Source organism: Myxocyprinus asiaticus, chromosome 11 (assembly GCF_019703515.2).
Source record: "Myxocyprinus asiaticus isolate MX2 ecotype Aquarium Trade chromosome 11, UBuf_Myxa_2, whole genome shotgun sequence".
Classification (NCBI taxonomy): domain Eukaryota; kingdom Metazoa; phylum Chordata; class Actinopteri; order Cypriniformes; family Catostomidae; genus Myxocyprinus; species Myxocyprinus asiaticus.
Genome location: NC_059354.1, coordinates 11,567,038 through 11,787,500, shown reverse-complemented (window position 1 = coordinate 11,787,500; position 220,463 = coordinate 11,567,038). Strand labels below are relative to the sequence as shown.

At 38.1% G+C, this 220,463-nt stretch overlaps 3 protein-coding genes across 4 annotated transcripts in view; 1 reads left to right on the top strand and 2 right to left on the bottom strand.

Moving 5' to 3' along the window:
- The window catches only part of LOC127448559 (purine nucleoside phosphorylase LACC1-like), a 6,855-nt gene extending 1,509 nt beyond the window's left edge, over positions 1 to 5,346 (bottom strand). Inside the window, exons 1-3 of one of the 2 annotated variants that reach the window (XM_051711197.1) lie at positions 4,639 to 5,346; positions 2,983 to 3,161; positions 2,650 to 2,815 (exon numbers count right to left, since the gene is read on the bottom strand). In XM_051711197.1, the coding sequence (XP_051567157.1) occupies positions 2,650 to 2,815; positions 2,983 to 3,161; positions 4,639 to 5,170 (877 nt within the window). In that variant the 5' untranslated portion in view covers positions 5,171 to 5,346. Of the gene's footprint in view, positions 1 to 2,649; positions 2,816 to 2,968; positions 3,162 to 4,638 lie in introns of those variants that run through there. The other variant, XM_051711198.1, reaches the window with a different exon arrangement.
- Positions 5,347 to 7,772: 2,426 nt separating this feature from the next.
- LOC127448557 (ecto-NOX disulfide-thiol exchanger 1-like) lies at positions 7,773 to 166,817 on the top strand. The gene is made up of 15 exons (XM_051711193.1): positions 7,773 to 7,909; positions 96,866 to 96,996; positions 98,601 to 98,738; positions 123,538 to 123,705; positions 125,784 to 125,990; positions 126,402 to 126,635; positions 134,967 to 135,179; positions 140,457 to 140,563; positions 147,309 to 147,426; positions 152,142 to 152,326; positions 155,534 to 155,641; positions 159,192 to 159,251; positions 161,202 to 161,301; positions 164,358 to 164,443; positions 166,091 to 166,817. Exons 2-15 carry the CDS (start codon positions 96,987 to 96,989, stop codon positions 166,220 to 166,222), a joined length of 1,866 nt encoding a protein of 621 aa, XP_051567153.1. The 5' UTR covers positions 7,773 to 7,909; positions 96,866 to 96,986; the 3' UTR covers positions 166,223 to 166,817.
- A 21,316-nt stretch (positions 166,818 to 188,133) lies between these two features.
- Positions 188,134 to 219,552, bottom strand: LOC127448570 (dnaJ homolog subfamily C member 15-like). The gene is made up of 6 exons (XM_051711208.1): positions 219,431 to 219,552; positions 218,408 to 218,459; positions 212,709 to 212,782; positions 210,055 to 210,131; positions 204,924 to 204,994; positions 188,134 to 188,880 (listed from the first exon to the last, which is right to left on the bottom strand). Exons 1-6 carry the CDS (start codon positions 219,479 to 219,481, stop codon positions 188,810 to 188,812), a joined length of 396 nt encoding a protein of 131 aa, XP_051567168.1. The 5' UTR covers positions 219,482 to 219,552; the 3' UTR covers positions 188,134 to 188,809.
- Positions 219,553 to 220,463: the final 911 nt, after the last annotated feature.

Sequence of the window (220,463 nt, the reverse complement as noted above, 5' to 3'; positions counted from 1 at the left end):
ATAAATATTGGGGGGGTTGTACTTGCTTGTTTTTATTATTGGGGTGGGGGATGTTTCTGACCAATCCTGTCTTAGCAACAGTTGCCCCACCACCATTTCTCTGACAAGTGTTTGCCTTTTTACAATGAGAGCCTACAGGAGTAATGTGTGTTTGAATCGTTTTAAGTGGGATTTTATCAAAATGATCCAAAAATGTTTTTAAACATTGTTGCTGGGTCACTTGTAACAGTGACACGAGGTACTCAGAGAGGATACATGCAGTGCTTTTTCTTTCTTTTAAAAAAAAATTCTTTAAATAATTACCGAGAAGAGCATGCTATGGATTAAATTCCTCATCACCAAATGAGCAGGTATAACATCAGCGAGGACACCTACTTTTCCTCAAAGGTAAATTCAAGCTAACAACCTAACATTAATTCATTTACATATTCTTTATTCGGATCCCCATTAACTTCCAGAAGTGGTTGCTAGTCTTCCTGGGGTCCACACAAAAATTACATAGTAAAAATATCATACATCCAATGCAAAACATAAAAATAAATCTCTGTAGTCAAATCACCACATTACGGTCATATGGTAAACATTATATTAGGCAGCACATGAAATATGGAACAGAATTATAGAAATCACCAAACATAATAACAACAATAATAAACTGAAAAATATAAGAAATCTGAATAGCACTTAAATGACCCTATGCAGCTTTAAGCATATCTTAACAAATATGTACCTTTACTTTGTCTTATATTGCTATGAAGTGTATTCCATCAGCTGAACCTTGATACAAAACGGTTCTCTTCATCAAGTTTGTTTGTGGACATGGTAAAAGAAGTTGAATCCTGCTCACTTGACGAGTCTTATATTTGTAACCACAACGTTCTATCCAGGCAAGGGATAAAGGTGAGAAATTATAATATTTAAGCTTAGCAACAAGAATACAATGGTCGATGGCATCAAAAGCTGCAGTGAAATCTAAAAGAACAGCTCCAACTAATTTCCGGCCATCCATACTTGTTAACCACTCATCGGTCATATGTATCAGAGCAGTGTCCTGGCCTATAGGCATGTTGTACATTAGTAAGTAGCTCATTTACACAAAAAAATATAATGTAAAATTTGATTAAAAATAATCTTCTTCAGAATCTTACTCAAAATAGGAAGAATACTAATTGGCCTGCAGCTTTCCCCCCTTTGAGTAAAGGTATAATTTTAGACTCTTTCCAAAGCATTGGACAAGTCCCACTAAGTGAGCATCTATTAAAAATATGGCATATTGGTTGAGAAGGTTGCCTAGCTACAATAGTAATTAATTTTCCATCCAAATTATCTACTCCACAAGGTTTGTCATCTTGTAAGGAAAGTAACATCATCTTAACTGTGTCTGGGTCAACCTGATTAAGCATAAAGCAACAATTTTTGTCTTTCATCATATTTACAATAGGATTACAAGCTAATTGTACATCACTGCAGTGCATACTAGATCTTAAATTATCCACTTTATTGATAATTGTTAAAATATTTAGCTATATCCAAATGTTTAGTAATAAACTGTCCATCCCTTTCCACATACTTTTGAACATTGCTTGACTTTCTACACATGATTTCATTCAAAGTTTCCCATAATTTTCTGTTATTACTAGCTGTGCAGCATATTTTTGGCTTAAAATATTCCCTCTTTTTAACATAGTTTAATTTTGTAACCTTATTCCTTAACTTACACTAGAACTGTTTATCCAGATAACTGCCTGATTTTTGTGCATCTTCCTTTGCATTGTCTATGTGAAGCATTAATAATCTCAGCTCAGCATCGAGCGTTATTACATTTCACTGACCTTTTTCTAAGTGGGGCATGTTTATTCACTATCTTGAGTAATATGTCCATAAAAGATTTCAGGGCAATGTCTGCATCATTTTCCTGACATACTCCTGACCACTACACACTCTGCTCTTCATTGACAAATAAGTCTTCATTAAACCTTTTGTATGATCTCCTTAAAATAATGTTTGTTTCTTGACTTTGGCATTTCTGACTTTTTAGTGAAAGCAAACAAATTATGGTCAATGCAAACCACTGCAACTGATACTGCAATAGAGCACAGCTCATGGATATAAGATCACTACAAGTGGAAGTATTAACACCATTGACCATCATTGAAATTCTTGTTGGTTGGGTAACCACTTGAGTAAGGTTACAAGCATCAGACATAGATTTTACTTCTTCATTAATGAGCAGTATTTAGTAGACCAATCAATATTAAAATCACCAAGTAAAAATATATCCTTATTTTCCTCTGTAACTTTATCCATAATTTCACATATACTACCCAAATATTGCACATTAGAACTGTGAGGCCTATAACAACAACCAACCAAAATAGGTTTGCAATGTGGACATTTTTTTTTTTAACCATATAGCTTCAATGTTATTCTTTATAAGATCTTTCCATAAAAGCACCCCAAAATGTTACTGAATATAAATGCAACTCCACCATTTTATTCATTCATGAAAAGAGAATCTTCATTTTTGGGTGAACTATCCCTTTAATTCTCCTAAAACTAGGCTTCAGTTTTCTTTATACAAAATATAATTTCTTATGCTTTGTTTTGTGACTTGGACATGTTTTCATGTCTGATAAAAGGGTCACTCACCTGCATGTGCTACTCCAATGACCTTTGCCACAGGGTCAGTGAAGAGCAGCGGCATGCAGTCGGCCCCTGGTGCTGCTATGACAACACCTACTTGATTAGTCACCAATCCATCATAACTGTCGGGTGCAGGTTTGCCCATCACCCACACATCACTGGCATGATTACACTGGAGTAAATGACAAAGATAGCTGCAATCAATGAAAACTACTTGTGTAGAAAATGTTTAATGAAATGAAACATCAATGAATGAATTTCCGTTTTAAGTGCCATTAGCACCGATGGCAGAAGAATCAACTAGCAGATTTAGTAGGTCGGTTACCTGTGCTAAAATACCTTTATGAGGTTGAACTGATGAGGTCTAAATCCAGCCTGCAGGCCGAGGCGCCGGAGGTTCTCGGCCACCGCAGCACGTGAATCTTTGCGTCGAGGGTTGCAAAAGAGGTTGAGGGAGCTCAGAGTACTGATGTAAGATATACCTCCGGTACGAGTGGTGAAGCCATGAGCAAAACAGTCTTTAAATGGGAAGGAAATATAGAACCACAGATTGTCAGGAGGGAAAATAAACTTGAGTAAATTTAAAGTGAGCTGAATCTATCATCCTGACATCAGTTAAAGTAAACTACCAGTCAAACATTTGGACGCACCTACGCATTCTGTATATTTAATATTGTATGTAAAACAAGTAACACAAAAATGTTAAACAAATCGAAACTGTCTCTTAGTTTAGCTTCTTTAAAGAGCAACCCTTAGACCACTTTACAGCTCTGAGTCATTTTTGACCCAAACAGAAAAGTTGTTAAGTTAAAGGTGCATTCAGTAATGTTTTGCTTATTAAAAAAGTTTAAACGTAAAAAAATGAATTGTAATATTGAACATGAGATGAAGATGTCAGTCATATCAGTAACCTTATAAAAGCTGTTTTATTCTACATGGGGAGGGTCCCCTCACAGGGGCAGCCATGTTAGGATCACATGACCAGCTGAATACTACTGGCTTATGCTGCATTCCATTCAACTTGGAGAGGTGGATTTTCCTACTACGACAATGCAATGGAATGCCACTTGAAGTCGGAATTCCAACTTGGAACCTCGTGTGGAAAGTTTAAAGTCATTTCACTGAGATGCAGGTGTGTGACGGAGATATACAAAGTAAGTGATAAACATGAACTTTTCTTAAATAATATCGATAAATGAGTCAACGTTCCTACTTTACATGATATTAAAGTATGTTTAACAAATTCTTGCAGAGACAGGTGTACAAAACATGGTATATTATACTCTCTTTTGATATTCGTACACCTGTAGCACAAATGTTAGCGTTGCAGCATTGTTTATCAGTTGTTGTTAGGAGACTTCTCTGACTACAGTCAAACATCTGCTAAGCTAATGGGTGCGTTGCAGTTTTGTTTCCTTACACATCACCTTCCAAGCATCTGCCAATGAAATGCCTTCATGGTCCGAGATCGGAGATGTCAAGTAGGAAAATCCCACATCTCACTTGAATGGATCGCAGCATTAATCTCAGCAACCGCCCTGATACTGGACACTTTTCGTCATGGATTAATCACGGCTGACAATGATTTGTACATTTCAACAATGGCATCGGTAACTGAAAACTATTGATTTTGCTGCATCCACACCGCTAGGTGTCAGTGTATGTCCCAAACAACACATAAAAATGACAGAGTTCAAATTGTTTTGTAAACAAATACATATGAATGCACAATATATACCCGCATACAGAACCACTTTCAACCATTTAAGCATAAACCTTTAGATGAAAACGTTTTCAAGATCATGACAAACATGAATTCAGTCAAGTGTGTCCAAACATTTTGCTGGTGAGGAATGGAAACTATACAGCCCCATTTCTTCATACGATTCCTGTTTTGCAGGCAATTAGCATACCTTTCTCACGGAAGCTAGCTTAAAAAACATATATATATATATTAATACTTTTTTTAAATGTTATTACAGGAAAACAACCCACCTGAAATTATAGAGGACCTAAGAATTGTAATATCTCCTTTGACCGCTGGCAGGTGCTGTAAAAACGTGGTAACCTCATGTTGAACGTCAGTGCTGCTGACAGTGAGGTCATCCAGCGGACAGGACAGATCGTCAAACATTATAATGTACTCAAAATTAAACGCCGAAGTAAAGAGGAGCTCCTGGTAAAGCCGAAACAGATCTCTTCCGTGGCTCGAAGTAAAGATCTTTATATCACTGATGTCCTCTTTGTCTATAGCCTGTTTGAATGAGTACAACGAGGCTGAAAGTGAGCTTTTGCACAGAACCTGTGGGGAATTGCCGCTTAAACCGACAAACATCTCCAGAATAGCGGTTCTGGGAAAGCAGTCCGTCCCAACGGCTTTCTCTGCATGTTGGTCTATTATGATGAAGACACGTTCCTGTGACCCATTGCTAGTCCTTGCACAAAACGTGCTGATGCGCTTTTCCAAACAAAAGTCGTATTCCGGACAGCTGAGATGTGTGAGATCCACCAGTGTAACTGTGGCCATCTCTGATAGTTACGTAATCTTGTGCCGAGCGTAGCACGTTTAGGTCGCTTTGCCTGGGATAGAGGATCTGTAAGGGCTGTCACACCACACCTGAATATAAGGTTAAAAAACGAGGAACTTTTGTTTTATTTACAAAGCAAAAGAACATTTCCTTTCTAGCAGTACTTCCTGAAAAGAGTGTCGGACCGCCCACTGTGGAAACTCCTGACCAGACAAGTTGCGCCTTGCGTGCACTATTCCTGCCAGGTGTTGCAGACGCAGATTGATTTATTTTGCAACCTATATCATGTGACATTAAGGTTCCTTTGCCACAGAATTTCCAGTCGGTCGTTACAGTGATTTGTTGCCATTTCATTTTTCATTTTATTATCAGATAAATAACAGACACATTTCCTCATGAAATTCCCCATAGGAAAGTCGTGCAGTGGGATTGTTCTAAAGTCACAATGAACCTCATAAACACATGCATTGATGTTATTAGTATTTAAGTATGTTATGATGAATTATTATGGTAATGAGTTTTTATGTAGAGTACTGTAGTACAGTACTGATGCCAAACAAACAGGAAATCAGAAGTGTTCTTATTTTTTCCAATACGGTACCATTTGAATTGAATGTCACTTAGTGGAGTTGTCACACAAGGAAGTTGTCACAAGGGCTGTATCTAAAGTTTTGAGTTGTGCAACTGCATAAATACTTGTTTCATCTTTCAGTGTTTAATTATGTTTGTTTGAAACACCTAGTTAAAAAATGTCTTAAATGAGGATAATCTTTGTGCATTATATCCTTTACAAAAATCAAATTTCCAAATCATATTTTTGGAATGGCTGTTGGGTAAATAAGTGAACACTGGCATACATTAAGGCCAGGTTAAACTATACACCGATCAGCCACAACATTAAAACCACCTGTCTAATATTGTGTAGATCCCCTTCATGCCGCCAAAACAGTGCTAACCTGCATCTCAGAACAGCATTCTGAGATTATGTTCTTCTCACCACAATTGTACAGAGCAGTTATCTGAGTTACTGTAGACTTTGTCAGTTTGAATCAGTCTGGCCATTCTCTGTTGAACTCTCTCATCAACAAGGCGTTTCTGTCCACAGAACTGCCGCTCACTGGATGTTTTATGTTTTTGGCACCATTCTGAATAAATTCTAGAGACTGTTGTGTGTGCAAATCCCAGGAGATCAGCAGTTACAGAAATGCTCGAACCAGCCCGTCTGGCACCAACAATCATCCATGCGATTATCTAATCAGCCAATCATGTTGCAGCAGTGCAGTGCATAAAATCATTCAGATATGGGTCAGGAGCTTCAGTTAATGTTCACACCAACCATCAGAATGGGGAAAAAATGTGATCTCTGTGATTTCGACTGTGGCATGACTGTTGGTGCCAAACGGGCTGGTTTGTGTATTTCTGTAACTGCTGATCTACTGGGATTTTCACACACAGCAGTCTCTAGAATTTACTCAGAATGGTGCCAGAAACAAACTGTATACCTTGAGAGATGACATTATTATTACTTTAGATAGCATTTCATATTTCAGGAAAAGGTCAATAAAAAACAGGTTACCATTGCAAGAACGTACCCCATAATGTGACAACATGCCCCACTACAGTTAAATTAACTATACGTTTTTCTCTAGGCAATGTTCAATAATGTTCATCAATTATTCAATGATCTTCATAAATGACCCCACCCAGAGAAATATTCACTAAAGAGTGTGATAAAATGTTTAGCCAATAATGGATGGGGGATGCCAGCTCTGTAACTGCACTACAAAATAACATCCTTGAATACACCTTATTACATATATAATAGTAATGATAATGTCAGTCTTAGTCAGACCAGTTATGTTCTTCTTTACACCCTTCCAAATTGACGCATCATAGTGATGAGTGTATCCTTTGATGACAACTTACATTTTGCACATAGCCTGCAGCTTATGTGTGCTCAGTGGCCAACAGAGGGAGTACAATTACCAGATAATTTTACTTTTACTCTGCTCAGCTATTATAGTGCACTTACTCTGCTCTGAAATATGCACAGTAACCACATTTCATATGATCTAATCTGATTTATGCCTATTTGTCTGGCATTATTGTGCTCTGTGCATCTCGCTGAATATGCTTAGACAAGATCAAAAACGGTATTAAAACATTGCTTAACTAAATCCGAAGCAGATACTCGTTTCTAAATGTATTTGACCACAATTAGATAATTTAGACCTTTAAAAGCCATCCTTAAAAAAAAAAAAAAATCAGGTTAGACCTACTCTTGAATGAATTGGATTATGTAGACACTTCTGTGTTTTAATGTTACTTTTTGTCATTTTGTATATAATTAGATTTTTATGCCATTTTCACACTCAAGAATAAATCTTGTCATGCTGTGCATATTTGTTAATGCAATATCCTGTCCCATAACACATGTCGTAGCCTATATACAACTTAATCATAATTTAAGATTCTTTGCCAGTCTCAAATGTGTTTGCACATTGGTTTTATTAGAATGCACAGAAGTGCGTTTTGCACCTCATTTGTAGACTCGTGCACGCAGATCCGTGTCGCGCGCGCCTGAGTCTCTCCTACTAAGCGCGTGGAAACAGCAGCTGTGCAGTCAGATGCACCAGCACTGACGTGCAGCGTTTCGCCATTCAGCTCCATTCACGCTTATTGTGCAAGATTACAGCGCCGTTTCACATCGAGGATAGGAATAGGCTTGAATCAAAACGGTAAGAGCCTTTCATCCATTCTTCAGTGTTGCTGTTGTGTGTATTCGCTCCTTTTGTACGTCCCGGCTCTTACAGCGTCTGCTAGTTCCCATTCTTCATCATTTCATCAGACTGAACTCCATCAGAATGTTTCCCCATATAGAAGCATCAATAACATCTGTGAGCGCTGTAACACATTTTATTTAGGCTATTTTTATTAGCATTTTCCAAACAGAAACAGCCAGCATTAATATTGTACTTGTTGAAATACTTGTTGAGTATGATAGAATATTATAGCCTGCATGTTGAAAGTCAGATCAGTTTTTGAAAGTTCAATGCTAAACTGTTGTTGTAGATTCAGAGTATATGAAGGAGCTTGTTTCGCGTGTTTAACGTGATGAAAACTGGTTCAAAAGCGATAGACGTTCAAAAACAGCTAGTTTCTCAGCTGGACGATGTTTTGAAACAGGCTGAAGACAAGAGACGAAAGCTATGCCATTATTTCAAATTCTCCTTTGAGAACGTGAGTGTTGAACGTCGTTTCATTTCAATGTTACCCGCAGTTTTATGTATCATTGGGAATTCACGAGCGTCATATGGTTCAGTTGCTCTTTCTAAACAGCTTCTTGGCTGATGCCCTTGATAACATGTCACCTGGACAACCGCTTCAGCACCATGGAGAGAGTTCTGCTTGCTGGAGAATGCTACAAGGTCCTCATTCTGAGGAAACAAAAGATGAAAAAATGACTCACTGACATCTGTTTGATTTCTCAGGTTGTTAAGTATCATTTTAGTTCTTTAATTAAAAAAATAATAATAATAATTGTGACACTAAGTTTATCAAAAAACAACTGAAGTCATTAATAGTTTGAACTGTGGCAAATGTTTTCTTGTAGCCTACTCATTAGAATCATTTGGCCTATCCAACGTCTACGTGACAAACCTTTCAGTGGCTTCTAAAATGCAATTAGCTTAAAAGGCATTTTTTCCCTCTAAACAATCAACACAACTCATGCATCTGTAGTAAAACAGCATGCACATAACAGATTACAATGTAGTTCAGCCTTTTGTCAACTGACTAAATAGTAGGTCTCAGTGTAGAATTAGATTTCATTCATATTAAAATAACTACTAGTTAGTTTGTAACTAAGTCAGTCCATTAAAATACGATACGTAATAAAACAAGATTTAATTAATGGTATGTTTAGCCTATGTAAATAACAATATTTAATAACTATCTAAAATGAAAAAGGATGCAATAAATAAATACTAATTCAACAGGCTGGAAAAATAGACATTTATTAATTTTAATATCTTATATATTTTGTATATGTTGAAACCTGACACCGGGCGGTGTAGCCTACACAGGAAAGTGCACCATTAGATTGGTTTCATGCTGAAGAAGTACGTTTTTTACATAAGGTTTTCTCCCGTAAATTTAAACGCGTGTTATGCAACATCATCATATATGTCGAAAGGACTGAAGCCTGTCAACCATGAGCTCACTGATGTCAGTAAATGAGTCTGCTTTTTTATTCCATCCGTTACTCCTGGTTGGAGGCTTCTGTTAATATTTAGTTTATATGCAGGGTTACGTCCTGCCTAAATTTAATGATGCAATGCTAAAATATTTAGTAGTGCATAAATTGTACTTAGTGCCCATTTACGCCACAATTAGGCTAAGTTGTAACGTACGTATAGCTGGTGCAACCGGCCCCTGATCTCCTGGGATTTTCACGCACAACAGTCTCTAGATAGTTTACTCAGAATTGTGCCAAAAATGGGGGGCCTGGGTAGCTCAGCGAGTGTTGATGCTGACTACTACCCCTGGAGTCACAAGTTTGAATCCAGGGTGTGCTGAGTGACTCCAGCCAGGTCTCCTAAGCAAACAAATTGGCCCAGTTGCTAGGGAGGGTAGAGTCACATGGGGTAACCTCCTTGTGGTCGCGATTAGTGGCTCTCGCTCTCAATGGGGCGCGTGGTAAGTTGTGCGTGGATCGCGGAGAGTAGCATGAGCCTCCACATGCTGTCAGTCTCCGGGGTGTCATGCACAATGAGCCACGTGATAAAATGCGTGGATTGGCGGTCTCAGAAGTGGAGGCAACTGAGACTTGTCCTCCGCCACCCGGATTGAGGTGAGTAACAGTGCCACCACGAGGACCTACTAAGTAGTGGGAATTGGGCATTCCAAATTGGGAGAAAAGGGGATAAAAAAAGAATTGTTCCAAAAAAAAATAAAATAAAAACACACAAAAAAACATCCAGTGACAGTTCTGCGGATGGAAACGCCATGTTGATGCGAAAATTCAATGGAGAATGGCCAGACTGGTTCGAACTGACAGAAAGGTTGAGAATTTGGCACCAGCAGCATGAATCCATGGACCAACCTGCCCTATGTCAACATATCTTATGTCAACATATCCTCTAATGGTTACTTCCAGCATGATAATGCACCATGTCACAAAGCAAAAATCATCTCAAACTGGTTTCATGAACATGACAATGAGTTCACTGTTCATCAGTGGCCTTCCTTTTCACCAGATCTGAATCCAATAGAACACCATTGGGATGTGGTAGAACAGGAGACTCGAAGCATGAATGTGCAGCTGACAAATCTACAGAAATTGCATGACACAATCATGGCAACATGGACCAGAACCTCAAAGGAATGTTTCCAACATCTTATGGAATCCATGCCATGAAGAATTGAGGTTGTTTTGAGAGTAAAGTGAGACCCTAACCAGTAGCAGTATAGTGTTCTTAATAAAGTGCTCATTGAGTGTATATTGAGACATGAGTAAATTTTTAATCAACAACCATTTATTTACGTTTCATCTGCAGTTCATCCAGTAAATGTGACAAAAATGTGCTTCCTTTACTGTGAGATTAATACTAGGGTGTCATGCAGGACTGACTAAAACTGTGTGCAATGCAGTGCCCGCAATCCATACATTTGTATGCACTTTTTTACTCTCATCTTACTTATTTTAATAATTTTATTCATTTATTTACCTAAATCAAACTCTCAAGGAGCCCCTATTGGTTGTGGGCTCATATGCACAGCATATTCTCTATACCACAGATTTGTACCCCCTCATTGTTCACATGGCTAAAAAAGATTGCATCTGTTTTCTGCATTGCATTGTTTAATTCACGGTAATCAGAAAAAATCATTACCATCTGTTTTGACTTCATGGCAGATTTATGAAAGCAACAAAACAAAGAATTACTTTGTGATTACTTAATAGCATTATGCCAGTATTACAGTTTTGATTTGAAAGCCATTACAGAGCTTTTGAGAGTCCTAGAAATGCACTCACTCATACTGTTTAAAATTCAGTCATACTATAAAAGAATGCCTTACTAAACTCTTCCCTTTCAAATTAAATTAGCCTCAATAATCAAAATGGCATTTTCCATGAGTTCTGTTTTTTAAATAGTTGAATCATCTGCAAGAATGAAATGTCTCACTGATGGCCAGCATTTTTGCAAAAACCAGTCTTGCTTTCCATCAATTTAAAGAATATCCAATTACTCACTTGGTGCTTTGCAGATATATGGCACAGTTTCTTTTACAGCTTGTTTTCTCATTAACTGTTACTGGTAACTCTGCACGGACCGGCAAATAGATAATAAACTGTAAAGCTCAACTGCAGAAAATTACAGTTACTAGCTCACTCTGCTGCATGCTGATCTATTCTTAATAGGCTGAGGATGCAAAGACAATCTGGATATAGGCATGCCATCTCTTTGTATGTATGTGCTGAAACAAACTGCTAAATCTTTCCACCACTCATATTTTATGTCATACTTTCACTTACAGATATAGGACACTTTGACAATAATGGCACACTTTTCCTCGGCTGGCCCCCATACCCACTGTCTACTCCGTTTAGAGATGCTAGCCATTATTAGAATGATCGCATTGTAATTCCTCTGTATGATAACACATGATCATGACTGCTGTGGATGAAGCACAGTTTTGATGTCTGAAGCCACTGAATCTCACTGCATCTCAAAGCAGCAAATACAAAAGCTTGCTTTGATGTTGGGATATTTTTTTTTTTTCTGGGATGTATTTTTCTGCCACAATAAGCTGCATTATCCTATGGAGGAGGGGTGTGGGAGCCCTGCAGTAAAGCTTGGCTTCAAATCAAGTTATAATTTAATTTATATGGAGATCCTTTGAAGAAAAGTGAGCAGGAAATGCAATTTACTGCCTTTCAGATGTCTGAATAAACATGGTTGGGTTAGTAGAAGGCATAAGGGGGCCCTTCAGTGAGGGTTATAGACGAATACACAAATTAAACTGTTGTCTCTCAAACGCTCATGCACTCTAGGACGCATCATAATGCTTATGGTGTGTAGTTTTCTCTTTTCTGTGTTGATGTATTTCCTGTTGAAACAGGAAGTTTGGGTAGGACATATTGAAGTACTCATACAGTGTACATATTAGTAGATCCCTTTTTTAAATTAGCCAATAGGCTTTTCTTTAGGCTACATTCTCATTCTAGTGAGCATTTGACCTGTCATCAATATTCGTCAATATTTTTGGTCCATTTTTCCTGAAGAGACTGTAAAGTTTGTATGCATATATCTGCTAAAGGTTGATTTTTTCAACTTTTAGGAGTACACCAGCATATAGATGACTTCAAAGCTAATAGATGGACTAAAAGCCACAAAACCCCAATTTTCATTTCATGGGGTCTTTAATGCTATGTGGTGGGAATTGTTTTTCTTTTTTAAAGAGACTTATTTACAATAATTAACTGTATTTACCATCTATTCAACTAGCTTTTGTGGTAATTACACTTTGTAAGTGCTAAACTTAATTGTCCATGGGTTTAATTCCTGCCATTTCCCTGTAAACAGACGGAAAGGGTCTGGTTGTTAAAATAGATGATTCTTTCCACCTTCTCCCTTGGGTTTTCATGTCAGTTAGAAAGTCAAGGTTTTGGCAACTGCAGTGGAATAATTTTTTTTTGTCAGAGTGCTGCTTGACATCACTTATGTCACTTTGCCTTGAGAGGTATATTTACTTGTCTCTCACTGACAGGGGTGCTAGATATAAGGAACAGACCCTCTGTCTTCTCGTTACCAGCCTGGGGCCAGGGAAAGAGAGAGAGAGATTATCATTCACAAACAAATCTTTGCCTACAAACACACCTGTCACAGTCTGTCTCCCTCATGTTCTTCAAGGACTCTTATTTTGAAGTTTTCCCCTGGACTACATGTCCCAGTTTGTTCCACTCCAGCGTTTATAATTAAAAGATTGAAAGAATCTACTCCTGCGTCTCTTCCTCTCCACGTACCCAACGTTACAACACCAGCAGAAATGGGGGTTAACTGTCAATGCTGGGTATGTCAATCTTATTTGGTTGTTTCACATATTAGTGCTGTCAGTCAATTAAAATATTTAATCGTGATCAGTCGCATAATATTTCATTGTTAATCACAGATTTTGAAAGTGCTTAAATTTGACTCTATATACAGTATATGGAACTTATTTTCCTGTCAAAATGCAACAATATATAACAATGTTTTATTAACATTCATTTTCCAAACAAAGTATTCCACAGTATAAAGATGCTATGAAAGCACTAAAATAGCACCAATTAAAGTTGCAGTATATTAAACACCTCCCAAAGTCTTAGTGGGAGTTTGACAAAATGAAAGAACTAGTACCCATAGGTTGAGTATTCAATGCAATGGGTATAAATCTCAAACTCTCATTCCCCAAAATATGAATCATGGCCATCCTCTTTGCTACAGCAATGGTGAAGTCGAATTTTATGATTCATGCCACATGAAAAGCGCAGCAGAGAACGTCTTGTTTTGCTCCGAGAGCTGGCACTGCGCACGTAAATAATACTTTATCAGAATTGTCCGCTAAGACTAAAGCATAGAAAATATTTTAGCACATTGCAGACTGCTACAGAAAATATACTCAGTGTGAATCTGTGCTGAGATGAGAACTTTTTTTTTTTTTTTTAATATCATTATTCAGTTGTTACATTTCTCTAGCTTCATTTGCAATACAAAGTCCTCCTCGCTTTTATAGCAGCTAGTGTCCTGACCTTGCACTGCATCATTGGACATGCATAGATTGAATAAGATAGTATCTCTCTCAAACAGAGAGTATCATAGTGTGCTATTGCCTTGTTTTACATTAGGTCTTGGGTTTACTCCAGACTTTGGAGCTCACAACACAATTGAAATAACCTGTTAAGAGCTGATCTGGAAGATACAAAGCAAAGTGAAATAGCATCTTGTCTTCATAAATGGAGTCAGAGAAGCATAGACAGTTTATGGAGGAGATGGTTTGCTCATAGAAAAATAAATGAGACATTGCAACACTCATTATGCAGGCTGTATAAATGGAATCCTTACTTTCAGTTAAAAGAGAGAAACACCTTTTTGTTTTCTTTTATTTGAGAATGTGCATGCGTATTAGCTGGAACTAGCCTGATAAATAGTATTTAGCATTATTTCAGCTAAAAAAGCTACATTTATGATACTATTGTTGTCAGATTTTATTGCTGATTTTTGAATGTTACTGAATCTTTTATTTTGAACTTTTTGTTCTTTTTGTTCATTTCTTCATTACTGCTCATCATATGTGAGATTACTATACAGTATCTTGGCTCTGAAAGCCGATACAGTATCAGGATACACACTGACTTGTCTCAGCTGTGAAAGACTCTCTCAAATGTGACATGGGGTCTCAGTCCAACACACCTGGACCAAGTGTTTTCAAAACCAAGTGTCTGATTGATCTGTAGATGAATAAGTGTTTTTCTGTCCCTTAAGTGAACTAAGAGAAGAACAGGTGTGATTCAGATGTACCATCCCCCTCCTGTATGTTCAACAATGAATTAATTCACATGGTGGATCAGTGGACAGTCATGGGATGATTGCACTGACATCCTGAGATACTGAACATCCCTTCAAAGATGACTTTCATTTCCTCTGTCCTGTTCAATGATAAAGGCTTGTGAAGGCGGGGGAGGGGAGACAATGGAGATATAGGAAGCACTAGACCACCACAGTCATGTGCCCACCAAAGACTTGAAACTTGCTCATGCATGAATGCAAATGCTTATATTTTGGTAAGCTTGATTTCAATTGTTGCATTCCGAAATGTTTCAGATCGCAATTCATAAAGCAACACGTGTGTGTGTGTGTGTGTGTGTGTGTGTCTGTGTGTGTCTGTGTGTGTGTGTGTGTGTGTGTGTGTGTGTTCTCAGCGTCGCTGTAAAGTGTGCTCTAGTGGGAATTAGCATAAACCTAACCCTAACCCTAATGCTAATTTAAATAATAAAATAACCACATAGTTGTGGATAGTTACACCCTGTGTATATACCGGACACGACAGACGTTATGCCACTTTACGCTGTAATGACTTAAAGGGATGGTTCCCCCAAAAATGAAAACTTCCATCGTTTACTCACCCTCACGCCATCCCAGATGTGTATGACTTTCTTTTTCAGCAAAACACAAATTAAGATTTCTAGAAGAATTTCTCTGCTCTTTTGGTCCATACAATGCATGTGAATGGGTGTTGTCAAACTTTTGAAGCTCCAAAAATCTTATAAATCATTATAAAAGTAATCCATAAAATTCATGTCTTCAGAAGCGATATGAGAGGTGTGGGTGAGAAACAGATCAATTTGTATTTCTTTTTAAATTTAGTTTTTACTATAAATTCTCCTCCCTGCTCAGTCAGTCTGCACTTTAATTTTCACATTCTTCTTCTTGCATTTTTGGTGATTCACATTCTTCATGCATATTGTCCCCTACTGGGCAGAGAGAAGATTTTCTTTTTGGAGCGTCAACATTTTGGCACCCATTCACTTGCATTGGATGGACCTACAGAGCTGAAATATTCTTCTAAAAATCATAATTTGTGTTGATGGCATGAGGGTGAGTAAATGAGAGAATTTTCATTTTTGGGTGAACTATCACTTTAAGGCTGTGTATACTGGACACTTAATAGTAAAGGTTCTAAAAAGATGCCGTGCATGGCGTCACACCGCTTGCGTCCTGTGTAGACAGATTACTAGGATATCAAAATAAATATGCAATTATTATTAAAGAAATCTTTTGATGTAAAAAGCTGTATGTCTAATCAAACAGAATTTCTGCATATTTAAATGTATTTGTCACTTGGTTGAAACTAGCCTAATTGGGCAGATACCGACAGGTTGCATGACAAGCCCTCATCTTCAAAAACCAAGAACAAAACTATGCAATAGAAAATATGATCAAGACTACATTCCATGCTTTGTGCTGACTACATTGCATTATGTGACATTTAAGACATTTAAAAAACTAAATTGTTGATCTTGCTAGTCAGCCTTAGTCATGTTAATAATTTTGCATTACAGTATGTAGGACCTAAGCAGTTCATGGTGATATTAATAAAAGATAAATTATTTTAAAGACATTGTTTACATTTGTATGACAAACAATTTTCTTATGATGTTTTATTGTAAAATTTGGATCCTGAAGCAAAACCAGTTGAGAACCATGTTTCTGATCTACCGCCCCACACCATCCTCCACACAGCTGCTGCAGGTGGTGGGGAGATGATGAAGACAGGACTGTGAATAGCCCACAGCTCCAAACCACAGAGCTCCATGTTGGATGATAGGATTTCTCTAGACATTAATGGCCAGTAAGCAGAAAGAATGTACTGGCCTGCCTTTCTCTTCCAGCTGAATGATCAGAAGTGAATCTCTGGCTATGTCTTCAGTAAACAGAGACAGCCTTTTGCATTGAACTCTCTAATAAAACAGACAGAGATAGCACTGATTTATTTGAGCAAGCGGCACCTCATGGTCAAAATCTCATCTCTGTGCCATTTCTCTTACCTAGATTGCTTCAGGAATAGATGTAACCTGAAGGGGCCAGAAGAATAACTAAAAGAGAACAAAATGAGTCATCTGTAGATTGAAGCTCTAGCGTTGCTTTCGCCATTACTGAGAGGGAAAATTGCTCAGGCCTGAAGGCTGGCACTGGGGTTTGGCACACACAAAGCTTTACACAACTCTTCATCACTTCAGTCAGCCCATACAAAAGTTCTTTCAGAAATGGCCCCATTTTTTTTATTTTTTTATGACATTCGTTAACGATAGTGATTCTTGAATGTCAGCATTCTTTTGCTGATGTGGATGAAACATTGTTCTAAAATGTTCCAATGTCTAAAATAATACAGCAAACATTTTTTTTTAGTTGAGTTGTGAGCGCACAGTCTGAACTGAATATATGAGAGAGAAAGACATCATTTCATTGTCCTTGCTGGTTGTACAGCAATAAACAGCAGATATTGTTTTTAAATTAATTGGTCAGAAAGGATCAGTCTTGAGCTTGAATCAGCCAGAGTAGATCTTGACTTACTAAATGAACATCAAGTAATTTCTTTGGCTCATGAGACTTAACCTCGTGCGACCCTGCATCCTTCTGCATGGACTTAAACCTGTAAAATCTCAGTTCAGGACACTCTGGGCTGTCATTAAAGGGTTAAACTGTTGACACAGAGTCATATTACAAAACAGCATGGCGCCGATCTCAGTGAAGTTTGTCTTTGGGAAAAACGGCAACAAAATTACTTCTGGTAAGAAACTTAAATATTTACATTGAAACCTGTTTGAGTCAAAAGATTAGAGTGTCTAGTTTCATCCGATATGCCATTTTAAACATTTGAGTGATTTATTGCAAAATGGCATGCTGTTAAACACAAAGACCATGGACGTGGACTATAGGGCTATTTTTCCATTATAAATCCTATATTCACTGTGCATTATAAAAGAGAATCAATGGGTTCATCCAAAAGCTTAAAAATGTTGCTTTCAGAGGCTTTTATGGAGTCGTAATGAAAATAAGGTGCATTTCGAACTGTTCTGAGACCAGTACAGACATACAGCACACTGGAAATTAAGTCAGTCACTAAATAGGGAGCAAGGGAGCATCCTCTAGCTTTCCTATGCAGCCAAGTGCATTCACTCCTAACGTCCGACCAAAAGTTCAGTTTCAGGTAGCAGATGATGTTTGCACCTCTCATGGTTGGCAGACATGGGACAATGGTAATCAGTCACTTGTTTGCTTTGTCAGTACAAAGAGAAAATATTGAGATTTTGTTGCCAGAGTAGAAAAAAACATTGTAAGATAAATGTCAAATCAAGTCAAATAATTTTTTATTTGTATAGTTTTTTATTTGTGCTTTTCCAATACACATTGTTCCAAAGCAGCTTTACAGAAAATCAGCTGTAATGTTTTTAACATCTGACTTTCTATAGCTTGGTATTATTTAAAATTTCACAACTAAGTCCCACTGTACACATATGAGGACAACAAGTTTTTAGGACGACTATTTGCTCTTCAAAAAAATAAAATAAAATAAAATTTCGAGAATTTCATAGCATTATAAGATTACAGTCGTAATATTTTAAGAATAAAGCCAAAATGACCAGAAACAGTGCGTCATAGTCACAACGACAAAATGCCGAACCAGCAGCTTCATTAATGCAAGAAATGGATGTAGATGATTTTGTTAAATCATACTTTAGGATTTAGCAACAAAGAAATCCTTTGTCATCTTTTGGCACATCAGCACGAAGTTATTATTGGGATTCGGACACTGCAGTGGTTATGAATTTAATTTATTCTGGAGACAGAACCAGAGAGACGTTCGCGCAGTCCCGCTACACATTTCAGCACTTCACATTTAGGATAGCGTTTCTCTTAAATAGCACTTAAAGCGCATCCTCGCACGTTCATTTTAAGTGCAGTTTTGGGAAACGCACAAGAAATGTTCGTAAAATCACTCGTAGAAAGCGTTCTTAACCGCTAAGGTCAATCGTTATTGGAAAAGGAGGCCTAGGACTATTTGAATCATCCATTGGAGGGAGGAAGAAGAAGAGAGAGAATGAATCACTCATTGCACACTCTCACCCTAATCTCCTTTGTTAACCATATTTTAATTATTTATTTTGGCCTATTTAAATTTTAAACTGCAGGGTCACATTACTCACATGTGTCTTCTAAGCAAATCTGTTCAATAAGAAAATTTCTTTCTGTTGCCATTACAATTATGCTTATCAAAGAAGGCCAATAAAACGTTATACTGTACTATGTGTCATGTAAATTTAGATCTATCTTTAGACCTAATTTACACGTACCACGTGGCATGCACAGACTTTGTATGATTAAGCACTTTTTTTGTCCTCTGAAACCATGTACAATGGATTTCCAATTATCAAAATATACGAATATAATTTATTAAATGTCCCTTTGTATCTGATAAACTGTGAAAGATGTGAGAACAACATGTGTAGTAATTTATGGACTTAAAAGCAGATCATAGCTCTAGTTAATTACAAGCATTTTTACGTGCTACTTAGATAACGATGCTTTTGTGAAACGTGCTGTAGTAAGTACAACTTACTTCTACTAACATTCAACTTAGAGCTTCGGGAAACCCAGCCCAATCACCCATGCCCAGCGGGACTGCGCGAACATCTCTCTGGTTCTTTCTCCAGAATAAATTAAATTCATAATCACTGCAGTGTCCGAATCCCAATAATAACTTCGTACTGATGTGCCAAAAGATGAAAAAGGATTTCTTTGTTGCTAAATCCTAAATTAAAGTATGATTTAACTAAATCATCTACATCCATTTCTTGCATTGATGAAGCTGCTGGTTCAGCATTTTGTCATTGTGATTATGACGCACTGTTTCTGGTCATTTTGGCTTTATTCTTAAAATATTACGACTTGAATCTTATAATGCAATGACTTTATTCTTGTAATTTTATTTTCTTCTTAAAATATTTCGACTTTTAATATCATAATGATACGATTTTATTCTCGTAATTTTGACTTTATTCTTAAAATATTACCACTTTAATCTTGTAGTGATATGACTTTATTCTCATAATTTTGTCATCGTAATATATATATATATATATATATATATATATATATATATATATATATATATATATATATATAGGCTAAATACAGTTGTGCTCAAAAATTGTGAAATTTTGGCATTGATTTTGAAAATATGACAGATCATGCAAAAAAAACTGTCTTTCATTTAAGGATAGTGATCATATGAAGCCATTTATTATCACATAGTTGTTTGGCTCCTTTTTAAATCATAATGATAACAGAAATCACCCAAATGGCCCTGATCAAAAGTTTACATACCATTGAATGTTTGGCCTTGTTACAGACATACAAGGTGACACACACAGGTTTAAATGGCAATTAAAGTTTAATTTCCCACACCTGTGGCTTTTTAAATTGCAGTTAGTGTCTGTGTATAAATAGTCAATGAGTTTGTTAGCTCTCACGTGGATGCACTGAGCAGGCTAGATACTGAGCCATCGGGAGCAGAAAAGAACTGACAAAAGACCTGCATAACAAGGTAATGGAACTTTATAAAGATGGAAAAGGATATAAAAAGATATCCAAAGCCTTGAAAATGCCAGCCAGTACAGTTCAATCACTTATTAAGAAGTGGAAAATTCGGGGATCTCTTGATACCAAGCCAAGTTCAGGTAAACCAAGAAAGATTTCAGCCAAAACTGCCAGAAGAATTGTCTGGGATACAAAGAAAAACCCACAGGTAACCCCAGGAGAAATACAGGCTGCTCTGGAAAAAGACGGTGTGGTTGTTTCAAGGAGCACAATACGATGATACTTGAACAAAAATGAGCTGCATGGTCGAGTTGCCAAAAAGAAGCCTTTACTGCGCTAATGCCACAAAAAAGCCCGGTTACAATATGCCCGACAACACCTTGACACGCCTCACAGCTTCTGGCACACTGTAATTTGGAGTGACGAGACCAAAATAGAGCTTTATGGTCACAACCATAAGCACTATGTTTGGAGAGGGGTCAACAAGGCCTATAGTGAAAAGTATACCATCCCCACTGTGAAGCATGGTGGTGGCTCACTGATGTTTTGGGGGTGTGTGAACTCTAAAGGCACGTGGGAATCTTGTGAAAATTGATGGCGAGATGAATGCAGCATGTTATCAGAAAATACTGGCAGACAATTTGCATTCTTCTGCACAAAAGCTGCGCATGGGACGCTCTTGGACTTTCCAGCACAACAATGACCCTAAGCACAAGGCCAAGTTGACCCTCCAGTGGTTACAGTAGAAAAAGGTGAAGGTTCTGGAGTGGCCATCATAGTCTCCTGACCTTAATATCATCGAGCCACTCTGGGGAGATCTCAAACGTGCGGTTCATGCAAGATGACCAAAGACTTTGCATGACCTGGAGGCATTTTGCCAAGACGAATGGGGAGCTATACCACCTGCAAGAATCTGGGGCCTCATAGACAACTATTACAAATGACTGCACGCTGTCATTGATGCTAAAGGGGGCAATACACAGTATTAAGAACTAAGGGTATGCAGACTTTTGAACAGGGGTCATTTCATTTTTGTCTTTGTTGCCATGTTTTGTTTTATGATTGTGTAATTCTGTTATAACCTACAGCTGAATATGAATCCCATAAGAAATAAAAGAAATGTGTTTTGCCTGCTCACTCATGTTTTCTTTAAAAATGGTACATATATTACCAATTCTCCAAGGGTATGCAAACTTTTGAGCATAACTGTATATATATTTTTAATGTTTATTAGGTGCTACTAGTTACAAATCAAAAAGGGAAATGAAAAATGCACACAGCAGTCAGGCTCAGGTCTCAGGAGGGTAAATCAGTGTAATTATCGACCTGGGCCTTGTTCGATCTTATCGGTTAAGAGAGTTTTCTATGAGCGATTTTACAAAAATACAAATTATTTTTAATTTTTTTTAACATGCGTTTCCCAAAACTGCACTTAACATGAACGCGTGAGGACACGCATTAAGTGCTAATTAAGAGAAACGCTGTCTGTGTGACAGTGCTGAAATGTGACTGTAAAGTGCTGCTCGTCATTTCAACTTCATTATATTTGTGTGCAGGGTTGGGGAGTAACGAAATACATGTAATGGGATTAGGTATTTAAAATACAAAATATAAGTAACTGTATTCCACTACAGTTACAATTTAAATCATTGGTAATTAGAATACAGTTACATTCAAAAAGTATTTTGATTACTGAAGAGATTACTTTGCATTTTATTGTCATTTGTTTCATTTAATATTTAATACTTTCAGATGGAAAACATTTATACATATAAATGATATGATCCAAAGTGCATTTGAACAGCGGTGAAACACTTTCTTATGATGTGTTACATTCATATGAGCAGACAGAGAAGTTTGAAGTAAGTTTGGAGCAGAAGAAACAGAAATGAACCTTGTGTAAATTGTCAGCTTTACGCTAAGCTAAAATGTTATTTCTAGCCATTTTACATGCACATTACCAGGCATGATCAAATTTTTTTCTCAAGAAAATTCACTTCATTTTCTAGTAAGACCTTTGATATTAGAGCAAAACATTTTTCTTGATAATAATTTTTGTATTGTATTCCTGTAAAAATATTGAAAATCCTTAAAACAAGATCAGTTTGATTTATCTTGTTTTAGAAACAACACTGCATAAGATATTTTGTTTTTTCAGAGAATGTATTTTTAACATGTGTATCTACCAGTGCTGAAGAAGTAATCCAAAGTATTTAGAATATGTTACTGACCTTGAGTAATCAATCGGAATACGTTACAAATTACATTTTACAGCATGTATTCTGTAATCTGTAGTGGAATACATTTCAAAAGTAACCCTCCCAACCCTGTTTGTGTGCAACTTTACAATCATTTGTAATTTACCTCCTTAATATTTGTTTAAAAATATTTTCTTAAATATTTGACCTAATTTTGTGCAGAACAATCTATTTCTTTTACACAGTCTGTTTCCATAATCAGGCATGCATGTGTAATATTTTGTTTTCACACATTTCTCTCATTATGAATCCTTCCAGGATTAGTGAAGACAGCCGAGGCTCTGTGTATGATCCTGCTAATTACAAGCATTCATTGAATATTACAAGGTTCACCGTTTTATCACACAGCACAAACTAAGGAGACGTTTAGACACCAATAAAGTGGAGGTCTCTTTTACTCCCAAAATTGATAACGGTGACAGCAATACTGCATGTGCGGTACTACACAACTTGTAGTGCTGGCAAGACAGTCTTTGGGTGATAGGATAGGAAGAGGAGACAAGGATGATGAGACAGTATATACTGATGATTTTCATGCAGTTATTGACTTCTCTCTCTGATTTTAATTTATACAGTTGTCTGCATCAATCATGCCACCTCTTTGCTGTTACCAACTAGTCCAACTAGTCCACACAAATAACTTTATTTGTTTACTAATTAATGTATTCATCCATTTATATAGAATAGATATAGATCTATTTTATGCATTTCGTTATTATTATTATTATTATTATTAGTATTATAAGACTTGTCTGTTAAAATAAAAATAAATAAAACATAGGTATTCTGATATTAATGTTTTAGCATAAAGTGTAGCTAGGTATTTCAACTGTATCAGGTGTAATTGTGCATTTGTGTCTGCAGGTGTCTGCAAAGTCTATGTGCTTACAATGCTCTTAGCGCTGTACGATTACTCCAGAGCACTCGTTAATCTACGAGCATTTTCAAGTACTACTTAAGTTACGATGCTTTTGGGAAACGAGGCCCAGATGTTCATATGGCAAATTCGGAACACATATGGAACCGAGTTTTGTTATAATAAAAAGTAGGCCTACTTTAAATAAATAAATAAATAAATAGTCTATGTTGATTTATGGTGATTTATGTTTTTATGTAATAACTCGCCATGTTAATTAAGCTTATGTTGATGTTTGGTTGTGAGTCCGAATGAGTTAATTATTTAAAGTACCAAAAGAATAGTTAATGGAATGGTTAAGGAACCAAAATAGTTAAATGGAATCAGAATTGTTAAATTCCTCACGATTTCCATTCCTACACACACGTTATGGATGGGCATCAAATCATGAATGAAAAGAATGAAACTGATGACAAGCAAGTTTAAGTTTCTCTACAGTAAATACTCTTGAAATAATTCCTTATGAATCAGTTCTCCCTGTTATCACAAATAATAAATAAAACACAAACTTTTGCATCCTAAAACCCCTTTGTATGATTCATTAGTTGTAGTTGTGTGGTATTTTGATGACGGCTGGATTAAATACATTTTGATTTTGGCAGATCAGTGTGATGTGAGCTCAGTCAGAGAACATCAGTGAAAGAAATGGATCAGCATGCACAGGCTGATGTACACATGTACCTGTCACAAATCTGACACTTTTTCAAACTGGGGATTAATAGGTTGCTTAGCAACAAGCACAAGCTCCTTAGAATGCCTGAATCATAATTGGCCTGATTGGTCAGCCTTTTACATATTTTTTTTTATTTTGGATCATAAGGTCACAGGTAGGAACACCAGCAGAGGGAAAAATGTTGGAGCTTCATAAATGAAGCATGAGAAAAGCTCCCTCCCTGTGCAAACTACCTCGAACAATTTACGTGGAAGACTCACTCAGTTTTCCCTCAAGTGTGAAAGAGCAGCACCCCCTGAGGAAGGCAAAGTGTGTTTTCCAATGCAATGAAGTCCTCAGGCTTTCAGAGGGTTTAGGCTGAGCTCTCATGAAGCTTGATGTGCAGACCTCACTGCCAATGTAATTTCAATGACACTTCACCTGTCTGTCCTATGCAGAATATAAGCTCATAGTCGACGTACCACTCAATTTTTACAATGGATTTCCACATTATGATCATATAATTTATGAAAATGTCCTCTGGCAGTGTTGAGTTTGGGAACCAAGATAAAAATACAGGATCTGAATGACTAATAAATACTAAATAAATTATTATTTATTAGTTTTTTTATATAGCTTGAGCTTGTTGAATTGAGGGCTTCAAGTTTAATTCAACACAATGAGAAAAAAAGACTAGGTGCCTTGACAATAAATAGAAAACACATCTTCCTATTGCGATGCCCTCTCTGGTTGCACGCAACAACAATGAGCTGAATATTATAAGCCAGTCCTTTTTAATGAATAAATATGCTCACAAATCATTCTTAAAATCATTTATTGATTTTATCATTCCACCGACTCACTTATACATGGCATACTCATTAACACATGTCTAACCAAGAACTCTTACTGTGTTAGATTACCCCCAGTATTTAAAAAAAAATCATTTCTAAATAAACGTTTTTCAGTTCCCAATCCTACTGTTGACACAATATGTGATTTTCAAATAAACATCTTAACAAAAAAGTAAACTTATTTTATTCCAGTGATAACAATTCTTCTTTGAAACATGATTGGCATCAGACCCAAATGGCTTCGCCACAGATTTTCTCTCACTGGCCCACAAAAATATATGTAACATTATCCTACACCCTCTCACAGCAGCTTGGAGTCAACGTGTGAAATGTGTACCCAGAAATGCACTCTCTCTCTCCCTGACAAACACACTTTCACACACTCACTACACTGACCCAGCACACACAGTCCCCTATGGTCAGGCACACCTTTCAGTCTAGTGTTAGCATACTACACAGTGTCAAGGCACCGATTGTTTTCACTCATTCTGAGGGCAATGCGTGCTGTATGATGATGTCCCTAAGAAAGGATGGTTTAAAATTTTATGTCTTTTACAGGAGTTGGTTATTTCATTGGTAACACTTGGGTGAACAGTAGGGTTGGGAATCGTAAGGAATTTACGATTCCGATTCCAATTCGTCTTAATGTTTCCGGTTCCAGTAACGATTCCAGTAATTCTTTTAGTACTTTTTTTTTAAAGAATTATTAAGAAATGAGAAATGCAATTCTTATTGCATTTACTAGTCTCTGCTGTCTGTTACCAAATAATGGTACAGAGCAGATATAACAAATCAGAAATAAATTTAATCCAGTTCTTGCAGAAGGTGTGTGTAACAGTATAAGGACGAGCAAGGTGGAGGCGGGAACTGGCTGAACAGTCAACATAAAATTTAATGGTATGAATGAACTTAAAACAACATAGAACATAAAACATACACACATGCAACTCGGCCACATGTGTGTCTCTCTCTCTCGAACTGGCGCCTCCGGCTCCCCTTTATCTCGCTCTCCCACCGATCAGCTGATTCAGCACCGTCTGTGCATCATCAACGCGGCCACATGTGTCTCTCTCTCTCTCTTGAACTGGCGCCTCCGGCTCCCCTTTATCTCGCTTTCCCACCGATCAGCTGATTCAGCACCGGCCGTGCATCATCACGGCCCGGCCATGCCCTCTTCCTCGTCATAATCCTCCCCAGCCCAATTCAGGCCGCCATCTGTCTGACCAACTCCCCCCTCATCTCTGGAGGGGATACGCTGCCCTTCTGGCCGTTCTGTCAGCCGGTGGTCCACCCTGCCTCCTGTGAACCTGGAGGAGAGACAAGGGGAGACACGGGGAGAGGGAAAGGGCTAGCGGAGACACACAGAAAGAGCGAGAGAGGAGAGAGAGAGAAGAACTTGCTCGCCGGCTCCCGGACGGACCGTCGCCCGTTCCTCAACCGCCCCTCCGCCGAGCTGGCGGACGGCAGCGGTTCCTCTGGCTCTCGGCGGCCGGCAGTGACCCCTCCATCCCCAGGCCGACGCTGCAGCTGCTCCTCTGGCGGATGGCAGTGGCGAGAACTCCACGACAGCGCATCCCTCCTCCCTCCTGGGTTTCAGCACCACTGTAATGGTATAAGGACGGGCAAGGAGGAGGCGGGAACCGTCTGAACAGTCAACTTAAAATGTTATGGTATAAATGAACTAAAAACAACACAGAACATAAAACAAACACACATGCAACGTGGCCGTGTGCGTCTCTCTCTCTCTCGAGCTGGCGCCTCCGGCTCCCCTTTATCTCGCTCTCCCGCTGATCAGCTGATTCAGCGCCAGCCATGCCTCATCACGGCCCGGCCATGCCCTCTTCCTCTTCACAGTGTGTTTGCAGACTTTTTAGAGACATAAATATAATCCAATTATAAATCCTTACTCTATTTTAAATGAAATCTAAACCAACACGAAATGTGATGGCATATTTAATTAATTAATTTATTATTTTATAAAATTCCACTTATTACAACAAAACATGTGTATCTTTATTATTCATTGTCAGTATCTGCGCTGCTTGATTTAACAGAGACACAGGTCATCATTAAATAAACAGTAACAGTTCCAGAGCCAGTTTAGACTGTGTTTTGTAGCCTATTGTTGTACTTTGGGCTTGTGAGACTTCAACAGTTCTTATTTTATTTCGAGTTGGACATTCATAACTTGCACATCAGTATAAGATTACTTGTATACTGGAAGCGCTGTATGTTTCGCGCTGTTTATTCAAAAGAACCGGCTGTTTTGAATAATTATTTCAGGAATTGAACTGTACTGGATGCGCATATGTTTCACGCTGTAAAAAGAGCCTGCTCGAGACTCGTTCGATTGGGAATTAAATACACTGGTAGATCTGTGTGTTTTACACTGTTGAGTCAGTAGAGGGAAGCGCTGCTGCAGAGATGCGCTGCTGAAAACACTGTCAGTATTTGATGACTGTGTTCCAGCCACATCAGTGGAAAATTGCACGCTGGAGAACCGATAACGGAACCAAAAGTCACAAAGATTATACGATTCCGGTATTTTTTAAAGAATGGAACCGGTTCTGAACAAGAACCGGTTCTCGGTTCCCAACCCTAGTGAACAGGGTAGAATCTATAATCCTCTTTATTGGATAGATTCTCTATATTCCCACGGGGTGTCCACCTCCATAATGTTGCTCCGTGCTTGGGATTGTGATGGGGGTTGTCTAAGGAATTTCTATGTTGGATATATTCATACAGTTGTTATTCTTAAATAGATGCATTACAATATATTGTAATATTGTATTTTATATTGTTTTGTATTGTATATTGTTATTCTGAAGAATGCTATGGCAATTATTCACATAATATCAATAACTTACTCGTGTTTAAAGACCCCATGAAATTGCTTGACGAATGCAGTTTTTCTTTTTGGTGTTAGCTTATTTCCTATTGAAACAGGAGGTCTGGGTGGGGCTCGTCCCTTTAAAAAAAAAATTCAAATAGGGTTGATTTGCTACTTGCTTGTCGGTTGCATTGGTGTTAGGGGGAGGGACATTCTTATTCTAGAGAGGATTTGATTAGACAAAAATGTTGTGCAAGGTGAGTCATCGATATTTTAGTCCATTTTCCCAGAAGACAAAGACTGTACATTTTAAATGCATATATCAGGGTTCGTACGGTCATGGAAATCCTGGAAAAGTCATGGAATTTATAAACTGTGTTTTCCTGGCCTGGAAATATCATGGAAAAACAAGTGAACACTGAATGTTTTGGAAAAGTAATGGAATTTTCTAACAAAATATTTACAGCAATACAAGTGTGCGAAGAATTCTTCAAGTTTGGCACGATCGCGGAGCAACGTGAATAAGTGCTACTCCGACTGAGCCCACGCGGAACAGCAGAATGCAAAATACTGCTAAACTGAGTAGTTTGTGAATAGATGTAGCCATTCGGTGGTGCATTTTGCACTTCATTAACGTAAGTGAAGTTCGCTTACGATTGCTCAAATTCATATGGATATTTTTTTTATGTGTAAGTAAATACATTTGTAAAATATACGTATATTTACAATATTGTATGACTATATTAAGACTTTGAATGTTTGTATGTAATAAGTTGCCATGTTAATTGAGCTTATGGTGATGTTTGCTTGTGAGTCTGATTGAGTTAATTGTCCACTTCTTGGTGAGCAATCATTAAAAGTCTCAGTATCACCTATATTCTCCTGTTTTTAATAGAAAACATGAGCGAAGATGTGTGCTGCTGATTGTCATTGTTATCCCTCGATCCTTTTCCCGATCGCTTCTGTTAAGTGTCGCGTCCGTCTACCGGAGCAACAGCCGATTGCTCAGTAGGGCTCTCCCGCGAAAGGTAAATTTTTCAGGTCTGTTTCCATCAATTTGTTTTCCATTCTAATCTGTAATTATTTACATTGATAACTGTATGTGAAACTGATGCAAATGGAAATATATCCACCTTATTGTGCAACACGGAAGTAAGCAGCGGCTGCATTTCTGGCGAATGTGTTCCAAGTTCCACTGGCACTGACCGCAGTGTAAATAACTAGAAGGTTACAGGGCCGGGGTGGCTAATTGGGAAGATCGGGAGAATTCCCGCTGGGTCGGTCAAAAATTGGGCCGGTTAGTCCGCATGTTGATTGACATACTTTACTCATGTGTAGCTTAACAGTTGCCCACAGTTCATAACATCTGGTATATAAAGGATCAGAATTGCGTTCCGTATTATAGCGGATGCAGTCTATATTTTATCATCTCACACCCAAACAAATGAGAGAGTAGCCTGTGTGAGACGTAACTGATGTTGCTGATGTTGCGCCGCTTCTCTGGACAGTGTGCAGATCACGGAAGATCCATAGAGAACAGATACTAATAGCTGAATGGATGAACGTGCTTCAAGTACAAGATATTCACAAGTTTAATACTGACTGTAGTCTCACAATCTCAGTCAGTTAATCTCTTAAATCGTCTTCCCTAGCTGTGCAGAATGATAATAACAAAATTATTTTTTGTAACTAAATAACAGAATACATAAAGTAAATGAATACAGATGCAACAGCACAACATGGTATGAAAATAATGGGACTTTACAGCTCTCAAAAGATTAAACTCAATGAAACAAACTGTACAGAGTGCCTTAAATATTGTATCATGCGATAAAACCCACTTAAAGAGACAGTAACCATTTTGCCTTGGTCCTGAACATTTGCATTCCAAAAGAAAAGTACAAATGTGTTATTTTTAGTCTTTTATTTCACTTGTATCGTTGTAAAATGGCACATTTTTGAATGGCATGTAAAAATGTAAAAACAATCACTGGATCTGTTGCTATTTTAATTATCTAGAATTCAAAGCACTGACAATTTAAAGTGTGAGCCTGTACATCTTGAAACATGTATAAACATTTACAGTTCTACGGTGTTATTACGTGCCTAGATAGTCTTTAAAATAAACGTAGTTCACCCAAAATGAAATCTCTCTCATTATTTGTTCACCCTCATGCCATCCCAGATGTGTATGACTTTCTTTCTTCTGCTGAACACAAATTAAGCTTTTTATAAGAATTTCTCAGTTCTGTTGGTCCTTTCAATGCAAGTGAATGGTGATCAGAACTCAGAAGGTCAAAAAATCACAAAGCAGCATAAAAGTAATCCATACAACTCCAGTGGTTTAATCTATGTTTTCAGAAGCAATATGATAGGTGTGGGTGAGAAGCAGATCAATATTTAAGTCCTTTTTTACTATAAATTCTTCTCCCTGCCCAGTAGGGGGCGATATGCATGAAATATGGAAATCAGTAAAAACAGAAGAACTTTTAAGAGAGAAGAGCACTAATGAAAGTGAAAGTGGAGATTTATAGTAAAAATGACTTGATTATTGATCTGTTTCTCACCGCTTCTCATTTACTTGCACTGAATGGACCAACAGAGCTGAGACATTCTTCTAAAAATCTTCCTTCATGTTCTGCAGAAGAAACTCATACACATATGGGATGGCATGAGTGTGAAGAAATGATGGGTCAACTATCCCTTTGACATTCACCTATTTTTACAACACACAATGAAGTCTTATGTCATAAAGTACAAATTTTAGTGAATGCTATATGTGGTATAATGACATGGAGAGCTTAAATAATTTTCAAGTAATTGCATATATTGCATATTTTTGCTGTGATCTTGCTTTATTGTTATCATCTTCACTGCCAAACCCCCTTTTGGGTATGGGCTGACTTGGACATGACATTCCGGGCTGAATATGAATCCCACTCTGGTCCTGGAAGGTTATAATACCAGAGTTAGTGATCTGGGCTTATAAACTATCACACAACCACAGGATGTACAGCAGAATTATGTGCCAATGTCAGATAATTTTCTAACATCAGCATTTATAGTAAGAGTAAGTGAATCATTCACTTGTTGCTGTGTGTTGTTGTATTGAAGAGACGGTAATAAAATCTGCTTCTTACTTTACCGAGATCGTGACGATGCAGTTGTCTCCATGTAAACCTTTGTTTATATGTGCCTGCATAACCTCGATGATGCCTTTATTTATTTCCAAAGGCGATGTTTCATAAGCCACGCTGAATGCAAGATCTGCGTGTTTACTATACACCACTAAGAAAGAGAGAATGCTCTCTGACAAGAACAGGGAATAAACTGCGTTTATTATTTTGCCATGATGAAACAAGATGCAGTTTTGGTGCAAAGAAAGTTGAAACAGCATTTTCCCGGCATCTTTCTTCTCTCTGCTGGTTGTGTAACGTTTTTGGAGGTGTGTCAAGATGGCGCCCAGGACTGTCCGTGTCAGAACCTGATTTCATTCATTCTGCCTGTGCAACAGTGTGTGATTAAACGATGGCAAAATGCGATAAACGGTAAAACTCTATGCGCTCAAAACCAATGAGTTTATGAAAATTGTAATTAATGATAATAAAATGTTGACATTTATTGCCAGCCTGTAATATAAAGCAGCATAATGTAGTATTTTTGTATAGCTAAAATAGCTGGAAGTGGCTTATACGGGAAGTGGCCCACACTCAATGTTGCTAATGGTGGTGCCCTAGTTTTGCTGAAAAATAAGGTGGATAGAGATCGTATCCACTGTACTGTATTTCGAAACGTTCTTAGCTGTTTGGATGTGAGGCTTAAATACAGGACACACTGCATTTATGGTTTATTTATGATTTATGGTTTATATTTATATTATATTTATATAAAAGAAAATCTGTTGATGTGCATGTCTGATTCGCAGTTTACACAGAATGCACATTTGAAGAGTTTCTCTCTCTCTGTCCGAAAACAGTTTGTAAGAAATATGTCTTTTGTGAGTGCTGCAAATAATCTCAGACCATCTCCACAGGTGCTTGGAGTTTAATTAACGTTAAAAATGGCTTGTAAAAAATCAAAGTGGACATTAAAAAGTGGAGTTTCGCTTACTGCCCCCTGATGAAAACTTAAAGATCGAATTGCTCCAATGGTAGAAATATTCCTTTTTACAGTCCAGGGACATGATTAATTGCTGTAATTTGTTTAGTGCGTTTTTTTATATATATAATATATATATAATCAATCGCACCTAATTAACACATTAAATCAACAGCCCTTGTAAAAACATTTGAAAATGCTGCAAAATAGTTTTGGAAATTCGTGAAAAAGTCATGGAAATTTACTAGTCAAAATGTGTACGAGCCCTGATATATGTGCTTGAGGTTAATATTGTCAACTTTAATGGGGTGCATTAGCATAAAGATGGTGTCAAAGCTATCAGACATGGACTAAAAGCCACAAAGCTACTGTTTCAATGGAGTCTTCAATTTCAAACCAGCATAATGTGTTTCTAATATAAATAATATAAATATGTAATGCACATGGGTCAGAAACTTCTCTGATATCTTTATGGAGTGGCATGCATTGGAGGCAGTTCAAAAAGAAACTTTCTTAAAAAAAAGAAGCAGCCGAGCGCATCTTCAAGGCTGCCTTTGTGCCATAAGATGTAAATGCTCTCTGAAAGCTCTTTGAGGTATTCGGCTTTATTTATACTGGGTTCATGACTCTGGAGACATGAAAATCAATAGCACCTCCTGAGCAAGTGAGAGAAATTGGGGGTAGTTTCACATATGCTTTTCAGGGCACATTTCCCAGATTGATTTCCTGGATTGGAGACATTACATACATAGAAGAGGCTCATGCAGTTGCATTAACGTTAGGACCTAGCCAGTGTTTTCAGTAAACGATGCATATTTTGTTGATTCTCTCTGCAGTTACACTACATGGACTTTGACAGGCACAAAAAACTACTCCATCTTTTCTTTGTTTTGAAGTTAATGGATGGAAACTTTGGAATGCTATAATGCAGTCAATTTCTCTGTGCTTACCTTACTTTTGGATGTTTATACACTTCTGGAAATGGTAACAAATACCCCTGTACTTAGCAGGTATCCAGCTCTCCAGCTCTCCGAGCTTACTCAAGTAATGACTGGTGAAAGTCACCACCTCAAAACATATTATGACATAGTAAAAGAGGGTTTCAAGTTCCATCCCTGCAGAAAAGACCAGCTTAGACCTCTTGAATTTCCATGCTGGTTCAAGCTGGTTTTGCTGGTGGACCAGCAAGGCCATGTTGTTCACAGGCAGAAAATGCTGGTCAACAAGCATGGTCTTTTTGAGGAAGTTGGTTCAAAGAAGGCTTGCTGGTTAAGCTAGTGGAGAAGCCTAGTAGGGAAACAGCATCCAAACCAAAAAATATGCTGTTAAACAGGGACTTGTAACATTGACCAGATCTTTAGCAATTTTAATTTGACTGTAAATGTCTTTTGATCAGAAAACATTGCGATTGAAGATTCTCAGAGCTTTGAACATGGTTTCTTTTCAAGCTGTGTGTTGTTGTTTGACTGAGATGTATGTCTTGATCTGGGTAACTTCCCATACTAAGGAAACTCTCACAGCTAAACTCACAGAACTCTTGGAGACTTGAGAGGAATCCAAGTATGATATCGTTACCTGAAAATGATTACAGCACTGCGTTTCCATAAAAATAATTAGGAAATGTACTGTATATGCTGTACATCTTTGCATAGTGAGGTTACCTGTGATTGTTAAAGCCAAGAAGATAGGGTTCCTGTAACTTAACTCGTAAAGCGTGGTACTGGTAATGTAAATTCACAGGTATCACATATACTGATAAAAATTTACAGATTGTATGCACTGTAATTCACTTTGGATAAAAGCATCTGTCAAGTGTATAAATGTAATGTAAAGAAGGTAAACCGGAGAAAAAACTAGAGCTAGGGGGTGGTTGGGGTATTTCTGCTTGGAGTAGATCAAATAAAGATTGGAACCAGCTAATTTCAATTCTAAATATGTATTGCAATCAGCCAATGTTGCTTTCATTTGGACTATATGATACTAATTTGAGCCAACATTTTGCTGTATGCTTGAAATGAAAACATGCCCATCTGGCATATAATCATATTTTTTATGATTTTTTCATACCTATATAAATGTACTATCTCAGGATATCTATTGCTTTGTTCATTACAAGACAAATGAGTACTATATTCAGGCAAATGACTACTATATCACACTGATTTTCTGTGCAACAATGGTAAATTATCAGCATCCCAAATGCATGTACACATATACATGCTATTTCTTTCTCATGGTGGTGCTGATGTTTCAGTGATTGACGTGATTAACATTTTGACACTGCTACAGTATTTGATGAACAAGCAACAAGGAAGTAAACTATTGCAATTACAACACATGAACAGTATGATATGACTATTGTCATTTGAGTGTACTACTGAAATTATGTAAGTTGTGCGTCTACAGTATTTTGATTAAAAAAGTGCCTGAGAAAATACATATGTGTAGCTTACAGTTGAAGTCAAAAGTTTACATACACCTTAGCCAAATACATTTAAACTCAGTTTTTCACTATTCCTGACATTTAATCGTAGAAAACATGACCTGTCTTAGGTCAGTTAGGATCACTATTTTAAGAATGTGAAATGTCAGAATTATAATAGAGAGAATTATTTATTTCAGCTTTTATTTCTTTCATCACATTCCCAGTAGGTCACAAGTTTACATGCACTTTATTAGTATTTGGTATCATTGCCTTTAAATTGTTTAACTTGGGTCAAACTTTTTGGGTAGCCTTCCACAAGCTTCTCACAATATGTTGCTGGAATTCTGGCCCATTCCTCCAGACAAAACTGGTGTATCTAAGTCAGGTTTGTAGGTCTCCTTGCTCTCACACGTTTTTTCAGTTCTGCCCACAAATTTTCTATCGGATTGAGGTCAGGGCTTTGTGATGGCCACTCCAATACCTTGACTTTATTGTCCTTAAGCTATTTTGCCACAACTGTGGATGAATGCTTGGAGTCATTATCCATTTGGAAGAACCATTTGCGAACGAGCTTTAAATTCCTGGCTGATGTCTTGAGATGTTGCTTCAATATATAAACATAGTTTTCCTTCCTCATGATGCCATCTATTTTGTGAAGTGCACCAGTCCCTCCTGCAGCAAAGCACCACCACAACATGATGCTGCCACCCCCATGCTTCACAGTTGGGATGGTGTTCTTTGGCTTGCAAACCTCACCTTTTTTCCTCTAAACATAATGATGGTCATTATGGCCAAACAGTTAATATTTTGTTTCATCAGACCAGAGAACATTTCTCCAGAAAGTAAGATCTTTGTCCCCATGTGCACTTGCAAACTGTAGTCTGGCTTTTTATGGCAGTTTTGGAGCAGTGGCTTCTTCCTTGCTGAGCAGCTTTTGAGGTTATGTCGATATAGGACTCGTATTACTGTGGATATAGATACTTGTCTACCTGTTTCCTCCAGCATCTTCACAAGGTCCTTTGCTGTTGTTCTGGGATTGATTTGCACTTTTCGCACCAACTACATTCATCTCCAGGAGACCGAATGTGTCTTCTTCCTGAGCAGTATGATGGCTATGTGGTCCCATGGTGTTTATACTTGTGTACTATTGTTTGTACAAATGAAAGTGGTACTTTCAGGCATTTGGAAATTGCTCCCAAGGATGAACCAGACTTGTGGAGGTCTTTGCTGATTTCTTTTGATTTTCCCATGATGTCAAGCAAAGAGGCACTGAGTTTGAAAGTAGGCCATAAAATACATCCACAGGTACACCTCCAATTGACTCCAATTAGCCAATTAGCCTATCAGAAGCTAATTGCCTAAAGGTTTGACATCATTTTCTGGAATTTTCCAAGCTACTTAAAGGCACAATTAACTTAGTGAATGTAAACTTCTGACCCACCGGAATTGTGATGTAATCAATTAAAAGTGAAACAATCTGTCTGTAAACAATTTTTGGAAAAATTACTCATGTCATGCACAAAGTAGATGTCCTAAACAACTTGCCAAACCTATACTTTGCTAATATGAATTCTGTGGAGTGGTTAAAAATGAGGTTTAATGACTTCAACTTAAGTGTATGTAAACTTCTGACTTCAACAGTACATGTTATGTGTACAGTATGTAACCGGTCCTGCTCTACCTGCGGGTCAGCCGGCATCAGACGGCATGGGATGCGGGCATGCTAACGAGGAGGCTAAAGGCTATAACATCTAGTGTTGGTCACTAATGTGCCCCTTGAGGCCAAGGAGTGAGGTTTACTCATACCGCACAGCTACCACGTACCAGCTGGCACCCGTGACATGTAGCTCAATATGTTTTTGGCAGCCTGTTTCATTTCTCAAAATTTCAGTGGATGAAAGTAATGAATCCTGTTCTAGATTTGTCCTGATTTGTCGCATAATCTCTTTGATAAAGATTATGAAAAATAAAATGTCAAAATACATCAGAATATATTCTTTTCTATTATTTTTTAATTGTCTTGAAAATGCTTTAAAATGTTTTACACTATCTGGGCATTTTGTAGATCCATTTGTGATATTGTAAATATACATGCCGGGTCTTTAAAGACTTAAGTATGTAATAATTTTTGGTGAAATACTCATGCATTTATGGGTTAAAGCAGCTCAAAGTGTAAACAGTTTTGTCTTATACCATCTTTTATTTCTTAAGTTGGATTGGATAGTAAAAAATCAACCTGACCCCACTTAGTTGAAGCTGCTTACAGAAAATTAGCCATATCTATTATCTTCAGAGGATGTTGATTGGTCTCAAGTTTGCTTAATTTAAGTAATTTCTGCAACAGTACCATCACCAAACAGAATTTGTAAAAGTCACTGTTTTTTAACAGGTTTCCCAAACACTCCCCAGTCTTTAGTTGATCAGACAAATATACATACTGTTGTCATAGCCAAACTTAATTGGTTGAGTCAATGTTGCTGTGTCAGGCTGGTTGGGATGCTTAAACAATCACAGCAATGATAGAGCAACAGAGCCACAATGTTACATTATTTGGGGAAATCAACTTGGGGATGGTTTACTTACAATTGTCTCTGCATATTGGGATATGAGAATGTATTTTAACATCAAAATATCACAAACCTCACCTTTAAGAATGACTGATCTCTGCGTTTGGTAAAAAAACTGGCGGATCCGATGGGGGCTTGTTTCCATTTACCAGAATTAGATTAAGTGTGAGCTGTGGATTCCTGCTGACTGAAGGTGATTGATCACAACAAAAGCTTCATCCCTGCATCACATATCAGAGAGACACTCCATCCACAGCCTGCATGAGGAAGTCAACCCTGCCACAAGAGGTGCTCATTAGAGGAGGTGTCTCTGTTCATGGACATCATGATGAATGGAGGACACAGTACCTCAGGCTGATGGCTGTTTATCTGTGAACATTTCCTCTGCCCTGAGCCTGCCATCACAAGGCTTTTCTGCAATTTCACAAGTCTATTCACTTGATACTGAGCTCAGCAAATAAACCAGTCAGGCCTGCCATTTAAAAAATGCCCAGGTTTGCACTATCCTCCATCAACTTGCAGTGGCCCCAAAAGTATTTGTACACAATGTTTGAATGCCATTGCATTAGATACAAAATATACCACTGTATATTTTATAGTAGCTAGCTAAACCTTTTTTTAAGAGATAATTTTAATGATTTTTCACTATTTAGAAGACTTTATTTGTATGACATCCCTCTCGCATTAATTAGTATTTAAGAATTTCATTGCCCATGAATGCAGTCTTGAGCCACATCTAAAGAATGCACATCTCACCCAAAAAGTCCTCTAGCTAATGAGCTATTCCCTCTCAGAGTAAGAGTAACTGTAACTGTTCTCCACCCTATGTACAGCCATGCTACGCAGTTTTCACTCATCTAGCTGTGGGTTATTTGACCACGACCACTCTCCCCCATATGTGCATTTTTGGCAACCATATCCCACACTCAGTCAATACTTGTTTCTGCTTTACAGCAGTGTTTTCTGATATTCTTTCAGTGATGTTCAGTGCTTTTCTGTCCTACATTCTGCAACTCGTTACATTCGTTTCATGCTGCTGTTGCGAACTCAGCCAAGATGCACTAGTTTCTACACCTATGCCATCCTTACTGCTGTTTTCATGTACTTGATTACTGACTGCTACGTCCAGCAGGTCTTCTTTTAGATTTGTTTGGTACAGGCTTGTTACTGTCTCAAATAGTAGTCTGATTTATAATGTGCAAAACTACATATTTTTATCCAGTAATTGACTAGTTGATGGGTCATCTGAATGATTAGTCGTCTAGTCTGCATTAAGGAAGCCTTATGTAAGATGCGTTTTTTAAGGATGCTGTCACCTGAAGTCGGACAGTGATTGTCTTGAAATTTATTGTTCAAGGTGCTAAATTTGTCCCAAAGGCTCTGCTTTGATCAATGTAGCAGCAGTGCTTTAAAAGAAAGTTAATTAAAAGACTGACTGTTAGTATGTTATCAGCAAGCAAAAATGCTCTCACAGAAGTTGCGCCTCTCATTTATTTGAGAATTTTGACTTCCTTCAAGACCACCACTGCTAGAAACAATAACTCACTAGTTGATCTCACTAGTTGGACTAATTGTCCATCCTATCCCATCACTAGATCTGACAAGCTTTGCTCTATGCAAGTCATGATTTTTTTCTGGTCTGCTGATGTACTGTATGTACATCTGATGCCATGCGATGATGAATCATAACAAGCCTGGATCCCACACTGCTGTGATGGATTACTTGACTGCACCCATAACCTTCTACGTAGTTTGCAGGCCTGGAGTATACAGTTGTGCTCAAAAGTTTGCATACCCTGCCAGAAATTGTGAAACTTTGGCATTGATTTTGAAAATATGACTGATCATGCAAAAAAACTGTCTTTAATTTAAGGATAGTGATAATATGAAGCCATTTATTATCACATAGTTGTTTGGCTCCTTTTTAAATCATAATGATAACAGAAATCACCCAAATGGCCCCGATCAAAAGGTTACATACCCTTGAATGTTTGGCCTTGTTACAGACACACAAGTTGATACACACAGGTTTAAATGGCAATTAAAGGTTAATTTCCAACACCTGTGGCTTTTTAAATTGCAATTAGTGTCTGTGTATAAATAGTGAATGAGTTTGTTAGCTCTCACGTGGATGCACTGAGCAGGCTAGATACTGAGCCATGGGGAGCAGAAAAGAACTGTCAAAAGACTGCGTAACAAGGTAATGGAACTTTATAAAGATGGAAAAGGATATAAAAAGATATCCAAATCCTTTAAAATGCCAGTCAGTACTGTTCAATCACTTATTAATAAGTAGAAAATTCGGGGATCTCTTGATACCAAGCCAAGTTCAGGTAGACTAAGAAAGATTTCAGCTACAACTGCCAGAAGAATTGTTCGGGATACAAAGAAAAACCCTCAGGCAACCTCAGGAGAAATACAGGCTGCTCTGGAAAAAGACGGTGTGGTTGTTTCAAGGAGCACAATATGATGATACTTGAACAAAAATGAGCTGCATGGTCGAGTTGCCAGAAAGAAGTCTTTACTGCGCCAATGCCACAAAAAAGCCCGGTTACAATATGCCCGACAACACCTTGACACGCCTCACAGCTTCTGGCACACTTTAATTTGGAGTGATGAGACTAAAATAGAGCTTTATGGTCACAACCATGTTGGACCTCATGTATTCAGATATATGACAAAGGCAGGCCTAACACAGTCGTAAAACCTAACTCAGGCCCACATACCAAGTCAGAAATTTTACTGATAAAAATCGTGCCAAAATCAAACAAAGGGAGTCCAAAACAGACTACAAATCCCATGAAGCCTTGCTCACTAAAGGATCGAACTCTCAACTCCTATTGGATGAGGCACACAACAGAATGCACCTCAACCATGACATCAGGAGTAGAAATACCTCTGAAATGCTTCCGGGATTTGCTTCCAGCAACTTTGCTCGCCGTGCGTAGATGCAGCTTATCGCTGCTCTCAGGTGTAGCCTCGTGGCACAAGGAAGTAATGTACGACTTGAAATTGTGGCCATACAATCTCCATCTCGCTGGACGAGTTGAGACTACTCTGTGTTCCACCGAACACTCTAACGGATCCGAAGGAGACCGCCGATCATTCCACATCTTCATCCGTTTGCCTGCAGAAGTGAAGAGAAAAGATTTCTCTTCCCTCTTCAATCAAGTCAACATTGCTGATTTCTCCGCCAGCCTGCCGAGAATCAGCAGCCGTACCGCCCACAGACAGAGCGAGGAAACAGCCTCCCGTCATCACCCAAGCCTCGAGGAACCGAGTCGGAGTTAAAGGACGGATGAACACACATTCTACGTCCTCATACGATTCAAGTAAGAGGTTTATGTCTGGGCAGAGGTAGAATATTATAGTGTGTTATTCTTGTGTGTCAAGGTTATTGCTTGTACAGTTTACAGACCGCCGTGTCCGCTCATTATTAATACTCAGGGTATTAATTATCACGAATGAGGTTTGCTGTATTGTAGTCTGTACTGTTGTGCATTTCCGCTATCGCGGGTGAGACCGGCAAACTGAGTTTATCCATGAAAGAATCAAAGACCGCGGGATGGTTTACGAGCCGTCCACCGCGTCTCTGAGTGATAAACTAACAGCTGCTTTCTCTCCCATGATCGCGAAACCGGCTTTGGGGCAGTCACTTAATTCTCTCTCTCTCGTACTAACCACACACACACACACACACACACACACACGACCCCTCACAAACATTCTCACACACATTTTTGGCTAGTAGATTAGCTACGTGATAAAGCTCAGCTTTGTCCCTAAGCTATCGTACAAGCGAATACACGCGGTAACTGGTAGACGCCATTGACTGGTTTCTCTCCGCCCACATTCGTGGCCATATTCTCTGGCCAGAAGTCTCGCGTGACAAACTGTCCACGAGAGTCACGTCCGCCATTTTGTGCGCGTCCCTCCTTACACACACACACACACTCGCTCTCACACACACACACACCCTCATGTGTTATAGGATTATTTTGATTTCCATATCTAATCATATCACTGTTTAGTTTGTAGTTGTAAGTCGGAAGTTTATTGACTGCATTGTAGTAATTATTAATTGATATTACTGCATAAATAAACTTTGTGATATTTCAAAGTGAAGTGTTTTGGTTTGTTTTGCATACACCTGTGTCACATGCTGACAGGATGTCAGTGCTCGGATTCAATCCTTCATTCATTGTTTTTTTCCTGAAAATCGATATTCTTCGGATGTCGATTTTCCTAAGAAAACAATCTAATATTGAGACTGTTATACTATCTGGTTAATATTCCCTGATTTCAGGGTGGTGCCCCGTCAATATTAATCCTTATTAATATTCTATTGATTTTTGATAATTGATAATTATCTTTGATGATTGTTGAAATTGAATGATCAATAAGCTAGTGTTAATTTTAATTAATGTTTCATCGATGTTAACAATTAATGAATACCTTTAATAATTGTTGATTTAAAGGATTAGAAAAAGCTAACACTGATTCTCATCAATGTTCTATTGATTTTAATAATTAATAATTATCTTTGATAATTATTAATTATTGCTAATAACCAAACCCGCTCCTAAACGTAGCGCACTACATTTACTGGAGCCCCATATGAGGTTTTAATGAGTTAGATTCAATTAATTAATTTAAATATTAATTAATAACTAAAGAAATAATTACCAATTATTTCTGATAGTAACACTGATCTAAACAACCAGTAAAGCCCTACAACCATTAGTGCTATGTTTGGAGAGGGCTCAACAAGGCCTATAGTGAAAAGAATACCATCCCCACTGTGAAGCATGGTGTGTGGCTCACTGATGATTTGGGGGTGTGTGAGCTCTAAAGGCATGAGGAGTCTTGTGAAACTTGATGGCAAGATGAACGCAGCTGGTTATCAGAAAATACTGGCGAACAATTTGCATTATTTTGCACAAAAGCTGTGCATGGGACGCTCTTGGACTTTCCAGCATGACAATGACCCTAAGCACAAGGCCAAGTTGACCCTCCAGTGGTAACAGCAGAAAAAGGTGAAGGTTCTGGAGTGGTCATCACAGTCTCCTGACCTTAATATCATCGAGCCACTCTGGGGAGATCTCAAACATACGGTTCATGCAAGACGACCAAAGACTTTGCATGACCTGGAGGCATTTTGCCAAGACGAATGGGCAGCTATACCACATAGTACAAAAGCACTATGTGCTTTTTGAAGACAGCTTAAAGCCAGCTAAGATGCTGAAGACATCTGAACCACTTTTCTTAATAAAGTTCAAAGTGGAGGTATTAGTCCGTCTAGTCTCATGTAGCCAGACCTTTGTCTAACAGCATAAAGTCTGGTTGACATTGCAGTTTATTCTGGCCAAGAACCACCCACTTAGACAGGAAAGGTCTGCCTAATGGATATGTAAAGCAACCATCCACAGTTCATTTTGTTTTTGTCTGTTTGATTTAGACCACCGTAAAAACCACAGTCAAATAATTGCAAAACAGTGTTGTTCCATGATCGGTTGTGTAGAAACAAAGAAGAAATGACTGGTAATCTGTGTAGTCTTTGTGATAATACTTTATGTCTGTCTAAAAGTAATAAGTACAGACATAACTCAGAAGCAAAGTGAAAATATACAGTTATGCTCGTGGTAGAGGTTTGCATTACCGGATCTGATGTCGACATCTATTTTTATATTATTGACTTATGAATGCAAAAAAAAAAAAAAAAAAACTAAATAATTATTATTTTATTTTACAATTAATTTAATTTAATAACAAAAAACAGAAAGTCCAAAGCAAAAATGTGCACACAACACGTGCTTCAAATTATCCAATATTTAGAGCAGGCTATAGTCAACGGTGCTTTACAAGAATAGCAGAGCAAAGCGTGGAGACACTGTGTCATCAAAGGATGTGAAACTGGGACTGGAAAATGGTCAATTTAAGTGTTAAGAAACAAACCACCGGCAAGTCAGATGGGCAATGCGGGGTTGCGGGAACGGGAGCGGTTGGGAAAAAATCACTTGAACATGGAGTGAACATGGAGTAAAATTCAACAGGAGCGGGTGGGTGCAGGACAGAAACTTGCGGGATAGAAACTTGTGGGAGCGGGATGGAAAAAAAAACAGTCCTGTGCAGACCTCTAGCTCGTGGGTCTCTAGATTATATGCCACTGAGCACCTTAAACAAATATCTGCACATCAAAGATTTGATGCAAATACCCTGACAAACTTTGGTGTTTCACAAAACTTCTCACTCTATCAACCCTTGTAAATATTACTTTTCCAGGGAGACAGCTGCTCCACAACTACCAAATATTGTGTAGAAGCCAGCCAATCAGATTGGAACTGCTTATTTTCATATAGTGCTTCCAGTTTTCTGTGCAATATGCAGTAGATGGTCAGTGAATGGACTGTAGGTGTGCCATCTTAGGCTGAGATTAATGTCCAGCTGAGGCAGCCGATCATGGTGATATTGATGAAAACACGTGAGAGCGAAAGGGTGCATCAGGTGTGTGACACCCCCAACTGCTGTTGGCCACCGGAGAGCGGAAGCAATAAAAGTGGATTAGCGCTGGATTAGCTTCACTATCCGTTTTCAACCAGTACACACACTTAAATACATTCCTGCAGGGAAAACACACACAAATATGTTTGTTTACTATCATGGTGGAGACCTTGATTGAAGTCTGTTGTTTTATACTGAGCTAATGACGCTTTCGATCCCCTTCATGCTAAAAAGACCAGCAGTTGGTCAATAGTATGTTGTTTTTTGTATGCCAGTCCCCAACATGGGATGTTGGTCTGCTGGTGTTCCTAGAGGGCTTCCTAACTAGGTTATGGCAACTAGGCAAGACTCCCTTGGTCAACTAGCATCAGGAATATGACCATGCTGGTCCACCAGTTTGACAAGCACCTGACCAGCAATAGATCAGCATAATCCAGGCTGGGCCTGAGTGGAAATTCATGTTGGCCTTTCCAGCAGGGCTATGCCTGCCCTACACTAAACTAAACCCTGTCAGAGACCTTTTTTGCATGTTTACATTTTCCTTAGGACATTATTGAGTATGTTCATTAAGCTGTTTTCTTGGGGACCGGCTTTCAGGTTTTATATCCTTGTGGGTACATTTGGTTCCCACAATGTAGGCAAAACCTGACCCATAAACACACATATTCACTCATGCAAACAAGAAGAGAAAGCTGCAATAGTATTAGTGTAAGAATTAACATCTTGATATGTCAGAGGGCTCTTGTAGTGTGGGGGTGATGAATGGGTCACCGCTGCTATTGTGCTGTGCTAAACTGCAGTGATTTACGAAGGCTATTAAAGGCTGAGATGGTCACTATAAGGCCTCTTCGTCTTGTTGATGTATAGGAGGAGAGAGAGAGATAGGGATACCAAAAGTAGAAAAACAGAGAGGTGTGAATGCATGTGGCGGCAGACACTTGGGAAGGACTGTGTACAGAGGGTTAAGGTTGCTCCATGCCCAAGCTAAGGGCTGATGACTTTCCTGCTGCTGTCAAGAACCACTTTGTTCAGATTTTTATCCCCCAGGAGATTAGGGCTTGCAATGGCTACTCATTTTTACTTGTCAACTAGTCGCACAGAAAAGTAGGCAACTAGTCAGCAGGTCAACATTTACATTTTATTAATGAATCATAGTGCAGCATTCTGCATCAGCAGTCTTTGTTGTTTGTTGCTTTAAAGGAATATTTCACCAAAAAAGAAAATACTGTTATTATTTACTCACCCCATATGACTTTCTTTTTTATGTGGAACTCAAACAGTGAATTTAAATATATATATATATATATATATATATATATATATATATATATATATATATATATATATATATATTCCATACTGTGACTAGTGAATAGTGACTGGTCATTCAAGCTCGAAAAAAAAGAAGACAAAAATACACCAGTAAAAGTAATCAATACGCTATATAATTTTCTAACGTTATGTGATAAAACCGCACAAATGCTAAGCCTTTAGGATGTGCAAAACATGAAAATCGTACTTTTTTATATGTTTGATACATGTTTAAATAATGCTATGGCTAGTGGCAGCAACAATCGACTAATCAACTAGTCAGTGCAACCTCTACAGGAGATGGTGAAGGTCTGGAGTGAAACAGTGAGGTGGAGGGGCCGAATGACGCCAGAGGCTCATGCCACACTTTGCCAGGCTGCTGTATCTAATTCAGATGGCACAAAAGATAATTCAACTGTCCCGACAAGGACCCCAGAGTGCCAAAAAGCCCTATAAGACCTCACACCACGTTGACCACTTCCAAAACAGTATAAGAAAATAGGATAGAGAGAGAAATGGGGGGAAACAGAAAGAGAGAGATGTTTTGAGAGGATTTCATTGAACAACACAATGCCCAAGGCTGATCTATGAGTCTGTGTGAGTAAGATAGGATGTTTGGATGCATGCTGTGTTCCTTGTCTTGCTGTGTTTGTGTAAATGTGTGTGTGTGTGTGTGCATGACAGAGTTTTTGTTGTGGCTTGCAGTTTGTCACGTAAGCTCAAGAAGTTGCAGTCTCTCCTAGATGGTAAAAAAAACTGGAATTGTTCCTCTTTCTTAAAGCTGCAGTGTCCAATTTCTACACCACTACCAGGGATATAATATTATGTTTTGGATGCTGTTGTGCTGGTGTCCCTGTCAGACTTCTAACTAGCAAGAATTTCTTGGTCAACCAGCTTCACTAGAAAGACCTTGCTTTTTGACCAGTATTTTGTTTTACAGCTTGGATATACTGGTCTACCAACATAAACCTGCCTGAACCAGCACTAAAATTCATGCTGGTTTAAGCTAGTCTTTTCAACAGGATAGCATTACCAAACTGAATTGCAAAAATGTGACTGTTTTCAATCAGGTTTCCTAAATACTCCCCCTCTTCTCTACTATTGTTCAGACAAACAGAAAGCTCTACCCCAAGCACATGCCATTGTTTGAGCCAATGTTGTGTCGGGCGGGTTGGGATGCTCAAACATTCAGAGCAATGTTTTGATAGTGCCATAGAGTCACACTTTTTGGTGAATGTAATGTCTGAAAGCAATTTAGCATTGAAAAAAATAAACATAATTTTCAAACAAACGCACACAATTCCATTTCAGTTCTTTAATCATTATGTTATGTAAGTAGGAGTAGTTTAAAGTGTTCATTGTCAATCAGCCCCAGAGAATAGCAAACTCTCAGCCCTCAGAGATCCATGCTGTTGAGAACTGAAGTGTCCATGATCTCACATCCAGACCAGCTCTCAGCTGCCAGCACTTTTACATCAAATCCCTTCAGTGCCATCAAACTCAGCTCTGAGTCCAGGGAAAATCTGACACTCATGTCTTTATTTAAAAGGTGTTCATTTTTAAGGAGTTTACCAGATGGCCACCTTTACAGATGTGTTGACAATATTCCTGTGAAACATTTTCTTCATTAATTTCTTTTATAACCAATCACATGACAGAAATTCATGCTAATGAACACTGGGGTAATTCACTAAGAACAAATTGTTTATTTGCATGCGCTGACTGCATAGTTTAACATTAGTAGTGTAATAGTGCAATGTAAATTGTGCTGATTTGTGAAGAAAGCACAGTCTATAACAAGCTTAATTTACATTTCATGAGTTCACATGTTCATGTAATCTTTGAAATGGTGAGAAGGAAAACATAGGTGGCTCGCTGTCCATAATGGAAGACTCGTTCTTATGTAACTGTGGAAAGCGTCTGAAAACCAACGGCCGAGAGACTGAATTTGCTGCTTGAGTACACCTTTGTGCAGAGGTGGTAGCTGCTCTGTTGCAGAATGAATGACTGGAATAACAGGTTGGTTGGGATGCCGAATGGAGAACTAGGGGATAGCAATTGGAGATAGTAGAGAACAAAATGTAAGCATTGTAAAAGCAGTGCCCGAAAGCACAGGTTCATCACCCGGACGTTTATTTGATGTGTGTTTATAAATTTTTTTTAAAATACGTATTTCAATAAGTATGTCTCGGAAGTCAATAAGACATTCAGCAGATGTCCCTGAGATGTTTGTGATTTAAAAAGTTTACAACTCTGATCTTTAATTCGCTTAGCAGATGCCAATTAGTCTGATGCTTCCAGATGAAAATAATATAATTATATGATTTAAATAACTGAAATCTCAGAGATGCACGCCATCTTGGGTGGTGGTTACCGGCGCGCGGAAATGAGCTGTTGCAGGAGTTGCATGGAGGAATCTGCATAGCCCGGGCAGGGAGGTCACCCCCCCATCCCCCCTACCGCAAGGAGGGGTGAGGACCCAGTAATGCCCATGCCTGTCCGGCCCAGGCAAAAATGCACCCGCTCTGCTCTTGCACCTCCAGGTGCAAGTCATTCGAATGGGAGGGTTCACTCTACAAAACGAATGGGCTGAATCCTAAAGCAAGGTGCAGCACAGCATTCGACGGGATAACCTATGCTTTCGGCATGAAAATAATTGATTCTGGATTTCGAACAAGAGCTCTCTTAGTGCTGCGAATGGGCTGGATCCTCTAACACAGGACCGCACAGTGTTCGACAGAAGAGCTCCTGTTTCACATAAAAATGTGTAATGCTGTATATTAAAGAAGCGTGCTTTTGAGATATAAACGGGCTGAATCCTCAAGCATGGGACCACATGGTGTATGACGGGAAGGGCCCATGTTTTCATGTAAAGTTATTTACACTGCATTTAAATGAGAGCTCACTCTGCGATACGCACTGGCTAAATCGTCAAGCACAGCGTTTGACAGGAGAGCGTATACTATATTTGGGTGAAAATGATTGATGCTGAGAAGACAACTTATGGTGAACTGGTTAGAGGTGACCTGAAACAGCTCGATTGTCAATCACTAAAGTAGTGATTAATTTGGCATAAATGGAATAATCTGAGACGGTTAATCAGAAAAGAACATCACAGTTACGGTGCTTAGTCGCACGACCCGAAAGACATGTCACGTTGCAGCACCTGCACAGCAGTGGCAGGAGCACCATGGTTGCTGTGTCGCCAGGCTTTCACGCACTGCCTGAGGAGATAATTTTTGCAGTGAGGTACCGGGGTAGTACGTATGCATTGGAGGAGAAGGGGACTAGTACTTGCAAAGCTGGGGCTCATTACGGCTGCGGTGAAGCGTAGATGAAAGCGCTATCATGAAAGAATGTTAAAATACTGCGACTGCAAAGGATTCGAATTTGAACCATTAATGAATGAGGCCAAAGAAACCCGAAGTGTTGTCAAACATACAGTATCTCACATCAGACTGCAGCTGATATTATAAGGGGCCCAAGGTTGGGCATGCATCTGCGTTCTGCTGAGATCACAGCCAGCCCAGCAATCTGATAGCAGGTGTCTCCATTATCAGAGACATTGGCACGAGGGCTACCACAACTCACTGCTTCCAAGAGCAACAGTGTTTGCATATAATATGACATTTATAGATAAAATGTGCATTTGCAGAAACTCCTAGCATTAAGAGTCACTGGTGATTAGGGTATTTTAAAAATAGTTGAGTCAGAATAGTAAAAAAATGGGCTCCTGCAGGAGCAGAGTTTAAAGCACTGCTGTAGTGGTTGAGCATTTGAACTTGAATGGTAAATGAGAGCATGGTAAAAGGACCTCTGCTGCAGTGGAACCACTGCTGTGTTTTTGCTGCTGTGGAATCCCCTGTAGGTGCACTTCTATAGAGATGTGTCAAAAGCACTGAAAGTGTGGAGGCCCTATTGTTCTTCTAAGGATTATTATTAGGGCCCAAGCACTGAAAGTGCGGAGGGGGGGCTCTGTAGTGCCATCTAGAAGATGGGCATGTTCAAGGGGCTCTGTAGCACATCCCTTTTGAGCTACCATCACCAATCTTTGTACACTTATAGATCTCATCAAGCCGGACAACTTTCGCTCTGACAGTCATAAGCTCTGCTCAACAGGAAGTTGAAAGTTCAAATTTTGTTAGAATAATGTCAAGACAGATTTAAAATTCTGAAGGGATTCTTGATATTTTAAAAACTGTTGCCATAGCAACACATTAAATGTCATTATTAATTTTTATGTATATTCTCATGTTTTTGAGGTACTTGGCATGCTTGAATTTTGCACACACCTCAGAGTTGTCGGCCATTAGGCCTGGGAAAAAGTTAACACATGGGCGTGGCTGGGGAGCTCTGTAGCGCCACCTTTTGACTAAAGTGGTGGGTTCAGTTTCTTCTACGGTCACCAAACTTGCAACATATATTGCTCTCTTCAAGCCGGACAACTTTCAAAATTACAGTCATTAGCTCCACCCAACAGGAAGTCAGCTATTTAGCATTGAATGTGAATTTTTTGAAAATTGCAGGCCCTGAAAATTGTAATACTCCTCCTACGGGATTCATGTGACTGGCACCAAATTTAGACAATATTATGCTAAGATATTAAAGATGGTACATTGCAAATTGATTTTTGATATATTGAATTGTGTTGCCATGACAACACAATAAATTAAGGGCACAAATGTCAACAGGAAATTACTTATATCTTCTGGGTGCATTGTATGATTTTGATGAAAATTCAGCTTTATGTTTGGTAGTGGGGGCTGATCACATTTATACAGCTATTATGGGTCACGGTCATAGCGCCACCAACTGGCACCAGGAAGAAAGGCAATTTTATCAGACTTTGAAATAACCCTCTTGTGTTTACATGAATTGCTTCAAAATTCTTTAGAAAAATATCACGACACTGCTGATGTAAAACTGTAAAGGGATATTTGATATCTTAAATACTGTTGCCATTGCAATTTATTGTGCAAGTGAAAGCAGTTTTTAAAGTGAAATAAAAAAGCTATAGAAGTCTAAGTTTATTGTAATGAAAATATACTGCACAAACTTTTTATTTTGTATATAAATAAAATATAATAAAAATATCAACTGAAATGTAAAAATATTAGAAAATCAAAGCCAGTTCTGTTTCAAATTTTAGGTGGAGTGCCAAAAAGCTCAGACACAGTACCAGAAGTGTCCAACAGAGCACAGCCAAGCTCCATTGGTGAATGATTCCCAAAAGTTCACATCTGCACAATTATCTGAGTGAATTAGGCAGGAATTGGCATAAAAACACAATACAAACTTGAGAACAATAATACAAAAAGATATATGAAAGCTTTTTCTAAGGACGTGACAAGTATTTTGTTTTTCATAAATGCCATAAAGTTGGGACAGTAGATATAAAGTTTGGGATCTAAACAAAACTAATAAAAACATTTTAGAAGATAATGAAACATCATGGTTGTTTAAGCCAATGAGTATTAAGCTGTGTCTTCAGCAAGTCATTTCCTATCGTGCTTGCAGTTCGTACAGCTTGGAAAAAGCAACTGCGCCGCCTCACTTTTGCAGGAGTATTTTTGACACCGTCGTCATGACATCACTTCAAGTTGGACAGATTTCTAAATGGCATGCACCTGTTGGTGATCACCAGTGATTGATTCTGCACATAACTTGCTCATCGCAAATGAGCCTATTGCCACAGTGCGTCTGATCTGTGTTGAATGAGAGCTCTGGCTGTGAATCACAGATCAAGGTGTGGGTGGGCTCAAAATACACAGAAGAGTCCACAGAATAGGGAAGGCATACATTTTGATAGCATAAAATTAGTATCACTATTTTATTGAAATTAGACATTTTTGATTACATTATAACATAAAAATAGAGGATCAGTTGGGATTTTTTCCACATTTTACCCCCTATTTTCGATGTTTTTGATAAAATGGATGAGTCCATTTTCATCAGTGGACCCTCACAATGAAATGCATGCTGTTTTTTCTTCGATCATTGGATCGGATCATAAGCAGAGAACATGAAACATAAGTACTGTCACTCACATGTCGTATGTTTTAAAAATGCACTCTTTTAACATTTTAAAATATGATTTTCACTGTAATATTCTAATTGCAAAACAGACTGCAGAAAATTAAAGTTGAGTTTTTAAGCTTTAATTTGATACCAAGTTTGTAAACATTGATGAAGATTTTGATATAAAATAAAGAATTTGTTTTATAGCCACACTCAAACGACCCACCTGTTGGCCAGTGACAGTTAACAGGTTTAAAATGGGCATGTAAGACGGCCTCTGTAACACCTCCATTTTCACCTACAGTCATCAAAATTGGTACATATATAGTTCTCATCAAGCCAGACAACTTTCATAATTATAGTTATTAGCTCCACCCAACAGGAAGTTGGCCATTTTGGATTTTTTTGAATATTGCAGTCTCTGAACTTTTAAATACTCCTTCTAGGGGATTCATGTCACCACATTATGCCAAGACATTGAAGATGCAAAATTTTGAACAGATTTTTGATATATCGAACGGAGTTGCCATGGCGAAGCATTAAATTAATGGTGAAAAATGGGAAACAGGAAGTGTGTCATATCTTCTGTGTGCAATGTGTGATTTAGATCATGGTGCTTGGGTCCGTCATCGCTGCTTGAAGCTATATTTACAGCTTATTATTGGTAGAGAAGCTGCGCTAAATTCAATGGCCTGCAAGCCTTCAAGGGTGAAGAAAGTCTAACAAGTAGTTCAATGACACCATACTGATTTGCGTATCACAGCAAACTGAGAGATGGGAGTTTAGATTACACTGACAGGGAGATTAACTTGGTCAGTTTTTCTTTTTTAGGCTTAAATGAGAGATCAGAGGCCTGCGGGCCATAGAGGGAATAACATTTAAACAGTTGAATAATGGAAGTGCATGAGCAGCCATAATGGTGATCGGTGATTCTTACTGTAATGGAAAGATAGTGTTCTCATTTCCTTATAACTGTAAGCAGGGGCAGAGGATGCAGAGAAAAACTTAACGTATTTGCTGGATTAAATTTTGGGATAATATGTGAAGCGATCAAGATACATATTTACATATGCGCACAAATGCGATGCCATTTAAAGTGATGATTTGTAATTGCATTAAAGAGACACTTGAAACTAAAGTACTTGGATGAATGTCCATGGTCTGATATTATTTAGCTTATACGTATGGTTTGGGAGTTTGGTAGATTATTCTCTGAACTTAATGTGAGTAATTCAATTAATTCTGTATTATATTAGGAGGAGATGACTCATCTCGTTATGATGGGGACGTAGTTTGTGTTTGCGCCTGAGAATTGGATTTAAAAATATATGGACACCACTTGCAGTAGTGTTGAATAAATATGGCTTCTTTATATTATAGCCTGTAATAAATTCTACACAATAATTGAAATATTCTGAGGATAAAAGCCAAATTCGAGGCCGAATCATTCGGAGTTGATTTTAACACGTTACTTTAAGATTGTGTGGAGCGCTGAATTATGACAGATTTGAGTCACTTTAAAAGGTAGACATAGGTATAAAAAGTTAGGTTCTAAGGTAAAGTTTAAGAGTCTATGATCTAGTGTTGGGTTCGAGTCCACCTTAGTCGAGTCTGAGTCAAGTCCGAATCTTTAAACAATTGAGTCCGAGTCAAGTCCAAAAGGGACAGAGTCGGATTCAAGACTGAGTCCATTACAGGCTGAATCCGAGTCGAGTCCGAATGAATCTGTTCATGAATCTGAATTAAAATTGTAACCGTAAACTCAACATCAATATTTTAAGCTTATTTTAACCTTATTTTAACCTTCATAACTAAGAAAAACAATTTGTCAATATATTTGTCATATTCACATTTTATGATTAGTATCCTGCTGAACAAACTTCAAATTGGTTTCAGAATGAAAGCATATGCTTTAGGTGTATGAAGACAAAACTGTCCTTCAACACACTTCTTATTGTGTTCTGTTGACTTTTTCAATTATTTATCCCCTCCACTCAAATGTAGACTAAAGAAAGTGAAAGCTGCATTAGTCATTACAACTAGAGTTATTATTATTTTGAATTTAATTTAGCCCAATGACGTGGAACTCTGGCTTGGCGTCCACCTCCCCCACAGTGAACGATGAACCACATATCAGTAGGGCAAGGTCGATAAATTGAGTCAGGCTGTAGGTACTCTTGCCGCCTGGCATCAAGGAGGAGATTGGCTCATTCAGCCCAAAGCGAAAACAGTCCTTGAGGGCAATCTCATTAAAATCAACCCTGCTGGCCAGAGCACAAATGTCCTCTACATATTCCTCCAGGGGATGATTCCCCTGATGTAAATGAAGAAGCTGAACTTCTGGGTTCATTCTGTAATGAATGCTGGCAATGACAGGCAGACGAAGACGATGGTGATATGAAGAACCCAAATGCAGTTTATTCATAAACGTGAAATCCAAAAACCATGAACATAAACATGGACTTGACTTGACTTGACTTCCAAACAACGTTACATAAACAATACCTGACAAGAGACAATAGCAAACATGAGGGCTTAAATACACAGACATGGGTAACAAGCAAACAAGACAACCAATCACAAGACTGAACTAATAAACAAGATAAGACAATGACCATGAACAAATGACATAACAGAACTAATAACAAGACTATAACCAATGGGAACAGGACACATGGACATGAGGGAAACAGGATAATCACATGACTTGACATGGAAACGGGGAATCACATGACATGGCAAGGAAACAGGAAATAACATGACATGGAAACACTTTTCAAAATAGAAGACATTAACACAAAACATGAACAAAAACACATCTAGACATGACATCCCTCAGTTGTGTTCTTCATTGTATTTTCTGACTTTTTTTGCCATTGAAACGCAAATGCCAGCTTTACAGTTAACACACAGAGGTTGCACTACAGATATGTAATGGACTGAGTTGCACAATTTCCATGGTCTATTTCATCTGGCATATTAGTTTAAATGTTCCTAATACGTAGCTGTGGCATGGGGGGGCGTGGTCATGTGTTGGTCTGCAGGAGAGGGAGAGCGGTAAGGCTCGTCACCTGGCTCATAATTATCTCTAACACCTGTCTCTCATTATAGTGATGGCGGAGGGAGACTTAAAAGGCCCGCCATTCGTGTCGTTCTGTCGCGTGTGTGTGTGTAAAGCAATACTGCAAATTAAAGAACTGACCTTGAACCTGCTTCGTTGTCTCCTGTCTCCTCCATTGCCCCGAACAAAGAGCTTTTCTACAGTAGCATATTTGATTTTGTCTCGATATAGTCAATATTTGTAGATAGAAATGGCTTGCGTAGTAACGTGAGTCTGTTAAACATTTGTTCTGTTTAATAATTTGCAGAGTTGGGGAATGTACTTTTAAAAATGTACTTACATTATTGATGTTTCTGGATGAGACTGACAGAGCACGTGTGGCAATCTCTTTCATGCACACACATACAGAACGAGCACGGGCAAGAGAGAGAGAAAGTACTTTGAAAGAGTGCGCACTGCCGCTCTCAGCCAGAATAATCACACGTAAGGACATAAACACGTTAAAACGTCTTGGTTACCCTCCGTTAGGGAACAGAGGTTACACCAGTAACCGAGACATTCTCTGTCTGTCACTCACTCGACATTGTGTCGATGTACTGACACTAGGGGTTCCTATACGAAACGCTGCAGGTGCTGAACTGTGTCACTAGGTACAGAGTAGCGGACACGGGCAGGCTGCTGCGTGCCTCGCAGTGAGCGCTTGACCATGTTGTGACCTTCCAGCGAGTTAGGTAAGGCGTCTCCCGGGTCCCAATGAAGGTGTGGAGGAAGCACTTACCCGAGGAAGCTACAGGCGGTGGCCTTTCCTGATTTTTGTATTAAGTAATTTCCAGCCGAGCACCTGCTAGAATAACGCTGGGGAAGTGCTCTTCCCTCTCCTGGAGGCAGAGCACTATGGAGACCACATCCTGCCGGAGGGAGGTTAACATGTGGAGAATACCTCACATGGACTTATCAATGGGGAAGTTCACATATGGAATGATGCCACTGGGGAGGACCCTATCTACGGAGAGTTTACACAAAACATTGGCCGAGGCAGAGCAGAGCTCTGACGAAGGGAAACACAGGGTTCACCTGAGGGGAAACCGAACAGTGGAAACGCATCATACGGGATTACTGAGGGGGGAATCACCACATATGGAGCACTGAGCCCAAGTACACGGGCTCACCTGAAAAGGGACATACCACGAGTATTGGGCCTGGCGGTGTCACTCCTCCACCGAGTTTACCACCGAATAGTGCTTAAGGAATTAAAGAGGCGTCCAGTGTTCACCAGTTACGGGGAACTGTTGTGGACAAGATAGCGCACATTATCACCTCAAAAGGGGAAAAGCGCAATGCAAGCGATACACCCAACCGGCCGCCGGCCAACCTGTTGTTACCCTGTAACACTTGGGTCAAAACCGGTTCTATGTGCAGGTTGTAGAACCTTGCAAAGGTATTGGTTGTTGCCCAACCTGCTGCTCTGCATATGTCTGCTAGAGAGGCGCCCCTCGCCAGTGCCCTGGAGGATGCAACACTTCTGGTGGAGTGCGCCCGGACTCCCAAAGGGCATGGCAGATCTTGTGATTGGTAAGCCAGAGAAATGGCATCCACAATCCAATGGGACAACCTCTGTTTGGAGACAGCTTTCCCCTTCTGCTGCCCTCCAAAAAGACAAAGAGCTGCTCCGAGTGTCTAAAGCTCTGTGTGCGGTCCAGATAGATGCACAGGGCGCGAACTGGACACAGCAACAAGGCCAGGGCAGCCTCTGCGACTTTGGTAAAGACGCGAGGAGACAGGGACAGACCAAAAGGGAGGACCTTGTACTGGTATGCTCGTCCCTCGAAGGCAAACCGAAAAAAGGGTCTGTGTCGAGGAAGGACCGATACGTGAAAGTACGTGTTCTTCAGTTCGATGGCTGCGAACAAATCCTGATGCGCAGGATGCGCTTCTGTGTCAACATCTTGAATGGAAGCCTGTGTAAGGCTCTGTTCAAGGCACGCAGATCCAGAATTGGGCGCAACCCCCCACTCTCTTGGGCATGATTTTTTGTTAAGACCTCCATATAAAGGAGTCACATTTGCAGGAAAAAATGACAATAACGAAATTCCGCATGCAAAAGTGGTGCAACTGTTTAGTGTACTTACTGTACCTCTATATATTTACTTCATTTTGCAATGGTGATATACTTTTTTTATTCACAGACTGATTCTGATCTCAAGGCAGTCAGGCCTACTTTTTTTAGTCCTGATTATTAAATACAGTAATAGCTTGTAGGTCTGTCCTGTCAAATTAGACAGGAATGGTCCAAAATGAATGCTTCAATGTGAGTGGCATGATCTATGAAGTCAGAGGTCGCTTAGAAGTGAAATTCTGATTAGTTTAGCATGTGGGTAAAATTCCAGACTCCAACTAAATTGGTGTATATTTGTACTCTGTAGAGACCGCCATGAAGTCATCAGCCTGTGAGTCTGTTTAGTGTCAAAGTCCTCTTCCTTTTTCAGTGATGTCGACTGTAAATTCATCACCCATGGCAAGAACAAATTAACAATGCACCACTAGCGTCAGTAAACGGAATTGCAAAAATAATGATAAAACAAATTTACAAAACTCTCTCCCCATTTGCCATTGGTCAGATGGCAGATAGTCGCGCAAGTTCAGACCAATGTTTGACCCAGTGTTGCTATGTCAGGCTGCTTGAGATGCTCAAACAAACAGAGCAATGTTTTGATATCTCCACAGAGACAAAGTGTTCATAATTTTTACTAATAGTTATCTCTGCACAATAAGTCAGAAAAGGAGAAAGATTTTTTACATTATTTTTGTATTTATTTTTTATTATCACACACTTCAGCTTTAAAGCTTTACTCCAGTGGATTCTGTCATAATTATACATGTGGCAGGCTTCATGAGATGGATGTTGTGTCATTTGTGTGCAGAGAGTTTTAATTATAAGGGAAAGATGATTCATTGCCACCACAACTCATAGCTGGAGTTTGATTTAAGAGCTGAACAAAATAAATGAAAGGTTTTCAACAACCTCATAGAATCATGTTACTATACCTACATATTTGCTTAATGATTCTTACATGGCTCGCTGTCCACATTACAGCAGTTTCCTGCTGAAATGAACACTAGAGGTGCTACTACAACAAGGACATTTATTCCTTCTCACACAAATCAGAAGTAAAAGGGTAGATTATCGGTTCATAAACACTTACTTTTCGGCCTTTTCCACAATGCTATATATTAGTGTTGGGTTCGAGTCCACCTTAGTCGAGTCCGAGTCAAGTCCGAGTCTTTAAACAATCGAGTCCGAGTGAAAAGGGGCCGAGTCGGACTCAAGACCGAGTCCATTACAGGCTGAGTCCGAGTCGAGTCGAGTCCGAGTCAATCTGTTCATGAATCTAAATTCAAATTGTAACCGTAAACTCAACATCAATATTTTAAGCTTATTTTAACTTTCACAACTAAGAAAAAACAATTGTCAATATAAGTGTAACAAAAACACCTCTATATTTTATAATTAGTTTCTTGCTTGACAAACTTCAAAGTGGTTTCAAAATGAAAGCATATGCTTTAGGTGTATGAAGACAAAACTGTCCTTCAACACAATTCTTATTGCGTTCTGTTAACTTTTCAGTTATTTGTTGCTTTTTCCCTTCCACTCAAACATAGACTAAAGAAAGTGAAAGCTACATTAGTCATTAAAACCAGAGTTATTATTATTTAGAATTTTTATTTAGTTTTTTAGTTCTACTTCATTTTCAATTTGTCCTCTCAAATTAGTTTAGTTTTATCTAAAATGATCCCAATCTAAAGAAATAATATATACTGAGATTTTTTTTTTGTCTCTATCTGCCAACTGGTTTGGGAAAATAATGAGTCAACACAGTAGTAATTAGCACTCGCTGAGAAGTTACATCTCACGACTTGACTGCAAATGCTACATCTGAAAACACTGGTAAAGCCCAGTGATAATATTAGGGCCATTTAACATGGACATGATTGTTAATTTGTGGAAAACGTGGGGCAGTTCTACGCACTGCTTGTGCACCTAAAACCCTGATGCCTCCGTGTGTTATCGTAAAAAAAAAAAAAAAAAAAAAGAGCTAGCTCAGCGAGTATTGACTCTGAATACCACCCCTGGAGTCATGAGTTCAAATCCAGGGCGTGCTGAGTGACTCCAGTCAGGTCTCCTAAGCAACCAAATTGGCCTGGTTGCTAGGGAGGGTAGAGTCACATGGGGTAACCTCCTCATGGTCGCTATAATGTGTGGTCCTCGCTCTCGGTGGGGCGCATGGTGAGTTGTGCATGGATGCTGCGGAGAATAGCGTGGGCCTCCACACGCGCTACGTCTCCGCGGTAAAGCGCTGAACAAGCCACATGATAAGATGCGTGGATTGACGGTTTCAGACGTGGAGGCAACTGAGATTTGTCCTCTGCCACCCGGATTGAGACGAGTCACTACGCCATCACGAGGACTTAGAGGGCATTGGGAATTGGGCATTCCAAATTGGGGAGAAAAGGGGAGAAAAAAGAGCTATCATAAAAATGTATTTAGTACTACCTTGAAGAAGCTATTTGACAACAGATCCTCACATACTGTATATTCCACAAGACAAAATGGTGACTGAATTTAAACAAATGATCCGGTTCAAAAGTTTACTTTCCCTTGGTTCTAAAAGGATTAGTTCACCCAATAATGAAAAATCAGTCATTGTTTACTCACCCCTGTGCTGTTATATCTCCATATGATTTTCTTTTCTTAACACAAAGGGAGACATTTTGAAAAAATAAAAAAATAAAAATAATAATAATAATAATAATAATAATTGTGCTCAGTGATGTCACACAATGGCAGTTTATGGTGACCACTTCTTCAAGCTTCAAAAGAACATAAAAGTATAATTCAGAAGTCTAATAAATTATTGTACGCGACACATGTCTTGTTCTGAAGGAATACGTTAAGGTTTGGTGAGAAACAAACCGAAATCTAATGTATTATTAAGTGAAACTCTTCACCGACCATTGCTCTCCTGTGCGCGTTCATGAGACAGACTGCACACAAGCTTTAGAGCTACTGGCAAGAGAGCAAACCCTTTAATATGGTATGTTGCTCTCTCTATGATTAATGACTGTTTGTATAATAATTGTTCATGGGTCCCTGCTTTGTCCTGAGCTGTGAAGCTGCCCACTTTTCTTAAGAAAAATATTGTACATTCTTTGGTTTCCCAGCATCTTCTGCACATTTCAGTTCTTCCCAACAGCGGCTAAATGATATAGACATCCAGCTTTTGAGACTTAGGACAATTGATGGACACAAAAAGGTGCAAACATTCATTGATGCTCAAGAAGGCAACACAAGAACCAAGAACCAAGAAAATGCAAACTTTTGAACAAGATGATTTGTGTAAATTACAGTACATTTTGTGTAATGTAGATTTTGAAGGGCAGTACTACATAAAATATATAATCTTTTATCTCTTATATTTGCATACATTCTGAAAGGGGTGTGAAAACTTATAGGCCTAAAACAAAAGGGGTATGCAAACTTCTGCAACATATAGTTAGTGAAAATGTATATTTTATTTTATATTTATATTATATTTATGTTTTTCACTATTTAACCACGTTTTAGCTTTTTTTATTTTATTTCCAAATTCATCGTAGCCTATTCTATACATATAATTTCATATTGCATGTGTAATTATGAGTAGACTTGTCATGTCAGGTACATATTTTAACACAAAATTCACAACATTGGAACCTAAAATTCAAAATACAGTCTCCACGGCACGAGCGCACATCGCCAAGACAATGAGGCAATATACGCCTATGCCAACCGACAAACAAGATGAGAGAATGCGTAGCATGGCAAACAAAGTGATCAGAATCAGAATCAGAATCAGAATGAGCTTTATTGCCAAGTATGCTTACACATACAAGGAATATGTCTTGGTGACAGGAGCAACCAGTACAAAACAATACAAAACAGATATTGAGCCATGGGGAGCAGAAAAGAACTTTCAAAAGACCTGTGAAACAAGGTAATGGAACTTTATAAAGATGGAAAAGGATATAAAAAGATATCCAAAGCCTTGAAAATGCCAGTCAGTACTGTTCAATCACTTATTAAGAAGTGGAAAATTCGGGGATCTCTTGATACCAAGCCAAGGTCAGGTAGACCAAGAAAGATTTCAGCCACAACTGCCAGAAGAATTGTTCAGGATACAAAGAAAAACCCACAGGTAACCTCAGGAGAAATACAGGCTGCTCTGGAAAAAGACGGTGTGGTTGTTTCAAGGAGCACAATATGACGATACTTGAACTAAAATGAGCTACATGGTCGAGTTGCCAAAAAGAAGCCTTTACTGCGCCAATGCCACAAAAAAGCCCGGTTACAATATGCCCGACAACACCTTGACACACCTTACAGCTTCTGGCACACTGTAATTTGGAGTGACAAGACCAAAATAGAGCTTTATGGTCACAACCATAAGTGCTATGTTTGGAGAAGGGTCAACAAGTATTGTGCTCCTTGAAACAACCACACGGTCTTTTTCCAATATTTTCAAAATCAATGCCAAAATTTCACAATTTCTGCCAGGGTATGCAAACTTTTGAGCACAACTAAATATATATACACTACCGGTCAAAAGTTTTGAAACATTACTCATTCTTTATTATATATATATATATATTTTTTTTCACATTTTAGAAAAAGTAAAGTCATCAAAACTATGGAATAACATAAATGGAACTATGGGAATTATGTTGTGACTAAACAAAATCCAAAATAAATCAAAACTGTGTTATATTTTAGCATCTTCAAAGTACTCACCCTTTGTCTAGAATGTACTCTTGACATTTTCTCAACCAACTTCTTGAGGTATCACCCTGGGATGCTTTTTAAACAGTATTGAAGGAGTTCCCATCTATGTTGGGCACTTATTGGCTGCTTTTCTTTATTATTTGGTCCAAGTCATCAATTTCAAAAACGTTTTTTTTAAATAAAATTTTAGATTGATAATGAAATTAATATGGTGGCACAATTATATTTTTGTCTACAAAACTAATTTCAAACATTTAAGCATATGCCTTCAGATAAAAAGATTTTTAAGATCATGAGAAACATTTCAATCAAGTGTTTCAAATCTTTTGACCGGTAGTGTGTGTGTGTATATATATGTACATATATACACACATACATATACACACAAACACACACACACACATATATATATATATATATATATATATATATATATACACATACATACATACACACATACACATACGTATTGCAAATCTAAATACAAATCGGTTATATAATGCAAGGGAATGTAATGGCAGAAGAGGTTGGATGTGTTGGATAAATATAAAAAGACTAAACTGTGTATTGCACATTCATTATTGCTCAATGGGGCAGTTTTAACTGTTCATGAGATGGATAGCCTGAAGGAAAAAACTGTTCCTGTGCCTGACAGTTCTGGTGCTCAGAGCTCTGAAGCGTCAGCCAGAAGGCAACAGTTCAAAAATGTAGTGTGCCACGCATTCTCACACTAAACGAAACCTGAGAGTACATCATGAGGAAAATGCCACGCGATGCACGCAACAGGCAACAAAAACAAGACAGGACACCTGTGCAAGTGTTCGGCCACATACACACCCGACACCTTAGACCGAAGTGACCGAACCTCAGCACAACATGAAGACAGCTCGCGACCCGGGCGTGCAACACAACATGAGCACGACACGAGGTGCACCCGTGTTCGTGAGAGACAGACAAACTATTGAGTGCATGCTGCCAAGATGACATAAGCGCGATGCACCCATGTCAATAACAGACAGACATGGAGCATGAATGTCTATATCCTGACACAGACCGAAACCGAACCAGACAGGAAGTCAGGATCCAGACACGTGCTCCCGACATGAAACACAAGACAGACCGAAGAGCGCACAGAAGGGAATACAACTGAAACTGTGCGCTCACACAAAGACAGACAATGAAACACAAGACAGACATGGGACGATAATGCCACAGTCCTGTCAGACAAAAACCCAGACTGACAGAGTGACAGGACCATGACAGTAATTATTAAAAAAGTTGATTAAAAGATCTGATGGAATATCTTGTGATAATATATGCAATATGAGAAATTTATAAACAGTCTTATTGGGTCGTTCATTTTGACCCATGAGCATAAGAAATGGTAGCCAATGAAGAACACAGCAAAAGGGTTTAGCATAAATCTAACAAAATGTTGTTAGGTTTATGCTTAAATCAACAAGAAGAAAAAAATGGTAGAATATAAACAATTTCAAGCTATATTTTCTGACAACAAATGTTATTATCGCCTACAATTTAAAATTTTTTTTTTTTAAGGTAATATAGATATTTTTACTCAAAAATAAATGAAAAAATACTGGTAAAGAAATGTTTTTCCAGTGTTGGTTGAATCAATGTTGTTATGTCCAACCAAGTCAAGTCACTCAAACACAGAATCCCATTCTGTTCAGTGCTGCAGGAGGTGCAGAAATTAAACACTTCATTATCATTTATTTTGTTCAACTATTTAATCGAAATCTAGTTGAGACTAGAGTTGCAGTGGCAATCATCTGAATGAATCATCTTTCCCTTTTAATTAAAACTCTCTGCACACAAATGATACAACATCCATCTCATGAAGCTTGTCACAAGTATAATTATGACAGACTTTACTGGAGTGCAGCATGCCCTTCCCTCTCTTCTTCATGAGGATAGAAAAATCCACCCTCAGTCTTCTTCTATACTTGACTGATAAAAAAAAAAGAAATGAGACAGATGATAACACACTAATGTGAAACTAGTATCATAAAGGCTCCTTTGGGAACTCACACAACCTCCTGCTGATGTGGATATATAGACCATTATGGTTTGGCTGTGTTTCATGAAGAAAACCTCATGCTGCACACCCAGGCCACTGTGACAAATATGTTTGTTGTCCTAGATATGTTCAATCCACTGTAATTTCTTTGCTGAAAGGATTATTTATTATTGTTTGCTCTCAAGCTTAAATGATTCACACTTAATACAATGAAGACAATGTTTTTGATGTCTACTTAAAGTGAGTTTGCAGAGTTGCAGTGCCAATATACTGTATATATATGCACTCCATTTGATGTACACTATTGATAGATAGGACAGAAAAATCACAAACAAGATATTTTAAAACCTCAAATGTTTCTCCGAGAGTAAATGGAGAGTAAATGAGACATTCACTTAAGTCTCAGATTTTTCTCCTTAGAAAAAGACTGCATAACCTCATGTGAGTTTGATGGCTAACCCTGAGGTACTCTAAAAGAAACACAAGGACAAGTACCATGAGAAACATCACTGTGTATATCACAGGTGGATTATGGAGATACTCAAAGCTTGCCCTTCACCACTCGGTGTGGTATTACACACTAAATTGACTGTGATTTAGGCATAATTAATCTCTATTCCTGTGCCATGCATTTTAGACCGCTGTCAGTTCCTGTGGCAAGGGCAACGCTAATACTGCTTAAAGGCAGAATAGCAATAGACCTTATTCACAGCAGCGGCAACTTTGATTTTTGAAAGGAATGAGGACGAGGCTGTGAGGGATAGATGTACAGTCTCTTCAATTGGCTGTACTGCAATTTAAAGCAGACAGAACACTGAAAAAAATACATATTTTATTAGAAAAAAATAAAATAAAAAATAACTCCAGACAACATGAGTTGTGGAAAATCAGACCTGACCTAGGCAGTACCACTGCTCCCTATACACATATTACACAGTCTGCGTAGGACACCAACTCCCTAGGTGGTCACCATCTTACACTAGGGGGGCACCAGAAACTCCACCGGCTGCACGTTATACGTTATTCAAGGACCCGATAGCAGTCGTGGAACACAGATGATCGCCTTGCACCTTACAAACCCCCTACCCCCCATCCCATCCGACGATCGCGGAACCTCATTGTAGGGCATTAATTTGGCTAGTGACGGCCCTGGATCTAGGAGCTTTATACAGCTTTTTACCGTGCGTGCCATTGAAGAGATGGTATATCTATCCCTCACAGCTTTGTTTTTAAAGATGGTGCTACTGTTAATAAGGTCTATGGGCCTGTATTCACATGTTTTTTTGTTTTTTTGTTTTTTTCAACTGTGTTAAATGTGCTGGACTGCTACCTACATATAATATAAAGGGATAGTTTATCCAAAAAAAATTATAATTCCGACATCATTTATTCATACATTTTTATTTAAAGGAGATGTTAGGCAGAATTGAATGGACAAAAATAAAAAAATAAAAAAATAAAAAAAAATAAATAGTGACTAAGGTTAACATTTTGCTTACCATCTCCTTTTGTGTTCCACGGAATAAAGAAAGTCAAAAGAGTTTGGAACAACATGAGGTTCAGTAAATGATGAAAGAATTTAGTTTTATTTTGGGGTAAACTATTCCTTTAAGCAATATTTTTCTTCATTACAGGCTTCTAAAATGCAGCACATTATTCTGTACCCTTCAGCAATGTTTTTGTTTCTTTTATCTTTTCCTTCTCTCATCAGCCATCTCTGGAGCTTGAATAGATTAAAAGATTTCTACATTCAAAATTCAGAATTTCAATAGCATATTTTTATCTTCACAGTTGCAGCTGCAGTTGAAGGACGAGCATAACTCAGTACTTTCCTCAAGGCTCAAAATCACATTATGAGGCTGAAATATCTACGGCTGAAAGCTTATGTTGCTATTTTGATCCTGTTCGTTAACAGCTCTAAGGATCCAGTGCACTTCATGCGAGAGCACAATAGCAAATTCATGAATTCTTTGTCTCAGACTATAATTGGCATGTCTTTAGGTTGTAATTTGCTTATTTGTTTCATCCAGGCACCCATAACAACATGTTGTCAGGGGTTAGTCTGGTTAAATGGAGGCAAACAAAGAAAGAGATCAATAAATGTGGATCCATCTCCAGCCTTGTAGCATGTTACTGATTATGTTGTGAAATCAGTGTGTTGATCATATGTGTTGAAGCAATTATCACTTATGTAATAGAACACATTTTTTCAAGATTCAGTGGTGGATTATTGGTGAATCGTGTCAAGTATACAGCTCTGGAAAAAAGAGACCACTGCAAAATTGTCAGTTTCTCTGGATTTACTATTTATAAGTATGTGTTTGAGTAAAATGAACATTTTTGTTTTATTCTATAAAGTACTGACAACATTTCTCCCAAATTCCAAATAAAAAATTGTCATTTAGAGCATTTATTTGCAGAAAATGACAATTGGCCAAAATAACAAAAATTATGCAGTGTTTTCAGACCTCGAATAATGCAAAGAAAACAAGTTCATATTCATTTTTAAACAACACAATACTAATGTTTTAACCCTGATTTTCACATAACCTTGTATGTGGCTTGATTCATGCTTCCTTCACAAAGATGAATCTGCCCAAATCTAGCCTTACTGAAGCACCCCCAGATCTTCACCGATCCTCCACCAAATTTCACAGTGTGTGCGAGACACTGTGGCTTGTAGACCTCTCCAGGTCTCTGTCTAATCATTAGACGACCAGGTGGAGGATCGGTGATTATCTAGAGGTGCTTCAGCAAGGCTGGAATCGGGCAGTTTCGTCTTTATGAAGGATGCATGAATCAAGCCACGTACAAGGTTATCCTGGAAAAAAACTTGCTTCCTTCTGCTCTGACAATGTTCCCCAACTCTGAGGATTGTTTTTTCCAGCAGGACAATGCTTCACGCCACACAGCCGGGTCAATCAAGGTGTGGATGGAGGACCATCGGATCAAGACCCTGTCATGGCCAGCCCAATCTCCAGACCTGAACCCTATTGAAAACCTCTGGAATGTGATCAAGAGGAAGATGGATGGCCATAAGCCATCAAACAAGGCCGAGCTGCTTTAATTTTTGCACCAGGAGTGGCATAAAATCACCCAACAGCAATGTGAAAGACTGGTAGAGAGCATGCCATGATGCATGAAAGCTGTGATTGAAAATCAGGGTTATTTCACCAAATATTGATTTCTGAACTCTTCCTAAGTTAAAATATTAGTAGTAGTATTGTGTTGTTTAAAAATGAATATTAACTTTTCTTTGCATTATTCGAGGTCTGAAAACACTGCATCTTTTTTGTTATTTTGATCAGTTGTCATTTACTGCAAATAAATGCTCTAAATGACAATATTTTTACTTGGAATTTGGGAAAAATGTTGTCAGCACTTTATAGAATAAAACAAATATGTTAATTTTACTATGAACACGTACACATTCCTATAAATAGTAAATCCAGAGAAACTAATAATTTTTAAGTGGTCTCTTATTTTTTTTCCAGAGCTGTTTACTTGATAAGAAAAATACATTATTATGTAATCAGTTTCATTTCTTATATGTTAGTCATGACTTAAGTGACCTGTCCTCTCATTGATATTCTCAATACCTGAGAGTTGTTTGGACGATCTAGCATGTAATTTTTTTTTTTTTTTTTTTTTAACAGTGGGGTGAGCAAGAATTTGTCTGAAACTGACTTCTCTAATAAATAATGAAAAGAAGAAAAAAAAAATCTCCTCTCTCTGGGTTTTTCTATTTTAATTGCCTGCATATCAGATGTTTTTTTGTTTTTTTCTCTGATTCTTTGCATAATCTCTATGCAACAGCAGTTCTATTAAACCTAGCACATAGCGGTTCTCTCTAAATGGTGCTGCTGTATTTTAGATGTTGAGAAGTATGTTTTCTTGTTGGTCTATCAAGCATTTATACATTGGAACTGAATAAACAGCATTGTGAATGCCTCATAACATATTTATTATTTATTTAATCTGCTCAGCTTTTATGAAGAATCCTTACTTTCTGTAAGATGGAGCCACAGTGTGACTGTGAGCTGATTTATTTGATGGTATTCATTAGATGCAGAAGAACACATGAACCTGAGTCACTGGAGACTTTCTTCATGCTGTATAAAAGTTCACATCATCATTGAGAAAGCTGGATATACAGTATGCTTATTCAGGAACAAGGTATATTCAGCTCCTGAGTATACTATTTCAAACTTGTTTATGTAGACTGGGAGTACTTGTGGGCATGGCTAAAATTGTGACTGTTTAAAGGTGAAGTGTGTAATGTTTTTCCAAAGCTAAAATACTTACTCCTATCTCAGCTTAATGTGGATAGACAGCTACAAGTAAGCCATTTGTACACTCTGTGGTGCTATCAGAATATTGCTCGGTTTGTTTGTGCATCCCGATCAGAGATAGCAGCATTGGCTTCACCAATGGCATGGGACTGTCTGTTTGTCTAATGCTTACAATAAGAACAGGAATGTGTAGTAAATTGGGTAAATTTTGTTTTCATGTTGACTTAACCTCGTTAGACCCAGCGTCTACATGCATGGACATTACTTTTTGGCTTTGCTATTGGCTATTCTTAATCTATTTTTTTTTTTTTTTTTAATACAACTGATCTCAGTTCAGGAGACTCTAGGCTGTCATTAAAGGGTTAAACTTTCAGCGCACCAAGTCATGTGACAAAACAACATGGTTCCAATCTCAGCCAAGTATTTTGGAGAAACAGCAATAAAACTGCATCTGGTAAGAAACCAGCTTAAGTTTTCACATTAAAACCTGTTTTAGTCAAAAGTTAAGAGTCTCATCTGATATTCCATTTTTAAAAAATGCATTGATTTATCGCGAAACGGCACGCTGTTAAACACATAGGACTAACTTTCCATAAAAATCTTATTTTCACTGTGCATTATCACATTGAGAATCAATGGATGTATCTGAAAGCTGGAAATGTTTCTTTCAGAGACTGTATATGGAGTTAGGATGGAAATAAGGTGCATTTAAAACTGTTTTGACACCAGTGAAGACAGACAGCACACTGGAGGTTAGGTCATTCACTAATTAGGGAGTAAGGGAACATCCTACAGCTTTCCTATGCAGCCTAGTGCATTCACTTCTAACATCTGGCCAAAAGTTCAGTTTCATGCTGCAGATGATGTTTGGACAACTCAGCATTTTTGGCAGACATGAGACAATGATAATCAGTACATAGATTCAGAATTTTATATAATTGGCAGTGATTTGATGATGCTAGCCATTACTTTTAATCAGAATTATTTATTCAGCTTTAAAGAAAATCAGCTGTAATATCTGTAACTTCTCAAAAACATCAATGACCAACACTCCTGGACACATAATAAACTATTTGACTTTCTATAGCTTGAAATGACTTAAAATTTCACAACTTATGTGGATTTGTTTTTTTATTTTCTTTGCTTGTTTTTTTAGGTGCTACTAGTTACAAATCAAAAAGGGAAATGAAAAATTCACACAGCAGTCACGCAGGGGTCTCGGGAGGTTAAAGCTTGAGACAATATGGACGTTTGGAATATTATTGAACCAGCTTTGTTTGACATTGTGATTAACTGAACAATGCAAAGTGGAAAGATTTTAACCAGATAAGTTTACCAAGAAGGAAAATGGCTAATTGCATTGATGGTCAATTGTAATAAGTCTTGGTCCAGAAACAGAATGCCATCTGTTTGGAAAGATAATCACAATTCCAAAACAACAATTTCAATAATATTATTTTACAGAGTGTTTTCAATCAAGTACCCTTAACTAAACTTAATTCAAGTGTCTTCTCACAAGAAACTATGTAAAGTCTTTGATTGTGTCCTTTTTTAACGGCTGGGTAAGCACACTGGATTGTGGTAGTTAGACTGTGGAAAATCTCGAGTGCTTTTGCCCACACCATATGCCAAGGTCTCTTAAGTTTCTTGGAAAATAATAATGGATAACCTGCTTTTAATTTGGTGCTTTCAGTCTTCTGACTTGTTGGGGAAATTGGACCTGTAGCTCAGCCTGGGATGTGCTGAGCCAAAACATCTGCGTCTCTCATCAACCCACTGAAATGGAAACCTATAGCAGACTCTCCCGAATACAAGGAAAATGAGAGAGGGAGACATGCCTGGATTGCATCAGGTCCGTACTGCTTCTAAACCAGGTCCGCCTTGGAGTTCAGCTCGCCTGGCTGTCATTAGCCAAGGGCAGGCCCGTATCTGGATATTATTCCTAGATTTGATAGTAAACATGTGTTTACTCTAATGTGCACACCACTGAGGCTCACCAATTAATTGGAAGGGAAGGGAACATATGGTGTTGCTATAGCTCAGTGACCCTGTCAATCATGCTGCTTAGTGCAGACATGCGTCCCTCTAACATACGTAGCTCCAAAACAAACATGAATGTGTAGAACAGGTTTACTTTCCTAAAAATCTTAGCTTAGAGATACAGGCTGCATTCAAATTCCCATAGTTTTAAAGTATGTATTAAATTTAATAAAGAAATTACATCTCAACTATTGATGAACAAATTTGGTTACTCCATTAAATCCAGTAAAGAAAAATCTTAATGTTTCTTTATGTAATGGCTTGGGCTTTGTGTGCTTCCAAATTTGTGGCAACAGTTTGAGGATAGCCCTTTTTTGTTCCAGCATGACAATGCCCCTGTGAACAAAGTGAGGTCCATAAAGAAATGGTTTACTGTGTCTGGCGTGGAAGAAATTGACTGTCCTGCACAAAGCCCAGACCTGAACCCCACTGATCACTTTTGGGGTGAACTGGAACAGCAACTGTAAGTCAGCCCCATCGACCAACATCAGTTCCTGACCTCACTGATAGCCTTGTGTCTGAATGAGAGCAAATCCCTGCAGCCATGTTACTACATACAGTATTGTGGAAAGCCTTCCCAAAAGAGTGGAAGCTGTCATTACAGCAAAGGGGGAAATTGATGCCTAAGGTTTTGAAATCAAATGTTCATCAAGCACATATGGTGTCCACAAACTTTTGGCCATATAGTGTATGTTCTGTAGGTATGCCGTGTGTGGTATAAATGCATTCCCAGACATACTACTGTCATGTCTAGAAGGTATTCCTTGATCTGCGAAAATCTCACAAGAGTTGCTTTTGCTGCGACTAAGGTTAGAGTTGGGTTTAAGGGTCAGGGTTAGGGGTAGGTGTAAGATTTTCTGTGGGACCCCACAAACACAATAAACACAGCGTATGAATGCTGCATGCAACTTTTGCAAGACTTTTTTCAGATTTCCTTGAGGGATAGCAAAGTGTCCGCTGGTCGCACACTTCAGAATCTCAGCAGATGCAGTATGTTGTCCTAGTATTTTTCGCCTACTGTATTATAAAAACTGAGTTTCGGACATCCTGTTTATATGACGAACTGCTTTTTGCATATTGTGTAGCACGGAAGTATGCATAATCGGACACTGGGACTTTCAATTTTCATTTGTCTGCAGGGCAGCCACTGCTATGGCTTCTAGTGATGGTGCAAAAAGACAGATTAAGTCAAAGTTAAAACCGATATGGTATATTACACCTTGGATACTGTCCGCCGTGGTGGTGGCCATCATTTTTTCTTGATGTTTGTCAGCTAATGTATCTTTTTTATGGCCTTGGGTGTAATGTCCTTGCAGAGGACTAGATGTACAGCAACAAATGCTTCAGTAGTATTTCAATGCATGTGGTGACACTAGGCATGAGCATTTTCCATCAGAGGGTAAGTCCGTGGGACATTGCTATATGCAAATGGCGAATATTTGTGCCACAGATGGCCTCCTCGGTGTGGAGCTCTCCAATTCTTTTGTTGTTTTTGTTTGATTGTCCTGTGTTTAGTCATTTTTTCCAAGCAGCTGTGTTGTTTAAGCGCACTATGAGATGCAGACGAGGGAAGCGAGCCAGTGCGCTGGTCAAGCTCCATCAGCGCGGCTTTCGAACAGCGCTGCCGAGCATTCATTTAGCAAATCTCCACACTTACCCTAACAAAACGGGTGAACTACATCTCCTCACCTGAACAAACAAGGACTTTTCAAACTCTGCTGCCTTGTGCTTCACAGAAACCTGGCTGAGCGAAGCCAATCCGGACAGCGCGTTACATCTGCCAGGCTTTCAGTTGTTCAGAGCGGATCGCATTGCAGAGCTAACGGGGAATATGAGAGACGGTGGAACGTGTTTTTACATCAATGAAAGTTGGTGTACAGATGTAACAACGTTAAAGAGGATGTGCTGTCCTCATTTGGAAGTGCTCTTTATCAACTGTAAGCCTTTCTACTCACCACAGGAGTTTTCCTTGTTTATTCTGGTGAGTGTTTATATTCCTCCACACGCATGCGTGAACACAGCACTGCAACAACTGGCTGATCAGATCACAGACACGGAGCAACAACACCCGGACTCACTAATTATTCTCGGCAATTTCAACAAAACCAACCTCAGCCGTGAACTGCCAAAATAAAGACAGCACATTACATGCCCCACCAGGGACAGAAATATACTGGACCACTGCTACACAACAATAAAGGATTCATATCGCTCTGTCCGTAGAGCAGCTTTGGGACTCTGATCACTGTCTGGTTCATCTTCTTCTGACTTACAGGCAGAAACTTAAATCAGCTAAAGCTGTAGTAAAGACTGTAAATAGATGGACAAATGAAGCAGAGCTGGTACTACAAGCCTGCTTTGACTGCACTGATTGGAGTGTTTTTGAAGCTGCAGTCACCAATCAGGACGAGCTCACAGATACTGTTATATCATATATTCATTTCTGTGAGTATATGTGCATTCCTACTAGGATTTATTTAACGTTCAACAATGACAAACCATTGTTTACAGGAAAACTCAGACAGCTTCGTCATGGCAAAGAGGATTCTTACAGAAGTGGGGATAAAATCTTGTATAATCAGGTCAAAAACACACTGACTAAGGAAATTAAATTGGCTAAAAGAAGCTACTCTGAGAAGCTGAAAAACAAGTTTTCAGCTAATGAACCTGCATCAGTGTGGAGAGGCCTGAAAGACAGATGGTGTTTCACCCATTTGTCTAAAATCCTGTGCTGACCAGCTGGCCCCCATCTTCACTCAGATCTTCAACAGATCACTGGAGCAGTGTGAAGTTCCCTGTTGCTTCAAATGCTCCACTGTCATCCCTGTCCCAAAGAAACCTAAGATCAAAGGACTTAATGACTACAGACCTGTTGCTCTGATGTCTGTGGTCATGAAATCATTTGAGATACTGTGTTGGCCCACCTGAAGGACATCACTGGACCATTTCTAGATCCCCTTCAATTTGCTTATAGAGCAAACAGGTCTGTGGATGATGCAGTCAACATTGTAGCAGCATCATATCCTGCAACATCTGGACAGACCTGGGACATATGCAAGGATCCTATTAGTGGACTTCAGTTCGGCTTTCAACACCATCATCCCAGCTCTCCTTTGGAAGCTATGGATAAATCGCGATGTTCGCGCGGCATTTGATGCGTGGACCTCCGCTTTTAATTCCGGGAATGCGGAGGAGCATAAACAAGCCAGTTATGCACTCCGCAAAACTATCAGAGCAGCCAAACGCCAGTACAGGGACAACATTGAAGGACAGTTTAACACCACCAACTCTAGAAGCATGTGGCAGGGAATTATCATTACTGACATTAAAGAGAATAAAAAATCTGCCGTGAACATCGCTGCCTCTCTCCTGGATGAGCTTAACAATTTTTATGCCGTTTCGAGGGAAATAACACCGCCTTCGCGGAGAGCGCTTTCACGGCTGAAGCTACAGAGGTAGTTCACTCTCCGTCTCTGTAGTGGATGTGACCTGATCCTTCTGACGGGTGAATATCTGTAAAGCCACGGGTCCAGACGGCATTCCAGGCCACGTCATCAGAGTGTGCGTGAACCAACTGGCTGGTGTTTTTACGGACATTTTCAACCTTTCCCTCTCCTTGTCTGTAGTCCCCACATGCCTGTACCAAAGCAATCGAAAATCACTTGCTTAAATGACTGGCATCCTGTTGCTCTGACCCCATCATCAGCAAATGCTTTGAGAGACTAATCAGAGATTACATCTGCTCTGTGCTGCCTCACTCACTGGATCCAGTGCAGTTTGTTTACCGCAACAATCGCTCCACTGATGATGCCATTGCATCTACACTATACACTGCTGTCTCCCACCTGGAAAAAAGGAACACTTATGTGAGAATGCTGTTTGTAGACTACAGCTCAGCATTCAACACCATAGTGTCCTCAAAGCTTGATGTGAAACTCCAGGCTCTGGGCTTAAACAGCTCGCTCTGCAGCTGGATCCTGGACTTCCTGTCAAGCAGATGCCAGGTGGTTAGAATGGGCAGCAACATCTCCTCATCACTGACCCTTAACACTGGAGCCCCACAGGGCTGTGTTCTCAGCTCACTCCTGTATTCCCTGTACACACATGACTGTGTGGCAACACATAGCTCCAGCACCATCATTAAGTTTGCTGATGATACGACGATGGTAGGTCTGATCACTGACAATGACGAAACAGCCTACAGAGAGGAGGTGCACACTCTGACATGCTGGTGTCAGGAGCACAACCTCTCCCTCAACGTCAGCAAGATAAAGGAGCTTGTGGTGGACTTCAGGAGAAAAGACAGAGAATACAGACCCATCACCATCAATGGAGCACTGGTGGAGAGAGTCAGCAGCTGTTCCTGGGTGTCCACATCACTGAGGAACTCACATGGTCCGTCCACACTGAGGCCGTTGTGAAGAAGGCTCATCAGCGCCTCTTCTTCCTGAGATGAATGAGGACGTTTGGAATGAACCGCCACATCCTCACATGGTTTTACACCAGCACTGTAGAGAGCATCCTGACTGGCTGCATCACTGCCTGGTAAGGCAATAACACCGCCCACAACAGCAAAGCCCTGCAAAGGGTGGTGCGAACTGCCAGACACATCATTGGAGGTGAGCTTCCCTCCCTCCAGGACATATATACCAGGCGGTGTGTGAAAAAAGCTCAGAGGATCATCAGAGACTCCAGCAACCCGAGCCATGGGCTGCTCTCACTGCTACCATAAGGTAGCCAGTATCACAGCATCAGGACCAGCACCATTTGACTCCATGACAGCTTCTTCCCCCAAGCAATCAGACTTCTGAACTCTTGATCTCTCATGATCAATATACATCAGCACTGCACTTTATTAATCTTATTATCTCACACTGGACTGTCATAAATTATATTCTCTCTTAACAACACACTGGCAACTGACTATCAACCGACAGCATGAATGTCAATACAGTACAATACAACCTACAACCTACTGTATATTTTATATATACTATTATATACTATTTTTATTGTATAATGTGTATTCTATATTGTGTGTATGTGTATTCTATATTGTGGGTATTGTATACTGTACATTGTATATTATTATTTGTATATTGTGTTGTGTGTAATTATGTGTATATTACATATGTAAATTGTGTTGTGCAAATCTGATGTTGATTGTAAATTGGTATGTCTCATCACTGTCATGACTGCTATGTTGCTCGGAAATGCACCCAAGACTTTCACCCACTATTGCGCTTGTGTATATGGTTGTGTGACAATAAAAGTGATTTGATTTGATTTGAATAAATTAACCCAGCTCTCTGTTCCCACATCTATCTGTCAGTGGATAACCAGCTTTCTGATGGACAGGCAGCAGTGAGTGAGACTGGGGAAATTCACTTCCAGCACATGTACGATCAGCACTGGTGCTCCCCAAGGATGTGTGCTCTCCCCACTACGACTGCACCGCCAAGGACCCCTCTGTCAAGCTCCTGAAGTTTGCAGAAGAAACTACTGTCATCGGTTTCATCCAACATGACAATGAGTCTGCATACAGAAGGGAGGTTGAACGGCTGGCTCATTGGTGCAGTCATAACAACCTGGAGCTCAACACGCTCAAAACAGTGGAGATGATTGTGGACTTTAGGAGGAACACCACAACATTGACCCCACTCACCATTCTAAACAGCACTGTGGCAGCAGTGGAGTCATTCAGGTTCCTGGGCACTACCATCTCACAGGACCTGAAGTGGGAAACCCACACTGAGTTCAACCTGCCACAGGCGGTTGGAGTCGATTCGACAGGCACAGGTGCACCTGTTCGCCTCCCAAGAATCCTCCCCACTGCCCGCTCTGGTACGCCCTGACCGAGGCCTTCCTCGGCATAGACGCGCTGGCACACCATTGGTCCCCTGGCATTCGCAAATATGCGTTTTCCCCCAGTGAGCCTGCTTGCACAGACCCTGTGCAAGGTCAGGGAGGACGATGAGAAGGTCGTCCTGGTAAGCACCCTACTGGCCCGCCCAGATGTGGTACTCAGACCTCACGCCCTTCGCGGCAGCTCCCCCTGGGCAAATTCCCCTGAGGAAGGACCTTCTTTCTCAGGGAAGGGGCACCATCCGGCACCTGCGCCCAGACCTCTGGAATCTCCATGTCTGGCCCCTGGATGGGACGCGGAAGACCTAAGCTGTCTCCCACCTGCGATGGTAGACACGTTCACTCAGGCTAGGGCTCCCTCTACGAGGCGCCTGTATGCCTTTAAGTGGCGTCTGTTCGCTAAGTGGTGTTCTTCCCATCGGGAAGACCCACAGAGATACGCAGTCAGATCAGTGCTTTCCTTCCTGCAAGAGAGGTTGGAAGGGAGGCTGTCCCCTTCCACCTTGAAGGTGTACGTTGCTGCCCTAGCAGCACACCATGACGCAGTCGACGGTAAGTCCTTAGGGAAGCATGATCTGATCATCAGGTTCCTAAGAGGTGCCAGGAGGCTGAATCCCTCCAGGCTGCGCCTCGTTCCCTCATCAGATCTCTGTAGTTTTTCAGGGTCTACAGAGAGCCCCCTTTGAGCTTTGCAGTCAGCCGAGCTTAAGGCATTCTCCTTGAATACTGCCCTCCTGACTGCGCTCACTTCCATCAAGAGGGTAGGTGACCTGCAAGCGTTCTCTGTCAGCGAAACGTGCCTGGAGTTCGGTCCGGGCTATTCTCACGTGATCCTGAGACCCCAACCGGGCTATGTGCCCAAGGTTCCCCCCACTCCTTTTAGGAACCAAGTGTTGAACCTGCAAGCGCTGCACAAGGAGGAGGCAGACCCAGCCCTGTCGTTGCTGTGTCCGGTGCGCGCTTTACGCATCTATTTGGATCGCACGCAGAACTTTAGAGTCTCTGAGCAGCTCTTTGTCTGCTTTGGTGCACAGCAGAAAGGAAGCGCTGTCTCCAAGCAGAGGATCGCCCACTGGCTCACTGACGCCATAACTATGGCACATCTCACCCAAAACATGCCGCCCCCGGTAGGGCTACGAGCCCATTCTACCCGTGGTGTAGCGGCTTCTTGGGCCCTGGCCAGAGGTGCCTCTCTAACAGACATTTGCAGAGCAGTGGGCTGGGCAACAAACAACACCTTTGCAAGGTTCTACAACCTCCGGGTGGAACCAGTTTCGTCCCAGGTAGTGGCATGCAACATAAGCGGATAAGCCCGTGATAGCCAGCTGGGTGTATCGCTTGCACATAGCGCCTTCCTCCTCCTTTTGAGCTGAAGACGTGCGCTGTTAATTCCCAGTAGTGTTCACAAAAGTTGTTCCCTGGTTGACTTCCTCCGAGCCCTGTGGCAGTCGAGTTTTCGGAGAGACTCGCTGCCGGCCCAGTACACGCGCTAACTAAGAGCCCGGTTCTGGGGTAGGTGCTCCGCATGTGGCGGTTCCCTGTAAGGCTAACCCCATGCGATCTATATCTTCCGCTAATTCATTTCCCTGCTGGCAAACTGCGTCTTCCTTGGGCAGAGCCCCTCTGCCCCAGTCTCCATGTTGTAGTTACTCCTCCCCCATTGGGCAGGATCTACCTTGAAGGCTCTCCACATGGTTGGAAAGACCATGTGATGTATTCTTCCACTTAAATATTCCCCCCTCTCTTGGGGCGAGGTGTGGTCTCCGCGGTGTCCTCCCCTTGGGAGGGACACCCCCCGACTAGACCTGGCGGCCCAGTCGGATAATCCCCCTTCTTTTTTAGGGAGTGGAAAAAGAGAAGGGGAAAGAGGCCACGACTGGGTTAAGCCTGTCTCTATCTCTGGGTAGTCGACTTGTCCCCAAAAAGGGCCGTTCGACACTCATAACTGTGTTGGGGGAGGTTACGTGTCGACCTGGTGTGCTGGCTATGAGGCTCACAGCAAGTCTGTCCACCACACACCGCCAGTTCACGTAACACAGTTCAGCCTTGTGGCGTTTTGTATAGGGACCCCTAGTGTCACTACATCGACACCAACGTCGGGTGAGTGACAGATAGGGAACGTCATGGTTACTGGTGTAACCTCCGTTCCCTGTTGGAGGGAACAAGACATTGGTCCCTCCTGCCACAACGCTGAACTACCCGCTGAAATGGCCGGACCTTATATCGGCTCCTCAGCGTAAAACCTGAATGAGTGGTTGCATACCAGCAACTTTTATACCCGTATGTTCGGGGGAGTGGCATGCAAATACCACTCACCAATTTTCATTGGCCTTTTATCAAAGACCAGAGGTGTCTCGGGCTCCCAAGAGTGACCCCTAGTGTCACTACATCGACACCAACGTCTCGTTCTCTCCATCAGGGAACGGAGGTTACACCAGTAACCATGATGTTTTTTTCCCTCAGGCTATCCATCTAATGAACAGTTAAAACTATACTCTAATCAGAGTTGGGGAGTAACGGAATACATGTAATGGGATTATGTATTTAAACTACAAAATATAAGTAACTGTAAATAATTGATAATTAGAATACAGTTACATTCATAAAGTATTTTGATTACTGAAGAGAATACTTTGCATTTTATTGTCATTTGGTTCATTTAATTTTTAGTACTTTCAGATGGAAAACATTTATACATATAAATGATGCGATCCAAAGTGCTTTTGAACAGCGGTGAAACACTTTCTTATGATGTGTTACATTCATACGAGCAGATAGAGAAGTAAGTTTGAAGTAAGTTTGGAGCAGAAGAAATAGAAATAAACCTTGTGTAAATTGTCAGCTTTACGCTAAGCTAAAATGCTATTTCTAGCCATTTTACATGCACGTTACCAGGCACAATCATATTTTTTTATCAGGAAATTTCATGTTAGATCATAATTTCTTTTTTCTCGTAAGATCTTTGATATTAGGGCAAACATTTTATTCTTGATAATAATTTTTGTATTGTTTTCCTGTAAAAATATTTAAAAATCTTAAAACAAGATCAATTTGATTGATCTTGTTTTAGAAACAACACTGCATAAGATATTTAGGTTTTTAAGAGAATGTATTTTAACATGTATTTTGTCTTATTGCACTGGCAGAGTTTTTATAGTCAAAACAAGTGAAAAAATCTACCAGTGCTGAAGAAGTATATAAAAGTATTTAGAATAAGTTACTGACCTTGAGTAATCTAACGGAATATGTTACAAATTACATTTTACAGCATGTATTCTGTTATCTGTAGTGGAATACATTTCAAAAGTAACCCTCCCAACCCTGACTATAATTACATGCAATAGACAGCCTAGCCAATTATATTATTAAACATATCCTACCTCTTCTGCATTACATTCCCTTGCACTGTACAGTTTTAACAGATATGTATTTGTACATACTATATGTATATTTTTCTCTCATTGTGTATATCTATATATACTTATATTTCTATTCGCTCTTTATTTTTATTCTATTTTTTATTTTATTTTTCTTCACTATCTCTGTCTTGAATTGTTTGTGCACTGGAAACTTCTGTCACCAAGAAAAATTCCTTGTATGTGGAAGCATACTTGGCAATAAAGCACATTCTGATTCTGAAATGACAGAGAGAAGTCTTGAGCAGGTCTGACACGTATCCTGCTGTAGAAGCCATTCTGGAAAGCAATAGTATTCGCTTTTGTTAGTTAATTAAGACAACAGGGAAGATTTATTTTGAGATGGAAACAGGCCTTTATTGGATTCCTCCCCCTTTCTGTTTCGTTGGGCTTCAGTGGCGTCTATCCACAGGGTGTGTAGCCACTGGCTTTGGTCCAGGAACTGCAGTGTTCCTTAAGGTTTGTGAGCTTCATACTCCATCAGCAATAAACAGCTGTATAGATGGAGGGACATGGCTACAGAACCCTTCCTCCAGTACAGAGGGGTTTCTGCAGTAGGTTTTGAACTTAAGTGAGATAAAAGCTTGTTCTCTCTCTGTTCTACTGCCTTACAGAGGCGATCCTTCATCATCCATTTGTAACGTTTCAGGGGCAGACTTACTGACAGGAGTGGGAATAAGTTGCAGTCAGGCTTGACTTTCCCCACATCCTAGCATAATGGCCTGTAATAAAGCTCTGATGGCAGAGTGGATATAAAAGAGATGAGTGTGGATGGAGAAGCCTGGAGCATGGAGAGCAATTGTAGTCTTAGGCCAGAAACATACTCTATGCAAGAACGTGAACAGGTGCTTCTAGCTATGCAAATCTTGCTGAAATGTAATCTTTTAAACATATTTATAAGCTAGCTACCAAAATATAACTTCATTGACTTTAATGGCACAGTCATTTGAAGATAACTTTATCGCCCCCTTGTGTCTTAATCTGGTATGATGTAGTAAATTTCAATTGACAAGCAATTTGTGTCTCCTGGGTAAAAGTAAAAATGCTTTTCAATGTGACACAATCACAGCCAATAAAAAAACATGTTTGATGTTTAATATTCAGTTATGGGAAGCAAAATTTTAGACCAGTGGTGGGCAGGGTTGCCTGGCACAACACCAAGCGTTCTTTTGCTTGTTGTGGTCATGACCTTTTGTTATGACAAAAACACAGATTTACATGTAGAGACAGCTTTTATTGCTTCACATCTATTTAGGACACATGCAAGAATCCACTTTGTTTAAGTACAATGCTACCACGCACTTGCAATGCATTTGTCATGCATTCTTATTTGCATATTTGTGTACTTGTCTCTGGCCTTAAGGAAACGCCTAACTGTGAAACATCTGTGCGTGGGACAGAGGGGTCACTGCAGTACCTTGGCACCTTAGGGAATTGGGTTTGGCTCTTTATAACACAGTCTGGCAGGCACTGGGTAGTCTGGATCTTAGCCAGTGTGTGGTTTGTGTTGCGGCTGACGTGTGCATATGTTCTCTAACTGCAATGTGAGGAGAGACATACTTTATCATCACAATGGCTTCTCTGAGTGTTAAGTCAGCACAGCTGTGAGATTCATTAGAAGGTCTGGAGAAGATTCCACTCAAACATGATATGCATCCAAATCTCCATTACTCCTCTTTATGGGGATTATATCATGGTCATTTGCGAGTCTTTGACCTCCCTTGTGTATATTACGGGATACGATTGCGATCATGGGATTTTTTTCCATTGTTTCACCACACTGATGACATTAAATCCATATTAACAAAGTGCAAAAAGAAAGCCATAAAAGTTTATATAATGCATCATAGCAAACTGTGCTTTGAATAAAGGTGAAGTCAAAGTCCCAGCCAACAGAGGAGATTGACCAGACTGGGAGACAAGCTAAGACCAGCAAACAAGCTTAGGCTGGTTTAAGATGCGTGTTTCAGTGGGGTTGTCAGACAAAAAGAGCCCAAACTCACGGCATTGGTTGAGCCAATGTTGCAACTTGCTGTGTTGGGCTGGTAAGGATGCTCAAACAAGCAGACAAATGTTTTGATAGCACCAAAGTTACAGTGTTTACACTTCAGTTGACTATTTAGTTGACTGCACATTAAAAAGGGTTTGGAGAATTTATTAAAATTGAAAAAATAATTACACATTTAGCAATATTTCTGAGCCCTTCCACATATTTATTGCAGGTGGTTAGATACACAATGGCTTTTTCACCTTGTCTCTGTGGACCACTGTGTCTTAATATGCATGGCTCAGGTTTACAGGCAATGTGTGAAATGCTGCACGATGCTAATTGGCTCTGCCTGCCTGCGTGTTTGTGTGTGTATGATGTGGGAACGTGGTGAGGCAGGCTGTTTAAAATGCAGAGCAGTTATGGCTGGAGGAATGCTCCAGTTCGTTCTCGCCATCTGGTCACTTTCACTGTGACTCAGAACTATCACCCCTACCACACGCTGCTAACCTCCACGCACACGCACGCACGCACGCACGCACACACTGTGTTGCAAAACCTAGTGCCTTGTTTCTACTGCCTGCTTAGGCAACTTCCTCCTAAGGCATTCTTACCCAAACTGAACTTCACTAGTAACCGATATGGAACACTCTACATAGTTATACAAATAGCACTCATCACATGAAGCCCACAAGAGACAATTGATTACAATAATGTTTGGCATTAGCATGTTGCTATGCTAATGATGTGATACAAGCATAAAAATAAAATACATAATAAGCATGAAAATACATTGCACACAAAAATATTGGATGAAATAAGACCATTTTAATTAAATTTGACTACTTTATACTGTTCAGTATTGAATGGATTACAAGTTTATTTATAACAAACATTCCTCTTACTTTGTCCAACATAATCGTTGTTGTTGCTCATTTTAGCTTGTTGCAATGCATTTTGAGATTGCCTTCTCTGCGAAGCATACATGCGATGCTGCTAGAATTTGACCAATATGTATCTAATAATAATTATGCTGCCTACCTTTGGGAACAGCATTTGTGATGGGAGCAAGCCTATGGTTCCTTAAAATGCAGCCTATGTAGGTTTTAGGCAGGATTGGGAAGCAACGTAATACATGTAACGGGATTACGTATTTAAAATATAAAATATAAGTAACTGTATTCCACTACAGTTACAGTTTAAATCATTGGTAATTAGAATACAGTTACATTCAAAAAGTATTTTGATTACTGAAGAGATTACTTTGTATTTTATTGTCATTTGTTTCATTTAATATTTAGTTCTTTCAGATGGAAAACATTTATACACATAAATGATGCAATCCAAAGTGCATTTGAACAGCGGTGAAACACTTTCTTCTGATGTGTTACATTCATACGAGCAGACAGAGAAGTAAGTTTGGAGCAGAAGAAATAGAAATAAACCTTGTGTAAATTGTCAGCTTTATGCTAAGTTAAAATGCTATTTCTAGCCATTTTACATGCACATGTTACCAGGCATGATCATATTTTTTATCAAGAATTTATCAAGAAAATTCACGTTGGATCATAATTTATTTTTTCTAGTAAGACCTTTGATATTAGGGCAAAAATCATATTCTTAATAATAATTTTTGTATTGTTTTCCTGTAAAAATATCTAAAAATCCTTAAAACAAGATCAGTTTGATTTATCTTGTTTTAGAAACAACACTGCATAATATATTTAGGTTTTTCAGAGAATGTATTTTAACATGTGTATTTTGTCTTACTGTACTGGCAGAGTATTTAATAGTCAAAACAAGTGAAAAAATCTACCAGTGCTGAAGAAGTAATCCAAAGTATTTAGAATACGTTACTGACCTTGAGTAATCTAACGAAATACATTACAAATTACATTTTGCAGCATGTATTCTGTAATCTGTAGTGGAATACATTTCAAAAGTAACCCTCACAACCCTAGTTTTGGAACAGAGCTGTACACACCCTAAAAGTTCAGACACTGTGTCTATGTATACAGACTTCCATGTCCTCTCTGCACTTTATATAGTGTTAATACACTCACTCTGCTTATCACAAATGAGTTGTGTGGCCAGCGATGGATATAATTGACTGGTGCTCAGACTGCTGTGAGGAAAGAATACACAGGGTGAGAGGAGGTGATTAGTTTGTCTGGAGATCAGTTAGATTTAGATGTCAGAGACTTCATCCTTCTGGCTTATTCCAAAAATAAATAAAATGAGAGAACAGAGAAACCGACGTGAATAATTGAGAAGAGGGAGGTGCAGAAAGAGAATTTTTAAGGCATCAATCCTTATTTACCCCCAGATCCTTTAAAATACGCTTAGACTCAATATAATGAAGAGTCACCGATGTGTTCTCTGTTGTAGTCTAGTGGTTAGCACACATACTCTAACAAAGAGGTACTTAACTTGCATCTGAATATAGGGGAACATTTGTGATTGAAAATGAACCTGATTGTGAAATGACTAAAGGTAATGTTTTTATTTTTTTTATTTAATGTTTTGGCCAGGATTATATGCTTGCTGTTCGGGAAATGTGTTTGAAAATATTTTTTTTCCCAATACCATTTGATAACACTAGTGCAAGTTATAGTTTAAGATGAAGTGAATTCTATAGATGTATCACATCACTCAGAAAAGCTGAGTTGGGCATAAATGTGTCATCTATTAAAGGTGCCAATAAAGTATTTAATAAAATATGCCATCAATCTTTATTTAAGATTTAAAATATTATGCCAGTTTGACTACTGAGCTCTGGAGATGAATTGTTAACTTTCACACTGTCAGTTTATATGATATTGCACCAGACACTAAATTAAAAGCACACTTTTCATGTGAACTTTACTCTTATATTGCACTTTTCTGACACTACACTCAAAGTACATTACATAGTATTGGGGGAATCTCCTCCACCACCACCACCAGTGTGTAGTATCCACCTGGATGATGCGACAGCAGCCATTGTAAGCCAGAACGCCCGCCATATACCAGCTATTGGTGGAGAGGAGAGAGTAGAGAGATACAGCCAATTCAGGAATGGGGATGATTAGGAGGCCATGATTGATGAAGGACCAATGGGGGGGATTTTGCCAGGACAACAGGGTTACACCCCTACTCTTTACGAGAAGTGTCCTGGGATTTTTAATGACCACAGAGAGTCAGGACATTGGTTTAATGTCTCCTTTGAAAGACGAAGACAAAGATGTGACTTTGGGGGCCATTTGTAATAAGTATACATTAATGAATGTAGCCACTATCTCTGTTAATAAAAAGGGATAAAATTTCACGTACATGTCTGCAATGTACATGAAAGAAACAACTATATTTATTTTCTTAGCAAATGGTTTCTCACCAAAAACGAGATGTTGTGTTGTGGCACCTTGAAGTAGTAAAATGAAAACATAATACAAAAAGGAAAAAATGAGTGCCGATAATCTTTTTTAAAGAAGACAACATCTAATCTGCAAGTGTGTTAATGCATGCTGTGAGTCTGTTGACCCATAAATATGGATTCATCATGCATTAAATTTATGTGCACATACTGTAGTTTAACATGCTTTCAGACTTGGAGCATTAAAGCTTGTGTATGCAGGGCCAAATCCCATGGGTCGCCTGGAGATCTGCATATGTGCATGAAAGTGCAGGTGCTGGGCTTGGGAAGATTTGACGTGATAGTTTACTATACTTTCGGCCAAGGCCCACTCTGCAATGAGTGTCAACGTACAGGGGCAACAGATGGAGCGAATGGACAGATGAGAGGAGAGAAAGAGGAAGGGGGATGGGAAAGGAGAGAGTGTGTCGTAATTCTGCAGTGGAACAGAGCATAAAGTTGGTGACATGCAAGGCAATGTGCCCTGAATCTGGAAGGATTATTATATTGTCACAACAGACTACACAGACACAAGATCTAGATCTAACATGTTTAGTATTGAGAGATTAATGAATTTAGCTTAGAGCAGGCATCCCCCACTTGCTGACTTGACACAAGTCGATTTGGATAGGGGATGTCACAACAACCCACTGTTTTTGCTGAAATCTCGCCCTTTTCTGTCAGAGGTCTGTCACACTCTCTGATTAAGTATGGAAGAAGGGTGACAAACTAAACAACTGTCTCTGACAGTTCTCTCTCACTCCCTGTCATGGACTGCAATGCCGCATTTTGCAGGCAAATCAGTTTGAGTAACTTTACCCTGAGAATGGGTGTAATTGTGTATTTGTCCTTTTGGGGTGTTTACCATTAAAAGTATATGTTAATGTGCAGCTTCAGTGAGAAAATGTAAATTAGAAAAGGTCAAATTGATCCATCCGCTTTTACATTTTTATAATTTTTACATTTAAGTGTAGGAGAACTCCAGAAAAATACTTTGCAAATGTGGCTTTAGGTTTGTCGCGAAAACATTTTGTAGTGGATCTGAGCAGAACAATCCCAGATAGCAAACAAGCATTCAAACAATGTTTAGTTGATGTTGATGGATCAACGTTTATGTCATTGAATCTACGTTCCAATCTGATGTTGTTTCTACATCACTTTCATTGAATCAACATCAAATTTTCAACCAAAAAATCAATGTTGATCCAACATACTTTTAACATAGAAATTTCGATCTCAACCAAAATGATGATTTTGATGAAAAATCAACATTGTGTTGATGTCACCTTGCCATCTGGGATGCCTTGTCAGTTGTGCTGTGTAAAAAAAGAAGCTCATTGGTCACTGTTAAGACCATGAGAGTCCGCCCCACAGACTGCCACCGATAATATGAAACAAGTTGAGAATGAAGTTAATATTAATGATGCTAATTACTGGAAATCAGCAGAAAAATCAGAGTAAAAAGAAAGACAAAAGGGCAGATTCACTAAACAGTTATTTTAGCACAAAAACCTGCATCATAAGGCACTTCCAGATTAAATGTGAACAAAAAAAGTGACAAATTGCCAACAAATGGCCTTTTTAAGCCAAAACCGACTCGTATACTTGTCATTAAGTTTGTACTGGTACAATAGGTGGCACAACGCAAAAGGCAAACATCTGCAAGTTCAAGATTCTCTGTCTAATATCAGCATTAAAAATAACAACCTGTTATGAGATTCATGATTAAAAATTGTTCTATTAAAGCAAAGTTACAGCAATAAATGCGAAGAAACCTGTGAGAACAATGAGAACCATTTGAATGTTTATCGTGCAAATCAGAATCAATACTCAACAGAAAGGTCTTCTGTATCTTCCATGGCGTAGCACTTAGAACCAATCTGCAAGATGTGAATTTTCAGCATGCAAACTAAGATCAGCACTGATTTTGCAGACGTGTTTGTGCCTTTACCAAATTTGCATAATTCCTTTAGTGAATTATTTGCTAAAACAAGAGACACCATGTGCACATAAACAACAGGTGGGCACAATTCATTGTTAGTGAATCCACCCCCCCCCCCACACACACACAATGTTGAGTGGGTTCAGAGAAATAAAAAGAGTATTCAGGTTGACTGCTGGAAATGGAAAAAGAGGGAAGAAGAGAGGGATCATCACTGAAAGGGTGGAGGAGGGGTGCAAGAAGACATGAGGAGTTGACTTCCGTTGCATGCTTCTTTGTGTCAGGTGTCTGCAAACACAATTGCTCACATGTGTCTTCATTACTAGTTGAGAAGGTTCTGTTCTGACAGTAGCAGGCCGGCTGTCCACAGGCTTTCCGATTCCTCCAGAACACTTCCGCTGGCTGCTACAGACACGCTAATTAGTTTTGCATTCTTTAATGGCTAAACTGATGACTCTGTCCCCATGCTGGGGGCTTACGACATAAACATACAGGCCTGCTTTCCTGTCATATAATATTGCTGATGCTCGGAAATAACACATTACCATACAACTTATTATCGTAGAATAATGCTTTTACTGTTTAACTTACTATTTTTCAAAAATAGAATGCACTACTAGGTATTCAGTAGTGATAGACCAATATATCAGCCAGGCTGATTAATCGGCCCATATTTTGCAGTTTCAAAATTTTCAGCAGCCAATAACTGTACCCGCTTGGATAAATATTAAATATTGTATAAATATTGTATTGTATAAAATAAGTGTTAAAATTGAGCAGTTCTACCTTATTTGCAATCATTCAATTGTATTGAATATTTTGGCATAGCCCACTGTGCTCTATAGATTTAGAATCTATATATGCCTCTAAAAAAAACATACTGGTTGACCACTAGTATTCGGCAGGTAGTAACATAGTATTCAATTCCAAACATAGCACTGGCCAGAGACAGAACAAAGAGAAATGAGCCAGAAATTAATCTCTGTTCTGCTTTGACATATAGATACAGATCTTGCCTTGGTGCGAAAGAGTGGATAGAGGGCAGCTGAAAGACATGGCGATGCTTCATAGCGAATGCCAGTTACGTGGAAGTTGTAGGGCAGTGAAATGAAATGGCCAGTCAGAGAGGATCAGGCATGGCTCTTGGCTTCTGCTCTGCCAGTGGCACAGCATCGACTGCCAGTCACAGCATGCTTTTTCATTTTTACATACATGAAAATAATAGAGGAGATGTCTCTACAGCAATTTCAGCACTGCCCCATTTGTCCTCACTGTCGATGACTGCTCGTTTTTCTTGCCTGCTTAGCTACAAATGTGCTGTACAAAGTGAGAGAAATATTTTGCAATATATATATATATTTGTATTTAGTGTCTGAGCTTTTGTATTCCTTTATATTTTTGTTGTATTCATCCTATATATTTTGTCCTTTGTGGCAAAATAATTTATTAATTTATTATTAAAGAGGTGTGAATTTTCACAACCTAATGTGTTGTTGTGCCTCCATATTTAGGGCTCTATATTAAGAGCGCTAGCGGTAAGCGCAGCGCAATGCTTTAAGTCATAAGCGCAAAGTCAGTGGGCATGGCCATGAAGTTTTGGTTTTTTTGTGTAATCATGCTCTAAGTCTAGGCGTAAGTGGGTTTGGCACAAATGGGCTGAATTAAGTGCAATTTAATTCTGAGGTTCAATGAATTAGAAGAACAGAAAATAACGTTCTATTGTGCATTAACTGCATCCTTGATGAATCTCAGGCATATTTCTATGACAGTGACACACTCCTTTTATATGCACCGAAAATGTGGTTCTCATCAGAATTTGAAAGTACACTTTGTTAAATTGAAGAGAATGTAAATCATCTACTGACACACAAATCATGGCTAGTATTAACAGTGACTGAATCGGAACACACTTCTACTGGTCAATTTTGATTTTGAAACATTAAATAAATGTATTGAAATACCAAAAAATTTAATCAAAAATATTTTTAATTCAAATTACACTTCAAACAAAACAAAAATATAATGAAAATAACGAAGTGGTAAAAATATCACATCAAATCCAAACATTTTAGTCTCTCCATCTTCCACCAGCCCATTTTGCAGTGATTTAAAAATCAGTCTCAACAACAGGTGGAAAATTACTAGTAGACTACAAATTAAATCATGAATACAATTGTAAATTTAGTGACCTCTAGAAAGTTTAATTGAATTAAAAATGTTTTTGAAAATTGCGATTAGAATTAGCACTCTCACAAAAATTTGATAAGATGTTGCGCACAGTCATAGCACGTAGCACTGCGCTTTGTGCCCTCACGAAAATAGAGTCCTTAGACTTAAATATATTGTGCTCACAAGTTTAATTAAAGCAGCATGATCAAGTCCACAGGTTGCTATCGAATGTTCCAGTTATTGACCCCATTCTGCTTTTACTGACATGTACCATTTCCCATCAGACATCTTTGCATCAATTCAAATGTGTTTTTCTATCAATGATCAGTGCCTTTCAGAGGTTGTATATTCGCTCTGAGATTATGAGACATTTAAGTTTAGGGATGTGATTTGGCCTCAGTTGTATGGTTAATAAAATATGCATTCCAGTTGGCCTTATTAGATCATTTACAACTAAAAACAACTCGCCTTTGGTGCCACTCAATGGAAATCTTACCTGGGAACTTGAGCTCACATGTGCCCTCATACAAAAACACTTCCAGCTTTGGCCACTGGGGGCAGTAGTTTGAGTTTAAGTAAACAAACTAGCTGTGCCCGAAATGGCTCACTTGTTCACTCATTCACTATTTTCTAAATAGTGGATGCCTGTGAGTGGCCTGTATCAGGCAAGGAGTGAATAGAATGAGTGAGTGAATTCGGATAATAACGTGTACACGGAGCATCGGAGAGAGCGCTGGAGATGATGCAGAATCAAATTTGACACATTTGTAGATGTAGGATAATAACAATTATAATGACCACAATAATAATACTTGTTATTCTTATAAAATAGTTTATACAATAAATCTTCATTCTATTTGTCATGTTTAACCCGTTAATATATATTTTCATAATGATTAAAATATTAATACTGCTGAAAACTGCTAACAAGAATAAAAACATGTGTACAAGCGTACATTATTGTATTTATTTTTATTATATTTTTTCAATCTTGACACTCTCCCATCCAAACTCGGCAGCATTTCTGAGCACCGAGAAGAGATGAACATGTGTGCATAGTGCCCTCATGCAACTGTAATACAGTACTAAAGTTACTAATAACATCCACTGATTATTAGACGAATACCTACAGTACATGTGATAACCGAATATCTGAATAATTTCCACTGTGCACATTCTTAACAATAATATCTCCTCTTTGAATTAGTGAAGCAAGAAATCACTTAGCAATTTTATGGCAAAATAAAAAATAACCATATTAAATATTACATCTTTATAAATAAATAATAAATTGTTTAATTTGTCTGAATGATTTTAGATCCCTATATTTTATCATGATATTTTTAATCAAGTTTTGATATGTCATGTAAAACACTACAGCCAGCGTGAAATAAAACATTGCATGAATGAAATGAAGCTGTAAACTGGCATCTCTCGCGCTCCCTCTCTCTCTATCGCTCACTCACTCACACTCTCTCTCCCTGCACGTCAGTCCACCCCACGTTGGATTATGGGCAAGACAGCATCGGCGAGTATACATGGACTGTACACTTGAAATCAGAATGCATTGTGAGAAAGAATGAGTGAACAAATGTAGGGAACGAGATGTAGGGAACGAATTCGGACACTACAAAATGGCTGACACCCAAAATAGTGCACTATATTGTGGATTGGGGGCAATTTCGGACACAGCTCTGGATTTCAGCTGAAGAACTTTCAGCACACTGCCATCAAATTCACAGTGAGATCAGTCTGATTAACGGTGCTGCAAGGGATTTTTTCCTAATCATTTAGAATTTTTTTTGTAATACTATAGTAATGTGATTACATGAGACCAGGTTGAAATTGCAGCAGTGCATTATGCATCATTCACTCAGATTGCTGACAATTTCAGTTTTCCATGCATTCATTTTCATTATATTCCTGCATGTGGGCTGAGACAAATTTGAGTGAAATCGCTCCCAGTAACATGAACTTCTCCATCTTGAACACATAACTTGACTACAATCTAATAGGAGATGGATCACCTATTAGGAAATGGGCAAACCTCTGTCAATGTGAACGTCCTTAAAAGTGACAGAAACATAAACAAAAAATTACTAAGTGCACCTTTCATGGTGAATGTATTGGTCAGCACCAATAAGGATCTCATAGGTGCAAAAAATTTAATATGGAATTGTATCCCACTGGCCCTCATATTAATGACCGTTCATCCCCAACAGCACTAAAAAGATTAGAAAGAAGTGCTGTGCTTCACTGGATCTTAACCAATGCACCAGCTACTCCTGAAGGAATTACATTTCTATAAAACATACCCAGGGATTCTCCAGCTTTTTCATCTCACTAATGGGATTAGGATAATGCAAAGGTATGCATGCTTCCGAGGAACAGTGTGGGAGAAAAAGAGGCTTTAGAAATCACAATCAAGAGCACTGCTTGTTTGTCTGCCCAGTTCTCCTGCATAAACATCTGTGTCTTTTCTCAAACACTACTGTTGTTGCTTAGTTTAAGTACATATGCTTCCTCTTGGATGTGGCAGCAGTGTTTTTGATTCGTGTGTTGTCAGCGTGCTTAAGCGTGCAAGCACTGCGTGTTCTCCTTTGTCAGTCGGCTGAGTGAGGTCTAGTCATATGCTGAGTGTTCTTTTGTGCTTCTCTGCCTCTGTTTAGAACGAGCAGATTGAGAATTCCTTCAGGATGCAGACAATGCTTTGTTTGGCATTTCATTCAAATTAAGTAGCTGTATTCACCACAAGCTACAGATATGAGAGCCGATTCTAGACTATGTGTGCTAGGCTCGAGGCCAACATTTTTTTTTTTTTTTTTTTTTTTTGCTTTCTGGATGTTAATTCTTGGTAGTAAAATTGTGGTAAAAGCTTGAGCACAGTTGCCTTAGTTTTTAAAGCATCTTCTGGCTAAGTACTGTTAAGAAAGCTACTTTTAAAGGAATAATTCACAAAAGAAATTTTTTTTAAATAATTTTCATATTTCCTCACCCTTATGTTGTTCCAAACCCATTCTTTCTTCTGCGGAATATGAAAAGGAGATGCTTTAATGAAAATCCCCCTCCATCTTGCCAATACAATGCAGTGGATAGTGCCTCACTTTAATGCTCATAAAAGTGCTGAAATGTATCATAAAAGTAATCCATGCAACTCATATTCCTGATCACTCTGTCGGGGGTTTATTTTTGCGATAACAATTGGCTGTCTATACATTATGCAGCTTATTACATGGCTACTATCCAAATGAATAAATGAATGGACAAAGTATTGATTTGCATTGAAATTATGTATTCATGTAAAAAGAAAGAAATCGCTGAACAGCTGAAAGCCACCTCCGGTTTGTGTCAGAGTTCTGTTGTTTTTTATTTTGTGAAAATGACTGTCTGACTCCTCATTAGCCAGCTTATTACAAGACTACTTGCCAAATAAATAAATGCATGGACATGAAACATTGATTTGCATTGAAATTATGTCATTATGTGAGAAGAAATAAATTGCTGAACAGCTGAAATCCATCTATGGTTTGCGTCAAAGTTCTGTTGGTGTTTACAGTATTTTGGAATTAATGAATGTCTGACTGCTCATTATGCATCTTACATTCATTTTGAACATGTAAGACAGAATACTACTTTGTGAATCCCTCCATTGAGGCTGATGCCTGAAGTCAGGCTGCAAGTGTCATTTAGCATGCACATTAGACTCTGCCATTAATCTTATGTTGTATGCAGGCTGCAGGTTGAGCATACTATTTGTTTGCCCCAAAACATTACATACATCAAGGATAGGTTACTATGGATTATTGATGTAGTCGTGATGTTTCATTAAGGACTGCATAGGTGAGAATATTTGCTTACGTACAACATGCTGTGCAGAGCATAAAATTCATTTGTTCTTTCCACGAGAGGCATTTGAGTATGCGTATAACGCCTCAGATGAATAAATAGATAAACTTAATTCTGGATAGCTGAAATCAGTAACACTTTACATTAAGGTTCCATTTGTTAGCATTAGTTAACTGCATTAGTTAACATGAACTAACAATGAACAGTACTTTTACAGCACTTATTACTCTTAGATAATGTTAATTTTAACATATACTAATACATTTTTAAAATAAAAAATGTGTTAACATTAGTTAATGCACTAGGAACTAACATCAACTAACAGTGTATAATGTACAATATTCTTCAAAGATTCTCCTTTTGTGTTCCAAGAGCAAAATAATAGCATATAGGTTTGGAACAGCATGAGGGTGAGTAAAACATTACTTTAAGTAATTTTTCAGTGATTTTTCCTTATAGATGGCTAAATTAAATTTGTGCACTATGACCACTGAGTGTTGTCCTCTTTGCTCACCAAAAAAAAAAAAAAAAAAAAAAAACAAGAACAAAAACATCATTATTTAAGTTCCAAACCAAGTATCTCCAGTTAATCAACCTTTTCATAACACTGGGTTCTCTGAAAAAAGACGACAGCTATTTTGACCTTTGAGTGGTATGTCCTGGAATTGAAAGTTAGCTTATAAAACCAATTCATATGAAATAGTTAAAAAAAATTTTTTAAATTTCATCTCTTGTCATCAACTTCCTGAGGAGCATTTGGGAATGATCAAGCCACTTGCACATGCATACAGTATTTAAAGCTTTTTTTTATGTTAAATTACTTTCTCCTATCCCAGCTTAATATGCAGACACAGCTGTTAGTAAGCCATTTGGTTATTTTCCTGAAAATAAATAAATAAATAAGCACTCTGTTTTTTTTTTTGTTTTTTTTTTTTAATAGCAACGATTTACCAAACAATGTATATCAACCAATGGTGTAAGTTTAGGGCAGTGCTATTTGTTTAATTCCGTTTGGGGACATTAGTGATGCAGATATTACACACTTCAGTTTTAAGATCCTTTTACTTTCTTCTTGTCACATTTACCTAATGATTGACTCCAAATTTAATGTGGTTTTGGAGTAGAATGCCATTAGGGAGCGATATGCATGAAGGATGTGTATCACCGAAGTCTAAAATTTAAATCAAGTGTCCTGTACTTGCGCAATGCACATAATTGATTTCAATATATTTTTTATGGATGTTGTGTCTCTTTCTCATTTGTGAGTCACTTTTGATAAAATGTCTGCTAAACGACTAAATGTAAGTGTCTCTTAAAAAATGGTTACTGTCTCTTTAAGAATAGCACATCTCCTCACATTGAACACATGGTAGTTCTGTGCAGTTTTGGAGAGCTGAAGATACAATGGCATGACGTAATACTATCAAGTAGGATATTGTTTTGTTTTGTGACAAAGAAGATATTAAAGATATTTCTTATCATAGACCTAGGCTACACATTGTCCTGGATTTCACTCAGTAGTACCATTTATTGGGACTGCCAAATGTAATAGGATTATTTTATTAAACAATTCTGTAAAATGTTTTTAAGCATAGTTAATGCATTTAGCCTACTTTTATTTGACATTAAAACTGTTTTCCTGTTGTGATATCAAAAACTTGAATTATACTTTTGCTTCTTTTCTTAAGAGGCGATGGAATAACATTACATTATGAAAGGAAATAAAAGCTACGAAGCACATTTCTGCAAATTAAAAAATTGAGAGGCCTATTAATTTAGTTGACTCCAAAATATGATTATGATTAAGAACCTGCCGAAATATGGCATTGTATCTTATGGTTATTAAAAACTTTCAGTGATCTGTTTTTAGGTAGATAGTTGCATGTAAACAAGATATCCTTACGTTTGACAAATTAATTACAGTATGATGCACACAGATGTTATACACACCCCAAAACGGGGTTTAGTCAGAATAAGAAGATGAAATATGAAGAATTAGTTTACTGCATTACCGTTTATGTCTAGCTGGCAGGGCAGAAAAGGGATTTTTGAGAGTACTGGTCTGTTCATTTATAGTGCTTGTCATAATTTTGTGCGGTATTTGTTGTTTAATTTGAAATGCTCCCTCACCTGACTTTTATCAAGCCCGCTTCAGTGGTCGCGTTCACATATAGTGCACGTTCAAGCCATATTTCATTTTGGATGACTGTACGCACTGTTCCGCGAGTCCGCCTATGTACCTCCCATTTTTTGACACTGCTTCCCACTCCGTTTTAAACCAACTAGGTCCTGTCTGGGCGGTATTGAATGCCCACCTCCGACTTTGGAGCTGGCCAATCATAGTGAAGATTTTGGGGTGGCACCTGGGATGGCTAATGGAGCGAACTTTCAGACATTACTTATTTAAAGGTCATTGAAGTACGCATATACATTAAAAAAAAAATTCAATCACTTATACTCTCTACTTTTCAAATAAGCTATATTTTTTGTAATGCAAAAATAGAACAAAAGATTTTAAAACAAAAAGATTAATTAAAAACTAAGAGCTACATCTCTCTCTCTCTCTCTCTCTCTCTCTCTCTCTCTCTCTCTCTCTATACACACTACCGGTCAAAAGTTTTGAAACACTTACTCATTCTTTATTATAATTATTTTTTTTTTTCACATTTTAGAATAATAGTAAAGTCATCAAAACTATGGAATAACATAAATGGAACTATGGGAATTATGTTGTGACTAAATAAATCCAAAATAAATCAAAACTGTGTTATATTTTAGCATCTTCAAAGTAGTCACTCTTTGTCTAGAATTTGCAGACATGAACTCTTGACATTTTCTCAACCAACTTCTTGAGGTATCACCCTGGGATGCTTTTTAAACAGTATTGAAGGAGTTCCCATCTATGTTGGGCACTTATTGGCTGCTTTTCTTTATTTGGTCCAAGTCATCCATTTCAAAAACTTGTTTTTTTTAAATGAAATTTTAGTTTTATAATGAAATAAATTAATATGGTGGCACAATTATATTTTTGTCTGCAAAACTAATTTCAAACAAAAAGTCTAACGTATTTGCTTGATTCTGAATTCAATTTGACATTATTTGCAACACTATTTGCATTAACATTTAATAAAGAATTTCCTTTTTTATTAAAACCATTTACTTAATGTATGGATCAATTTGTCAATTGAGAACATCCCCAAATGTCCCCAAAGGGAGGTTTTGTCAGCTTTAGCTCACTTTTGGTGACAATTTTGACACACAGTAATCTTTTCCTGTTCCTCATTTCTCTCTCTTTCTCTCTCTCTCTCTCTCTCTATCTCTCTCTCTCTCTCTCTCTCTCTCTCTCTCTCTCTCTCTGTCACACACACATACACACACACAAACACTGGACATCTTATGGGTCACAGGATGATGTGTCAGTTTGACAGAAGACTGATAGCTCAGCTGTAAGTCGTTTAAAGCACATGCACTGACAGAATGTCTCAAAGTGGCTTTAAGGATCTGCATGTCCTAGAAGGCTTTTCATGCATCTGATAAAACTACTGGACCCTTTATGACAGTAAGAGCTCACACATTACCAACCGATAATGAGAGATTGTGTGATATTTCTCCTCTAGCGATTATAATTACTATTTAAAATCTAGATCTATTTGAAGAGTAATTTGTAGCTGTGCATTTGGCTGGACCGTTGGGAACAGATCTGCCTTAGCTGCATTATATAGTCCTGATAAATGTAAGGCCGTGGTGTGAGTGTTTCAGTGGATTTAGTGTGTTTTAGAACTAAATTTACCATACACTATCAACAAGCAAATATTATTTTTTATAGTATGTGTATATTAATATACTATTTATTAAAACCAAGTCACATCAAAGTCTTTCAAGTTAATGTGTTTTAGCATTTCTTTAACCCTCAAATGCATGGGTCCAGATGTCTCTGGTCTTCAGCAACCCGGCACTTATATCACAAATAGATCTACAAAATACCCATATAGTGTCAAATTTGAAAGAAAATTAGAAAATAACAGAATATTATTTATTCTGATTTTAATTTTATTTTCAAAGAGATCATGCAACAGATATAGACCAGGATTCATTACTTCCACACTGCAACACATATTCAGCTACACATAGTACAGAAGCTACACATATGTATTTTCCCAGGCATTTTTTGAGTATAAATAGATGCACAACTTACATAATTTCAGTAGTACACTCAAATGACAATAGATATCATACTGTTCATGTGTTACACTTGCTATAGTTTACTTCCATGTTGTTTCAAATGTAAATCAACTGAATCAACTGAAACATCAGCACCACCTTGAGTAAGAAATAGCATGTAAAAAAGTGTGTACGCTTATGGGATACTGATAATTCACCACTGTCACACAGAAAATCAACATGATATAGTAGTAATTTATCTGAATATAGTACTAATTTATCTTGTAGTATACAAAGAAATATTCATTAAACTTTTATAGATATGAAATAATCACAAAAATATGATTTATGGAAGAAAAACGATATTACACATCTCAGGTCTTTAAAGACCCTATACACTTTTGGATATCAAGCAGTTATAATATATATATATATATATATATATATATATATTATGCAATTTTGTAATTTTTTTTTTTTTTTTTTTTTTTTTAACACTATTTAGAAGAGACATTTTGAGGTATACTAAAAAGTTGTTGGCATAACACCAAAAAAATAGGTGAGGTACAGGTGGTGGAATGAGGTTCTGGCTCAGTAAAGACCCGATGTATGCATTTAAGGGTTAAAAACATATTTTGTGTATCTTTATTGTGTTATTACTGTTTTTTTGGCTATTGTTATAAATGTTGTCCTGCAAAAGCAATGCAATAACTATACATTTTGTCAAACTTGAGTATGACCGAAATCGAGTCTTTTCGACAATGATATGTCCTGTGAAAGAAGTATTTGGCTCAACTATGCTCAGATCCAGACAAAACAGAGTGAGCCAATTTTATAATCCACATTTTACTTTACATTCAAAAAACTTTAAAGCTATTTTTCTCAGTTCCAGTGTTGGTGCGTAGTTACTGTGTTTTAGTTTGTTGGGCAGAATAGTCACTTTCTTTTCAGACCATTTTCTTTTAATACATGTTTTTTGTACTGGCGATTATTTTTCTCATTCAAATGTCCCCCTTGCCTCTTTGGAGAAGTGGTCCTGCAGTGTTTAAATATTCTCTCTCAGCACTCATATGTTTGTGTCATTTTTGTGCTGCAGGTTTTGCTGAATGCTGTGATGAGCTCCTGAGTGCCGCATTCTCCTCGGCCAGCTGTCTTGGAAGAGTGAGGACTCTGTTGACAGCAGTGGCACCCAGACAAACAAACACAGACGACCGGCCATGGCTAGTGGTAACTAACCTGCTCTAATTATGACCAATACACACTCTGTTTAGCAGACCAGTCACACCATGCATGCTGGCTCTGTTTCAAAACCTGTTTGAAACTGTTAATACAAAAGATATGTAACCACGTAAGTCACGTGACTTATTTACCTGTCTTCTTGTCCCCGTTCTAACACACACAAATGTCACAATTAAGGAACAATGAATGATAGCACGAAAATATGATAGCACGAGTGACTAAATGTGGGAACAACAGGACAGTACACTGGTACACAGCTAGAGTTACAGTTTTGACAAGAGCAGATATCTAACAATGGTGTGATACAAAGCATAGTAAACAACAGACTGTCAACATTGATTTGTGGATGGGTTTTTAAACAGGCGGAGTGATAGTGGATTGGCAGAGGTAGGTGATCTGCAATGATCGGTAATCATGAGTGATGCTTCGATGATCCAATGGTGAGTGTCTGTGAGCATGATAGGAGGAGACGGGGAGAGAGAGAGAGAGAAAGAGAGAGAGAGCACAACACAACATCAAATGAAAACACAGACACATATACGAGACGTAACACAAACTTTCCACATATTATCGTTAGCCCTAGTTCTTCTGGTGTTTGGGACTACTACTATCTACGTTGAATCTATTAGTTGTCCTTTTTGCTTAATTGTGACTGTTTCTAATCATCCATCAGGGTAGAAACCATATTCAATTTTAAGCAAATGGAAATAAGGCTGTGAGGGATAGACGTATTCTGTTTAATGGGTTGTACAGCCGACAAAACATTCAAGTGGATAATAAACCTAGAAAAAACAAAAAAAACAAAAAAAAAAAACAACAACAACCATATAACCCGTTGAAACTATGGAACCCAAAAAGACTGCATGTCTCTCTCTCACAGCCTTGTGTTCATTCTGACTAAGCTCCATAGGCGTCATTGGCTAGGTTTCCATCCACATAGATTTATGTAAATTCTGCAATATCGCACATAACATACTGGATGGAAATACCAAGATCTAAAAAAAATCTCCAAAATGTGCATAAAAAACTTACAATATACACTCACTTAAGATAATATTTATTTTATTACATTTAATAAATTGTATAGAATGAGCCACAGTGGCTTCAACTTCCATTTTCATTTCTATTTTTCATTTCTTTCCACAGAAGTGACGATTTTTTTCTCTTAAACACATGATATGGAAACGCTGCTACATTCACAAATTGATTTTGCAATATTCTGACTTTTTGGATAAATTAAATATGTACAGTAACTTGGATGGAAACGTAACTATTGACATGTAAATGTGGGTGGTCATGTGTTGATGCATTTATCTCTGTGACGTCAGATAGTTGCAGAAGTTCAGAACAACTAATTTTTGCAGCTCAGGTTTTATAAATTCTCTTTTTTGACTTGGGAGAATTTTTTTTTAGTTCTTCAAGTTACAGTATTTTCATTTTCATAATACATCAATCTCTTTTATCTCAAAAGATCTAGAAAATCTTATTGCTTATGATGTAACCCCTTTCAATGTTGTCTTTACTATTGACAGAGACACTAGTAATTTTGCATGAGGGTTTGAAGGAGTGTGTTCTTTGTGTTTTCTCTGCAGCAGCAGATGGTATTGGCAGTTTGGGAACCGAACAGAGCCACATCAATGTGCCGGTAGCCGATCCCGGCGCCTGGGCCACGGCCATGAACAACCTGGGCATTGTGCCGATGAGCCTAACCGGGCAGCAGCTGGTATCAGGTAAAGCCCTGCGCACTCCCTTCAGTTTACTAATACTGCTGTTCCACCCACAGCTCTCTGTGCTCTTCCTTTTACAGCTGGGGCAATATAAAGCAAATATTAAACCGGTGTTCCTATATTCCCCCTCTGGCAAGCTGCACAGGCTCCAGCCACCCAAGCCAAATGTGTGACCATTAGAAGCAATACTACACATTGGATTTTACATTAAAACACAGCCCAATTATTTGAGCTTTATTCTTCTGCTGAGATATTGGATTGTTGTGGGTCTGAAAAGCTCAAGCCCTGGAGTGATGGTGGCACACACACTGCTCTTTTACCAGAAGCCCTGAGAGCACTCTGTCTTAATCCTTACAGCTGACTGAAACTCAGTAGTAAGGTTTGTCCGAGAGCTGTAACACTCTCTTCTGACTGACCACTGATCATCCTCAGACAGCCAGTAGTCTGTAGTCAGTCAATACAACAGGCCTGATGATTTTTCAAATACCAGCCTTTAATGAGTTGTGTCAAAAAAAAAAATAAATAAAAAATAAAAAAAAACAAACGCAGAGAAGTCACTGGTCAGCAGATTACACCAAAATTAGGGATTGATTTGTATGGCCCGGATCCAAACAAAAGAAACAAAACAAAACAAACCAACAGAACAACAGATTTAGAAGAAAATTCTCAATTTTGTTTTCCTAAAAATAGTAACAAAAAATGCATTTGTACTCAGAGGCTACAACTATTCTGGAAAAAATAGCATCCTTTTTAAAAGACACACAAAATAAATCTCCCTTTTTTTTCTCTCTCACAAACACTTAATGCCCTTTTATAACATAGGCTTCTCCCTTCAAATTCAGATAACCCATTGAAAAGAGCAGTATAGTCAGAAACAACCAATAAGAGAGGGTTAAGGCCCCTTCACACCAAGAATGGATATTTTAACAATAACTATAACCATAAAGTTTTAAAAATCGTTCTAACTCTAAAAGAATAGCAGAGTCCACACCACAACTATAACGATAACATCACTGAGGAACAATATTATTGGGATGACTTTCAGAGCGATTTTCTTTCAGCTGATGAACGATAAAAACATTGACAACCAATCAAAATCCATCCAACTTTAAAGAACTCGAGCCACAACATGCACTCATCATAACATTCAATATAACGCACTCCAGCACTGGAACGCCACTTATTATAACATACGCAAACGAAATGGAAACTCCAGCTCAAGAACCGGCAATGTTTCTTTTGCATTCTTCTTCAGTATTAACGGAGATAAGATAATGAAAAGCTAATGCAAGTTGGTACCAAAAATTACCTCAGGTATCCAGCGCTAATGTCACTGAACAACATGAATGTAGATAATGCAATTCATCTACATTCATTTACTTGACTGTGAACATAACTGCAGCATGCGCATTGAATAAGTAGAACGTTGGTGTGGACGCTAATGTAGTTATCATTCCAGTTATCATTATCATTCTTGGTGTGAACGGGACTTTATGCAGGTAACACAGGTTCTATGAATAAGGTCAAACAGTATGGGTCAGCCTCACTGAGGTTAAGCTGTCAGGAGATGTATAGCAAATTAATCATGCCCCTGCATGCAATTAACCTCTACAAATACAGGTGCAAGCCGGCCGGCACTTTCTCTTTCCCTAAGTGACAACACTATGTGGCATGGTGACCTTATTCATAGAACCTGGGTTACCTGTGTAACCCTCCATTATATTTCACCTCGGTCAACACGCCACAGTATGACCTCACCAGAAAAGTGACCAGATCTGGCATCCATGGTTAAAAGGGCCAGTCTGGTGCAACCAACAGAAAACTTGCTTGCAAAATCCTGACTTTGGCCTGGACCACTGGTAGAAGTGGGAAAGGAGGAATAACTTGAAGCCATCATTCGCCAAAGCGTCCACCCCAAGGTTCCTCTGGGCCCCACCACTGAATACCACAGGGGACAATGTGTGGTTTCCTGTGAGGCAAAAAGCTCCACCTGGGCTTCCCCGAAGCGAGCCCAGTTGGCCTGAACAATGCCTAGGTGAAGCCACTATTCCCTTGGCCTGGGACCTCAGTGACACCCCCCGAGCATGTGGCCATAGGAGACTCTCAAGCCTTTCTGTGTAAAGTTGGTGAGCGCACCCCACCTTGGTGATTGATATGAGACCACCATGGTACTGTCTGAATATATAATCACTTGTTTCTCCCTAAACTGTGGAAGGAAACCTCCAGGAGGTTTATGTGTGCTTTCACCCAAGAGGCTTCCCACTTACCTCGTACTCAGGATTGTGAGGGTTACTTTTGAAATGTATTCCACTACAGATAACAGAATACATGCTGTAAAATTTAATTTGTAACATATTCCGTTAGATTACTCAAGGTCAGTAATGTATTCTAAATACTTTGAATTACTTCTTCAGCACTGGTAGATTTTTTTCACTTGTTTTGACTATAAAAACTCTGCCAGTACAGTAAGACAAAATACACATGTTAAAAATACATTCTTTGAAAAAACGAAATATCTTATGCTGTGTTGTTTATAAAACAAGATAAATCAAACTGATCTCGTTTTAAGGATTTTTAGATCTTTTTACAGGAAAACAATACAAAAATTATTATCAAGAATACGATTTTTGCCTTACTAGAAAAAAAGAAATTATGAGTCAACATGAATTTTCTTAAAAAAAATATGATCATGCCTGGTAACATGTGCATGTAAAATGGCTAGAAATAGCATTTTAGCTTAGCATAAAGCTGACAATTTACACAAGGTTTATTTCTATTTCTTTTGCTCCAAACTTACTTCAGACTTACTTCTCTGTCTGCTCGTATGAATGTAACACATCATAAGAAAGTGATCTCTTCAGTAATCAAAATACTTTTTGAATGTAACTATTCTAATTACCAATTATTTAAATTGTAACTGTAGTGGAATACAGTTACTTATATTTTGTATTTTAAAGATGTAATCCCATTACATGTATTCCATTACTCCCCAACCCTGCTCGTACTGGATTGCCTTGCCAGACAGCTCCCCATCCCATCATTGAGGCATCCATTTCTATGGTTACCCTTGATCACACTGGGCCCAGCGTGATCCCCTCCTTCAGACCTGGATTCGAGAGCCACCACTGTACCATTGGGAGACAATCCAGGTCCCGCAGAACCAGCCGCTGGCCATCCTTTTATGGATCTCATTTAAAATCAAGCCGAGATAGGTCACCACCATGGTGGGAGTGAGACAACTCTTCTCCCTGTTCAGTGTCAGCCCCAGTTTCTGTAGGTGAGCCAACATGACCATTTTGTTGCTCCTGGCCTGCTTTTCTGTGGGGGAACAAATTAACCAATCATTGAGGTAATTGGCTATATGAATACCCTGGTGACAAATTGGAATGAGTGCTGCATCTATGTACTTTGTGAAAGTGCATGGAGCTAGAGACAGACCAAAACGGAGCACCTTGTACTCATATGCTTGCCTTGAAAATAAAAGCAGAGGTACTTCCTGTGACTCTTGTGGATTGGGATGTGGAAGTAAGCATTGCGGAGATCCACTGTAGTGAGACAGTCCTTATAAAGGTGATGATTTTTTTTATTTTTTTTTTTTTTGGAAAGCATACAATAAGGCAGTCGCTTTAGATGATGATTGAACCTCTTGAGATTTAGAATGGAGCGAAGATCCCCATACTTCTTTGGAATTAGGAAATAGGTGGAATAAAACTCTGTCAACTCTAAGAGTAGGAGAGTTACTGCTCCCTTTCCTAAAAGCACTGAGACTTTTGCTGTAGGAGACTGGAATTATATCTCATTTCTTGGGACAATAGGAGCAATTCCTTGAAAACGGGGTGGCTTGGTTCTGAATTGGAGCCTGTATCCAATCTCCAGGGTGCTGAGCACCCACAGACACTTGGTACACTGCCGCCAATGAAGAAGGTGATGAGTGAAGTGTGAGGCCGGAGGCTGACAACCGTCAGCGATGGTTCCTGCCTTCTAAAATTCATGTGTTGGGTGGATCTGCCTGCCATCTCCTACGAAAGGAATGCTGGCCCCCATGACTTGAGCCCATTAATGAGCCATGGGCAATGGTCCTACACAGCCCTGGGTGGGACTGACCTGACGACCTTCGGCCCGTGGACAGCTGGCACCTGACCTGCAGAGCTATTTATCTCCCTTGTCCTGTGTGACTGCTCCAGGGCTGCTTCCGATGATGGCCCAAAAAACTCACTCGGAACCACTGGAGCCGCAAGGACTGCTATGCAGTCTTGGTCTGTTGAATTGGATTGGGATAGCCATACCTATGTGCCTGAACCATACAGGTCATGGACTGCCCCAGAGCCTGGGCATGTCTACTACCCGAAGAGACACCAGGATCTCTTCACTGGAAACAGTGGAGGACAAATCCTGCAGCAAACCCTTTAGATACACTAGCAGGAGCGAGTTGGTGCATGTAAGCCTTGTTGACAAAGCAGAGGCATGATAAGCTTTCCATAGCTGATTGTCAACTGCTCTGCAGTGTCTGTTTGGATGTGTAGCATCCTGACCAGCCCTGGCTATTGCCCCTGCCAGCATAGCAAATGTGGGCCCTACCTGGGGAGCCGTAGGCTTTAGCCCCAGCCAAGTTGCCTAGCTGTGTCCTGGGGATGGTGCTTGAGCTAGGGGCCTTCCAAGAGGACTGTAACTCTGACATAAAATCTGTAAGTACAGGTAGCCCCTCCGCTCTGTGGCATTGAGGGCCCCTGTCGAGCACAGAGGTTACCGGTGTTACAGCTTGGGGAGGCAGCTGTGCATGCTCTGCTGCTCTAGCAATCACAGCTTTGTCTGAAGTATCCAGTGGAATAGGATCAGATGCCTGAGAGGCGCTGTCACCCAGCTCTGAATCCGAGAGATCCTCTGGGTCTGACTGAAGAGGGTCCTCTTCACTTCCTAATATTCCAGAGGCTGCCATTGTCAGCTCATCTGGGTGGCGGTATGGATGTTTCGCTGCAGGCTCTCCGGAGACTGGGAGTCCTTTAGGCCAATGCTGCACCTGCAGAAGACCATGCAAGGTCTCTTGCATTTCTTGCATCTGCCTATGGAGGTGCTCCATATCCCCCCCTGTGTGCTTTCACCTGTTATCCTGATTTTGTGGCTCCTGTTCTGGCTGTTGCACTGCTTGTGCAACAGAGGAACCTCAGAGGAAAAGCTTTCCAGGTAGCTTTCGCCCTCTCGGACAAAGAGGCTCCTTTGGTTGTTTATTTATTTATACCTTCCTTCAATAAATAAATATTACTATTCACGATAGTGTACAATAGCCATATCAAAATGATTATATATGCTAAAACAATGTGCATGTGGAAATATAATTACTTAACCAAACATATAGTATACAGTATATACTTTATATAATTAACATATACTGTATACATATCCAGCTCAGAAAAGCAACAAGCCTATAGTGAGACAACTGCTAAATTAAATAATGTTGGTTGAATACTCACTTGCAAACTGCAATGCAAATTCAAACAGCCGACGCGGTACCATTCACCCTCGCGGGCGTAGACGCTCCATTCAGCATATGAAGAATGAATGAACTTTCACACGCACAAGGGTTCTCTTCACTTCCAATTTCGCTCTTTTTTCACTCCTATAGTTTCTTTCACTGGATATGTTTTAATCCCCAATAACAACGATTTGCAGTTCCAAACAGCTTGTCCTTCAAGAGGCAAAAAAAAAAAAAAAAAAAAAATTGCCAGCCGACTTGCACTTGTATTTGTAGAGGTTGATTGCATGCAGGGGCGTGATTAATTTGCTATACGTCTCCTGACAGCTTAACCTCAGTGAGGTTTTCACACATTTCACGATAAAAAGATATTCAACAAGAAAATATATATATATATATATAGGGTGGGCTTAATTTTAGCCATCAAATTATTTAAACTGTGAAAAGTGGGCACAACATACCTAAGCGGTTGGAGGGGAGTGATTTAAAAATAAGAGATATTTGTGATGACAGAAGAAAAGAAAATCATTTCAGAGGTGGAGAAAGTCATTATATTTTGATTGAAGATTACAAAGACTTTTTAAAATATTTTTTTATAGTGTGCACTTATGAATCATATACAGTAAGACCAGAATGTGTATTAAGTAATGCATTGACTTGAAGTTGTATGCACTGTATGGGAGTATAATTAAAGAAAGACTAATGTTGCAATGGAATATGCACTTTTCGTTGGACTTAATGCATTGTAAGTATTTGTTATAAATAAAAAAATCTGTAAATTAATGAGACATGGCTGTGTTGTGTAGTCTACTGAAAGTTTAAGAGATATGTTAGAGCAGGGGTCAGTAACCTATGGCAGGCGTGCCAGCATTGGCACGCGCAGGGGTAATCACTGGCACGCCAGCAACAGTGAGAGAGGAGTAGATTATTTTTTTAATATCAATTCACACCTGCATTCCAATCTATATCTTGATGTAATCCTTCCTCATGATCACGCAGCATGTTTTCATGAGCTGAATGGGAGACTAAACAAAAAGTTCAAATGTGATGAGTCTGCAGTATACCCAACAGACTCATGCAGCGCTTGCAAGCCATTCGCGCATCACGAGCCAGAAGCACTTCACTTCCAGTTAATCGCGAGAGTAAAAGTGCCCGCTGTACTTTGGTCAGACTGCGCGGATAACATCCTACAATCTGTGTTTCATTTGTTTCTTTTTGCTATCAGAACAACACGTGATGTAATAAGGAAAAGACAAATATTAATCCTTGACATTTCCAACCCATCATACAGGTACATCCTCCTTAAACTATGGTCACACTCAGAATTACATTACACGATAAAAGAGAAAACATAAACCCACATCGTGGGGTTAAAATATCTATTCAAAATATAAATTAAACCTGGAAATAACATTTTAGGATTTTGCAGGTGCGAAGGGTTAAACAGTTGATCGGCTTGTGGTGTGCAAATGGCTTGCACGCACAGCGTGAGTCTCATCACAGTTTAATAGTGTTTAGTCTCCCATTCAGCTGATGAAAACATGTGCGTGATCATGAGGAAGGATTACATCAAGATGTAGATTGGAATGCTGGTGCGAAAAACATCATATAAATAAAATAGCCTGCCCCTCTCTCGCTGTTGCTTGCGTGCTAGTGATTACATGATTACAATGACATAATATAAGACATATATCATGATCAGTAATCAAATAAGAAAAAAATGTGTGACATTAACTGTGTTAACTCATTTTGTACAAAAGGACAGGTTTTCTTTCATTAAAGAACTTTCAAAAGATTTGATTTTTGGGCTTTGTGAAATTCACATGCAGGATTGTGATTATATCATAATCATTGGGTTTTGCACAAATTTTCACTTAAACTGTTATGCTGATAATATCATTTGAAATGAAAAATAAACGATTAAATTAGAAAAATGCAAAATAGAAGCATTTTCACAAGTTGGGGTGGGGGTGTTGGCACAGCCATTGACCAGGAAAATAAAAAAATGGCACTCCATGTCAAAAAGGTTGCCGACCCCTGTGTTAAAGGATGTTTTCTATGTGACAAGTATTTACAAGTATTTATGTGCCGGCTATTGTCTCTTATAATCATATATGTTTATATTTTCTTCTTAACAAGCTGTGGACACAGTGAGTGGATTGCTTGACAACTTTCTACATAAAACTGCCAATTCACCTTTCATGCTTGCTGGCACTTATATCAGTTTTCCAGACAAAATAAAGTTTCTCCTTGGTTTAAAACCCATTATATTTATTATCACACCAGAGAAGCCATGGATTGAGGCAAATTAGTCTCAGATTAAAATGCATGAGCCAGTATTTCAGATCATGATTATTTATGAGAAGTTAGGATGGCACAAGTCATTTGAATTGCATATGGGATTTTTATTTATTTATTTATTTATTTATTGTTATTGGGTGATTTCAGAAATCTTCTATGAATGAATATTAAAGCTATTATCCTGAGCTTCTTGCGTAAAGCCTCTGGTAATATGCCACAGCTGAAAGAGACACTACCCACAATTCACATGAGGATTTGTAAGCCTTTTTCATTTGGTATCCTCTTTCTTTCTGTGTCTCTTTCACACACACATGTAGAACATGTATGCTTTCAGCTATATGCCTCCAGATCATGTATTGTATTTGATTCTTTCTCACGGAAAATGTTTTGTCAGGAAAAAATGTTTTGTAACAAATAAAATACCCAATTTTATTCATCAAAAAAATATTAAATTGACCAAATCAACCTGAATACATTAGGTTACATCGATGAAATGATTGATCAGGTACACTGTAAAAAAGTTTTTTGTCAGCCTAAAATTGTGGCTTCCTATGGTAACATCTAAATGATTTTAACTGGTTTCATACAAGTCAAAAATATTATTTAACATCACTGAATCAACCTGAATACATTAGGTTACACCAAAAAAATATTTTAAATATTAAGTAAAGTAGAAATGTAACAATTACGGGTTACCACTTTTTACAGTGTATGCTCTGGATACCTCAAAGATGGTTTTGTCATACTCGTTCAAAATATCTGACTCCAGTAGGATTATGATATTGGAGGAAAAAACAAACAAAACAACAAAACAATGCTAGCTTCAAAGGAATGTTTGGAAAAGATTTGTCTTGTTTATGTTGAATATGACAGATTATGCTGAAATATCCAGAGAGGTTTTGTTTTAATTCCTCTTAGCATGTTTCCAGGCACACTTCAAAATCACACATATTGCTTGGGACACACAGCATCTTTTTTCCCCATAACGGCTCATAAATTTGTTGCTCACAAAGCAGATGCCCACTTGCACAGTTTTTCCTCGCAGGCAGATTAATTCTCAATATTTCAGCACATTTTTTATTTATTATAAATGTTTATTTATAATAAACCAGCTCATTGAAAGACACACTTTGTGCATCTTTTTTAAAGACAACAATTATCCTGCTGGATGTGTGAGGCACAACAGTAAATACGACTCTAAATATAGATGAATTTCCTGCAGTTACGAGTTGCTTTTGTTAGAGCTCCATTGTGAGAGTTTTAAACTGAGCATGCTGGGAGATTTGGGTTCAGAATTGTTGTAAGCCCTGAATGTATGAAAGCACAGATTTACACAGGATTCATCATCGCTGCTTTGAGTAGTTTAAAAAAGAAGAAAGACCGAAAGAATAAAAACTACATCAGGCTCTACTAGAAACAGTTGAGTGCATTCAAGATTACTTATTTAACCACTGCTCCATTTTTACAAAGAAGCATCTTCTGAGTATTGTTTATGGAGGCAACAGATGTGAATACAGCTGACAAGAGCAAAGCTTAACCCTGTTAAAATATTACCGAACAGATATTCTACCTGTTTTAACTTCGGCATTTATTTTAAAGCTAACTTGTTATTTATAGTTTGGCTATTAAAGCAATAAATAGATATCGACCAATATTGTTTTTTACAACAGATTTTTTTTAAATGAACTGAAAAACTGATGTAAAAACTTCATTTTTTGTGTAATTACAACCGATTTGGAGAACTGATTTTTAATTGTTGTTTTATGTCTGTTTTCTGACCAAATCATAACTAAATAATCACATAATAAACAATAAAAACATAGTATACATTGTGGATATACTGTAATATATAAATAAGCAACTTTTCTTGTGAAATAATTGTTTCTAGATGAACACAACCATTTCACGGAGTGGTGGTGGTGTAGTGGGCTAAAGCACATAATTGGTAAGCAGAAGGTTGACGGTTTGATCCCCACAGCCACCACCATTGTGTCCTTGAGCCAGGCATTTAACTCCAGGTTGCTCCAGGGGGATTGTCCCTGTAATAAGTACACTGCAAGTTGCTTTGGATAAAAGCATCTGCCAAATGTATAAATGTAAAACACACAGTGGTGTAATGGCATTGAGTACAGTTCCCTATCTGTCACTCACTTGACATTGTGTCGATGTAGTGACACTAGGGGTCACTCTTGGGAGCCCGAGACACCTCTGGTCTTTGATAAAAGGCCAATGAAAATTGGCAAGTGGTATTTGCATGCCATTCCCCCGGAGCTGGTATGCAACCACTCATTCAGATTTCCTCTTCAGAGCCAAACGGTCATGGTCACTGAGCTGAATTCCCATGACTGTTCATTCACCTCTGCTGGATCTGATGGCGCATTTCAGTGGCTTCTCCCGCCTCTGCACTGGTACACTGCAGAGAATGTCCCTGGGTGCTTCGGCAGAAATTAAAGAGTATATTTCTCTAAAAGAGTATATCTCTCTAAAAGAGCGGCACACAGGGAATGTCTTTTTAAAGACGCGTCTTTTTAAAGTTGACTTTACAATTGTGTGTTATTTCTTGTTGCGCTCATTATCTCTCGCCTTCTGATGGTCACGATCACTGTCTTTCATGTCTGGGCACTACTCACGTGGAGACAGTGTTCGTGGATGGTCATGTACTCATTGCGAGGACATGTCCATGGCAACGATGCGGTCGTGGCTCGCCTTTGTAAGAAAGCAATCCACCCCAGAGGCTCCCCACCTCGGTCCTTTTACCCACGGGTATAAGGCCAGCGCAGTTAGCACTGGGGGCGATTTGGGACCCCAATGGGACCGCCTCTGCCGGGTATCCCCCCGTGGACCTCCTATTCCCCAGCATGCTCATCTGCCCCGATCGGGCTTCCAGATGAATCCGCCGGCTCGTCTCACGGTGAGTTCGACCTCTTATTCGGAGCCCGCGAAAGTGATGAGCTCTCGAGCGCAGCATCGGAGAGCGGGCTCATCCAGTCGGACACGGAATCCTCAGCTGGGCTCCTCCCTTCGGGGATGATTGCCCAGTCACAGGCTGACACGGAGATGACGACATGCTTTCCCGGGCAGCCGTGAGCGTCGGCTAGAGTGGAACCCTCCGCTCTTCCCTGAACCCTCGCGGCTTGATGATTGGTTTCTGGGCTCGCGGTGCAGTTCCTTTCTTCCTGGAAGTGCATGAAGAGCTGACAAGGTTGTGGGAGGCATTTTTTTACTGCCTGGTCCCGATCTTTTCAGCTTCCCCACCCTCACTACCCTTGATGGTGGGGCGGCCAAGGGATATTCGGCAATCTCCCGGTGGATAAAGGCGCTCGCGGTGCACCTATGCCCGCAGAGCGCCGCCACCTGGCGCGGGTGCCCAAAGCCCCCATACAAGGCCTGTAGGTTTACGTTGTCTCTGACGGCCAAGGCCTACGGTGCCGCTGGACAAGCCACCTCCGCCCTGCATGCCATGGCTCTCCTGCAAGTCCGCCAAGGCACTAAAGGAACTGCACGAGGGTAGTTCCGCCCCGGGATTGATGCAGGAGCTGCACTCGTCAACCGACCTCATTCTCTGAGCGATGGAGGTCACGGCACGGTCTCTCGGGTGGACGATGTCCACATTAGTGGTCCAGGAGCGCCACCTTTGGCTCAACCTGGTCGAGATGGGTGAGGCAGACAGGACACGATTCCTTGCTGCCCCCATCTCCCAGACTGGCCTATTCGGCGACACCGTCAAGGACTTTGCCCAGCAGTTCTCAATGGTGGAACAGTAGACGGAGGCTATCCGGCATATCCTGCCCCGGCGCGGCTCAAGATCCCGCACCCCATCTGCTCGTCGCCAAGGGCGTCCCCCAGCAGTTCTCAATGGTGGAACAGTAGACGGAGGCTATCCGGCATATCCTGCCCCGGCGCGGCTCAAGATCCCGCACCCCATCTGCTCGTCGCCAAGGGCGTCCCCCTGCGGTGACTGCACCAGTTCTGCCACAGCCCGCCCCTTCGGCCCGGCCCTGGCATGGAGCCCACCGCAGGAAGCAGACGCCACCCGTCTCGCGGCCGCCCAGAACCCGTGAAAGGCTTCAAAGCGCCCTTGAGACGGGCAACCCAGGGACGACAAATCCCGCTGCTCTGGAGCTGGTAAGCAGACCTCTCCATCTTTTTGTTACCTTTGCATTTAATTGCGTTGCATGCCCAAGTGGCTGCAGTACTCAAGAGTTCAGCAAGGCTAACCCCATGCGATATATATCTTCTCTAGTTCGAATCCCTGTTGGCAAACTGTGTCTTCCTTGGGCAGAGCCCCTCTGCCCCAGTCTCCATGTTTGTAGTAACTCCTCCCCCGTTGGGTAGGATCTACCTTGAAGACTCTCCACATGGTTGGAAAGACCATGTGACGTATATTTCCACTTAAATATCCCCTCCTCTCTTTGGGCGAGGTGTGGTCTCCACGGTGTCTTCCCCTTGGGAGGGACACCCCCCGACTAGACCTGGCGGCCCAGTTGGATAATCCCCCTTCTTTTTTAGGGAGTGGAAAAAAGAAGGGGAAAAGAGGCCACGACTGGGTTAGCCTGTCTCTATCTTTTGGGTAGTCAACTTGTGCCCAAAGGGCCTTTCGACACCCATAACTATGTTGGGGGAGGTTACGTGTCAACCTGGTGTGCTGGCTATGAGGCACACAGTAGTCTGCCCACCACACACCGCCAGTTCACGTAACACAGTTCAGCCAATTGTGGCGTTTCTTATAGGGACCCCTAGTGTCACTACACACAACGTCGAGTGAGTGACAGATAGGGAACGTCATGGTTACTTGTGTAACCTCCGTTCCCTGATGGAGGGAACGAGACGTTGTGTCCCTCCTGCCACAACGCTGAACTACCCGCTGAAATGGCCGGACCTTATATCGGCTCTTCAGCATAAAACCTGAATGAGTGGTTGCATACCAGCTCCTTTTATACCTGTATGTCCGGGGCAGTGGCATGCAAATACCTCTCACCAATTTTCATTGGCCTTTTATCAAAGACCAGAGGTGTCTCAGGCTCCCAAGAGTGACCCCTAGTGTCACTACATCGACACAACATCTCATTCCCTCCATCAGGAAATGGAGGTTACACAAGTAACCATGACGTTTTTTAGAGACACATCAAATGGTGTCATTTATCCGTAGACCTGATATTAAAGAACCGCTAACTGATTAAGTAGTTAGGTATGAGTATTGTTTAAAAAAATGCTCAAACTGACTGTTTGTCTCAAACAATAGCCCCCTTAACTATGGCAAAATAAAATTACTGTAATGTATGGCCATAATGTATGTGGATATATGCATTTTTAAAACAGTGGAAATAGCAATATGATATAAAAGAAAACACCAAAAGACATTTTTTTTAATAAAAAGTTGCATGTATTAGTATTAATCGTAGAAATAAGCAATTCTTTCACCAAGTTAATTTCCTTAACTGAGTTAAGTTTGCTAACATAGCAACTAAATTCATTTAAATGGATTGTTCATTCACAGATATGTGATTATCAGCATTTTTAACTGCTTCAAATGTGCCTCATCCAGTTAGAATAAATTTTGTTGTCATTTCTTGTTGTCTTTTATTTTTCATTTTTTATAATTTCAATATCAAAACAACCAGGGTTGGTAGGGTTACTTTTGAAATGTATTCCACTACAGATAACAGAATACATGCTGTAAAATGTAATTTGTAACGTATTCCGTTCGATTACTCAAGGTCAGTAACATATTCTAAATACCTTGGATTACTTCTTCAGCACTGGTAGATTTTTTTTCTCTTGTTTTGACTATTAAATACTCTGCCAGTACAGTAAGACAAAATACATATGTTAAAATACATTCTCTGAAAAACCTAAATATCTTATGCAGTGTTGTTTCTAAAACAAGATAAATCAAACTGATCTTGTTTTAAGGATTTTTAGATATTTTTACAGGAAAACAATAAAAAAAATATTATCAAGAATATGATTTATTATCCTAATATCAAAGGTCTTACTAGAAAAAAAGAAATTATGATCCAACATGAATTTTCTTGATAAAAAAATATGATCATGCCTGTTAACATGTGCATGTAAAATGACTAGAAATAGCATTTTAGCTTATCGTAAAGCTGATAATTTACACAAGGTTTATTTCTATTTCTTCTGCTCCAAACTTACTTCAAACTTACTTCTCTGTCTACTCGTATGAATGTAACACATCATAAGAAAGTGTTTCACCGCTGTTCAAACGCACTTTGGATCGCATAATTTATATGTATAAATGTTTTCCATCTGAAAGTATTAAATATTAAATGAAACAAATGACAATAAAATGCAAAGTAATCTCTTCAGTAATCAAAATACTTTTTGAATGTAACTGTATTCTAATTACCAATGATTTAAATTGTAATTGTAGTGGAATACAGTTACTTATATTTTATATTTTAAATACGTAATCCCATTACATGTATTTCGTTACTCCCCAACCCTGAAAACAAATGTAGTTACATATGTAAACATGAAAAGCTGAATCACTTTCAACAGAACCTGAGCAGAGACATTTAAATGTACGTCTGTTGTGTGATTAAGGGCTATGCTGGTGTCTGACTTATACACTGTCATGTTGGCTATGCTGAATAATTATTCATCACATGTTAGCTGTGGTGAGCAATGACTGGAAACCTTTCAAGCCCTAAAAAAAACAAGACTGTAAAAAAACAAGCGAGACAAATTTCCTTACGGAGTATATATTGGCTATGCAGGCCCTTGAGATAGAGGGGTTGGCACTTTGAATTTTGGCAATGGTGTTTTTAATGAGCTCTGATTAATGGCGTCTCACCTCTGCAATGATGAGCAGCTGTGTCCTATAGGAACTAAGTGTTTTGGAAGCTTCAGGCTTCATGGTGAATCCTGTTTTATGGGAAAAAGATAATAATGAAAAAAACAAAAAACTCAAACAGGCCTCTCGAAAAGAAGTGATAGCTGTGAGCCAGAGGATTCTGTCCTTAAATCATTCTGACTGAAGAAAAACAACATTAAGAAGCGATAAATGTGAATGCACTTGTTTACATTGTTTACCTGTTTACATTTTGATGAGTTTTGCATGGAACTCCTGTAGCTCACATTTTGCAGCCGCAGAGATTTATTGGTCGTAATTTTAATTTTCCTGTTCCCCAGCAAGGATTTTCAAGATCATCTTCCTGTTAAACCATTTCATGTGTTCGGTTTATTGTTCTCCTTCGCATTGTGCCACTGCAGGACAGAGTAAGGAGGATTTTTCTCTGATTAAGGTTAAAATATTAGCACCCACAGCTGTAATCTGCCAGAGCTCATATCAAACAAGGAAAGCAGGCAGGGATGTGCAGCATTCAGAATTGAATTTAGAATGGTGTTTAGATTCCAATAAAAGAGAATATTGTAGAATTGTAATTCAAATTTGTATTTAAGGAAGAAGATTTGAAATGGAATGAAATAAAAAATAAAAATAAAAACAACTTCTGTATGTGTAGTTAAATATAAATTACTAATAAAAATGTTCAGTATGTACTACTAATAAACATGTTACATACATACAATATATGGGTTATTTCTTGAAATAAATAAAAAAATCTAGATATAGATAATGAATGTTTGAAATGCCTGCTCAAGAAATTTGTGTATATACAGGTGCATCTCAATAAATTAGAATGTCGTGGAAAAGTTCATTTATTTCAGTAATTCAACTCAAATTGTGAAACTCATGTATTAAATAAATTCAATGCACACAGACTGAAGTAGTTTAAGTCTTTGGTTCTTTTAATTGTGATGATTTTGGCTCACATTTAACAAAAACCCACCAATTCACTATCTCAAAAAATTAGAATACATCATAAGACCAATAAAAAAAAAACATTTTTAGTGAATTGTTAGCCTTCTGGAAAGTATGTTCATTTACTGTATATGTACTCAATACTTGGTAGGGGCTCCTTTTGCTTTAATTACTGCCTCAATTCGGCGTGGCATGGAGGTGATCAGTTTGTGGCACTGCTGAGGTGGTATGGAAGCCCAGGTTTCTTTGACAGTGGCCTTCAGCTCATCTGCATTTTTTGGTCTCTTGTTTCTCATTTTCCTCTTGACAATACCCCATAGATTCTCTATGGGGTTCAGGTCTGGTGAGTTTGCTGGCCAGTCAAGCACACCAACACCATGGTCATTTAACCAACTTTTGGTGCTTTTGGCAGTGTGGGCAGGTGCCAAATCCTGCTGGAAAATGAAATCAGCATCTTTAAAAAGCTGGTCAGCAGAAGGAAGCATGAAGTGCTCCAAAATTTCTTGGTAAACGGGTGCAGTGACTTTGGTTTTCAAAAAACACAATGGACCAACACCAGCAGATGATATTACACACCAAATCATAACAGACTGTGGAGACTTAACACTGGACTTCAAGCAACTTGGGCTATGAGCTTCTCCACCCTTCCTCCAGACTCTAGGACCTTGGTTTCTAAATGAAATACAAAACTTGCTCTCATCTGAAAAGAGGACTTTGGAACACTGGGCAACAGTCCAGTTCTTCTTCTCCTTAGCCCAGGTAAGACGCCTCTGACGTTGTCTGTGGTTCAGGAGTGGCTTAACAAGAGGAATACGACAACTGTAGCCAAATTCCTTGACACGTCTGTGTGTGGTGGCTCTTGATGCCTTGACCCCAGCCTCAGTCCATTCCTTGTGAAGTTCACCCTAATTCTTGAATCGATTTTGCTTGACAATCCTCATAAGGCTGCGGTTCTCTCGGTTGGATGTGCATCTTTTTCTTCCACACTTTTTCCTTCCACTCAACTTTCTGTTAACATGCTTGGATACAGCACTCTGTGAACAGCCAGCTTCTTTGGCAATGAATGTTTGTGGCTTACCCTCCTTGTGAAGGGTGTCAATGATTGTCTTCTGGACAACTATCAGATCAGCAGTCTTCCCCATGATTGTGTAGCCTAGTGAACCAAACTGTGAGACCATTTTGAAGGCTCAGGAAACCTTTGCAGGTGTTTTGAGTTGATTAGCTGATTGGCATGTCACCATATTCTAATTTTTTGAGATAGTGAATTGGTGGGTTTTTGTTTAATGTAAGCCAAAATCATCACAATTAAAATAACCAAAGACTTAAACTACTTCAGTCTGTGTGCATTGAATTTATTTAATACACGAGTTTCACAGTTTGAGTTGAATTACTGAAATAAATGAACTTTTCCACGACATTCTAATTTATTGAGATGCACCTGTATATATATATATATAATTTAAATATATATATTATTATATTTAATAAATTAACTTTATGTACCATGGTGGAAAAAGATATAATTTCTGAGAATGCTCTAATTTACCCCAGAGTCTTCAAAAAGGATCCAAACAACATTTAACGCAAAACAGATTTGCAAGATTGAAACTTCAAATAGAACACCTCAAAAGGTAGGATGAAATAAAGTAGTCAATTCAATTCAAAATCCAACTCATGTGTTTAATCTCCTGAGACCAGAGTGTGACTGCTGTGTGCATTTTACATTTCCCTTTTTGATTTGTAACTAGTAGCACCTAATAAAATTACAAAAAAAAAAAAAAAATTCCTAAAATTGTATGTCCTCATATGGGGACAACGGGACTAAGTTGTGACATTTTAAATAATACCAAGCTATCAGATTTATTTCTTTATTTATTTTTTATCAAATTGTTAATTATTTTTCCAGAAGTGTTGGTTATTCATGTTTTTGAGATGTTAAAGACATTACGAGTTATGTTTACTGAAGGCCAGAGGTAGGCAACTAGAGTGGCAATATAAAAAGTTTGGACTAACAGTTCATAGGCATATGTTTGTTCAGCACCAAACTGATTATCACAACTCTCTCAATGCTGCACGTAAAGATTACTACTCTAAAATCATTAGTGATGGGGCAGATAATCCAAATGTATTATTTAAGATAGTTAATAGACTACTTAAACCAGCCAATATTCCTACTTGTTGACCAGTATAATATGTTTCTCAATTATTTCATTGGTAAGATTGAGAATATAAACAACTCAATAGCTTCTGTCCCTCTGTCTGAGTCGCCTCAGATTCTACCAACAAATCCTTTGATTCATGCTTTTTCGAGTTTTGCAATGGTCGATATTGATTTCACTGTCAGAACCATTATGTCCATGAACTCAACTAACTGTATTCTTGATCCCCTTCCATCATCTGTTCTCAAGGGCTGTCTTCTATCTATTAGTCCTCATATCACCTCAATTGTGAACTCCTCATTAAATTCTGGATCGGTTCCCCCAACACTCAAAATAGCAGCAATCACACCAGTCCCAAAAAAGCCTGGATGTGATGCCTCTGATTTGTCAAATTATAGGCCCATATCCAATCTCCCTTTTTTGGCAAAGGTTCTGGAGCATGCTGTTGCAGCACAATTACATACTCACTTATCTGGAAATCATTTATTTGAACAATTTCAATCAGGTTTTAGAACTGGGCATAGCACTGAGACAGCATTGGTGAGGGTCATGAATGACCTCCTTATTGCAGCTGACACAGGTGCATGCAGTATTTTGGTCTTGTTAGACCTCAGTGCTGCATATGACACTATATCGCACACCATCTTACTGGACAGGCTGCACAGCTGGCTTGGTCTCTCTGGGACAGTGCTGGACTGGTTCAGATCTTATCTTACAGATCGCTCTCAGTTTGTCATCTTGGGTAATAATAAGTCTGAGACTATATCAGTGCATCAGGGTGTTCCACAGGGGTCAGTGTTGGGCCCCACTCTATTCAGCATTTATATGCTTACCCTCGGGCAGATTATTGGGAAGTATGGCCTTGGTTTTCACTGCTATGCTGATGATACACAAATCTACATCAGCACTGGCCCTGATATTAACTGCACTTTAACTGTGCTGACGGAGTTTCTGCATGAAATTAGTACCTGGATGCAGCATAATTTTCTAAAGCTGAACTCTTCCAAAACTGAGTTCATGCTCATTGGTACACTGGCTGCTACACGTGAAGTTGACCTAAATCTTAAATTGATGGTTGACAACAGCCTTGTTCTTCCCTCCTCTCAAGTGCGGAACCTGGGTGTCATCTTTGATGCTCAGTTGACATTTGATGCACACATTAAAAATATATCCAAAACAGCCTTTTACCACCTTAGAAATATTGCCCGACTTAGGCCCTTCCTCTCTCTGGCTGATGCAGAAAGGCTTATCCATGCCTTTATCACCTCTAGACTGGATTACTGCAATGCCCTCTTTTCTGGCCTACCAGCAAAAACCTTAAATAGGCTTCAGTATATTCAGAATATACTGTATATTCTGCTGCTCGTGTTCTTACACACACCTCACCATGTCTACACATTACCCCTGTGCTCTTGCAGTTGCGCTGGCTTACCATCCATGCTCATACTGATTTTAAAACTCTCATTTAAACATATAAAGCAGTTCATGGTATTGCACCAGAGTATCTTTGCAGTCTTGTTGCGCCCTACACTCCCTCCCGTTCTCTTCGTTCTGCCAATTCATTTGCACTTCAGCAGCCCTCCTGCAAACTTAAATCTATGGGGGAAAGAGCTTTCTCTTTTAGAGGCCCTAAGCTATGGAATGCTCTTCCTTTTACTATTAGAAACACCCCAACCTTGGATTGTTTTAAGAAGTTACTTAAGACTCATTTATTTAAGGTAGTCTTTTAATAATTATTAATGTTAATTTTATGTGTGGTTGCTGCTGTATGTTAGTAATTTTGTGTTTAGTCTTAAATTAGTTGGTATGTGTTTATTCAATCTTGTAGCGCATTGAGTGTAAGAAAAGTGCATTATAAATAAAAGGTATTATTATTATTATTATTATTATTATTATTATTATTACAGCTGATTAAAAAGAAAAGCACAAATAAAATAATGTACAAATAAAAAATTATTTGACTTGATTTGACTTTTATGATACAATATCTTTTTCTACTTTGGCAACAAAATCTCAATATTTTCTCTTTGCACTGTCAAAGCAAACAAATGATGAAGCATTTTACTAATCAGTAATTAGCATAATTAATTCTAAAATGTATTAGAAATGACAGACATGCTTTCCCGGGCAGCCACGGGTGTCGGGTTAGAGTGGAACCCACCGCTCTCCCCTGAACCCTCGCAGCTTGATGATTGGTTTCTGGGCTCGCGGCGCCACTCAAAGCAGCCGCACCCCGCTCCAGTGCCATTCTTCCTGGAAGTGCATGACGAAGTCGTGGGAGGCACCTTTCACTGCCCAGCCCCGACTCCACAGTTTCCCCGCTCTCATTACCCTTGATGGCGGGGCGGCCAAGGGCTATACAGCAATTCCCCTGGTGGATAAGGTGCTCGCGGTGCACCTATGCCCGCAGAGTGCCGCCACCTGGCGTGGACGCCCTAAACTCCCGTCCAAGCCCTGTAGGCTCACGTCGTCCCTGATGGCTAAAGCCTACAGTGCTGCTGGACAAGCCGCCTCTGCCCTGCATGCCATGGCTCTCCCACAGGTCCACCAAGCCAAGGCACTGAAAGAACTGCACGAGGGTAGTTCCACCCCAGATTTGATGCAGGAACTGCGCTCGGCGACCGACCTCGCCCTCTGGGCGACAAAGGTCACGGTGCGGTCTCTCGGGAGGACGATGGCCACACTAGTGGTCCACAAGCGCCACCTTTGGCTCAACCTGGTCAAGATGGGCGAGGCCGACAAGACACGGTTCCTTGATGCCCCCATTTCCCAGGCGGGCCTACTGGGTGACACCGTCGAGGACTTTGCCCAGAAGTTCTCGACATGGCTCAAGATCCCGCACCCCATCTGCTCGTCGCCAAGGGCATCCCCCTGCGGTGACTGCACCGGATCCTCCGCAACCCGCCCCTTCGGCCCGGCCCCGGCGTGGAGCCCACCGCAGGAAGCCGACGCCACCCGTCTCACAGCCGGCTATGAAGAACCCATCCCGGGCAACCTCAACACTACAGCAGATGCACTGTCATGGCAGGTTTCCCTCAGGGGAGAGTGGAGACTCCACCCTCAGGTGGTCCAGCTGATTTGGAGTCGATTCGGATGGGCACAGGTGGACCTGTTCACCTCCCAAGAATCCTCCCACTGCCTGCTCTGGTACGCCCTCACCGAGGCTCCCCTCGGCATAGACGTGCTGGCACACAGCTGGCCCCCTGGCCTACGCAAATATACATTTCCCCCAGTGAGCCTGCTTGCACAGACCCTGTGCAAGGTCAGGGAGGATGAGGAGAAGGTCGTCCTGGTAGCACCCTACTGGCCCACCCAGACATGGTTCTCGGACCTCACGCTCCTCACGACAGCTCCCCCCTGGCGAATTCCCCTGAGGAAGGACCTTATTTCTCAGGGATGGGGCACCCTCTGGCACCCATGCCCAGACCTCTGGAATCTCCATGTCTGGTCCCTGGATGGAACGCGGAAGACCTAAGCGGTTTGCTATTCGCTAAGTGGTGTTCTTCCCGACGCAAATACACCCAAAGATGCGCAGTCGGATCAGTGCTTTCCTTCCTGCAGGAGAGGTTGGAAGGGAGGCTGTCCCCTTCCACCTTGAAGGTGTACGTTGCCGCCATAGCAGCACACCACGATGCAGTCGACGGTAAGTCCTTAGGGAAGCATGACCTGATCATCAGGATCCTAAGAGGTGCCAGGAGGCTGAACCCCTCCAGACCACGCCTCGTTCCCTCATGGGATCTCTCCGTAGTTCTTCAGGGTCTACAGAGAGCCCCCTTTGAGCCTTTGCAGTCAGCAGAGCTTAAGGCACTCTCCTTGAAGACTGCCCTCCTGACTGCGCTCACTTCCATCAAGAGGGTAGGTGACCTGCAAGCGTTCTCTGTCAGCAAAATGTGCTTGGAGTTCGGTCCGGGTTACTCTCACGTGATCCTGAGAGCCCGACCGGGCTATGTGCCCAAGGTTCCCACCACCCCTTTTAGGGACCAGGTGGTGAACCTGCAAGCGCTGCCCCAGGAGGAGGCAGACCCAGCCCTGTCGTCGCTGTGTCCGGGTGCGCGCTTTACGCATCTATTTGGATCGCACGCAGAGCTTTAGAATCTCTGAGCAGCTCTTTGTCTGCTTTGGTGAACAGCGGAAAGGAAGCGCTGTCTCCAAGAAGAGGATCGCCCACTGGCTCATTGACTCCAAAACTATGGCATATCTTGCCCAGAACATGCCACCCCTGGGAGGGCTATGAGCCCATTCTACCAGAGGTGTAGCGGCTTCCTGGGCCCTGGCCAGAGGTGCCTCTCTAACAGACATTTGCAGAGCAGCGGGCTGGGCAACACCCAACACCTTTGTAAGGTTCTACAACCTCCGGGTGGAACCGGTTTCGTCCCAGGTAGTGGCATGCAACACAAGCGGATAAGCCCGGGATAGCCGGCCGGGTGTATCGCTTGCACATAGCGCCTTCCACCTCCCTTGGAGCTGAAGATGTGCACCATTAATTCCCAGTAGTGTTCACAAACTTTGTTCCCTGGTTGACTTCCTCCGAGCCCTGAGACAGTCGTTTTCGGAGAGACTCGCTGCTGGCCCAGTACACGCGCTAACTAAGAGCACTGTTCTGGGGTAGGTGCTCCGCATGTGGCGGTTCCCTGTAAGGCTAACCCCATGCAATATATATCTTCCGCTAGTTCGTTTCCCTGCTGGCAAACTGCGTCTTCCTTGGGCAGAACCCCTCTGCCCCAGTCTCCATGTTTGTAGTAACTCCTCCCCCATTGGGCAGGATCTACCTTGAAGGCTCTCCACATGTTTGGAAAGACCATGTGACGTATTCTTCCATTTAAATATCCCCCCCTCTCTTTGGGCGAGGTGTGGTCTCTGCGGTGTCTTCCCCTTGGGAGGGACACCCCCTGACTAGATCTGGCGGCCCAGTCGGTTAATCCCCTTCTTTTTTAGGGAGTGGAAAAAGAGAAGGGGAAAAGAGGCCACGACTGGGTTAAGCCTGTCTCTGTCATTGGGTAGTCGACTTGTCCCCAAAAAGGGCCGTTCGACACTCATAACTATGTTGGGGGAGGTTACGAGTCGACCTGGTGTGCTGGCTATGAGGCACACAGTAGTCTGCCCACCACACACCAGTTCACGTAACACAGTTCAGCCAGTTGTGGCATTTCGTATAGGGACCCCTAGTGTCACTACATCGACACAACGTCGAGTGAGTGACAGATAGGGAACGTCATGGTTACTTGTGTAACCTCCGTTCCCTGATGGAGGGAACGAGACGTTGTGTCCCTCCTGCCACAACGCTGAACTACCCGCTGAAATGGCCGGACCTTATATCGGCTCCTCAGCATAAAACCTGAATGAGTGGTTGCATACCAGCTCCTTTTATACCCGTATGTCTGGGGGAGTGGCATGCAAATACCACTCGCCAATTTTCATTGGCCTTTTATCAAAGACCAGAGGTGTCTCGGGCTCCCAAGAGTGACCCCTAGTGTCACTACATCGACACAAAGTCTCATTCCCTCCATCAGGGAATGGAGGTTACACAAGTAACCATGACGTTATGTACTTTGGGTAGTTTTTTGTTATATCTGATGTAGTTAAGTTAATGTTTATTGCATTATTTAAATTTCACGTGTTACCCTGATGGTGTTTAGTGTTTGTGTGAGTGACACTGAGCACTGTCTCTACATGTTTATTGGTCATTGCTCCTGGAAGGGCCTCTATTGATGAACTTCATGTCATCATGTGCCCTTCTGTAATTACTACAGTGATTAACAATACATTATAAAGTGAAAAGCAGATTTTTATAGCTTCAGAAGTTTAATATATCAAGTTGATCATTTAATAATATAAACAACGATAATGCACTGTAAAATATACAGCAAGAACAACAGTTGTTAACTGTAAAATGTACAGGTTGGTCTGTAAATTTGTTAAAATGTTTACTGTATTTTTTACATAATTATTCTGGCAACCACAGCTGACAGTTTTTTTTTTGTAAAAACAGATTTATTTATTTTTTACAGTGTAGGATAGCAAAATAAATAGACTTATCAGTTTTTTAAAGGAAAATACTTCCCATATCTTTTGTTTTTGATGTCAAAGTGAGTAGGTCTAGTCAAATTCTGCTGTATTTTGGTTAAAATTCATCCTTCACTTCATAGAAGCAGGGCCGTAGTAAGGAATTCTGGGCCCCCTGACTGTATATTGCTCTGGGCCCCTTACCTATTCAAACAATACAGTTTTGAATTTGTTGTGGGGCCCCCTGGACCTTTGGGCCCCTAGAATCGTTATCACCTTTCACCCCACTAGCTACGGCCCTGCATAGAAGCACACCAAATTAGGCAGAAACCAACATGGAAAAGTTGCATGACATGCCCTTTTTTGCCATACTTGAACACCATGAACTAAACTATACAAGGTTAAAGAAAATACAACCCAGACAACATTAAATACGGGTTCACTTGCTGCAAGGATAAACATGGTGTGTGCTGACCACATTTTTTTGTACTGTGTATTATTGGCTACCGAGAGCATGAAACCATAGAAATGTAAGTGACATTTTGAAACCAAAGTTGCCAATTTTCCAATTCAGGCTATGTTGTCTTAGTAATTTTGCATATTTTTTTGCATGTGCAGTTCATGGTGATAAAAATGTTAATGTTTGATTTTAAGCAAATGTTTTGCTTGCATTTGTACAATAAACAATGTTGGTATTGTGTTGGGTCGCCAGTGTAAAATCTGGGCTCTGAAGTAAAACCAGTTGTAAACCACAGTTGTACAGCCTTTCCCTATTGGTTTACGGTGCACAAAGGTTTCCTTTAGATAAATCCAATGCATTCCAAACGCAGATTCTTTATGGCTTAGTATGATGGAAGCTCAGTGATTAAGAAACTAATCTTAAATGGATTTTCTTGGTTTTGTCATCTGTGGTGTTTGAGTTTAGTGCTGGCCTGGTTTCTTCCCCCCATCTCTGTAAAGTCTCTTACCAGATTGGCTGCCTTATTTATTTGGATTCTTTGTGGTTCTGCTCGAATGGTTCAAGTCCAAATCCAATGGCTGCATTCATATTCTTCCACTCTCTTCATGTTCCCCCTCCAGACTCCATCTGTATACAAGGATTTGACCCCAACCTAGGGATCATCACCCCAATCAACCCCATGATGGCCGGGATCAGTCTGTTACCTCCTCATCCTGTGGCAGCAGAGCTTCCTGTTATTAAAGAAATCATCCACTGCAAGAGCTGCACATTGTTTCCACAGAATCCCAGTAAGAGCCACAGCATTTTTATATTACCCTACCGAAGCAAAATTATTAGACGTTTTACCATAACTGCAGGCACACAGATGAGCATAGTCTACCCTCATTTACTTCTTGTGATGTAATAGTAAATATATACAATCTGTGCCATTTTGAATGACCTGCAGTTGTGTGAGGTTTTTGGGGTAATTTGTTCCACTTCAAGACCTGTAACTTTATGCCAAATGCTTTACGTTTATAGAGAACGCAGGTACCACATGGCAGCATTTATTAAATCCTCTAATGTGGAAAATGAGAGAGAGATGAAATGTTAAATGAGTAGAGTTTGTTTTTTAAAATATCTTAAAGGTGCTGTAAGCGATTTTAGTGTTCTGAAGCTTTCACATGACTGAGCCATTGAATTTGCCATGCCCCCTCATTCCAAACCCCGCCCTCCAAAGATAATTTTGAGACCAAAACCGAGCAAAAGAGCAGCATTGTTTGTTCCTGTGGCTGTCAATTTCAACAGTGGCACAATAGCGGCCTCAACGGACAAACATTTTGAATCATAGCCTCAATTATCCGCTTCAAATACAACACCATGAGAACTAGAACATTTTTGTTTGCTGTTTACAAAGTCTACTGCTGTAACAGAAACCAGTGAGATATCTCAGGACACTTATTTCATTAATATCTTTAAGAGAGTTGGAATATTTTTTGCATACTTTTCCATGAAAAAAATAGATTACAGCACCTTTAAAGGTGCTATATGTAATCATAAATCATAAAATGACCATAATATGTCATTAAAGAATTAGGAAACATGCTAAGTTGAAATACGGGCTTCTCCGATAACAATGCTTCAGCCAGTATATTCTACTTTGAAGTTTCCATTCCGGGTCGAAATGTTTGTTTATGTTTTGGCCTGTGTGATCCCGCCCACTGCCCACTCACCAATAGTATTTAGACACCGCCAGGTTGCCAGATTTGAACAAGTTTGCAGGCAAACAACAATGCGCGCTGCAGCCATGGAAGCCAGCAAACTAACTGGATCAAAGATAACTGATTCCACCTGACCTAAAAAGCCTCGCCATCCATCTTAAAACCACCATGACCAGAGGCGTAGTAAATAGGATAAATACTGGAGATACCTTTGGAAGATGGAGACAGCTTAAAGCTCAGAAATCCTTTAAAACGAATGCTGAGTTAGCTAATTTGTGTGTCAACATTCTGGCAACCCGCATGAGCTTCGAGTCTGTGGCGGGGCATACAATGCTCCAATATTTTGAATTTGGGCTGCAGTACCCATTTTAAACGCTTGTTGTCAATCTTACATATAGCACCTTTAAATATAAATGAACCCTAGCTAACTATAGAATGCACATGTGGGTTTTTATTAGATGCAAATTCTTTATTTTACTTGTTTTGTCAATGGAAATAAATTGGTTGCATTGTTGAGGTATCATTTATTTCACAACATGAATTTAAACACATTTAATTCAAAGTAGTATTGAACAATAGCGTGACAAACAATAGGGTGACAACAAACCCTGTTATACAATAGAATCTCAGTGTCTAGTTGTTATACAGTAGATGTTTTATCTCAATTACCTCCCCCACACAAACACACATAGACATTTAGATTGCTGGAATTTAATGTTTCTCACTAATTTCTCATTAATAAACTGGTAATACTATGACTTCATTTTAGCAAATAGCTATACTCAATGACAATTTACTCTTTACAGTGCTTTCTAAATGTAAATCTGGATATGGACATTGTATTTAATATAGCAAATATGTAATTGCATGATAAAAATAAAATAAATGAATAGAAATTACAGTGAAAAAAAGACATTGCCAATATAATACCAGTTTGATTCCATTGAATTCCAACATGAAACTAGGCATATAAACAGCTTTCATTATATAATATAGCAAACTAAATGTGAAAATAGTTCATATTATTAAAGACACTTTAATTGAGAAATTATCAGAATATCAAATGAAAAGATCATTTTATATAAAAAAATCTTTGGCAAAATATAGAGTTCTAGGACAATGTCTGAGTGCAATAAGAGGTCTGAGACTCTTTGTGAATCTTGCAGATCTTCCTCCACCCTCGACCAGAGAGAGGCCGCCAGGCTGCAAGACTGTGTTTGTTGGTGGGCTTCCAGAGAATGCAACTGAGGAGATCATAAGAGAAGTGTTTGACCAGTGTGGAGAGATTGTGGCCATACGCAAGAGCAAGAAAAACTTCTGCCATATTCGCTTCAGTGAGGAGTTCATGGTGGACAAGGCCCTCTACCTCTCTGGTGTGCCTTTGTTTTCGCATTTATATATAAAAAATTACTTGTATTAAGGGCATAAAATTAACTTTTTGGATGACCGGCCGCTTTGGCTTGTGTTTTTCCAAAGTCATTAGCCCCACATCTTTTTCACTAGCCAAGTGATCCCTCGCCCAAAAAAATCCCTTTTCCATGAGAGTGAAGTCTGACAATCAATGTCATATGATTTTTTAGCTTAAAAAAAGCATATCATAGCAGTAGCAGGAATGTCTCTAGAAACTTTAGGAATATATCAGTATAATCAAACCCTGTTTTGCATTCATTATATTTGTTCCCATGAATTGACTTTGTCTCAGTTTACTGGTATTTGGTATCTTTGTGGAAATGTAAGCTGCCTGTGTGATATTTCTGTTTGGTGAATGATGTTTGTTGTTCTAGGCTATCGGATGCGCATTGGCTCTAGCACAGATAAAAAGGATTCAGGCCGCATACATGTGGATTTTGCCCAGGCAAGAGATGACTTGTATGAGTGGGAGTGCAAACAAAGATTACTTGCACGCGAGGAGCGGCACCGACAGAAAGTCCATGAGGAGCACTTCAGACCTCTTTCACCTCCTCCCATAATGCACTTCTCAGAGCACGAGGCGGCTCTTTTGGCTGAGAAATTGAAAGGTAAGGTTTTCCCCCAGACTGTGGTGCCATGATCTCATCTCTCCTTTAAAGCACAGATTTGTCATCATTAATGTAGTGCTGAGACACATTTGGGTTTGCTGGAAGAGCTTCATATGCAGAGCTTTTATGCCTGTAATAAAGGCAGACTGGGGTAAGATGACCCACACAGCCAGACCTGCTTTTCTTCAGACATTCTGCAGCTGTTCTGATGATGTGACAGACATAAATGAATGGCTGCATAGTTTGAGTCTCAGCACCAGCTGCTGTTTATTCTGTGGGACTGGTGTGCTTATATGATCAGCTCGTTCCATTCATCAGCTTCAATGAGGCCAAAGATTACCAATAAATCGAACACTCAGACCAGGCTTCTGGAAAGCCAAAAGGTTTTCAAGGTTGACTAAATAGTTTTCATTTGCTGTTAGAGTGCTTAAATGGGCTTTTTTTTTTTTTCTATTCTAAAAATGGAACATTTTCCAAGAGGAAACACTTATTGCTCAGTGGTGGCTCTTTCATAGTACAGAAGACTCAATGCAATTTTCATCTGTGTTTTATTTAAAGGAGATTTTTTTTTTTGTTGATGTTTTGATTTTTTCTCATATCGCAGTTTAATGTGTGGAAGACAACTATAAATGACCCACTGGTAGGTTGATTTCCTCAAAAAGTGTAACACGAACTGTGTCTTGAAAAAAAAATTAATACAGTATTAGCAATATCTCATTTGTGATTTTTCTTTCCTGTGGATTTGAATGGACACAAGAGGCCTGTTGTATTAGAAAAGATATTCATGGGTTGGCTCTAAATATTCTGCTAATCTTCAACATTTTACCAGACAGACAGGAATAATTAGATGCGAGGTTTAAACAATTTTCAGCGTAACCATCTGGCCAGGTTTGAATGCTCTTGACCTCCTGAGACCTGAGCGTGACTCATGTGTGCATTTTTACTTTCCCCCTTTTGAGCAAATATTTTTACTAAAAATTGTTGTCCTCATATGTGGACTGCCAGACTAAGTTGTAAAATTTTAAATTTTATAGGAAGGCTATTTTGTTTTTCATCGAATTGTTTATTATGTTTCCAGGAGTGTTGGTTATTCATGTTTTTGAGATGTTACAGATATTACAGCTGATTTTCTGTAAAGCTGCCTGGAACAATGTGTGCAAAACTATACAAATAAAAATGATTTGACTTTTATTTTACAATGTTTTTTTCTACTTTGGAAACAAAATCTCAATGTTCTCTCTTTGCACAGTCAAACAAACAAGTGCCAGTGCTGAAGCATTTTACCAATCAGAAATTAGCATAATTAATTCTGATATAAAGAAATGGCTAGCATCATCCAATCACTGCCAACCATGTTAAAATAAAATTATAAATGATAAACTCTGAATCTAAGTATTGATTATCATTGTCCCATGTCTGCCAACCATGTTGAGTGGTGCAAACATCATCTGCAGCCTGAAACTGAACTTTTGACCGGAAGTTTGGAGTGAATGCACTTGGCTGCATAGGAAAGCTATAGGATGCTCCCTTTCCCCATTTAGTGAATGATTTAACCTCCAGTGTGCTGTATGTCTGCACTGGTTTCAGAGCAGTTTGATAGGCACCTTATTTTCATCCTAACTCCATATAAAGCCTCTGAAAGCAAAAATTTTCAGCTTTTGAATGCATCCATTGATTCTCAGAGTGAATACATGAATTCTAAGGCAAAATAGCCCTATAGTCCATGTCTGTGGTCTTTGTATTTAACAGCATGCCATTTCGCATTACATCACTCAAATTTTCAAAACTGCATATCAGATGTAACTAGAGACTTTCATCTTTTGACTCAAACATGTTTCAGTGTAAAAACTTAATGAAGTTTCTTAGCAGATGTACTTTTTTGTGTGTTTCTCCCAAAGACAAACTCCACTAAGATCGACGGCATGTTGTTTTGTCAAATGACTCGATGCGTCAAAAGTTTAACCTTTACTGACAGCCCAGAGTGTCCTGAACTGAGATCAGTTGGTTTTAAAAGAAATTAAATTAAGCATAGTGTATAGCGAAGACAAAGCACAATGTACAAAAATGAGGATGCGGGTTCGCACATGGTTAAAGTTTTCAATATACAGTAAATCATAATTTTCAAGGTACCATATACAGTACTGTTTTTTTCCCATCACGGTGTTACATGAATCCAACACACCATTTGACATACACACATATTGGCATCGTCAAATTTCACGTTTTATTCTTAAAGTCGTTTCCTGGCTGCCAGCTGCTGTTTTGCCATGCTTTGATTACAACTAGTGTCTCCAGGAAGGTAGTGCCAGTTGGGTAATGTTGGCTGTGGTTGTTTCCATGCCTCTTGTCTCTCTCTGGAGAGACTGCATTCATTTAGATGATGGGGACTTGACTGCAGCCTCCAAGCTCATCAGCAATCACAGCACACTGTCAAGCACTTCCCATTCTCCATGCGTTGTATCTCAAGCTCTGTACACTCTCACATTCATTTAGCCCAAAGTGCATCAGAAAAATCATCTCTGATGGGTCTCAGTATTCCAATGTCTGGCAAAGATCTGCTTATGCTTGACATCCAGTTGCCTCTTTAATGAAACCATTGTTTAAACTCCAGTTTGTGGTCAAGGCGTTGCTGGTTAATGTGGGCTTCTGAGCCCCTGCTGGTAGATACTGTAACTACACCATTCTGAAGGCACAATGGAAATCCATGTTGCCACAGAATGTTCCAGTACTTTGACATCGATCCCTTTCTACTGAGTTACTGACAAGCGCCATCTCCCATCAGATATTTTTGCATGAATTCTGATGTATTCTCCTTCCCCTATGACGCTATTAATGGCACATTGCACCAGCAACCTCAGACACGAATTCTGGTCCCATAGAAATCAGGAAGTATTCGTGTTCACATAAACAATAATGAGCGTTATTCAGAGTTTGTGTTTTTGCTTTAAAATGTATTTTTTACTCCATTGACGGTTAGGTTTGAGTTAAGGTGTATGGTTAATAAAATATGCATTTCTGTTCACTGTATTACATCATGTACAACTGGAAATACAACTCGCTTTTGGTGTAGACAGGATGTAAGAGTGGAGATGGAGGTAGTCACATAAGCCTACACCTTTCTACAAGAGTCAGCAGTAAATGTGAAATACCTTGTATGGTGTAAATACACCATTTCCCTCATCTGGCATTTCTTCAAATCTTTTTTAAAATATATACTCTTAATTCTCCCCTCTCAAAATACTTTGGGCAGCTTTCTGTTTCTGCTGCATTTAGAAACACTTTAATAGTGTTCAAACATTTAAACTGCCTCTGGTTAATGCTTTATGGCAAGCAATTGCTCATTGACCCATTATACATTCATTGAAAAATGTATATAACCACTGTTTAAAGCAAAGCTAATATCCTTACCCTAATTAATGCTGACTAAATTCACAGTAACGCAGAGGCGTATGTAGTGTCCAAGTTAAAGGGAGGTCAGATGAGGGAATGCTGGGAATATTGAGGGAGACTTTGGAGATTTCAAATTAGCATTTCTTGTGGAGGTTCTCTCATTAGAGGTGAGATTGGTAGTGCAGGCTCATTTGACTGTGAAAATTATTTTTATTCTTGTCAGATGGCATTTTTGCCTGAGGGCCAGGAGAATTCAATTTCCCTTAATTAGCTGGGAAGTTTGAGTGCCACCCTAATAACATACCTGCTCTTCATGTCAGACGCCTAGAGTCCCCTGGGTCTCTTGCCAATCGGAGATGGCAATAATATTTATTTAATTGAAAAAGGAATTTAGTTCAAATGAACTGAGTTTAGCACAAATTTAAGGGTCTGGAGTGGATGTTTAGTATAAATGATCAACGTTATCTCATTTAAATTCAAAGGATTTAATACATTATGTGTGGTTCTGGTATACATACATTTTTGTATGTTTGGATAGATACTGAAAATACGTTTACATATTTACAATTTTAGAGATGTACAAATCTTTACGCAGCCTCTTTTAGAGTTAATAGGATATTGATTTCACAAAATTCATGGTTGATTTTATTGTATTTGCAATTAATTTGATTTAATATGTGAAACACCATCACATTTATTTAACACAGTTAATGCATTTACCAAATTTGACATTCTGTTCTGGTTTCATTCTATTCTGTGTGATTTCTAAAAACAGGTCTAGACCAGGCGATCTGTAAATCAGTGGTGTTTCACTTACATTTCATTCTTGTTCAGCTTTAATAGTAATTACATTCAGACAAATAAATGAATTTACTTTTATTTTTCCCATTTGGATTTCATTTCTAAACAAATTTGCTATTAACAAGGTGTTTCTCGAAGTGTCTCCTTATTTACTGCTAAATGAGAGTCCTGAGGTTGAGCATTGTAACAAATCACAGCCATGTCCATTGCATGATTTTTGTGTATCTTTTTTTTTAGAAATAGTTTTGTTTTCATGCTGCGAGCCAGTGTGAATTTGACCTTATATGCATTATAGCAATCCATTAATTTATGAACACAGTTCTCAGCATTTTTTAATTTTCATTTAATTTTTATTTTTATTTTTATTTATTTTTTATGTATAGCCTACATAAAGAATATGGCATACACATGCCCCACACAAAATAAGCATTTTAATTTAAAATTTATTAATCTAAATTATTAGTAATAACAATAACAATAGAAATAATTGACAAATACCACATTTGTCGTAATCATACAACCCTACATGTACACGAAACGTACCTAAGAATACGACTGAATCACACTGAATTGATACATCTGTTGTGATGTCATTATTCTCACTGGTTTGAAATGCGTTTTATTTCTCTGGTGAGATGAAGAAACAACAGTCTGGTGAAAAGTGCACTGGTTGGCACAGATGCAGGGAATGATGTTGTCACTCTGTACAGGATCTCATTAAGGCAAGTATCAAAATTACTGCCAGCCCTACAGCACTGACTTTGTGGCAAAATTCAATTATTCCTCAATTTCAGTAATGTATTTCACACAGTTCCACAGGGAGCAGATTATTGAAGCCTGGGAGAGGCCACACTGAACGCCTCATGTCTCAGCCACTCAGCCTGGAATTACACTTCATGTTTAGACAGGAAAAATGCAGGGTTAGTTACTGATTCACAAGCCGTGACTGAACACTCTGATGAGATGATATTCTTGTCCAATAGAAAAAGACAATGCAGGGAAAGAGACTTTTTTGGACTTAAAATTAGGTACTATGTAAAGTCAGAGCCATGGCTTTGCAGTTAGTGTGATTGCTTTAAGGGAATGGTTCACCTAAAAAAGAAAATTCTGGCATAATTTACTCACCCTCATATTGTTTCAAATCCATATGAATTTCTATTTTATGTGTCTTTTCAATACAATATGCAAGAACTTGTTGTATGACCACACATACCACTGCGAACAAGCTTCTCTCATAGCACTTATGAATGCAGACGGATATCAATATTTTTTATTGAAAAATTACTTATATTTCAGGTTGTTTTTACCTATCATATGGCTTCAGAAGATTTTAAATATGATGCACAAGTTACATCAACTGCATTCATGTTACTTTTATTAATTTTTAAGATAAAAAATACTGCCATTGTATTGAAAAGACAGCCCGGAATGTGCATTACAAATATTCCTTTTGTTTTCCGCTTTAGAAAGAAAGTCATACATGTTAGGAATGACACGAGGGTGAGTAAATTATAACATCATTTTCATTTTTGGGTGAACCATTCCTTCAACATATGGACCAACTTGTGTCATTTCCAAATTCCAAATTCCCATTACTTCTACTCTCTATACCTTTCCTATCGAAAATATTGCAAAAAGGCCATAACAAAATGTTTTTTAATAATTCATTTACAGTAATAGCCTTTTTTAGTTATTAAATATATTTTTTCGAGCTAAACAAAAAAAAATAGCTCTTAAAATTATACTTAATAACTAGAAAAGGGTGGTTTGTCAAGACAAACTTTAAATGTTGGCTTGAATAAGCCTTGCATGAAAGTTAGAATGAACCTTTAAGTCTAAAGGTTATAAGCCTTGAGTAGATGTAAAACTTGCGCCGTTTAAAAAGAGATTTAAAGTTTAAAGGTTATACGACTTTGGCAAACTTTGGCTGCTTGGATAGAGATTTTGAGGTGTGAAGGGTATGTAGGCCTTATGTTATTGCAAATCTTATTTATGCTGCTTTATAGACCATTTCAAGGACTATTCATCAGTTTAAGGAAGTGACATCTTTGTCCCTTGAACATTCCCAGCTAGTTGTCAAACTCATTCAAAGCAACAGCGGGAGGCAATTCATTTATAGTGACTTCAACACAATTAACGTAACTAACATTAAAACGATTGTCAAAAAATGTCATTATTAAAATGTGGACCATGTTGTTCGGTGGATGCTCCCTGAATGCCGGAAACGAAATTGTTTAGATCTCCGAAAAAGCAACCACAAATGGACGCATGAACCGCACCAATGCAAGTCATTTACATTTACTCATTTAACAGACACTTTTATCCAAAACGACTTAAAAATGAGGAACATAACAAGCAATTTGTCACACAAAAGTCAACAATGTCTGCAGTAATGAACTGCTAAGTTCTCAGAGTAGCTAAAGTAGTATAAAAGCTAGCGCAGAAGAAAGAGACAAGAAAAGTATTTTTATAATTCAAAAAATAAATCCTTACCTTGTCTGCAGTTCACGCAGACAGCTGCATTGAACGGCTTGATTGATTACAAAAGAAGCAATCCAATATTCCCAATCTCTCCGCTGAGGAAATAATTGTGAGCATATTAACTACAATACAATTTCATTGCCTCTCTCGCGTTGACGCTCAGTATCAACAACACATCTGGATAAGTTACTTCTGAGTTTTTCTTCTTTGTTAACTCCTAGCCTTATTTACAGGATCTGGTAACGATACCGGAAATGCTTCAGGGTCAGTAGTGTGCTAATTGTTATTGTTTACATCCTTGAAATGGTCTATATTGCATGCTGGCATATGTCATCATATTATTATAATTCATTACAATTATCAGAAACACATGGGTTCGGAGTGCATATACTGTAGTTTTACCGTTTACTGTGCTTTGTGGTCATGAACAGTTTAATCACACACCGGTGCCATTGGAACTGTGAATGAATGAGAAGCATTGCACTGAAACTGACAGTCCTCAACCCCATCTGTGGCAGACATCAGTATATGTCATGGCATACACAACACTTACACATACAGAAATACACAACCAGAGAGCATCTGGAAAAAAGACAAGCAGCCTGACTAACTTTTATTGCTTCAACTTTAATTGCAGCAAAATGGCATCTTGTTTCACCTTGGGAAAAATAATAAATGCATTATTCTCTCCTTTCTTGTCAGAGAGAAGGGTTTTTTGTTTTTGTTTTTTGGCAAGCATAGTCCATAGACATGTTGATCTCACATTCAGCATGACTTCTGAAACAGTGACTTCAGAAATAAATAAATAAAGGCATCATCTGAGTTTTCGCAGATAAATATGAATAGAGGTTTAAATGGAGACACTAAAATACTGCATTGGCATGCTCTTCTTTATTTTTAAAGTAAGAAGCAGGTTTTAGGATCATCTCTTTTAACATTATAGAGCCTTGCAAGTTTCTGCACATACAAAACAGGGCAAATAGGCAAGGCAAGTTTATTTATATAGCACATTTCAATCACATTGACAATTCAAAGTGATTTACATATAAATGATAAAGAAAATACATTAAATTAAAACCAATTAAGAATAAGAAATGAGAATACAAAGTAATAAAATGAATTTAAAAAATAAGTAAAAAATTATTAAAATGAATAAAAAAAGAAAAAGAACACAGAAATAAAATGATGCAGTGCAATCAGTAAGTGCAGCACAGTGCTCAGTCCGTAAATGCACAGCTAAACAGATGTGTTTTCAAATAGTGAATGATCTAATTACTTTACTATAAATGCAGTTAATAGAAAATCATCCTATGTTTAGATTTATATTAAAATGTTATTCTGCAGTACATCCTGTGGTTGTGTGGCAGATTATGATCCAAAATTTGCATAATTCTACTTCTAGTTGTTTACTTTGCGGCTAATGACAGAAGAACTCACTGTTTGTACAATGGCTTGCTTACTTCTGCATTGCAAAATTATGTGGATACTCTGATTTTTTTTTAAGTCAAACCAACAAGCATAGCAGATTAGTTTTGTTGTTCAGTCCCATTCACCCTATTCACAGCATGCACTGGGCATGAATATTATAGGGGGGAGATCAAATTTACTGCCAGCCCTATTATTTTCTGGAATGACAGTTTTCATCATCCATTCTTGCAGATGACAACAAGTTCAATGAAGCAACAGCAGCGCTCTTCACATGGATAGACAGGGGTGAGGTGAACCGCCGCACGGCCAATCACTTCTACTCAATGATCCAGTCAGCCAACAGCCACGTGCGACGCCTCATGAACGAGAAAGCCCAGCACGAGGAAGAGATGGAGCTGGCCAAAGAACACTTTAAGAACTCTCTGCTCGCCATCCTCACACAATGTAAGATTCATCTAGTGTTGTCATGACAACGGCACATCCTTGGTAAAGAGCAAGATGATATAGCCATCCTTAAGTGGGCTCAGTCTCTGATCTGATTGTTGGACTGTTCGTGCACATCTTGATATGACTGTACTGCCAATACGATTGATTTGTATGTGCATAAGTGGCAATTGTTACGCTACACTTCCCCCAAAATAACTGGACAACACTTGCTCTTTTCCAAAATCTAGTGAGCTGCCATTTTAGGGCATCAAAGGCACACTTTAGACACAAAAGCTTTTCCAAAAGGTAATTATGTTAAAAGATAATTATGATGCCTTCTAAGGCACCTTCCTTTGGCTGAATTCTAAAGCAGCATTTTGTGTATCCTTCACTGAAACATTGCACTGAGTGAAAAAAATGTATGTATGTATGACGATACAGAGTTGCTGCATATGCAGAATGTTCCAAATCAGGCGCTTATCAGGTTCCATGTCAGATTGCTAGACAGCAATGCAGCTCACTAGGTTTTGAAACAAGAGCTACTGTGCTTCCTTTACATGTATGGTTTACAAACTCTGCATTTGTCCTCTATTAATGAATATCAAATGCAGAAATCATTAAAACTATATAAAAATGCACACTAAGAAATACAATGTATGCTTGAACAGCATTCAGACCTAGCTGCCTAAGTCAATGTGACTGTAGTCATAGCCCATAAAAGGGCACTAGGTAAGTACAGTCTCTGACCATAGAGCAGATGTGGAGGAGTTCAACTTAACATAAAGGTAGGCCAACATCAGATTCCCTCATGTTTTTGCTGCCAGGACAGGCGAGAAGACGATATTCCACAAGAGTGCCAGAAATGCTATTTGCTTGGATGAATATGTGTGTTGGAGAAGGTGAAATGATTTGTAATTGTCAACTTTATGTAAAACAAAGAAAAGAATAATTAATGATTGCTTCCATCAGCATATATGTGCATAAAATACTGTGAGATATTTATATATTTAGAGTTATGCTAGTTGTACTGTATTAAAAAAAGATGTAGTATGATTATTTACTAAACAACAGACATCTTTGGTCAAATTAATAACTAACAGGCAACAGTTTACAAATGGTCAAAGTTGTCTCTCTCAATAAATGTTATATCTACAATTAGTGCTGGGTGATATAGTTATATATAAAAAAATATACACTACTGGTCAAAAGTTTTGAAACACTATACATTATAATTTCTTTTATTTTTTTTATTTTTTTTTTTCACATTTTAGAATAATAGTAAAGTCATCAAAACTATGGAATAACATAAATGGAACTATGGGAATTATGTTGTGACTAAATAAATCCAAAATAAATCAAAACTGTGTTATATTTTAGCATCTTCAGAGTAGTCACCCTTTGTCTAGAATTTTCAGACATGTACTCTTGACATTTTCTCAACCAACTTCTTGAGGTATCACCCTGGGATGCTTTTTAAACAGTATTGAAGGAGTTCCCATCTATGTTGGGCACTTATTGGCTGCTTTTCTTTATTTGGTCCAAGTCATCCATTTCAAAAACTTGTTTTTTTTAAATGAAATTTTAGTTTTATAATGAAATAAATTAATATGGTGGCACAATTATATTTTTGTCTACAAAAATAATTTCAAACATTTAAGCATACGCCTTCAGATCAAAAGAATTTTAAGATCATGTGAAACATTTCGGTCAAGTGTTTCAAAACTTTTGACCGGTAGTGTGTATCTCTTTTTTTCAGCTTTGTGAACACACACACACAAACACACACACGCATATATATATATATATATATATATATATTGTATAACCTTTTTTCCTCAAAACATTGGGATCAGATTGACTGATGAATTTCTAGAGAAAGTTGTTTCTTTTTTGCCATTTTTGACCTAATATTGACCGTAAGACATGCCAGTCTATTGCATACTGTGGCAACTCAAAAACAAGCACAAAGACAATGTTAAGCTTCATTTAACGAACCAAATAGCTTTCAGCTGTGTTTGATATAATGGCAAGTGATTTTCTAGTACCAAATTAGCAATTTAGCTGATTACTCAAGGATAAGGTGTTGTTGTGATGGCTGCTGGAAATGGGGCCTGTCTAGATTTGATCAAAAATGACTTTTTTCAAAAAGTGATGGTGCTGTTTTTTACATCAGTAATGTCCTGACTATACTTTGTGATCAGTTGAATGCCACTTTGGTGAATTAAAGTACCAATTTCCTTCTGAAACAGCAAAATCTGTACATTATTCCAAACTTTTGGCCACCACTATATATAAAAAATGTGAGAAACTGAGTGAATGAGAAATTGATACACTTAAATGGTCAGTTTTGAACTGTATAACAAAAATAACTTTTTGCTTCTGAAGTTTAAATCAGAGACACATCTCTAAATCTCTATCTCAACGCTCTCATATTTGCAATTCACAAAATTAGTCTAATGACTTGCTCTTTAGGAAACTTTTTAGGCCAAATAAAAAGTCTATTAAAATAGTTTGGTAACACTTTATTTCAGGGAACAGAAATTAGACAGTAATCAATGACTAATAATTGGACTTGTAAGGGACTAGTTACGGACTTGTTTGGAATTATAAGGTATTTATTAGGCCTTTGTTCATTGATTTCTTGCCCTTGCCTAATTTTTAATCTTTACATTTGCTTTTTCCTAACAATTAACTTATTAGGTTAAAAAAAAAAAAGAAAAAAAAAAAAAAGATACCAATAGCTAGTAACACGCAAAATACATCCTTTATAGGTTCTCATTACACTATGTGAATGTGCAATTTCTAAGTATAAAATAAATATAGAAGGCAGATTCTTTTGATGCTTAGTGTAAATAAAGTCGCTTTGGATAAAAGCTTCTGCCAAATTAGTAAATGTAAATAGCAACAAAAAGCAACCTCTTTGCAGTGTTAGATGTAATTTTCTCCCCTAATTTAATACTACCATACAGTATAGGGGCATCACTGAAGCATGTTTATTGTGTTTATTTAGAGTCCCACAGACAACCTACACCTACCCTTACCCCTAAACCTAACCCTAACCTTCCCTGCTTTGTTGAAATACTATATGCATTCTACATTTATTTCATACTTATAAGCCGCATATTCACCTACAGTGAATTCAGAAATTATTCAGACCCCTTCATTTTTTCACATTTTGTTATGTTGCAGCCTTATGCTAAAATGCTTTAAATATTTATTTTTTTCACATCAATCTACACTCCATACCCCATAATGACAAAGCAAAAAACTGATTTTTGATAACTTTGAAAATGTATTAAAAAGAAATAACTGAAATATCACACTGACATAGGTATTCAGACCCTTAACTCAGTACTTAGTTTAAGCACCTTTGGGAGCAATTTAAGCCTCAAGTCTTATTGGGTATGATGCGACAAGCTTTGCACACCTGAATTTGGGGATTTTATGCCATTCTTCTCTGCAGATCCTCTCAAGCTCTGTCAGGTTGGATGGGGACTGTCAGTGGACAGCCATTTTCAAGTCTGTCCAGAGACGTTCGATTGGGTTCAAGTCTGGGCTCTAGCTGGTCCACTCAAGGACATTCACAGAGTTGTCCCTAAGCCACTCTTACGTTGTCTTGGCTGTGTGCTTAGGGTCTTTGTCTTGTTGGAAGGTGAATCTTCGGCCCAGTCTGAGGTCCTGAGCACTCAGGACCAGGTTTTCATTAATGATATCTCTGTATTTTGTTGCGTTCAGCTATTCTTCAACCCTGACCAGTCCCCAAGTCCCTGCCGCTGAAAAACACCCCCACAGCATGATGCTACCACCACCATGTTTGACCGTTGGGATCTTATTGCGCAGGTTATGAGTGGTGCCTGGTTTCCTCCAGAAATGACGCTTGGAATTGAGGCCAAACAGTTCAGTCTAAGTTAATCAGACCAGTGAATCTTGTTTCTCACAGTCTAAGAGTCCTTCAGGTTTTTTGAAAATTCCAAGTTAGCCTTCATGTGTCTCAGCCATAAAGCTGAGATCAGTGGGGTGTTGCAGTGATGGTTGTCCTTCTGCATGTTTCTCCCATCTCCACACATGATCTATGGACCTCAACAAAAGTGACCATTAGGTTCTTGGTCACCTCTCTTTCCAAGGCCCTTCTACCCCAGTTGCTCAGTTTGGCTGGACGGCCAGCTCTAGGAAGAGTCCTGGTTGTTCCAAAGGTCTTCCATTGAAGAATTTTGGAGGCCACGGCGCTCTTGGGAACCTTAAATACAGCCTAATTTTCTTTTTGTAGACTTCCCCAGATCTGTGCCTCAACACAGTCCTGTCTCTGAGCTCTGCAGGCAGTTCCTTTGACCTAATGGCTTGGTTTTTGCTCTGATATGCATTTTCAGCTGTGATACCTTATATAGACAGGTGTGTGCCTTTCCAAATCATGTCCAATCAATTGAATATGCCATAGGTGGACTCCAATCAAAGTGTAGAAACATCAAAGATGATCCAGAGAAATGGGATGCATCTGAGCTAAATTTCAAGTGTCAAAACAAAAGGGTCTGAATACTTATGTCAATGTAATATTTCAGTTTTTTTCTTTTTAATACATTTGCAAAGTTATCAAAACATCTGGTTTTTGCTTTGTCATTATGGGGTTTGAAGTGTAGATTGATCTGAAAAAAAAATAAAATAATTATAGCATTTTAGCATAGAGCTGCAACATAACAAAATGTGAAAAAATTAAGGGGTCTGAATACTTTCTGAATGCACTCTAGGATGTATTTTGCATAATAATAGCTATTGATATGTTCTGATTTTAGCTAAGAAATTCATTGTTATGACAAAAACACATATAAATGGGCTATAAAGCAATAATTAAAAATCAGCCAATAAAGGCTTAATAAATACTTTATAATGCCAAACAAGTCCATAACTAGTCATTTACAAGTGTAATTATTCATCATTAATTACTGTCTAATTTCTGATTCCTTCAAGATCATTGTGAATAAATATCACCCAGCACTACTTACAGTCTAATGCAAAAATAAAAATGCAAACTCATACATTTTGAGCTAAATCCACAATAAATGTTTGAAATCAAATGCTCTGTTTGTTAGTCATTATAAAGTAAATCCATAACTGTAGACTGTTGCCTTCCACAGCCATAAGGAATTGCATGAGCAGCTAATAAGATGTAAGTACACCAGACACTATCAGGAGTCTCTTAGTGAAGTGTTGCAAGGTTCCTGATGTGTCTGACTCTAGCTGGCACAGATGCAGAGCTCTACATAAATGGCTTGTCTTGTCTGACTTCCTTACCCACCAAAGTTGAGCAGATTACGGCTGTGTTCACCGCTGCCACCAGGCAAAAGGCATGGGACCATTTCTCAAAAGCTCAACGCAAGAACATAGACATTTGGCGAAAGCAGTGCGAGGTTGGTATTTTTCCTCCCCTCTTGTCATGCTGACTCTACATCAGGAGTCTCAAACTATGAGCCCAAGGGCTAAATTGAGCGCACAAGATTCATACTGCCCTCAAATGTTAAATCTGGCCCGCTAATCAATTTTGACTTTCTGCATTTTGATTTGGCCTTTATGTTATACCTTATGTAATGTTCTTTAAGGGTTGCTTAACAGTAACCTAATATATACAGTGACCCCAAATATTATTTTGACAATTTTGGACACTTAAGTCATCCTTAAAAATGTCTGAATGTCATCACATTAGATGCAAAAACAACACTGAAACTGAGAAAAATGGCTTCAAAATTAATTGGTTTTAGTGTGAATTTTGTTGGAACTGTACATTTCACACTCTGTTTTTTCCATTTGAGCATAAATGAGTCAAACCTGTCTGTCACAGGACAGATCACAGTTTTAGAAACCTGATTTCGGTCATAATCTATTTTGGACTGCATTCTGCCTTTGCCTGTCAGTGTATTTCTTCAAATATATGCCATTTGTTTGTCATTTTCATGCAAAAACATTTATACATTTTAACAGTAGCTTAAGTGTCAAAATACTTTTTGAGACCACAATATAAAAATACACATGTACTGTATGTAAAACACAAAGGTAAATGCGCAGTTATGACCTAGGTGACAACATCAAACAAACTTGCTACTTGCATCCATCTAAAATGTTTGGTTACACGTGCGCTAGTTGTACCCTTATGGTATTTCTGCGCTAATTACTCTATAGTTAAAATTCATGGTTGTAAAAACAGTTCTGTTTTGTTGTAACTGTTTACCACCTAGCTAGTGGCCCCAAGGTAATATAAGTTTGAGACCCCTGCTCTACATGGTACACTGACATGGCAGCTGTTTACATGGTAGTGTATATTGTGACTTTTCATTGTGAAGAGTTGTGGGCCCTCACAAACCAAACATCCCTAATTCCTAGCCTGTGCTCTTTCATGCAGAGCTCTCCTTGAAACTGCCCCCTAGAAAGAGCCTCTGTTGCTGCCATGGCAACCGATGCTGGCAGGATTATAGCAATGCTCATCAGTGATTAGCCTGAATTAATTGTTAATAACTCATCCAATTTGAATTAGGTCTCTGTGAGGAAGGAAAAAGGAGGTGGATGTTAACTTAATAACATGCCCGTACAAATATAGCCATAAAAAATTCCAGAATTCTCTGGAATGCACAGTATTGCATTTCCATATTTATATATGCCCCACATCACCAGTGTGCAAAAGTAATGTTAGTGTAAACAGAATTCTCAGTGAACTTTGCAATATAGAAATCTCAAACTGGTGATAGAATGCAGCTGCAATCTTTCCTGCAGCCATCGTACTTTCTCCACGACTCTTCAGTATAACGTGAGCAATGATGTGAGGACCAAACTTAAAGGAATAGTCCACCCAAAAGTAAAAATCCTGTCATCTTTTATCCCCCTTGTGTCATTTAAAACTTGTATGACTTTTTTATAATTTGGACCCAGTCACCTTTCTCTTTCATAATATAGAAAAGAGCTTTAGAAATTCACTGTTTGTGAAAACAATGTGGAGTTAAAAAGTACATGAGGGAGAGTAAATTACAGCATTTTAATTTTTAGGTGATCTATTCATTTAACCCCAGAAATACAGTGACTATATTGATTCATTTCTGTAAGTCAAGTCTATGAAAGGATTCCATTTCAGTTCACAGACGCCAAGAGGTAAGGCATCACTGCTGTGGAGGAGCAGTGAAAAGCTGCTGGGATGCCACCCCTGTGAAGAGTGTTTTAGTGAATAAAAGCTCCTAAAAAAAAAGTAAAAAAATAAAATAAAAATAACGTGATTATAGATTTAAATAGATGTGTTTTACTATGTTTTTATCCATAATCAAACCCTTACAAAAAATCTAGAGTTCTTGCAAATGATCAGTGATAATCAGTGGTGAATTTGCAACAAGTTTGTGGCAAATTTACCATGAACTTTTGATTTTTGTACAGGGTTCACATGGACCTGGAAAAATTTGTAAAAGTTAAAATTGTGAATTCCAGGCATGGAAAATTAATTGAAATTACTATTGTTAAAGTTTACATGTGTATATATATATATATATATATATATATATATATATATATATATATATATATATATATATATATATATACTGTTTATACAGCTCTGAAAAAAATTAAGAGACCACTGCAAAATTGTCAGTTTCTCTGGATTTACTATTTATAGGTATGTGTTTGAGTAAAATGAACATTTTTGTTTTATTCTATAAAGTACTGACAACATTTCTCCCAAATTCCAAATAAAAATATTATAATTTAGAGCATTTATTTGCAGAAAATGACAACTGATCAAAAAAAAAAAAAGAAAAAAAAAGAGAAATATATATATAGTATATTTAGACCTCGAATAATGCAAAGAAAACAAGTTCATATTCATTTTTAAACAACACAATACTAATGTTTTAACTTAGGAAGAGTTCAGAAATCAGTATTTGGTGGAATAACCCTGACTTTCAATCACAGCTTTCATGCATCTATGGCATGCTCTCTACCAGTCGTTCACATTGCTATTGAGTGATTTTATGCCACTGCTGGCACTAAAATTCAAGCAGCTCGGCTTTGTTTGATGGCTTGTGGCCATCCATCTTCCTCTCACATTCCAGAGGTTTTCAATGGAGTTCAGGTCTGGAGATTGGGCTGGTCATGACAGGGTCTTGATCCGATGGTCCTCCATCCACACCTTGATTGACCCGGCTGTGTGGCATGGAGCATTGTCCTGCTGGAAAAACAATCCTCAGAGTTGGGGAACATTGTCAGAGCAGAAGGAAGCAATTTTTCTTCCAGGATAACCTTGTACATGGCTTGATACATGTGTCCTTCACAAAGACAAATCGGCCCGATTCCAGCCTTGCTGAAGCACCCCCAGTTCATCACCAATTCGTCTTTGTGAAGGACGCATGAATCAAGCCACGTACAAGGTTATCCTGGAAGAAAACTTGCTTCCTTCTGCTCTGAAATCTTTCCCCAACTCTGAGGATTGGTTTTTCCAGCAGGACAATGGCAGGACATTTGTTTTTTTAATTTTACTCAAACACATACCTATAAATAGTAAATCCAGAGAAACTGATCATTTTTCCAGAGCTGTATATTTAGATATACAGTATACTGTACATGATATTTGAATTTTAGTTTGAAAAATATAATTCACAAAGAAATTATTTTAATTTGAGAGGGTTATATGTAAAAACCACATATAAAATCGCTGCTAGAAAAAACACATTTTAATTGGACTTTAGAACCTTATAGTTACTGAAAAATGTCATGACAGCTTCCCCATCTGACAACTAGCCCCAGTCTCCCCTATTTTATTGGCTATAAAGTGTACTTTGTTGTATCACAAAGGACTGGAAATGGAGATTCATTGATTAAAACGTGTGGGGACCCAGTGAATATAATAATGTCATATGAATTGTAAAAATTAGAAAAAATATGATCAATCAGAAACAATCCAGAACACAATTTGTATTTCACTGATACTAGAGCTTTCAAGAAAAAGATAAAAGATTAGTCAACAAAGTGCTAGAACAAAATGTGTTCTCTCACAGATATAGTAAAATTCAAAGTGTTCCCGTTCTCTTGACTGTGGCATTGCTAGGCACACTTACACTACCGGTCAAAATTTTGAAACACTTGACCGAAATGTTTCTCATGATCTTAAAAATCTTTTGATCTGAAGGCGTATGCTTAAATGTTTGAAATTAGTTTTGCAGACAAAAATATAATTGTGCCACCATATTAATTTATTTCATTATAAAACTAAACTTTAATTTAAAAAAAATAACTTTTTGAAATGGATGACTTGGACTAAATAATAAAGAAAAGCAGCCAATAAGTGCCCAACATAGATGGGAACTCCTTCAGTACTGTTTAAAAAGCATCCCAGGGTGATACCTCAAGAAGTTGGTTGAGAAAATGTCAAGAGTACATGTCTGCAAATTCTAGACAAAGAGTGACTACTCTGAAGATGCTAAAATATAACACAGTTTTGATTTATTTTGGATTTATTTAGTCACAACATAATTCCCATAGTTCCATTTATGTTATTCCATAGTTTTGATGACTTTACTATTATTCTAAAATGTGAAAAAAATTATAATAAAGAATGAGTACGTGTTTCAAAACTTTTGACCGGTTGTGTATACAGGTGCATCTCAATAAATTAGAATGTCGTGGAAAAGTTCATTTATTTCAGTAATTCAACTCAAATTGTGAAACTCGTGTATTAAATAAATTCAATGCACACAGACTGAAGTAGTTTAAGTCTTTGGTTCTTTTAATTGTGATGATTTTGGCTCACATTTAACAAAAACCCACCAATTCACTACCTCAAAAAATTAGAATACATCATAAGACCAATAAAAAAAACATTTTTAGTGAATTGTTGGCCTTCTGGAAAGTATGTTCATTTACTGTATATGTACTCAATACTTGGTAGGGGCTCCTTTTGCTTTAATTACTGCCTCAATTCGGCGTGGCATGGAGGTGATCAGTTTGTGGCACTGCTGAGGTGGTATGGAAGCCCAGGTTTCTTTGACAGTGGACTTCAGCTCATCTGCATTTTTTGGTCTCTTGTTTCTCATTTTCCTCTTGACAATACCCCATAGATTCTCTATGGGGTTCAGGTCTGGTGAGTTTGCTGGCCAGTCAAGCACACCAACACCATGGTCATTTAACCAACTTTTGGTGCTTTTGGCAGTGTGGGCAGGTGCCAAATCCTGCTGGAAAATGAAATCAGCATCTTTAAAAAGCTGGTCAGCAGAAGGAAGCATGAAGTGCTCCAAAATTTCTTGGTAAACGGGTGCAGTGACTTTGGTTTTCAAAAAACACAATGGACCTACACCAGCAGATGACATTGCACCCCAAATCATCACAGACTGTGGAAACTTAACACTGGACTTCAAGCAACTTGGGCTATGAGCTTCTCCACCCTTCCTCCAGACTCTAGGACCTTGGTTTCCAAATGAAATACAAAACTTGCTCTCATCTGAAAAGAGGACTTTGGACCACTGGGCAACAGTCCAGTTCTTCTTCTCCTTAGCCCAGGTAAGACGCCTCTGATGTTGTCTGTGGTTCAGGAGTGGCTTAACAAGAAGAATACGACAACTGTAGCCAAATTCCTTGACATGTCTGTGTGTGGTGGCTCTTGATGCCTTGACCCCAGCCTCAGTCCATTCCTTGTGAAGTTCACCCAAATTCTTGAATCAATTTTGCTTGACAATCCTCATAAGGCTGCGGTTCTCTCGGTTGGTTGTGCATCTTTTTCTTCCACACTTTTTCCTTCCACTCAACTTTCTGTTAACATGCTTGGATACAGCACTCTGTGAACAGCCAGCTTCTTTGGCAATGAATGTTTGTGGCTTACCCTCCTTGTGAAGGGTGTCAATGATTGTCTTCTGGACAACTGTCAGAACAGCAGTCTTCCCCATGATTGTGTAGCCTAGTGAACTAAACTGAGAGACCATTTTGAAGGCTCAGGAAACCTTTGCAGGTGTTTTGAGTTGATTAGCTGATTGGCATGTCACCATATTCTAATTTTTTGAGATAGTGAATTGGTGGGTTTTTGTTAAATGTGAGCTAAAATCATCACAATTAAAAGAACCAAAGACTTAAACTACTTCAGTCTGTGTGCAATGAATTTATTTAATACACGAGTTTCACAATTTGAGTTGAATTACTGAAATAAATGAACTTTTCCACGACATTCTAATTTATTGAGATGCACCTGTAGAGTCAGATATGCAAGATTTGACAGTGGTGGTGTTAAATGTCCTTAGTGCTGATCCCTATAATGGCTATCAGGGGATCAGTGGGCTTGGCAGTTTGTGTAATGTGATTTTATGGTTCTTTTTCAGAGCTAGACAAATGAACTTTCACTACTGCACAGCACTGAGAGAGCAGAGCCTTAGTTTTCCCTGGGGGTTGTGTTTTTAAGTTTAAGAATCAATCACCAGGCTCTGTGCCTGCCAAATCACTGCCTGATACATTTCCATGTTAGATTTTAGAAGATAATAAATGTAGAACCTTAGAAAAGCATTCAGTATACTGAATGCATGAATTATGTATTCTACTGCCGTATTACATATGCTACAGGGCCAAAAGTATGTGGACAAATAATTTTTGTAGATCGGGTTGTACCTTTGTTGTTTCAGCATGACAATACCACTGTACACAAAGCGAGGTCCTGTCTGGTGTGGAAGAACTCGAACTGCCTGCACAAAGCCCACATCTGAACTCCACTGAATTTACCTTTGGGATAGATTGAAACATCGACTGTGAGCCAGACCCTGTTGCACAAGTTCCTGACCTCACTGATGCTCTTGTGTCTGAATGGGAGCAAATCCCCACAGCCATGTTCCAACATATATTGGAAAGCCTTCCCAGAAGAGTGGAAGCTCCTTATTAATTCCCAATTAAATGTTCAGCATACATATATGGGTTTGGTGTCTACACACTTTTGGCCATGTAGCATGTTTGAATTTATGACATGGTACAGTATGTGTGATTGTTATGTGTTACTGCCACATGTATACAACAAATAGAGCTATAAAGTTATGTCCTTGAGGAAATGTTAAAATGCAAAATGTAATGTTTAACCATTCAAGGTCTTGGACAGAGGCCATTAATGTGATTTGTGTGTGTTTTGTGTTTAATGTGTGTATTTTTCTCCATTAGGAATTGAGAAATGCTCACAGTGAAGAGATCATGGGAATACGAAGAGAAGAGGAGATGGAGATGTCGGATGAAGATTTGGAGGAAAACCCCTGCAAGAAGATCCGAATGGATGACTCGGGTAGGTTTGTGCTGTGCTCAGCCCATAATTATAAATTTTTTTTAGCAGGCTAATAGTACTTACCATTTAATATTTATGCTTTTGGTAGATGCTTTTTTCTAAAGCAACAAATATTACATTTAAGGTATATATTTGTCAGTCAATGTGCATTCGATTCATGGGAATCGAACCCATGATCCTGGTGTTTCTTGAACCATGCTCTAGCAGTTTGAGCCACAGAGACAACTAGAAAAGAAAACTTGGTCAAAACTTTGAAAGTTGGCTTGACAATGCCTTGCCTGAAAGTTTAGAATAATTTAAAGATTATAGAGGCCTTGTGTAGTTTGAAAACAGTTATGTCTTACTACATGACTACTAAAGTGTTATGAGTGGTTGCTGTTCTAAATGATTGCTAGGGCACTGCTAAGTGGTTGCTAAGGTGTTCCAGGTGGTTGATAAGCCTTTGCTAAGGTATTCCGAGTGACTGCCAGGCAGTTGCTAGGGTGTTGGTAAGTGCTTGCTAAGGTGTTCTGAGTAGTTGCTAGGCTGTTCCTAGGTAGTTGATAGTTGGACAGACAGGTCTAGCTTGAAAAAAAATGTCTGAAAAACATTTTCAGTGGAAGTTTGTTTTTTGGGGATCTATGTGGACTGTCGTCTTCAAAGTCTCTTGGAGGAATTCAAATCTTTGGCATTAGCTTAAGAATAAAAAAACAAAAAAAAACCCTAACCCTATTATGTACAACAACAGTCTTTGGCTTTGTCAAGCCAACATAATAAATCGTTTTACAAACTATTAGTATACTGGCTTGGTCAAGCCAACATAATTTTTCCTTTATTTAATGAAATATACATTTGGTTTAATGTCAAACACAATCACTTGCTATTCTAATCAAATCAGCGCCACCATTACAACATCTTGTATTTATTTCCATATTCTGTTAGGTTTACTGCAAACTAAGTGATCGCATCCTTCATATAACCTTGAGTAAAACATTTGTGCTGAGATATCAACATGAATGATTATACTCTCCTTCCTGTGTGTATCCCACAGCAAATATGATTATGAATGATATTGCTTCAGCAGAGAACAGTGGAAAAAAGTGTCAGGGGAGTCTAAGCTCAGTGATATTTCATGACCTGTCACAGCACTCTAGCTCTGGCTCAATAAAACCAGTATTTTGGATGTCAGGAAGGAATATCTAACAGTTGAGATTCTCTGTTGACACAGCAGAGACTCGGGACAGTGACCAAGTTGTTCAGCAAAACTCACGATCAGTTTCAGCTCTCAGTGCAAACACTTACTTATTGTAAAGCCTGCTAGGATGTCTGCCACATATATGCTGATTCAACCAGGTGGCCTGTTTTTAAAATTTGTCTTATACACCGCATGTTAAAATAAGGAAAATGTCATGTATTGCATGAACTAAGGAGAAAAAGATCATTAAGGACCACTTAAGGTGGTCAAGCTGGTCAACCGGTTTAAGCTATGTTTGGGAACATGGTTAACTCAACCTGGTCTCATAAAATCACGTTACTATACCTACATTTCTGCAAAGTGATTTTTCTGCATGGCTTTCTGTATGCATTGTGGCAGTTTCCTGGTGAAATGAACACTAGAGGTGCTAAAACAATGATTTTATTCCCTTTCACCTAACTCTAACCTATCTCTAAACTAACCCTAACCCTTTGAAAGATTCACTGAGATACAGATACCCATAGTTTACTACACAAAAACAGTCAGCATCCAAAACACACATAAAGGGTTAATAAAATCTCAAATTATCCGGTTTCATAGAATTTGTTATACAGAAACACATTTTTACGGAGGCAGTTACTATTTTGTTTAAGGCACTAAGACCATGGGGTTACTCAAGATTTCTCAGATCCATTAAATCCAGAACAATACCAGAAATCCATGACGGTTCTCCCCGAGTGATGTCCAGATCCCAGAGTGTCATCCCATTAGTGACCACCTGTTCTGAAGGGAGTGAGAGGACACATTTTAAAATTAAAGAATATTTCCAGAAGATACAGCAGACTTACCCCCCTTTACAGCTACTCCAGATTATGTCAGCATACAGGAAAAATAAGTTTAAGACTTATTGTTCTGCTCTAAATTGTTCCAAATTTGCCAATGATTAACAAATTTGCTCTCTTTAAACAGTTAGGGTTTTTAATATCCGATGGGGAAGAAATCTTGATCCCACGTCGCTGTACACATAATGTGGTGTATAAATGTGTACATATTGTAAGAAATATTGGCGATATATATATATTTTTTAAAAGACTAAAACAACATCTATATAATATTTCTAAAGGTCAGACTAATATGATTTTGGTTTCCCATTATAGGGAAGTGGGAGTAGAAAATTAATTTCAGGGTTAGAAGCAAATTTACAATGGACTGTTTCAAAGGAAGAGAATGTCAGAGTGAGAAAAGAGAACCAAGAGCAGAGGAACAGTTCAAAGGATTTAACAATAAATACTCACTTCAACTGTGCTGGCGAAGAATGAGGATCCCGGCACCAGCTGCAGGAAGAAGTTTGTGGATGCGTGCGTGCCTTGGCCACGCAATGGGAAAATCCGTGAATGGTGTGTTCGTAGGCAAGTGCGTGCGTTGTGCGTTGCCTGCGAGACATGAGGGAGAGAAAATAACAAAACACACAGAGCAAACCGACAAACTCACCGGAGCCGTGACAGAGAATGGAAAGGAATTGGATTTACAAATTAAAAACTCTCAATCCGAAGGGTTTCAATGAAAAGAATTAAAGGTTATTTTAAAGGTTGGAATTGGCTATCTGTGACAATAGGCTTTTGATTTCTTGTCCTAAACCAATGGATTTTCAATAAAAGGTTTTCATGGAAGCATTTATGTATGTATTTATTTATTTACTTATATATTTATATAATTGATTCATGCTCCTTTATGAATTATGATATGGGGACCAAAATGAAATAAAGGTTTTATTATTTGTATCATTGTTTATGGTAATTTAATCCTAATAAGGGTAACGTACTGATTAAGATTTGCTTGAGGTTTGTCTACAAAATGATTTTTTTTCTTGTGAATAAAATCACTTTTTCACCAACTATGTGTGGTCTTCTGTGTGGAGAGAAGCAGGTTGGAACCTCAGGTTGGAGTTTTAAGCACTTTTTTATATGGGCACTTGATACTGGCACTTTATACAACATTAGGCACTTAAAACTCATTATGTATTTCAAACTTCAAAATGTAAGTCTGATTTTAACCTCAAAATGAACTTATGATTTAAATAGAGTATATATTTACTCGGACCTACAGTATACTCCCATTTAGACTGACTATTGAATCTTATTTAGTCCTCATTCTAATTTCATTTTTTTATCTAAATTTAAATGGATTTCCATTTGGATGCACTAGTTCCTAAAGGGATTAGTCCTTATTCCAAGTTCAACTCTGACCTTAAATTTAAACCTATTTCAAATCATAAATTTTGAATCGAAATTGAAGATTAACCCTAATTCCAAATCCAAACCTAACCCTAATTGTAACTCATAAGACATAACTTTAACCCTAATTGGGAGGTCCATATTTGTTGGGTGTAGTGTGTTGGAGAACCTCTGGCCCAGGCTATACCATCAGTGGTGAAGGGTTACATACCGAAGGACCACCTAGGTCGTTACGTGAGGTGGACAGGCTGACCGGGGATGTAGGCTTTAAATGGCCTACATTCTCCACCTAACAAAATTTTGCAACATGAACATCTTGAAGATCCAGGTGGGACAATGACTAGAAAAGCCTTCTATGGTGTGGGTGACCAGGGTTCAAACTAGGTAAAATGGGTTTAAGAAATGTCATCTATGTTTTTTTTAATAGAGACTCTTCCTTTTTAAATAATTTTTCATTATTAAAACATTTGAATATAAAAAATATTTTTTAATAAGAAAGTCAAATACAAGGTAAAAGGTCCAAATTTATGAGTATATTGGAACCTTATCATGCTGCCTGTGCAAATGAAAAGATTTTAATCTATTAATATAAATATTCATATGCCTTCACCTAACCTAACCCTAATGACAGATTAACAAGCTCTGTTCCTCAACAATGCTATTTTATGACATCAAAACACTTTTACTATAGCACATTACTTTTAAGACAATACATTTTCACATTTGCATTACATAACCAACTACATTTACAAGCTTATTTAAATGTGATCAAGTTGTGCAGTGGCTGATAGAGTGTTGCGCTTCATGGAGAGCACGCGAGTTTACATGTGAGTCGAAAGTGTCGTTGAAGCACCACAAGATAACATAGTAGCTTTAGTATTGTGTTTTTCATTTCACATTTGCTTTTTATGACACTATTGGTTATGTTAGGAGACAGTTGAACTTGATTTTATGGCCACACAGTGGCCATTTCACCTTGGAATTGCAGAGAGCTGGTCTACTAGTTCTAAGCTGAAAGACCAAGATGGTCTACCAGGTCAACTATGGCCCCTTCAGCAGTATTCCAGCTGATCAACCAGCTTCAGACAGCAAGAAGCCATGTAAAACCATCTATTATGCTGGAATTTATTAAACTGAATTTGAACTAAAACCTTTTGAACCCACTCACATGCAGATCATACTGTACTTGCAAATGGTTACATAGAAAACCCATATTTGTTTTAACGAGAATACTACAGTGAAAGACTGAAAAAGATACATTCTTCCAAACTAATTTCCTGCCTCTGTTTCTCCCTGTCTGAGAGCAGTGCTGTCTGCTCAATCTTGTGCTCTGCGGGAAGAAAATGACAGTCTGCGCTGGCAGCTGGACACCTATAGGAACGAGGTGGAGCTGCTGAAGAAGGAGCAGGGCAAGACCTACCGCACAGAGGAGGACCACACCCAAGAACAACAGTTGCATTTCTTACAGCAGACCATGCAAAACATGCAGCAGGTAATAAACACGGAAGTAGAGCTTTGCTGCTCTAGCCAAATGACTAGGGCCCTTTCCTAAATGCTGCCCTCAGCCTTTGGTGCAGCCCTTAAATCTGCATAGACTATCAGATAGAAGTCTGGGGTTGTAAAAAAGTCTGTAACGGCTTAGCATCATAGCAGCCGTAAAGCTTCTAAATCAATTAAATGACATATGGGGCATCCTACAATCTCATGGGCACAGGAAGGGCCACGAGTCCACATCAAGTGTGTCTTTTGGTTTAGCTGGTTGGCATGGTCCAGTTATAAACTACACGAGTTTGTAGGCAAAACACATCTTTCTCCATTGTCTGCAATACAAAAGTAGCCAAGTATTCAAAAAAATTATTTATTTAGCAAGGAACCTATAAAACACAAATATTTCATTATATGCTAAAAAAAAAAAAAAAAAAAAAAAAAAACTTGAGTGCCATTTTGATTTGCAACTAGTAGCCCCAAATAAACATGCAAAAAAAAAAAAAAAATAGAACAAATAGTTTTCCTAATAATGGATTTATGGATTTTCTGTAAAGCTGCTTTGGAACAATGTGTATTGGAAAAAGCAAAAAAACAAAAACAAAAAAAAAAAAACTATACAAATAAAAATTATTTGACTTGATTTGACTTTTGTGTTAGTGGTTTTTTCCACTTTGGCAACAAAATCTCAATGTTTTCAAGGCAGTGCTGAAGCATCAGAAATTAGAGTAAATAATTATGATTCACTGTATTGGCCAGCATCATCCAATCACTGCCAACCATATTAAAATAAAATTTAGCATAATCAATTTTGAATCTAAGTATTGATTATCATTGTCCCATGTCTGCCAAACATGTTGAGTGGTGCAAACATCATCTGCAGCCTGAAACTGAACTTTTGGTCAGATGAATGCACTTGACTGCAAAGGAAAGCTATAGGATGCTCCCCAGCTCCTTTGTTCCCTATTTAATGAATGACTTAACCTCCAGTGTGCTGTCTGTCTGCACTGGTCTCAGAACCGTTCTAAATGCACCTTATTTTCATCCTGACTCCACATAAAGCCTCTGAAAACAAAAATTTTCAGCTTTTGGATGAACCCATTGATTCTCAATGTGAAAATGCATGGTAAATATAGGATTTCTAAGGGAAAAAAAGACCTATAGTCCTCGAAAGTAGTCAGTGTGTTTAACAGTGTGCCGTTTCGCAATAAATCGCTCACATTTTCAAAATGGCATATCGGATGAAACAAGATACTCTAAAATTTTGACTCAAACAGGTTTCAGTGTAAAAACTTAATGAGGTTTCTTACCAGATGTAGTTATGTTGGCATTTGTCCCAAAGACAAATTCACTGTGATCGGCGCCATATTGTTTTGTCACATGACTCAGTGCATCAAAAGTTTAACCCTTTACTGACAGTCCAGAGTGTCCTGAACTGAGATCAGTAAGTTTAAATGAAATTAAATTATGCATAGCGTATAGCGAAGACAAAATACAATGTCATATATATATATACCTTTATTTTTCCAGGCTTATTCTATTGAAATTAAAACCTCTTTCTGGAGTGATTTTCTCTTTTGAACGAATTTAAAAGACTCGAGTCACAAGTTAATGACATACAAAGAAACATTATCTGGAGTTAATTTACTCCACTAAAGATCAACCTAGCTAAATGTGACATTTATTGTAATAATATGTTTTTGTGTTGTTTGATATAACTTTAATCTATAGAAGTTGCCAAATTATTGATTTTCTATAATAAACCATTATATATATATATATATATATATATATATATATATATATATATATATATATATATAATTGTTAATAAATGGAAAAAAAATAGATTATTGGAATGGTTCTTTAAACAAATTCAGTTATTTTTTTTATAAAGTTAAAAGTGTGTTTATTATATAAAATGACAATGTTCTGAATGAATATTAGCTGGTTTTCTTGAATGATGTAAACACAGTAAAAAAACAACAAAATAAAAAATAAAAAACACTATCTATGCTAAAGAGTGAAATACATTTAAATCTGTACATCTAATAGTGTCAATGTGGGCTGAGCCCCCCCTAAGATTGAAATCCTAGAATCACCCCTGGCGCCAACAACAGACGTGCATCTGAGAAGTCTTAGCGCAATTACCTATTTCTCACGAAAATAGCAAATTGTGTTTTGTACCACTTCATTAACATACAATACACGTACAGTTTGTGTGCATACACCCACAGATAGCGCAAACGCTCCCACCTGCAACCACTTGCAAATTGCACTTAGAATTAGTGCTCACACAAAAATTTAATAAGACATAGCACACAGTTGTTGCTCGTAGCGCTGCGCCTGGCATGGTCACAAAAATAGAGCCCAGTGTCTTAAATAGCATCTTGAATCACACACATTCAAACAAACATGATAGATCAGTTCTGCGTAAGTGTTCAGTATGCTCACACGTCAGCACTCCATCTGCAGTGTGAACACACACACATACACCTACAATAATTAGCTGTCATATCAGCTTAAATGATGATTGGATTTGTCAGTGTTCTTCTTGACGCATACTTTAATGGTGCAGCACTGTAATAGTAGAGGCACTGGTCTCTCTCTCTCTCTGTGTATCTCTCTCATTCTCATTTTACGTTGTGCAGTCGTGCAGGCTTGTACATACAGGATCAATACTGATGTAAGAAATGTGTGTCCTTTTTGTGGAAAGAGAAATATGACAAATGAAAATGGTTCGAGAACCTTTTCAAGACACTAACTTTAAGTGTTAGTTTGTCTTGGAGAATGCAAATTTAAGAAAAATGGCAGGATAGATTAGGTGCTTTATAAGCTTCTTAGCATCTGCATCCCATTTTACTTACACATTACCATATACTGTATTTCTGAGTGAAACAGGACTTTGAAGCAGACAAAATGTAGGTTAGGAATTGATTTTAAATCCATCCAACCTCAAAGGATATAAAAAGTAGAAGTTGATTCCTCATGATGAGACCCATTAGCTAATAAACAGACATGCAATGACTGATTTAAGTCAAACCCTCTCGTTCTTATCCTCTGCCTGTTTTTTATTTTTCACAAAGTGGTCTTGTATGCTGTTCAATAATGTTTATGTGGTGTTTGTCTATGGGGGTGGCACACAGCTCCACACACAGCTCACTGTTGAAGCCATCTGTTTTGTGTTTGCTCAAGATGCTGTTTGTCTCCACAGCAACTGCTTCGGCTGCAGGAGGAGCTGAAGGGGAAAGAGCTGGAACTGGAGCAGGCCAGAGATGAGCAGCGCTTCCTGGAGGGAGAGGTCCTCAGCCTCAAGGAAAAGGTTACACGGATTTCTTGGCAATATTGCTGAATAATGTGAATATTCATATGCAAAATAGTGATATTTGAGTGTATACACAGTGATGGTGGGGAAGCTAATTTGAAACTGTGGCTTGTCAAGCTACAAGTTATTCATTATTTACAGTAGTTAAACTAGAGTCAAGCTACCCTTTCAAAAGCAGTTACAGTAGCTACACTACTGTTAGCTAGCTGTTAACTACTGTATATTGAAGATATGTTTTGGGGAGGGGCATCAATTTATTTGTAACTATCAGATGGTATAATGTAATGCAATCAGAGCAGTACTTATATTCAATAATTCATATAATAAATATTTTTCTACAATAAAAAATATTGAATCTAGGTTTTTACTAAACTGGGCATTTTATTATTTATTTAATACAAAAATGATTGTGTTTTATAATATTCAAAATTTAAATAAAAAAGAACGATATAGTATAAGCACTATAAAGTATAAGCAAGTAGTTGTGTATGACTGGATCTATTTCTCAGCAGAAATGCTGAATGACACAAGCAGTTACAGCCCTCTTTTATTATACATTTATTAATCTTTAAAATCTGATTGGGTAACACTTTACAATAAGGTTGTACAGTATTTGTTAACATTATGCATTAGGTATGATGAACTTACAATGAACAGTATGTATTAATCTTGGTTATTGTTAATTTATGAAAATACAATTGTTCGTTGTTAGTTCATGTTCGTACACAATGCATTTACTAATGTTGACATATACAACTTTTACTTTGTATATAAATACAAATTATTTATATGAATTTGATGTTATTTTTTATACTTATTTAATTAAAAAAAATGCATTAGTATATGTTGAAAAAGTAACATTAACCAAGATTTGAGGAATGCTGTAAAAGTAAATTTCATTGTTTGTTCATGTTAATTAATGTAGTTAGTTATGTTAATGAATAGAAAAAAGATCAAAATTGTTCTGTTGTTGTTAATAATAAACAAAAATAGATGTCTGGTCATTTTAAATTTAGACCTATAATTTTTTTTTTTAAATATGGCTCGTTAATATATTGTTAAATACTAAAATTACATATTTTATCAGTATAAAAAAAAAATTTAATAAAAAAAAAAAAAAAGTTAATAGAGGTATTAGCTTTGGTATAAATATCTGTGATACTGGCCTTGTCTCAGATCAGAAAAATATTGCCCATCCCTATCACATACTGTAACTGAGTAGAAAATAGCAACAGCAACATCTACTATTACATATAATATGTCATATTATATTATTATTATTTATAATACATTTTATATTTCGGTTTGTATATCACAAAAAATCAAACCAAAAAAAAAAAAAAAAAAAAAAAGACAAATCCATCTATCTAGGGAATCAATTTAGTGAATTGTTTTTTGAACCGTCTCATTAAAATGAACTATCTGAATGAATGTTTCACTAAATCAGGCTTCCCAATGCTTCATATGAGGGAGGGAGAGTGAAAATTCTAGATGAGCACCTCTGATTAGTTAGTTTGACTGTAAAGATGCACATGCAATACAATTTGACAGAAAATAGTGATGAAGCATTTGGTCACCGCTATTCATTGTTACTTGTACTTAGTTACTCCCTAATACTTGTGGAGTAGTTTGAAGAGGGGCAGAAGCCTTATGTTAGCCTTTAAGAGAATTGTTCCCTTGAAATGTACTGACTTTTGGCAGTCCCTGTCTCCTCATGTGTGACAGTTGGGGAAGCTCTGCAGCCTGAGGTCACTTACTGTCCTCACTCCCCCTGTGCATGCAGCGAAAAACACAACTCAACATGGCAGCGAGAGGACACACACACACACACACACACACACACACAAACCCCCGCAAACAGAGACACATAAACACCAGCACACCTAAAGAGACAGGGCAATTTTATTCTTAAAAAAAAAAAAAAAAAAAGAAAATTGAATGAAAATGAAAACTGAATATGCTTTGTTGCACTGTAGGAGGAGTACAAGGCTGTACAAGGACTACAGCTCTTTTAGGACTATAGTTATTTTACTGTACATACAAAAGAGTCTATAGATGAAAAGTTTGCAACACAACACTTGTACATGCAGACAACATGTATTCCTAAACAGTCCATTTATTCAGAGTTCTATTAGACCATAGTCAGGGTAGACACTGTATTTAATTTGATGTGAATGAAAACAAGGCTATGAGGGATGAAAATAGAGTCCATTTAATAGGTTTTGCTGGGTGTCCATCATTCAGCTGACAAAACATTAAAAATAACTTCCTCTTTTTAAAAGATTTCCAGTGAAAACTCTTGAAAACATGGGTTGGGAAAATTAGACCTAATAGACCTAAGATCTTAAAGGACTAGTTCACCAAAAAAAAAATAAAAAAAAAAAATAAATAAATAAATGGTATTATTTACTCACCCTCATGTCATTCCACACACATATGCTGTTAATTTTTCAGTGGACCACCAAAGGAGAATTTTTTTAAGTAGCTCTTTTACATACAATGACAGTTCGGTACAGTTTGCGTGTGAACATGAATGAGATTTAGCCGCTTCGATGTAAGGGAAGATTATCAGTCAATAACAATTAACATTTCGGTCTGTTCCTCACACAAAGTTATTATGTGGCTTCAGAAGACGTGGAATATAGTGCATGAGTCCCATGGACTATCTTTATGGTGTTTTTTAGGTGTTATTTATCCCTTTTGGAGCTTGACAGCCCATCATCACAATGAAATGTCAAGATGTGCAAAAGAGCTGCATAAGGAGTCCTCTGTTTGCTGAACAGTGCAACACGAAACCTTATCATTTGTGCCAGTACAGTGGTTTGCCCAAGCACAGGGAATAATGACCAGCCTTGTTTACTCCATTCCCCTAACAGCAGACATTGGTTTGCATGAATGTTATTTGACTGAGATAATAGGAATGTCAATAGTCATGGTGGTCCTGTGGAGCCCACATCATATTATGTTCCCAACTAAACAGCTAGCAGATGAATAAAGTGTGCATTTTTAGAGTCAGAGGGGGCCTCTTTCTATATATCATAAATATGAAACCACAGTGACCTTCTAGAGACCCCCTGAGTGTAATGTATGGAAACAAATCTCAAAATGCACCATGGTTGTCTGTAACCCAATTTTTCACGAACATCTATAAAAAAATTTAGTTTTTTACTCGGTACTCTAAGTGCAAGGTGAACTCAAGGCCAGACAGAGTTTTCCTAGAGGTAACAGTGGCTACTCAGTTGTACTAAAGTTAAAACTAGACTGCAACTATTGATTTTAAACTAACTGAAATAAAAAAAATTTTTAACAAAATTGTTGTTTTCGAAGCTGTAGTCACTTAAATCTACTGCAAGCGAGCCGTGCGATTCGAAACTTGATTTGGATGTAAATAACTTTTTCTTTTTAATAAATGCTCTGTTGATTCCTCAAGTTATGTCTTAACAATAATTACTAAAACTAAAGCTAATATATATATAAAAAAACATTGCTGAATCTAAATAAAACTTCATTTAAATTTTAAGTCAACATAAATGTTCTTTCTTGGCAGCTTTTGAACAACATCGAGACAGTAGATTTGACAAACCACAGCCCTGACAGCCATGAAAAGGTAAGTCTCATTGACGTTGAGTTATGCCTAGTGAGTTACGCCCAGTGTCCATCAAGTACATGATGGGGGGGTCTGGCAAGCGCGAGGTGATCGTCTGTGTTCAGCGACTGCAACCGGGGCAGGCGGTAAGGAAGTCAGTGGAGTGTCTGGTGCCCCCCTAGGGTAAGATGGTGTCCCCCTAGGGTAAGATGGTGTCCTCCTAGGGAGTTTGTGCCCTACGCAGACTGCGTAATATGCGTATAGGGAGCAGCGGTACTGGTTTTAGCCTACTGATCTGTATGTTCAAGAGAGAGTATGGCCTTCTCTCTGATTTTCTGCATGGGGATAAAGACTCCCAGTGGGTAAAAGACAGAACTGCTCAGAACCAGTGTTAATCTAAAGCAGAGAGCACCCCCCCCACCACCCCCCCATCTAATAAATGAACTTTTATCTTCATTTCGCAGAATGCTCGAATTTACCCCAAAGTTTGATGCTTATTTTTATAAAGTTTATAAAGTGCTGTATGGCAAATTCCAATTCCAATTGAACATCCTGTGGCTGATCCAATTAAAATTCCTACTATGCTGAATTTTGCAAACCATAAGACCCACCTGCCCCACCTCTCTGGAGCAGAGAATAGCATGGAAGTGCTCTATAATCCCTCTGGAGTAGTGAAATGCACTTTCTACACGCCAATGCAGCAACACATTTTCTCTGAGGATCAGCATGTGAAGTTTTTTTTAATAGAATCGCTGAACTGGAATTCTGCATAGGTCATATATGGCTTTAGACCCATTGCTATATGCACTACTGCATCCATTTGAGGTTGTCTACAAGGGTATCTGAGAATGCACAAAGAGTAAGCAAGGACGTTTGAAATGAAGCATGCTTTGATTCAGCCACTATGCTGAATGGGCTGCCATCTTGAGCAGTGTCTTAGATGGAGAGGCTGTTAAATGTCAATAAGCATTGATTCCTCTGAACACACCAGACAGCGGTGAATTTTGAGTAAAGATTAGCATCATGACCTACTCAAAGATCAGTTTGCATGATCTCATCACTCATTTATCTTCATTGTGATGATTACAGTGCATGGCACTTTCCATGAAAATAGCCATAAATCCTTTGTTTTTGTTATAAGATCTATTAGATATGTTATATAAACTCTTATCTAACATAAAATTAACATAGCATGAAAAGCTAGCTCAGCCCTTGTTAATCCTTGTGTATTTAAAGCCCTCTTTTTCTCCTTGTCATTGTTGAATATTGTTAATGCGTATATGCTGTTTTCTAGTGATAGTCTAAGTCATAGTCTAGTCTAGGTTTTGTTTTGTATTTTTGTTGTTGTACTTCAACATCTTTGGTCACTTTGTTTATATTAAACTGCTCTTATGTTCACACCATTGTCTTCGTCAACTACTACTGCCTGCCTCCGGGTTACAGATTACTCAACCACCAAAAATTATCCCAGCAGTAAAACTGATGCGTTTGCATCAGGGGAACCAACCCATTGAGGATTTTGTGGAGAAGTTATTGTGAACTATGTGTCCAGGTGGCGTTCCAAGACGTCTCCTTGAAGCTGTTTTATCATGCGGGATTATATGAGCCTGACTCCTTGATGCCACCATGGAGAATAGATTGGTCTCTCTCCAAGATTTCATTGACTTTGCCCTGCTATGTTTTTGTTCACTTTATATTAAACTGCACTTGGGTTGACAACATCTTCGTCAGCTGCCTCCGTGTTACACTGTATGCCCAAATTTTGGTAATTGTTGCAAAAATTGCAAACCTCATAGAAAATAAAACAGCTCATATAATATTTCACTTGACCTCCTAAGTTGGACTATCATTTTCTGAAGGTTAAGCAACTTTTTAAAATGTGCTTTCACAATTATTTTTTTTTTCACTATTTTGTTCCATATAACTGCTGCATTCTGATGTTGTGTTTTCTATTTTTATGCATGTGGACAGGGAGTCAATGGCACCTCAGCACTCTACCTCCATCGAGAGAAGAATAACGAGGCGGTCATTCAGGGTCCTTTGAGATCAGAGAAAGAGGCGCTCTTGCTCGGTAATTATTCCAACTCTACTTGATCTATAAAACATTTTGAGCTGTGTGCTGAGGGGTTTGAATAGCAGATGGGCTTGGAGGATTGAGTTCTTGCTTTAAAGCACAGGAGGGCAAGTAGGTGCAGGATCAGCCAAGCAGTTGAATACAAAGCTGTCCAGGCCATGTTTGAACCGGTACAATAACAATGGAAAAGGCAGACACTGCTACAGCTGTGTCGTGGGGAGGAAGTCAACACCTCTGCCTTTCTGTCATGTTTTTGGATGATGATCTGTAGGAAAGGACTCGGGGTAGCTGTTCTCTTTGACAGGTGCTTCATTGGCTCTAACCCAGAAAAGACCACACAGCCTTCACTCTAATGGCTGCACAACACTGATGTTTACAGAGAGGGCACACACTGTTGTGTTATAAGTTTACATACCTGTGCAGAATCTATAAGATGTTTTGCCTTAAAAAAAAATGAGAGAATCTTTTTTTTTTTTTTATATTGGCACAGGCTATATGCACTAAGTACAAATACAGTAGCAGTACTAGCCAAAAGCATCATGTTTGCACTATGTGCAAATAAGTATTAGATTATATTTACACCCTGGTGCAAATACTGATTTTCTAATTAAAAATGTGTGAAAATTCAGCTGTTATTTTTACTGTATGTAAATATTTCCAAAAGCTTTATCAGGGCAGTACTTCTGGTTTTTATAAATAAATAAATAATAAAAATAATAATAAAAAAAATAAAAATAAATAAATAAATGAAATGCAGTTTTTATGATCTCTCTTGTGTTTTTTTTTTTTAATTTTTTTTTTTATTTTTTTTATGGGAAATTCTGCAAGGGACATTATGTTAAGCTGTACTACTACTACAAAAAAATAAAATAAAATAATAATTTAGTGTTCAGGTCAAGTCTCGAGCTCAGGCCCTCCATTATGGACAGTGAGCTAAATCAGTTTTCCTTCACCTCTATTAAAAAATGACTGTACATTTCCATGCAAATTACTGAACCAAATATTTATTTCATTACAAAAAAAGAACTAGTAATATTACGGAGGGGGCACAGATACTTATGTGACTTCTGTTGATTGATGACTCATGTGAATCAGTGAATGTATTTTTTGAACCAGTTCATTGAAATGAACAAACTGAATGAATTGATTTGCTACGATAAAACGTCTGAACGAAATGATTCACTGAAATGAAATGAGTCATTAGACCTCTCAATGCAACTTGAGAAAAGAATACATTCTTGGAGAATGTGTTTGCTTGCGCTGTTGTCAGTCTGACACTGATATAGCAGTGTTTTGTTACAATCCACTGCTACTTGTTGGGGAAGAAGTAGCTCATTACTGGGAATGCTTCATTATTTTGAAAACAGCTGAGCTACTCTCATTCTACTGAAATGTTAGTTGCAATGATATATTTAGTGAGTTATTCCCCAACACTACATTGGTGCAGTACGACACATCGGACAGACTCAGAGGCTCTCAACCAGAACAGCAGAAAAGCCAAACTCATTTGAGCAGAACGAAGTGAATGGACAGTCTGTAGAACACATTAAGTCTCCAGACTCTCAGCTCCCTGTAGTAGACCGTTTGATCTGAAGAGGAAGTAAAATTTAGTTGTTTAGATTAGCTTGCCTTGTAACATAATTTCTTGTAAGCTTCCAGTTATTGTTTGTCTTTTTTTACGCCATTGAAACAGTTACTGTTTAGTTAGATTACTTGTCCGATTATTTGAAAACAGAGATTTGTTTATCTCAGTAAGAGAGATCCACTAAAGCAGAACAGAGGTAAGAATAGTACACTATTTTTTTAATCAGTACTTTTGTCTTGTTTTCCAGTAAAAATATCTACACATCGGTAAAACACAGCAAATTTACCTGAGAAGCAAAATTGTGTAAGGTGAAAAGACTTGTTTTCAGGGAACATATATTTTAAGTTTAAACACAAAAATCAAGTTTTATCTTATTTTAGACGAACCTCACAAAATTGTTAGATTTATGCTTAAAAGTAAGAAAAATAAACTTAATTTCTCTGAAAACAATTCTTATAGTGCACAATTTTGCCTCTCGAATAAATGTATCTTTTAACTGGAAAGCAAGTCTGATTAAGAAAATTATTTTTGCAGTGACGTCCCAGCTATTACATTTGGAAATCAGAACGGATATCTTGAAAACTCCCCTTCCCTCACCAAGTGTGGGTTTGAGAAAGTAGGTCTTGCAAAGGGAATTGAATTAGGCTTCTTCATAATTGGCAGTGTTACGGCCTATAAATCAAGAAAATAAATACTGGCCTAGAACCTAGAAGGCAAGGCACTATATATTCTGTCTCTGCATCAGTGCTTTACCTTTGCAGGACCTCTCCAGGGGTAATCGGCTTAAGAGGGGGAGGGATGCTGCTTCTGCTCCAAGCGACATACAGTACTGTGCAAAAGTCTTAGGCACATAAGATGCTTCACATAAACATTTGTCTTAAGATGGTTATTTATATTTACAGCTTTAGTGTGTCAATGGGAAATATACATTTTAGACTCCCAAACATTTCTTTTGCAAACAGAATAGAATAGAAGAACAGGGAGCTCTGCAACAGATGGCATGGTCCCCACAGAGCCCCCACTGAATATATTGAGTCAGTCTGGGATTACAAGAAGAGACAGAAGCAATTGAGACAGCCTAAATAGATAGAAGAACTGTGGTGAATTCTCCAAGAAGCTTGGAACATCCTATCTGTTAACAACCAAGAAAAACTGTGTCCAGGCGTACCAATGAGAATTGGTGCTATTTTGAAGGCAAAGTTGGTCACACCAAATATTGATTTAGCTTTTTTTATGTTTACTGGACTTTGTATGACATTAATTGATAAATGAAAACTATTTATGGCATTATTTTTGAAGACATCCTCACTATGCAACATTTTTCCCAAGTGCCTAAAACTTTTGCACAGTACTGTATTTATGACTGTGCAGGCTGCATCTCTTGCCTTGCTTACTATTCAGTGGCAAATGTGGGCACATACTGTATGTTCAGTCACAAGCCTGTTCTATTGTCTGTCTCTCTACATAGGAATTATATCCACCTTCCTCCATGTGCATCCATTTGGAGCCAACATTGAATATCTGTGGTCCTACATCCAGAGACTTGATACAAAGGTGATTGTTTGTGTTAATTGTGGCAATTTACATTCAGAATTAACAAAATCTTGGACTTGGAATAATTGTCATATGTTTTTCATGCACAATTAGAATGTAGAAAAATCTCTCATTAGCTGGGTTTCCATGCATGTTTTCACGAACTGTAAATGTGCATTATCTTGAGGGAGCCCACCTTTTTGTTATGGAGCAGCTGAATGAACTCTTTGCTTTGGGGAAAGTTGTATTTGCTGTAAAAAAGCAATTGCATATAATGATATTAAATGCTGCCAGGAGACGTCGCAGAATAAATGAAATAGCTCACATAATGAGGGCTCAGATGGCTAGCGCTCAAAAGAGTTCTGGTGGATTGTGAGGAACCAAACGACGATCTGTGGGTGATGCACTTTTGACTAACCAGGGCTACGTTTGAAGAATTGTGTGCCATGTTCGGCCTTTTGTTGAGCCAGTCACGTCAAGCTCTCGCACACCTATAGCCTACCATCCAATGAGTGCATTGCCATCACACTTTACAAATGGTCATGACACATCATCGTTCATGCAAATAAGCCATTTCCATCACTTTCATGCACATTTTAACTAATGCAAAACTCTAGAAAATCCACCTCCACTTAGTGCATTAAATTGTATGCGTATTTTGAGAGTTTATTTGCATATCAAGTGTTTCCATTCAGGATTTCTTATGCACATTTTTAAAATGCAAAAAATGTTTTGGATGGAAACGCAGCTTTTGACTCTTCTGGAACCCATGGTGGGGAAAAAAAAGAAAATGTGACTATCTGCACCCAGGTTTAAACCATGTTGGCCACATAGCATAGCTATTTGCACCCCAATAGTGTAGAACAAAGCTACGACATAATGAAAATATATACAGTACATAAGTATATACTGTTCAATAGTATGTGTTATTTACACAAGGTTGCCAAAAATATTGGTGTTTGTAGCTTATAGTTAACGTTTCTAGCTTTGAAGTCATCTATATGCTAGTGTGCTCTTAAGTTGACACAATTTACTTTTTAAATTTATAGTGTTTCTCTTCTAGCAAAAAATAATTGTTTACTTGTATGCATGGGAAAATTGTAATTTTTATCCAATAAAATGCTCTCTAAAATAAATAGGTTACCTCCCTTGAAATTATAAATAGTGTCTTGAATTAATTAACTTTGGAAATATCTTGTTTGCTGTCACATGATTTGAGTTTTCAAGTTTGATTTTGCTGCACTGCACTGTAAACAAATGGTCATCCTTCCTGTTTCAATAGAAAACACATCAGCATAGGTTAGGAAAACTTTGCTTGTCAAGCCATTTCATGGGGACTTTAATATCAGATTAGTAAGATACAGTTTGAAGAAATGTTTAAGAGACAATAACTTCAACGTTCACATTTTTTCCTTATCTTTTCCTAATCTAAACATTCATCTACTTGAAATAAGAGTAGAGGAAACAAGCAGTTTTCCCCTCGAGCGTTTCGTTGCTTAAATATGGGACGTCCCGGCTTTAACCCAGCACAGTTGGCAACCCTACCTCAAGTCCCTTGTTATGTAACTGCTAAATCAGCTTAAACCAGCTAAGACCAGCAAACCAGCAAAGGCTAGTTTGGGATGGTTATCTTACAGATGGTAAGCTTGTCTGTGTTCCTTCCTTCAGATTTCTGCTAGTGAACTAGAGAGACTAATGGTTCGGCTGCCCAACATGTTCAAGCAGGAGTTCAGCGGCGTTGGTGCAACATTGGAGAAACGCTGGAAATTCTGTGGTTTTCAGGCTCTCAAGTTGGCGTGACTCACAGAGCCGCATCCACTGACACCGAGAACCTTTAGAGGACAGATCCAGAGTCAGTAAGATGAGCTTGAGTCTCATAGATGCAAAGAACCGGGTCTACACCCTGCACTGCTCTCAGATCAAATGCTCTGCCAGTCTCGATTACAGACTATGACGATGACACAGGAGAAATACTCTACACGCAATGCCGCATCAGATGTATTTACTTGAAAAAGCTCTTTCCAGACTTTTGTGCCGATTGCATAACTTGTCTGTCAGCAGCGTCCCTGAAGACTGGGGAGATATCCAGGAATACAAGTGCTACTCAGTTAAAAATAACAGAATGTTGAATATGGCACACAGATGTGTGATAGTGGCCCCTTTGTGCCCACCAAAACCAATGTGTGTGAAGATGAGTTCTGTTCTGAAAATTTTTTTAATACATGGCCAAAGTGCTGGAGCTGATAGACAACAGTTGCACAGCTGATGCTCTTAGGACATTTGGCTGTGAATCAGGCTGTCCATGTTGTGTAGACAATGTATGTAATGTGCTCTTTGTGTCTTGATGCACTGTTAACAATCTGCATATGTAAATTATGATTTTCTAAAAAATCAATTAAAGACTTTTTTTTTTTGCTGTTGTATTTTGAGAAATCAATGTCCTTCCCAGCCAGAGTTCTGCATTCAGAATTAAATTAAGAATGCCTTTTTATATTCCGAAATGGAATTTGAATTTAAGGAAGTAGAAATTACAAAGATTTGATGAAATTCAAAGATTTTTGTCAGTATGTATTACCCTGAACATTTATCATACACAAAACAAATCCAAAAGCATTCAAAGATATTAATAATCAATGTTTGAAATGACACCCATAGAACATGCTAACCCTTTCATACATAACGTCTCACATATGTGACGGTTAATAACTGGGCCCCACAGAGTAGCGTCACACATGTGTTTCAAGATTCAAATCAGCTTTCGCGCCAACACAGGCTGTGATGGTCAAGCATCAGTGACATATATTTGCTCAATCAGTTACTCATACAGCAGACATAACCCATTTGTTCACGTTTACTATATTATATCAAATATATTTTTTATGACGAAATCAAAAATGTAAAACAAAATGTAAAAAAAATAAATAAATACTCATCTACACTCTGCCCCCCTCTACCGGCTGTGCAGTGTCATGTGCAAAAATAACTCACTCCAGGGGGCACTGCAGGGGAATTTAGACCCTACTCATGGAAAGGTTAACAAATACAGTATACATGTGTATACTGTATATATGTATGTATGTATGTATAGATAGATAGACAGACAGATGGATGATGTTAGATAGATAGATAGATAGATAGATAGATAGATAGATAGATAGATAGATATGAGACCACCTACCTTAATTATATTGTTGGATTGAATAAAGAATAATGGTAATGACTCATGTGGACAGTCATTTTCAATAATTCAACAGTCCAGAGTCAGTTCTTCTGCTTATACTACAGTATGTAAAGCACCACATGTAAATTATTTGTGGTGGCATTGTTCAGGTTTCCATCCCCAAAATGCTCATGTACCCAAGATGCCATTATTAGTTCAGTCATACGATATGTGTGAGTTAGTCACATTAGTACATATTATTTTTATTTTCAGCAGCTTTCGCAAACCTGCTTTGTTTTTTAGCTGTTGTATACTGTTTGGCTCTTTGAAGACCTGTTAAATTTGAAACTTCATAACAATGTGTAATTAATTATGTGATCAGCCTGGAAATACCTCAATGCCATGTAGTCATTGAAAGTAATCAACATGTTGGAATGTTTGCAAACCAATCAGAATCAAGAATTCAACAATACTTTTAGTAGGTAATTTAACAATAGAGAGCAACAGTGCTTGCCCACTTTTTCAACTGTATTTTTCCCATTCATTGTTTAAAGGGATTTCATAAAAGCCTTCATAAAAAGTTCTAAGCCACGAACCAAACCAACTAGCTCTGAGGTAAATCAAAGCTGCAAAAAAATAAAAAAAAAATAAAAATAAAAAAAAAAAAACACATTTTTAAATGTTATATTTCAAAATCAGATAAAAAAAACTAAGGTACAAAAGTACAGTGTACTTCACATCAGGGAATGAACTACAAACCCATGAAGCATTTCAAATTATATAATTGAATTAAAACCGATGGAAAATGTGGATTTAAATGTGGAAAACTATGGATTTAAAGTTGTTAATTTTATGTGTAGAAACAATATATTTTAAGTTTATCGTAACACTTTATAATAAGTTTGTATTTGTTAACATTAGTTAGCGTAATTTATTAAAATGAACTAAAAATGAACAATACATCCACAGCACTTATTAGTGCTGGTTAATGTTAATTTCATCATATACTAAAAGATTATTTTAAACTAAACATAGTATACATTAGCATTAATAAGTGGGGGCCTTGGTAGCTCAGCAAGTAAAGACACTGACTACCACACCTGGAGTTGCAAGTTCAAATCCAGGGCATGCTGAGTGACTCCAGTCAGGCTTCCTAAGCAACCAATTGGCCAGGTTGCTAGGGTGGGTAGTCATGTTGGGTCCAAAAAAACAAAAACATTAGTAAGTGCCACATGAACTAAAAATATAAACATTTTATTTTCATAAATTAACATTAACCAAGATTAATAAATGCAGTAAAAATTGTTAATTGTTAATTTATAAACTGAAACTCTATATGGCACGAGTCCAATTGCTTGCAGTGTGTAATTTGATAGTTCCTTTGACATGTAATCAGATATCCAATCAACTTGTGTATTCTCTCTTTGTCTAACATTTAAATTGCTCAGTTTGCCAGATAAGCCAGTTTCACTGCAACGCACCAAAATAAAAAAAAAATTTCTCTGAAAATTCTGTTTGCTCAATTGGTTGCTGGGCTTTTCTTCTATTAACTTGTACGGTAAAATCTGCTTTTGGCCATGACACATAGACGTGTGTCTTTACCAAGGTAAGCTTTAGCCAAATCTGGCCTGGCACACATCGATATCTTAGGTCATTCGTTTAAATAAATCCACACATAGCTAGTCTAAGTCATTAGTTAAATAAACGCTGGCTTTCCTGGTCCAGATACACATTATTATTCAGGTCACTAGTTGTTTAAGCCATTTGGCCAAACTGGCTCAGGCACAATGTGGTGATGTGGGCATGACCGAACGACATGTGTGGAGAGCGAGGCCGGGAGAGGAAGAGTGGTAAGGATTGACATCTGTAGGAAATTATCACTGCCGCGGGTGTGGCCGTGAAGTCTGGGCCGGTCTGCTGGAGCTTCGGGGAGCCTGGGCACTTCCAGGACCGATGACCCGCGATGGAGGAGGAGATATTGGTCTGGATTCCGATGCACCAGAGGCCACCCCCGATCGAGCAGAAGCGTACCGTATACCTGTGAGTATTAAGGGGTGTACATACAAAGCCTTGGTGGATTTAGGTTGTAATCAAACCTCCATTCACCAAAGCCTGGTTCAATCCGAGGCTTTGGATACAGGCCAGCGGGTGAAGGTAAGGTGTGTGCATGGGGATATTCAAAATTACCCTGTAGTGACAGTCATTATTCAAATTCAGGGACAAAAGTATAGTGTCAAGGCTGAGGTTAGTCCCCACCTCTCCTATCCACAAATTTTGGGTATGAATTGGCCGGAATTTACTACTTTATTAAACGTTATTAATTTATTTTATGTGTGGATGGGTCTTGCAACAAAGTGTATCGGTGTGGTGTGTGATTCGCTGCCTGGGGAGGCAGTGCCAGGGCCATCTACGTCAGCTCCCCATCAGGAGGACGTAAGGGAGGGGGAAGTCTCGGCTTCCCCAGCCCCTAGAGGATTCGCTGCAGGGGCTTTCCCTCTGGATCAGATGCGAGACGAGACCCTTAGGCACAAATTTGACTAAGTGAAAGTGATTGATGGTCAACGCCTCCAGCCAGACATTGCACTCGCATATCTGTATTTTTCAATTATCAAGGATTGGTTGTATCGAGTTATGCAGGACACTCAGACAAAGGAGGATACAACACAATTGTTAATACCACAGAGCCGTTGGGAAATGTTATTCCAGGCGGCTCATTATAATCCGATGGCAGGTCACTTAGTGCAGGAAAAAACACTGAACCACCTAATGGCCCATTTCTACTGGCCGGGCATTCGCAGGGATGTTCGTAGGTGGTGCGTGGTAATTCTGTGAATGTCAGCATGTGAATCTTCTGGCCACCACAAGAGCACCAATGTGCCTCCTTCCATTGATCAAGGTCCCCTTCGAAATTATTGGTATCGACCTCGTCAGGCCATTAGAACAGACGGCATGTGGGCATCGTTAGTTCTAGTGGACTACACAACATGATATCCGGAAGCAGTGCCTCTACGCAACATTTCAGCACAAAGTGTTGTGGAGGCACTCTTCAGAATTATCTCCCGAGTGGGGATTCCGAAATAAATACTCACTGATCAGGACACTACGTTTATGTCACATGCACTACGCGAACAGTACAAATTATTGGGGATTAAATCAATTTGCACCAGTGTTTGCCACCCCCAAACGGATGGCTTGGACGAACAATTTAATCAGACCCTAAAGAATATGATTCATAAGTTTGTGCACACACTCGAAATTGGGACAAGTGGCTCAAGCCCCTATTATTTGCAGTACGAGAGGTCCCGCAATCCTCCACTGGGTTCTCCCCATTTGAATGATTGTATGGGCGTCGACTGCGCGGCGTGCTCAACTTCCTATGAAAAATTGGGAGGAGGGCCCTTCAAACAGCAAAAACAAAATTCAATACATCCCAACTCCACATGCTGGGGCAATTAGCACAGGAGAATTTGCTCCAGGCTCAAGAACGTCAAAGCTGGCTGTATAATAGGGTACTCGACTATGGGAATTTATACCGGGAGATAAAGTCCTTGTATTGTCCTTGAAGTGCACAACTGGATGGGTGGAAGTATGGTATCTTGGCTTCCACTTGGGTCATGGGCAGGTGCGGCCCCAAATTGATAAGACCACAGCAATTGCAGCCTGCCCCAGGACTAAGACCAAAAATGAGGTGAGACAGTTTCTGGGGCTGGCTATTATCGTAGGTTTGTGCCTAACTATTCAACCATCATCAGCCCACTGACTGATCTTACTAAAAAGGGGGCACCAGATCCAGTCCAGTGGACGGAGCCGTGTCAGCAGGCATTAACGCAGGTGAAAGCTGCACTTTGTGGTGGGCCGTTATGGCACTCTGCTGACTTCTCTCTCCCTTTTATCTTGCAGATGGACGCATTGTACAGGGGGTTGGGAGCGGTACTGTCCCAGATGGGGGAGTGCCCCGTGCTGTACATTAGTCACAAACTGTCACTGAGGGAGACTAAGTACAGCACGATAGAGAAGGAGTGTTTGACCATCAAGTGGGCGGTCCTTACCCTCCAGTTTGTGTGTTCCCTGGGAATCTAACCCATGACCCTGGCATTGCAAGGGCCATGCTCTAACAGTTGAGCTTCAGGAACCCATAAATGGGTTTGTATGTCTAATTGTGCAACAGCAGCATGTCCTATATGCTCAATGCAGCATGTCTTATTGTTTGTGTAATTGTGCAGCTGAAGCAGCATGTCCATATGCTTAATTTAGCATGCTGTTGGTTTTTTAGCAGTAGAAAGTCTTCGTACTTGCTCTGAAGCAGCAGCTGTAGCATAACAGATCTACAATCCCAATTCTGAAAAAGTTGGGACAGTATGGAAAATGCTAATAAAAAGAAAAAGGATTGATTTGTAAATTCTATTCACTCTGTGCTATATCAAAAGCACTACAACAATTTTTAAATAAACACATTTTAAATCAGATGATTGTAACATGCTCCAAAAAATTTGCAACAGCCAAGTGTTTACCACATCATCATTTATTTTAATAACATTTATTAAGCATCTGGGCATAGAAGACACAAGTTTAGCAAGCAAAATTTTCCCCCATTCATCCATTATGCAGGTCTTCAGCTGCACAATTGTACAAGGCTTTCATTGCCATATTTTATGCTTTACAAAATTTGCCACACATTCTCAATTGGAGACAGGTCAGGACTGCAAGCAGGCCAGTTTAGAACCCGCTCTCTCTGCTTACGCAGCCGTGCACTTGAAATCTGGGCAGTATGTGGTTTGGCATTGTTCTACTGAAAAAAGCAGGGACGTCCCTGGAAAAGACGACATCTGGATGGCAGTATATGTTGCTCCAGAATTTGTACATATCTTCGCAAGTTACCCATTCCATGGGCATGGACACTCCCCTATACCATGACAGACACTGGCTTTTGGATCTGATGCTGATAATAACCTTTTCCTCTTTGGCCTGGAGAACAAGAGGGCTGTTTTTTCCAAAAACTATTTGAAATTTGGACTCGTTGGTCCACAAAACATGATTAATCTCTACTTTCCATCTCAGATGAGACCGAACCCAGAGAAGTTGACGGTAATGATGTCCGATACTTGAACGAATCGTTCTTTTGAGCCGAATCTCAGCAAGTAACAAGTCGAGCCAGTTCACAAAATTGAACTGAATCGAACTTTATTTCCAGGTTGATGATGCAAGAAGCACAGCTGAATTATGTGCAATGGCTATGCAGCAGTCAAACTGTTCAATTAACACTAACTGTCAAATTTTTCCGAGGATTACTGAGGACTTGCTATGTATTGAGACTTTTATGGCAGTAGCACAATAAAGCATTGATATACCTACAGATGTTTGTTTCTGTGCTATTTCTGAATTATTTAAAAAAGATTTTCAAATGGAGGTCTTGAGAATTAAGTAGGCATTTTTACTCTATATTACTAACGCAAATTATTAATAATAAATTCGTTTTCTAGTTGTGTTTGTATTTTTTAATTAGACTTAATGAATTGTGTAGCTAAATCAGTGTGATGGACATTTTCAAGAAATCTGAATTTCATAAACTTTTGTGTCAGCAACAACATACTAAAACAACAATAAATGCAGATGGCTAGTAGCCTGAGATCGAGTTTGAAATGAACAAGTTGAACTTATACAGGCTTGGCAGCTCTTATGAGTTACTAGGTCGTTTATTGAACCAAAGAATCTGTTCAAAATGAACGAATCAGTCCTAAAAGCTGAAACGGACATCAGCATTTTGGGTCAAGTTAGACTTAAAATAAAAAACTGGTGAAAGAGCAGATTCCAGAAGTAATGAGCATGCGTGTACTGAGGACTTGAACGAGCCTGGGGCGAAATGTAAGTTTCTTTAATAACAAACTAAATGAAATATGCTAATGACTAGTTTTATTAAATAACATTTTATAAAAGCATGCAAAAACCTTTTGAGTCGAGAGATGTAAATGAATTTTACTGTTGTTTATTTTGCATGCAGTTTATATTTTAAGTTGTTGTAAGCTGAATCATAGTTTCTTGTCAGATGATTAAGACTATTTTATCCTCTTTATATGCTTTAGAAAGGTAGAACATATCCACATTTGTGCGTCAGTGTCTGTATACACAATTTCAAGGACTGTTCGTTAGTGACGACATGTGACGTCATTGTTCCATGAACATTTCCTGCTTGTCAAAACAGAGACTATTTAGCAGAGACAGGCCACTTCTTTTAAAATGAATGGGAGAAACTATAACGCCCAGTAGCAGCGCGTGATGGGGCTCACCTGAACCCAATGAAGAGCCTCGTCACTGCTACCTTTAGACACCGAGCGTGCCTCTCCTCGGGAGACCGGTCTCTACCTGCTGGAGTGTTTGCAGGCCCAGGAACAGAGTGGGGACGGTCCGGTGTGAGATAGATGCGTCGACAGACCTGCACCCCGGAACCCCAGCGTGAGTTAGATTGGAGCACATGTAGTGGCCGACGGGCCAGGATGCCAGGCCGCTATTCCCCTCAAGTGCCGAGGCCCAGGGAAGCCGGGCCGCTCGAATGAAGCTGCCATCCCATGCACCTCTGACCAAGGAGGGGAGCGCATCACGGCCGTCGGGACCCTATCCACTATCACCTGGACTTCACTACTGTCTTCACTACTCTTCCTTCGCATAGCCCTTTCCACCACAAAGGCCCCAGATTCCCCTTTGTTTTGGACATTTTTAATAAATGCCTTTCCGAGGCCTGACGCCACACCCACTGTGCCCGTCTCTTGCTCACCCCACCACACAGTGTTGTCAGATTTGACTGCTTATTTGAAATATGTTTTTTTTATCTTAATCTTGACCAACTGTTTTGGAGATTTCGGTCTTTCCCCATTCAAGTAGAAAGGAGACACACTTTCATGACACTTGCTTACATAGAAAAATAGCTGCCCAAACTGCCCAAGAGCATTTCAAAGATGGCCGCCGAGTGGACTGACTTACCTTGAAAAAGAGACTTTGTCAAAAGGATATGGAAATACTGTACATCTGGACCGTTCTAATTCCCTTGTTTTTGTTTACATTCATGAAATGGTCTATTGGGTGCTTTCGTTGTAAAACTTTAATTAATATTTGTCAGTCATAGGCTATTCGAAATGCAGGATCACAGAATGAAACACTGATGACAATAAACCCCCTTATTATTATAACTTAATTGAATAAAAGGTAATAATCAGTAATGTGCATTCACATATGGCTTTATTTGAATGTTTCAGCATGAGTACCATGACACTGGGATGCTAGAATTACGTACGACTGACGTCATTACATGATGATGTAAAAGTACTGAAACAAACAATCTGAAAGAAGCGGTTCACGGAAATAAATCGGACTTCCCATCACTATTTGGCAGTACTTCTGGACAGTATTGATGTTCTTCTGCTTTGCATTGTAAAGCCTTAATTTATATATCTGTGGATGCAGCAGTTAATAGTGTTGACTGACAAAGGTTTATTGAAGTATTCCCGAGCTCATGTCATGATATCCATTGCAGACAATTAACGGTTTTTAAGACAGTGACATCTGAGTGATCAGAGATAACACACATTCAGAAGTGGTTTTCCAGCAGGACAATGCCAAACCACATACTGCCCGGATTACAAATGCATGGCTGCATCAGCAGAGAGTTGGCCTGTTAGATTGGCATGCAGTCCTGACCTGTCTCCAGTTGAGAATGTATGGTGCATTATGAAGCACACTATACAGCAACAAAGACTCTGTACTGCTGAAGACTTATGTAATGGATGAATGGGGGAAAATTTTGGTTGTTAAACTTAACAAACTTGTGTTTTCAGTGCCTAAATGCTTAATATGTGTTACTAGAAGAAATGGTAATATTCCACAGTGGTAAACACTTGACTGTCCCAACTTTTTAGGAGCGTGTTGCAATGATCAGTGATATTAATATATAAATTAATACAAAACATCAAATAATGTGTTGTTGAAGTGCTTTCAATACAGCACAGAGTGAATGGAATTTTTTATTAGCATTTTCCATACTGTCCCATACTGTTCCTTTTTCAAATTGGGGTTGTAGTCCGCCAAGACCAAAATCCTATAAATATGTCATACCCACATTAACATGCTAAATCTTTTCGAGTGTTGTCATGACTGAACTAATGTTAACAAATAGAACCTTCTTGTAAATATGTTTCCAATTGTATTGCAAAAAAATTCAGATGTAGTGTATGCAAATAAATTAGTATGAGAGTGTAGGCAAACTGACTCGATTGCGTCATTGCGAGTGGGTGGTCGCTGCTGGGCTCGTTTGGCGTGCTTTGTTTTCTGTCATTCTCTGATTGATAGATCTTTTCTCTTAAGGACCATGGGTAGTGTAGTTCTTCACCAGGAATCCGCTATTAAACAGTTTTAAAAATAAAGTTAAAATAACCCGGATGGCTTTAACAGAAGCAAATACCATCGATTAACAACCTCTGGGCTCACTGTAGGTCTGTCTTTAATGGTTTATAAGTTATAATTAATTATCAGTTTGAACAGGGAGAAAATTAATTTTTAATTCCAGAACCAGACTGTTACGATCTATAGTTAAATAGGTGCTGTACAAGAACTTTTTTACTGGTACTGTTTTTGTTCTGAACTTAATCATAAGAACTTAGCGTGCACAATGTAGGTGGTAACTGAAGGAATCTCATTTGGTGCACAGGATATCTCCATTTCCTGCACTTTTCTCAGCAGATAAAAAGATGAAGCACTTGCCTAGAAGTGCTATGAAATGTTAATAAGCTTTGAGTGAAAGCAGCAGAGGTCAATTTTCAATTTTGAGGCAGGAGCCATTTAATTCCACTCTGAGAGATGTAGGCCCGATATTAAGCTGAGTTGTTTTCAAGAGCGCAGTGGAGGGAACTGATATCGGAACCATACAGACAACAAATAAACCAGATGAGACAGTAATACCTCCTGGAGTGTGTTTAGACTTCCTCAATCAGATCAAACTAGGAAATAAATGAGGCCCAGTTGAGCACTCGAGACAGCTTTCAAAGTTTTCTCTTCTAAATCGAAACCACTTATTTTCAAGCAATATGCCATGGATTACAGATTGTAGATTCCTCACAGCAGGTAGTATTTCATAGTATGCTGATGAGTGCTGTTTCAGAAGAAGGAACATTCTGCACTATGGACCTCTTACCCATGAGATTTCACTTTAGAAAATAGTTCACATCTGAATGGAAACAAATATGAGAGAACAAAGGTACCCAACTCCCTCTCTTGTTTTCGTTAAAGGGGATCTGTATCACCATTTATACTGAAGGTACCTGGACCTGTTGATCACTGATTCTTTAATACTGGGAAGAAACAGGCTTCAAAACTGTACAGAAAAATAACAATTTTACTTATCAATTTACAAAATTATTTTGTACCTGTCCCCCGTCACCCCAGCATCACAACCACCCACCAAAACAAAATGTATGTCTCTTTTTAAATCTAAGCCTGTATTAAACAGCCTATTATAGGATTTTCAGCAACATTTAATAAGTATAACAATTATGAAGCATAAAACACTTCATGAAACAACAAAAATGGAAATGGTAACGTACCAAAATATCCAAAAATTGTTCTGGCCAACAAATATTATAATTAGTCAATTGTATATATTTATGAAATTTTAAATTTAAGAGGATTTTGAACTAGGCGTTTGAAACTAACATGCAAAACCTCTGCTAGAGAAAACAAACATTTGCACAACTGGACTTTTGACTGCAAATTTTGCTAAAATATAGTCCTTGTGACAACAAGGAATATTTCCATATTTTTTTGGATTGTTCTTAACACAAACGTACACATTCTTGTGATCATCTCTGATTAATTTTCAAAGTGGAAATGTTATTTTCGAAACTAATTGCTGATAAAGTAGTGAGACATGTTTTGTCCCATGTCTCAAGAATCCATGAGAGATTAATATCAGGAGGATTGTGCCGTGCATCTTCCAAATATGTGACATTGGATGATTTTAATGCTAGTCATTCATTTCACCACAGTTATAGTGGTCAATATGATCATGCAGGAAGCTCAGTGGCTTTATATAAGTATTTACAGTAAGTGATCTTATGAAATATTAAATTATAATTTATGATATCTCAGGCTTTCTAATCTGTTATGAAAATGAACCTATCTGATTATATTAATCGTCTCTAAAGAACAAAACATAGCCAACATTGCTATAACTATAAATAAATAAAAAACAGACAAGCTGTCAGTAAATGTATGAGCATTTCAGCGCTCTGAATAACCAGTAAGACTGGTTATAAAACTCACTCTCCAGAGATTATTTATTTTGTGCCTGCACAAAAATTATAAAAGTATTTTGTTGTTGTTGACAGCTAATAATAAAAATAATAATACGTTTATTTGATATAGCACCTTTCTGCAAACTCAAGGTTGCTTTACAATTCAAAATATTCAACACATAAGAGAGAAAACATACAATGCAAAGTTAAGACTAGTACACAATACAAAAATAACACAATATAAAGATAGATATAATGGTATATCAGACAGGAAATCAGCAATTAACCAAGAAAAGATAAAAGAAGTTATAGATCAGGGAAACAATTAATGAAAATGTAGGTTTTCATTTGGGTCTTTAAATTAGAAATGGTGGAGATTTTACGGAGAGTTTTTGGTAGAGAATTCCATAATTTGGGGGCTGCGACACTAAACACTCTGCAACCAAGTGATGACAGCTTAAAGCGGGGAGTAGCAGGAGAACCAGAGCCAGATGACCTGTGCACAAACCAGAAAAAAACCAGGTCAGTGATGTATTGTGAAGCAAGTCTGTGTAGGGCTTTGAAAGTGATTAGGAATATTTTATATTGAATCCGATAGGAAACAGGTAGCCGGTAAAGGTTAAGGAAAACAGGAGTGATGTGAATTTTTTTTTTTTTTTTTTTTTTGGAATAGGTGAGAACCCTGTCAGCCGAATTTTGAATATACTGAAGTCTGCTGAGTAATTTCTTGGGGAGACCAAAGCAGAGAGCATTACAGTAATCGAGACTTGAGGTGATAAAGGCGTTTACAAGGGTCTCTGCATCTTTGGAACTGAGGATGGGACGGAGCCTGGCAGTGTTACAGAGATGGAAAAAGGCAACTTTAGTGAGAGAGGAAATGTGAGAAGTGAAAGAGAGTGAAGAATCTAAAATGACACCTAGATTGAGAATTGTGTGGGAGGGTTGGACCATAACTCCATCAGTATAAATAGATATATCCACGGGACAATAGATATATCCACGGGACAGATACATGTACATTACCTGGCCATGCTATTTTTACTGACCGTGGGAATGAACAAAAATAGTGCTGCTGCAATAAAGCAGGCCACTGAAATGAGGTCTGTCAAAACAGCACTTATTAATGCCACCACACTTTCCTGTTCGGAGGGTTGCTTTGTTTTGATTGCTCCTGTAGCTAATGAGAATGAACGAGACCCTCTTGTTTTGGCTTCATGCAATGCATTAAATGCATTAAAGTGATATTTCACGCATGTGTCCACTAAATGTGGTCACATAGTTCACTAAAATGAAAATTCTGTCATCATCTACTTCTTCCTTTTCTTTCTTCCATGAAGCACAAAAGGTGATTTTTATTTTTTTTTAAAGTAAACTATTTTCATTAAAATAGTAATTAAAAAAGTGATTCACTGATAATCTTCCCCTAAATATCCAATCCCCATTTACTTTCATTATAAGGAAAAGAGTGGCCAGCATATTCTTTAAAATTTCACATTTTGTGATCCACAGAAGGAAAAAAGTCACACATGAGGGTAAGGTTTTTATATTGGGTGATCTGTCCCTTTAAGCACATGCATATTTTTCAAGTTTTCTTCCTGGGCCATTGTTTTTGATCCATAAGGTCTGCACTGCTTTGTATGTCCTTTAGTTGATGGATGACCGGTGAGGCAGCAACACACTGTTTACACGCTCAGATAGAACGGCTGCCTTTCTCTCCCATTTTGGATTCACCCCCAAAACCGTTAGCCAGAGCTAGTTCTATTGTTTCCATCTGTCTGCTGCTTACATTACTGGTGAAGAGACGGATATGTCGTATTTGTCCTGTGGGTGCCATCAGCATGTCTATTGTCTCCATATTAATGAAATCCAGGTGACGTGAAATAGGCAGCTCTTCACTCTGATTGGTCAAGGAAAACCCTGTCTGACTGCAGAAGCATAGAGCTATTGCACTGCATTGGAGGAGCCTAGAGTCATACTAAATGGCTTCCATAGCTAATAATTTTCTAGCGAGAGTTTTCCTCATTTCACTGAGAAACACATTCCCATCACCAATGAGCTGCATATTTTTGCATTAAGATGAGCGATTTACCATGGAAAAGTTTTTAGTCTTAAAAAACTAGTGGGACTCTCCAAGCAAGCCTATGAGAAATAGCTTGCTTTGTAAATTAGGTTTATTGATGTTGCCTATAAATAAACCTAGTAGGAGTGGGAATACAGTGGCATTAGATGTGTGGATTTCTACTAATGAAGTTGCTTGGCAGCTCTAATTAGCTTTGGCCTTTATGTGCTTTGTTTAAAACGATTAGAAATTTAACATTGAAGTAATTTACATCACTCCAAATAACATGCATTTTACTGTATCAACAACAGTGTGAATGATTTGAGTGCCAGTGACATTACATTTGGTATGAAAATCGCTTTCATGCTCTAAAGTGATCGAATAAAATGCCATTACAACTTTTGTGGTGGTATTGGTATATGGCATCCATTATAATTTTAAGTGATTTTACTAAATCCCCATACTGGAGAATATTGCAGCTTCTCTGCGTGATACTAATTACACTTAACTAGAGCTGAGAATCTTGTATGGCTTTTTTGTATATAACTGTATAGTACAGTCTGGTAGAGCAGCAGACAGCAGTTTTCTCTCCAGTCTGGTTATCAGCAGATCTTTCCTCCAGATGTAAAGAACTTCACTTCTCTTCTTAAATTCAAAAAAGCTGTGCCAAATGTCCCGCTAAGCATATTTGGATATACAGTACAGGTTAAAATGTCTGTTTGGCGCTGCTTACCTCTCTGAGATATCTTTCATTGATGACAGTGTGATGGAACATTATAAACTTAGAGTTTTAACTAACAAACTTTGATGATGGCTTGACAAAGTCTTGCCTGATTATGTAAAACAGCTTAAGAAATTTGTGTAGACTTTAAACGACAGACAGATGTTGCTGAGCATTTGATAGGATGTTCTGGGTGGTTGTTTGGGTTATCCTAAGTGGTAGCGAATGTTTTTAGGGTGGCTGCTAAGGTTTTTCTGGGTGGTTGCTAGGGTGTTGCTAAGTGGTCTCTGTTGAGTTTGTCTCGGAAGGAGTTGCAGTCAGAAATTTTTAATAGAAGTCCGATTACATCGTGAATTTGGCAACAAGTGGTCGAAAGTACTACTGCTAAAATCTAAAAAATCTAAAGTCTGTGCTCACTGAAATTCTAACCACTGCCCAAAGTGGTCGAAGAAGGAAAGAATGTCTACAGCAGGGGTGTCAAACTCAGTTCCTGTAGGGCTGCAGCCCTGCAGAGTTTAGTTCCAGCCTTGCTCTAAAATGCCTCCTTGTAATCTTCAAGCACTCCTGAAGACCTTGATTAGCTGCTTCAGGTGTGTTTAATTAAGGCTGGAGCTAAACTCTGCTGGACTGTGGCCCTCCAGGAACCGAGTTTGACACCCCTGGTCTACAGGGTGGCACCAAAAGCAAGTAGTATTTTTAGTGAATGAATGAATGAATGAATATTTTAACCATATGCCCTAAACCAAACTCCAACCCTAAACCTTACCGTCAGTGGAGTAAAAATCTAATTTTAGAGCTAAAATGCAACTTTCTAATCATGCTTAACATTGTTAATGTGAATGCAATTACTTCCTGGTTTCCACAGAAACAAAATCTGTGTCTCAGAGAGAATGAAATCACCTCCTGGTTTCCATAGGATTAGAACCCATTTCTTGGAGATTGCTCGCACACGAGCTCTACACCATTGAATTGATGCAAAAATATCTGATGGAGGATAGTGCATTTTGATTTTCTGTGTGATCATAATAGGGATATTTGATTGTTTGCTACATGGGAAAACTATAAGTCAGTTCGTTGAGAATAGGAACTAGACTGAAGAGTTAGAACAGGCTGAAGGCCTGTGGCAAGTTTGGTAGTCATAGCTTTAAAGCATGTTATAAAAAATAAAAAAAAATTTGGTCTCAAAAGAATAGTACAGGACATACATAATGAGGAAATACTACAGGCTTATCATTGTTTGATGCGTATTTATTGCAAACACCAAGCAAAATAATTTGTTCCAAATCCATTTAATTCAAGAACTGGGAGCTCATTAATTCATTTATACTAACTGAGAACATATGGCTGAAATTACATCCTTTTCTTCAGATGAATAATAATAATAATAATAAAAAAAAATGTTCTGATAACAGGAATAGAACCAAAGCATCAAAGAACCATCAAAGAATATGGCTGGCAGCTCTGGGCTGTCATAATTATATATTGCTTGAAGTCTACCTCCAGCAGACCTCTAATGCCAGGAAAGAACACTTTTGTATAACTTTTGACACCCTATAATCCTTGATCACAATACTGGGAATAGATTTTTAAAAACATTGACAAGTTAAACTGAAGGTTGTCACGAGGAGACTATGGGTCTATTTACAAATGTACAAGCTGTTGATATGATTTTTATTAGATATTTAGAGATGGAAATGGCTTCTCTAAAAATAATTCTTAGAGGGGTTATTCACCAAGAATTATTTGATAATGAATTGGCCGAAGATACCTTTATTTACACACTCTTGTCTGCATTGTTTTAGCACCCAATTCACTAAAATAATTACAGTATGCAAATTAGGCAATGCCTACAAAATGCACCCAGAAAATTTGAGTGCCACAAAGTTCTCACGTGAACAAACTTCACACATCAAATGTGAAGATTTGAATTGGAAAATGACAAAAATGGTGTGTTGTTTCTCAAAAAAACTGTTATATGCCTTCAGAAGACTTGGAATATGCCATACAAATCGCATGGACTACTTATATGATATTTTAGGTGATTTGAAGCTTTAACCTTGTACGACCCCTCATCCTTCTGTGTGGATGTTGTATTTTGGCTTCGCAATACACAATACATAATACATAATGTAAATTCATTTAAACCGACTGATCTCAGTTCAGAAGAATCTGGGCTGTCAGTAAAGGGTTAAAATTTCGATGTACGGAGTCATGTGACAAAACAACATGGCCCCGAACACAGTGGAGTTTGTCTTTGGGTGAAACGCCAACAAAACTACATCTCATAAGAAATCTAATTACATTTTTACATTGAAACCTGTTTGAGTCCAAATTTCATCTCATTTCAGTCTCTAGTTTCATTTGATATGCCTTTTAACATTTTGTAGAGATTTATAACAAAACAGCACCCTGTTAAACATAAGGTGCATTTTGAACTGTTCTGAGACCAGTGCAGACAGAAAGCACACGCGAGGTTAAGTCATTCACTAAATAGGGAGCGTCCTATAGCTTTCCTATGCAGCTAAGTGCATTCACTCCTAAAATCAGACCAAAAGTTCAGTTTCAGGCTGCAGATGATGTTTGCACCACTCAACATGTTTGGCAGAAATGGGACAATGAAAATCAGTACATAGATTCAGAATTTATGCTTAATTTTATTTTAACATGGTTGGCAGTGATTGGATGATGCTGACCATTACTTTGAATCAGATTTAATTATGCTAATTTATGTTTGGTAAAATCCTTCAGCACTAGCTATCATTTGTTTGTTTGACAGTGCAAAGAGAGAACATTGAGATTTTGTTGCCAAATTAGGGGAAAAAAAACATTGTAACATAAAAGTAAAATCAAGTCAAATAATTTTTTTCTTTGTATAGTTTTTTATTTGTGCTTTTCCCAATATACAGTACTGTGCAAAAGTTTTAGGCACTTGTGATATTTTTTCATTCAAAAATAATGAAATAAATAGTTTTCATTTATCACTTAACGTCATACAAAGTCCAGTAAACATAAAAAAAGCTAAATCAATATTTGGTGCGACAACCTTTGCCTTTAAAACAGCACCAATTCTCCTAGATACACCTGGACACCGTTTTTATTGGTTGTTGGCAGATAGGATGTACCAAGCTTCATGGAGAACTTGCCACAGTTCTTCTATATATTTAGGCTGTCTCAATTGCTTCTGTTTCTTCATGTAATACCAGACTGACTCAATGATGTTGAGATCTGGGCTCTGTGGGGGCCATAACATCTGTTTAGGGCTCCTTGTTCTTCTTCTATTCAATTCTATTTGCAAAGGGAATGTTGAAATCTAAAATTGATATTTCCTACTGATACACTCAAAGCAGAATATATAAAAGAACCATTTCAAGACGAATGTTTTTGTGAAAAATATCATGCGCTTAAGACTTTTGCACAGTACTGTACATTGTTCCAAAGCAGCTTTACAGAAAATCACCTGTAATGTCTGTAACATCTCAAATGAATAACCAACACTCCTGGAAACATAAGCAATTTGATTTAAAAAAAAAAAAATCTGACTTTTTATAGCTTTGTGTTAACATTTCACAACTTAGTCCTGCTGTCCAAATATGTGGACATACATTTTTAGGAAAACCACTTGCTCTAGATTTTTTTTTTTCTATGTATTTTTTTATGTTTACTAGGGGCTAGTAGTTACAAATCAAAAAGGGAAATGTAAAAGGCACACAGCAGTCAATCCCGGGTCCCAGGAGGTTAAAGCGAGTCACTATCCACTGCCATTGCATTGAAAAGTCAGTCCAAAATATAAACATTTATCCTTTTGTGTTATGCATAATAAAGTCATACAGGTTTGGAATGACATTACGGTGAGTAAATTATAACAGATTTATTTTTTTTTCATAAATGTTTTCATCAATATTTGAGTGAAGTATTCCTTTAAGCTGAATTCACCCCTAATATCTCGTCCAATTTCACTTCTCACATAAATGTATTGTGTTTTAAGTATGTGTATATATTTTTTTACTAGAAAACAAAACAAAAATACTGGATAAGCAAATAATTTTTGAAGTGTGTGAAGATTTATTTGTACATTGCTTTTTTTTTAACACTTTAAAAGTCACAAGGTCAGAACAACACAACCTAACAAGAGAGTAGCCTGACCGCAATGCAACTTCAGCCATCAGAGCTATAGGTTATACTGCTGTTACAGTTTACAAGCAAGTACTGTAATTCATATCAACAACAGCATCTAAGCAGGGTCTGGCAACAAGGAGGCTGCGGCCAAACTAGCGAGACAAAAGCAGGCAACAATCACTGTGGCATTTTATAAGCATGCCAACCACTTCACTGGGTTTTATTTGAATAATCAAGCTTTCACCAACAAAGATCTCATAGTTGCAATAATCAAGTGGAACATTTAGAAAATGAATTTCCATGACATAGTCCCCTCATTCCTTCTGTAATGGTCTGGATTCATTTTCATGTTGCTCCTTCTGGTATGGCAAATGATCCAAGACAACATCCTTTTTTAAAGCACAAAATCAGTTACCGGGTCTGGTTTAGGAAACAACTTGAAAACTTCACTTCCACTCATAATTGCATGTTTGGTGTTATTTAGACCAGTGGTCCTCAACTGGTGGGTTGTGACCCAAAAATGGCTGGCATATTCCAGATAGAAGCGATAATAAAGATGCAAATGCAACTTTGTAATCATGTATAGTTTGGACAGCAAAATAATTAGGCTTATCAACTTAAAAGGCAGATTCCCATGTTTCCTTGTTGACGTGAAAGGCCATGCGTCCAATCAAAGGCATGTCACTTCATGGCAGCTAATTAAATTAGGATGCATGACATGCCCTTATTCTCGATAAGCATAATATTAATACAATTCAATGGTTTCAGACTGTTTAAAACACTTATTGAGGAATAATTCCCAAATTTCACTTAATAAAACATTTTAAAAATTAGGCAGTATACAGTATATTATTATTATTAATTAGGTAGTATTTCATTCTGTAGAGGCCATTCTACTGGTCTGATGGCGGTATCCAGCAGGATGGCGAAGGTCAACGCGTGTTTGTCTGTTCTGGCGCACGTTTGGTTTTACGTCTTAAACGATTTGGTTTAGTTAAGACTAAATCTGACTTCATTAATGGACCTCAAATTTAGACTAATTTGATTTCTGATCATCATTTTAGATATAATCATATTTTGGTGTTTTTGATTTCCTCGGATTATAAATCAATCCCATGGTCACGAGGTTGTCAGTTTACTCTTAAATCAGCGGTTGCAGTGTTTACTAATATAATTAAATAAGGCTTGCACACAATCAAATGATAGTTCGGTTTAGTCACGTACATACAACTTGCTTAAATGAGCGATAAATCAGTGAGTGACTGATTCATGGCCCGCAGTAATAATCTTATTCTGAACATACGCTCGCTGTAACATCATATGTCGCTTAATTTACTGGTAATAATGAGTTTAGGAGAATCCTGAATAATCAAAATTAACTATTTATTTACCAGGTAGGAATAAAGCTTTACATCAGAGAATCAATCAAAATAAATTCAATCAAAGCCAATACTTAAATGATCAGAATAAACATACAATAGGTTGCAAGTCAGAGTACAGTACCTGTGTGGAAGATTTGAATTAGATTTCTCAATGAATGCTTTTTCCAACCTTCCTTAAATACCTAGACAGAATAAACATCAAAGGTCAAAAGGGTAAATAATGAAGACTTTCGGATGAGGTTTTGGAGTAATTTACATTTAGGATCCCTGGCTTGTGTTGTAGTACCCTGACCTTCCATCAGAAGCCTGACAAACAGTAAATGGCTATCTATCTGGTCCCTCTGTCCAATCCCAACTGCTCCACTGCTGCAAGGATAACTCTGCAGACCAGACATCTGTACTGCATGCATCAGCAATAGCACAACAGCAGGGGGGAAACAGTAGCGTGCAAACACTGAAATACTTAAAATGAGTTAGTCATTCCAGATTTGTAATACAGTTTATTCAGCAGACTAAAATACCTTCACATTTACATGGAATGGTCCCTGTGGGAAGTTGGTGAGCAATTTTTAAATCTGCCTTCATAACTCACAAACCACTGCAAATTCAAAAGCCATCTATTCGTAAAAGGAACATATCTGTCCAAAGGTATTAGCAGAACCATTTATATATTTATATTGATCAAGACTAGGCTAAAATGTTGACTGTCATCATTTACTCAACCTCATGTTGTACGGAAATGCTATGAAAATGAAAAGTGATTAAGGCTAACATTCTGCCTTGCATAAACTTTTGTGTTCCACAGAAAGAAAGTCATATGAGTTTGGAAAAACATCAGGGTAAATAAATGACAGAATTTTCATTTTTGTATGAACTATCCCTTTTATACAAAAAGAGTGTTACGTTTGCCCCCCTACCGGCAATAGTGCCTGGGGGCAAGTGTATACTTAATCATATTAACTCGCTTTAAGTCACACCTTAAAGGAATGGCATTACTGCTTTAATATATATATATATATATATATATATATATATATATATATATATATATATATTTTTTTTTTTTTTTTTTTTTTTTATAGTTTTCTCCTTTCTCCTAGTTAAAACCTTATCCACTATATTATATACACAATATATATTATATATACTACAATACAGTATATTGACAAGCTGATGAGTTAAGAACAGCCTTCAGTCAATATAATTCAATTACGTTCATTAAAATGTAAATATATCTATAAAATATATATTAATTTATTTAAAAAAATATTTTTTTTTATATTAGTTATAACTGCCCTCAACGTCACAGCTATTACACAATTTTAAATGGTAGTGTTAAAGGCATAGTTCACACAAAAATGAAAATTCTCATTATTTACTCACCCTCATGTAATCCCAGATGTGTATGACTTCCTTTCTTCACCAGAACACATTTGAAGAAAACTATCTCGGCTTGGTAGGTCCTAAAAATGCAAGTGAATGGAGATTTCTCTTCTGAAGCTCCAAAAATCACAGACAGTCAGCATAAACATTATCCATACGACACCAGCTGTTAAATCAATGTCTTCTAAAGCAACACGATCGCTTTTAGTGCGAAAAAGATAACCATTTAAGTACTTTTTTAAACTCTAAATCATGCTTCCGGTCAGCAGCAGTACACGCGTGACGTAAACGTATTGGCATTTGAAACATGCAAGAACTGACGCATGTGCGTCACAGCTGGAAGAGCAGCGCTGTTTACAACTGAGGAACACTGTACAGTAGCTTGGTTGGTTTTGGTTTAGATCTGTATTTATCTGTTTGTTTACTCACAATGGTGCGTTTGTGTGATTATCCTGGATGTCTCATGATTTAGAGTTAAAAAGTACATCATCAAAAATGTTGATATTTTTTCACACCAAATGTGATCTATCACTTTAGAAGGCATTCGTTTAACTGCTGGAGTAATATCGATGATGTTTATCTTGACTGTATGTGATGTTTGGGGCTTCAAAAGAGAAATCGCCATTCACTTGCATTTTAAGGACCTACTGAGCTGAGATATTTTTTTCTATTTTTCTTCAAATGTGTTCTGCTGAAGACAAAGTCACACACACCTGGGATATCATGAAGGTGAGAAAATAAATAGTCATGTCATGTAAACTTTTAACCAACAACCTAAAGATATAAAAGATAGAAGTTTAAATTCAAAGGCATCAAAACTTTAGACAGACAATAAATATATTGGCCCAAAAATATATATATCTCATAAGGTGATATGATCACAGATAAAGTGAATAAGTGTCAAATTCTTGATGGTGACTAGAGAAATTTTGTGTGATAAAACTCTCTCCTACTTTGGGACTTTACGCTATAGAGAATATGCCTAACATTTTGTTTTTCAGCATTAATTTCCCATAAAACAAGTGACCTCAAAAAATAATAAAGACTACTGTAACATATTCTGTACCTATGGCACAAATATCCTTTAACACGAAAGGTCTACCTTTGCCTAGTTGCATTAAAGTGGAGGTAAGAATCAATGAGAGATAGAACAGTGTGCAATATGCTGAGAGTTGGCTGATTAATGGCAGAAAAACTTAGAGAAGCACAGTGAGTTGTGGAGACTCCTGGGTGAGTTGGCGGCACTGAAGCAGATGTAACTGTGTGCTTGGTTGGCGCAGGCAGCTGGGTCAGCGCCAAGGGCCAGAGTCAAGCAGATCTTTTGCTTCATTGATCTTTGCTGCCAAATATGGGGATCCACCTGCAGAAGAAACAGCAGTTTATATTAGTACACTCAAAATGTATCTTCCATTCCTCTTTTCACTCTTCTGAATCAGCAAAAACTTTGTAACCTGCAAACTAGAAGCGTTTTTACAGTTCAGAGCATGCACACTGTTCCCCACACAAATTTGTCAGCATGGTTAGCTAAACGTACTCAAGACAAAGAACCGTGATGGTGGAATGGATTTAGTGACTCGCGATTGGTCCATTCTAATCCTGATTGCGCAGAACCACAATGGAAAAGAAACTTCAGCTGTGTCAACGAGCCTGGATTAATACAGAAGGGCACAATTCAGCAACTGTTATCATTCAGCCTTATGACATCTCTTCCCACTCCAATTACTGCCTTCCAACCCACATCCAGGCATATAATTGAAGCGTGTGGCTGAGAGGGGGCAAAAACATAACATCACTGCTGAAAGCGTGTGATGAGGCACACCTGGTACCTACTGTGCCATACAGTTCCATTGCTTGCTTTCCTTCAGTGAACCACATTTCATGAGAACATGTACAAGGTGTTCTGGATATCCAGAATGCAGAAATGAAGCAATGCCAGCTTTTACCTTATGTCTGTGAGATCCCCTCATCTGTACTGACCATTCCCCCACTCACTGCCCAATGACACCATGCCACCTTCTGCACACCCTTGATTTTCACAGCCCATTCTCTACATTTATCCACAAATCATGTAGCCAACGAATATAAATAGCATTAATAAAGTTAATAGTAATAATAATAATACATTTATTAGAAGTATAATATAAAATAATTGTATTAATATGAGTTTATAATAATAATATAAATAACATTAAATATATTAATTAGACATATATAATAATTATATTATTTTTATATTATAAAACAATTGGCTATATTATACATTATACTTCTAATTAATATATTTATTTAATATTATTTATATTATTAATAATATTTGTATATAAACTCACATTAATCATATTAATATGAATTGGCTACATGGACTATTTTATTATACTTTAAGGTGCTTTTTAAACATTAAAGGGACAGCTCACCCAAAAATGAAAATTCTCTCATGATTTACTCACCCTCCTGGCATCCCAGATGTGTATGACTTTCTTTCATTTGCAGAACACGAACATTTTAGAAGAATATTTCAGCTCTGTAGGTCCAGACAATGCAAGTGAATGGTGACCAAAATTTTGGAGCTCAGAAATCAACATAAAGGGATCAAAAAAGTAATCCATATGACTCCAGTGGTTAAATCCATGAGTTCAGACACGAAATAATAAGTATGGGTGAGAAACAGATTAATATTTAATTAATATATTCTCCTCCCTGTCCAGTAGGGGGCGATATGAACAAAGAATCGCCAAAAATTGAAGGAGAAAGTGAAGGAAAAAGGACTTAAATATTGACCTGTTTCTCACCCACACCTATCATATCGCTTCAGAAGATATGGATTTAACCACCAGAGTCGTCTGGAGTACTTTTATGTTGCCCTTATGTGGATTTTGGAGGTTCAAAGTTTTGGCATCCATTCACTTGCATTGTATGGACAATAGCTGAGATATTCTTCTAAAAATCTTCATTATGTGTTCTGCAGAAGAAAGAAAGTCATACACATCTGGAATGGCATGAGGGTGATGAGAGAATTTTCAATTTTGGGTGAACTATCCCTTTAAAGTGAGTCACTATCAACTGCCATTGTATTGAGAAGACGGAGTGGAATAATCATGACTAGGGCTGCCCCCGACCAAAGAATTTCCTAGTTGACTACTAGGTGTTAATTTAAGCCATTAGTCAACTAGTCGCACATTTATGATATTAATATAATTACTTATATATATATATATATATTGCGGGGCATCAGAAAATGGTTTGAGTTCCAGGGCTGAGAAAGAATGTTATAAGTAACATTGCTAACACTGTTCTACATTACAGAGAAATACTAAACCGTAATAATGAGCCTTTAAAATATACATTTTACAAGCGCACGCACGAAGCGAGCCGCAGTGACACCGGCAAAAGCGATAATGATTCTGAATGTGTCGGAAAAACCAGCAAGGAGACTGTCTGAACATTTTGTTCATTTACAGAGAGAAATGCACATTAGGGTTGTGTCAACAGATGATGATCTCGGGGATCGATGATGGTCAGAGTGATCGCCAATAGCTGATGCATTTGATGATGTCAAGACGATATTTGGCTCATTTTCCCATTAATGTATAACATTCTTATTACTATAATTATTATTAGGCTATTATTATTATCAGATTAATATTACAAGTAATTTGCCCATAGACACACAGACACGCGCTTGAAGAAACACTTTATTATATTATTAAGAACAGATGACAGAAAAGCCATCTATGCGCATGTTTATATGGAGGCGTGCGGTCTCGTGGAACGCGCATGTAAAAGGTTCTCACTCTTTCTTTGTTTTTGTCTTCTGATTTATTTAATTTTTTTTTCGCAAGAACAGTATCGTCTATGAGTGCTGCAAATGACCTCAGACATCTCAGCTCTGGAGGTGTTTTGAGTTCAGTTCACTTTATTTCCACAGAGCAGTTCATTGTGACCACAACTCTGCAGCCTATACATCTGTGATTAAAACATAAAATAATACAAAAACACGTTCACCTCGAACCATGATTTATATTTCATTGATTATTATCATCATTATAATTATTATTTTTATATTTATAATTGTTTTTATGTCTTCATTTGTGTAAGTAATTTTCCGCCATGATGTTAAGACGGATTCTTGCCTGACGGTAAATGGAAAGGTGGTTATTTATATATATATATATATATATTATTCTTTTATCACTTCATTATTTGAATTGCTTTTTCAATTTGTTTGGAGTGCAATTTGAATTTAGAAATGTATTTGATTTAAGTTTTTCGTTTTTTAAATAAATTATTTAATTTTCAATGCAAAATCACTAAAGGCCAAGACTCTTCTCATCGACTAACGTTTTGGTCGACTATCAGGGGGCAACCCTAATCATAACATGAGGGTAATTAAATTGTCTGAATTTTCATTTTGGTGTGAACTACCCTTTTAAGACCACAAGAAACAAATTCAGTCAAGTGTGTTCAAACTTTTGACAAGCAGTGTTGGAGTTGGAATGTACAATGTATATATTAACATGAAATTGCATTCTAATCCTTTCTATATTGTATTATTGAGGTGTCTGTGTGTTTGTTAAATGCAGCTCTTGTAAGGTTCTTACCTAGATTTTACAAAAGGGCCAGTCAAGGAACTTACAAGGGTCTTGCAGTGAGTAAGGTTTTTTCAAATGTTTCATATTTTGTCATATTTAATAACTTTAAATGTGAAAATATATTGAGCCATAGATCTTTAACATCTTTGTAAGCAATCCAGATTTGCTAGTTTAGTTTGTTCACAAATATAGTAAATCGATAGTTTATATTCTCATTTTGTCTGTCACAAATTACTGACTTTACGGATTACTGATACAGACCAACCACATTCTCTTCAGAAGTTTGCCACCGACCAATTACTGTTTCACTTTCGAGCAAGCTCTCTCTGAAATATGCAGCCACAGATGTTTACAAGTATCGCCTGTCTCGTATGTGTGCCGCTCTGATCTGTATTGTATTACACATAATCGGAACACACACGAGGTTGATATGGAGTTTCAGGGGTTTAAGAGCAGTTCTTTGCTCTATACACATTAAATTAATAGTGTTGGGTTCAAGTCCACCTTAGTCGAGTCCGAGTCAACTCTGAATCTTTAAACAATCGAGTCCGAGTTGGACTCAAGACTGAGTCCATAACAGGCAGAGACCGAGTAGAGTCCGAATGAATCTGTTCATGAATCTGAATTAAAATTGTAACTGCAAATGCTACATCTGAAAACACTGGTAAAGCCCAGTGATAATATTAGGGCCATTTAACACGGGCATGATTGTTAATTTGTGGAAAACGTGGGGCAGTTATACTTCACACAGAAAAGGTTAGTTACTGATTTTATCATACTAAAATCATGTTTACACGCATATCCTTTATGTCTTGTGGCTATACTTTTGAAACAGTATTTTAACATTCACAAATTGGTCCACTGACTTCCATTGTAAATGCCTCACTGTAACCTCGATTTCTTTTCTTTTTTAAGAAAATGATGCCACAAATGCTGTTGATTGAGCTTAACTTGTACTGATTCTTTTAAGTACTTGTACTATGTAAAAAGTGCAGTTTAGCTCTCTGAATGTGACACTTGTCTGATTTACCTCCATGCTTGCAGGGAAAATGAACATTCAGAAAACACCCCGCTTACATTTTCATGGATCGGCTTCTTTCAGCTCGTTGTTGAAAATGCATTTTTGCATTATATTGGGCATTTGCGCTGACAGACAGAACGACACAGAGCACATGACATCATTGCCATGGTAACCAGACACATTTCAGCTGATTTGCTGAAGACTAGAATGAATGTATCGTCAAATCAACGTACGACGCAACAAAATTGATTTTCTTCTCTGCAGACGATACCAGAGACAATAGCGAGAAGGACAAAGAGGACATTTTATTTAAGAAGAAAAAAAATCAGTGACCCTACCAAAAACTGGGACGTCTGATCACCCAATCTATAATTCAATTATAAACAAAAAATTTCTCTGCCCAAAATAACTTCATATTTCATTGTGCATTTTATTGTGGAAAAAACTGTAAAAGAACATATTTTAAGCAGCTGGTCAATGCTTTTAAAATAGAAAAACAATAAACAGGTGCTGTTTATCTGTTTTTCAGAGTTGCAGTCTGATTTAGATTTTTATTTTTTTTTAATTTCACGACTATTTAAAAAGTTACAGTTAATACATCAAGGACCAGTTTAAGAGACTACAGATGCCTACATGTGTAGATACATTATGCCTAAAAAGACTTAATTTAACAGCCCAATATTAATAATATTTTTCTGAATTTTTATATGTTGTTTTTAGTAAACTGTGAGAGACATGATGTCGGTGACTTGACTTAATGAAGTTTTTAACCACGATGTGAGCACCGTCTTGGCTGCACAAACACCGCGTGTGATTTTACCAGTTGTCAGGTCCCGTGCCGTGCGAAACTGACTTGTAGTTTCTAGTACATTGGCTACATACCTGTCTTTATGTGTTCGTCATGCCAGCCACCTTGGTAATCGATGTTATACAGCAGTCTCCGTAGAAACATTCAAGCGTATTGGTTGACTGAGTGTGCCGCTCTGCAGGTGTGTTTGCTCAACATGGTGAAACAAACTCTGGTTACGTCTACGACATCAGGGGGTCTCTGTTTCGTTATTTGTATTTATTTATTTTGTTAATTGCACCACAAATCAAATGCCATGGACTCGGTTGGACTCTGATAAAAATCCAGAGTCCCAAAGGCTACAGTATACATATAATTTTTCTGATCGGACGGTCATTTCCTTTAAAACTGCTCATAACCGGCAAAGTTTAAACACTTGTTTTAGCGCAGCAGTTGATTGACAGGCGAGGGGTGGTGCTTTGCTGCTGCCGGGAGGCATTAGGACAGATTAGTGTTTACTCATCAAATGTGATACGGTCACGTGTTTTTGACGACATTTGTATGTGGTTTTTGTGATCCGATCACAAAATGTTTTAGATCCCGTTTAGGCCTGTATTTAGCACTGACCATATGTGATCCGATCATCAAAAATGCATCTTAATACCAGATGGAAACGGGGTCCAGGACTTTTTCGACTGGCAGTAAAGCATGGGCAAAACATGATCTAGATTCATCATTCCCTAGGTTGTAGTTTTAACACCTTGTCCAACATGAGCTGCTGTTTAACGTTATTGTTTCATCTCTGGTTTGGCCTTTGTGAAAGCATACCAACTTTAGGAAAGAGCAGCTGAAGTTTAAAAGTTTTTGATCGCATCACTGCAGGATTAAATGTGTGTGTGGCACATTTCACCGTTGACTGTATTATTTGTGTTTGACACATTTCAGCATGGACTGTGTGTTTGGCCCATTTCATCGTTGAATATGTATGTTTCGGTAATATCAGCATGTATCTTATGTATGTTTAGCACATTTCAGTATAGATTGTTGAATGATAAGGGTGTTGCAAAATGGGGCAGATAAAAACGCAATTGGACATGACTGCAAAACCATAAGTAAATTGTTTCATTCGTAAATGTTTCATCTGATGCTGACCGTTTGAGGTTTATGGTTTATAATGCAGCTGGACTTAGTTCACCCAAAAATGAAAATTCTCTCATCATTTACTCTCATGCATCCCAGATTCTTTCTTCTGCTGAACACAAATGAAGATTTTTAGAAGAATATTTCAGCTCTGTTGGTCCATACAATGCAACTGAATGATGATCAGACCTTTGTAGCTCAAAATCACATATTGGAAACAAAGAAGTAATCCATAAGTTTCACTTTCTCATCTGAAAGTGAAAGTTGGAGATTTAGAGTAAAAAAAAGACTTAAATATTGTTCTGTTTCTAACCCACACCTATTATATTGCTTCTGAATACACAGATTTAATCACTGGAGTCTTATGGATTACCGTATTTTCTGGAAATAAAGTCACACCTGACTATAAGTTGCACTGGATCAAAATCGCGTTGTTAAGAGAAAAAAAAACACAGTTAAGTCGCATCTTTGTATAAGTCACACTGACAGGGGTTGCATTAGTCAGGCACTATGAGCCGGGAGCATCCGCCCGACCTCCCTTCAGCAGATGTCAAACTCTATCCATGAAGATTACAGTGCCTCAGAATCTACTCATCATATCACGTGTTTTTGGGCTTATTTTAAACAGGAGAATTTGCTTTTAGTAATCGTGTGAAACAGTTTCTCTATGACTGATGTTTTCATCCGTTTTGGTGCGCGTTTCACCAGCCGACATCAGTTACGTATAAATTATGTTGTAAGGGGGTTCAGTGGAAAGGAGGCGGCGAGAGCCCGGCCCCACCCTCCTCGGCTCTACATATGTATATAAGTCACTTTGGACTATAAGTCGCAGGACCTTTCAGATGATGAAAAAAAAATCTATATTCCAGGAAATACTGTACTTTTTCCTTCATGTGATTTTGAGCTACAAAGGTCTTGCATTGTATGAACGTACAGAGCTTTAGAGATATTCTTCTAAAAATCAATGTGTTCTGCTGAAGAAAGTCATACACATCTGGCATGGCATGAGTGTGAGTAAATGATGAGAGAATTTTCATTTTTGGGTGAACTATCCCTTTAAGAAAGTAAAGTTACATTTCGATGCAACGTGTTTTGCTGACTTTGTTGTTTTTGTTATTTTATGTTGAATATAGTATTTGTTGTTGTGGTGCTGGTTCATTCTTTTCCAATTGAGTTTCAAATATAAGGCTGTATGCGAGGAGTTGTACAGTGATGGCCAATCATAACAGTGGGCTTTTACACTGCAGTCTTAATAGGGAACAGAGCCGAAAACAGAGCATTTCAGTCAAAGGGCAAGATACTGTGAAATTGATAATAAATTACCAAATTATTTTTGGTGCAAAAAACTTTACTAATATTCTAAGTGTACATTAGGGAAAGTAGTCTCATGACCCTGCACTTTGACACTATTTTTATTACAATTAAGCACTTAAAATTACTTAATTGTAATGAAAACAATTTCCCTCAATAATATCATTAAAGGAAAGGAAAAAAAATTCACATTTTCATTACTGTAATGTGAAATTGTGTTTATTGTAGTATTTACACATCATGACACATTTTGTGCTGCTTTTTCATTATGCTGATTAAAATGGGGAAAAAAAATATTGCATTATTTTTTGGTAATAAAGTGAAAATTACTGTATTACAGTACAGTAATAAGAACTTGGTAAGATCCACCACTAATAATGGGAATAACATTTTTAATAAAACCTCTGTACACATTATGGTAATGACAATTTCGGGGTGTAATGTGCCAAATTGCCATGAATGGTCTTTATTTGGCTTGAATTTCTTAATGAAAAATGCAATTTCTTTTTAATATGGGGTGAAATGTGACCTGGACATGTTTTCTTCCATCCAATAGCAACAATAGACAACAATGACCTTGCTCTGGCTGAAGGATTCATAGGATAAACACAAAGCCGCCCCCTTTCAGGATCCTCAAAGCATCCATTGTGTACTCACACACAAATACACACGCACACACACACACACACACACACACACACACACACACACACACACACACACAGCCTCTGCCTGCCCGCTTTCACAAGACTACCACAATAGGCAACAATAACAAATTGGCAAACACACAGGAGAGTGAACAAGTATCAGGGAGCAGGGCCTGTAGAGGCGACTAATCTGTCTCTGTACCAGAGAGGAGGAAGAGCTGTGCACCATACATGGCCTGCAGTTATAGACTTAATTACACACAGGTTACATATAGGGCAGGGCATTATTTCCAAAATTCTCCTTATATTTGTAATGATTTTGTGAATATTGCAATGACGTTAATGTGCTTTTTATGTGGCCTTTAAGCTTCCTATAGAGTGTGGTATTGGATTAGTTTCACTGTCCTTCCCTTGACTTTTAACTGGTGAGTTTGAAAATGTTAAAACTGAGATGTTTTAATAGCATTGTGATCTAAACTTCAGAAGTAAAAACAGAGTTGGTAATCAGTTCAAAGGGTTCATGAGTCATCACTCAAAAAGTTCACATGGTATATTTAATATATTAAAATGTTTTAGTAAAAATATATGTATTTATATATAGCTGTTTACCATATATTGTTACATTTATAATATAACACAATTTAAAAAGTGTATATAAATGAAAGCAATTACAGCCTCGAGCCTATGTGGATAGGTCTATCAACTTGGCACATCTGTCAATTTTCCTCATTCTTCTTTGCAAACCTGCTCAAGCTCTGTCAGGTTGCACAGGGATCATGAGTGCACAGCCTTTTTCAATTCCACAGATACTCAACTGGGCTGAGAATCTGTGAATTTTAAAACCAGTTGGTTACACAGTGATGATTTAGGTGAGTTGCATTAAAGGGGGTGAATACTAATGCAATCAATTATTTAGTTTAATATTTGCTATAAATTTCGACTAATTGTTAGAAATGTGTTTTGACTTTGATATGAAAGTGTCTTTTTCTGCTGATCAGAGTCAAATAAGCCATATTAAGTTCACTATGATTAAATATTTAAAAAAAAAGTTATATACACACACCGATCATGATGAAAAATGTTCATCGACGACCTTTTTTTCCATGACTAACACGAGACGGCACCGACGTCATTTAACACTAACTCTGACTGTATCAACATGCAATATTTTTGACAAAAAAAGATGAGACTAAAATGTAGTTTAAAAAATAATATCTTTACCAAAGTCTCTCTTTATTTTCGTCGAAAAAGAGGCAAAATATTATAGTCTGTTTTTGTTTTTTGTTTTTTTCTAAATTACAATCCAAATATCCTGTTCATTGGATGGCATGAGCAGAGTTTCCTTTCCTGTGCTGTGCATGGCATATCAGGACTAAGCAAGCACAGTGAGCAGTAAATAATGGCAGCAACAGTTGGACTTGGGAGAAAGAGAAGATGATATGAAGGCTAACCACAAAGAAATTGAGGTAGGTTAATGTCTTGGTGGTAATGTTAGGTTGTTTTTTTTTTAAGCTATATTAAGACAACTAGTGACAACTATATTAGACAACTTAATAAGCTATATTAAGACAAGGCGGTGGTGTTACATTATGTAGGCTGGGTTTTATAGGCTATTAAATTGTTGTGAAGGAGCTGAAAATGAGCGGCAAAGGTAATGTAGGATTGAGTATAGACCAATGACTTATGTATTTGGCATGTATTTGGTGACAATGCTGTGTTTATATGTCCTTCACATTACCATCAAAATGAATTTGATTTGACATCAAAATGAATTTGAATATGTTATAAAAACTAATTGCCTACAAAAACATATCTCAAAAAAGGTGTCTGCAGTAATATGCCTGCATAACCTGCATAGAGTACTTTGTGAGTATAATACTACTTAGTTTTGATTGTGTAGACTTTTTCTGGATACTCCAGGTTTGTGTTATTATGTTACAATCATAGCAATGATTTACTTATAGTGCAACACTTAGATTTCTTGATGTTGCATCTGTCTAAATATGACTAAAATATGACTAAAATGTCAACAGATTTCATTGACTAAAACTAGACTAAAATACTGAGGGTTTTATTGACTAAGATAAGACTAAAATGACCAGACTTTGTCAACTAAAAAAAAAAAACAGGATAAGGTTGACTAAATATTATAAAAACTAAGAAGGACATTTGACACAGGACTAAAGACTAAAATTAACACTACAACAAAGAATGGCCAGACTGGTTCAAATTGACGAAGTCTACGGTAACTAAGATAATGGCTCTGTACAATTTTGGTGAGAAGAATAGCAAGAAAAAATGTGATAAGGTAAATATCACTTGTGAGCAGAATATTTTTTATTTCCAATCAAGCTGCAATTTTGCCAAATTATGCAAGAAGTGTGAAATTGTGTGTTTTAGGACACATAAGATGTTAGCCTTAGCTAGACAAAGGAGTCTGGCTCTTTTTTTTTTTTTTTCAAAAACATTAAAAAATTTAATTTCCATCAGCATCATTTCCAGCACAGAATTCAATATAACACAATAAAGAATTTGAGATAGAGAAAGAAAAAAGAAGAAGACTAACAAGACTTTTCTTTTTAGAACTCCACAATGCTAAAAGCGCCAAAAGTTGAAGAAAGTCCCATCTATGTAGGGCTGAAAATGACTACAAAATATTCATATATAATTTTTTAGCTCGTTCACCAAGCCCTAGTACGAACAGTGCACAGTTTCAGCATCAAATGGCAGCGTCTTATCTGACATTGTTCAATACACTTCAACTGCTTTCGATCATATAATTGGCTTCCTTTTTTTATATACCTTCTGTCAAACGAGTTAAAGCATGTATGACAGTTTCTCAATGCCCCCATTTGCTCATTGTTAGCAAACTAATGAAAGGTAATTCAACAATCATTCCATGTCATTACTCTGACCACTCAAAGCTAATCATCTCATTATGGTCAAAAGAGCGTTGAGCGGAGCGAATAACGTCAATCCTTAAGTCAATGTGAAACCTTGCCGCAGGGGCTTGAACTAGCAAAGGGGCTACATGCTAAATGAACACCGCAATATAGAAAATCACTCGATCTCTGTTGGGTTACAAAATGTTTTCTTGGTTTGAACTGTATGTTATGTTAAGGTGAGACATTGGGAGTAAATTGTATATACCCATACTGATATAGATCCATATTGGTAAAGATCCTATCAAATCAAAATGTGATTTTTGTAGCTTTTAATCCATGTTTATTATCTTTGAGGCCATCTATATGCTAGAGTACTCCAAAAAATTGACAACAAGATCACATAGGAAATCGGCATGTTGTTTCTGAGAGTTCCGGTACCTAACGATCGGCCACATTATGCAGACTCACCGACAAGCACCATCTCCTATCAGACATTGTTGTATCGGCTCCAGCAGGTTTGACCAAAAGTTTGTTGCATCAGAAGCGTGGGAGACCTGGGTTCAGATTCCATGTTGAAACCAGGAAGTTAGGGCTGCATGATTACGGCAAAAATCATAATTGTCAATTATTGCCCTTGATATTGTAATTGCGATAATTAAATGTTGATTAAAAGATTAAATTACTGTGATGTCACAAAGTAGGCAACCATGCGGTTTTTCAGAGTAGCAGATTTCAATGGTGGCTATGAGCTGCGCTTCAGTTTCTTTTAAGCATCTTTTAAGCATTAAATACTGTAATATTGGTTGTTAATGTTAGGCCTAATTAAAGTTATTTTAAACGGATATCTATGGTATAGAAGAAAATAAATTATTGCTAAATTACTGCTTAAATTATTGGTCCATCATCCATGTACAGTAAATAATGACATATTCAACATTCAAACTTATTAACAGCCAATTTACATTGACCAAGTGGTTTGCTGCGTTCAGTAAGCAGTGTGGTGGCGAGACGGGCACCCAATCATCCCATTAGAAATTCAATGGTGATCTAGATCATGTAAGATAATCGTTAGATCATATTTGGCCTCAGCGGTTGCACTTTGGAAATTAAAAACAGCCAACTGTGATCAGAGTTTGTGCAGTTCATGAAAATTTTAAATCTACCATTAGCAGTTGCATGGCAAATGGGTCTTATTAGAGAAGATGCAATAACAAAGACGGTGATTTGTGAAATGCTTTTCATGCTATCTTTCTGTTGGCTACACCTCCAAAACAAGCTTAAAACAGTTGAATTACTATATTTTTTTATTTTTTATACAAAGCAAATTCACATTGGCCTTCTAATTGGCATGACACAACTAAAAACGATGACTGTTGTCACACACTGCAGGTTTATATTAACTGTTCAAGCCCTGCAGTTCAGCGTGAGCTCAATGACGCTCCAAACAGAGTTCTGCACTGTCGCGAATTCTCTTAATAAAAACAAAGCAGTCTAATCAGCTCAATAAATTAATTATTTACACCACGTCTATGCCTTGATTAGAACAGGAGCATTTTACTTTTGTCGCGTTGCTCATTTGCAGTGTACGTATTTACCATCTACGTTGCAAGTGAGAATCGCAATATGCAATGTATCCAAAATTGCTTTTCGCTTTTGTTCTACAGCTTCTTTGAGTGTCAGGTGATGTTTCTTCAGTCTTAATTTTCATGTGCCACTGTGAACAAAGGTGAAACATAAAGCAAGTATCTGGACATCAGACTGTTTAAAATTTGCATATTATGATTAGTTGTCATTACAGATAGGACGGAGGACTAATTTAAACATCTCTGATTGGCCATTGCTCAACGGACATGTCTGTGATTGGTTAGAATACTCTACTGCTGCAAAAACACGCTGTAAATAGAAACCATAAATGCAACAGAATCAGACTTATATTGAACACTGTAATCATCAGTTTTCACGATTACATAATCGTGGCAGCCATAATACTATTCGCGATTAGTTTCTCAATTAATTGTGCAGCCCTACAGGAAGTAATCTCGTACACAATCAGTGACAAGTGTGATTCTGTGGTTGCATTTTTTTCCCATTACATTATTTATTCCACTGATGGTTAGGTTTGGGCTGGCGGTACGGTTTATAAAATATGCATTCCTCTTCAATGTTTTACAGCTGAAAACAACTTGCTTCACAACTCGCTTTTGGTACCCCTCTGTGGACATTTTACTTGGACAATGGAGCTCACAGGTGCTTACCGCTTTGGCCACTGGGGACAGTGTTTCGCATTTTGGTAAGCACAGACCGATTTCAGCTAAAGAAAAGTCTATTTCACTGTGAGATCAGTCTGAAGTTGATAAAATCATGTTTAAGCAGATACATGTATATGCATTTAAAATATATTCTCTCTTTTTTCTCTTCTGGGAAAATAGACCTTAAATACTGATGACTCATCTTGCACTCTGGGGTTTTTACATCACTATGATGTGAACTAAAGCCAATTGGCTATTAAAAAAGGCACAAGTCATTTGACATGTCCTACCGCAAACATTCTGGTTCAATAAGAAATACGTCAGAGAACACACAGAAGATTCAGAGAAAAAAAATGTTTCACGTCATGTCATCGGGCCGTCAATACATCAGCCCCCTCCACTAGTGTAACAAACGGACAATAACTGACACCAGGGTTGGGGAATAACAGAATACATGTAACGGGATTACATATTTAAAATACAAAATATAAGTAACTGTATTCCACTACAGTTACAATTTAAATCATTGGTAATTAGAATACAGTTACATTCAAAAAGTATTTTGATTACTGAAGAGATTACTTTGCATTTTATTGTCATTTGTTTCATTTAATATTTAGTCCTTTCAGATGGAAAACATTTATACATATAAATGATGCGATCCAAAGTGCATTTGAACAGCGGTGAAACACTTTCTTATGATGTGTTACATTCATACGAGCAAACAGAGAAGTTTGCAGTAAATTTGGAGCAGAAGAAACAGAAATAAACCTTGTGTAAATTATCAGCTTTACGCTAAGCTAAAATGCTATTTAGCCATTTTACATGCACATGTTACCAGGCATGATCATATTTTTTTATCAAGAAAATTCACGTTAGATCATAATTTCTTTTTTTCTAGTAAGATCTTTGATATTAGGGCAAAAATCGTATTCTTGATAATAATTTTTGTATTGTTTTCCTGTAAAAATATTGAAAATCCTTAAAACAAGATCAGTTTGATTTATCTTGTTTTAGAAACAACACTGCATAAGATATTTAGGTTTTTCAGAGAATGTATTTTTAACATGTGTATTTTGTCTTACTGCACTGGCAGAGTTTTTAATAGTCAAAACAAGTGAAAAAATCGACCAGTGCTGAAGAAGTAATTAAAAGTATTTAGAATATGTTACTGATCTTGAGTAATCAATCGGAATACGTTACAAATTACATTTTACAGCATGTATTCTGTAATCTGTAGTGGAATACATTTCAAAAGTAACCCTCACAACCCTGACTGACACATAATTAATGACACCGCAATAAAGGATTTCTGGATGAGACAAATCTGGCACACTTTCTCTGCAGGACGTCCTCTCTGCAGTCAGAAGCCGTATCGCTCTGCCACAGATACAATCACAAAGCCCATCGCTTATTTCACACAGAGTAATAGTGGTTCGGAGGAGTAAACAGGGCTCACACACACAGCACTGTGAGAAATGCATCTGAAGATGGAAAAATCCAGAGAAAGGCAAGGCAAGGTCATTGACCTTGAGCAGAAAAATAGTGCAAGCACAGTGACCAGGGAAAAACAAAAAAATTCAGCTTTCAGAGTTTATTAGGTGAGACCTCACACTTAAAAAGACTTTATAGACTGTGTTGTATACGTCTGCGTGAACAAACTCTTATCAGATCTAAATACATTTGTACCTGGTACTTTGTCACTACTGTGTAATGATCTGAATTGTTATGATATACTTTTGATTATTTTGCTGGCGATCTAAAATTAAGCAATATTGTTAATACTGCACTGACTTCAGTGCGTTCTTTATATGGCCATTAAGTTTTGTAAATAGATTCCAGATCCCAATCCGATTCTTCTTTTAGTACTTTTGAGGAAGAATTCTTTGTTAATAAGAAATGCATTTCTTACTGCATTTACTGCCCTGGTTTGTTGCCAAATGATAAGATAATTTCAGATTTCAACAGAGCAGCTATAACAAATCAGAGATACATTTTAAACACAGTCTTTGATGATTTTTGAAATACTTATAAGCAGAACTGCAATCAAACAATTGGTCTTACCGTAAAATACTAAAACATTCTAAAACAAAATATCTGCTAACATATTTCTATTATTTATTTATTTTAATTCTCGCAAGTATGAGAGCATGAGAGATGTTTTGGTAGAGTCTCTGATTTAAGCAGTAGTTAAAAACGATGTTACATTTGGAAAGTTCGATTCACTTCTGTGAACCATTTTAAATGGTCCGTTTTAATAACTTGATTCAAAACTCAAATGAATCAATTAATTCCTCATTACTCAAAAAAGGGCATGAAAATGATTCATTCTTCTTTGTATTCATTTAGTGATTATTTTTAGCTACATTTATATTTTACATCTTGCAATTAACATTTTTAATCTGACTGAAAAAAGTGGCTTTTTTTAAGCCCTTTTGGAGCCATAGAGATATATATTGAATATTGTCAATGGCTTTTTCATGAGATTTAGCTTAATAAAAAAATTCACAGCCCTATCTGTGATTGTTATCTTTAATGTACAGCTTTGTGCGGTTCTAATGTAAGTGTAATGTGTGACTTACATTACAATAAGTCAGCATTGCAGTGGTGTGAGCCTTAAAGTGTGTGTTCTGACAAATGTTGTTCAAATCGATACTGTAATCAACACCCCTCTCTGCTGCTGTCAGACGTTACCTTCAGCTCTGGCTGCTTGTGAAGAGATGAGTCAGAGAGTTTCTGAATAAAACACAGCCAAGAGAATCTGAACCACTTACCTTTATCTGGATGATTTAGGATCATGATCCTTATGTGGGCTTCTCTGACTTTTGCCTTTGTGCTGTTCGGACTGCGCAAAACAAAGAAACAGAACTTTTAGACAGGAGTACACCACCATCTATTGGCCATAGTCTGAACTACTGAATGCAACTAATTACAGGTTTGCACACTTGGTGATTTTGCGTCAGTCATCAACGTGTGTTGCCGATCTCCATTAATGCACACATCATGACCTCAACCGGGAATATTTTCTTTCTAAATTGCCAGGCATATACACTGAAATATCTGTCTGTCATGGATTCTAGAGACATGGGACAAAACAGGAAACAGAACTGAAAAGAATTCAAAGGAATTATTTTGCTTTATATTTAGCTTTTTCCATTTTCTCACAAAATGTGTTTTTTCTTGCCTTCCACTGAATATGTCAAAAAAGTCAGATACAACAAGAATGTCAAATATTTTGTATGAATGTAAAGAAAACTAGCATTCTCTTCAACTATTATATAGGGTACAACTTGGCTAAAGGCACCTCTTAAGGAAATTTAGATTTTTTTCTGGTCACAAAATGTATCAAGTGTATAAAAGTTGTATCAATGTATCAAAATTGATTTATTTTAATTGAATATTGGAGCAACATCATTTGTGTGAAAAGAAATAATAACAGTTTTAAAAAAAGCTGGTGAGGGAGCCTTTCACCCCACACTTGGGGTAAAAGGCCCCTAGGGGATTTTAAAGTGTAGATACTGGGGCAATAGTTAAAGTGGAAAATTTGTAAACTAATGCAAATAATTTTGAGACAGCAAGATGGTTGTTTTGAGTAACAAATTAAGATGACGCTTACTCAAAATAACCACTTCAGAAAATTTCAAACACATTTGGCATTTTATTACATCTCAAGTATTTTATAAACAAATTAATCTCTATTATGATTGAATGAGTCAATGTGAGCCCACTTTGAACATTTTTCATAACAAACCTATTCGCCCCACAAAAAAAAAAGTGTTTAATAGGGGCCTTTAGCCCCTGCAAATTTTACCCCAGATACTATCCTTTCACTTATTGGACAGTTATTGAAAAAAAATATATTTAATGACCTTAAACAAAACTGAAAATGATAAATAAGTATTCTGTCTCAAAAGAAATGTGCTCATTTAAGGGATTTTCATTAGCTACATAAATTTGAAACATAAAAAAAAAAAAAAAAAAAAAAGTGATAAAAATCAACCTTTAGACACCACACGATCTCATGGATCAGGAACATTTTCCAGTGTATAGTGACAAACAGGTGTTTAGGAAAGTACTGTGGTAGTTTTTGTTGCCATTTAGTGTTTTAGGAGAAAATTAAATCAATGGAGCATTTTACCCTGTGGAGCCTTTAGCCACATTGTACCCTAAATTGAGAATCCAAGATGGTTTCAAAATGATTAACAGCTCAGTCTTTTAAATTGAAACCACCGACAGAAAATCTGACAGGTTTGAACAAATAACCATATTTTGCACATTACACATTTTTTAAATTTACCTTCTGTCAGGTCAACATTTCCATGAAAGATACACATATATTTCTGTTTTTCTTCATTTTAATATTTTAATGTATACACTGACCAGCCACAACATTAAAACCACTGACAGGTGAATTGAATAACATTTATTATCTCATTACAATGGCACCTGTTAAAGGGTGGGGTATGTTAGGCAGCAAGTGAACAGTCAGTTCTTGAATTTCATGTGTTGGAAGCAGGAAAAATGGGCAAGCGTAAGGATCTGAGTGACAAGGGCCAAATTGTGATGGCTAGACGACTGAGTAAGAACATCTCCAAAATGGCAGGTCTTGTGGGTTATTCACGGTATGCAGTGGTTAGTACCAACCAAAAGTGGTCCAAGGAAGGACAGCCAGTGAACCAGCGATAGGGTCATGGGCGCCCAAAGCTCATTGATGCGCACGGGGAGCAAAGGCTAGCCCGTCTGGTACGGCTCTAGAAGAGCTACTGTAGCACAGATTGCTGAAAAACTTAATGCTGGCCATGACTGAAAGGTGTCAGAACACACAGCCTTGCAGCTTGCTGCATATTGGGCTGTGTAGCCACAGACCGGTCAGAGTGCCCATGAGCGTCAGAACTGGACCATGGAACAATGGAAGAAGGTGGCCTAGTCAGATGAATCACGTTTTCTTTTAGATTATGTGGACAGCCGGGTGCGTGTGCATCGTTCACCTGTGGATGAGATGGGAGCAGGATGCACCATGGGAAGAAGGCAGGCCAGCGGAGGCAGTGTGATGCTCTAGGCAATGTTTTGCTGGGAAACCTTGGGTCCTGGCATTCATGGGGATGTTACTTTGACACATACCACCTACCTAAAGATTGCAGACCACGTACACCCCTTCATGGCAACGGTATTCCCTGATGGCAGTGGGCTCTTTTAGCAGGATAATGCACCCTGCCACACTGCAAAAATTGTTCAGGAATGGTTTGAGGAACATGACAAAGAGTTTAAGGTGTTGACATGGCCTCAAAATTCCCCAGAACTCAATCCGTGGACCAACAAGTCCAATCCATGGAGGCCCCACCTCGCAACTTACAGGACTTAAAGGATCTGCTGCTAACGTCTTGGTGCCAGATACCACAGGACACCTTTAGAAGTCTTGTGGAGTCCATGTCTTGATGGGTCAGAGCTGTTTTGGCAGCACAAGGGGGACCAATGCGATATTAGGCAGGTGGTTTTAATGTTGTGGCTGATGAAGCATTGAACTCTGTTCTGAGGTTGTCTTAGGCTACTTGCCTTCTCACTGTATTCTTATAGAAAGATTAATCATTTTTTCCAGTCTACAGTTTTCTTTTAAGCAGGGCTTGAGTCTGAGTCACAGCTGAACACCCAGAAGTGATGATTAAAAGATACACATTGGAGCTGCTTACACACACACACAACCCTTCAGCCCTAAAAATCCTTTAAAGTCTCGACCCATCTGCAACAGTGAGCATCTGAGAGGGGCCAGAGCGACTAATTAAAACTGTGCGGTGTGGATGATCCCAGAATGTGATGATGAATCTACCTTTGTCTGAAAGGTCATTATCTACATCAGATGTGTGCTGGCTGAAAGTCTTAACTTCAATAAATGGTGTGCTAAGACCCCTTTTACAGAAAATTACAGAAATAGTTCACACAAAAATAAAAAAGGTTGTCATTAATTGCTGAACCTCCTTTAGAAGGTAGTTCTAAATGTGTATGCTTTTGCCGTGGTGCACAAAAAAACAGAATTTTGAAGGGTCTTCATGCGGTGTAGAACCAGTTTTATAGTGCAAAATCTGTCAAGCTTCAAAAAAGACAAAAATACATGGACACAGACAGACCAGTTCGAAAATGTTGAATGGAGAACTACATTTGAGAGCTGGATCACTGACTAAAATTAGTAAGTAATGATTTAAATTTCAGTCAGTTTATACAGAGCTATCATATGGCCTCAGAAGACTGAAATTGTAGCACAGGAGTTGTTCAGATTACTATAATGGGATTTTATATATATATATAGATAGATAGATAGATAGATAGATAGATAGATAGATAGATAGATATACACACAGTTGTGCTCAAAAGTTTGCATACCCTGGCAGAAATGGTGAAATTTTGGTATTGATTTTTAAAATATGACTGATCATGCAAAAAAACTGTCTTTTATTTAAGGATAGTGATCATATGAAGCCATTTATCATCACATAGTTGTTTTAAATCATGATGATAACAGAAATCACCCAAATGGCCCTGATCAAAAGTTTACATACCCTTGAATGTTTGGCCTTGTTACAGACACACAAGTTGACACATACAGGTTTAAGATTAAGATACTGAGCCATAGGGAGCAGAAAAGAACTGTCAAAAGACCTGCGTAACAAGGTAATGGGACTTTATAAAGATGGAAAAGGATATAAAAAGATATACAAAGCCTTCTTTTCTGCTCCTCATGGCTCAGTATCTAGCCTGCTCAGTGCATCCTCATGAGAACTAACAAACTCATTGACTATTTATACACAGACACTAATTGCAATTTAAAAAGCCACAGGTGTGGGAAATTAACCTTTAATTGCCATTTAAACCTTTGTGTGTCACCTTGTGTGTCTGTAACAAGGCCAAACATTCAAGGGTGCATGATCAGTCATATTTTCAAAATCAATGCCAAAATTTCACAATTTCTGCCAGGGTATGCAAACTTTTGAGCACAACTGTGTATATATATATATATATATATATATATATATATATATATATATATATATATATATATATATATATATATCATTGTAAGGAAAGGAGCTACATAACGTTTCTTCAAAAATTGTGTTCCACACAAGGGTTAGGAAAAAATTACTGCAATGCAATTAATTTATTTTAGGTTGAACTATTCCTTTAAGAGTTACGAATGAGCCTACGAATTACTTGCAAATTTAACATGGATGTTAAAAGATCAAACTTCATAAAAGGCAAACAATAACACTACTGAGACCAGTTATTTCAGCTGTGAGTGAAAGACACCAAAGTTAAGCTAAAGACATATGAGAAGAGAATAATAAAAATGGTTAACCCCGAAACAGTACATTTTAAAGAATTTTATGAGCATGCATGTGGTTGACCAAGTTCATGCTGGTCACATCCGAGGAAAACTGGTTACAGTTTGGATCAGTTCTATGAAAACATTAGTCCAGTTTGATGGACACAAAGAAATACACAAAGAAATAAGCCATACGGGTATGACGTGAGCTCTACCACACAGGATGTGATGATTTCACGGCGTGAGTCACACCTGGTGTTGGACCAAGTGAACTTCTGTCGCAGTAAGGGAAATTTTTAGAGCAATATGTCCTCACCGGGTAGGGTGGTCATCCAGATTACAATGTTGGAGATGTGGCTGAGACTTTTTAATCATTAGATGGTACAGATCAAAGCTGTGATGATGGGAGATGATGACTGACTTCAAATCAAAAGCATTGCCCCCAGACTTAACCGCAAGCTCTTCTGGGAAGTTTAGTGATGCAGTGTGTATATACTATAAAACACCTTTGTTTTCTTGCATAACTCATACTGAGAGAATTCACATAGCTGTGATTTATGGCATTTTTTAAGCCCACAGTCTACAATTACCTGATCCCAAGGATAAGACTGGCTTCCCGTTTGGTCATCTTCTGCTCAAATCCACCTCTGTAGTATGCAGAGATTGACTAGAAAAGAAAACACACACATTACTCAACTACTTGAAGAAATGTCATTCAGTAAAAGGAATGTTAAAGGAATGTTCTGGGTTAAATACAAGTTAAGCTCTATCAACAGCATAATGTTGATTTCTACAGAAAACTATTTTAATTTGTCCCTCAGTTTAAAAAATTAAAGTAATAATCGCTGTTCCAGTAACGCACTGGCCATACACATTAAAATATATTTAATGTAAAAGTAGATCCACAGGACTTAAAGGACTATTTCACCCAAAAAAGGAACATTTCCTCACCCTCTTGTTGTTCCAAACCCATATTACTTTCTTCTGTGGAACACAAAAGGAGTTTAACCCTAGTTAACTCTAACTATAAACCAGGTTTTACTGAGTAGTTCATGCAAATGCTTTAACAAAAATACAAGCTTTACAGTTCTGCTTTTAACCCCAACAGAAAGCTGCCCCATAGACTTCCATTCAAAGTGCACCACTGTAGTCACAATTTTTGCCTTAAAAAAAGGAGGGCCAAGCCTCTTTTCTGTCATTTCTGTCAAGACATTTATGTGGTAATAAACAGTGTTACAAATGCTGTTGATAGAGCTTAGCTTGTATTAAATGTGGAACATTTCAACAATCACAACACATGATGACTAATATGCATAATTACACGTATACCCTCAATACTGATGGCAACCAAGTTACACTGGCTCAGCTAAAAGCATCTTGACCAGCTTTTCTACTTTTCCATGTGAAAAATGAGACTGTTTAGGGATTTCAAAAGATTGACCCAATGATTGTATAAAATTCCAAAACAAATTTAAAGGGCCTAAGATGGAGAAGATGTTTCAAGGTAGTTTAGACTGTATTTTGAGTCAAATGTGGTTATTTCTTTTAAGACATTTGGTTACAGTATAGCCCTCATGAGGACAGCCATGTTTATCCTGTCATTCGCTTCACAGTTTTCCCATTTTGGGAATTTTCCATTTTCAGTTCAACAAGTTCCACCTTAAAACACATTTAGTATTTTCAGCGCATAGATTTAAAAGAATAGATCACTCAGTGACAATTTTTTCATCACTTACTCACACTCATGTTGTTCCAAACTAGTGTTATTCCAAAATGATTTCTTAAAGTTGCACTCAGTGAGTTTTTGTTTACTTTAGACTTGCACTGACACCTAGTGGTGTGGATGCAGCATGATTCAAATGCAATAGTTTTCAGTTACAGAGCTAATGTAGAAATGTACTATTCACTGTCAGGCATGACTACTTTAATCCATGAGAGAAAGAGTCCAATAACAGGGCGGTTACTGAGATAAAGCGAGTAGCATTTAGCTGGTCTTGTGATCCTAACATGGCTGCCCCCGTGAGGGGACCCTCTCCTTGTAGAATATTTTTAGCTTTTATGGAGTCTTCATCTCATGTGAATGGTCATGATTTTATACATGTTTCAAAATTACAATTAAAGTCTTGAAGAGTAAAACTTTACTCAAGGAAAAAAAAAATACTGAGTGCACCTTTAAGTAGTACACAAAGGAGAAATGTTGAAGAATGTACAGCCTGCTATTCCATATAATGAAAGTTAAAAGACTGATCTCACTATGAATTCGGCAACTCGTCTTCAGCTAAACTCGGTCTGTGCTGACCGTAATTCAAACTACTGCCCCCGGTGGCTGATGTGGAATGTGTTGAGTTTATGGCCAAGTGTGAGCAACGTGGGACTGCTGACACAACGAGCAACCAGTCGCACCACATGAGAAGGAAAACAAACTTGAGTGTATGGAAAAGAGCGGTGACAAAATTTTTGGAAGAAAGAAAGTCTTATGAGTTTAGAATGACATGAGGGTAAATAAATTATGATAGAATTTCCATTTTTGGGTGAACTATCCCTTTAATTAAACTGCCATAAAGGGATAATATCGTTCTATGGCTCCCTCAAAAATCATAAATAAGATTAAGGTTGGATGGAATTGCCAGTAGAATGTTCATGATTAAACTTCAGAATTAAAACTCTCATTCTCAGCCCACAACATGTCACTTGCTCACACTCATCCATTAGGGGATTCACAGAATGACGAAATAATTCAGATTAATAACTCATGGCACTGTATATCACACAAGTGCTCAGTCATGAACCCAGTTTAGTTGAAGGCTGCTGAAATTATGGAAGTTTCACAGCATGCACAGGTGGACTTGATGGGTCAAAGCTCTGATCTGCTCACACCACTCATAGCTTTGGATGAACCTGAACAAGACATGTTTACAAACTTCAAAAACACCCAGGAATTCAGCGTGAACTACAGCCAGGGCCAGTAAGATGCCGATGAATCAGTCTTTCAACCCTACAGCGGAGGCTTTAACATGCCAACACCACACGCAACCCAGCACCACAAGATGTGGAAATGAACATGGAAAAATATAAACTTCATTCCCATAAATCATCGTGTTCCGAAGCAGAACCTGCATATGATAAATGGTCACGATCATAAAAAGGGAACTTTCCAGAATCACAACGTTCACAAAATTCTTTACATATGCATCCTTAAAAATGTGTTTATGGAGGGTTGTTTAAATGTTTCAGTGACACTTACCGCAGAGGGCATTTTCTTAGCAGCTTCCGTAATAACCTGACCCAGAGGTCTCCAAAAATGGAAAGCATACCGACCTAGAAATGAATGTAATAAGGGGAAAAAGGAGGGATGATTGTTGAAAAGTGTGCCACTGGCAGCTCACAATTTACAGACTTAAACTCCAGGGTTAACAAAGTTGGTTTAAGGGTGAAACCGAGGACAAAACCACATTTAGTCTCATTCAAAATGTGTTAAAGGTAAGGACTCCTTTCAACTTCCCTTGGTATTTATCTGGTCAGGGTGTCGGTGTACTGCCAAAGGTTGTGGTTCAACTCACTGCAACACACTGAAAGTCAGCAACTCGGCACTCAATGAAATGAACATGCAGTGGACCCACTTACAAATATATGAATGTCTGTGCATTATATAACAAAATATCAAACCCAGTGGGGTTTCAAAGAAACATAGCACATATTAAAATGTTTCACAAAAAGAATGTGTTTCTTCAACTTCGGCAATTTCATGTTCCAGGTTGACAACAAACCAATTTCACAGTTTTCACACAATCACAGTTGTGACGTCATTTCCACAACATCAAACAATTTTGTACCTATAAAGTTTTTTTTTGTTTGTTTGTTTTTTTCAAAAATTTAGTGTACTTGTTAACCAAGTTGACAAAAGTGTGAGTGAAGAGAACGCTTGAGATTAAATATAAGACAAATGATTTTCATTAATTACTTGTAAGCAGAATATTTTTCATTGGACGTAATTTCCAATCAAGATGCAATTATGTCACATTACAAAAAAAGTGTAAAAATATTATTTAATTGCGTGTATTTAGGACAGATAAAATGTTAGCAATGAAATTATCCTCAACTTGACCAATGAGCCATTTTATTTCAAAAATGTTAAAAATGCTATTTCCATCACTGCCATTTCCACCATGAAATTCTATTAAACACAATACAGAATTTGAGATGTGCTGGAAATGACACTGTGGTGGGAATTTTCACAACTTTCAGAAAGGAAAATAAAAAAAATAAAATAAAAAAAATATATATATTCTGTGATGCATGTACATACACTGCTGGACATTGTTAGGAGACACATTTTTAAAAAAATATTGCGTGACAGTGTGAAAAATGTTTTAACAATAATTTTTCTTTCTAGAGGTCCACAGAGCTAAAATTGCCTGAAGTTAAAGAAACACCCATATATTTTTCAAATTAAAGATAAAAACTACTTAAACACTCTCTGGTGTCAAAAATCATGACATTAGACATTTGTGTAAACCTGAGAGGAACTAATTTATTAAATCCTCCAAAAAATGACCTTGGGGCAACAACAACAACAACAACACACAAAAAAGGCTTAGAAATATGAAGTTAAAGTTATAACATCATTTGTTTGCAGATGCCACTTGGTTTTATATTTCATGTTTAATTCAATCAGATATTTTTTAAGTATGGCTTGAGTGTCCAAATACTTTTTGTGGCCACTGTATAATGTCTCCAAAATACAGCATTTAATAAAAAGCTGTAAAGTGACTCATTAAAAGTAACCAAATTGTAGGTGAAGAATTTATAAAATCGTTAGAGTAATACGTTATGGGAACTTTTTTTTTCTTTCATCAATTGTGAAAGGCATTCTGTTAAGAGGCAAACTTTATTTTGCTTTTCAGCAAAAAAAGCTGAAGGCTTTCATCACTGTAATGCAAAGCCCTGCCTCTGAGCAGCGCAGGCCACACACTGCCTCAGTTTTTGGCAGGAGAGCTGCCCCCTCTGTGCACTGAAATGGGAATTAGCTCCCTTCCTCAAAGCGACCACAAGTGCTATTCCATCTTGACCTCACACAGCTATGGGTTGAAGACTTGGCGATTAACAATGATGAACTACTACACAGCAGTGGGGAGGAGGGCAGAGACACCTGCCAGAAAAGAATCAAATGTAACCAGCCTGATGACAAAGTCGGCCTGAATTATTTAGCCGCATGCAGCCCTTTAAATGACTCTTTGATTTTTCTGATGCTAGAGGCCGCGTTGACCTCATTAACCAGGCAGAGGATCATCTGGGAGCTTGAACAAGCACTCACAGTAAGAGGGTCTAAACCATCTCTCTCATTAACACCACCATCATCTCAAGTGCTTCCAGCCCTTTAGAGTCACATCACAAATATTTGTGGCCGCATTAACATACGCAAGGAAAGTTGAGCTAAATATTTCCAGAGGACAAATGAGGAAAAAAACGGAAAAATGAGAATGCTATACAATGGCTTCTCTATCCTACTGTGAACCATAACATGAGGGTTTATTGCTTACAAACATCCCGACTGCTGTGTTAGGCCAGAAACAGAAAGTACGGGTATATTTGGCTGATGCACTGCAAGTGCATTTATCGGCGCTATACATACCTAAATTCTTGCATTACTGTGGCAGTAACAAACCCCAGTGCTCAAGGGGCGATAGAGTTACGTTCAAATATCTGTGCCATTTAACCAGATGCATTACAATTCAGGTAATTAGCTATAAACATAAAACATACTCTATGGAAGTATGGAAATCCAAATGCTTCTAGCTACACAAGCTGTGTACATAATGTGTCAGACTGCAATTCTACCCGCACACTGTATTCTCAGTGTTGCCACAAAGCCGCTATAGCAGAATTAAATGTATAGTCCACCCAAAAATTAAAATTCTCTCATCATTTACTCACGCCATCCCAGATGTGTATGAATTTATTTCTTCTGCAGAACACAAAGGAAGCTTTTTAGAAGAATATTTCAGCTCTGTAGGTTCATACAATGCAAGTGAATGGTGACCAGATCTTTGAAGCTCCAAAAAGCACAAAAAGGCAGCATAAAATTAATACATATGAGTCCAGTGGGTTAATCCATATTCTCTGAAGTGATCTAATCAGTTTGGGGTGAGAACATATCACTATTTAAGTCCTTTTTTAATATAAATCTCCACTATCACTTTCACATTCTTTCTTTTTTTCTCGATTTGCATTCTTCGTGCACATCACCACCTACTGGGCAGGGAAGAATGTGTATTGTAAAAAAGAACTTATTAAATATTGATCTGTTTCTAACCCACACCTATCATATCACTTTAGAAGACATGGATTAAACCACTGGAGATGCATGGATTACTTTTATGCTGCCTTTATGGGCTTTTGGAGATTCCAAATTTTAAATCGTGTTGACTTGCATTAAATGGACCCACAGAGCTGAAATATTCTTCTAAAAATCTTTGTGTTCAGCAGAAGAAAGTCATACACATCTAGGATGGAATGAGGGTGAGTAAATGATGAGAGAATTTTTGGAGTGAACTATCACTTTAAATGTCTTCTCATGGTCAGTTTTCTCTTTCAGTTCAATGTCATGGCAGAGCAACAGTTTAAAGAGAATTTTGCTGAGCAAGTTAGTTAAAGTCGACATGTCTTCAATGTCTAGCTGCATGAATGATGTTTCTGGCCTTCAAATTGTTGCTGTCACACCAGTAGTTGACCTGAAAAAGAAAACTGCCCAGCCCTGGTAGGCACACCAACAGAACACATTTTCGATGTCTCCTTAATCTAACACGTCTGATTCAACACATTAGAGGAGACTCCTAAATAGATACATCACATTAGGGAGATATTGAAAATGAAGTTAAAGGAATATTCTGGGTTCAATACAAGTTAAGCTTAATCGACAGCATTTGTGGCATAATACTGATTACCACAAAAATGTATTTTGACTTGCCCCTCCTTTCCTTTAAAAAAAAAAAGCAAAAATCTGTGTTACAGTGAGGCACTTACAATAGAAGTGAATGGGGGCCAATTTTTTTTTACATTAAAATACTCACTGTTTCAAAAGTATAACCAAAATACATAAATAATATGATAAAATCACTTTCTAACCTTTTCTGTGTAAAGTTATAGGTAATTTTACAACTTCGTTGCCATGATAATGTAATGTCAACAAACCCTAAAATGACTGTAAAAATTACAATTTAAACAACTTTACAGGTCAAATAATACATGAGTTTTAACAGAAGAATGAATGTAAGTGCTTTTATAAAATTATAAGCTTCACATTTCTGCAATTAAACCCTCCAAAACTTGGCCCCATTGACTTCCATTGTAAGTGCCTCACTGTAACCTCCATTTTTTTTTTTTTTTTTTTTTAAAGAAATTAATTTTAGTGGTAATCAACATTATGCCACAGATGCTGTTGATTAAGCTTAACTTGTATTGAACCCGGAATATTCCTTTAATGCCGTACACTGCTGTAGAAGACACTTTGACAACCTTGTAGAAGGCAACCTTGACAATGCAACAATACTTCGTGTTTTGGCTTGCATGGAGTATGTTATAGGCCCTTCAATTTGCCTCAAAGTGTCTTTATTTATTACCTGTTCTGACATTCTGCAATTTGCTGATGCTAACACGCATTGATTCTAACATGACAATATTACAGTATGTATAACTAACGGCTTAATTTATCATGTATCTGATGCTCTAAGCAATTTAAGAAACTGTAATTACATGCACAGACTCTGCTGGAGTAATCTGAGATTAAGCATTATCTCAAGAGCACAATAAACCAATAACCTTTGGTTTCCAGCCCAGAGCTCTAACCACTAGGCCAAATTACATTTCTGTGAGCATGATTTTTCAAATGAATGTGAAGGCTACTGCATGTGACTTTTAAAATACAACATGTCATATGGAGACAAAAATCTCTAAATGAATGCACATACACTGGCAGCCAAAAGTTTGGAATAATGTACAGATTTTGCTCTTATGGAAAGAAATTGGTACTTGTATTCACCAAAGTGGCATTCATCTGATCACAATGTATAGTCAGGACATTAATAACATGAAAAATTACTATTACAATTTGAAAAAAAAATTCAGAACTTCTTAAACTACTTCAAAGAGTTCTCATCAAAAAATCCTCCACGTGCAGCAATGACAGCTTTGCAGATCCTTGGCATTATAGCTGTCAGTTTGTCCAGATTCTCAGGTGACATTTCACCCCACGCTTCCTGTAGCACTTGCCATAGATGTGGCTGTCTTGTCGGGCACTTCTCACGCACCTTACAGTCTAGCTGATCCCACAAAAGCTCAGTGGGGTTAAGATCCAGAACACTCTTTTCCAATTATCTGTTGTCCAATGTCTGTGTTTCTTTGCCCACTCTAACCTTTTCTTTTTGTTTTTCTGTTTCAGAAGTGGCTTTTTCTTTGCAATTCTTCCCATAAGGCCTGCACCCCTGAGTCTTCTCTTTACTGTTGTACATGAAACTGGTGTTGAGCAGGTAGAATTCAATGAAGCTGTCAGCTGAGGACATGTGAGGCGTCTATTTCTCAAACTAGAGACTCTGATGTACTTATCCTCTTGTTTAGTTGTACATCTGATTTTCTAGTACCAAATTAGCAATTTAGCAGATTACTCAAGGATAAGGTGTAGGAGTGATGGCTGTTGGAAATGGGGCCTGTCTAGATTTGATCAAAAATGACTTTTTTCAAAAAGTGATGGTGCTGTTTTTTACATCAGTAATGTCCTGACTATACTTTGTGATCAGTTGAATGCCACTTTGGTGAATAAAAGTACCAATTTCCTTTCAAAACAGCAAAATCTGTACATTATTCCAAACGTTTGGCCGCCAGTATATATATATATACATATATATATATAAACACACACAGTATATGGTTGAAAGCAGTCGTGCTCACCTGCAAACCCTGCAGCAGCAACCCCCAGTCCCACTGCTATAAGAGTACCACCCTGAAACACACACGACAAATAAAAACATCACATCATAGGAAGATATATGATTGACAAAGGTCATAAGGTTAATATCTTGGCTTTGCTGATGTCATGATACTCAGCAGGTGTTTTGTTTTCTATCAGCTGTGCACCCATGAGAATCAACACATGCTGTGCAGTAGGGATGGGCGAATCCATCTTTAAGTATAGATACTTTCCACATTGATGTTAATCGAGAGCATTGATCCTTACATAAAAATATTGCTGGTATTTTTTTTATATAGAGATTTTATCATTTATTTAGCCTGAAACTAATGTGTATCATATGGCCTACTGCATGATTTCTCAAACAACATTATTGCACTATTGTATATTTCTCTTTTATTTATCTGTTATATCTTATTTTTTATGTCACTATATTTATATATGTTTAAATGTATATGTTTGTATGTATGTATATATGGTTGCATTCTCTTTGCACTGGAAGCTTTTGTCACCATGACAAATTCCTTGTGTAAGCATACTTGGCAGTAAAGCTCATTCTGATTCTGATTCAATGTTAGTCAATGGTATTTTCAAGTTTGAATTTGGAATTTCTTAAAAAGTGTAAGGTTTACATAAAACCCCTGAAAATACATATGCAACAGAATGGTCTAGAAAGTTTGAATGGAGTCTGTACGTTAAGCGGATCGAGTTGAATTAACTGAATAATAATCACGTTAGAGGACCATTTAATTCGGTGCTTGCCACTGTAATAATAGTAATGCATAATAACACTAAAATTAATAATAATAATAATAATAATAATAATAATAATGACAATAACAATAGCAACACGTCTTCAGATAATTGCTTGAGAGTAAGATCTGAACATAATGACAGACATTCTTGTACAACACTTATGAAACAAACTCAGCCCATTAAATAATCAAACAGTTCTTTTCAAATCAGTTCAATGCACCGAACTGTCCAGGGAGAGCTTTACTCACAAGGCGTTTGTCAATATCTGTCTCACTCGGCATGTTTGATTGCTGTGGCATGTCTCATAGAGGATGCGTCATCACTATACGACTGGAGCTCGCCATGCCAGTGCAAGAGTCGAAACTACGGCCAGTCAAGAGGGACAAACTGAACGCTACTGCAAAGGGTCTCGCGATTTCAAAACAAATCAGAGCGAATTCTGAGACACTAGGCTTTAATGTAGTACACTGTTAAACATTGCCATAATCCTTTCATACAAAATATTATATTTATCATTATGAGCTTAAAGATGTCGAATGTGTAATCATACATACATGTGTAATCATGTATATAGTATGCATAATCAATAAGGTGCATACAAATTTTGTCTTCATATATCACTGTTTTAGTACATTAAGCCACGTTAAACGTTTGTCACGCAAAGCGTTTTAGAATGTCCCATCCAGAGCCATTGAAAAAGAGGTCCCATCATACACGGTGATGCACACGCTCATACACACAGATATGGAGGACGAGGACTGCCATTATTAAAAAAAAAAATAAAAAAAAAATAAATATATATATATATATATATATATATATATATATATATATATATATATATATATATATACACAAATAAAGGTAAAAAAAATGAAAAACGTGTACACATAAATAAATAAATAAATAATGAAAATCTGACAAACAGAAGCATTTATACTTGTATTTCCTTATTATGTATAATTTGTTTCCACATTTATTTATTCCCTTAATTATTTCTAAATGTATTTATTTTTACATATATTTATTTCTACATGTATTTATTTCTTCATGTATAATATTTCCATATATTTGTATTTCCATATTTATATATTTCCACATTTATTTATTTAAAAAAATAAAAAAATTCCACATATATTTATTTCTGCATTTCTTTGTCCGTATGGTAATGAGGGGTAATGCTTTATCCCTGAGGCATAGCAGTCGAACTCAGAGTGCTCCAGAGTGGTGCTTGGAGGCCACAGTGTCATCTTGTGGTTGACCAAATTAAATACAATTGAA

Excerpts from the sequence above, each read along its gene's own strand:
- LOC127448557 (XM_051711193.1), top strand. Across the intron at positions 125,991-126,401 it reads CAAGGCCCTCTACCTCTCTG|GCTATCGGATGCGCATTGGC; the intron begins GTGTGCCTTTGT and ends TTGTTGTTCTAG. Across the intron at positions 159,252-161,201 it reads GCCCTGACAGCCATGAAAAG|GGAGTCAATGGCACCTCAGC; the intron begins GTAAGTCTCATT and ends GCATGTGGACAG.
- LOC127448570 (XM_051711208.1), bottom strand. The coding sequence starts at position 219,481 with ATGCCACAGCAATCAAACATGCCGAGTGAGACAGATATTGACAAACGC. Across the intron at positions 212,783-218,407 it reads TGCTGCTGCAGGGTTTGCAG|GTCGGTATGCTTTCCATTTT; the intron begins GTGAGCACGACT and ends ATTCATTTCTAG. Across the intron at positions 204,995-210,054 it reads AGTCTTATCCTTGGGATCAG|TCCGAACAGCACAAAGGCAA; the intron begins GTAATTGTAGAC and ends TGTTTTGCGCAG.